Source organism: Cucumis melo, chromosome 4, assembly GCF_025177605.1.
Source record: "Cucumis melo cultivar AY chromosome 4, USDA_Cmelo_AY_1.0, whole genome shotgun sequence".
In the NCBI taxonomy this organism is placed as follows: Eukaryota; Viridiplantae; Streptophyta; class Magnoliopsida; order Cucurbitales; family Cucurbitaceae; genus Cucumis; species Cucumis melo.
The window spans coordinates 29,644,580-29,889,636 of record NC_066860.1 but is presented as its reverse complement, the minus strand read 5'-3'; the positions used below and the strand labels follow the sequence as shown (position 1 = coordinate 29,889,636).

Below are 245,057 nucleotides of genomic sequence, written 5' to 3'. Positions count from 1 at the left end.
ATATATGTTTGGAATTATTGATGTTAGGTCTTAGGAAAAAGGTGATGGGGGAGGGGGGTCTCTCTTATTCTAATTTTGAAATGATGATGTTCATCATGGTCTTAATTTATCTAAAGAAAAAAAAAAAATCCCATATGGTTACCAAACACAGATTTAAAAGCAACCAGTCTCCAAACAAATTAATCAAATCTAGTTTGATCAAATTAAGTCATATTGAAATTAAGGGGCCAAAACTATGAATCTCTTGGGTGCAAGTAATTGCGAGTTCTTCCCAACAAGTAGAAATCGAAAGGGTTAGATCTAAAACCAAAATCCAAATATTGAATCCCCATAGCCAGATAAAAAAAAAAAAGCCTTAATTCAAATAGTTAGAACAAAAGCTAGCTAGCCCACACACAATACCCTTGGAAAACTATCTAATTAAATTATATTAAAGAAGCTATCATTATATTCAAAAAATTCAAAGCACTCAAAGTTAAACTGGAAGGAAAAAAAAAGAATCTGAAGCACTTGAAGACTTAGAACTCTTTGAAAACCTTGAAGATCATTAATTTGACCATTTGATGTCGACACTCGAAGATCAGGTTAGAAGTCTTTGGGTTGATCAAGAGCTGATGACTTTAAAGATTAGAAGGCTTTGAGAAGACAAGAGAAAAAAATTAATAAATCTTATACGAAGACCTAAATACTTTGAATTATTTGGTTAAATAAAAATAATATTGTTATGTGAAAAGAGAGAGTAATTAAGATCCAATCAAATATGTTAATCAACCAACCAAGAAGTTATTAGTTCAAATCTTTTCCTATATTCATGGTTAAGAAAAGAAAAGAAAAGAAAAAGAAATAAATTAATAGAACAAAAAAAAAGCAGGAAAATGAATTATTTTACAACCACACCTAATTGAAGATATGGCCCAACAAAAAACACACAAATTAATAATGGGACCTCCAAATAAAGAGGCAATGAAATTGTGGGAAATTTGAGAGAGTTGGAGAGTGAAGAGAAAAGGATTCTATTTGCCATGTTTATGCTCCCAATTGCAACACCAATCTCCATCTTCATCTTTTTATCCATAACAATATATATATATATATATATATATACATATATAATACTCCACAACACACACAAGATATAAAGAAAGATAACCTAAAAATGGGTGAGTTGTTAGATTAGATGTGTCTACTTTTTTTCTGAGATTAGAACCCACACCCCCACTCCAAATTTCATTCCTTTTAATAACCCAAAACTTCAAGACAAGAGAGAAAGAGAGAAATTAAAGGAAATAAAAGCATCTCTCTCTCTCCTAATTTTATTTCTTCAAAACAAAATATTATTGTTTCTTTAAACTTGTAGGCTTAAATGATGGTTGTAGCCAAATATTATTATTTAGTCCATTTAAATCTAATTTAATTGGTTGACATATATATATATATTTTAGTTTCCACTAAAAGATATCAATGATATATATCTCAACTTTTACTCCTACATCACATTTGAATTAATTTTCTTTAAAAGATATAATGTTGTTTACCTAAAAATTGTATTATGGTATTAATTAAAAATGTAATTATACATATGAAGGTATGTGAATATGGATTGAGAAATAACTTATGAGGTTAAATCTAAACTATTTAAGCTCTAACGTACATAATTAAGTTAAAATTTTTAAAATAATTATTGATATCAAATTTTGAATAAGAAAGAAAAAATATTTAGCCATAACAATGCTAAATTTATAATTTAAAGAAAAATGTAAAAATTAAAAAAGAACTAAATATATATTTGAACTTTTACTCCAACATCACATTTGAATTAATTTTCTTTAAAAAAAAATATAATGTTGTTTAATTACATAAATATTGTATTTTGGTATTAATTAAAAATTTAATTATAAATATGAAAATATATGAATTAGGGATAGAAATAATTTATGAGATTCTAAACTATTTAAGCTCTAACGTAAGTAGTTAAGTTAAAAATTTTAAAATAATTATTGATATCAAATTTTGAATAGAAAAAAATATATCTATCTTTCATGTAATAACAACGGTAAGTTTGTAATTAAAAAAAAAATAACTTGCAAAATAAAGAAAAATGACTTTAATGCCAAAGTCAGGAATGGTGAATGTTGTAAAATAGTCAAGAAGCTATAAGTTTAAGTTCCATATCTCCAATAATTAAGATCTAAATGTAGTTATCTCATATAAAGTCATAATAATGTATTTATATGTAGAAAGAAATGGAATATTTTTTTTTTCTATCTTTTCGTTTTAGGGTTAAGATTAAATTTGAAGATATTATGAAAACCTAAATTATGGAAGCTTTTATAGGCGAACTTGTATCTTAACCAAAGTTTATAAAAATGCTAAACTTAACCTTCTTTTCAATTAACTTTATGTAATTACATTTTGCTATTCAAGAAATAATAATAATAATAATAATAATAATAATAATAATAATAATAATAATAATAATAATAATAATAATAATAATAATAATAATAATAATAATAATAATAATAATAATAATAATAATAATAATAATAATAATAATAATAATAATAATAATAATAATAATAGAAAAGGAAAAAAGAAAAAGAAAGAAAAAGAAAGAATGAGAAATAAAGTCCTTTTTGGTTCTAAAAGAAAAGTAATTTCTCCGACTTTTAACTTTTGAACTTTTTCCTTTGCCTTTGCCTTTGCCTTTGCCTTAGTTTCAAAGTTAGTTGAGGAGTCAATATTTTAAAGCACTTTCCTTTATCACGTTTTGGACATTCCTTATCTCTCTTCTTAATTACTACATCCCATTTCTACATCATTTTATTTTCAAAAATCTTATTTTTAACCTTCATTTCAAAAATCTATTGGTAAAAAATGCTGTGTGTTTTCAAAATTATTTCATTTTTAAAAATTTCAATTTCAAAATATTTGTTTTAATATTATAAAATATATCTATTGTTTACTAATTAAATTTAAAAACATTACTATCTTATTTGTCTTTATCAACTACAAAAGAAACAAAAAGTAAAAATAACTTAAAAATGGACTTCTACGTTGATGCCTACTAACTATATTAGAATCTCTCGAAATGTAAAAACTTTATCCTATGCTTTTATATGTCATTTAACAAAGTTTATAAGATTGTTTTCATTGTAACAATGTTGAATGTGAAGCTTATTTCTAAGAACAATTTTTTTTTCTTTTATCATTTTAGTTTTTTCTACCATATCAATGGTTAAAATGATAGATTGATATGATACTCCATGCCTAACACCACATTCAGATTCATTCAAGAGATCGACCTATGATCAAATTAATTAGCCTTAATCCAACTCTTTCAAGCTATAATCTAATCAATACAAACTTTAATTAGTATATGTTCCTACAAGGAGGGATCATAAAGTAAAATACAAGAGGAACCAACAATGTTGCTTTCTATATAAATGGTAGTAGAGAGAACAAGATAAGAATGTCAAAGACCATTTTGTATTTTTAGGTCTTATGATTTTACTATAACTATTTAGACTCTCTTCCTCAACAATTTCACACCACAATTCACATATCTTCGATTTTTGATTAGATAAATTAAGTCTAAATTCTCCCTATTTCATATCATGATTGGCATATCTTCTTAGTATAATAGTTCAACTCTTAGTTAGAGTTTATATATATAATTTCTTAGTATATAATTTTTTACAATTTTTTTTTTAGATTTTTTTAAAAAAAACATGTACTACTTATTTTATAGATGATCATAGGTAGTTGGGAAATAGGGCTCTTGATCTTCTAACCCAAAATTGTTGCAATTTGGATTTAGAGTTTAGTTTGGGCCTTTATGTTGTATGGGCTTAAGTCCATCATTCTTGGCCCCAATGATATTTTAATTTACATTTTATTAGCTTTTAAGATGCTTAGATTCTACACAACTTTGCAATTCATTAATTTTTGTTGTATGTATATATAGGCCATATATCCTTTCTGGGTTTTAAAGATACTGTTTATGATTCATTTATGAGCTAAATTTTCTAGTGAATTTTTTCTCTCCGGCAGTTGTAGTATGTGTTGAGTAAAGATAACTTTGTTGGTTATGGACGAATGGTTCACAAAATACTATGTTTCTTTGACCTTCTACTCCCTATCTAATATTGAGAGTCGTCTATTCATTCTATATGTGTTACATATTTGAGGAAGACCACAACCACATCTCCTTTACGATTTATGATCTAAGTTCCAAGTAATTTCAATGTCGTGTAGATTTTGATTTTCCATCTATGTTTAGATTTTAAAACATTCATTAATCTTTAATTATTTTAGAATAGTCATTAATTGAGTTTTATGAGTTTTCCAACAATTTTGCATTCTAACTACGATACCATATCACAATATAAAGTACTAATTTTCAATGGAAGGTCGTTCTATAACAAGTCAATGATCTATCGATGATGAGACCTAATAATCATTTTAGATGATACATCATCAAATTATGTCGTCTAATGTTATTGTAGATTGAAATTTATTCCACACTACTTTATCTTATCTTAGCAGTCGATGTTTTTCTAAAACCACAATTTGGAGGTAGAGCAATTCCAAACTAAATCTAATAATAATCAAATTTAAAGTGATGATGAAAGATGTAATTAATGTATGCATAATATATACTTAAATCCTTCACGCCAAAGAGTGATTGATTATGGGCAGTGATTAACTAATTCTTTAAATTTATTCTTATAATATAAAACAAACCATCATATTGTCTACACACATTTTATTTTCTTCCTATTATTGCTGTTATCTTATACTAAAATATAATATTGGATTTTTTTAAAATAAAGAATATATCGAAATTAATGATTGATAAGATTGAAAGGCTAATTAACATTATACAAATCAAAACTAATTTAGAAATCCAAAATTCAATTTTATCTCTTCTATAATTATTGTATTAAAAAATAAAAATAGTCAACTTTTATCATTCATATTAGTTTAGAAAACAACATATAAATTTAATTATTTAATTTTAAATTTAAAAACTATCTAACAAGAATCTTTTGAACGAGTATCTTAAATTAACTTAATATTTTTAATAAATTATTCTTAATTTTTTGTTTTTGAAATTTGGCCAAAAACTTATTATTAAAGATAAAAAGTACATAGTTAAAAAATTAAGAAAAAATAGAATATTTCAATGTTAAAAAGCTTTTCTTTATTGTACTTTGAAACATAAGTAATATCCATCCTTTTTTTTAAAAATAATATCCATCCTTTTTTAAACAAATAATATCCATAAACAAAGTATTTAATTCGAAATTGATCATTATCGTTAGTATACATCGAACAATTTAGGACTTATTTTTGGTATGTTACAGATATACGTTGTATATATATTGTACAAATTGTATTACACTTATTAAACATATTTTAGTTTATTTTTACTAAATTCAAATATACAATGTTGTATGTATCAAATATATATAATTAGTTTATCCTTCAAAGCTTTCTTGCCAATTCTTGCTTTCATTATAAGGGGAACAATTTTTAAAATTTTTGAGAAACTTTCCTTTACTTGTGAATGTTTTGAAAAGAACATTTTTAAAAGTTCTTACATACTTCCTAAAATAGGAGTATATATATATAGAGGTCTCAAAAGTAAATTGAATTAATTTTTGTGTGCAAAATAACACTATTGATCTAAAAATAATTAAGAAAGTTTAAATAATCGCGTAACGTGAAATTTTTATTTGGACTAAAATTCTTATCTAACTTTATCCATCAATTCTTGTCTACCAACCAATATGTGTCGTCAAATTTTTATGTTATTAAACTAAAATTTTAATGTCATAAAGTTCGATTAATTACTATATATATATATATCTTTACAAATAACTTGCAATAATATTGAATTATTCTTTTATATCTCTTATTAAGAACTTTAGTATTCTAATACCAACGTTAATTAACATGAATTTATACAATCAACTTTAAAATCTAAGTTGGATCTTCCTACTCATATATTATGAAAAGAAAAAAAAAAAACCTTTACTATGTTTTGATCTAAGCATGTATAAAGAACTAAATCTTTAAACTTGATAAAATGAAATTAAACTAAGGTATAAGCTAAGCAGAGGGATTAACATTATATATTAAAAAGATGTATTAGTAGACAAAATTAAAGTTGGAACACAAAGTAGGGAATTGAATAGGATATACAATAATTAAGCCAATAAATAACTTGTGTCTATATATATATATTACAAAGAGAGAAAAAGTCCAAACAAATAATACTAATTTTTGCTGCACAAAAAGTAAATTAAACCATTCCACTCATTTATTAGGAGACTCAAAGAAACTAACTAAAAACACAGAATTACCCTTTTTCTTTTCTTTTCTAATAAACTTCTTAGTTACTTTTTTTTTTTTTTTTTTTTGTTTTTCCTACAAAGGCATTCCATTTCCATAACAATTCTTTGTTTGAAATCTTAACCAAGGTTTATAGAAATAAAAAATAATAAAATTTTAAAAGTTAACCTCTTTTATTTCTAAACTTTGGTTAAGACTCAAAAAAAAAATACATACATACATATATATATATATATATATATATATATATATATTTAACATTTAAATTAAAAGAAAAGTAAAAGTAAAATGGTTATCAAACAGTAATCGTCATCTTCCGGTGGCAAAACTATGGTCTTGCAGGAGACTTGGGATCATGGTGATTGTTTGCTCCTGTCCCTGGATAATCATTGTTCTCCAGAATCAATCTTCCTTCGAACAATCTTTCAAATGAATCTCCATCAATTATCTCCAAATCTCTTACATCCTACCAAAAAAGAACATCAAAACACTCTTCAAATTTCCACATCCACAACTATTTGGTTCCTAAGAGAGAGAGAGAGAGAGAGAGAGAGAGAGAGAGAGAGAGAGAAGAGATACCTCATGAACCAAAGCTTGGTAAGATGGGTGGCGTTCAAAAGTTGATTTGAGGATTCCTAGTAGAGAAAAAAAAAATTAATTAGTAGAAATTGAAAGAAGAGAAGAGGGAAGATGAAATTATGAGAGGGAAATAATTAAGAACTTACTTGTGGTGGGAACGGCAAAAGAGGAAGAAGAAGAGAGGAGAAAGGAGAAAGCGAGAAAGAGAAGGAAGAAGGTGAAAATTTTCTGACCCATGTTTTCTTGGGAAACAAACACCCAATATTAGATCTGCACAAAGGGGAAAAGGAAAAGATGGGAGTTTTTGAAGAAATATCCATGTGAGAGACATCATTTATATATATATATATATATATATATATATAAAAAGTCACAGAAAGAGAAAACCACACTTTAGTTTTTTTTCCCATTTCAAATCATAATTGCCTTTCTTCAAAGTCAACTTCATTATTTTATTATCAATATATATTGTTTAAAATATGAGTGTTCTCCAACATTTCACATACAGGAACCATCCATCTCCGATTATCTAATTCAAATTCAAACTGTACGAGTTAGATTGAGTTGGATTTGAATTAAACTAAAAATTTGAGTGGATCGAATGCAACCCAATCCAAATTTTTCATATTATTAAAAAGAAAAATATATTACTGTCTATAAATATTATAATTCATATATGTTATATATATACGTTGATATGGATAATTTAGATTTTAATAATTAATATTAAATTTTATGGAAATATTGTTTTTTTGTAATTAACATAAATTCAAGCTTTTTAATTAATTAAAAAGAAAAGAAAAAAGAATAACAAATAATAAGACAATTTAATCCCAACCCACATGAATTTTAAACGATGGGTTGGATTGGATTTGAGATCATATTCCAGTAATCAATTAGATCGATTCAAGTTTCTAGGTTAGCTAAAAAATTCTCCCAACCCAACTCATGCGAGCACAACTAACAATTTTATAGTTGTAGTTTTATTAATATTAACTTTTAGTCCTTGCATTTTCAAGAATGTGTGATGTTTGAAACTTGCCATTTAATCCATGGATTCTCAAGAATTGGTTTAAAAGATCACCCTACCTACAAACTCATTAAATTTAGGGTAATGATTGGGATACTACTTCGGTTCTAACCTATCTTTTTGTAGTCTATAGAGTTGTCAAATAAAAACTTTTTTTTTTTTTTAAAAAAAATCTTTTTAGATAAAAGAAGGGGAAGAATTTCAATTAATAGTCATTATGCCCTTAAATTCAAACATGAAAAATGCGTAGATAACCGATATGGTTATAAACTTAATCAAAGAAAGTTGAAGATGAAAATTAGGTGATTATATACTTAAAAAAATAATATAATAAATGCAGGGAAAAATAAAGGGTCTTTTCAAAAATATAAAAAATCGACAAAATATTTACATTGTAGAGAAAAGAGATAATAAAGGTAGGGAAAAGAGAATACGAATGGAGGGAGATGAGGCAAACAGGTGTCCATGAGATAGTGATTAAGTTTGCTTTGTCGTTTGGTTTACATACAAAGGGATTTAATGGCATACAATATTCAATATATACTTTGCAATTTGTGGACCCCAACCTGCCTTCTACCCCTCAATATTATTATATGTACATTTCTTTAGATTCCACATTAATGTTTTTGGTTCCATCCCACGTAATTAATGGAAACACCTTGGACTATAGTTTTCACACTCAATTAATAAGTCTGGTACTGATGTTTTCTGCTTTCACTATAACACTCTTAACCTAAATTATCTAAGCAAAATATACCTACAAAATACACATAACATTACATAAACAAAATATATGCACTTTTGATTTTGAGATTCATGTTGTTGGTGAAAATCCACGTATCTTTTCGTCCTTGATCTACTAAGGTTGTGTAAGGACATTGACAAAAGGTCCATTCTTAAAAAAAAAAAAAATCGTGTATATAGCATGGGACGAGGGTAACATTCTAGATGTTTTTTAGGCTATTTTATTTCTAATTGTTGTTTGGTATCGAAAAAGGCTTCAGTTATGGAACAAGTTCAAAAGCATAAAGAATCAATACGTTATTTTAACAGAAAAATATATATATTAGCCTGCAAAGTCTAGCTCCTCAAACATATATTTTAAACTATCACATTACTTTGTAATTATGAACACATATTTAAGAACACAAGTACATGCCACATTTTTTTTTTGTCAAGTTCCACATTAGATGTATAGAAGATACATATTTGTTTCACGATATATGTCTTATCCAGTTGACTTTCAAGTTTTCATATATAAACGATATATGTCACATAAATACTGTTTAACATTTTAAATCCAATTAGCATAGGAAAAAGAATATGACTTTTACCTTAAACAAAATTAATTTCTTAAGAATTACATTTTAATAAATTTCATTTTAGATAACATAATCTAGATAGAAATTTCACGAAAACAACAATCGAAAAATTTTAAAATATTAAAAAACCAGATCAAAAGTCGCTCTAGAAATTAACGTTTAGTACATCATTTATTTTTAAATTAAACATAACAAAACTAACTACAAACTTGAAATCAAATTAGAGGCATAAAAAACAAAGTTTTGAGAATATTGGAGATTACATATTTGTCATTTGGGATAGTCCCAAAGCAAAGGGTGGGCTGTCTAACCCTAGAAGTTGACTTAACATCAATTAATGCTAAATTTTCTCCCTCCATATTGCTTAGTTTATTTAGATCATCATCAAAGCATTTCTCTTCAACATCTTAGCTTTCACACGTGCGGGTTAACTAAATGACCTATAAAATATGCTTACATAAATGTTTTAAAATATAATAAATATATAATTTGTTGCTTTCTAAGACTAATATTAAAGAATCCCACTTGTCTTTTAAACTATCATATTCTAATCACAATTTCTACTAGAGAATGAAATTAATTTTAATATGTATTATTATTTGATTTCTATGTACTAATTTATAAAATACATCTCCATCAAAATTCCTTTCTCTCTTTGACAAAATCCCTTGAATCACATCAACACAAAACTATATGCCAAAAACTAGTTGTATAACTTTATCTCGTGCCAAATATATTATATATATTTCAATAAAATTAAATTTCCTTACTTATTTGATTTTTTTAAAAGAAAATTAATTGTTGATCGTTGAATTTTTAAAGGGTGATTTTATATAATATATGTTGTTAGCGCCGTTAACTAAATCATGATGTGATGAATGTAAGTTGTAGATAAACATGAGTTGAATTAAATGATATGATAGAAAAAAATAGCAAATTGCAAGAACCCTAAAACTTTTAATAACAAACCATCGAAACATTGAACTTCTAAAAATGTTAAAATTGGAACATCAAGTTAACAATAATTCTAAAAATTACACCCATAAATTACTTCATTATTATTCATCCAAATTTTAGAAGGAAAATTATTATTCAAGAAGTTGACTTGAGCTTTGTTCTTCTTCTACGGAAGATGAATGAAATACAAGCTCTATAGAAGCTTTGTGAATTAATTAATCCTCGACGTGCAACCTAACAGAAGATCAAAGAAATTCCTTTTTCTAAAAAAACTTTTTATATATATATTTTTTGTCTAATCTAATCTTGTGCAGTTTTGTCATTACAATCCAACCACAAGTTTATTATGTGATAAAACATTGATCAAAAAATAACTTTGAAACATTTTTCATATTGTGATCAGAAGGGGTGGCTGGATAATGGGTGCAGTTATCATAATACACCTAGGTATGTCTATTTATTAAGTGTTGAGATAATATTTTTTGGTTTCTAAGTTTTAGGTGTAATAATTTTTATTTGGTCAATTTTAAAATGTAACATTTTTTATTTTTTTAGATTTGGGTTTTCAGTTTAAGAATAAACCTGTCTAAAATACAATGGATGAGAATTAGGGATTGGAAGTGGTGGATAAGAATTAAAATCCTTCGTGGGGAAGCCGTCCACTAAACCTTCCTTTATAACCATTTCTTTATTTTATAGGTTCTATTAATCTCCCCTTCTTCCTTATTGGGAGTTCCAAATATAACAAAAAAAAAGAAAAAAAAAATTGTTATAATAAGTTTATGTCACCATATTTTTTAAATGGTAAAAATGATAAATTTAAAAGCAAATAATCATCTGATAATCCTCTGACCTATCTGATAGAGCCGTCTGATATCATTAATTACTTATCATATTTTTTATATTTGCAATATGCAAAAAATATGTGCTATAACGATTTTTTTTCTAAATCTTTTTATAATCTTATACGATTTTCCTATTTTTAATTAAAAAATATAATATTTCAAAATCTAAAGAATAAATTAAAATCACTCTCTAAATTTAACAACTAAAAGTAATTTTTTTTATATCTAAAAGATAGTTTAAGATAGTTTCCAAAATATTTTTGAACTTTTTCTTGAGAATATGATGCACAAAAATAAAATTAAACGTATCGATGAACACATAGATATAGTACTTAGTTGAATTATGGAATTTGGAGTTATTAAATATTTGTTTAGGGTGTAAAATTGTAAGATGAATTTTTTCGACAAATGTAAAATTTCTCATTGAATCTGTAAATTATTAAAGTCGATGAATTGTTTAATACCAAATTGGTTGACGGAACACTTCATTGGGTAAATCCTAAACACTACATCCATTTTTTAGCACATTTTTTAAACTCTGTTTGCAATGTAGCAAACTCTTCTTTCTCTCTCTTTCATTTTGAGAAAATGATCTTAAGAATTTATTATTATTATTTTTGTGTAGATTGAGATTAGATTGAAAAAGATGGAGTGCAACTCTAAGATATGATAGATATATAAATAAAGTTAAATTTAGTTTTAAAACGAGTTAAATATGATTTTAGAATAGTTAAGTACTAAGGAGCCCTCTTTATCTTAAGTTATATGATTACACAAAGAGAATCTTTAGAAAATGCAAAAATCACAAACCCACTATATATATATATATATATATATATATATATATATATTTGACCATATATACAAAACTTCATTGTCATAAATGTTTGTGTTTCCACTTAATTTTGAATCGGAAGTCAATTCAAGAATGTCCATTTACAACCATAGAAGGTGTAACTCATTTTTCTTAATTTTGACTTTAGAAAAAGAGACGTATTTTGATTTCCAATTTACAAAGTACACATGTCAATAAAGTTTGCCCTTTACATTAAATTTTGAGAAAAAAAAATCCACTCTACTTTAGATAAGGTCGGTTTGGTTTTTAGTTTTGTTTGCTTTCATTAATTATCTAGGGTTTAGTTTCTATACTACAATAATTATGAATGCCATGAAAATTAATAAAATTAAACTTGTGTTTAGCAAAAACCAAACCATAACCTTTTTTTTTTTATAGTAATAAAAAAAAACATAATTACAACTTACGATGAATTTAAATATTTCATTTTTGTTGAAAACCAATTGAAATTACGTTTGTTGAGGGTTTGTTGTACACTAGATATCAATAAATAGTGCTCTAGGGAAGGGATCTCATCCCAAATCTTAGTTGAGAATTTGTTGAAACTTTGGAAAATTGAAACATTGCGTTCCATCAATAAACACCATCTACCGTTGTTTCCAATAAAAAAAATAATAAAAGGTGAATGAGATACGATCATATACTAGCACTAATGCATATATCAGTTTTCATCAAATCTATACAATTAAGTGTGTTTGGACGAAAGTTATGTAATATACTTAATTGAGTGACTACATGAAATTAAAAGTCCTTAGTGGAAAGATAATGTATACTTGACTTCCATTTCAAATGGAACACGATTTACTAATCACATACGATATCTAATTAGAACAAAAAATTTCTTTTTTAGAAACATTGAACTGTTATAAAAACCAATATTAAGAGCTAACTTTTTTCAAGAACTAGAGTAAACAAACGCAACTAAAGTGGTGTATGACATGATTGTTATGATATGTATAATTATAATATTGTGAGATCCTTTAGGATAAGTTGCACAAAACCCACAAAGATTAGGCAAATTTCAACATCATGAAAAAGACTTCGCTTTATATGCATTATTCCGTTAGGTTGACAATTGGAAAGATGAAATCAAGTTGTTAAGTATACCATTTTTTCTGTCAACTTTTCAATATGATTTAGCAGATTATGAAATGAGTTTCGATTTTATCAAGATAATTCCCCTTTTTAGAATCAAGAGTAGTTTTGATAATTATTACAATATCTATATGCAATAACCAATACTCTAAGCTAGTCTTATTTACTTATCTAAAACCACTATAAAGTTGGCCACATGCACTCCATGAAGTTGATTAAATCAAAAAACATGATTATACACAAACATATACTCAAAGTTTATTTTCGATAATGATTTAGGTGGATGTATAACAATCTCATTTATATATCAAAATCGTCGCGATAGAAAAATGAATTGTTTAATAACTATCTTAGATCGGGTTTGATAACGATTTTGTTTTAAATATTTTATAATTGTTTTTTCTTCTTTTAACTTTTTAGTTATGGTTATACTAAATACTTTATGGGAACAAGTTAAATATTAAAATACAAACAAAATTTTTAAACAGTTGTTTATATAGTCTTGATTGAAAATAATGTTTATAATTTATTTTTTAAAAAAAAAAATCAAATAATTATAAACAAAAATTTATTTTATTTTATTTTATTTGCAAAGTTAAGCTTATAAAACTATTTATGAGTACTTCGTTTTATTTTTGTTGTTGTCCAATTTGTTTCGAAGTTTTCAAGATCCAAGATTTTGAAACTAAGAAAGAATAGTAACTTTTTTTTATATATATTTTTTCAGAAACTTGTACTTTTCATAGAACTCCACGCCAAGTTTAAATGTATATCCTATGAAAGAAGAAAATTAAGGATTATCAAAGTGTAAATTTCGAAAACATATATATCAAACTATAAACACAAAATTGTTATCTAACACGTTCTAATTTATATCTTTTGGATTTTATGCTATGGATAACCATCTTTTCGCATTCTAGAAAATGGATTTGAGACCATATCCCTAATACTTTATAATTCACTATATTTTTTGGTACACATTTGAACTTATCTTCTCTCATGTATTTGTGGAATTTGTTTGGTTGTGCATTTTTTATTTTAAATGAGCTAATATTAAGAGGGGAGCAAAGCATGTACATAGGCACTATGCAAATTTATCAAAATTGTGGGGAACATGTGGGATCTTCTAAGATCACAATGGCTAAGATTTTAAATCTTGGTGATGTATCCATAATATGTACATCATAAAGGAAACAATATGGAATAATAAACAAACATCTTTTCAAGATTTTGATGGCCCCTTATTTGATAACCAAGGATGGGGTCAATTTTAAGATGAAATATATATATATATATATATATATATATATATATATATATATATATATATATATATATATATATATATATATATATATATATATATCTTACTTACTTTTCACTAAGTAATACTTTCAACAGCAATATCAAGTTCTTTATCTTACAAGAATGAAGAGTATATTTTCAACAGCAATATCAAGTTCTATAATGATTTGAAGAGTTAAAAGACCTAGGAACTAATTCTATGGATCACTATGCACAAACACATTATAATTTCTTTATTAAGTTTTAATTTATAGATAGATAGCCAAAGTCATAATTTTGAATCTTTGAGTTTTAGAGGTGATATATTATACAAATCGAAAATTTTGAACTTCAAAAACATTAGAAATATCTAATCTTATATTAAAAATGTGAGTGATACGTATTCCTCTAATAGGGTAAGAAGGAAGAAAAAATATTAATTGAAAAGTTTAGGACACTAATTGTTGGTTGGAAAGTTAAATCGGGTGGGTGGGTTTGTACTTTATCATTATATGTGACATTATTGGTTTATGTTTGTGTGAGGAGGAAAACACTACCAAATGGAGTATTATCATGGAATTCCATTTTAAGCTTTTTTTTTTTTTTTTTTTAAATAATTTTTAGCACCCTACATCATCAATTTTGTGGTGAAAAATGAAGTACAACGAATATACGGATATCGAAAAAAAATATAATATAAATATAAATAAAATAATATAAACAAGAAATTAAGAAAATAATAAGATAATCCAAAATTCTCTATTATCTCCGATTTCTTTTGAATTGAATCAATATGTGTCACTTACAAATCCATCGAATACTTCTATTTATAGATAAAATGACAGATTGGTGATGGGTCCAATAAATACTAATAATGTATGATATTGAGATACATAGACAACAAATGAGATAAGTTGGCAATAGACGCTTAGAATCGATGGACATATATCATAATATCTATAATAATTTTATATAAAAGCTCCTAAATTTAAACTTTTCCTTATGTACATATATAATTTAACGGTGGATTTTCTTTCTTGGGGAATACTTATTTATTGTCATTATGAAAAGAAAATTATATTATATTAATTTGTGGAAACACCATTATATGTATAAAATACATAGCTTTTTTTTATAAATACATTAGTTTTTTTAAATAAAATACATATGAGAGAGGACAACAAGAAAAGATCGACTATCGAGAAGACAATGAAAATTAGAAGAACAGTCTTCTTTTTTAAAATTTGGAGGTAAATATAATATTTCACATGACAAAATGGTATGTGACAATAAAATCTTTAGAAAGAGGACAGTCATGGAAATGGTCGTGAGTTTTAGGTTATTTTGTGAAAGCTCACGATACAACTTAGAGTTTTAATAGAAGTTTAGATGATTTGATAACAAATTTTTATTTTACTTTTGAGAAAGGGATTAACGTTTAATTACCTTCTTTGTTTTCTCAATTTAGAAAATGTTTCTAAAATGTTCCAATTTTATTTTTAAGAAAAAACATTTCCCACTACAGCCCTCGTAATAAAATAACATTGGGCAAGAAAAATATTTGATTTAAATTTATAGTTATTAAACTTTGATCCCAATAAAACTCATTAGATATTAAATATTATGTGTTTGTAATTGTCGGAAATAATAATTAAACCCACGTTATTCTTTTTAAGCTATCTATAATCATACAATGTGTTTTATTTATTGATGGACCAACTATATCGAGTTTGCTACGAATAATAATCCATAAATTTGTGGTTTTTTTCATCTGTCTAAAAAATCACACAAAATATAATAAAAATTCGATTAAAATTTTGTTTTATTTATATGTATTTTTTATTAAAAAACATATATTTAATACAACTAAAGTAGAGGAACAGAGAATTTGAATCATACACATGTCAATTATTTCATTTGACTTATTTAGCAAAGTATTTCTTAGAAGATGATAATGATAAAAACCACAAGTATTAATGGAGAAAATACATAAAAAGATCAATCTTGTTTAACATCTTCCAAGCCCTTAAGGAAATTTTGGAACCATTTTGCTGAGGCCTTTGGGATTCTTTCCAAATTGTTGCTATTGAAATCAATGTAATGGAGACCAAAGCGATGTGAATATCCCATTGACCATTCAAAGTTATCCAACAATGACCATACAAAATATCCTTTTACTCTTACTCCATCCCTACAATTTTTTTCATATATATATATAATCAACTGCAGATATAATTATATATATATATATATAAAGTAATACTAAATTTTATTGAAACAATAGCTCAATATAATTTTATAAAAAAAAAAGAGTATAAAAATAAATAAATAAAGATTATATATAAGAAAAAAATGTTCATTAGTCTAGTAACTCACTTGATTGCTTGGTTAAGATAATAAAGATGATGCTGGTGGTATTTAATTCTATCTTCATCATTGATCAATTCATCAATTTGAGGGCTATCACAATCAATAGATCCTACAAAGGTAAAATGTAATTAATGAAATGATTAAAACAATGAATACAAGAATTAATAATATAAAGTGAATTTTTTTCAATATACCAATTTCTGTGATGTAGATTTTTGGATTTTTGTAATTGTTCTTTAGGTATATTAAAGCATCTTTCAATCCTTGTGGATAAGATGCAAGCCACGATGATTCGTCCACCTACAATATTGTTCATTTAACACATTAATTCTCTTATGGTACCAAACAAAAGCTAATTTAAGTTTTCTCAAAAGGCAAGAGATCATATATATTATATATATAATCAAGAAATTTACTCTATTATTAATTAAAATGCTATATATACGCATGTTAAATACACCGTTTATACATTAATTAATTAATTACCTTTGGACCAATTAAGACTCCGTCACGCTCATCTGCAATATAAAGATTAGAGTTAAAGCCAAAGTGAAAGAATATTTACATTTTAATTCATTTCTTGGGTGATTTTAAAAATGCCAATGTACTCGAATATCTTAACTACCTAGCTGGGTTCGTTGATACAAACATTTAATTAGCATATACTCATCGTGTCCAAAATTCGAATATATACCCTCCCAAACTTTTTGACATGAACTAAATATTAGCTTAAACAGATAATATGATAATATATATATATATATATATATATATTGTAAGTTTAGAAATTAGAGATACGTACGTGTAATAGTTATTGGACCCAAATCAGTCAAATAGGTTGGATTTTGAGTATTTGGAATGGCTTCACTAGAGCTATCCTTTGCATAATAAGTTGTGAAGTAATTAAATCCAATAAAATCAAAGGATTCTCTTATCAAAATGGTCTCTTCTTCTGTGAATTTGGGCAATCTTTCCTTCACAACACTTCTCATAATTGAGGGATAATCTCCATAAACAAGTGGATGCAAGAACCTATTAATTCCATCCATGCAAAAAATTTTCAACAATAATTAGTCAAAAGAAAATATTATCACTCTACGCCATGGTATCCATCTTTGTTTGATTCATTACTATAGTATACTTTTCATATTGTCTTTTAACAAACATGTGAATATTTAGTCAAGTATTAAAAGCAAAACCAAGTTTTTGTTAAAAGCTAATCAAAGTCATTTTTCAAAAATTATTCTTTATTCTCTTAATTTTTTTCAAAAAAAATCTTTAACAAATAAGAATCTTGAAAATATTTACAAACGTATCACAATTTTATTTTCTACCAGTAAAAGATTGCAATAGACCCAGATAAACATCTATTAATATCTATCACACTAAGGACTATCACGGCTGGAAAGTAAAATTTTGCTATATTTATAAATAAATTGGCTCATTTTGGTATATTTTGAAAACGTTTTTTTTTGCAAATCATTAATAAAATACAAATGCGAGAAGACTACTCAATTTTCCAAAACTAAAAAACAACTTATGGTTCGTTTTTAATAGGGTGTATCCAAGTTTTTTTTCTATAAATAATACAAAATTAATAAATATTTCAAAATCAATTAAAATTACTAACTTAACCATCAAATACTGCTAAGGGCATTTTATTGTTTGTCAAAAGTATCACTTCAACGATAGGGACCATTTATAATTATTTTCTCAAATCATCCCTAAGAATTAAAAGCACGAAAGTGTGTTTTAACCATGATTCTAGAAACAAAATATACTTTTGAAACTTACTTTTTCTAGGGTTTGAAATCTAGTTGAGTTTTGAGAACATAACGGTAGAAGAAATTAAAATTATAGAAATTGTGTTTATAAGCTTAGTCTTAAAAAAAAAATCTAAATAATTATAAAGTCCAACTAAAATGATTGTCAAACGGGAGTTCCGTTTTAAAGTTTAATTACTAACCAACCATAAGTAAAATCCAAAGCTCGACTTGTTGCCCTTTGATCTTCTTCACTATCTGAATACGGAACATACCAATCTCCCACTAATACCATGCCGATTTCACCCTTTTGTTGTTCCTGAAAATCTCACACATCAAAATTGTGGTCGAAAACAATAACAAAATAATTCTGATCTCGTTTGATAATTATTTCTATATTATTTTAGAAGTTTTTTTTTTTTGTTTTTGTTTTTAAAAATTACGTCTAATTTCTTTTAATTTTTTTACTATTACTTTCATCTTTTTTAAATAAAATAATAGAATTATTAGCTAACTTCTAAAAACAAAAATAAACTTAATAATTTTTTAAGAAAAATATATATTAAAAAGTAGATATATAACAAACCAATAAATATAAAGGTGGAAGTGATAATAAATACAAACTTAGTTTTAAAAGACTATAAATCAAATTGTTATTAAAAAAGACCATCTTCAATTTTTTGTTTTTAATATATTGCAGCATTGCTTGACAGTAACCATTACGATGTTTTCAAACTTCATGCTAACTCAAACTTCCATGAAAAACTATTATACTATATATAAAATAGAAACAAAACCTGATATTTTGTCCTGTAGACTTTGACGGCAGCTGCATGAGCAAGAATTTGGTTGTGAGTAGCAATATATGGTTCAGTTGCTTCAGACCCTCCTCTAAGTATGTCAAATGCATGTTCAGCAGAAGATCGACATGGTGCAAATTTTCCAGTTTCCACGTAACTCATAAGGTTGAATATGTATGGTTCGTTTAAGGTTACCCAATACTTCACTCTGTCTCCAAAATTTTTGAAACAAAGTTCTGCATAGTCTTGAAAGTCATTTCTACAAACAATTTTACAATAGTATCAATTTCTTGATCCACACATCGTATTTTACAATTAAGGAAAATTATTTCAAATCGTAAAACTATTGAAAATATTTACAACTTTCAAAATTTATAAACGATAAACATAGATAAAGGCTAATCGATTTCTATTAGTCACTAATCATAGATAATAATTGATCAGTCTATCACTGTATATTATTTATGGTTTATAAAATTTTTATAGATCACATATAGTGTTTATTTAAATTTATAGTTAAAGTAATAGATGTCTATCTAGGTCAATAACATTTTGTCGTAGATAAAAAGTAAAATGTTGCTATATTTATAAATATTTTTAACCATCTTATCCTTTAAAACAAATTTCCATTCAAGATCCACTCTAATAGAAGAAATTAGTTTTCTTTGTAAAGATAAATAAAACTTTTAACATAAGTTACAATTATTATCAACCAATTTAAATTAACTAACACATGTTTTAATAATGTTCATATACTGTATAGCAAGTAATTCAAGAAGAGCCTAATTTTAAATAGAATATGTTTTTAAACAATATACAAAGGGCAAGAAAGAACAGTGAGGATACAATTAGAGTGCAAGACATTTATCGGTAGCTTAACAGGTAATGTGCCGAACATATATTAAGTAGAGTCTTGAAATAACAAATAGAGATATTACATTCATGAGATGAGATTATGAGAATTACAAGAAATATGTACTTACATAATTTGATCACTTAGGAAGCCTTGATATTCATCTTGTAAAGATTGGGGAAGATCAAATTGGAAGAGTGTGACAAAGGGTTCGATATCTACCACACCATTGATTAGTTTGTTGATCAATTAATTGTTACTAGAAAACTGGTATTAGATAATCAACACTAGAGAATCAAATATATTGAAGTAACATTTACGTACCATTTGCAACAAGTTCATTGATGAGATTGTTATAGTACTCGATTCCTTTCTCGTTCACACCTCCACTAAGCTTTCCATCTATAAATCATAGTCATATAATCAAATTAAAGGATATAATTAAAAAAGAGAGTTGATAATTTTTATCTTTTCTTCCAGTGAAACTATTTAATTTAACAGCTGAATCGTGTCTTAATTCGTAGAAAAACATATATTTTCAATGGAAGAAAAAGCCTTTTAAAAGAAATTCAAAGGAAAGAAAATATATGGCTCTTCGTCTTCTTACTTGGCAAAATTCTCGGCCACGAGATTGAGAACCTATAAGCATTAAACCCCATTTGTTTCATAATCGCCACATCTTCCTACATTATATAGGAAGAGTTACGTCAGTTGCAAAATATTTTGTTAGAACAACACAACTCCACACTAACCTTGTAACGATTATATGAATCAACAGCGACATCTCCATTGCTACTATCCATAATTTTCTCTACAAAAATATTAATTCATGCCACTTTGGTTAATTATATAATGAACAATAATATAATAGTAATTATTAATTAAGAGTTAATAGAAAGAGAGATGATAAATAAGAGAGATCAGACCTGGGTATTTGTGAGTGAAGGTATCCCAAATGCTTGGTCCTTTTCCATCCTTAAAAGCAGCACCTTCAAACTAAACACAAAACCATATATATATATATATATATATATATATATATATAATCATACAACAAATCAAAGCTATCAATAGAAACTATAAAACTTTAATTTCTTCACCTGGTAAGCAGAAGATGCTGTGCCAAATAAAAAATCTTCAGGAAAACTGCTTCTCTTCACTATTAAATTATAATAAAAAAAATTTATGTATATAACTTAAAGAAATTAGTAAAAAACATTGAAGTTTATATACATTGATTAAAAATAAAAAATAAAAATAGAGAGAAGTTATCTAACCTGAATCCATGAAAGTAAGTAAATGTTACTCTCACTGGTTTTCTATCTAAAGAAGAAGGAGAAGCAAAATTTATATTGAACACTTAACTATGTTTTCACTTTTTCTGTATGGAGATGAGAGCAAAGTAGGTAGGTTTTTGTATGTTTTTATATTAGTGTTGAATGTACACTTTTTTTTACCATATATTTTTATTAATATTTTTCTTTTTTTTGTATTGTTTGACGAATAACATTGTGTTTTAATTAATTTAAAGTAATTATGATACTTTTGAATTAATTGATGGGTTTTAAAATAAAACCAAAAGAGGGAATAGGGATGGGGGAAGGGAGCATCTCCCACAGGGGAATTATGGTGGCTTCATTTACTATCTTGTCATTTGGAAGGTGACTTTAATTTACATCTTAGTTAAGTATCAACTTTATAAAAGTTGCTTTTATTTTGCAGTTTAAATAACACAAAATATTTGGGTGCATTCACCATCACTTATTTTTTTTTTACATCCCATCAAATTGTCCAATCAAAGCTTGACATATGTGACAAATTTTACCTTTTCTTAAAGAAAATTTTAATATTTTTTTATGCGAGCAGTAAGAATGGTTGCAGGAAGATCTAGTGATTTTCAAAATACACATAAAGAATACACCCTTGATTAATCTTATTCACAAAGATTTTTTGTGTGGCAGGGCATTGAAGATATCCCTTTCCTTCTTTGACATTAAATGTCCATTAGTAATAGACACAAATTACTAATACATTGTGACATTTTGATATACTAAAAAAGATTCAATATAAAGATATCATAAGTTTGATTGTCAAAGAAATCATTCATAGGAGTACTAACAATGTGTCAACTGTCTAGTTGAAATATCTTAAAGCACCTCCTATTTTCTCTACCTTTAGTAGTTCAAAAAAAAGTCTGATGTAAAAATTTCATTTAAATAAAGTAAACTATCAGTTTCTCTACTCTTAAACTTCTTTTTTAGCCAAGTATTAGAGGTCAAGGGATTATTAAGCATACCCGATAAATCGACTAGGTTTACATGTGCATAATGCCTTGGTTCCAAAAGTGATGTATTAGAGTTAATTAAAAAATATATATAAGGGACAAAGAGTGACTTAGGGAAAAGCTCTCTAGTTTAGTGATATACAAGATGCATTAAAAAACATTAGCTCTACCTTTTTTCTTTTTTAATAGGAGAAGGTACTAGATTTATCTTTATTGTATATTAATTTATAGTTCAAACTTTGAGAAGTGTATTTCGAAAAATATTATATGGAATTTATAATAACTTCAATTTTAGATTTTAAATCAACATAAATGAATCCGTTAGACTGTTTATTAAGATTATCTTTCAAAAATTTTCAAATGGACAACAACTTAGGATATATATGAAACTTCATATCCATATTATAAAACTTGTCTTATTGCATAAATACTAAATTAAATTTGGCAACTTGACTTTAACTTGGCATAAAATTGTAACATTTTAATACATAGAAACTAAATTCAAATCAAACTCAAAAGTAAAAAAAGATTAGGAGGAGAGAAATGAAAAATTATACTTAAAATAGAAATTAAAAAAAAAAATAACTTTTAATTTTTTCCTAAAGTTAATGATGAAAAGGTAATGGGCCCAAGGAATGAGAAATGAAAAAATGATATATTTGAGATTAGGAGATAAAAGGAAATTCTCAAATTGATGCATCAATTGATTTGGTTCTCATCCTTTTGCTCTCATTCTTAGGGTATCATATTCACATACTTTTTGAAGAATTCCTATTTTTAACCTAAAAAAAGGTATTTACCTTATAAAGGAAACTTCTTTTTTTTTTTAAAAAAAAAAAAAAAAAAAACTATTTTTCTAACTTCTTTCTTATTTTTTGAGCTTTTTAGGTGAAAAGTTCCACACATTAAAATTATATTATTTTGTCGTTCATTCAATGTCTTCAATTTTACATTCTTCTACTACAATTTTTCAAAACCTAATTTCATTTTTGAACTTTAAACCTTATTTTCATGTGCATGAAATTATTATTATCTTTAAAAGAAAAATTGGAAAAAACAAAATTTAATTGAGATTTCTTGTAAGAATTGGAAACTTTAAGTAAAAAAAATTATTATGAAAATTCTCTTAAAAATTAAAATTTTGCGAAAATCCAATAAATTTCAATTTTATAAATATATTTTTTAAACTCAAAATTAATAATAGTAAATAAAAATAAAAAATATCTCTTTACAAAATCTTAGACCCTAAACCCTAAACATTTACGTAAATTCTTCTTTAAAATAACTAAATAAAGCTTACAAGAAAAGGTTAGATTTGGAATCAGGTAAAAAAAATTAAATTAAAGGATAAAAAATAGAATTGATAAAAAAAAAAAAAAAAAAACTACAGCAATGTTTTCGAGTATGCTAATTTTCTACTAACTAAGAAGCTTAATGAAAATTTTGTAGTAACCTTACAACAAAAATTTTGGTTAGTTTAAGTTTTAAAAAATTGAGTTCGTATATAAGATTCTCTCGGAAGTATTCCTAAAAGCGAAACACAAAATCAATTTTACGAAAAAAATCAACCTTCACCTAAAATCAACATTGCAAGAAGAGGTTGACTTTCTTGTAATCTTACTAGAAGGCGAGGTTTACGAGAATGTCAACTGTCACATTCTCCCTCTCGATTTAAGTAGGTAAATTAGAAGGGGGTGTGACATCAACCTTCTCGTAAAATTAGTCAATATTCTCGTAAAGTTGATTTCGAGGAATGTTTCTTTTACATTAATGTGTCTCAGAGAATTTTTGTTTTAAAATTTTTTCTTTTAGAAATAACAAATCTACCAAAAACATTGGCTAAAACAAGAAACACTTTGATGGAGAACAAAAATGGTACTATTACCATAAGGGACCCTCAACATAAAATCTCAAAAACCAAAGAAGAAGTTAGGAAAGGTAGTTTTAAAATCGATTTAATTCTCATCCCTTTTGTTCTCTTCATTAAGTATCGTATTCACATACTTTTTTATTTGTTGACATTTATATATTATCAATCTCATTTCGCCAAATATTCGCAAAGTAAATCCATCTTTTAAATATTCTCTTTTGAAAATGAAAAGCTTTTATTTGAATAATAAAATTGTTTAAATTGTCATCTTCTTAACCAAGTAAATTTTTTTTCCATTGACGTCGAGATGAGTTTGATTCTTTTATCAACCGTGTCTAAATCATAGAAACTTTGGAGTAAGTATGTTAAATTTGGAGCTAGGTTGAGTGGGATTCTTGAAAATTTTTATGTGAGCGTGTAGAAAAAACATAAATAAAAAAAAAAAGAAGAAAAAACTATATTAGTTTAGTTTGTAGAGATAAGTAGTTTAAGACAAATAAGAATAACATCGTCAAGTCATAGAAGATGCAAAATTATCGGTAGCATGAAATGTGGAACCATAGTTTAGAACTTTTAAACATTACATGATGTTAAAAAATGAGTATTATCACTAAAATAAAAAGTAAAATTTTATTGTATTTATAGATATTTTTTTATAGACTTTTCATTTAAAAAATTTGAAAAAAAAACAAAAATAAAGAAAAATCAAATGGTTATAAAATAAGAATAAGCCTCTCTTTTGTATCTAATATGCTTTTCATTTTTCAAAACTCGTTTAGTAATTATTATTTTTTTTTTTGTTGTAAAATTTAATTTTGTTTTCTCTAAGTTTTCTATTTTTTAAGACTCATTTAGAAACTATTTAATTTTTTCTTTTAAAATCTACTTCTGTTTTTTCAGTTCTTAAAAATCAAATATCGTGCCTATTTGGCTACTTTCTTCGTTTCTGTTTTTATAATTTACAAAGCAAAGAGCTGATTGATAATTTGTTTAGTTTTCTATTTTTTTAGAAACTGAAATAAAAATATATATATCTCTGATAATTGTGTTTAAGAAAAAACGTATTTTTTTTTTAGAAATGATCAAAAATTGGAAAAAGAAATATATTACTCACAATTTATCGAAAGATGAGGTGTAATAAATTTTGTAATTAAACCCATTGTTTTTTTGTTTTTCTATTTTTGGAAAACCTAAAATTTTCGTGTTTTTAAGATGAACAAAAAAAATTGATTACCTTTTTAGTTTCATATTCTTTTTATGAAAATAAAAAAAAAACATATTATTTTTGCAATAATTTCCTATCTTATAATAATCGTAGAATCATATATTTATTAAATTTCTTTAAATTTTGTATAAAAAATCAATACAAAAATTAAACTATTTACAAAAGATAACAAAAAATTATGAAAAAAAACTTCAATGAGTTATAGAGAATTTACCGTATTAACTTATATATATATTGCTATTTTTGAAAGATGTCTATATAATAGCATAAATCTGCATATGGTATTCTATACCTAACAAGATTATGCTAAAATTTCTAAATGGCTTCGATATACGATTTTTATGAACCATATAAATCATAACAAGGTTGTTATATACATATACACATGCACATTCCTGCATTGTATATAGAGTTATTAGTTTTCACGATCAACCAACTAGAGAGAGGAACGAGAATTGAAACTATAACTTCAATTTAAAAAGAAAAAAAAATCATAGATATTAATTATCATTGAATTATTCGATAAGTATTCTCTTAATAGATTAGAATAGAATAAAAGGCATAAGATATTAATAGAGAAAATACATGAAAAGATCAATCTTGTTGAACATCTTCCAAGTTCTTAAGGAAGTTTTGGAACCATTTAGCTGAGGCCTTTGGGATTCTTCCCAAATTGTTGTGGTAGAAATCAATGTAATGGAGACCAAAGCGATGTGAAAATCCCATTGACCATTCAAAGTTATCCAACAATGACCATACAAAATATCCTTTTACCCTTCCTCCATCCCTACAATAATTTTCAATCATACATGTGGTCAACTAAAACAAATCTCAAATAACCATTCACATTAAGAAAACAATATATTTAGTACAGAAAAAGAAAACAAAAGTAATTTGGTTTTAGTTACTCACTTGATTGATTCGCTAATACTATAGAGATGATCGTTGAAGTACTTGATTCTATCTTCGTCATTGATTAATTTGTCCATGGGAGTTTTATCAAAGTCAAGACATCCTACAAGGTAAAATGTAATAATTAAATGATAAAACCTTAAATGTAAAATATATTACGTAAAAGTGTGAATTTTTCAATACCATTTTCTGTTATGTAGATAATTGGATTTTTGTAATTGTTCTTTACATATATCAACATATCTTTCAATCCTTGTGGATAAGACGCAAGCCATGACGATGGGCCCGCCTACAATATTGTTAACACACAAATATAATTAACTAATAAATATTAAACTGTGACAGACAGACTTTTTACGTCGCTATATCGTAATCAATTAATATGTAGATACTAGATATTTAACATTGATTACCTTTGGACCAATGGGGATTCCATCACGCTCAGCTGCAACCAAAAGATTTTTTTTTTTAATTTAAAGTTTAAAATTTTAATTAAAATAAGGCGATGGAGAGTCACACACTAATTAGTATATTTAAGCTAAGTTTTTGAACATATAATTGCATTGCATGATTAGTTAAAATTGAGAATATAATATAAAAAGTTTGAGATTAGACATATACTTGTAATAGTTGCACATAAATCAGTCAAATAGCTTGGTTCTGTAATGTCTTCACTAGAGCTGTCCTTTACATAATTAGTTGTGTAGTAATTAAATCCAAGAAAGTCAAAGGATTCTCTTATCAAAATGGTCTCTTCTTCTGTGAATTTGGGCAATCTTTCCTTCACAACACTTCTCATAATTGAGGGATAATCTCCATAAACAAGTGGATGCAAGAACCTATTAATTCCATCCATGCAAATTTTTTCAATAATAATTAGTCAAAAGAAAATATTATCACTCTACGCCATGGCATCCATCTTAATGGATAATCCCCATAATTGGAGGAGATAATCCCTATAGATTAATGGATGCAAGGACCTATACCATACAAATTGTTTTTTTAACAATAACTTAGTTAAGAAAGATAATCATTTAAAGATCCATTCAATAACAATTTTGTATTTTATTGTTTGTTGGTCGATAAAATTCATCTTTGTTTTATTCATTGGTATATAACTTTCATAACTTGATTGACTAATATGTAAGCTTTTAGTCCAATATTTATAAAAGGAAACTCACAGTTTTTGAAGACTAATACAAATTAAATTTTTGGAACTTATTAAATTTGTTTTTCAAATTTCCCATTTTTATTTTTAGCAAAGTTGAAAATCTAAACCATAAAAAAGTACTGTCAAAGAACATATGAGAGTAGTAGAAGTAGTGTTCAAAATAATATAAATAAGTAGTTATAAAACGAGAAAGATCAAATGATTGTTAAATGAAAACGTCAACGTTGTAATCAATTTACTAACCAACCAATAGAAAAATCTATGACTCGACTTGTTGCTCTTTTATCTTCTTCACCATCTGAATATGGAACACACCAATTTGAAGCTTGTACGATTCCAATTTTGCCCTTTTGTTGTGCCTGAAAATCTCGCACGACAATTGTGGTTAGAAAATAAATAATTAAAGTTTCATTTGATAACTATTTCAGTTTTGTACTTTTTTTAATTTTAATTTTTTTAAATTTATGTCAGTTTTGTATTTGATATTTTCACCGTGACTTTTATTTTTTATTTAGTTTTTTATAATGTATAAGTTTATAATATAAACTACTTGCGCTACCTATAGTATATTTGACTTATTTATTTACATTTTAAAGATATGTTCAAATGTGATCGTAAGTTTTGAAAACTAAATACAAAAATGGGTTTATGTGGTAATCTTTTGTTTTTTATTTTTAAAAATTAACTTTTAAAAAATAGGCGTGTTTGATAACCAATTTATTTATTTTTTTTTTAAAGAAACTTGTTCTATAATTATTGTAGAAAAATTGAAAAGAAAAATAAAAACTATAGAAAATATATATTTTATTTTTAAAAAATATAAAACAAAATAAGTTATCAGATCTATAAAGTTTTTGTTTTTAATAAACAAAAATTTAAAAACAAAAAATGGAAATGTGGTTACTAGAGAAGAATGACTCAGAAATTTTGTTTCATTTTTGGAAATTGGTTTTAAATTTTAATTTTCTTCAAAAGGGATTAAAGTTATTGGGAAAAATTTCAATGATTTTTAATTAACCTTTTAATTAACTGTTTTAAGTTTGATGTTAACTAATTTAGTCTCTAAAATTTTGTAATGGACAATGTAGAGACTTTATACTGTCCCTATGCTCATTTGACAACCACTTATCTATAATGCAAACATCTCACAATGAGTGGAGGTTAATTAATTAATTTACTTTTTTTGCATGGCTAATTTGTTGTCATAGCAAAAATAATCTTAATATTTTATGAGTTATTTAAATAGACACCAAAATTAAATTTCTATGACCAAAAGTTATACCTGATATTTTGTCTTGTAAAGCTTGACCACAACTGCATGAGCAAGAATTTGGTTGTGACCAACAATATATGGTTCATTTCCACAATCTCCTTTAATTGAATCAAATGAATGTTGAGAATGACAACTGCAAGGTGCAAATTCTCCACGCACGTAACTTTGAAGAATGAATATGTATGGTTCATTTAGGGTTATCCAATGCTTCACTCTGTCTCCAAATTCCTTGAAGCAAAGCTCTGTATAGTCTTGAAAATCATTTCTACAAAAATATTTATAATTAAAACAATTCCTTCCGAACATTATATATTTTTAAAATATATAATTGATGTAGTTTTGTGCAATGACTTTTTAAATTATCATTATACGTTAATATTTTTGAAGCGCAACCTAAGTCTCACGTTGACTCGAAAGGGAACATTACTGATATGTAAGTGAGAACAACTATCTCAATGCTTTAAATAGAACCAAAAGTAGTCTTGAGATCAACTTACACCCAATATATACACTTGGATCATATGCCATATTGTGAAGATTTGTAGAGATTCATTGTCTTTTTATTTAATAATTATTTATATGTATTATAATTATCATTTTAAAATACTTATTGACTATACACACATTTGAAAAGCAGTTGTTTTCAAATATAAAAAAGTAAATCAAAATATTTTTTCATATATAACAAAATGTCGTACACAAATCTACACTAATAGACTAATACTATTATTTAAAACACATCAATCCCTTAACAAATAACCAAACGCCAAAAGGATATATTACAATGAGATTATCGGAATTATAAAAATGTACTTACATAATTTGATCACTCATGAAGCCTTGATATTCATCTTGTAAAGATTGGGGAAGATCCCAATGGAAAAGTGTGACATAGGGTTCGATACCTACCCCATTATTTTGTTAGACAATTGATGTAAAAGAAATTGTTACAATTACCCTAATTAACACTAGAGAATCAAATTATATTGAAATAGCATGTCTACCATTTGCAATAACTTCGTTGATGAGATTGTTATAGTACTCTATTCCTTTCTCGTTCACCCCTCCACTAAGCTTTCCATCTAAAAAATACAAAGAGAGATTAATCAAAGTATATTGTAAAATAATTATGGCTATGTTATATAATATCTTATGAATTCAATTCAATGAAAACATATTGGTCTTTTTGTGTGTCCTTACTTGGCAAAATTCTTGACCAAGCGATTGAGAATCTATAAGCATCAAAACCCATTTCTTTCATGATTGCCACATCTTGCTGCATAAAATTAGCATATACAACTCCATTAACATTGTACTATCAACTATGAAGTTGATGGTAGAAAATTGCAGCAGAAAGTTGAAATAAATGTGGAACTATTTTTTCTTTTGTTTTTGTTGTAGTGAAAAATCAAACCTAAAACATCCTCTTGTTTTATTATGTAGCTAGCAAAAAAAATATATCGATTAAATTTTGAGTTAGGTTGAAATACCTTTTAGATCTAATCTAATTGTTCGGATTATTAAATGAGGAGCAAAATATGTGGGTGGTTCGAATTTATCGAAAACATTAATAGAAATAAGTAAAATGATATATTATATGAAAAAAAAACTTATTTAATTGTTTTTAGACATTGGATTAAAATCTGCAACACAATTTCAACTTATTACATTTACAAAAAAAAGTTTCCAAAGAGTTAAAAAGAATATTTTTTTTTAAAAGGGTTAAAAAGATTTTTTTTAGAAAAGTTGTTCATGCATGCACGTGTAAATTTCCAAATCCAAATATTATTGTAAATTTGAAGACCTCCAAATGTTTGCATACATCCAAACTCAAATATCAGAAGTGTAATTTTTCGATTCAACCTCTGGTTGTTTTTGTTGACATTAATTTCACAAACCTTGTAACGATTATATGAATCAGCAGCGACATCTCCATTGCTACCATCCTCAATTTTCTCTACAATTTTACAAAATAATGCCACTTTGTTTATACAATGAACAATAATAATTATTCAATTTCATGTTTGGATTGACTTAATTTCTAAATTGTTTAGAAGTGAAAAAAGAAAACAAAAAAGAATTGTTTATAGATACTTAAAAGGTTAATCCAAACGTACATTAAGACTATCGATCGAATGAGATTAGAAACCTGGATGTTTGTGAGTGAAAGTATCCCAAATGCTCGGTCCTTTTCCATCCGTAGACGCAGCACCTTCAAACTAAACAAAACCATATAAACATATAATAAATCAAATTAGCTCAATATACTTTTTGTCCTTTGAATTTGAAACTTGTACAAAAATAGTTACAAATAAAAACTACCTCACCTGGTAAGCAGAAGATGCTGTGCCAAATACAAAATCTTGAGGAAAACACCTTCTCTTTACTATTAAATTATAACAACTTAAAGAAATTAGTAAAAGAAATTGGAATGTTATATATACATTGATAAAAAAGAAAAATCAATAGAGAGAAGTTATTTAACCTGAATCCATAAAGGGCAATGTTACTCTCTCTTGTTATCCTAAAGAAGAACACAAGCAATTTATATAGAACACTCACCTTTTCATTTTATTTATTTATTTCTTATTTATTTTTAGATGAGAGCAAAGTAACTTAGCTTTTAGATTTTTTATATTTGGGTTGAATTTACCCTATTAACCTCAATTTAAAATTGTAGCGTAATATATTGAAATAAAAACCACGGGTGGAATTTATTTTCATAACTTTTAGAAAATAAAAATAGAATATATTTGAGATTCGGAGAAAAATGTGATAAATACTTCTTATGAACAGAAAATTCTCAAATCGGTATTCATCGTTGATTTGGTTTCCGTGTGGAACTCTCGTGGTTAAAATCTTAAAAAAGTAAAAGAAAAAAAAAAGTTAGAAAAAGTAGTTTTTAAATGGATTCCATTCTCCTCCATTTGTTTCTCATTTTTAAGTATCATATTCACATACTTTTTTTTTTTTTTATTATTATTTCTTGTCATCTATTACTATGTTGATGTGGCCTATTATTCTTGAGTTAAACTATTTCTTAAAGAGGTTGTTCCTGTGAGATTTCTAAAAAAATGTGCTTCGTAGAATTGAACTTATGCTGATGTTTTGATTAGGATGCAATGTCGCTCGTTCTTTAGTATTTGATCATTTGATTCTCGACTTTAGGAGTTAGAGAGTCTTATAGTTCTTACGAGAATTCTCTCTATACCTTCTAGAGTAAAAATTTCTTTCTCTGTTCAAATAAAGAAAACTCCTCTATTTATAAAGTCCTAAGTGATCTTTATGGGCTTGGGCTATGTTGGTTCATGGATCATACTCATGGGCTCAACCATATGAATTTGGACAATATTAGAAGCTTATTTTTAGCCTCAATTGAACTTTAGCTCAATAAATAATATTTAATTTAACCAAAATAATTAACTTGATCTCATGGTCATGATGAAAACATGTGACATCATTAGAATTGAACAATTTATGTCTTCAATATCAAATTGAGACACATGTCAACTTTTAATTGGTCCCAAATTCAATTATTTATATTTTTTATGTTAATTTAGTAAATGAGGAGACAATTCGTGCAAAAGTTGATTTTAATTTTATTCCTTTTGAAAATTAAAGGTTCTTATTCGAGTAAAATTGTTTAAATTGATATCTTTCTTTTTTTACGAAATTAAATTTGTTCCGATGTTAAAGTTGAAATTAATGAGCTTGGTTTAGTAATATTGACATCATCTTCCTCTATAAAGGTTCAAGTTCTAATACCGCAGCCAATCAAATTTGATGATAATTCTCTACAAAATGTATAGTGTTTTTCAAAATTAAATATCATTGTTTCACCTAAATGATTTAGATTCATCTCATCCATATAAAAATATAAGCTTTAATCAACATTAGAAGATTTTAAAAGGAAAACTAAAAAAATAATATATATATATATATATATATATATATATAATTACTTTTCTCCTATACTATTTATTATTTTTCACATTCCTTAGTTCTTAAGTTTCAATTTGAGGGAGAGAACTCTACTTCTTTTTTTTCTTTATACAAAGTTAATATCTATTAAGATATTATTGTGCACCCTCTAGATTCTCATATCATATCATATCATATATATGTAGTATCTTGTTCAAAAACAAATACATGTGAAAAATATTTTATACATATATTTCTTTAGGATTTTGAAGATAAATATTTACTTTTAATCTACCTTTCTTTTCCCTATAGCACTTAATTTTAATTTTATATATATGGATATCACGAATTCATTTTATTAAATCTCAAAATTCGTCCACCAGACAAATACATGATCATAATAATAAAAAGTTGAAAATTTGTTTTTGCACGATCTAAGTAAAAAAAAAAAAAAGATTTTAAATTAGATTTTAATATTAAGAAAAAAAGAATTGATTTTAGAGTGTGTATATTATAAGGATTTTTTTTTAATTTCAAGATATGTTGAATTTTTAGTTAAATTTAAAAAAAGAAAACAAGTTTGTATATATTTAGTGAAGAAATCCTTAATGATTTATTTACTTTTAAGTTTTCATGGTAAAAGACGTATAATTTTTTTGTAATCTTAGAAAGTGAAATTTATTTTTTTAAAAAGGAAAACTTACCTATCGAACACTTTTATATTTCTATATTTTTCTTTTTAATTTAATTTCTATTTAGTCACCACAAATGTTTCATTTTTTATTTTTGTGTTTAGTATTCATTTTGATTATTAGGTGGCAATATTGTATACTTTCCCACAATTATAAGCTAATCTTACTCGTCAAATTAAGCTTAATTAGTTCAATGGTAATCAAAATTACTTTTCTTCCAAAAGTTTGAAGTTTGATTCTCATTCTTGAAACTGTTGTATTCAAAAGTTTAGTAAATTTAAAATAATTATCAACAAATAATTTATAATTAAACTTATTAATAATGAAAAATTAATGAAAACTAGCTGATTATAATTCTTTTCATTCTTAAAATTATTTAATAGACATTACATGAGAAATGTATAAAAAAATCGAGTTTAAGAATATAAAATTTTTAAAGTTAAAAACAATATGAAAACAAAACTAATTAAATGTAAAAATGTAATATTTTATAACCTAAGGAACATTATTAATATTATTATGAGTATTAGTATTTTTAACCTTATAGGTACACACTTGTGCTCCTAACGTAGTTTTTTTTTATATGCCACTAAATAGAATATATGAGTGATGATAATATGGAAGGTTTTTCGATGATGCTATATTAGTAGTATTGACAAACAATAAAGTAGTCTTTAATTGTGATTTAGTTCTTGGTTGGTCCTTGAATCACCCATACCAAATCGAACTTTTATCTCTATATATATTGAACAATTATGTTTTTAAAAAATAATACTTTAGACAATTTAGATTTTTAGAGAAAAAAATTCAAAGAATTAAAAAACTCATACGTAAATGACCGCTCTGTCCCTGACCAAAGCTTCAACCGCCTTTCTCCCGGCGACTAAAGCACCGTCGAAAGTGGCGGATGTCAAATAATCACCGCATACGTAAAGCCCATTCTCCACCGTTGGATCTTTCATCAAATCCCATGGTGGAGATTGATTCGGTTGCGCAAACTCAATCCTATACGTTCTCAGATGCTTCCACCCCTCAACCGTCGATTCCCCAAACCAATCTCCCATCTCCCGGATAACCTCAGCCGTTAGATCCTCATCTTCAACACCCTCAAATTTCCCGATCAACGACACCGATACCAGCGCCTTATCCGGCGGCCCGTACGACGGCGCCACATTCGTCGCAAAAAACATGTTGTTCACGATCCCCTTCCCTGATCCATTCAGAAACAATACCGGTTCCTTCACCGGAATCCTATCTCGATCCGCCGTGAAATACACACACACCGTACTTCTCGGGGGTTTCCGGTTCCCGATTTTTCGTCTTCCTGCCAGTAATCTTTCCGCCTCAGGTTCCTCCACCGCCACGATCACTCCCATTTCGCTCCTTATAATTTCCCCACTCTGTAACTTCACAATTGGCGATTTCGATTTCGATGAGTCATCGAAATCGACGGAGACCACTTTGGAATTCAGTAAAATAGTCTCCGGTGGAAGATTGAACGCCAGTTGTTGAGGGATTGCGCTGATTCCGTCGGCTGGTAGAGTATTATCGCCTAGAGCAAGGCATTTGAAAATGAAATTAAACAATCGGGAGGAGGTTTCCAATTGGGTATCGAAGAAAATTCCACCAAAAAACGGACGGAAGAATCGGGAAATTATAGAATCAGAAAAACCAATTTGCTGAAGAAAATCAATGGTAGAAGCCTCGTCGGCGGTGAAAATTTCCTCATCCGCCTTGGCAAGGACTCTGGCTCTGGTAAGCCCAATGAGCAATTTGTCAAAAACAGAGCCAATTGGATTGGATAGAGAACCGAGAGAGTCAATGAAATGGCGCAAAGGATCGGCGACGGTGTGGAATTGCCGGTCGTAATAGACAAAAGCACCGGAGTAGAATTTTTGGAGGCGGAGAGATTGGTAATTGAGGAGAGATTGGGCTTCAGGGTATGCGGTGATAAAGATTTGGAAGCCGCGATCGAGGAGGAAGCCGTCGACGAGGTCGGTGCGGACACGACCACCGACGCCGTCGGAGGCTTCGAGGAGGAGGAAGGGGATGTTTTTGGAGCGGAGGTGGGTGGCGGCGGCTAAGCCAGCCAGGCCGGCTCCGATGATGACGACGCTGGTTTGGGTGGGTTTTGGAGGGGAAAGAGAAAGGGAAATGGAGAAGGATGATCTGGGTTTGAATAAATGGAGGCGACGGTGGGAATGGATGGAAGAAGAAAGCATAGATGTTGCGACGGCGACACTCATTGCTGAGTTTCCGATTTCGTTGGAGTGTTGTTGGTGTGGTGGCGATTGCCATGGTTAGTGATGATGGTAAGCTTATCCATTTCTTCATTTGGTTGTTATTCTATTAATGCCACGTGGCGCTTTGTTTTTGGATTTGGATTTGGTTTTTTCTTTTCTTTTCTTGTTTTGAAGAAAATTAAGTTAGCTTTGTTATGTGTGAATCTTTTAACTCCTCTATTATAGTTGTTTATGTGTTTGTTTTATCATAGATTCTTTTAAATTGAAAAAATTTGTTGCCATCTCCAACATTGTCATTAGGTTAATACCATAGAAGATTCTACTTTAGTTTAGGTAGCATTTGCCAAATAGTTAGAAAAAAAAACCAATAGTGTGTTTGGATTATAATTTCAAGTGTCTAATTTAAAAAATAAATTATTTTGAAAAATTATGAATTTGAACCTTTTGAATCTTAGTTCATATAGATTTCAATTGACCTAAACTCTAACAAAATTAAATCATAAATTAGCCTAAATAGAAAATAATGTTTGGAAAAATATTGGGTTGCTTAGTTACAAGTAGTGAGTTTATCAAGTGGGCCAATTAAACCTACTTGTACTTGGCTCCTTTATTGGGCCTAGGACTTAGCTAGTTATCCCATTAGGGGCGACGAGAAGAATAGCAAAATCTAAGGTTTACTTTGCATAAATGATAAATTTATTTTTAAATTGTCAAAATAGCAAAATAGTTAATTTCCACATAATAAATGGGATAACTATGCCTTAAATGTCCCTACCTACTTTACGATATAGACTCCTAAATACAATAGTAAGAAAAACCACAAATACCTGTAATTAATACATACTATGCACTCCCTTCAATTTTCTAATTTTTCCTACAAAAAAATAAATCATCTTCTGCAAAGCTTTCTGGCGTATTTGTTCTTCCGTTTTTTAAAGGCTTTCCGGCGCATTTCCACCGTAGCTTTCTCTTCCCTTTTTCCAACGTCGCTTTCTCTTCCGTCGCTTTTCCACCATCGATTTCTCTTCCATCACTTTTCCACCGTTTGCATGCCCTTCCTTTTTTAATCGGTTTGCACCACCCAAAGTATCAGTGAGTTGTTTCGTTTCACGCTTCTGTTCCTTCTTCAACCTTTGGATTTTTCCTCTGTTTTCTGCATGTATCGGTAAAAAATACCGAGTTCTCAAAATTTTCTTCAAATTTTCTCCGGTTCTAACATTATTCAAATTTTTAAATGGCTTTCCACCCGCACCGTCGCTTTCCACCGTCTTCTTTTAGTACAATTTTTTGTTTTGCTTAATTCTGGTTGATTGTCTTCCGGTGAATCTTCTATTTTGGTTTCCCTTAATTCCAGTTGGTTGGCAAAATTAAAGATAGATCATATTTTATTTGGCATGATTTTAGGGAGGGTTGAGATTTGATTATGAACTTAAGTATCCATTATATTTGCTATAATTAAATCACATTTTATTTCGCATGATTTTAGGGAGGGTTGTGATTTGATTCTAAACTTAAGTATTTCCATTATATTTTCCATAATTTTAGGGAATGGTTGGAATTTGAATTAAATTTTACTTGAGATTTGAAATTTGAATCTTTTAAATGATTTTTCGTTACTTTTTTAATATTTTTGTTAATAGTTAATTATTGCATCATCTTTATCATTATTTTAAGAAGTATTCATTGTATTAAAATTATAGGACATTAATAGCTAAAGTTTGAATATATAATTATTGAAGGTAAAAATCGGAATAATTAGGGGATATTGAAACCAATTGAATATGTTTAGGGATCTTTGAAAGAATATAATAATTTTTTGATTTAGTTAATAATTATCATAAGTGGGTGTGTTCACAAATACACTGTAATCGAATATGTAATATTTTATTTGATTTTTCTCTCTCCTTAAATACACTATATTTGAATCTAGACAGTTCTCATCCGTTGAGTTTTATTTGATCATTGTCGAGGAATTTCGATATAAGTAACATAATCCAAGACACATCCTTATCATCAACAATCCGAATGAGTTTTGAATTGTTGCAATCTTTTCGGTAAACGGTCAACCTAGAGACAGAAACTTCTGAATTTGGAAAAAGTCTACGTTGGATACAATTTGCAAATTCTTGAAACGAGGATGAAACTGGAACATATACATCAAGGAGGCGATAGTCAATATACCGGCAAGACTCAATCCATCTACCGTCGAATACGGTCTTCACTCGTTGTAAAGCCATGGAAAAAATTCAAAGGGAACACGTTTATCGAATAAAGTATTCACTGCTAGATTGTATATAGAAGGGATGAATATTAAATTAAATTATTGTTTCATATATTATACAGGTACCTGTTTCATTTGTGGGGATCACGTTTTAATTTGATGTAATGATCAGATATTATGAAAATATGGTAGACAAGGGCAAAGAAATAAAATGTATATAGCATAATCTTACGAATATAATGTTGGGAAGACAATATTAGTTATTTTTCTAAAGTAGTTTAGAATATAAAGATGTTAAAATTTCAAAAATAATATGCTTTGCTCCGTTTTTCGTTGAAATTTATGTTTTAATGGTCATGAACGTTCCGGTAAAATTTCAAAAAGATTGTCTTTCGTTGAATCTTGTGTTTTGGTTTCGATTAATTCCGGTTTGTTGGCAACATTAAAGATAGATCATAATTTTAGGGATATTCCCAATTTTAGGAATAATTCCGGTTTGTGTTTTGGCATGATTTTAGGGATAGTTGGGATTTGAATCTAAACTTATGTATTTCCATTATATTTGCCATAATTTTAGGTAGGGAATGGTTAGAATTTAAATTTGAATTTTAGAGATTTGAATTTTGAATGTTTTAAATGCTTGTTAGGTTTTTTAATGTTTTTGTATATGGTTAATTATTGCATCATGTTTATCATTATTTTAGGAAGGAAGAATTCATTGCATTAAAATTTTAGAACCTATTCATTGCGTTAATAGCTATTGAAAGAAAAAATCGGTAGCTAAACTTTGAATATATAATTATTGAAGGGAAAAATATGAATAATTAGGGGATATTAAAATCAATTAAATATGGTTAGGGATCTTTGATATAATATAATAATTATTTGATTTGGTTAATAATTATCATAAGTGGGTGTGTTTACAGATAGACTGTAATCGGCTATGTGATGTTTTGTTAGATTTTTCGTGTTCTTTAAATACACTGTATTTGATTATGGACAGTTCTTATTCGTTGAGGGACATTTTCGATCGAAAAAGGTTGAAAATTATTCCAGACAGTTAGTTTTGCCATTAAAAAAAAAAAACAGTTTGCTATTCTGACAATTTCCATTTTTATGTTTGCTATTATGGGTTGCTCAGTTAGAAGTAGTGAGTTTATCAAGTGGGCCAATTAAACCTACTTGTACTTGGCTCCTTTATTGGGCCTAAGACGTAGCTAGTTATCCCATTATCCATTGAACAAGTGAAACATGAAGTACAAAAGCATGAGAGAAATACATGGAAACTACTTTAGGTTTAAACCATTCATAACTATGATTAACCTATAAATGAGGCTCTTTGGATTGTATATATTTATATATATATATATATATATATATATATATATATATATATATATATATATATATATATATATATATATTTTCTTTCTGAACAAAAAAATGACACATGATTGATAAGCCATAAAACATGTGCCACGAGGCTTGTAGAAATTAGTTATTTGCATTTATGTGGAAGAGGATACGATGCTTTAATTTTCAAGAAGGTAATGAAAAACAAAGTGAATTCAATGACTATTACTAATAATTTGTTTGTTCGTGGCAGGATGTGTTTTTCAAATTTTCAAATAAAAATGATTATGCAAGAAAGAAGTACAGATAGAAATCAGAACGGTGTACCCAAAGTTTAAGATATCGACATTGACAGAAATATTGAAGTCTTAGTTTTACCGAAACTTTGAATGAAATATAGATTTAGAGGAATATTTTTAAAAAATATTATAAAAACAAAAGGCATGAAAAAAGATAAATATGAATTTAGTAATAAAATATTTTAATTATTTTCAAATAAGTAAACGTGTCTATTATTTATATTAGTGGTATCGTAATATTTATTTTTTGTTTCTGTAGATTTTTTATGATGTACTGAAAATATCAATTCATCCTTCATGTCGATTTCAAATACATAAAAACATGGAAATATCGACACGTTGATGAATATTTAATATTATGATGTTGCACTGACCACTACGATTTCCTTCTCTTTACCGCACAAATTAAAAACATTTAGAAAAAAAGTCAAATTTTCGTTCAATAAGTTTTTATTGGGTGAAACTTGAGAAACTAAGTTATTTACAATGGTGTATAGGATATCAAAATAAGTATAGTTCAATACTCATGTAAAACTCGTCAACTGAATCAAAATTATTCATTTTATTGGAGAAAACCGAAGTATGCTCGTATTGATCGAGATTAGAGAGATTAGCTTCATCAAGTTTTTGTTTTAATATATAAAGAGTGCTTTCAGAAAAAGAAAATAAAATTGGCAGGATTTGCCAAGAATTTGATCATTACCTTATCTTGTTCCTCTCGAACAAATTGCAGTTTGAAATTCTTTTATTAATTTGTCTCTTTGTTAAAAAAAAGATAATTGCTTCATCAATATGTATATCCACAATTTTGTCACATCATGTACATGTAAATAATTAAGTATGACCAGCTATTTGTTATCAATCACTATTGAAGGTTTTGATCAAATTTGTCACCTTCATACTATATGATATCAAAACCATATGTTTATATATCAATGGAAATAAGTTGTGACACATTTAATTTCATCATTCATCTGTCTACTCAACAATTAATCAAAGTGTTAAAAGATACTTTCTCTTATATTTGTTGTTTTATTCCAAGATTCCACTTAGCTAGAAACCATGTTGCCAAACAATAAAAACAAATTATATACGTCGTTAAATCTTAATGAAAAAAATATCTCTTTAGGTCTCTAGGTTTTGAGTTTGATTTCTATTCAATTCCTTAAATTTCAAAATTTTACGCATTCAGTTCTTAATTTTTGAGAGAGCTTCAATCTAGTCTCTAAGTTTCAAAATGTTACAATTTTATTCTTGATATTTGAGTTGTGATTTAGTTTTATCCTTAGACTTCAAGATTTTCACTTTTAACTTTGATTATTTTATTAAATATTCACTTTTAATCTCGGTGTTAATGTCTATTATTTTATTTAAAATAACCATGAAATAAAATTTAAATAGTAATAAAAATTAGTACTAATTAGTTATAATATTCTTTTTTAATTTAATTCGTGTATTAAAAAAGTGATTATTTAGTAAAAAATTGACGTTAATGAAACTTAAACAAAATGTAAATTTCAAAAATAAAATCGTAACCTTCTAAAATGTTAGAACTAAACCAAAAACTAGAGAAAAGTATTTCTCTTTTTTTCATTCATCTTCTAATTCTTTAAATACGAATAAGCTTTGATCAATTATATATTGATTTTTCGTTTTTACATTTTTGGTTAAAAAACATGGAAAATATAAAGAACTTTAGAAGTTTCTTAGACCGTTGATTTGGATTTAACTCTTATATATATATTTAAAAAATGCTTAGAATACATTCATAAATAGTTGTCAAATATTTTATTTTTAAGGGTATTTGCAAAAATAACAAAAAATTTTATGATAATGTCACTGTATTTATTTAAATTGCAAAAGTAGTAAATTTAAAAGCGAATAACCTTCTAATAGCCGTCTTCTAGTTACTTATCATATTTGTCTATAAAAAAAAGTACTATGAGCTGATTTTTTCTAAACTTTTTTATTATCTAATACAGATTTCTTTATTGGTATAAAAAGATGATTTTTTTTCTTAAAATTATATTAAACACTTGAAAATGTATTCCAAATATACATTAAATCTATTATTTTAACGACGTTAGGACAATAAGTTAACATTATTATGATATAAGTGAACTATGATAGTTTAGAAGTATTGATAATTGATTTGGTGGATTTGTATAGTTTAGATGTCAAACTCAAAGCATGGAAACGTGGTTTAATTACATACTCAAAATTAATAATATATGGATGCCTTCCAACTTCCTATCTTTATAGATGGCTCCACCTCCCCCAACTAAACGCTGCCCTCTCCCATCCCCTATGCCTTTCTTTTCAACAACGTAACCCATAGTTTTAATCGAGAGGTCTAAAATTATCTTCTGCTCCTAAAACATACGTTCCTCGAACTAATTTATCAAATCTTGTATTTCATGAAGTCTAAACTTTACGTTGGTTTATCTATTCTTTACGTTGAAATTGATTCTCTTAATTTTGTTTGATCGATATCTTTTGGTGGAAAAAATGTGATACGTAAATTAAATGAAGTCCAAACTTTTAGTGACTATTCATGATCTCTAGTTATCTTTTGAGGTCTCTCAAATGCTTTCGTTTGGTAATGCTAAGAGTTAACTTTGATGCTCGTGACTTAGCTTACCACATTTAAAGATTTTGTTTATAGATAATTGATTCAAACCTACCCATAATGGTAAACTCAAAAAAGATATTATTTTAAAATCAAAATAGTCGCTAGAAGAAGGACTTGAAACATAATAATTTTTTGTTATTAGGTGATCTGAAAATGGTTTTAGGAAAGAAATTAGAATTTAGAATTTAGAAGAAAACAAAAATGATTCTTCTTTTCTTATTGTACTAAAAAATCTATTTGGTTTCAATTTAGAATTTTAAAATTTAAATCTGAAAGTAAAAATTCTCATTAGTTGTAAATTTAAAAATACAATTATGTATCACAGGTTCATAATTACAAAAAACAAATTTTAGAAAAAAAGCATAGGTTTTTTTAAAAAAAATATAACAACGTGTCAAAATATTAACGATTTCGAAAACAGAAAAAGTTGACAGGTGCAAGGTAAAATACCAAAAATATCTCCGTGATTAATTGACACCCAACACGTAATATATTTCGTAATTCTTTGCTACACGATCGTTTAGGTTATTCTTTTAAAGATTTTTTTTGTTCTTTGTATTTAGATTTGGTTATCCAATATTCAACTGTTTTTTTAAACAATCTTTTGACACACGATTTTAAACAATCAAATTATCCAATACCCCAATAATTTTTTTTCATGATTTTTTATATTTGGCAATTTTGAACAACCAAATAATAATTTGAAAATAGATTTTTTTATATTTGATACACGATATTTAACCAAATAACAATTTAAAAAGAAAAAAGAAAAATTGCTGAAGAAGAGAAGAAAATAACGTTTAAAAAGGAAAAAAATTGCAGAAATAGAAGAGGAAAAAAAGGAAAAAAATTGTAGAAAAAAACGATGGAAAGCAAAAAGGAAATTACAGAAGAAGAAAAAAGACAATGGAAAGAAAAAGAAAAATTATAGAAGAATAAATGATGGAAAGAAAGACAAACCGATAATATTTTTAAAAAATAACTATTTTTTGATTTTGTTAAACGAACCGTATATATTTTAATATATTTATAAAAATTAAAAGAAAAACGATAATTTATTATTTTTGAAAATGAGTTATGTCAAATGTTGTTTTAAAAAATAGTTTTTCACAATTTATTTTTTCTGAAGTCATTAAAAAAATCACGAACTAAACCAACCTAAATTTTTCCTTAAACTCATGCCAAATGATAACATATATTTAACCCACCATAATACTATTCGAAAATTAGTCTAAAACAAATAAAATTCCCATTGACAGTATAAATTTACAAAAATAATGATATAAATTTACATTTTAAAAAATTTTAAATTCAAAAAATGCACTAAAATGTTATCATTAAAATTTGTAATTATTTCTCTTACTAAAAACAACTCTCTGGTTCTTTGTCAAATAAAACAAAATAGTGAATGAATTTCGTGGCTAAGATTTTTTTTCCTAATCTTTACAAATGAGTAATAATATTATTGTTTTTGGTGTTGTTGTCATTTGGATTTGATGAAATGAATTTTTGATAAGCAACAATGTCCAATAAAGAGCAATAAACCTAAGCTTTCTCCATCATTGCAAACCCAAACTTGTCATTTTGCACAAATAACAAATTAAATAAAAAACTTTAGTTAATTCCATCCATTATTCACTTCATTCATTCGTCCCTACAACAAAATAATTTATTCTCATTTCATTTCAAAACATAATATCTAATCTAACTCATAATTATATTATTAAGGTTTCAATTCTATAAAAAGACAAAATAGGTATTACCTGATCAAAATAATAAACGAATAAAAATAAAAGGGCGTTTGCAAAAATATCAAAAACTTTTATGATAATAGGATTCATATCACTACATTTTACATTTTATAAATTACAAAAGTAGCAAATTTAAAAGCGGATAGCCATTTGATAGTTGTCTGATATATCTAATTACTTATCATATTTGTAATATGCAAAAAAAAAAATGCGATAGACTGTTTTTTTCTAAATTTTATTGTTATCCAATGAAATTTCCCAAAATAAAAAGAGAAAGTTAAATGACGATTTATTATTACTATTATATTATTATAAGTTCATTTTTTGTGAACACAAAAAGGCAGAAAATCATGGATAGAATTTTATGATACACATGAATAACTTAATACAACTCTAAGTCAAACTAATAAATTCATCATGAGATTTGATATTGATACAAGCGAAGATACAAATAATTTATTTAGTGATATAAAAATTACGCATTTTTGTTTTGAATTTATGGAGAAAATTTTTAGAACAGAACAACGACAAGTTGAATAAGAGATTGAACTTTCAACTTTAAAGAAAGAAAGAAGGTTATATTTATCGAGGTTGAACCAAACTTGATGAATTTATTTAACTGATATAAATTTATAGATTCATAACTTTAATTATTAGGGTTTCTATAGATTACAAACAGTTGTAAAGGAGATTTCATTATATAAATATCGACTTGAATATAATCATTTCATAATTTTATTAAACTTTTACTATTTCGATTGTTTGAAGTAAGCCTAACAACAAATAAAATAAAAGACTAAAATTTGAGAAATAAATAAATTGAATAGGTAGAAGTGGTTGAGACAAGTTGACCCAATATTTGTGATTTCTTAGAAAAAGATAGGATAGGTAGTGTGAGTCAGTAGACGATTTGTGACCTCAACTTTTTTTACTTTTTAGAAAGAAAAAAAAAATCTGCATTATTTGAGATTTTGATATTTATTTAGTATTTTTATAAATCAAATGATACTATTAATTTGAAGATTATAAGAAGATACTATATTAATATGCTAATGATGATAAATCAACTTAATTCATATTTCGTTAAGGTCAGAGTTCAAATTTATGTTCTTCCATCTGTTATACTAAAACAAACAAATTATCAGATGACACAAATAAAATAGGATCAAATTCAATTCTTCAATGCTCGTAATTAACGTTATTGTAATTTAAATTCTAATGAAACTTAGTGATCAAATTAAACGTCTGTATAAAAATAAATCCACCATAAAGATTTAAACCTAATTCAGTTAATTTCGTCAACCTGAGTATGTATAATTTAAGGGACACAATATATTATGTGTAATACCAATCAACAGTGTAATGCCAACTAACCCAATTTGAAGGAAGTATATAAATAAGTTTGAAGATGGAGTAATTCAAGTGTTTAGATAAGAGAAAGTCCTATCAGAGGAGTAAAAGGTGAAACTTCCATTTTAGGATTGACCAAACGAAAGGAGGGAAGAGGAGCTAGGCCATAAGAAGAAGAGGAAGGGGAAAAGAAAGGCTTAGCTGAGAAAGTGACCATCTAAAAAGAAAGCAAGCTTTTGTAAAATCTTTTTGCTTCCAAAGTCATGTTGTTAGATATGCTCATGTTGTAATCTCATTTATATAGATAAAAGAACATGGATCAATTTGAAGCATGTCTGTGTATGAAGTTGTATTATTATGATGTTTGTATGTATACAAAATCATTAGCCTCCTAATTAAAAGCTAGCTATTATGTGCACATAAGAGTAGAGCTGTCATGCGTTGAGTGGTTCATTTGGTAGAAGGATGGTTGAACGCGTTAAGTGGTCTGTGTTCAAGTTAATCGTCGAAGTAACTAGGATTGAATGAGGCTTCATAGGGATGTTGGTGGTGAAGTGGTAATCATCTCAGTAGTCCTTTCCTTGAGGAAGTTAAATATCCAGGTGTTAAGAATAAATACAGGATAATATGACCATTGTATTGTATAATGCATAGTGAGGTATAACTAAACATCTCTGAAAATAAGAAAGCTTTTATCATATGCAATTATATTCCCCAAAATGTTTTTTAAATTCTTCACTCACTAAGCTATTGGCTTACGTTTTAAATTTTTCCTCTCCAGGTTAAGCGAAGAAGTACCATCAAACGAAGCAAAAGGAGGCTACTGCTAAGTACTTGATGTGTGGCATACAGTAGTAGTTAGCTTAAGTTTGTAATCGTTTAAATTTTAATTTGTACGCCTGTATTGTAACAAGTTATTAATAAAATGATTACCATATAACAAGTTATTAATAAAATTTCATATCACTTGATGTCTTATGCCGCATAGTAGAAGCTTTTACCAGTATAATCACTCTTAAGGTTTTAATTAATTAAGTTTAAAGAAGTATCTAAACGTTTCACGTTTCACCTCGCGAAATATCAATCACCTAAGTCATACCACACTTGGAAGTATCCAAAGGGTGCATTTCGGGTGGAGACGTGACATACATGTTGTTGAATAAAAAAGAATAGCCAAATAGATAGTTCAACTATTACTAATTGTGACATGATTTTTTGGTCTAAGAGGTGAGCCCTCACCCCATTGTTGTAAAAACAATAAAAGAAATATTATTTCAATATAATAAATGTTGGCAAAGTGTTTTCTAATTATTATTATTATTATTATTATTATTATTATTATTATTATTATTATTATTATTATTATTTGTAAAATCCAATGATTTCACACATGCATGGAAGATTGACATGAACAACATTGTGGACAATATTGTTGCATATGATTCAAAAATCTTTTGTGACGTGGATCAAATATTCTGTTCTGGCACGATTTTATACATACATACATATATATTATATATACACACACACATGTGTGTATAAATGATGTGTAAAAATAACTTTTCAATACATGAAGTAATTTTATTTTCTCTATGAAATCGTGGCTTCTAACTATTTTATTTTCTGGTGACAGTAATTTGAGGACTTATTTGCTAAGCTATATTTCAACGGATAATCCAAAGATTCAATTAAAAAATCGATGTAAATCTAATATAGGAGAAAATAAGGTATTTAAAAAAAAAATTATAAAAGCTATTTAATGTATGCTAATCATCTTTATAGTTATACGAATTAGGGTTTTAATAAGAAAAATTTAACCACAAAATATAGAGAAATGGAACAGAAATCATATAAAATATATATAAATGATCAAATGATAATGCATGCAATAAAAATGCAAACTATTGATCATATGATAAATATAATACATCATAATTGAAATGGAATGTAGACATATATCACAAACGTGTTCCTTTGTCTAACTCACATGAAACCCTAAAAAGAAACAAAAAAAAAAAAAAGGCAGAAAGAGAGAGAGGGGCCAAAACCACAAAAACAAACAAAATGAAGGACGAAAAATAATTGAGAAAAAAGGGGTTGAAATGCAAAGTAAGAGAAAGATGTGGTTATTGTACCAAAGTTGTCAATTGGGAATGAAGTAGACACACAACCAAACTATATAATATAATTATCATTAAACTAATTTTTGTACAATCGTGATGAATTTGAATCCCTTTGATTGAGACTTGTAACACACACACACACACACACACCATGCCCCCTCCTACCCTCCCACCTCTCTTTCCCTTTCCTAACCTTAAAAATTTTCTCTCTTCCCATCATTAATTAAAAAAAAAAAAACATCCTTAACCTTTGTTTATTCCCGTTTAATGATCGTTTCACCTAAAAATTTAAATACGATTCGTTAGCTTAACCTTGTAGGTCAATTAGTGATGTAATATAATGTTAGGATAGAAGGTTGAAGTGCTTCTATTGTCATTTCCTTCAAATTAATATTGATTTCTACTTCTTACGTTTTGTAATAATTTTTAAAGCATATGTACAAGTGAATATGGAAATAATGTTGAAATGTTGATATAATTAAATTTATATCAATAAACTATTATTGTAGTAATGTTAAAGACCGCTTTATTCCTCGTTATTTTAGGTATAGTTGAAATTTAAAGGGAATTTTCAAATGTGGTAAAATAAATTAAAATATTTACAAATTATAGAATTTTTTTTATTCTATTGATTATAGAAACTCAATTATAAAAATTGATAAACTTCTATTACTATATATCAATACCACTAGTAGAAACATATTAGTGTCCATCAATGTCGTTTATTATTGATAGAATTTGAAATTTTGTTATATGTTGTGAATATTTTGTCAAATTTGTTATTTTGACAATTTTCCAAATTTAAAAGTACAAAGATCAAAATAGTATTCACGATTTTATGATATTTGTCACACCTAGTAGTTCACCATTCTTCTTAAAAATGTATTCTTTAGGGGTGAATTTAGCTTCTTTTTTTTTTTTCTTTTCTTTTTACAAATTTGTTTATAAACTACAAAGGGCAAAAAGACTTAAATTTACATACTAAAAACCAATGCTTCAATTTGATAAGGTTTATTTTTTAAGAACTAAATTTAAATTGTCATGAGGTTTAAAGTTTTGTGACCATATTGTTTTATATTGACAAAGACTAAATATTGAAGTTTTAACTCAAAATGGTAACTTCAATGAAAATACATCAACCAAAAGCAACTTTTAATTTTAACTAATAAATATTTGTATGCAGAATGATATTTACAATCTTTTTCTTTTAAGGAAAAGATTACAAATTTAGTCTTTCTCATTTGAACTTTTGATGTTTTACTAATGATAATATTAAAAAATATATATATAATTCAATTCATGTTTTTAAAATTTTGAAATTTTGGTTTAACACAAAATTAAAAGTAATAAAGGGATTGAATGAGACAACCTTTCAAAAGTCATAAACTAAATTCATAGTTTAATCAAAATAAAATAAGCTTTTTCTTTTTCTTTTTTTTTTTTAATATCTAAAATAAAGTAAAACTAAAAATTCATAAAGTAAAAAAAAGTAAATACCCCACAAATTCAAAGAGAAGTCTTGTTTACACACACACACATTGTAGTCAATTTCAATGTGAATGTGAATTTCATAAACATATTCTTGGTTTCTTTGCAATTAAGCCATCTTCTCCTTTCTCAATTACACGTTTTGAGCATCTGAAAACGCATAATCCTCGATCAACCGAAAAGGATCCGATTCTTCGTTTTGGATTACGCTTTTCTCTTCTCGAGTAGCTAATGCGAACATCTGACAGGTGGGTTTTTCTTAATTTTGTTACTTTGGTTGATTTTTACTTTTCTCTTTCTCGAATTTCTACTGCTTAATCCTTCTTTTTCTTTTTTATTTTGATTGAATGGCGACACAGAAATCAACACCGCAAACTGTTCCGCATATGGATAAAACAGGTCCGTCTACTCAATTCCATCACGCTTTCATTCTGGCTTAGACGACACAAACAACCCACTTCTTTGGATTGGAAATGGGAATAAGTTGGTTCTTCGATTTTTAATAAACCCCTTTTCTTTTAATTTTAATTTTGATTCGTCCCTCTTTGATTTTGGTGAAGAATTCTGTCGTGTTATTGATTTTATCTGCCAATTACTCACTTCACAGATCGTGAAATCATGAACTCATTTTCCCCACTTCCTCAGTTCTTCAGATAGATAGAGAGAAAGAGAGAGCGTGTTGATTGGTTTTCTTGAATGGGTTTCTTACCATCTCTCTCCAAACAGAGGGGTTTTATCATTTTCTTGAATCTCTCGTTTCTCTTAGTGGGTTCCGCTTTTTTGGTGAATCGGTTTCACTCCACAGAATCCCATTTCCATGTTCTTAACAAAAGCTCGAGAAGTATCCATGGCAACCCTCAGGAAGATTGCAAGAGTTTTATTGCTTTAACCGAGTCTGAAGCTAAGTGCTCTGTTCTTAAATCCAACAACCCCTGTCACACCCAAGGATATATAGATTATCTTTACATTTTCTATTGTGAGTATGGAAGTTTTAGCATCCTGGGCTACACTCTGTTGTTTCTGTGGCTTCTTGTGTTGTTCTATCTTTTAGGTAACACTGCTTCTGAATACTTTTGCTCTTCCCTCGAGAGTTTGTCAAAATTGTTGAATCTTTCCCCAACAATTGCCGGTGTTACTCTGCTTTCTCTTGGCAATGGGGCACCTGATGTTTTTGCTAGCCTTGTTGCTTTCATGGGGGATGGAACTAGTGATATTGGCTTGAATACTGTTCTCGGCGGAGCCTCGTTTGTTACCTGCGTCGTTGTTGGAATCATAAGTATTTTGCTGCGTCGGCGACGGATGAAGGTGAATAGGTCTGGCTTCATTAGAGATGTTTTGTTCTTTCTCTTGGTTCTTTTGTCTGTTTTCTTGATATTGCTTCATGGTCATATCAGTCTGTGGGGCTCCATTGCTTTTTCTTCCATGTATATTGTTTATGTTTTGGTTGTTTATGTCTCCCATGCCCAATGGTTGAATTTTAGAAGTGACATCTGCGAACCCCTTTTGAAAGAGCCATCAAAGGATGAGTTTGAGGGTCGAAATGAACCGCAGGACAACAGTGACGATGATGACGATGTTAGAATCGATGTATATGATATCTGTTTTTGTCCAAGATTATCACCTTCTTGTCTTTTTTTCCTTCGCATTCTTGAGATTCCTCTTTACTTGCCTAGAAGATTGACAATTCCAGCCATTGCTGAAGAAAACTGGTCTAGAGTATATGCAGTTGCTTCAGTGATATTGGCCCCAGTTCTCTTATCTCTTCTATGGGCATTTCACCACCAGGGCGAGCCATCTCAATCTAACCTGATCATCTGTGTTGTCGCTTTGCTGCTCGGAATTAGTTTTGGGATTGTTGCATTTGTGACAACCGAGAATTCAAGCCCACCAAAGAAGTGCCTCTTCCCTTGGCTTGCAGCTGGCTTCACCATGAGTTTAACATGGAGTTACATTGTAGCTCAAGAACTGATAGGCCTATTAGTTTCACTTAGCTACATAATGGGCATAAGCCCTTCAATTCTAGGACTTACCTTCCTGGCTTGGGGAAACTCTCTAGGGGATTTGGTTGCAAACGTGACCATGGCCTTGAACGGCGGTCAGCGAGGTGCCCAAATTGCCATCTCCGGCTGCTACGCTGGCCCCATCTTCAACACTCTGTTTGGCCTTGGGATGTCGCTTGTCGGCGCTTCATGGAAGAAGTATCCTGAGCCAATCGCCATCCCACCAGACCCTTATGTCATGGAGACATTGGGGCTGTTGGTAGGAGGGTTGCTTTGGGCAGTTGTGGCTTTGCCAAGGAGAGAGATGAGGCTTGATGCTGTGTTGGGAGGAGGCCTTCTTGCTATCTATTTAACATCTTTGCTCTTAAGGCTTTTGCAAGCTTTTGGTTCTTCCCATTAGAACCATTTGACACTCACTCTTACTACCAACCTACCATCAACATTGTGAAAGAAAAAAAAAAAAAGAGAGAGAGAGAGAAAAACAGCAATGTAATTGTGTTTTTCTAACGTTGATGATGCAATTAGTTAGTTTCATGTAAATTAATTCTAGGTTTTTCTGTAAGGTCTGATGTTGTGTATCAAAAACCAAATCGACGTCGGCCAAGTTTATGGAAGCTCAAGAGATATTAATAACATATCATGAATTTAATACAAATTTGTTGTTCCGATCCTAGTGTCTTTACAATTTGATGTTGATCAGAAGTTTAAAAGTTGGATGTAGGAAGATTGACTGTATAAAGGACTTTGTTATTTCTTACTTTTGCAAAAAAGGGCCTTCCGTAGTTGTTTGTAGAATTTTAATTGATGTAGTTTCTTAATCTAAGAAATTTAATTTGAGTGCCGACCAAAGTGTCTGATGATAAAGAAATGTTGGGTAGCCGACATATCATCTTAAGACAAGTCAAGTTGAAACTGTCTGTTTTGGACTCGGCTTCTAGAAATTCTCAATGTGCTTTTGGATAAGAAATATGTTAATAATTTTCTCTTTTTACATGTGAGAATTTGAATTTGGTGACATTTGTTGTTGATTTCTATTCCTATTTAATAGATATTGATTTATTATCTCTTGCAATTCGTCTGCTAAACTTGTGGGTATGAAATTGTGATAGCTAGGGATTGACTTACAATATGTCAATCCTAATTCAGAAAAGTAATTAAAAAGGAAAAAAAAAAAAAAGTAAAAGTAACCACCTCAACATATCCTATTTAGCCTCATCAAATTATGGCATTGATTTATCATAAAGTACTCAATGGATCGGCAACCATTGCATCCAGTAATATGAAGCTTTTTTAGACATCCAAAGAGATTTGATGCAATAACAACCGTTGCTTCATCCCATTGCTCTACCTTCTCCATACTACAAATACGAAGTTCCTCTAACTTGGGAAAAGCAAAACAGTTTCTGTGGTTATTGGAATCAATTCCATAGAAGTACTCATTCCCTATACTTATCACACTATCCACATGTACCTAATATCAAGTATCTTTCAATTCGGCAACTAGGAAGCACTTTACATCTGTTACAACTTCACAAACGTATTTCAACTAAAATTTCAATAAAAATACCATTAGCCAAAACTTCCCCTTCAAACTCACTAATTTCCAATGATTATAGATTTTTGTGTAGTTGAAGTCCTTCCAACCCTTGTACATGGTCATTCAAGATTATCATTTTTTCCTCTAGGAAACCACCAAAAAGTTAGATGGCGTAAACTCTTTTTTTCCACCAATGTTGCAGTCATAGTTTCCTCTTTACTTTGCACATTCCCAAGATTTGCAAGAGTTGGTGTACCTTTCAGGTTTTTCAAGAGTCCAAGTTCTTTTGTTTTACAACCCTTTTCAAGCCCAACTGCAAATGCAAACAATGTTTGAAGATGAATTAAGCTGCGCATTTCTGAAGGCATTTGTTCCAAAACATAATAATGAGTACAAATTAACCAATTTTCTCAAATTCTTTGGTAGATGATCACTCGAAAGATTTCCAAACTTTAGTGCTTGTAAATTATAAAGTAGAGGAAGAGACACTTGAATAAGCTCATTTTCTTAACTTTTTAAAATACCAAACTTGTTTTTACAATATCAAGATATCTCGAAAGTATCAACTTGTCCATAGTAGTTGGAAAACTATTCAACACTATAACACGCAAACAAATAATGTCAACACAAACTTTACAATGAATTTCTTCACTATTGAAAAATAATGTGCCCAAGTTTCTTGCACTTTTTCTGGACCAATTATTATGACTTGGTTCCATCTCTTGATAATTTGAAACTGCACAAGCAATGTCATGTATTAGATCATGCATCTTGAACTCAACGATTATCTCATTCATATCCTTAATGACATCTTGAGATAAGGAACGGGACAATAAGAAGTTTAAGTATTCTTCTCCTGTATCCTCCATTATCATGTCCACTCTTTCTTGTTGGGATTGAATAAATCCTTGTGCTATCCACATTTGAATTAATTCATCTTTCTAAAATTAATAATCTTGGAAAAAATTCGGGCAATAGGCAAAACATTGTTTCAACACATGAAGGGGTAAGGAATCCACACTTAATTTTAACATGGAAAAGACAAAATCTATCTTTGTCCCCCTGTTGAAATGTTCCTTGCAATGCTTTCAAATTTCATCATTCAGGTCTCATAATCTCCTTCTTTATTAATTTCAGCTTCTTCAAACTTAATTGCCCCCGAGACCTCTTATTGTTCAAACCACTACTAGTTTTCATTAAGCCGCGAAAGATTCCTTCTAAAATTTCATGGCAATGAATGGTTTAGACACACAAATCCATAAAGTTTCCCAAGACCACCCATTCCAACTATGGATATCACAGACATATGATGTGCATTGCTAGATTCAATGACCAGTTTCAATATTTCTAAAACTTCAGTTTCCCTTCATACGACTTCAAAGTCGAGATTTGAGGTTGTTTCTCGAATCTGCTTAGGAGCAACCTCTGTCTCTGTGGCGGATTGGTCACCAACAAGTTCTAAAGCACTTGCCTCACAATAATGTTTGTATAAAGTTTGAGTAGTGTTCTTCATTTTCTTGGCCTTCTCGCAACGAAACAAAAAGGGATTTTTGGATGGTGAGATGGAAATAAAATCACGTACCTCAGTTTGTTCCGCAGTTCTTCGAAGATCTTCATAAACAAGCTCATTCAGTAGATCATCAGCTTCGTAGACAATATCTTGAAGTTCTTTCACCCATAGCCTCACAGAATCGATATGTAACTTCTTTCTGTTAATGTCTCAAATTGGACAGCTTCTTCTTCTTCAACCCCCATGCTAACCCAATTTGCTGTGCTCCAAATTTCACGATCTTCTTTAGGACTTCCTGAACAGCAAAAGTCCAAAGAAATTCAGCCATATTTCTCTCTTTTTTTTTAACTCCTCAATTTCAAATGATACGATGAAGAGAAAATTAAGAAGTCTGAGAGGGTTTTAAAATGCAATGTACGTAGTATCAAATGAAAGGAAGTTGCTTGGGAAAGACCAAATTGCTTTCTACATAAACGTGTAATCACAGAAAAGTCTTGCAAGAGAATTAACATTGCAAGAAACATTTTAAAGACTCTGCTTGGTCCTTAAGTGTAGATTCTCTAACATTCCTTATGTGGATTCTCAATCATTTCTTCTATTGAAGCAATGTTTTATTGCTCAAATTTTCTCCAAGAATATGACTTCACAAATTTGTGTAGAATAAATGCTGACTTTTTTTTTTAGGGTTGCATCCTTTCAATTCCACGAATTGTATGGTTACATGATTATCGACAACGAATAATCTATAAATATATCTCTTTTTTAATAAAAAAAATTTCACAAGTACGATTTTCCGTAAAACGTTTATTATCCTGGCACAAGCGTGTTCAAGTTTGGTTTATTTCCACAAAGTATAATTTTTTTTTAATCTAAGGACGGGTGCTACTTGATAACACTAAAAATGTGTTATTTTGCTCCGTTTAATTCGAGATCGTTTCTAGTTTTATGTGTTTATATCTTGATTTTGTAGGTTTTAAGTATCAAGAGGTAAAGTCGAGCATTAGAGTCGATATGGAGCTAAAATGGACCATAAAGGAGCTCAAATGTATCGACAGGAAAAAGGAGTTGAAATTACAATTTAACCCCTCAACATCTGTGCAGTTGCAGCGGCTAGGCATCACAAGTGATGCATTTTCCTGAGACTTTATTTTTCCAATGAAGCATTGAGTGTTGCGGCCCTCGAAAGATTAACACATCCTCATGTAGTTAAAATGAGGAAATTTCACCTAATCTAAAAGAGATAAAAATAATAGTAAACATAATTCCTTCATTTAAATTTCGTCAACTCAACATATCAATATTTTAAAAGCATTCTACAAACCTCGAAAACCAAAAGATCCTTCAAGGGGAACAATATAGATGAAATTATACTTGAGAGGCTATAAAAGTTGACAAAAATAGTACCAAATTTACACAACATCAAACTATTGTACTCAATCAACTAGAAACAAATTGTTTAAGCATCCCTGCCATTATTGTTTGAACAAAGAACTTTATATCCAACATTTTAGTAATGGCAGGGATAGAAATGTATTAGACTCTTATCCTAAAATATCCTAAAATTCTTCTCCCCCTCCCCCTTCCTTTTTCATAATCTCCAACTTCGAATTCATTGGCAATTGATTTGCATTTGCACTTTCTTTAAACAACGCCCAGCATTGATCATCGGATAATCTATTTAGATGATGAATGCAAATGGGCTCCACCATGGTTGCTACTTCTACATTTCTTGTGGTCACCATAATAATACTTCCAGATTTTCCTGCAATATGTTTCAAACAGCCACTAAGCTCGTCCCACAAGTGTTTCTCATTATCCCAAACATCATCAAGCACAAGAAAATACTTCTCGTCTTGCATCTCCTTTCGAAGCCTCCCAAGCAACGCCTCCTTATTGGATTCTAGCCCACTACAAGTATCTGGTAAACCTTGAAAGACTTTTTCCAGAATTTTCGTGACAATAAATGGTTTTGACACACAAACCCGTATAGTTTTATCAAAATGTCCTTTAATGGCATCATGATTGAAGATCATCTTGGCCAAAGTTGTTTTGCCAAGACCACCCATTCCAACAATGGATATCACAGACATCTGATGTTCATCGGTAGAGTCAATCGCTAATTTAAGTAGCTCCAAAACTTCAACCTCCCTTCCTTCAACTTGGAAGTCAAGAATTGAGGTCGTCTCTCGAATCTGTTTGAGAGCAAGCTCTGTTTCTGTGACAGATTCCACACCAACTAGCCCAAAAGCACTTGCCGCACAATAATGCTGCATTATCATCACCTGACCAATAATCAGTCAAATCAAGTACGATAAGCTGAGAAGCCAATGTATGAAGGAACTAAACTCATAATTTTGCATACATCCTCCAATTATAAACTCTTTCAAGCGAGTGAGCTCACCTAATCCCTCTGGCAATTTTTTCAACCCACAAATGTGTAAATGATATAAGTTGTGGAAGATTCAAACCTTTAATCGAAGATAGATAAGCTTTAATAAGTTAAATAATCTTAATTTGGCTTCCATCACTTTTAATTCTAGCTCTAAATTTGTGTAAATTTGATGCAAGTAAAAAGAGTAGAGAGATTACTAAAACATTATTGCTAACAGTGGCATTTTAAATTATACCATTTGTACAAAATCACCAAAAACTAAGAACTTAAATTCTACCAAAACATTCATTCTCAACCAACATTCTTAATCAACATTTTAGGATAAGAGTGTAATACGTTTCTTAAATGCATTTTCACCAACATTCCACCAAAACATTTATTCTCAACCAACATTTATTGACAAGCATTAAATGAACCAGCATCAACAATGGGACAAAAAAAAGTCCCTTGAAGACATTAATTCTTATTCCCTAAACTCTTCACTAGAAAATTCTTCTCCAATCGTTCTCTCTCATAAAAGATAGAAAGTTAGATTTCATATTTGCTCATATTTGACTTCAAAAACAAACATAAGTGTGAGTGGTTGACTTTTTCTTTGCACGATTGTTTATACAATCATCCACGACATTGTAATAAAGTCGAAAATATCAAATAGTTCTTTATACAATATACATAGTGTAATAAAGTACAAACAATTGTTTAGTTCTTTAACATTATCGTTTAATATGTTCCATACGATCGTTTAGATACTTATAAACGATCTTTTAGTTATTTATACATGATCGTTTAGTTCTTTATATAAAGTCTTTTGCTCGGTGTAGTTCGGCATAGAGTCGAATACATAGATCTTGCAATGCCTTATGTCAGCCGCAACCATTAACCAATGTTGTCTTATGTAAACGAGCCTGTAAATCCAATTAACTTCCGATCATGCTTTGTGATCTTCAAGGTTAACCAAGGACATATAGACAAAGAAGTATCTCAACTTCGGTTCAGTTGGGTTAGGTGAGTTGGGAATGCTTCTCTAGTCATTCAGGTTGTCAACCCAACTAACCTGAAAATCCAGATTGTTCCCAAAATACCCCTCAACCCAACCCAAATCATTACACCTATAGAGGATACCTATAAAAGAATAGAGAGAATTTAAGAAAATGTTTTTCTGAATTATGATTTATACTAACAAAGTGGACAAACATATTTTCACTCCATGGTAGAGTAAAACATTTAACTTGATTTTTGGGTGAAATTATGTAATAAAATGTAGGATTTAACATGTAACTCTTGTTAAAAAAATATTCTTATTTTTAAGAATTTTTAACGTTACTGAAAGTTTTTCCTCTTCTAAAGCAGTCCAGAATAAAACTCCTTTAGGAGTGGGCCAAAAATGGAGTTAGAAATATTGGATAAGAAAATACAAATAATAATTAATATATTACAATAAAAATAAGTACCTTCTAACACAATTTGTTGGAAGATGAGAAAGTTTAGCCCCCTCCTGGTCACCTTCACCAACTAGTAGTTTTGGACATCTTCTAAATATCAAATTCTCTAATTTGGTTAGGCGTAATATGGCCTCCCTCGAAGGTAATTCTTTCAAATCAACGCAAGAGACGCATGTCAATTTTTTCAAAGAGGTAAGGTTTCCAAACCATTCTGGCAGAGCTTCAATGTGACTAAAACCTGAAATACTTAATACTTGCAAGTTAGTGAGGTGCTGAAGTTGTTGAGGAAGTTGGGTTGTTGCATTATGATCAGGTGATCCATAATCATTCAAATGAAGTTCAACAAGCTGAGAAGCCAAGTGTATGAAGGAACTAAACTCATAATTTTGCATCCATCCTTCAATTATCAACTTTTTCAAGCGAGTGAGCTCACCTAATCCCTCTGGCAATCTTTCCAACCCACAAATTTCTAAATGATATAAGTTGTGCATGTTTTGCACATTTAGCATCAAACTAAAACAATCATCGATGATCAAATATTCAAGGGAATGGCAACCTTCTAACCCACTTGGCAATTTTGCCAATGTACAACAACTCATAATCGTAACTTCTTTTAGACATCCAAAGAGATTTGACGCAAGAACCACCGTTGCATCATCCCATTGCTCTAGATTCATCATCTTATAGATACGAAGTTACTTTAACTGTGGAAAAGCAAAAGAATTTCGGTGGTTGGAGTCAACTCCATAGAACTCATTCCCTATACTTCTCACCCTATTCATGTCAAAAATCTTAAGTTTCTTTAAATTGCACAACTGTCCAAGCATGGGAAGCACTTCACAGCTTGTACAATCACTCAAATGTATCTTTATTAAATTTTCAACAAAAATACTAGTAGGCCAAAATTTCCCTTCAAAACCACAGATTTTCAATGATTGTAGATTTTTGTGTGGTTGAAGTCCTTCCAACACTTGATCCGTATTCTTTTCATAATCTTCTCCTGTTCTATGAAACATTCCGTAAAAGTTTAGGACTAGATGACGTAAGTTCTTCTTTTCCACCAATTTTGCAGCCATAGCTTCATCTTTATTTTGCACTCTCCAGAGATCTGTAAGAGTTAGTTTACCTTTTAGGTTTTTCAGTGGTCCAAGCTCTTCTATTTTACAACCCTTCTTGAACCCAACTACAAACTCAGACAATGTTTGAAGATGAATCAAGTTGCCCATATTTGAAGGCATTTCTGTAACATCGTCATAAATTATTCGAAATTCAAAATGTCTTAAATTAACCAATTTTCTCAAATTCTTCGGTAGAACACCACTTCCAAACTCTCGAAGCTTTAGCGTTTGTAGATTATAAAGAAGAGAAAGAAATTCAATAAGACGTTTGTCTATAGATTCTCCTGAAATATCAAGATATCTCAAATGAATCAACTTGTCCGTTGGAATCCACAAATCCCTCACCGAGTCCCAAATAACTTTTAAAACATGTAAACAAGCAATGTCGTCTTGAGTCGAATAACTAATCACTTCATCATCGCAAATCAACGTGCGCAACTTTCTTGCACTTTTTCCACTCAAATTATTTGGATGTGATTCCATCTTTTGAGGACTAGAAATTGCACAAGCAATATCATGCATTAGATCATGCATCTTAAACGCAACAATTCTCTTATTCTTATCCCTAATGACATCTTGAAATAAGGAGCGAGACAATAAGAAGTCCAAGTATTGTTCTGCAATATCCTCCATTAGCAAGTTCTCTCTTTCTTGTTGGGGTTGGATAAATCCTTGTGCTATCCACATGTGAATAAGTATATCTGTCTCAAAGTCATTATCTTGGGGAAAATTTGAGCAGTAGGCAAAACATTGTTTCAACACAGGATCTGGTAAAGAATCCACACTTAACTTTAATATGGACAAAACAAAATTTTTGTCCTCTATTGAAATATTACCTGCAATGCTTTCAACTTTTGTCATCCAGGTCTCATAATCTCCTTCTTTAAATTCATCTTCTTCAAATTTGACTGCCCCTCCTAAAACTTTTGCAACGAGTGGTACACCACCCATCTTTCTAACCAACTCCTTTTTCATAATTTCCAACTTTGAATTCATTGGTAGCTGATTTGCATTTGACTTTCTTTAAACAATGCCCAACATTGATCATCAGATAATTTTGTTAGATGATGAATGGAAATTGGCTCCACCATGGTTGCCACTTTTACATCTCTTGTTGTCACCATTATACTATTTCCATGTTTTCCAGCGATATGTTTCAAACAGCCACAAAGTTCGTCCCACAAGCGTTTCTCATCATCCCAAACATCATCAAGCACAAGAAAATACTTCTTGTCTTGCATCTCCTTTCGAAGCCTCCCAAGCAACGCCTCCTTATTGGATTCCAACCCACTACAATTATTCGTTAAACCTTGAAAAATTTGTTCCAAAATTTTCGTAACAGTAAATGGTTTAGACACGCAGACCCATATAGTTTGATCAAAATGTCTTTTAATGGCGTCGTGATTGAAGATCATCTTGGCCAAAGTCGTTTTCCCAAGCCCACCCATTCCAACAATGGATATCACAGACAGATGATGTTCATTGGCAGAGTCGATCGCCAATTTAATGAGCTCCAAAGCTTCAGCTTCCCTTCCTTCAACTTGGAAGTCAAGAATTGAGGTTGTCTCTCGTATCTGTCTGAGAGCAAGCTCTGTTTCTGTGACAGATTCCACACCAACGAGCCCAAAAGCACTTGCCGCACAATAATGTTTGTATAAAGTATCAGTAATGTTCTTGATTTTCTTGGCCATCTTGCGACGAAACAAAAAAGAATTTTTGGATGGTGAGATTGAATCACGTACCTTCCTAAATTTGTCAGTATGCTCCACAGTTCGTCGAAGATGTTCATAAACAAGCTCATCCAGTAGATCATCGGCTTCATGGACAATATCTTCAAGTTTTTCCACCCATCTCTTCACAGAATTACCAGGGTGTGATTTCTTTCTGTTGATGTCTTCTAAGATTGCATCAGCATCGTGCAACTTGTCTTTCAACAGGGACACCTCATCCTCCAACTCCCATGCCACAACAATTTGCTCTGCTCCATATTTCACAATCTTCTTCAAAACTTCCTGAACAGCAAAAGTCCATAGAAATTCAGCCATATTTTTTGGGTCCTCAAATTCCCAAGCCTCAATTGCAAATGATAGGATGAAGCGGAAATTCGAAAGTATAAGAGGGTTTTAAAGTGACAGAAGCATCAAAGGAAAGGATAAGACCAAATTTGCTTAAACCATAGTTTTATGAAAACTTTTAAAGGCTACTCCACACCTACAAAAGCAATTTTACTCTGTCTATGAATCTTCTCTCTCTCTCAATAATTGAAAGCCTTTCAACTTTGCACACACGATGTTAAAAAAATATAGAAGAGGCAGATGATATTATTTTACAACTATAACAATGTGTGGGTGCGAGGATATTTTCAAAATATTTTCTTATGGGAAATAGTTAAAAAGAAAAAGAAAATGGTGAAATGATTGAGAGACCCACATGCTTTTTTCCTCGTCAATTCAACATTTCAAACATGTATGGATTTAAGATTCAAACCTCTAATCTTTTAGTTGATGAAAACAAATCTTAATTTGGCTGCCATCACTTTAATTCAAACTCTAAATTTAATTTATATTGAATTTGATAGAAAGAAAGGGAGAAAGAATAGAGGGATTAAACATTACGCCCAACAGGACATTTTAAATCATACCATTAGTATAAAATCACCAAAAACTAATGTGGTTTATCAAATTAATTTATCGGCAATGGATAGAAGTTTATCGCTATATTACATTTTTTTTAAATATTGTTATACACTTGATTGTTATTCCTAAAATTGTTATCCATTATAATTATTTTATTAAAAATATGATCTCAACCCAACTCAACCATTAAATAATTGAGTTTAGTGTTTGGGTTACTCAAATCATTTATCTAAACTTTAGTTCTAAAGAAAATAAATTATTAATGCATCAAAACTTGATTTAATTGTTTTTAGGTATGAAATTAAGATTAACAACTCAATTTCAATTCAAATAATGAAAAATTCATTTTCAAAGTGTTAAAAAAAATGTTTTTAGGAGTTGGAGAATTAAAAAAAAAAACATTAATGATATTAAACAAAGGAAAATTGTTATGGATAGTAAAAAAAACTATCTACAAAATATAGCAAAAAATAAATAAATAAACTTAAAAAAACCATAAAGAGTTTGGTAGATTTTAATATATTTTATAAATAGTTTCAATATTTTTCTATTTTTTTAAAATGCCCTAAAATAAAATATTTATCATTTTAAAGTCAATATAATAAGTTTCGGTTGGGTTGGGTTGGGTTATTCTATTAAACTCATTAACCAACCCAACTTATAAGATTTTTGTTTATTTGAACTCAATCCAACCCAAAGAGCAATATCCTAATCTTAATGCATTAAGGTAAGCCTTATAGATCAAATCACCTAATAGTTTCGTATGAGTTAACCAAGACTTCTAACTTCTCTTTTCCCTGCGATAATTCTAGTATTTCATATTTTTTAATATTTTGCAAACCCTCCCTTCTCTAAGTTACAAAATTTATTGTTGTTGTTAGTGTGTGAAGGTTAGGTTAGTCTGTTTTTCTTAGACCAAATTTGGCATAAATAGTTGATGCTTTTGTAACGTAGGAATCAAATTTTGTATGCACAATCGAGATCTAAATAAAATATCTAGGAATATTAAGACATGATGACTTAGTTCTTAACAATGATGGACTACCAAAATTTATCTGATATAAGCATAACTCAAGGCTTTTATAATAAAATTCAAAATTTTGTTATATTTTCTAAATATTTTTGTTCATTAGTGTTATATATTTGAAGAGATGAGATGTAATAATATTCCAGAAATCTAAAGAATAGGACATATCATGTCTCTTTAATTTAATTGCACCATGCTTAGAAAGTTTTTCAATTTTATCAATAAAATGATTTAATACATTCAAATCCAACATAAGAATTAATACAAGAAAATAATGTTCGATCATGGTTTAGGGTACTATATATAAAACATACAATATAATTATAATTTCAACATATATATGTTAATTAATCTAATAATTGCATATTTATGCTCCAAATTTCAACACAATCCACAAAATGTTTCAACAAATATAAGTCCAGAACACAATCACTTGTTTCATTTCATTAATAATGTTAGATTATATGGAATATCAGTATTTCATTGATATCTATTCATTGTAATCAAAGATTACAGCCCTATATATAACCATATTAAAACACAATAAAGGAAAGAATATACAAGAATAATATAATATTTCCTAAGAATAATATTTCCCAAAAATACTCTAATTATGTCAATACCCTCCCTCAAACTCAAGCTTATCACAAACTTGAGTTTGTTAGAAAAACATACTAAGCAAATCAGTAAATCTAGGATATTAGGAACCCACGAAGAACAAAAACGCAAGGAACTTCTAGCCTAGAGACAGATCTCACAAAGAACAAAAGGAAGAACTTCTGGGATGGAGACAGATCCCACGAAGAACAAAAGAAAGAACTTCTGGGATGGAGATATAGATCCTCGTATAGAGATCTATAACAAAACCTACGAAGAACATACCGAACTTCTGGGTCGTAGAGATCATAACGGAATCCAATAACTACTGATTTGAAAACATAATAAAGATTTTTTTTCTTTTTTTTTAAAGTAATTTACGAACTGAATCACGGGGCTAAACAAAAAAAAATGGAGGGCTGAGAGCTTCGTCTTAAAGCAAACAGAGACCGCAGAACGGGGCAACAAAGAGTAGAACAAGAGACTGGATTTCACGGAAACCCGAGAGCGGCTGAGAAAGGGGGTTTTACTGTTTTCACACGAACGGAGAATGGACGGAGCTGATGCAGATGGACGGCAGATTGATTTCAGGGACGGCAGACGGGTTTCGCTGACGACGAACGGATGCGACAGAGTTGCAGATCTGAAGGCGGCGGCGGCGAACATGGGTATTACGACGATGGATAGGGCTAGAACGGCGGGAGACTTGCGGCAATCAGTAAACAATGGGTCATTGAATGGTGTTTAAATGACAGCAGTTGAAGGAAGGGTTTCTCGCGGCGATGGCTGCAGTAAGCTAGGGGCGACGGTCGACGGCAGAAACGGCGACCGAGGCTGCAAAGGAACCAGCAGCAAACATGGTTTGCAAAGGAATGGCAGATCTAAAGGAAGGGAGTTCGGGGCATGGTGTGTTGCGGATGACGTGGGTTTGGGGTGTAGTAGTCTGAGTTGCAAACCACGTGGTTTTTTTTTTTTTTTAATTAAGTGGAAACAAATAGTGGAAGCTATAGATTTAAACTTGAGTCTGCCTCCGTCTATGGCTAGTCATTGACGATAGACGGAGGCAAAGATCGAACACGAAAGTAGGGATCGACTAAAACCTAAAGCTCTGATACCATGTTAGATTGTATGGAATATCAGTATTTCATTGATGATTTATTCATTATAATCAAATATTACAGCCCTATATATAACCATATTAAAACACAATAAAGGAAAGAATATACAAGAATAATATAATATTTCCTAAGAATAATATTTCCCAAAAATACTCTAATTATGTCAATAAATAAATTCATAATCCTTCGTATAACTCCATATATCTACATCTATTGTTGCTTCTATCCATCAACTTTTTGGATTGGCTACTTCGTTGTCTCCTTTGATGTATTGAGTTTCGAGCTTTCTTCCTAGCTCTCTCTTGTATTTTACTTTAGAGATAATGCCTCGCTTTTGGTGTCGGGTGTGTCCAGATATGTCACCCTTGTTGTGATATCTCGAATGTGCCTTCATTAACTCCCTCTACCTTTAATAACTTGTTAAAAAAAATCGAGTTCAAATACCATTCCCTTGAGGAAGAGACTACATAATATTCTTTTAAGTATACCATATTCCATAATAGTTTACAAACTACTAAAACTTCTATCACAGTTTTTAGCGCAATATTGCATTTTCATGGTCATCAGCAAAGCCATCACAGTTTTTGGATCGAACACTAACATTTCAATGACACAAAAAGGCATCAAACTTCCACTACTTCTAAGTCTTTACAATATATTACACACTCATATATAGTTAATCTTAGAAGCACTGACCCAATTAATTAAACTGGTGGTTTACTTAACTAATAATTTCAGATTCTTCACCTATATGAAATTGATACTTTTATGTGCAGAATATAACATGCTGTGTAAGATTTCTTCTCACTACCTTTCCTCCATACTCTGTGGCTAGAAATAAAACACAACAAATATGAGAACAGAAAGATTAAAGCGAATATCTCCAAACATATATGAAAGGGAACCATGTATTGAACACACTTATAAAAAAAAAAGTAATAATTCAGTTGACTCCAGGATTAGAGCTTATAGTCATCTTTTTGGCAAACCAACTGCCCTTCAATCAACTATTTAAAGAGCCAACATTCAAAAAGAAAGAAATTTGAGAATCAAAAATAGAAGAAACATTTCCCCAACGAGAAAAATTCAAAAAAAAATGAAGATGGAAAATTTGGTCAGCCACAGTGTTGTCATTACAGCTAAATATTTTAGTCAACCGTCATCAACCAAATTTTGACATTAGATGGCGGTTTAGAACAGTCATCTTATACAAAATTTCCAAAAAGAATTATAGAAAATGAGGCACAACCTTTCCAAAACTGGCATTAGTCAATCTCATCGTTTGTAAAATGCCTACTAATGTAGTAGTAATTTCAAAACCTCACCTCACAAAGTAGGAGAAGAATTAATCGTTGGGAGAAGAAGTTGAAGAAGAAACTAAAAGAATAGACGAAACTGGAGAATAAATTCAAAAAAAAAAAAAAAAAATTGAAGTTGAATTTTGTGGAAAGAAAGAAATAAATAAAAGAAAAAATATGAAATAATTTTAAAATTAAGAAATGGATAAAATTGAAAGTGTAAATCTTTTTTTAAAAAAGTTATATATATATGCAGGGGCAACTTGAAAGCTTGGATGCCAAGGGGGGCCAAAGTAGGAGCAAAAACACCACCAAGTCAAGTAAAGAAATCAAAATTCAACAAACATATATAAAAAAAAAAAATTAAAGAAAAACTGAAATTAGCTGAGTTTTTAAAAAATTTACCTTGTAACTTTATTGATTTTTCTGTATTTCTCATATCAAATATTACAGCATACATGTATATTTATACACAAAATTAAGGTTAAATAAGGGAAGAATAATAGTGTTAAATACAGCATAATCTCCTCCATGATATTTGAGCATAATCTCCTCCATGATATTTGAGCATAATCTTCTCCATGATATTTGCTCTAATTTCATTAATACCCTCCCTCAAACTCAAGATGGGAGTGTCGAGACCACCTTGAGTTTGTGAATTAACTGAGTGAAACGAGGAGAATGGAGAGCTTTGGTGAATATATCCGCAGGTTGATCGGTGGTAGAGATGGGTTGGAGATGAAGTGTGTTGCTCTGTAGGTGGTGGCGAACAAAGTGACAGTCATTCTCAATATGCTTTGTTCGTTCATGGAATACATCATTGTGTGCAATCTGAATAGCACTGTGATTATCACAATGAAGAATAGTGGGTGATGTCTGTGGGGCCCCCATATCAGTAAGAAGCCAACGCAGCCAAATTAATTCTGAAGTAGCATCAGCCAGTGCACGATATTCAGACTCTGTGCTGGAACGGGAAACAACAGATTGTTTCTTACTTCGCCAGGAGATAAGAGCGTCACCTAGATAGAAGCAATAGCCAGTGGTAGACCGTCTATCAGTAGGATCACCCGCCCAATCAGCATCAGAGAAACCAGAGAGAACCAGGGAGGATTGGGAGGAGAACTGTAGACCATGACCCAAAGTACCTTTGATGTAGCGAAGAATGCGAAGGACGGCAGTGAAGTGAATTGTACGAGGGGCAGCCATGAACTGACTAACAATATGAACTGCATACGCAATATCTGGACGAGTCACAGTTAGGTAAATTAGGCTGCCAACTAGTTGCCTATACAACGTGGGATCTTCAAGGAGAACACCATCAAAAGGAGTGAGACGCACATTCGGATCCAGAGGTGTTGAGAAAGTGGCAGAATCAGTAATACCAGATCGATTGAGGAGGTCAGACGCATATTTTGCTTGAGATAAATAGTAGCCACTAGATGATGAGGAGATCTCAAGACCAAGAAAATAGTTGAGATTTCCTAAGTCCTTCATCTCAAAATGCTTACCCAGGTAACATTGCAAATCAGATATGGCTCGAGGGTCATCACCTGTAATAATCATGTCATCCACATATAAGAGAAGGAGAACAATACCATTAGGCGTCTGACGAGTAAATAAGGCGGAATCATGAGAACTGGAGGTGAACCCGAGTTGTGTAATGGTTGAACTAAAGGTTGCAAACCAAGCTCGAGGAGCCTGTTTGAGGCCGTAGAGAGCACGGCGAAGAAGGCATACTTTCTGTGGTGGTGGAGTAGTGCCAGGTGGTGGTTTCATATAGACTTCTTCAGATAGGGTTCCATTTAGAAACGCATTTTTAACATCCATTTGAAGAAGGGGCCATTGTTTTGCAGCTGCAATGGCTAGAAGACTACGGACAGATGTCATTCGAGCTACTGGAGCAAACGTTTCTTCATAATCAATCCCATATTCCTGAGAATATCCTTTAGCAACAAGACGTGCTTTGTATCGTTCAATAGAGCCATCAGAGTGCGTTTTTATTTTAAAAATCCACTTACAGCCAATAGGTTTCTTACCAGGAGGTAGGTCAACATAATCCCAGGTGTGAGTTTTGGCTAAGGCTTGAAGTTCATTATCCATTGCTTGCTGCCACAAAGGGTTAGTACTGGCTTCCTTATACGAGGAGGGTTCAACTAAAGACATGATAGTAGAAAAACAATGGTACTCTTTGAGATGAGAAGGAGTTTCTCTTACCCGGGTGGATCGTCGGACAGGTGCATGTTCAGGTTCCTCACAGGGGACAGATGGGAGTTCCGGGAGTGCGGAGGTAGTGTGCGATTCAGTGAGCTCAGATGTGAGTGGGGGACAAGATGTAGTGTTGGATGGTGAATCAGGAGTGGGAAATAGAGGGGTAGAAGGATCAGTAAAGAATGAGTGCGGACTAGATAGAGAGGCATGAAATGAAGAAAGACTAGAAAACATACGATGTTCCCAAAAGGTGACATGGCGAGAAATACGTAATCGTTGAGAGATAGGATCCCAACAACGAAAACCTTTATGTTCGGTGCCATAACCCAAGAAACAACAGAGACGAGCACGAGGTTCCAGTTTGGTATGTTCATGGGAATGTAATAACACAAAGCATGCACACCCAAAGACTTTGAGATGAGAGTAAGTTGGAGGAGTACCGTATAGTCGTTCAAATGGGGAAATATTGTGTATGACCTGAGATGGAAGGCGATTGATGACATAAACAGAGGTGAGGGCAGCCTCTCCCCAAAATTTTTCAGGACAGGATCCAGAAAGGAGTTGGGCACGAACAGAGTCTAAAATGTGGCGGTGTTTGCGTTCCGCTCGTCCATTTTGCTGGGAAGTGTGAGGACATGAGCGTTGAATCAAAGTGCCTTGTTGTGCAAGGAAGGAAAGAAAACGAGAGTCCTTATATTCCATTGCATTATCTGTGCGAAGAATTTTGATTTTGCTAGAAAATTGTGTTTGAATCATATTTGCAAAATCAACATATATTTGATATAAGGAGGAACGATTTCTGAGAAAGTAAATCCAAGTGAATCGAGAATAATCATCAATAAATAACACAAAATATCGATAACCATTAACAGTAGGACATGGAGCAGGTCCCCAAATATCAGAGTGAATTAGGCCAAAAGGTTTATCACATAAAGAAGCAGATTTAGGAAAGGACAAAGCAGGTTGTTTCGCCATTTTGCAATGTAAACAATCAAAAGTATTAAACTGAGAAACATTGTTTAAAAGACCAGTAGAAGTTAAACTACGAAGTTTATTAGAGGATGCATGACCTAAACGAAGATGCCACTGAAATAGAGTGTTATCAGTGACGGGAGCAGAGATGGCTGGAAACACAGGAGAATGTTGTAGGGATGTGAGCTCAAATAATCGACCCACCTTCCGTCCCGTACCAATCACTTGTCCCGTCTGAGAATCCTGAACCTGACAACCATGAGAGGAAAAAATAATAGTAAGTCCGAGATCACATAATTGACCAACAGAAGCTAGGTTGAATGTGAGATTTGGGACATGATAGGTGTTGGAAAGTTTGATGGTGGGTGTATTAACGGTGCCAATGTGGGAAATAGACATGGAATTACCATCAGCAGAGTGGATCGGGGGAAGTGATTGAACAGGAATATGAGATGATAATAAGGAAATGTCAGAAGTCATGTGATTACAACAGGCAGAGTCAAGGAGCCAAGAGGTACCTGGGGTGACAGCAAGAGCAGTAGATTGGGAAGAGATCACCTGTTTCAGTAAATCATGAAGATCAGTCAACTGAAGACTCGAAGGTTCAGTGATGTCAGATGTAGCAGCAGCAACAACAGATGAAGAACCGGCTTTATGGGAAAATTTGGGTTTGTGTGAATGACCAGGAGGGCGGGGTGGGCGTGTTGGACAATTATCCAAAATATGACCTCGTTTGTGACAATACCTGCACTCAATAGTAGGACAGTTAGCAAACTTATGACCATGAAGTTTGCAATTCTTACAGAAGATGGTCTCATTAGCTTGTCGGAGATGAGTAGTTGCAAGGGCGACATCAGAGTGCAGGGAGGAGACAATGCCAAGTCTTTTCTCCTCAAATAAGATTTCTTGAACAGCAGCATCAAGAGATGGCAGAGGATTACGATGTAACAGAGCAGCACGAACGGATTCATATTCTGGTCGGAGACCCATTAATACTTTGATGAGACGAATATGATCAGGGCTAATTTTTGCTTGATCCAACTGAGTCCAAATAGGCTGAAGGGTGGCGAGATATTCATTCACAGATTGTCCCATTTCCTGATTGAGACTAACAAGTGTAGAGTGCAGCTGATAATAATGAGCCAGTCCTATAGACTGAAAACGTGTGTATAGAAAATCCCAGAGTTCTTTTGCACTATCAAAGGCATCAAACTGAGTGTGGATGGCTGGAATAGAAGTATTACCTAACCAAGTGATAATTTGGTGATTTTTGCTGTCCCAATCCTCAAGTCTTTCAATGTACTGAATATCCTCTGCACTGGTTTCATGGACAATAGGTTTGACAGGTTTGGTAATATCTCCCGTGACGATACGCCATAATTTTCGACCTATTAGAAAACTCCTCATTTGGTGGGCCCAGGTAATATAGTTTGTGCCATCAAGGATGGTGCTAATGGGGCGAGCTACGTCATTTTTCTCCATCTCGTCGGACAGAGGGGGCGGAATTAATCTCACGGCTGATTTCAAGTGGTATACAGGAATACAGGAACACAGATTTCAAGTGGGCTAGTGGGCTAGTGGGCTAGTGGGCTAGTGGGTGTCTAAAAACGTGGAACTTGGCAGATCTGGACCTTAAACGATATGGGTACAACAATTTGAAGCCAATCGAAGAAATGACTCGTGGGTTTCACCGCCACGGCTCGCCAGAAGTGACGGAGAGAAAGTGGGTTCGTGAGTAACACCTTGAACGTGTGGGTGTCTGCTCGTGTCAACGTGAATTCATAGGTCTTCGCGGACGGACAGACAGAGATTGAGGTAGAGATCGCAAGGTCTTCGCGGACGAACAGGGGCTGACGAATCGGAGGAGATCTGGAACGGTCGACGATGGCGGACGAACAGAGATGGAGATCTGGGTATTTATGTCTTTGAGTAGCAGACGAACAGAGGTAGACGTAGAGATCTGTAGATCTGTATCAGTTTCGTCTACAAAACTAGTCCTCGCCGAACAATGGCTGAGGCGGGCGAGTAATGGTTGAGGCGAACGAATCAGAGGCTGAGGCAGAGATCTAAGATCTGGAACAGAGGCTGAGGCTGAGAACTGAATGGAGGATGAGCAAGGGTCGACGGCTGAATGGAGGACAAAACAGAGTTTTCCGGCGACAAACAGATTAGGGCTCTGATACCATGTAACTTTATTGATTTTTCTGTATTTCTCATATCAAATATTACAGCATACATGTATATTTATACACAAAATTAAGGTTAAATAAGGGAAGAATAATAGTGTTAAATACAGCATAATCTCCTCCATGATATTTGAGCATAATCTCCTCCATGATATTTGAGCATAATCTTCTCCATGATATTTGCTCTAATTTCATTAATATACCTAAAATCGCAGCAGTGGTGGCAGCAGTGAGCATCGTGTATGGTTTCACCTGGATCCATCCAAGTCAACTTGCATTTGCTTCAAGACATTGCAATTTACCCAAAGACCTCATCCTACCAGCTGGACAAAGACTCCAAACGGTTCATAGCTCATAGAGTCATTTAGTAAACTTCAACTTTAACCCACAGTGTAATTGGGAGATCGGAATGTTTAGCCCTCTCCTGCTCTTCTTTACTACTTATTTCTGGACAGTCGCGTCGTAAACATTCAATACCTTTAATTTGGTTAGCCGTAGCATAACCTCTCTTGAAGGTAATTCTTTCAATTTAAAACAATGATAAAAATGCAATTCTCTCAAACATGTAAGCTCTCCTAACCATTCTGGAAGAGCTTCAATGCCAGCAAACCTGGAAATTTTTAGAATTTTCAAGTTAGTGAGGAGCTGAAGTTGTTGGGGAAGTTGGGTTGTTGCATTATCATATGATCCATAATCAGTCAACACAAGTTCAACAAGCCGAGAAGACAAGTGCATGAAGAAACCAAACTCATAATTCTTCATGTATCCACTAATTCTCAAGTTTTTCAAGTTAGTGAGGTACTGCAGTTGTCAGATAAGTTGGATTGTTGCATTATCATCTGACCCATAATCAGTCAACTCAAGTTCAACAAGTTGAGAAGGCAAGTGTATGAAGGAACTAAACTCATAATTCTGCATGCATCCATTAACTATCAACTTTTTCAAGTGAGTGAGCTCACTTAATCCCTCTGGCAATCTTTGCAACCCACTAATCTCTAAATGATATAAGTTGTGAATATTTTGCACATTTAGCCCCATCAAATTACCACACCCATTGATTTTCAAATATTCAATGGAGTGGCAACCTTCTAACCCACTTGACAATTTTTCAATTGATGACATACAGAAATAGAAAGTTCTTTTAGAGAACCAAAGAGATTCGATGCATTAACCGTTGCTTCATCCCATTGCTGTACCTTCTCCATCCAAGTAATATCAAGTATCTCTAACTTGGGAAAAGCAAAAGAATTTCTGTGGTTATTGGATTCAATTCCATAAAACTCATTCCCTATACTTCTCACATTATTCATCTTATAAATCTTAAGTATCTTTAATTTGGACAACTTTCCAAGGATAGGAAGCAGTTCACATCGGCTACGATTGGATAAACTTATCCAAACTAAATTTTCAACAAAAGTACAGTTAGGCAAAACTTCCCCTTGAAACTTGTCAATTTCCAATGATGGTAGATTTTGGTGTGGTTGAAGTCCTTCCAACACTTATACATTGTGATATTTACCGTTTTCTGTATTATTAAGGTTGGAAGACCATTGAAAGATTAGGTGACGTAAATTCTTCTTTTCCACCAATTTTGCAGCCATAGCTTCATCTTTATTTTGCACTCTCCTGAGATTTGTAAGAGTTAGAGTACTTTTGAGGTTTTTCAAGGGTCCAAGCTCTTCTATTTTACAACCCTTATCCAATCAACTACAAACTCAGACAATGTTTGAAGATGAATAAAGTTGCTCATATGTGAAGACATTTGTTCCATGTCAAATTTTTGGTTAAATTTTAAATGTTTCAGATTAACCAATTTTTTCAAATTGTTTGGTAGATCACTTTTAATATATCCAAGTTTTAAAGTTTGTAAATTATAAAGTACACAAATATCAGATTCTTGAGCAAACTTGTTTTCATAAAAACCTGAAATGTCTAGATATCTCAAATGTATCAACTTGTCCAAAAGAATTCGCAAACCATTAGCACAATAATGCCAATTCAGTTTTAAAACACGCAAACAAGCAAGGTCATCCAAAACCTTATAATCAATATCTTCATCTTTGAAAATCAATGTGCGCAACTTTCTTCCACTTTTTCGATTCAAATTATTTGGACTTGATTCCATTGATGACTTGAAATTGCACAAGCAAGGTCATGCATCAGATCATGCCTTTTAAAGGTAACAATTCTATTATCATCATCCCTGGCGATGTCTTGAAATAAGGAGCGAGACAATAAGAAGTTGAAGTACTTTTCTCCTATATTCTCCATCATCAAGCCCTCTCTTTCTTGTTGGGTTGAATAAATCCTTGTGCTATCCACATTTGAATTAAGTCATCTTTTTGAAAGTTGTAATCTTGAGGAAAATTTGAGCAGTATGCAAAACATTGTTTTAACATAGGATTTCGTAAAGAATCGACACTTAATTTTAATATGGACAAAACAAAATCTTTGTACTCTATTGAAATGTTCCTGACGATGCTTTCAACTTTTGTCGGCCAACTCTCATGATCTCCTTCTTCAAGTTCAAATTCTTCAAATTTGATTGCACCTCCAAAAACTTTTGCAACAAGTGGTACACCACTCATTTTCCTAACCAGCTCCTTTTTCGTAACCTCCAACTTCGAATTCATTGGCAGCTGACTTGCATTTGCACTTCTTTAAACAACGCCCAACATTCAACATCGGATAATTTATTTAGATGATGAATGGAAATTGGCTCCACCATGGTTGCCACTTCTACATTCCTTGTGGTCATCATAATACTATTTCCAGATTTTCCAGTAATATGTTTCAAACAACTACTAAGCTCGTCCCACAATTTTTTTTTCCTTATCCCAAACATCGTCAAGCACGTACGAGAAAATACTTTTTGTCTTGCATTTCTGTTTGGAGCCTCCGAAGCAAGGCCTCCTTAGATTTCAAGCCACTACAAGTATCTGTCATGGATTGAAAGATTTCTTCCAAAATTTTCATGACATTGAAGGGTTTAGACACACAAACCCATATCATTTGGTCAGAATGTCCTTTAATGTCTTCATGATTGAAGACCATCTTGGCCAAAGTTGTTTTTCCAAGACCACCCATTCCAACAATGGATATCACTGACATATGATGTTCATCACTAGAGTCAATCACCAATTTCAGTATCTCTAAAACTTCAGCTTCCCTTCCTTCAACTTGGAAGTTAAGCATTGAGGTTGTTTCTCGAATTTGCTTAAGAGCAGCCTCTGTTCCTATGGTGTTGGATTCATTACTAACTAGTCCTAAAGGACTTGCCGCACAATAATGTTTGCACAAAGCTTGAGTAATGTTCTTCAGTTTCTTGGCCTTCTTGCAACGAAACAAAAAGGGATTTGTGGACGGCGAGATGGAAATGGAATCACGTACCTTTCTCAATTTTCTTGTTTGTTCCACAGTTTGTCGTCGACGATCTTCATAAATAAGCTCATCCAGTAGATCATCAGCTTCATAAACAATCTGTTGAAGATCTTCCACCCATAGACTCACAGAATCATGATGCAAAATTTTTCCTGTTAATGTCAGCTAAGATTGCAGCAGCATTTTGCAACTGTTTTTTCAACTGGGAGGCCTCCTTCTCCAAACCCCATGCAGCACCAATTTGCTCTGCTCCATATTTCACAATTGTCTTCAGAACTCCTTGAATAGCAAAAGTCCATAGAAATTCAGCCATAATTCACTCTGTTTTTTAGCTCTCAATTTCTCTAATCCCTCAATTGCAAAAGTTAGAAAGAAGAGAAAAATTCAAAAGTATGAAGAGGAATTTGAATCATTACAAATCGGTCCTGGTCTTCTAAACAAACAAATGCAATTAATTATGAAACCCATCTTCTTTTTCTTTCCAAGCCTTAATTTGAAGAGCAATAATATTTTTGTGATTTATTTATGTTAAATTATACAAAAAAAAAAAAAATCTTTGAACATTGGGCAGTGGAATTGATAACACTTCTAGGCTAATTAATTAAGAATATAATGACATTTTTAAATAATTAAAAAAAATAAATATAAAAATGAGGATCGAGAGAAAGAATCAAGATCATTTTTCGAACAAATTTAAATCTCAAACCAAACTTTAGTTAGACTCCTCAAAAGGAGCCATTGGTGTATCATTTTAACCATTCATTCTTTGCTTTTAACATAGGATGAAAAAAGTTGAGAGGTATCCCAAGTACAAAAATTAGATGACGTACAAGATATCATCTGCAACCTACATAACATTCAAATAATTTACATGATTAATTTATATCACAAATTCACAAGGGATACCTCAATAATTTGTTACAAGTTCTTAAATTCTTTTACAAAAATTTTATCTTTTAGGTTTTAGGAATACTTGTTATTCCTTCGATCGTGGTATTTTCTGTCACTTGAAAATGTTTTTAGAGAAATATTTGTTTTACCTCATCAAAACGTCTTTAACCAAGAATTTTAAAGATTTTCTTCCATTTGCTTTTCTTTGTAACTTGCAGACAGGGACACAACTTCTTTCTAAATGTGTGAGCTCCTTGGACCTCGAGCAAGATGATGTAATTCTAGAAAAAAAGTCGTTTGTTATAAATGATTCAAGAAGCTTCTAGAGTATTTACTGTTACCCTCTACTTTAAGGGATCTTTTATATTATTATTATACCGAAAACTTTAATATTCTCACATTTTACACACTTTCATAGTGTCAACACCGAAAAGAACATGGTGAATGAGATCCTTTCCAACTCTTTCAAAGAAATTATATCTAGTTAATTTGTTTATGTTGGTCACATAATAAACAACATTGCTTCTACTTGTAATTAGTTGTTTTTCTTTCTACATTCTAAATGTTTATGGTCGTAAAAATACTTTGTTGTAGGAGTTCAATAAGATTATTGCGTACAAGCAAACAAAAGTCGATCTTGAGCTGGTCGTTTAAATTTATACAATGGTATTCTTGGTAAGATTTGCTATGCACCTATTTTGCTTATAAATTTCATTTAAAATAAATAATTTATGGCAAGATAAATTGTAAAAACCACCCTTAAGTATGTTGGTAGTTGTAAGTGTTTAAATTGGACTCTCAAAATAGGAACTAGATCCATTTCTATGTTCAATTTTCTATCATTTGAATGTCTAATTTTTACAATTATAATGAGTTTGAAGATCTAATTTTAACATTTTTAGAAGTTTAAGGACCCAATTTATACAACTGAAATTGCAACTACCACAGGTTTTTTGTGCAATTTTGTCCCTGTTGTATATGCTGTTTTGAAAAAATAATTATATGAATTTTCTAATCAAAGCAAAAAGAAGGAATGACGGAGAGGTCATGCATTGCCTTGTGAAAAATAAGTAGTGCAAGATATTGATGAGAACTTTTGGTGTTGGTTCTTCTTATCTCATTTCTCTATATTTTGGGATAAAACAAGCATAATTCAGTTGTGTCGTGGTGTTTGTACTATTAATTTCGAAGTCATAGCTCGATTTTCCTATCTAACTTATTATAACTAGTTCATGTTAAGTGCATGTTTGGGTTGACTTACAAAGTGTTTATAAGTGCAAAAAAAAAATGTTTATAAACACTTAAAAAGTCAATCCAAACACATCACGAGTTTATGTTTTATAAATAAAATTTGAGGGACATTAGTTATTGGTGTATTTAGTATAGAGCCAAGGACTCATCCTTCTCTCTGCAACTTTATGATCTTTATATACATACAAAGCTCTTGATGTATGTTTTCTTCAATGTCGGTTTAAAATCAACGTTATGGATTATCGAAATTTCAATTTCCAATTATCTTCAATGTCATCGAACACCCTCTTGTTTTCAACTGACATTGTTCACCATCTTCTACATAGGTTAATTATGTTGTAATGTATTACAAAATTCAAAAAAAAAATTGTTTGTTGTAAGACGTGATTGTTATAATATTTATAGATTTAAATCTGTTTTACAAACCCAAAAAAATAGTTAAAGGTTTCTTTTCAAATGACTTTTTGACGAGAACCCAAACCCAATATCAAACGTAATCTAAGACATTGACTACTCAATCAATACAAAAAATAATATTTAAAACTTTTATTTATTTATTTAAAAATTTGAAAATTTTGCCTGAGGGAGACGTCAATTAAAGCCTCTCCAAGCTACCAATGTTTGTAATAATATTAAATTTTAGTATGCCATTAATATCAAAATCAAAGCACATTAATTAGTACTTCCCAAAGAAAAATTAAAGGCATTTTTGAACGATCTTAAGTTCAATATAATGCAAGAAAGGGATGAGTAGAGAAAAAAAAAAAGAGGAAGAAGAAGACACATTTAATTTACAAATTTGTGCCCAACCACTACTATCCCACTTTTTATGTTTTAATGAAGAAATAAAAAGGGACTTTGATTCAGCCCAATATGGCAATTGGGAAACGAAATCAAATATGGAAAAAGAAAAACCCCTAATTAAAGACATTATTGTAATGATCGATCTTCTTCCATTTTGTTGTGTTTTGTCTAAAAGAACGACGGGTAGATTGATCTCTCCATCTCCAATGTAAGAAGAAGTTATACTAATGTTTGACATGAGCAAAGAGGTTTTTGGAAATTTTTCAATCCCAAAGAGTTTTCACTTTCGCAATGAGACGGAGGATTATAGAATTTTAATGGTTTTGAATGGATCTTTACGTCTATTTTCTTATCCAGCATTTCAAAGAAAATGAAAAAGTTTATGATATCTAGGAGATGGAGATGGATGGAGTTTTGTGGTCAAAGCTATTGACGATTGGCCCTCTTCTTGGGATTCAATATCCATTGTTGTTTTTAAGCTTGAATGAACTTTTAACGGAGTCAAAAGAATGACAAATAATTTTGTACGATTGTAAAACTCAACAAATCAAAGAGTTGCAAGTAAGAGTGAAGAAATAATGGTAGACTACTACAAACTAGTTTACAGATACTAATTTGTTCGTTAAAAGTTTGGTATTTGTGGAAGGAATATGAGTTATGAGTTATAGTATTTTTTTTTTCAAACTTAGTTTAATTTAAATAAAATTTAGAAATGTTGGTTTTTGTTTCGAGAGACCATTTAACTTTTATAGAAAAAATAAATAAATAAATAAATAAATATATATATATATATATATATATATATATATATATATATATATATATATATATATATTGTATTACTTTGGAGGCCAATAATGATTGTAAACACAATTACTTTACAATTCCACTTTTTCTTTTTCTTGTTGTTTTATGCTATTTTTCTCGTAATTGTGACAATAATTTCGGTCATTTCCAACCATTTTCTGATTGTTATTTTTCCAGCTTATAATATTTTATTTTTATTAATTAAATTATACTTTATTTAATATATATGTGTATGTGTGTAAAAATAATTTTATTATTACAATTTGAAAGCTCATCAAAATTAATTATTAATTATAATTAAAAGTTCATATATAATTACGTGTGAGGAAGTTATGAACTTTTAATTGAAAGATCTATTCAAATAACTTCTTCATATCACATTTGTATCACTTTAAAAGTTGTTAAGGTAACATTGTTTACAGTTTTATTTTCTTTTTGCATGCGCTTCAAAATAAACTTATATTTTATATTATTCTTTTATATTGTTATTATGATAATTGATTTTTGATACTTAAGAGAAACAAATATTAATCAAACCCATATTGGGTTCAATTTGTTTACGGTAAAACTTCGTATGGGTTCGATGCACTTTTGTCTTCAACAAGTAGTTCGACATTCTGGGTTGAAGCATATTATAATTGATGATCGATCCTCTTTTTGTGAGTGAATATTTGTTGTTGTGTTGATTAACTTTGAACAATATAAGATAGGCGAGAGGAATTGAGAGGTATATCGAGACATCTCAACTAGAGTTTGATATTGATACATATGTGGCACGAATCCTCGTCACACTTCAAGGCCACAGGTTATGTAGTATTGATACAGAAAAGATATGTAGTACAAAAGCAAGCTAGAGAGAAGTTCGATAAAAGTTCAATATAAGAAAGAAATGAGTAGAGAAAAACCTTTCAATTAAGAGAGATGTTAATGATATCATAATGATAAGGTAACGAACATTTTGCAAGATCGATCAAAGGGAATGTATAAGTTTAAGATGTCCTTCCAAAGATAACTCGAAAGCCTCACCACCGTTATATGAAAAAGTACTTCTTCGAAAATATTAATTGTTCTTGTTCATTATCCTAATTCGAATACAACATAAGAGAATTGGTAATTGGGATATTCTCTTTACCATTATTCTAAATGGAACACAACATAAAAGAATGAGTTACGAGGAAATAAAATATTTATTGTTTTTTAATTATCATTATCCCTAATTAAAATACAACATAAAAGAATGAGTTATTATGATATTTTTACTGTTATCACAAGTGAAACACAACATAAGACGTAATAGAAAAGACACAACATAAGACGTAATAGAAAAGGCAACGGTGGGTGTGGGAATAGGGAGTGGGGAGTGGGGAGGGGAATATAGATAATAGAAAAAAAAAAAGAAGAAAGAAAAGGGTAGTGGAAGTTTTGGGAGAAAAAAAGGAAAAAAAATAGTTTCGTTAAATTCTAAATGTTTCAGATTAACAAATTTTCTTAAATTCTTCTATAGATCACTTCCTATATTTCCGAGTCTTAACGTTTGTGAATTATAAAGTAGAGAAAGAGATTCTTGAAGAAGTGTGCTTACAAAACATTATGAAATATAAAGATATCTCAAATGTATCTTGCTCAACGTAATCGACAAGTTGTTATTTTCCAACCTATTCAATACTAAAACACGCAAACAAATAATGTTGTCGGCCCGAATCTTATGATGAACCTCTTCATTACATTACGGAGAATCCACAGACTAATTCAACCCAAATTATAATGTCTTGCTAAGTTCAACATTTATGTGTACATGGTAGGTGGATCCTCAAAACATGTACCACTCTTCTTTTTTTAAACGGAGACAAACTTCTTTATTATAAACAAAAACTAAAATCATGTACCACTCATTGGATATACTACGTAAACACATCCACATAACATACGAGTAAATCAAAATTGATACATAAATTTAGTGGTTTGAAAGTAACTCCTATCTCAAATCTCATCATTATTTTTCTAAAATGGAACACATTTTCTTTATGCCATAAACATTTTTGAAATTCACAATTGATCTCAACACCTCTCAAAACATTATTTACAAAATCACTATTTTTTTCTTTTTTTGTTAAAAGCGTGAATTTAAAATGACAAAAAGTAATGAATAATTTTTGGACTTGACGTATCAAATTTTCTAAAAAACACACGTATGAACATAAGTTATTTCAACTCTCGAACTTCAAATAAATAAAAAAGGAAAAAAGAGTTGAAATAACTTATAAAATAACCAGTCACAAGATCATTAACGCGAAGACATTATTTGGTTCATGTCTGTCCCATAATCTCTTTTACGTCTTTTTGTTTGAATATTTATTAATTACAGCATTTCTTTCATAAGTAAGCTGGAATAGCTCAGTTGGTTAGAGCGTGTGGCTGTTAACCACAAGGTCGGAGGTTCAAGCCCTCCTTCTAGCGATATTTTTTTTAGTATTTTATTCTATCACAGTGGTTGGATAATATTGTCCAAAAATATAAGTTTTTTTTTTAATTTTTTATTTTTTACATACTACTTTTGAGAATAATTTTACACAACTTAGACACTCTTCCAACATTGACCCTTACATATTCAATAATCAATTGAAAGATACTCTCGCTACCACCGTAGCCAACTTTCATCCTAGTAGATTTAATGAATTTATTTAAGGTTGAATCAACTTTAACCATCAAATTGCATTACTTGAAATTGATCATGCATGGTTGTGTCCACTATTGTCGCTGTAAATCCCAAACTTCAATCTACTCTATTTTTATTAAAGAAAAATTCCACCAAAAGAAAGAGAAAAAAACAAATGAGATGATTGAAGAAAAAAATCGATTTAGATAATTGAAAGATGGTGGTGGTGAACCATAATAAAATAAAGTTATATTGTGATGCAATCCAAAATTCATATTTGAATTAAACGAGTAGCGTCTAATATGAACTATGTTTAGTTTTAAATTTGTCACGGGAGATAAAATGATAAAGAAAACGAGATGAATTTTTTTAAAAAAACACTAACAAACAAAAGAATATAAAATACTTATAAATTTTGTGTATAATGAACGTAGATGAATTATTTTTACACTAATACTTCACTTCAATAAAATTAAACCTTATTATGTTGGAGCATTTGAAAGGATTACTTATTCCCTCCAAAAAAACGATGCATAAAAAAAGAAAAAACCGAAAAGCCAATTTTAGCGAGCCGTCAATTAGAGGAAGTGGATAAAATCCGTACACTCCTCTTCTTTTCTCCCTTCCTCTTCTCCTTCTCGAGTACGAGGCAGCTGCAGCTGCAGAGTAACAATGTTAGCAAACCCTTGCTGCCTCCATTTCCAACCATGCTATTCCCATACGTCGGAATTCTCTCATTTTGGGACATCCAAAATCTCCTTGTCTTCTTATTTCCCTCGCTTCCATGGTTCCACGAAATCCAAGTTCTCTTCTCTTTCGCTTCTTCGAAGCAAGAAAAGCGGTAAGAGATTGGTCACCAAGGCTCTTTCCGAGTCTTCAGTACCTGACTCTGTTGCGGCCAGCGATGGGGCACCCGGTTCTTTGCGGCCTTTCTCTGTCAAAATTCCTGTTGGGGATAGACATGTAATTTGATAATTTTTACTTTCCGCGAGTTTGCTGTGTTGAATAGGAGCTTGTGGAAGTTTGGTTAGGTGGAAATCTTAGAGTATGGTCTCAAGTAGGGTTTCTTTGTTTTTTTTTCCTGGTGGGAAATGTAGATATTTAATTGTTTGTGTGGGTTAATTTGTATTGTTTTATTAATTTAGACTTTGTGGAGAAGATTCTATATTGCTGTATATGTGTTGCCAAGAGGAAAATTTTGGTTATTTAAGCATTGTGTAAGCCAGTTGCCTATGTAAGAAATAAGAATAGTAAATGCCAGTGAGTGAGTGAGTGAGTGAGAGTTGTAGCTGAAAAATAGCCACCGGATTATATTGAGCTGTAAGCTAAGAAGCTTGAGAGAAGGTAGAACTGCTGGAGTGGTGAAAGAAGCTTGTGGATGCGAGAGAGCAAACTTGAAATTTCGAGGGTGGGTGGGCGGGTGGGGGTTCTTCTTCATTTTATGTGAGCTCTATGTAATTTGCTTTGTTTGGTTAGTAAATGTTAATGGAGAGCGGGTGGTCATTCCAATGAATGTGACCAACCTAGTAGAACCACTTAGCTTTTGCCTTTTATTGTACTTGTACTCTGCTTTAGTTTATTTGTCTATATGCATGATTATAGCTTTTATCTGATTGTCTGAACGAGCATGTTCAACATATATGTGCGTCTTTACTGGAGCGTTTATTCTACATATTAATTCTTTCAGATTCTGGTTGAGACGGGCCATATTGGGAGGCAAGCTAGTAGTGCTGTTACAGTAACTGACGGAGAAACTGTAAGATGTATTTTAAATTCGTATGATTCTTTTGCTTGCTAACGGAAAATTAAACTGGGGTTTGACACCCATTCTTACAAATTATCATACTGGTATCCATGAATATTTTTTTGCTTTAATGACAGTATGTCTTTTCCCCTCCCTTAAATTTTTGTTTTTGTTTCTCCTTCTGCTGGACTTTCATCGTGAAACATGGAGGAGTAAATAAGGACATACAAAAGGACATCCCACACAAGCAGAATCCAAGCTTACAGAAAGGGTCTATAGTCCAAAAGAATGGCACCTACTAGATGATTACATGTTATGACAGAAACAATGGACAAGCAAGGAATCAAACAAGAAACAATGGACATATAGATTTACGTAGTTCACTAATGATATGATAGCTACATCTATGGGCAGGGAGATAAATTGTTTTATTATCTTGAGGAGCAACAGAGTACAAAATATAGAGATTTGTGCAGGTAAGGGTTAGAAGGTTATATGTAGTACCACTCTTTAATCCTACATAGAATAAGCCCCAAAAAGAAAATTGAATAACAATCTCCATAAAACTTAGGTATTGGGGGCGTTGCCCCAAGCCACCATGTATGGTCATACAGAGCACCAATAACGAATTAAAGGGATTGAACATTTCAAAGGGCCTCAAGGGCCACCGTCCACAAGGAAGTATTAATCATTGCGTAGTAGGTCTCTCACACAAGAGATTAACACTATTGACATTACCTAACCTCATCCACCTGTGGCGTTCTTAGGGCCTTATTAATGCAACATTTTTAAGAGAACATATTTTATGGGATTGCCAATTCGAAGGTGCAATTGGGAGTAGCATTTTGGAGATATTTGGAGATTTGTTCAGTAATTGGCTGATGGTAGTTTGCGTAGGGTCTAGGATGGAGGAGGTGCTCTCTGAGATATGGTCGACTCTTTCATGTGCTACTTTCTTTGGGGTTTTATTGAATATTTGGCTTGACAGAAACAGTAGGGTTTTTAGTAATTTTGCTGTCTTGGGGGAGGAGATTTGAGCCTTGGCCAGGTTCGATGCCTCTCTCTGGATTTATTAATTGAATTGCAATCTTCTTGTAATTTTATTGTTTGTTTGTCTTTAGTTTGTTTGCTCTTTTTGTTTTGCCCATTTTATTTTTATGTATCCCTTGTGTATGCTCTTATTCTCACCCCTTTCATTTAAAAAGACATCGATTTTCCACACGCCAAGGAACTAATTTTATCTTTACTTCCTTCGAACTAATTGATTAGGAAAAACTAACACATTTGAATTCTATATCTTCAGATTGTTTATACAACTGTTTGTTTGGCTGATACACCAAGTGAACCTTCAGATTTCTTTCCTCTTTCTGTTAATTATCAAGAGCGTTTTTCTGCAGCAGGTCGGACTAGGTCTGCCTTGCACTCCTGCCTACTTGTTTCCGATTGTTATATATATTGTTTTCTAGTTTGATATATAACCTCATTTTGTACCATTGGCTCAGTGGAGGATTCTTCAAACGAGAAGGAAGAGCAAGAGATCATGAGGTATTCTATTTGCTGTATTTATTTAATTTTTATAGTTTCAAAAGAAACATTGTTTTAAATAAGAACATAATATTCTAGCTCAACTTTTCTTGTGGCGACTATTGAGATTGACAATGTAGGTTAATCATGGGCTACATTTTAGCTATTTTAATCACGATAAGATGCAAAATATAAGAAGTAAGTATTTTAGACAAAAGGAGTTGCAAGAAAAAAGCTCAACAGGAGATGTGTGCCAATGCATATTCGAACATTTTTTTAACAAGAAACAAACTTTTTAGTGAGACGGAGAAGTTGGCAGATTGCTTTGATAGAGAACACCAAGTGGATGCAATATGCTAATCCAAGCAATTTTAGAACTATTTAACCATGAGAAAAACTTTTCTTGTAACACCTTTTGATTCGTTTCAAACCATAATTCAACAAGTAAGGCTAACCACGTTTGATTATAGGAACTGAGATGGAACTAAGGATCGGAGGAAGGACAGTTTGGTATTTCTTTGTTCATTTCATGGATATATTGTGCCACCTGCTGTGATTATGTCCCTTCAAAATTATTTTTTGTGTTTAATTGATAACTTCATTGCATGGGCTTTCCACCAATCTCGATGCCTGGCATATATCTTGGTCGATTATGTATAATTTTTTGGTTGATTGATTGGACGGAATCTTTTCATGAATAGTTATAGAAAAGATTAGCGATGATTTTGAGATAGCTAGGTCCTCGAGGCCCCCTTTTGGGCTTTGTGATAGGCCTTCGGTAACTATGAGTCTCTCTCTCTTCCATTAATAATAATCTGGCCCTTATAATCCTTTTTCTCTTTGTTTGCTTCTTACATTGTGAATTCATTTTGATCAATTACTCTGTTTGTCTTGAAAAAAAAAACTTATTTTTTCTAATCATTCTGTTTTTATTGTTGTTTTTTTCCAGGTTCTCATTTGTAGATTGATTGATAGGCCTATACGTCCAACTATGCTCAAAGGTTTTTACCATGAAACCCAGATATTATCTTGGGTATGAGTTTAAGCTTGATGATGATATTGATTTTCAATTTTTTTTTAAATTTATGAAAAAATTGGCTTCCATGGAGACAAATGAAAGAGCATGTTAAATCATCGATCAAACCAAAAGTTTCCGCTAATGGATTTGATAAATTCAATTATATCAATAAGTCAACACACTCTCTCACCTATGGCCTTAGAAATTTATAGAAATGTCCAACAAGTGGAAATCAAATATATATTTCAATATTCTTCATAAGAAATAACAAAAGTATAATTCAAATAGGCCTAAAAACAATAGCCTAAGGGCTGGGGAGAGATCCCACCAAGGAAGTACTTACAAAGAGCTTCCCAATCAAGAAAAAATCAAGGATGTAGGAACATCACAAAAGATTTTAATTTACTATAGCTGTGACACCACCAATAAAATTTCCCCCTTTTTTTATATAAATTATAAATAAGAAACGAAATTCAATGGTGTATCATTTATGAAATTTACAAATGAAGGGCTCATGCCTGAACCAATGGAGTTACGAAAGAATCCTTCTATTGGTCAAAAGAGAGGTGAGAGTATAAGATGTACTGCCGTGCCTTTACACCAATTCATAGCATGGAAAATAAATTTATTTTATTCTTTTGGAAAAGGACACTTAACTTTTCATTGAGGATCATAAGAGTTTTCCTTATCTTGTAAAAGGCGGTTGTTTCTTTCCTTCCATGTTATCTACAAAAAAGCTTGAATGAGATTCATCCACAGGATTCTCTTCTCATCACAATGGATAAAGTTATTTAGGTTGATCTAAATATGTGACCAGAGATCTAAGCTTCTAATAGAGTCAATTTTAGCAACATGAGCTGACATATGTTGAAATCAATTTCATATGTTTGGGTAAACCATTTTATTGTTATTTTGACTTTATATCTCCCAACATTGCCATTAATATTACATTTTATGATAACCACTAATTCCTTTCATTATTTTCTTGAAAAGTTCAGTACTTTCTGCTCCATCTAGTTTGGATCATCTAAAACATTTTGTATATTCCTAGGGAGAAACAAGTTAGCTGTCCTTGAAGTGAGCTTTATGAATATTTAATCATATCTGATATGGGAAATAATGTGGAATCAGATGTTTAGTGCAATTTCAAGCACTTTTTCTCATAGATATGCATTTCAGTTGGAGAACTATTTTACGACTTCCGTGGCTTCCTTTTATGATATATTTATTTAATGAAAAATCATCTCTCATCTGAAAGACAAAAAGAAAAAAAGAAAAAGAGTAGCTAAAGCGTCTATCATATTGGGGTTTTTTTCATCAATAAGAACTATTGGCTTTTACTTATTCTTACAGGTTTTGAGTTATGATGGTCTGCACACTCCTGATTGTTTGGCAATTACAGCAGCCGGAATAGCAGTGTAAGTCTGTTATCTTTTTGGTTCATCACCCTTGGGCCTTTTTCGAGCAAGAACAAGTGACAAAAGTTTTTATTGATGAAATGAGAAGAGCTAATTCTCAAGGGATACAAACTCCACATGAGGGGTGAAAAACTAGCATAAAAAAACAAGTAAAACGAAAACAAACTTGAACATATTAATGGAAAAAGACAAAAATATATATATTTAATTTTCATCTCAGTCTTCCATTTTCTAAATCATCATGGTTCAATATGTACAGTGCGCTCTCAGAAGTTCCTAATTCAAAAGCAGTTGCTGGAGTTCGAATTGGTCTTGTTGGCGACAAGTTTATTGTTAACCCAACTACTAAAGAGATGGAAGACTCTGAGCTTGATTTAGTACTTGCTGGCACAGATAGTGCAATATTGATGATAGAGGCAAGTTCAATTTTTAAGCTTTCTGAAAGGGTGATTTTTGTGATCCTACTCTTTGTTCTCTCTACATCCTTCAGTACAATTTACATTTCATACGGAATATTTACAAACAAATATGATGCACTTGAAAAAACAATGGAACCTTGGAAAGCAGCACTCAAATAAAAGAAGATATTGAATCCCTTCAAGAACCACCAATCAAACTGAACCAAATGAGGGAGACAAACAGTGATATGGAAGCTTCCACCGGCCTTAACAGAGAACAACATCCTTTGAAGAAGAGGAAACCAAAAGCTTGAGGAAGAAAGAACTGAAAATAATCTTGAAGGCCATCAAATTTCAGCTATACAAAACAAGGGGAATAGCCACTTTTTAACCTTCTCTAAAATCATTATTTCAATCAATAGTCTTGCTTCCCTTTTTTTCTAAAAAAAACCCTCGTATAAAACCAATAGATGTTGAAAAGCTATCTCTTCATCTTTTATAAACCAACTTAAAGGAGAGAAATTGCAACTCAAAGAAGCTTCCAACGCCAAGCATAAACAAAATGAAGGAATCAACTTGCGAAGGTTGCTTTTTGTCAATTTGCACCAAAATAAGCTTTTTTGAAGAAAATGTCAAAAATTCGCCAAAATAACAATTTGGTTTGTTCTTGGAGGTAGTTGAAGACTGCTTTTGCGAGCTCTTTCTTGCTCTCTTTAAATATATACGTCATATTAATAGTAATAACAAACCAAACCAAACATAGGTGCATGGTCGTTGCGTTGATAATTTTTGTTGACATCCTTTGGAGCTCTTGCACGAAGGAGTTTTGAAATTATCCCCCCTTCAAAGTTCTCCAAAATAGATTTTCTTTTTGAAGTCTCACTTCGACTTTTTCCTTTATATCTTTCTTGTTAGTAAATTATTTTTTGTGTTGTGATTTTGGAGTTTGCATTTTTGTTTCCGTTGTGCTCAGAATAACAAATGTCATTGAAATATCCTTGCAGGGGTATTGTAATTTTCTATCAGAAGAGATGTTGCTCCAGGCTGTAGAAATTGGGCAGGTTGTTACTTAATTTAATTATGTCACTTAGTATGGAAGCGGATGTATTTTAAGTTAATTTATATATTTGTTTAGAATTTGCTATGCACGTGGTGGACTATTTCTTGTTTTTTATTCAATTTGGTGGAATGAGTTATGCAGTCGAACTCTCAAAGTTCCTCACCTTTTTGTTGAGAATCTCGTATCTTAGATTTTATTGTCCTTTTACCTCTCCTTGGTTTGTTAAGTTTGATTGTTTGAATGTTTTTCTTTTCTTCTCTCTCTTTCTACATTCTCTAACAACTATACATATGTCAATTGGAGTTCGTTTATTAATTTCTATTTATAATATATATAAATTATAAGATAAGAATATTATTCCTTTTGTTCTTTTTTTTTTTTTAATATATAAGCAACAACAATGAAAAAAATGAAAGAACATAAGGGCATACAAAAAACAAGCCCGCTTAAAACACCCCTACCAAAGGAAAGGGTTCCAACATTCCTTTTGTAACTTCATTCATATGCATGAAGTTGTCTATCTAAAAGATAAAACCTCTTTTTGGTACCCTATAGAACACTTTCTCACACTTTCACTAAGCATATGATTGTTCTTTAACTTATCATAATGTCCTCAAAGCAGTTTGATTGTGAACTATTAGTAAACCAACATATCTAATGTTCTGGTTACACTCCAGTAACTTGGCTCATAAGTTGATATCTTTGGGTTGATATTCATCCAATCTCACATCTATAATTCAAATCATTAAGAGTTCTTTTGTTAATTAAATAAAGTTCTAGAAAAAAGAGAATGTATGTGTGGACGTATGTGTGGACAGTGTTATCCTGATTTATATTTGATCTTCTGCATGACATTGAGCTGGCACTCAGTTTTTTGGACTGGAATAGTGACTATATATGTGTCGTCATATAATTGGAAGAATATTGACATCGTGATATTTTTATCTTTGATCAGCTTCAGTTAATTTTAAAATGTTTTACATTAGTCACCCTCTTCCTAAGTTCTGCTTCTCAATGATGAGGTAGTTTATCTAGTTACCCAAGATAACAATACAAAACTCTTTCTTGACGTCAGAATGCTGTAACAGCAATTTGCAAAGAGGTGGATTCTTTAGTAAGAGAGCGTGGGAAACCAAAAATGCTTGATGCCATTAGGCTTCCTCCTCCTCAGCTATATAAACACGTTGAAGTAAGTATTTTGTTTCTCTCTCACTGAATAAGGTATTGGCAATCTTCTTCCCCTTCCTAAAAACAACTATGTGCATTGTGTATATTGCATATGGGTTTGAGAGAGAGATACTACTGCTAATAACTTGGTAATTTTATGGAATTTTCATGTTAATGATAATTTCCACTAATGTAACTTTCTTTCAAAAAAAAAAAATGCACAACATAATGGTAATATTACAGTTTGTCAATATACACCATGTTTGCTCCCAATATTGGAGCTTCTGTGAATCCTAATTTATTATGATTTTGAATGGAAGACATATCGTTGATCTTTAACGCTGTTCGTTTTTTACAATTCCCTTTATTCATATGCTTGGATGATTGCTAAAAAAAGTATTTTTGTAGGAAATTGCTGGAAATGAGTTAGAGAAAGTTCTGCAAATTAGAAACAAAATTCCCCGACGAAAGGCTCTCTCATCATTAGAAGAAAAAGTTATTACCATATTGACAGAAGAAGGTTACGTCAGTTTAGATACCACTTCAGGGGGTCTCGAACCCGTACCTGATTTGGTGGAGGATGAAGATGAGGATGATGTAGTGGTGGATGGTGAAGTTGATGAAGGTGATGTCCATATTAAACCGACTACTCGCAAGCCTATTCCAACAGTAATTCTCATTTCCTTTTACCCTAGTTATATTTGGTTGTTTGGATAGTATTTCGTGATTTCTTTTAGTTTTCTCCTGCTCCAACAGTAATCCAGATATGATATATGTGTTAGGAATCAAGATAGTGTGGGCTACCTTCTTCCCACATCGGTTAGAATGGGATGACCAATGTGGTACTTAAGTGACTTGACTCTTTCACCTCAATAACTGGCTTTTAGGGTGTAGCTCTCCATGATGTTTAAGTACCTAACAATGGTATCAGAGTCAGAGGTCGATGCTCCAAAGAGGAGCACCGACAGAGGGTTATGACTGGATGTTTCCGAGTGAAGTACCATTGGTCTATCCATTAGGACGTCGAGTTTCTGGGGATGGGGTATTGTTAGGAATTAAGGTAGTATGAGCTACCTTCGTCCCACATCGGTTAGAATGGGATGACTATTGTGGTACTTAAGTGACTTGGCTTTCTCACCTCAATAGTTGGCTTTTGGAAAAAACAATCATTGCTCCAACAATATCTGTAATCCTAGATCATGCCCCGCATCAATGAGTATATTAGTAAAATGCTCGCATGAGGAGTGAATTAACTCAAACCTCAAGTATGAAGCAAATTAGAAAAATGTTTCTCTATATATGAACCTAGCCATCTATTGGGATATGACATATTAGCTTTTTTGGGGCAATTTCAACTATCTATTTTTTTAAGGACATTTCAAGTTTCTACTTTATAAATACAAAAACATATTTTGGATAATTTTTTTAATTATTGAAATCCAAATTTAAAGAATTTTCATGTCTCATATAGCAGAATAAAACTTGATTACTTCCTGTTAGTGTTCCATTTGGTTGCCTTGTTTCAAAAGAATTATCTTTTGTTATTTGCATTCTTTGTTATATGGTATGTAGCTTTATTTAACACCATCTCATTCTTTTTTTTTTCTAGCTCTTTTCTGAGGTAGACGTAAAGTTAGTATTTAAAGAAGTGACATCCAAGTTTCTCCGAAGACGTATTGTAGAGGTATGATTGCCCTAGATTCTACATTTTCCACAATGTTATCTTCCTCTAGTCTTTAGCATACCCCTCTTGAATAGAAGGGTGAGGCTTTGATGGATAAGATTATACATCTAATTTCTTCACCTACGTAAATTTGTTGATTTGTTTTTATACAAAAATTTATGATAGAGGTTGCCATTAGTTCCGCATTCTCAATCATAGAATTCACGCATGTCTTGTTGCTATAACTGTGTAAAAAGTGTAGTGTCACTGATAACTAGCTGTCATTCTGATCATTCTGATCATATAATTTTCTTTCCATTTCAAAGAGTATTTTAGATTTTTAATAGATTAGAAAAAATTGCCTTAGCATTGCCCCTGATTTTCTTTGTTGGGCTCATGGAGTTTTTTTTTTCTCCCAATGCAAGTATGTATTGAAAAATTAACTGGGACATTGCCAGGTTGTTATTGTCAACTTTCCCTGCTCGAAATTTTGGGTCATGAGTGGTTGGTTGCTTACTGCTAAGTAGGTACTGGTGTTCATTTTCCATTGATGAAGTGTAGTGTGGGTTCAACCATCGTAGATAGTTCTTTTCGGTGTTCACTCAATCCGTGGCCTGCAATTTGGACAACAGTGTTGCAATGTAGAGTGAATGTATAGTATTTGCTGACTTTGAATAATCTCCCTTGTTTGTTAAGATATTCTTCATATTGGTGGCTTTTATACAATTGTGACTCTTTAGAAAAAAGGTTTAGTTTCTTGTTAAAAACAATATCTTCTTACTCTGACGAAAGTCGTTGTTTCTTGTCAAAAGGTGATTTTGTAGCTTGAAGAAGGTAGTTTGATCAATTCATTAACTAAAACTATTTCCATGTCAATTGATTCGAGTTTGCTTGATGGTTAAAAAGGGCCAATGTAGCTCAGGACATGGTGGTCATAACACTTACCTAGGATTTAATAGTCCACAAATTTTTTTATCCACCATTCACCAAATGTAGTAGGGTTAGACGGCTGTCCTATGAGAATTTCTTTACGTGTGTGTAAATAAGCCCAAATACTTGCATATATTAAAGAATAAAAAACTGGCACTGTTTTCATATTCTCTCTGCCTGTTACTGCTAGGGTGGAAGAAGAAGTGATGGGAGGACACCAGTTGAGATACGTCCAATTAACTCAAAATGTGGGTTACTTCCTCGGGCACATGGCAGCACACTTTTCACTCGTGGTGAAACTCAGGTTGCGACAATCATTATTGCATGTGTTTTACCTTACCTATTTTGATATTGATGTAGCCTAAAGAACTAAAATGAGTTTTTTTGAAAAGAAAACCGGCCTCTTTATTAATGAAAAAACTCAAGGTACGTGAGAAATATACAATGAGTGCAAACAAAAAGACCAAAGGATTAAGGGGGTGCTTGAGCATCTCAATAAGGTTGACACCCCAATAGCGCCTCCATCATGTCTAGAAAAATGGAAATAAGAAGAAATAAAAGGAGAATTCACGTCAAGAATCCAATCAAAGTCTATATTGTTAATGAAAAGTTGTCTAGTACAAGGGGATTCTCTATTTATAGAGAATTTGAAGAATCCTAAAAGGGGATAACTAAAAGGAAACTAAAATGTAATTAATCAAGGATTAACCAAGATTTATTCAAATTTACAAAAAAATTGTCCTCGAGTTTTAAAACGCAAATGAAGATATAAATAAAAAAGTAATCCATTCAAACCAATGTTTTTCTGATCATCCCAATGTCCATAACAACCCAAAATGCCAATGAAGGAAAATCTACTGCTGGTGAAACATGAGCATATTCCTTAGATAATGAAGAAACACCATGTTGAAAGTTTGATGGAAAGCTAATTGGAGATGGGTTTTATGTATTTCAGTAAATTTGGGGATGGACTGGATTGTATATTTCATTAAAAATGAGTAGATTCAGATATTATAATATGCTTATCTAGTAGCAGATTGCTGTGAATGTACACGCCTATGTGTAACTAAGAATAACCAATAAAAGGTCGTTTTTGTAACTTTGGATTGCTTCCTCTTTTTGCGTGATTTGTATGCCATGCAAACTCGCAAGCATTGAAAGTCATATAAACGGTGTACTCCTACTCAAATCACCATAAAACTCATACTTCTTACAATCCAAGTAAGAAATCTACTAGAAAAAGAAAACAAAGGAATGAGAAATTTTGAAAGACTTGTGCCACACTCATTCGCACGTGGAGTTTGTGATTCTGAGCTTTTATTTCCTTCCTCAGCTCACTAGAATGTGTTCCTAACCTTCAGAATCATGTAGAAACTGATGACTGTTTTCTCTCTAAATGAGCTCTGTTTGGAATGTAGAGGAGATGCCTTGTTTATAGTCGTTTAATCCTTCATTTGATTTAGGAATCATTATCAACGTAAAAATCCAAAATCAAAGTTAAATTAGAACTTTATTTTTATTTTCTATTTTTTTAAATGATACGACACTTTTCATCAAGAGAATGAAAAGACTAATGCTCAAAATACAAGGATTCAAAGAACAAAGAAACCAAGAAAAGAAATAAACTGAAACACAATTGAAAAACTAGGGATTATCTTATATTCCTTTTGAATAAAGAAATAATGTCTAAATATATAAAATGAAAAGATGTGAAGTGCAAAGTAATTCTTGCTTGTACCCCTTGGTATGGCATGACTGATCTAGTAAGCAGAAAAATCTTGAGATGTAGTAGCATAAAGTTTACAATATTTGTATGGTCCTTTTTTTTCAGTCACTTGCTGTGGTTACGTTGGGGGATAGGCAAATGGCACAAAGAGTGGACAACCTTGTTGATGTAGATGAGTTGAAAAGGTTCTACCTTCAGGTTGCTTAATTCTTTTTTCTCTCTTTTTTTACTATATGACCTTCAATTCTTTCTTTTTTTTGTGTGTTTATGCTTGCGTGCGTTTTCTAGACAGTTGGGTGATATATAGATGTAAATCTAGAGAAATATAGTTTCACTAATGTAATCAAATTACGAAAGGTAACCTCCTAGGCTGATGGAGGTTATGAAATTCTCCTCTTACTAGCACATGTATCATCATCATCATATATGGATGTTAAGTGAAATAATATGAATGTTGGGTTTGGGATAAACCCTCTATACTACGTTTCTACGTGTATATTGTCATCCTATGTTTTATAGGGAAACAAGAGATGCATGAATCTCTTATCTTTGTTTGGGACTTGAGCTTAGACTAACGAGAAGAGATGTTTGTCATTAAAGCCTAAACCCTATTGAGGGATTTTCCTGTAGCTAGTTCTTCCATTTCTTGTTGGACCCTTCTGCCTTTCAGGAGTTTGATTTTCGTCTAAATTGAAGGTGAAAATCTATAAGAAGGTTAAATTCTTCATTTGGCATGTTTTAATAGAATAGTTGCTGTTAAATTGTTGGTATAATACTAAATTTACTTTCACCCATCAACTTAAGCTTTTAGGTTTATTGGTGATTTAATATGGTATTGGAGCAGAAGGTTAAAAAAATATTGTGTTCAAACCCCTGCAAAGTTATTTCCTTTCTAATTAATATTGATTTCCACTTGTTGGTTATTTTACAAATTTCAAATCCACAAGCAAGGGAAGTGTTCAATTATTGGTATAGTATTAAATTTACCTTCACCTATCAGCTTAAACTTTCAATAAAGTTTTCTTCTTTAGTGCAAGGAGTCTTCTCCCTCTGGCCTTTTGGGAAGGGTTTGGCAAGTTGGGGTGTGTGCATTGTTGTGAGTTCGTTGGGGGAAAGGAATAATAGAACTTTTAGAGGAGTTGAGAGAGGACCTAGTGATTTTGATGAAGTTTTATTTTGTGGACTTGGTTTTCATATGCCCTTTGTATTCTATTATTTCTTCTTCTTTTTCCTTGGTGGAAGTGGGAGTTTTCATAGAAAAAATTTAATGAAATTACAAAAGGGAGGAAAAGCTCTCAGGCTAATGGTGGTTGCAAAATTCCCATCCAATTAGCATATGTATCTCTAAGAATAATTTTATAAGGATTTATCTAGCTTGGACCATGTAGCAGCTAAATAACATAAAATATAATCATATATTTTCCCTATCCACAAAAGAATCCCCTCCAATTTTAGTTATGTGCGTATATTATGACAAATTAGCTGATGGTATTTGTTTCTAAATATCTCACTAAGATGGTGTTGTGTTTTGATAATGTATGGTGATTGTTACTAATAAATGTTAATGATATATAATTAAATTTGCTGTCAACCACTAGCTTAAGCTTTTGGTGAATCGGTGGTTTAATATGGTATCATAGTAGGTGGTCCAGGGAGATTCTATGTTCAAGTCCCTGCATTGTCGTTTCCTCTCTAATTAAAATTGATTTCCACTTGTTTGACCTTTCAAATATTTCAAGCCCATAAGTGAGAGGGAGTGTTAGTGATATATAATTAAAGTTGCCTTCAACCACTAGCTTAAGCTTTTGGATGAATTGGTGGTTTAATAATAATTGATATTCATATTCAGTACTCATTTCCCCCATCGTGTGTTGGAGAAGCTGGGCGTATTGGTGCACCTAGTCGAAGGGAAATTGGTCATGGTATGCTTGCGGAGAGAGCGCTGGAACCATCTTTACCTTCTGAAGATGATTTTCCATACACCATTCGTGTTGAGAGTACAATCACCGAAAGCAATGGCTCCTCAAGGTTAGTTGCTTCATATGTTTTATGCTCTCAGAACGTTTCTCGCTTTCTGTTTCTTCTTCTTCTTTTTAAAGTTTAATGCTTTCAAAACATCAAACTACGGTATCTTTGTTCACTATACTGTTGATAATTTTGAAAACTCTTTTAAACATTTATTCACTTTTTAATCGTTGCTAGTTCTTTCATGATAGCATGGCATCCGTTTGTGGGGGTTCATTGGCTTTGCAAGATGCTGGAGTTCCAATTAAGTGTCCAATTGCTGGTATAGCAATGGGGTTGGTTCTTGATACAAAAGAATTTGGGGGAGATGGAACTCCACTTATTCTGTCTGACATAACAGGATCTGAGGATGCTTCCGGAGATATGGATTTTAAGGTATTATTTTAAAGTTTCAATTGATTTTTTATTGAAACAAGACTCCAATGCCTACAAAGTTGTTGGAACTGTGGCTGCTAACTCCGATTATTATGCGTAAAATTGTTGTTTTACAGTTAGCTGGTAACGAAATGGGCATAACAGCATTTCAGATGGACATAAAGGTATGCTATTCGTAGGTTGTATCCCAGTTTCTTACAGATTGGTTAATAATTATGACATTTCTGTAAATATGTTTACTTGATATGCTTCAAAAGTCCTTGCGAAGATAAGAATCTGTCTCGATATTATAGGTGGGAGGCATTACTATACCCATTATGAGAGAGGCGCTCCTGCAAGCAAAGGATGGGCGTAAGCATATTCTTGGTTCGTAAACCTGCTTTCGTACTCCCTTTTAGAACTTGTTTATGATTGTGAATTTGTTTCTGAGTGAGAAATCTAATTAGTTGGCAGTGTGTATGTTCATTACAAAGAGAAATTTTGACAGCAAAAGTGGGTTTTCCTTGATAGAGAAGATTAACTTTAAGATTTTCGGTTTTGCAACGTTTGCCTCTAATTTCAACGTTAAATATACATTGTATGTTGGTTATTGCTTTTACCCTTCAGTAATGAAAATACTAGTACAGAAATTAAGCACAAGGCACTAAACAACAAGTCTTCTGAGTGAATCAAGGTGAGAGGCAAACAGAAGGGAGGTGCACATTAGTAAATAAATAAGGACCATTATTTGAACTAGCGTTCTGATAATATTGTAGTAATTTTGGAATATCCTAGTGACTTCTGTTTCCTCTTTCATTAGGAAGATCCACTAGAATCTATTGTGATCATCACCAAAGGATACAGACCAATGAAACCATTTAGTTCTAGTAATGTTTTATGAATACTTGATATCTTGGTTGTCATAAAACTTACAAACCAAGATTTTTTTGTTAATTTTCGAAAGAAAACATACCAAGACCTTACTGTACTATTTTTCTACTTCTTGAAGCTTGCAATTAGAACCGGTAGCAGCTGGCTATGTTGTTTCTATTTCTAGGACAACATATTTGCGCTTCCCACAAATAAACATGAGTACAGGCTTTGACCATTATAAAAGTAACTATGGCTATTCACCTTGTGACTTGTAATGGCAGCAGAAAGGAGTTTGAAAAACTAATTAGGCTCTGAGGTGACTAACAAGGTGTACTTGGTATAGAAGTCTTAAAACTAGAAGTATTCATCAAAATGAGTGGCATTACTTTGTCATTCAGTCATTGTCATTAATACAAAGGTTATTATCAAAGGAAGTTAGCATTGGTCATTGGCCAATCAAAAGATTTACTGCCTATCTTTCAAGGTTACCCAGGTGCATGCCTATGGCCAGAAATGAATTGTTTAATGATCTTTTATTTAACTACTACTTTTTACCATGTACTTAAATGCTTATTCCTTTATCTTTTTCAATTATGTAACTCAGGTGAATTGTTTTACCAATACTTTTCTACACTTTGCACGTTGCTAATGTGAGCTTATTACATGGCAGCATTTGTATTTGTGAAAAATATTAACTGTAGATTCTTGTACATGCAAACATATTCTATATGCATCCTGAGTTAAATATGCTAGGTTGTAACTAACCTTAAAGGAATTTTAATTGGGCTATTGGTAAGTAAAGTTCTGATTTGCTTGAAGTTTTATGATTTTACCTATAGTATGTTTTTCAACTGGCAGCTGAAATGTTGAACTCTTATCCTCCTCCTTCAAAAAGGCTTTCACCGTATGCTCCATTGATTCACGTCATGAAGGTTTGTCAATTCCCATCTCAAATTGTTGAATTTCCTTTCCCGTCTTCTGAAATATTGATTGTGTGTTATGTATTTATTTATTATTTTTATTCGTAACATTTCTTCCCATATTGATCGATGGTATTTCTTCTATATAAGAAGATTGTGTATTTGTTGTAGAAGTGTAAGAAGAATACAATAATTCTATTCCTCTTTCCAAAGTTCAAGTCAAATGTTTTAGATTGGCCTAATATATTGATAATAAACTTGGAGTTCACTGCTTTCATTTTCTGATTTTTTGATAGGTTCAACCTGAAAAGATAAATCTAATCATTGGTACTGGTGGAAAAAGGGTGAAGAGCATTATAGAGGAAACAGGAGTTGAGGCTATTGACACTCGAGATGATGGGATAGTATGTCCAGAACAATTTCATTAGCCTATTTAGCCAGCTGTGACTCTTTTGACTGCAACTTTGTTATCTTTTGTTTTTGTAGGTTAAAATTACTGCAAAGGATTTGACAAGCTTGGAAAAATCTAAAGCTATTATTAGCAATCTGACAATGGTTCCAACTATTGGTGATATCTATAGGTAGTTACTTCTCCAAATAATTTTTTACATCGCTTTCCTTTTGAGGAAGGTGCCCTATAGACGGAAGGACTTCTAGTTGGGATGGTTTACTTCGGTTGAATTAGGCTACACATGATTTCATTTTATCTTGCAGTACGGTACTACTTTTGGTGTAGCCTAAGCAATGGGAGAATTCTCTATGAAGACTAGGGAGCTTTTTTTTTTTTTTTTTTTGTTCTTTTTCTTGAGTCAACAATATGCAATGTGGAGATTGGAACCTGTTAGTCAAGTTTGAAGTGCTTTAACCAGTTTCGCTTATGCTCAAGTTGGCTCCATTTAGTTAAGCTTTTTCAGAGGATTAAGGTTCCAAAAACAAGTGAAAACATTTCAAATGTATAAAATAAAATGTCGATAGTAAAATACCCAAATGACTATGAAGTTAACATGACTTTGATTTATTTACTTATCTATTCATTTCATTAAAAATATATAAATACATGAAGATGAGTTCTATACAGATGTGATAATTTTGGACTTGAGAGCTTAATGATAATTTTATAAAGATAAAATTGGAAATCATATGCTCCCCTGGAACACTGCTCCTGCGGATCAGATCTCTTGTTTTTTAAAGGTCTCATATACAGTGCTTCATCCTAATAAAGATATTATATGCTGCATTTCCCTCTGTATTTAACATTTGCTAGTTTCTTCAAACAAAACTATTGGAGTATGACCTCAGACTTTCTCATCCTTTTTCCTTTCAGGAACTGTGAGATCAAGACGATTGCTACTTATGGTGTATTTGTAGAGATAGCACCTGGACGAGAGGTATACTGGCAAAAATTTAAAACTGTTTTATCATTCATGTATATGGCAGAGATTTTTATGATATAGGGTAACAAGTGGTAATTTCCCAATTTTAGTTTGAGTTTATTAGTTTGCTAGAATCCAAACTACTGAAATATACTGCCATATAAAAGATAAAAGAACTACAAGATGTAAAGACTTGACTTTTCACGATTTCTAATTTGGGTCATTACTAACATGTATGCAGTTTCAAAACCAAAACTAGCTAACTATTAAACTTAAAATAAAATTTTATAAATAAATAAAACGTTGTCAAGGCCATTTGATAAAAAACAAAGACTAATCTTCTGTTAAAATGCTTAAAACTTTAGTCAAAAATAAACATTTAAATTTAATACTAAGCCTCAATAGTTCTCATTAAAACATTCAGAACATCTCGAAAATATGACAATAAGCGGAAGGATTTCCATTCGTCCCATGGGACCGTCAACAAATCTCCTCGCCAAGTGGCTGATACGTTTTTTCTCTTACCTGAAAAACATTTTTAGAAAAGAATGAGTATTTAAAATACTCGGTATGAAACCCCAATACTGTGGCCAGACTATACAATAACGTGCGAATATGAGTAGAAAACTTCATGCTAGTGGAACCTAAATCTTTTTAATTTCTGGCTCACTTTATCTCCATTCATTTGGATATGATCAATTTGTCATTAGCATCATGCTTGGTGTACTGTACACACTGCTTTTCGTATACACAACCAACTGGGGGTGCATCACAAAAAAATCAGAAAACTCCAAAATACAAAGAACAAAAGAAACAAGAAAGTAATTAAATAACAAAAAACAGAATACCAGAAAACAACGTCCAGTAACAAGGTTAAATAAAATTAAAAAAAAAAAAGAGAGAGAGAGAGAGAATTATGAACCTTCTCCTTTTTTTAAAACTATCAATTTGTTTGAAATATCCTTGTACCGACTATTTTAGATCAAACTTAACTATTGATTTTTTAAGGCCTTATTTCGCATTTCCTTCCATGTTGTGTTTTGGTTTTCTTAATTGCCATAAAACCGTTTTATGCAACCCTTGATGGCCCCTTGACTTGTGCCTATTGTAAGTTTTCCTATAGGGACTTTGCCATATTAGTGAGTTGAGCTCAGATTGGTTGGCAAAGGCAGAAGATGTAAGTACATTTTTTCTTCTCAAATCCTTTGTTTTTGTTTTTGTTTTTGGTTCGACCATTTTTTAAATGTTATTTCAGTCAAAGTTTTGAAGAATTATTCTTTAGATAAGAAAGCTTTTTCTGTGGCAGGCTTTTAAAGTTGGAGACAAAATCGATGTCAAACTCATTGAGGTTAGATTATATGCCCTTGTTGTGTTGGTATTGTATGAATATTGATTGTTTGCAAGTTAAAGGAAGTTTCACTGATGTAGAATTGGAGATAATCTTGTAATCTTTGTTTGTCTTAATTGTTAGTTTTTAGTCGGGTTTTCTTGTTAATTTGTTTCAGTAGTTGGATTTTTTTCTATGTTGCTTTGTTGTTTTGTCGTAATTGGTTTGTAGTTAGTTCAAGTTGATATCATCAATGAATAATTCACCGAGTGTTCTCAGGTTTCAAAAGCTTTATCCAGTAAATGAGAATTAGTAAGAGAGAATAGTTGCGGTAATTTTTAGATAAAGAGCCTAACCGAGGAGCTAGAAACGTTACATTGACAACATTCCTAACTTCTGCAATTGCACAAGTGTACAACCTTATTTTATAGGCTTTATGATGTACTTGCTGCGGAATACTTCTCTTTCAGCTTTCAGTATCTGGCTTCTGCTATTAGAAACATTTAGAAAGACAAACAAGAACGGAAGTAGTTATTGAAAATGTCCATCATCTGGTCCCACCTTTGACGTAAATGTCAAATAATATTTTACTTAGTTATTTTCACCATGATACAGGTAAATGAAAAGGGCCAGCTCCGCCTTAGCCGTCGTGCATTGCTTCCAGATGCTGATCAGGATTCAAATTCGAAGGAGAATACAAACAACCCGTCTAGAAACAAGACAGCAATGCAAAAGGGCACTGATAAAGGTACATCTAAGAAAGCTGGTAAGGAGAACATAGAACAAACTAATGTGCAGAAAGGTGGTACTGCACCAATGGGTGGCTCATTGGAAGATGCTGCGAAACTGCAGAAGAAATTTATACGGAAAGGAGTAACCGCGACCAAAGAAAGACCTATAAGCAAAGAACAGACAGAAAGCACTAGTAGTTGAGTAGTTGGTATTACTTCAATTCAACGCCAAACTTCTGTGAATGAAAAGGATGAGTTCAGATTCGTTCATTATTTGTGTTATACACAAAACTGTATATTAGCGTTCATTCTGCAGCAAGAGGATTAGGATACAATTGCCTCAGAACTTGAAGATTACGAAGGTAATTCCTCTTGTCCTTGTGTTTCTTCCTTACTAGATACTACATGTGCTGCCAGGTTCTTAGCAATGCAATTGTAAATCCTATGGTCCACAACTTTTTAGTGTGTAGTTCGCACTGTTTCTCAAAACTTATTTGTCTGATTGAAAATTTTAACAGGAAAAGGAAAATTGTGGTATTTTCCCAATGAATCCTTGATACAAATGTCCAGAAATGCAACTGTAGCAGGAGCAAAACATCGAAAAACTGCTGCAGAGTAAAAAGAACATCGTCCCAGAACTCGATTTTCTTGGTCCCAAGTGCAGGTGAGATATTTATTCATCATATGGTCACTCCCATGTACATTCGGCTCTTTGATAGAGCTCTCTTAATGGATACATGTGACCACTGGAGATGAATCGCTTATGTTCTTGGAGGTTCTGATTTGTCATTAAGATGTATTCTATTTTCTTAGAAGTCTCAGAATATTTATGAAAATTTTGATAACATATTAAATATTCAATTCATACTTCAATTGAATTATTCGCAAACAGAAGTTATTTTGATAATGTTTGTGGATCTTGAGGACTTTGACTATTGAAAGGAAGAAAGAATCAATGTTTATATGGTAGATGAAAAATGTGATGGAAAAGTAGATCAATTATCAATCGAACGTAGATGAAAATGTCATTGTCATGGACATTTCTTATAAAAGTTCAAACTAAGAACGCCATTCACAATTTTAATTAAATTTTAATATTTAACTTAAAAATACTGAATCTACATTAGTGATGGTTTATTGGTATATCTTTCATATTTCAGTTTTCCACTATTGAAACGTTGAGACTGTCTTAAGTCAGATGGCAAATCCATGTGAAAAAATATCAATTTATCCCGAACAACTTAGAATAAAGAAAAATTATTTTAAATGACAACTTTCGAAAATATTTAAAACAAACTACTAAAAGAAGATAGTTTATCTTGGACTATAGTAGATTGTGATATTTTTATAATATTTTATAAATACTTAAATTCACTAGATAAATGAATGCTAAAGTTCTATTTTGGTCTCCAAACTTTATAGCTTTAGATTTTATCGTTAGAATTTCGTGAACTATTTAACAAATGATAATGTGATTTCTATATTTAGATTATTAGATTCTATGTTTATCATATTAATTAAATTAATAAATAATAAAAATTATTAATTTATTCTATAAATTTTGTGTGTCAACGCATAAACATAATGAATACACTAGTTGAATAAATTGTTCTTTTCTCTTCAAAAACTTAAATTTATATATCTTTTTTTCAAATTGGAATCTTGAAGTAAAATAGAACCAAAATATCAATGTTAACATCTATGACAAATAAAATGAACTAAAAAAATAAAGTAACTACATCATGTATAAAACAAACTTTACTAAATTACGTATAATTTCTCGCCATTTATCACAAAACTAAAAAAATGAAAGAAAGAGAAAAACACTTCAATAAATCACAAAAAATCTCAAACTTGAAGTACTAACAAATTTATATGTAGATGAATTGCATCTAGTATATAAATTGAGATATAAAATGACAATATACCAAAATGGTGGCAGTCAAGATCTTAGAATTAAAGTGATTTTTAAGTTTTTTAATAAAACATCATTTTACCATTTAACTTTTAATTTAAAATTAAAATCATAGTTTATTAAAAGTGATTATTAAAAAAGTAAGTCATTCAATTATAGAGTTAAAATAAATTTATCGGTATGAACTAAAATATTTTTTCCTAAACAATTCAAGAATTAAAATAGGAAAAAAAAAACAGAAAACTTAAAGACTAAAATATAATTTAAACCATAAATGAACTAAACTAAGTCTCTGTCCCAAAGGTCATACTAAGTGCAAGTACAAATAAAGATTCACCTCAAAGGTGACTGCAAGTACAAATTAGCTCAATGCAAAAAAAAAAAAAAAAAAAAAAAAAAAAATTGCAAATACAACAATGTTCAAAGTTCGTTGTTTCAAAGTTTTAGTAATATGTAGATTCTGTCACTAACAAGAACTAATAGATTTTGCTAATCAAATATATTTGCAATTCTTTAAAACTGATATTATACCCCTAAATATTATCATTTTGAGTGCTACAATTACCCATATTCTTTTAGTCCATCAGTAAACAAACTTCATTATCCTTATATCAGTCTCCACAAGGAGACAGCAAAACTCTGCTGGCAACTATCTTTCCGCATCCTTTTGTATAGTGTTTTTTCTCAACCCTTTTTGTCCAAATCTCCCATTGCACCCTGAATAACATTATACAAGGCAAGGAGAAGATGCATAATATGTTACAAATGCTTCTTTCCATTATAAACCAACGCTCCTTCCCCTTCTAAAAAAAATGATAATAATAAAGAGGGAATATTTTGTCACTTAGCAGAGTTCAAGCATTGCATGAACAGAGAAAAATCCAATAAATGCTAATGAACCATAAAAAAGGCAATGTGCTTCACAAGGAACAGCTAAAATATCGGGAGAAAATTTTTAAATCAAGGACTATCAAAATCTGGAGGGTTTTATTTAGATTTCTTTGGCTGGTCAGAAAATCCAGGCTCCCATAATCTTACAAACAGGCTCGCCGTCCTTAACAAAAGAAGCTTTAATGCCGAATCAACATGGAAATTGATAATCCAATGGACTCTATTTTGATTTCTTTTGTTGATCAGAAACTCTGGCTCCCGCAATCTTACAAACAGGCTCGTCCTTTGACTTAACAAGCTTTAACGCAGGATGAACCTTGAGGTCACCCATAACCAACTTCTGGCCAACATCTAACTCACTCAGATCGACATCGATATATGGGGGAATAATATCGGCAGGACAAAGGTATTTAACAGTCCTCTTAATTGTATTCAAATAAGATCCTGTAGATTTTGTTACACATTAGAAAAAAATGGTCATCGGAGGAGTAAAAATATAATTATTCCCTTTTGAAACTACATATCAGGATAACATCATGTGATTCTCTATTGGAACACAAACTATTTCCAAGTAGATCAGAAACTTAAAAAAGAGTACAAATGAAGACTTGCAAGCTACAGAGAAAACAAAAAACACTTCCAACACTTTCTTTTCAGGTTCGGTTTTATTCTTCTTTGAAAAGATTTAAGTACATTGCAAAAACAGAAACTAGATACTTTCAACTCAATCTAACAGAAAACCAACCTGATCTTCCAATCTAGTACTAGCTATTCTGGAAATGTTAACACATTTAGATTCATATACCCGTCTAGCTTGAGAATTCAAGAATCCAACCCATAAACTATTATAGCTACCTATTACTACATAACATTAGCAGGCTCTACAGAAAATACAATAAAAGGAACTTAGTCTTATAGTAGTACCTTTTCGCAATCCAGGACATACATCTTCCCCTCTGAACACAAGAGGTACATCAACTTTTAATACAGCATGTGAAGGTGCCCTTATGAAAGTAACGTTAAGTGGAGCATCTGTTCCCGCATGAAGATGAATCTGAACAAACATGAACGGTGCAAGTTCAAAATGGCTATTATCTAACTCAAATACAGTCTCACAATAACTTAAACTAACTTGTAATCAAAACTAAACTAAACCCATCTTTTTATATTCTGATTAATCAAAACATACAGATGAAACATAATGATCATGACATTAAAGTTCCCAAAGTAGGGGCATAATTCTCTCAGCACAAAGCAAAAGGCTAAAATAGCCAGTTCCTCATTTAAGCATATGAAACATCTGATGGTGCAAGAATATGTACCCCAAAGTACAAAACATAATCTTTCTCCCCTCAATTTAGTCCTTACACCCATGAAACAATCATCATTATTTAAAGCCTTCTTGTAAATCACTTCCCAAACTCAGTAAGTTGGAAATATCACACAACTTCCTAAAAGCAATTTACAGAAATCGCACCTAATATGTGAAGGACAAGAACTGTTTCTTCCTAAAACAAGATAATAGAGTACCTGCCGAGGTAAAACCCGAACCTTCTCGACAATATCCCCGGACTCGAAGTCGGACAGAACCTCAAGATCGAAAAGCCTGGAGAGGAAGAAGGAGCGACCGAGATTTTTAACAAGCTTCACGATCTGGTTAGTCCGCACAGATATCAGACGCTTATTACCGCCATGTTGGCCATCCTCTTGCTCGAATAAGATGCTTGGAACGCGGCCAACCTTGCGCTCTTTAGCGCAAATGGTCTTGCCGGAGGTGGAGCGAGGAATGGCGAGGATTGTCTCGGCGTATTTGGGATCTGGTTTTGGAAAACCCTCCAAGTACGAAAATAGAGGTTCGGAAACAGAATCGAGGGCGGGGTCGGTGGCGATGGCGGTGGCGGCGGAGGAGAACCGCCGGTGGAGGAGGACTCGGGAGAGGGTGGGGGAGTGGTAGAAGCGTAGCATTGGGCGGAAAAGAATGATCGGAAGGGGTTAAGAGAGGGTTTTAGTTCAGAATTTTAAAGGGATATTTGACCGATTTTTTGCTCAATTCAAAAAAGTTGTTTCCGGTGAGGATTCCAGTGGAAGGAAGCTGGAGAGCTGGAAGAGACAGAAATTTGGCCGCCGGCTGCCGTCGCCGTAGCCGTCGCCGTCGCGGCTGGAGTGAAAAAAGAGCGAGAGTTGGAGGTGAGGCGGCTGAAACTCTGACGGGTTAACATTGTGTTTCTGTTTTTTCTTTCTTTTTTAGTGGGCTGGGCTAATTGGTCTTTTTCATTTTGTTTTAATTTTGATTTGGGTCCATGTGTTTTGAGATAATAGCACCATTGGCCCAAAATCGTAGCAACTAATGGAATTTCGCTGTATTTGCATTTTTTTTCGTAAAATGTAGTTAGATATATACATATTTTGAACCTAATGTTTATATTTACAATTTTTTCTTTTTTAACGTTAAAGTCTTTTTTTTACTTTTTGTTTTTGTGTCACCCACATTTTAAATTACCAAACGACTTCATTAAGCACACATCACAGGACTCCCAACTTCTAACTTTTTTTTTTTTCTTATGCTACTCTTATTTATTTATGTCTCTCCATCTGATTACTCATATTTCTTCGATCTCTATTATAAAAAGAGTGGGAAAAAATATATAGTAGGAATGATAATGACTTGTTATTTAAAAGAAAAAAATAGAAGAGTTGTGAAGCGTGAAAAACCTAATATCTAAGGTATAAAAGAAGTGAGTGAAATCCCGACTCACATGCACAATGTTTCATTTTAATAGTTTTACATTAATATATACTATATAAAAGATTAAAAAAGTCGAGTTTCTTTCGTAAAGATTTACTCTTAGTCTCAAATTTTTCTTTAATAATTATGTTAGTTTTATTGTTATATTAGTTTTTCTTATCAAACTCCGCTTGCCTAATACTTATCTTTAATCTATGTTGCTTGAAATCATGTTTTTATTTACATGTAGTACTCACTACGCGTAAAAGAATTTGTGTCATTTTGTTATTATCAATTTATAGGCAACGGCCGACCTAGTTATTTTCTAAAAACATGTCAAAATAGATATATTAAAAGTTTGAAAGATAATTTAATTGGGAACAAACTTATTAAAATTAAGTTTAGTTCAAATTGTAATTGATATAACTTCTTCTTTCTAAAGGTTAAGGATTTGATCTTTCGTCCCATCACTTATTACAATTATAGAAAATGAAACAAACTTGAAAAATGACCCATACAAATTTTCAGGCTAAAATTTCATTGACATTTAATGTATCTCCTTCCCAAATTAACTATTCATTGGGTTGAAATTTTCTCTTTAATTCCCTATATTGTGAAAGATTTTCGTTCAAGAGAGTAGATCTTTTCTATGTGATTGAATTTTGTAATCATATATATTGGTGCATCTTAAAATTAAGTAAGTGGGTTTAATCCCAATCGAACTACGTAAAATTATTTGTAGGGATTTAATTATGAACGCGTTAAAATAATCGTTTGTGGTTTGATTCTAGATATTGTTTAGAATATATATATGAACAATAATATAGTTTGAGTCTTTTTAACTTGTAATAAAAAATCAATTAGGGTTTGAATCTTAACTAAAAGAAATGAATTTTCAATCGGTTTAGTTCTCTATCATATATATAATTGTCATACTATTAGAAAAATTATTGATTTTTAGGAAAGTAGGATAGGGAAATATTCATACAATTATAAAAATTATTGATTTTCTTCCATCTACTATTTTAATATTCTTTAATATTAATCATATTTTTGTAAATATATTGCATAGTGAAAATTGTTTTGTTGAGTGGGAATTAAAGTGTGGAGTCCGCTGGATCACTATTATTAATTACATGCATCTCCCAGCTCTCTCTCTTCGGCCATTTCAAAGAAATGTCAAACTATATATATATATATATATATATATATATATATTGCTAGCTTTCACCAAATAAAGCCTTCATTTGGAACAATTTTTTGTCATTTCCAAATTAAGTCATCTACACAAATACACGTCTACAATCTTTGAAACATATAAATTTCACATATCTGGATAGTTTTATCATATATTGAATCAATCAAAACTTACTGCATTTAGAAAATATTCAAAACAAATAACCCATAGTTTCACAGTTGTTTTTTCGTTTCCCAAGCTGATTTCTATGGAATAATTAATGAATATATTCTTGGTTATCACTGTTTGTTTTGCTTCTTAATTAAGATTATCTCAGGCTCTGAGTTCACGTTGACTTTAGTGTAAATATCTTTTTCACCCAAATTTATATTAGTATGTAAAAGAAAAATATTGAGTGTCAAAATTTATATAACTTCCAATCTTAAAAAAAATGAATACTTATTGTTTTGATTACGATTAAGCAATTTGCTCCATGTTAGACTCCTTGACTAAGAAAATAAGAGGACCTTTTATATTGAAAATATAACTGTAATGAAGTATAATCTTTTGTTATTGTCAGAATACACTAAGAGCGTGTTAATTATATTTATATTTTGGATCTATATGGTTTTAGTGAAAATGAAACTTAGGTCATTTGTAAGATAGTTCTCTCACACGTAGTTCTTCCTCTCTCGAATCGGCCTCTTGTGCTCTTTTTCCCCCTTGTACTATAATGCCCGTGTTCAACAACTAATCTACAATAATACGTACTCACACACCTCTTCCAATGTAATTTTCACTATCACTTCCTTATGCTCTTCTTTTTAATTAGTCCCTCTCATTTACCCTCCTCACTTATTTGTGCTCGTATTTACCACTCTCTAAACTCCATTAATATTGGTGCATGATGTGCAATATAGATAATTAACTCACTATTAATTAATACACTGAAACCAATGACAAATATATGGTCATACTTCAATATTTAAATAGATTCAAATTCTTTCTTTCATCTCTATTAAGTTTGATGATCCCACACGTCAAGGACGGCACAAATGTTGTGGTTCCTCATTTCTTCATTATCATCACCATTAATTGCCTTTTAAGAAAACTAAAGATAGCTAGAAAAAAGAAAAGAAAAGAAAAAAAGAAATAGAAAGAAAGTCACTCCCTTTGCACGTGCTTCTCACACCACCTTTCACCAACCCTTTCATATAACTCATAACGTCTCTCTCCCCCCTCTAGAAGGTGTGAAATTATTATTATCTCAAAATAATAATAATAATAATAATAATAATAATGATAATTCCTCATTTTCGCCAACCCTCTCTCACGAGACTATTGCTTCCCCTTCTCTTTCTCTCTTCCGTTTTATTTCCATTACTTTTTCTTTAATCTTAACCTTATCATTATTAATTCAACCAAATATAACATAGTAATCCCTCTAATATCCTTTTTTTAATTCCCTTCCATGCACATTACATGGCCGACGCCGACCAACTCCCCCGCCGGAAACCCCTTGGGAATAAGCGCGCCAATAGAGACCCCGATTCCGCCACCGTCACGGCTCCTTGTGGCGCATGCAAGTTTCTCAGGAGAAAATGTATCAATGGTTGTATCTTTGCGCCACATTTCGCCTCGGATCAGGGTGCTGCACGTTTCGCTGCTGTGCATAAGGTCTTTGGAGCTAGCAACGTGTCGAAGCTGCTGCTGCATATTCCGGTCAGCCGTCGAAACGACGCTGTTGTCACTATTTCTTATGAGGCTCAGGCCAGACTGTCCGACCCTGTCTATGGCTGTGTCTCTACTGTTCTTGCCCTACAACAACAGGTTCTCTTTTTGCTCTTATCTTTCGATTTATTGTTTTTCTTTTCTTAAACAAATTCTACTGGTTAGGGGAATTGATATGTTTTTTCAAAAAAAAGGGATTTTAGGATATAAAGTTTATAGCAGAAGGAAAATCTAGGGCTAAATATTGATGTTTTATGTCTTACTGATAAGATAATCTACTGAACTTCGACCAAAAAGTAATAAATAATAAATCATTCTAATTTAATTTTTTTTCTTTCGCTATATATATATATATATATATACACAAAACCCCATATTGTTCCTAATTATTGAATTGTATAAGACTTTTGAAGTTAATACTTCTAAATTAGAAATCAAATAGTATTATTTACCTCTTAAGAAAAGTTCTAACTATTTAAAAATTAACTGGGATATCGAACTATTAGTTTTCAGCAAGATATGTTTTGCTTCCTAATTGAATTTACTAATTATTAATTATTATTCAGGTTATAGATTATTTATTAAAAAAATAATGAATTATATGAAGTTCTATAAAAAAATCAAGGGTATTTTTAAATATAGCAAAAATTTAAAATAATTTACAAAATGTATCAAATTCTTGTCGGTGGATTTAGATTTTTTGCTGTATTTTTGTTAAGAAGAGTTTTTCTTTTTTTTTTTCCTATGCATAAGAATTTCTCTGAAGTCAAGTTATTTAAAGACAATATAATGATAAAACCTTTTTTAATATGCAGCTTTGTATACATGTTGTACAAGATTGAAAAAATTATTTAATACGTTTTATTAGTCAATTAATGCAACTCAATTACGGTTTTTCTAATACTTTTAAAACAAAATTATTAACATAATAGACTTATTATAGAAAGCATCCTAAATTTGCAGGGAGTACATATTTGTTTTGGGACGTGATTTTTTTTTTTACACATAATATGTGTTATATAAGTTCAAACTATATTACAATTAAGGAAAAATATTATAAATGACGAAATTGTTAAACATATTTACAAAGTATAACAAAGTTTCAAATACTATGGACGATAAATACAATTAGATTTCTATTTGTCTAAGTGATATTAATAGACATTGATAAGAGTTTATCAGAATCTATAATATCTATTATTGATAAAATTCAAATTTTGCTATACTTTGTAATTAATATTTGAATTCATTTTGTTATATTTAAAAATTTTCCTTAAATTAACTATAAAATAAATAACCGTAAGAGTATTTTTATTAACATCGCGTAGATTTAAGACATTTGTGAGTATAAATTTTATGAAACAAACACATATGTATTAAAATATTCCAAAAATATTCTACCAAGACAACTCATAGTTGTTTAAAAATAGAATGATTTATAATTATAGATATCTAAAGATTTCAATCATTTAATTTATTAAATACAAGTCGCCTCTCAAGTGAAGGAAACAGGAAATACAATAGTGGAGTTTTATGTATTAAGATCTAATGCTTTATCGATCAAAATACAAATAATAGCTATTGAAAATGTAATTGGTAACATAATATATGGTTTAATATAAGTAATAATTGATTTCAAATAAATGCATCAATTATAATTTGGTTAACGTTGATTTAGAAATAATATAATATTAGGATTAAGGAGTATATGTTTGTAGTACACATATATATTTTATGGCAATGGACATCTCAATCAATTTAAGTTACTAATTTAATGTCAAAGTAATCAAAGTAAATATAACTAGGTCAAATAAGTGGTTTAAGTTTCCTAAACCCAAATTGTTTTTTAAAAAAATTGTGTAACCATTTAAATCTAACATAAACTAACCAAGAAGATAAAAAATTCAGTTTTTTCACTTTAAAATAAAACAATATAGGTATTTTAACCGCAAACACTCACAACCTTTAAAACTAAATGAATTACACCATATTTTTCCAATGTCACACTAAAACTTAAAACTTCGTAAAATTTTAGAGACTAATTAACAAAAAAAAAAAACATCAAATTCTAGAATCTATGCTATACTTTCTCGTTCGTCATCAACTGTATTTGCAACATTGGTTTATATACTTCAGGTAGCATCTCTTCAGGCGGAGCTTGCGGCGGTTCAAGCTCAATTGATAAACAGCAGGTTGGCATTTGCAGCTGCAGTTCAAAACTCACAGCCATCCCAAGTCGGAGTTCTGCAGCCAGCTTACTCTAACAACTCCTCCATCTCCGTCTCCGCCTCTACCTCCACTCATAATGCAATCAACTTGAGTAGTTTTGCTTCCAATTATGACCTTCCTACTGAGACTGCCCCGTCTTCCCATCACTTAGAGCCTCTTCACTTCCCCCACCGCCCAATCGACGAGGAGGAAGACGAGGAAAATAGCCAGTTGCCAGCTATCTTTGCTGATTAGGACCCTTTTTACCTTTGTTCAGGATTGGGGAAGAATAACATCAAAGTGATTTTCCATAAATTTCCCTGCTAACTATAAAATAGAATCAATGTAGGAGGAAAAAAATACCGACCGAATCAAAATTTTCAACTTTAACAGTAAGGATGCAATCGTGCACTGCACAGTGTGAAACAGGAAGGAAAAAAAGATAAAAACTAATAAAACTAGTTAATCCAATCACTTTGAAGTGTCATTGTCAATCAGACATTCAGTTTTTTGAAATATCGATTCAGTTTTCTAAAGTATACAACTAAACAAAAGAGATCGTCGATTTCGACCAACTCGGCTATACCTCTACTTAAAAGCATAAGAGTTACTGAGTATAATTCTTGAGCCAAGGATTGTGAGGGTAGGAAACGAGCCATCAGCATTTTGGATGGTAATTAATGTCACTATGCACTGGCCAGTTGAATTGGCGATAATTAGCAGGCATAATTAGTCAAATAAACAAATTCGTTATTTTTCACATCCATCATATCTAAAATGAAGTACAAAATTGGAGGAGAAATCATACAAATTACTCTCAATTCCTTTACTTCCCATTCCCATTCTATTCTCACGCATGCAGTTACGTATTTTCTGAAGGCAAAGTTCCCAAACAGCAAGAACTACCACAAAAGCATTTCAAGCCTTCATGCTTTAATCTGATATCACCATAACTAAAGGTAAGCTCTTCCTCTTTTGATATGCTTTGAGAAGCATAGAAACAAAGGCGAGGCAACATAACACCTGTACTTCTCACCAGTCTTGTTACCAGATTACCTCCGTCACAAGAGTGATTTATGAACCGTGCGACGTTTCCGATCCAGGTCGCATCGATGTTCATTCGCAAACATGCATTTCCAGATGGAAGATGCTCTCTCACAACGAGAAGAGATGAAGCAAACCGCCCGCCTTTGGCACATGCATCATATATTTTCTGCCGCCTTCTTGCTTCTTCAGTGGTCAAAAGTTCACCTATTGTATGCAAAATTCAATTGCATCAGTGAAGGTTAATGAGCAGTTTCCCAAGTGTTCTTTCAATAGAATTGGCAGCATGAGATGCCCGCAGAACGGTATGTAGTATTCTCATAATTCTCATTTCAATTAAGGAACATAATTTCAATTGCATGGAGTGTACTCTAACCCTCTAAGACCTTATATATCTGTTAGACTTATTTCTGTCATAAAATATCCTTCGTATAAACACATGCTCATTTACATGGACCACAAATATGATATACTGACCAACAAGGATCATCTACATATGTTTCCAAAAACGAATAGTTTTCATCTATTTGTTTTCCCTTGATTGATTACCTTCATAAACAAATAGAAAATTTTGAAAACCAAAACATTCTCATAGAGAAGTATCTGTATCACACATGCTTTTCCAAAAATTTTATATACTTACTATTCTGAGCCTTCACAAAGTAAGAACTCAAATATATTTTAATAATTGAAATTAACTTATTCCATGCGCATACAAAGTAAATGAGTAGTTTTCTTAGAACATTAGTTGAAGATTCAAACAATGAGACCTTATTCTTTTACTAGCTTAAGAGAGATTTATTTAATTCATTTCATAGTTAGACCAAGAACACGGGTTCGCTAAAAAACCAATGGAACATAAGAAAAGTCTTCCAAAATGAAATTCACTTCTTCAATATACGCAAAGTAAATGAGTATTTCTATGATGTCTTGCTCTTGTTTTGGTATAAGAGAATTTAGTTCTTACTTAGGCTAATTGGAATCGAAGGAATACAATCTTTAACTGTAATATTCAAAGTAAATTCAGCCACTCAACCAGATTACTGCAGATTGAGCAGAACAACTACGCAAAATCATAACAAATTCCACATCATGAACATCAAAGAGAGTACCTGCATACTCACAAATGAACGCCCCTTCTTGAATCAACTCGTCCGCATACAAACCCCATCCTTTCTTCTCATCTCTCAAAATCTTCAATCGAACAGAAATTCCTCTCTGGGTCAACCGATTTTCACACTCCAACCCACAAGAACATCGCGGCCCACACTCGCTAGCAACATCCTCCAACCCATCAAAGCTCAAACAGGGGCATAGTAAATCAAACTCCCCACAATTTTCACAATCGCATCCAAATACACCATCAACCCAATTATCAACCAAATTAATCGAATCGCTCTCGTCATGGCCCGATTGGGAATCGGAAATTGAGCCCCAGCATTGGCGCTGGAAATGTTTATTGGAGATAATAACCGTGGGGGTGTAGATGAAGAAGGCGTAGAGGCGATCGTCGATTGGATTATGGAATGGGATGGGAATTTTCTCGAGGGATCTGGAAGCGTCGAGAGTCCGGCGGAGAGTGATGGATTTGGATATGGCATTGAGGGATTTGCAGGAGAGAGAGATGGTTGCGAGCTCGAGAGACGTCAGCCACGGAAGTACGAGGTGAGCGCAGTGAAGGAGACCACAATTTAAATGTTCTTCTTCTCCTCCTTCTTCTTCGGCTTCACTGGTTTTCAAGCATTTGTTAGATACGTTTGGCTTCATTTGCCGATATCGGACACCATTGGAAGGGTTTAGGGTTTTTTAAAAATAAAAATATTCTACCCCTCCAAGAGAAATCGTTAGGAATAAACAACCATACGATAGATATTGGTAAATATTTTCAATTTTTGCTAAATTTGAAAATGTATTTTAGTCGTTTGATATATCACCTTTGACGATGATTACCTTCGCATCTTTGGTGACTACTATTGATAGTCATTCCGATGACCACTTTCAACATCCAACTCTATGCAACTACCAACTTTCACCTATGGTGAGTAGCTCTATCGACTATCTCTAACAACCAACTCTAACGATCAAGCCAATCAATCATAGTTTATTGTGCTTAACAGTTGTTGTGTTGTATAGATAGTAATTTATACTCTAGTGGATTATTTTTTTACTCAAAAGGCCTTATACAATTGTGATAGTCGTTTGTGTCCTTATATACTCATTATCATCATTTATTTAGGTAATGTGGAGTTTTGATTGCACTCTCAACACTAAAATTCATGTATAATAATCCTTAGCCTACACATTCTCACATAATATTTCAAAAACCCTAAACTCTTGATGACCTACTTTTGTTTGTACACATTAAACTCATACATTTCGTTAATGTGAAGGTATAATATAATTTTGTTATTTGTACGAAACAAAAGTACTTTGTCTACCTCAAGACAATGATTAGGGTTTTAAGCCAACATCTCAATTAAAATGTTAAAACCTTAAAGGATTAAACAAAAGTTAAGCAAACAAAAATAGCGACAATAAGATATACATTACATAAAATTGCACCAAATACACATGTCTTTACAATTTATCACTACACTCTAACACAAACTTTCTAATTATACTCCCACAATCTTTTTACTCAACTCAACACTCTAAAGAGATAATAAAAAGGTTAACTTATGGACGTGAAAGAACAGGCCGTTTATTTAATTAGATTTTAGATATTATCTAAAAAGTTAAAAGAATACTGTAATTTAGTATTACCTAAAGAGTAAATTTGAATTAACAATTAGAGCAAATGCGCTTTCATGGTACCGACAGTCTTTGTGGCTCGGTTGGCTTCATAGATTAACCCAAATCCTAGAAGTCAGGGGTTCAAAGAGAAGTTGGTAAGAGAGAGGCAGAGTTAAAAAGAGGATTTTGAGGTATTTCATAATACCTTTTTTCATGTATTTTTTTTTTCAAATATGGCAACACAGGATATTCTCAAATCTTTACCCTCGACTGTACTACAAAAAACTATAATTTGGATTAAATTATCAACAATGTTCTTGAACTTTATCATTTGTTTCCTTTGGCATTTTTTCATACTCAACAATATCTCTTTTAACTTTGATCGACATTTTAAAAATACTTGAGTAATAAACCTTATTCAATTTTTTGATATGAAATGGTATGATTGTGATTTAAAAAGAAAAGTTAGACCATTATTATTTTAGGTCATCGCTACATAATTTTATTAGTAATTTTAAAACATCGACGAGAGTTCAAGAATAGTAATGCACCTTTACAAAATATATAAATATTTAGTAATAAACGGTAAAGTTGAAAGGTACTAGTCACGATTTAGACTAATTAGAAAAAACTTTTGAAAATTGAAGGTTAGTGTACAATTTAATTTGCCAATATTTTGTTCAAAAACAATCATTTAAGTTGTCAATATCAAGTTTTTTCAGTAGATATTGTTAATAATGGGCCTTTTTTCTTTAATCTTGGTCATGAACCTCAATTGAATTTGTTGATTCGGTTAGAGTATTTAATATTGATATGATTATATTTTGTGCTGCATTAATTAGTATTAGTTTGATTTCATCTATGTGTAGTCCAACGGACTTATTCAATAAATGTATTATAATATTTGAAAAACCGTAATAAAGATTTTAGGTATTTTTTTACATTTCTTTTTTATCTCTTTAAAATTCTCTTCCGATTATCACAACTATTTCATTCTCTGGTCCAAAATGAAAATGAAGAAATAAAAGAAAAATTGATAACTCAAGTCATGCAATATTATGTAATAATCAAATATTAACGCATTAATAATGAGTTTAAAATTGATCGATTTTTCAATAAAAAAGATGAGCTACTTGAATCTAATTCTTCTCATTCATATCGATGAGATTGAAACACGTTAGAAATAAAATATTGTATATATTCTAAAAATTGAAGACTTAAACTTCCAACTTGGTTGAGATTAATAATAGGTGATATATAACTTATCAAATAAGAATCCATGATTAATTGTAGGAATGTGTAGTGTCTTGAAAATAAATAAATAAAAAAAGATTGAAAAAGAAAAAGTATGTATAGTCGAAGTTACTTTAATCAAACAAAATCTTCCAGTTTGAGCAAAAATGGGTTTAAACGGTCACGCACGAAGCCCCAGGGAGGCTTTCCATTTTTAAATTGAGGCTCAAAAACTTCTCCACTGTCTTAGCCTAGAAGGGTTTCTCTCGATTCTCTTCGACATCCCTTCCGATCAATACTCTCCTTCCTCCCCAGAATGAGGTATTTTCTGTTAATTTTACTGTTTCTTCATATGTTTCAGTACTTGTATTCGATTCTCTGGCTTTTATTGCAGCGTTTTTAGCCATTTCTGATTCTGATTTTTCGCCCCTTTTACTTTCCTATATAGTCTTCTTTTTTTCCCAGTTAAATCATGCCATTTTTCAGTTTTTTTCCCCCTTTAACTTCTTTGGGATTAAAGAATGTGAAAATGTCCATTTCCAACCTGGGTTTTTCTTTAATTTTGGGATAAAATTGGTTTTGTTTTGTTTATTGGATGAATTGCTGGTGGAAGATGCTGTCGCAATCTGTTTGAATGAGTGCAAGGGTGGTAAATGTGGGTCAGCATGATAGAGTTGGGGCTTTGATTGCCTTGATGGATGAAGGCAATAGTTAAGTCATCAGCGATTCACCATAGTCTTTCTCGTGTATGCAGTAGTCGTAATCCGGAGGTTCTATGGGCTCAGCGTTCGGATAGGGTTTATCTGACCGTTTCTTTACCGGATGCCAAAGATATTTCTGTCAAATGTGAACCTCATGGGTTATTTAGCTTCTCTGCAAAGGGGTTGCAAGGTTCATCTTTTGACTTCACTTTGGAGCTCTTTGGCTCCATTGTGCCGGAGGTGAGTTATTGACTAACTTCTGATGCACTTCTTTTTTCTTTTTTCTGTTTAGACCGTGTTTAGACAGACCTTGACCTTGATGCGTTCATTACATTGGTCGTATCACATATCTAGTAGTTTCTTATTCTCCTAGCATACGGTCATTGATTTGACATATAACAGCAAGAATAACAATCAGCTTTCAACATTAAGCTTAGGCAGAGTAGAAACTTAAGTAGCACTCTTACTCTGCTGGCTTAACATTACTTTATATTTATGCGGCAGCTTTCTCTTTGTTTGATACAGGGCTGTAAAACTAAGGTTAGCTTGAGGAACATAATTTGCTCCATCCAAAAAGAACAAAAAGGTTGGTGGAAAAGGCTCTTGAAAACAGAAGAAAAACCTGCTCCATACTTGAAGGTTGACTGGAACAAATGGTGTGATGAAGACGAGTCAGACTGTAAGTTCTTATTTATATTATAGATGCTCTCAAACACCTTAGGAAATGTAGATAGAATATACAAAAAGGGAAGAACCTCAGTTCTAAAGGAAGTCACATTAAAACTTTACAATTACATAAAAGTTTGTCGAACTATAATTTGTGAAATACCAGAAGAAGCCGAACAATTCTCCATTTCTTCCTTGAAAGGATGGGCCAACAATTGATAGGAAAACATCCATATTGAGCTTCTCCTTTTTGTATTCAACAATCTGAGATTTTCAACCTTACACTTAAAAAAAAAAATCACTGCCCTTTTTTCTGGCCTTTGTTTGTTACTGTTTTACTTAACATTTAACTACTTGAATTTTCCAACCTTCATGGCAGATCCTGCCTTGAAAATATTTTAAATGCCCTTGAAATAATTTTATAACAGTAGTTTATGATGGAAGTGCCCAAGTATCAGTAGGAAAATAGGGGAATATTGTTAGGAATAGTAGCAATGACAACGTGCCGTATTTATAATCACTTACATGTTGGTTTGTGTTGAAATTTATGAAAAGATGAAGTTGGGTTTGGGTAGGCAGAATTTTGAAGATTAGTTTCCGTTGGAGAGAGTTAGCTCTATTTAAATGCTATACTAGTATACTTTTTCAGTTTTTCTCTTTTATTATCATACAATTCCAGTATTTTCTTATCCCCAGCCCTAAGATTGGGATCCTTAGCAGATTTAGCTCTGCTTCTGTTTACTTAAATATAAAATTGCCATCCATGCTATTCCATTACCGTTTGGCTATGCTATTTGTCAAGTTTGACTCAGCACTTGTAGCTTCAAAGTTCTTTAAATTAGAACTTTGATCTTGCATGGCATATTTCTAATACTCGAGTTCTAACAGTATAACTGATTTTGCAGCCGCTTTGACTTCTGATGACGAACTTGAAGTAAGTTGATTCCATTTATTTCCCATTTGCACTAATTAGCCAAAAATTTAAGTTAGCTTACACAAGCTATGTAAATAATTTTCTATAGTATATGGGCCAAGATGATGGAAGCGTTGAGGATGGAGGAATGCTCTGTAAGTCCACTTTAACCATATCGTGTTTTTTGTAATTTTTACCGCGTTAACCATCATGGCTTGACCTAGTGGTACAAAAAAAAAACAGTCTCAATAACTAATCAAGAGGTCATGAGTTCAATCCATGGTGGCCACATAGCCAGAAATTAATATTTTACGAGTTTTCTTAACATCCAAATGTGTAGAGTCAGGCGAGTTGTCCTTGGAGATTAGTCGAGGGTGTGTGTAAGTTGGCTTGGACGCTCACGAAAATATATATAAAATGTTTGAAAAAATTAGTAATTTTAATTGTTAAATGAAATTGACTTTAAAGTGATCAAAGAAAATCTTTAAAATATATAACAAGAAACAAAAGGTTGTAATTATTAGAATAGCTTTTGAATATAAATATAGCATACACATGTATTATTTTTTTCACTTTTAAGAAAATGCACGATGTAATTTTTTTATTACAAATATTTTAAGAAAATGTTCTTAAACTAAGGTACCAAACATACCCTTGGCCTTAAAACTTGAGTACTATAAGTTCTTGCAGGGTTCATTCATTGTTTTTGGTTTTCTTGATTCCTTATTCAACATGTGAATGATGGATAAATCATTTGGCAAAGTATGAAATATAAAAATTCTAAGCTGATTTAAGGTATTTACACTCCTTTTTCCATGTGGAATTGATAACAATAATAAAAGTATAGTTACATAAAAAATTAGACAAAGCGCTCCATGTCCATGAAAAATCATGGTGCCTGGTCAGCTCTCTTCCAAATCATTGCCTTCTCCTAAAACAAATCCTTTGCATTGATTTCTTTCCAACTATAACCCTACATAGACGCTTTGATTGCGTTAACCTTTTTTTAAAATGATTTTTGTTTTTAGTTTTTCTATTTTCCAAAAGTATAAAATATACTTAAATTTTGACCATTTATTTATTTCTCTTTTTTTTCTAATTACATCCTGAGAATCTTGACTGGTTTGTTTTTCAAAATTTCCTTAAAAAGTAAACAATGATACAGAGGCATTGTCTGTACATAAGTTTATCATCTCATCTTATAAAAGTAGAATGATTAGCATATGTAATGGCCACTAATGTTCTACTTCTTATTGACACTACTTGACAGATCTACCAGACTTAGAAAAGGCAAGAGGAAACTAGGATAGACAGGCTGTAAATAGCCAACAACTTGAAGGTGAAGTTTGCATAGTAATAGCCTAGAACAATTCGATTGCTTTCTTGATTGAGTTCTGTATCAAATCTGATTGGTGCTGATAAAGCTGTCTAAACTTGGTATTTTTAAGCTGCACTTATACATTTGTATGCTCTCTCATTTGCTGATTTTGCAGCCTCATTGTTCATCAATTTCTCCTTTCGTTTTTTCATATATTCATGAACCTTCCTTTACATTTTAACTTTGAAATGGTGTCTGTATTTTCTGCTATGGTGTTTTCCCACAGCATATGATACCAATATTGGTTAGATGTTGGCAGGAGAAAAGCTGTGGTATATATATCTATAATCAAGTGATGCTGAAAGTTTAGATAATTGATAAGTGATTTACTACTTTTCGAAATAAAACTCTTAATTTTTCTTCAGAGTAAAAATTAGCTTGTAAATCACTAATCAATTATTTATTTATACAAGTTTAGGAACTTGATTGATATAACCCTTAATTTGTATACCGTATTTCTATTGTAATACTTGTTTGTATCTATATATTCATATGTTTTCCTTGTGACATTTTCTAAAAGTTCATTACTTTTGATTCTAGGGAGTTAAAAGTTGACTCTGATTTATATAACATTTTGGTACGTATGCTTTCTTACTTTTGTATTTATTATATATAAAACATAACAATTTCCTTTTCCTTGACAATATGGAAATGAGATGTTATTAGCGAGAAGGAACGTATTGAAATATAAAATCAACCGCTACATGATAACCCAAGACACTTGAAACCACTCGGCTCCTGGAGCCTTGGATCGGCACTCTACAAGGATTGCCTACTTTCACACACACACCCTTCTATTTATAACAAGACCCAATAACTAACTGTCCTATGTAATTGGCCTTATACTTCCTTACTAGCTTACACTACCAATATTCATATTTAGGTACCTTACAGATATCTCCTACCATCCAAGGGGATTAAATATAGGTGAGACACAATTGTTTTGTGAGTTTATGAATGTGAAATAAATACGAACACTCTTGAAAGAAAAAAAATTATGTGAAAAAAATGATAATGTTTTGTTAGGGTTCAAACTGATGACCTTGTGATTGTGCAGAGTGGGTTGATAAATATCGAGTCTCCATTTTAGGGTTGCATGTATGTTAGAAGAAGTTGATTTATTTTTTGTAGCATTAGTGTGTTTGTTTCGAAGGTATCAATTTGTAACCCATTAGCTAAAAATGCAAATTTGAGACGATAAACTTAAAATATTAGAGTTGAAATATTTTAGAAATTTACAAACCTACAAGAACTCAACTAAATTAAGACCTAACGTACACGTTAATTGAATTACAATTTTTTTTCCTTTAAATGGTTATTTTTCCATTATAACCTTAGTTACTTGCTTGTGTGCCTAATATAATTTTCAAATATTTTTGTAATTATGCTCATAAAAATGTGATTAATTTTAAGTATCAGTTTGGTTCTTTTTAGTCTAAATGAAATTTGAGATTCTCAATTGAAAATTTACTCTATCTAGGTTTTCAATTTCTAGTTTGTTTCAAGCACTGTTTTGTGTGAATAATTGATTTGAATGTTTTGTATCATTTTAACTTAAACGGTCAAATTGATTGGAGTGAAGTGCTTTCCTTATAATTACTTTAGATTTTTAACCCAATGAACATCACATCTTTTTTATTTATTAAATAAAATCACCCAATCATATTTATAATTTAATCTTTTTTAATTTATTAAAAGATCTAAAAGATGTCATTACATTATTTTTTTTGTTCAACCATAATAAATTGACATATGAGTGTAATAGTAATCCTTAGATTTGTATATCAAATTCTTTTATCTCAATTATTCTAAATTTTAAAATATCTGTTTAAGAAATAACATAGGATCCATGATAACAAATTCATATTTAATGTTCTATTTTTAAAGATTATGATTGTTTTCTTTTGTCTTAATGAATTCTAAAAGTGATATTGTGTTTTTTTGAAAATATAAATTAAATGTTCTTTTTAAAAGATAAAAAAAATCGACAAACTACATACACTTCATAAGAATAAAACAAAAAAAATTCAATATATTCAATTTTTCTACGAAGGATTTTCTGTTAAATGTTCTATTTTTGACAATTTTTAATTAAATATTTGAGATAAAATTGTTAAAAAAGGTTTTTACTCCCATATTTAATTATTACAACGTTGATCTTGCAAGTTTCTATTGGGAATATTGTTAAAAAGATTATTTAGTTCATAGTATATATTTTCATATTTCTTTCAAATTTATTTGTGTTCAACGAACAACTTAAAATGCATCAATAAAAAAATGCATACTAAAATGATTTATAATACAATTATAAACATATATTAAACACAGTATTATTATTAATTATTTGAACTACAAAAAACCAACACAATTTCTTAATTCATCATATATTTTTTCTCTCATTAGTCAAATAAATTTAATTGTAATTTTTCATTATAAGTTAAAAACAATTAAAAATATTTATTAGTTCTTCCAACGAGTCTTTTCAAAAATATAAGAAAGCAGCAAATATTTCACTTTGTTATATTTAAATAAGTCTTCTATCTTTTAATTCTCATGAAAAATTATTTTAAAAATAAGAAGGAAAACTTTATGAACTAAAATAAAGAAAAGGAAAATAAAAATAAAAAAATGAAAATGAAAAGAAGCCTAAATATGAAACAAAATAATGTTTAATAATATATTTGTAAATAAATCAAATTACGGAAGATTAAAATAAGCAACGTTATTTAAAATGGTCAAAGGGTCAAACTAAAGAAGCCGTTACTCGCCAGCTGTATCCCGAAAATTTCCACCGGACATGTATTTCTCATTGCTCTCTCACGTTTCTCCCATGCTCTCTCACTTTCTCCCTTGCTTTCTCACTGTCTCCCTTGCTCTCTCACTGTCTCCCTCGTCTTCAACAGGTAACCTCTCTCATCTTCCTCTTCTCTATACTATTCTTCTTTCAATAACAACAAGGATAACCGAGAAAGCAGTTTGTGTTTCCTTTTACAGGGAGCCAAATTGGGGAGTCCAGGAAATCTTGCTGAAGGGAATTTGGGGTCTGGGAATTTACAATTTGGTAGTGAAACTTGGGTGGTTAAAAGGGCAATGGCGAGCTCCGATTCAGAGGAGGTCAAAAGGGCTGCGAATGAATTGTATAGAAGAGGGAGTTTTGTAGAAGCCTTGTCGTTGTATGATCGTGCAATTTCTTTGTTCCCGGAAAATGCTGCTTATCGGAGCAATAGGGCCGCGGCGTTGACTGCACTTGGTCGGCTGGGTGAGGCAGTGAGAGAGTGTGAGGAGGCTGTGAGGCTCGATCTTGGCTATGGCAGGGCTCACCAGCGGCTTTCTGCTCTTTATCTTCGGTAAGTGTTTGAATTTTTTGTTCAAACTAAAGCTGTTTATGATGCTTGGATGTAGATAGGGAATTCTAAGGAGAGGAGGTTTTCTTTTTTCTTGGACGACGATTCGATGATTTGTCTATGTAGTTAAGATCTGCATGGTTTCTGTTATTGGTATTAGTGCTGATTGCTTCAATTTTAGGAACATAGGTAGATTCATAGTTAATTTGTCCTACTTTTTACATCGTTTTTTTGACACTTGTTTTATTACATCTTTCCTTAGATCAGTAAAAGCCACTTGAATTCTAGTTCTAAATGGTTGAGGTTGAAAGGAATTGGGTAAATTCTCTATTACATGGATGTAGTGTGCTTTTAATTTTCCATTATACTGATGTACCTGCTTCTCTATTACATGGATGTAGTGTGCTTTTAAATTTCCAGTATACTAATGTGCTTGCTTCTCTATTATGACGTTGGTTCTTTAATACTACAGCACAGTGGTCTACCACTTAAATTAAGAGGCTTGTTCAAGATCCTAGAAGATTCATTTGGGCTGTGAGTATAGGACAATTGCGATGCAGAATCACGCAAACAAGGCTTGGAGCTCTAGTAGAAAATGCAAATATGCTAATTCCTTATGCTGGTAAACTTCTCCTTGTGATAGGGCTTGCTATCTTTTCACAAACTTTTTTTTTTATTGTTAGTTGTTCTGTGAGTTAATAATCGTTTTAGTTAGCTTTTAGTTCGAAAGTAACGCGCTTTGGTAGTTTTAACTTGTTTCGAGAGTTAAATTGTCACTTAGACTCCTTTTAAATACATTTTAGGTTGGGTTTGAGTGTAAAGATGTGACCAAGCACACTTACACACATTTTGAAGGTATATTGAAAATTGAAGTGCTATTTTGATCACACTTCTTAGACAGTTTGTAGGAATTTTGATAAGGCGAAAGATGCATACATATAGTTTTTGTACTATATTAACATGACTAAGTAAATTCATGTGTTATTTAATACATTTAATCTAACTTGATCTTTCATACAGTTGGAAATACAACAAATTATTGAAGAGTCGACACAAGATGGTGTTCAAAATCTTCGGTGCAAAGGTGATGATATTAAAAAACGGTTGAGGCTAGGACAAGAAGGAGATGCACCTTCAAACACTTAGGTATTTCTTTAAACTAAAGTTAAAAATTGAAGTCTTCAAGCATGCATCGATATTGTGTGTGGCTATCCTGCAGTTACGGTAGCCAATCATGCATATATTTCACACTTATTGTATGTTTGAGTTAGTAATCTGTTGTGGGTTTGAGTGTGAAGCTACCACTTAAACACTTTGTAGGTTGTGTCTGAGGTTTGGTTTGACAGTGGAAGTTGAGCTTAACATTTCTAGCATGTTTGGGTATAGAGATTTATTAAAACTCTCTTTGCAAATTTTTTAGATTGGTTTTTAGACACTTAGGCACACTTTATAGTTGTTTTGTGAATTGAAGTTTGCCTTTCACATTTCTTAGACACTTTGGTAGAAACTTTTTAGGTTGGGTTTGAGGGTGAGAGTGCCACTTAGACGCTTTGTAGATAGTTTTGAGGTTTGTTTTTAGAGTAAAAGTTGAACTTGCATTTCTAGCTTTTTTGGATATAGAGTTTTACTGAAACACATTTCGTAATATATTAGTCAATTTAAAAAAAGCTTTAATAACATTACCCAACTTTTTCAAACCGGTTAAACAACTCCAACCCAAACCCAAATATTAATAGAATATTATTTTGAAATTATATTACAAATCCTTTGTTAATTTAATTAAGGCTAAATGTTTTTTAAAGAAAAAACATAAATGAGATTTGAAGTCTATAATCTATTGCGTATACTTAGTATTCATAAGCTAAGCTTATGATTAGATTATTATCCTCGGAGATAATATACTGCCATTTTTTCTTCATATTGTAAGTTGCAACTCATCCAAGAGGGTTAGCAAGGAGTACATCATCACTTAGTGCCAAAATTTCCATGTTATACTTTATGTCAATTTTGGTTTCTTTTGTGTTTAGATTTGAATGGGAGTGATATTAGGAGAGTCTAAAATAGGAGAACCTATTAGAGAAAAACCGATTAAATAATGTAGGGAGGATTGTTAGAGTAGACAAGTACTGTTTCTGGAATTTGATTTTTGGAATGTGGTCCTCGTTTTACAATGAAATTGATCAGTTTGCTCTTCCTAACATTCCACATTCTTATAGGTGAAACCATGAACTATATATGAGAGATATACAAGACAGAACTAGTTCATTTTACTTTTCAAACTTCAACAAGAAATTGTTGATGCTGTGGTTCTAAAGTATCCATATTTCCATTAGTCTGACAATATTTTTTGCATTTCCTTTGCTAATGAAAAATATTTGATTAGTAACTATGTTTTCAAAATTTTAGATGGAAGTGAAGAGAATAAAGTTGGGGCCATTTGACAAGAAACCTTATGCCCTTGACACGCGGCACCCTGTGCCTGCGCCTATGTCCGCCGAAGGCCCAAACAATGTTAGATGCTTTTAGAACTTTCGATGACGAAAGGGAAGGCTCAAGAAGATTCCAGAAGGCCTGCGAACGCCCGAGATGGGGCTGGAATGCGCGCGAGAGGCTCGGATGGCACATGTCGGTGCACGCCTTGCCTAGTGTCACAATCGTAACTTTCAAACACGATTGTGCGATACTTGTTCTGCTCGGTCAACAAGTCAGCCGTTCAATATTCGAAACCCGCGGACAAACTCGCGGTATGATGTAGCCTCCCTCCACGTTCTTGGGAAAACGTTTTTATAAAACGGAAGAGAGAAAGTAAATAGTTGAAAACATCATAAAGAAAGCATTGAAGACTGTCAATTGCAAAGAAAATAACTTAGCTTGCAAAGAGTGCGACAAGGCTTGGGCGGGGGTCGTACTCATGTACCCCTATAGTACATATTGAGATTTTTGGGCTTGGCAGGCTTGCATATGAAAAAGTCGAAATGTTACACTGTGGCTCGACGACACGAAAACGAAAGAATTAACCTAGACTATTTTCAAGACATAAAGATAAAGTAATTTAGGGGTATTCGGGCATACGGCCATGGGTAAATAATACGTTGGACAAGTATGCCCTTGACATTCTCCCCCACTTAAACGGTTGACGTCCTCGTCAATTGGCGAAGCTGGAGCTCTTCGGTCTTCTGCGTCCACGCTTTAAGGTCTTTGACATGTTCTCTACTTGTTACCTCCACGAGGGTCTTTTTCCGCTTCACCAGGAATTTATGCATCTCCCTCGTGGGCCTTCTACCAGTCCTTACTCTGTCAGCAAGGACTTCCTTGACTTCTCTGTCTTCCTCTAGGTCCAGGTTGACAGATAATAGTACGGCGTTGTTACACCGTTAATTGGGAGTTTGGTCATCCACTCAAACTCAAGAGGGCATCGCTTTTGATCTACCCTCTCCTCCATCGGCCTTGAAGCTTCTTCTAGGCACACTCGAGCGATGTCGGCCATTTGTTCCCATTCCTCTTCAACTCTGTGGACTTGAGGGCGGTCCCCTACGTAAGGGCCATCAGCGAGCGGCGGCAATACAGAATGCCTCTTACCTTTAATCTTAAACGGACTTCTCTTGATCAGTAAGTCTGTCTGAGCACCATCACCGAATTGGGCTACCTTCAGCAGCTGAATCCAATTCTTTTGTCTGTCATTAACACAATGATGCAGATATTCTCCGAGTGCACAGCTGAATTGCTCGGCTTCAACTTTGGGAGTCTTGGTCGCATCGACGACCCCAAGACTTGGCCCCTCGATCATGGCTTACTTCAAACCATTGAAGGCGGCCTGACACTCGAGGTTCTCACTTCACTGAGTGTCTTATTCTCTCAACAACCCACTTTGGTGGCACTCCCTTACATGACTCAGCACGTTTATCTGGCTCTGCACCGAACAACACTTTCCTCCCTTGGCATCGGTAAGACTCAGTGACACCACGGGGAACTCGTATGCTTCATGTCCAGCGACACAAGTTGTCTCGAGTCCCTTTGTCTTCGTTGTTCTTACTCGACAGTACCTCGATCGGATGTCTGACTTCGGGAAATACTTCACCCCACATGGGCGATCAAACATCCTGGCGAGTGCGGGGAGTGGGTGTTTGCGGCAAACTGTGAGCTTACTCTGGATACGGCAGTCAATACACTGTTGTGGGTTTCTGTCCTTCTTCAGGGAAAGCACATGGATTCCTTACGGAGCTTGTACAGGTCTACTAAATCCTGTATTCAATAACATCTTCGATGGTTTCCGAAGTTTGGCTAACTTCGACGGCGTCATGCGATAAGCATTCTTTGCAGACGCTTTTACCTCTGGTGGCGACTCTATCCCATGGTCGGTCCTCCTTCGCATCGACGAAGGCTTGGGCCAACTATTTGGCAGCACACCACGGCACTTCTCCAGGACACACAGAGTGTCTTTGGGGGCTGTCTCCTCCCTTTTCTCCAACGCCCCAAGCGGGATCTCCATAGATGGTGGTTCCTCTTGGGCGCGACTCTCGTCTAGTTGCATGGCCGATATCATTTTGAACCCGTTAGGCTGACGAATATCTGTTTGTACTACCGTGGGGAAAGATCCGGTAATCGCTAGACATTTGGCTGAAGGCATTGGAATGACTTGATGTTCAAGGAGGAACTCCATTTTCAGTACTACATCAAAGTCGTCCATCTTTACAACCACAAAATCTACGGGGCCTTTCCATCCTCCCAACTTTATCGTCGTTCGCTTCATCAGTTCGACGATAGGTAGGGCAACGGAATTCACGGCCTTCATTCTTCCTGAATCCTTCTCCCAACGAAGCCTTAGACGTCTAGCTTCCGCCTCAGTTATGAAGTTGTGAGTTGCACCAGAATCAACCGTAGTGCTCTTAGTCTGCTTTTGGTTGATCTAGGTGTCAACATACAGTAAGCCCCCTTTTGTTGGTACGTGTCTCTCCCTTGACTTTTTCTGGAGAGATGACATGTATTTTATGGCCCCTATTCGAGTCTTTTCACCCCCATCTATCAGGCCCGCTTCATCCTCAGCTTGATTTGACTTATCATCTGAATCCGCGATTAATAAGGCCTGAAACGCATGGAAGTCGACTTTATTCGGGCATTCTCTTGCCAGATGTGGCCCCTGACATATGAAAAAACTGAGGGGACGCTTGGTTGGGCTTCGATCATTCGGCCTTCGCCATGTATTTTCGGTGGTTGACTGGTAAGGTCTGCAGTCTTTACCAGAACGTTTGTCTCCCCCGACAGCTTTGGGAGAACTCGGGCGACTATTTCTATTCCTTCCAGGTGAGGAACTTTGGTGACGTTTCACATCTTGAGAGTCACTGATCAAATCAAAACCGTTCGGCTGCTGCATACGCTGACGCGAGGTCTTGGACCATTTGTTCATATAACTTGGCCTTGGCCCACGGTTTCAGCCCTTCGACAAAACAGAAAACTTTGTCTTTCTCTGACATATCGCAAATGTCTAACATCAGGCCGGCAAACTGTTTCACGTACTCTCGAATGGTGCCAGTGTGTTTCAGATCATGCAATTTTCGCCGAGCTAGGATTTCTACGTTCTCGAGGAAGAATTGCGAGTGAAGTTCTTTCTTTAGGACGTCCCAAGTATCTATTGTGCAAGGCCCTTCCTGTATGTCCATGTATCGGGACCTCCACCACAACTTGGCATCCTCACACAGATACATCGTCGCCAATGTCACTTTGTTTGTGGCTTTGAAGTACTGTTCGAGATCAAATGTGAAGTTCTTTAAAGCCTTTGCATCCCTCACCCCACAGAAGGGTTTGGGTTCCGGAACCTTCACCTTAGTAACAGGAACTGCTCCTCCAACCGGAGCTTCAGTGACTGTGTTTGTGGCCTTGAAGTACTGTTCGAGATCAAATGTGAAGTTCTCTAAGGCCTTTGCATCCCTCACCCCACAGAAGGGTTTGGGTTCCGGAACCTTCACCTTAGTAACAGGAACTGCTCCTCAAACCGGAGCTTGGTTTGCCATTGCTCGCATTGTGAGACTCAGTCTTGTGTTCACATCTGCGATTTCGCTCCTTACGACATCGAGGGTAGCTCGAAAATCTTCTGACATGCCGTTTATCATCTCTAAGAGTGTCTTCTGATAACTATCTAGCTCGTTGACACGTCCTTCCATGTGGGCGACAAAGCCCGACGAACTGTCCCCATATTCATAGTTAACAGTTCTTCCAGCATTTGCTTCTAGAGTGTCGACTCTTGCCAACAACTCTTGTATCGATAATCCTTCGACACGGCCAGCTACCGCATCGATTATATCGGTTTTCTCGGAAATTTCATCGAGACGAGACTCCAAGTAGCGGACGGAGTCGGGAACTTCGACTAGGTAGAGCATCTGCTCTTCTAGCTCTACTAGTCGATCTTTTTGTGCTTTGCCCGATGGGTTCGCCTACGACATGTTTCAGTCTTATCGTCAATAAGCCGATTTGGCTCTAATACCACTTGTCACAATCGTAACTTTCAAACACAATTGTGCGGCACTTGTTCTGCTTAGTCAACAAATCAGCCGTTCAATATTCGAAACCCGCGGACAAACTCGCGGTATGATGTAGCCTCCCTCCACGCTCTTGGGAAAACGTTTTTATATAACGGGAGAGAGAAAGTAAATAGTTGAAAACATCATAAAGAAAGCATTGAAGACTGTCAATTGCAAAGAAAATAGCATAGCTTGCAAAGAGTGCGACAAGGCTTGGGCGGGGGTCGTACTCATGTACCCCCTATAGTACATATTGAGATTTTTGGTCTTGGCAGACTTGCATATGAAAAAGCCAAAATGTCACACTGTGGCTACTGTGGCTCGGCGACACGAAAACGAAAGAATTAACCTAAACTACTTTCAAGACATAAAGATAAAGCAATTTAGGGGTATTCGGGCATACGGCCATGGGTAAATAATACCTTGGACAAGTATGCCTTTGACACCTAGCACCATCCAGACACGTCCAGAAGCTTCTATGACGGTCCAGAAGGATGAGATGACAGTCTGAAGTGTCATGGAAGGCTCAGAATGTTCTAGAATCAATTGTAAAGGACCAAACCACCTTGGATGTTCTAGATAGGTCCTTAACGACCTTCTAAGCCCCTAGGTTGGTTGTGGAGGTTATAAATAGGAGTAAGGGGGCTCATTTGTAATCAACCTTGGTATTTGGCATGTCCTAGCCAACCAAGGCAAACTTGCCTCATCCTTTGCAAATGGCAATACCCTGGCAAAGGATAACCCATTGTAACCCATTTGTATTTAAGCATTCTTGGAATAAAGGGAATAATTCCAAGGAAGTGTTAAGCCTAATTCCCTCATTTGCCTAGACCCTTTCTTGCCCATCAAGCATCTCAAATACTTTCGCTGCACATTCATCATCAGTGCTTGGTGCACTAACCCCATAAAAGGCTTACTTGGCTAACGTGGGCATATTATTTAGCCAAGTGCCGCACGTTGGGTTAACTTCAGATCTAACCACGTGACAGAGTGGTATTAGAGCAGGTCAATGCCTCAAGAGAAGGTGACACCACGTGATACAGTGGTATCATAATAGGTTGATGCCTTTGCGATAAAGTGGTTGTCCAGAGCCGTGAAGTTTGGAAAGACGGGTTAGCCAGAGACCCGAAGTCTGGAAAGGTGTTAGGGTGTATCGGAGCAATGGTGTGAGGACCTTCAAGAGCAAAGTCCGACACGTCGGTCTCAACTACGAACGACTTAGACTCGTTAACCTATCCAAGGACAGAACCCTTCGTCATTGTTGTCTTTAACTCATCAAAAGTAATTTGACATTGAACTGGCCATCTTTAACCCTTGCCTTTCTTCAACAACTCAGTTAATGGAGCGGCGCTTCTTAAGAATCCTTCAATGAACCGATGATAGTAATTAGCCAATCTGAGGAAGGAACGTAACTCTGTCACGGAAGTGAGGGCTTCCCACTCCTTTTAATAACTCGTAGTTTATCTTCGTCCATTCGAATCTTTCCGCATTCGACGACATGACCCAGAAAGTTGATACGTGGTTGAGCAAAAGTACATTTCTCTTTCTTAACAGATAACTAGTTTTGTCAGAGCTTGTCAAAGACTAATCAAAGATGGACCTGGTGTTCTGCAAGATTTGAACTGAAAACCACAATATCATCAAGATAAAACACCACGAATTGATCTAAATACTCGTGAAATACCTAATTCATCAAGGTTGAAAATGTTGCGGGGGCGTTTGTCAAGCCGAAGGGCATTACGAGAAACTTGAAGGCTTCATATCTTGTTACGCAAGTAGTTTTTCGATTCATCCCCATGTGCTATTCGAACCTGGTAGTAGCCTGACCGGAGGTTAAGCTTCATGAAGTACTGAGCCCCATTCAATTGGTCAAACAAATCATTTATGATCGAGAGAGGATACCTGTTTCGAACTGTAACCTTGTTTAGTACTCGGTAGTCTAAACATAGTCGAAGTGTTCCATCTTTCTTTTTCTAAAACAGCATAGGGCCCAAGGGTGCTTTCGCAGGTCTAATGAATCGCCCAGCCAACAACTAATCTAATTGTTTTCTGAGCTAAGCTAGCTTAGGTGGAGCCATTCCGGTCTGGCTCCTAGGTCAAGCTCAATCTCGTAATCAATCCCCCGTCGAGTAGGCAGTGACTTTGGCATGAGACATTTCATCAACATATTCATTCATAACTTTCTGGATCTTTGCTGAAACAGTCCCAGTTTCAACTTGCTCATCCACCAACGGGATGGTCGTAAAGGTCAGCTCAAATATTGAGCCCTTTTTTCAGCTGTAGGGCTGAAATCATTTTCACCTCAGTGCCATGGGAATGACCTCATGTTTCAAGAGAAATTCCATATCTAATACCACATGGAAATCATCCATGCGAACCACGACCAAATCAACATTCCCACTGCATTCGCCTAGTTTAGGGATGTTTTCTTCGATATTCCTACGATTGAGAAGGTTTCGGAATTAACGGCTTTCATCTTGTCTATATCCTTTTTTACTCCCAATCCTATCCAACGTGCTTCTTATTCATAAATGAAATTGTGAGTTGCATCAGAACCGATCATAGTACTCTTGGTTGCTTTTTGGTTGATCTAGGTGTCAACGTACATCAGACCCTTTTCCACCGGTCCACTCGTCTCCCCCACCTTCTTCTGGAGAGATGATAGGAATTTCAAGGCCCCCATTATTGGGTTATCACCTTCTTCTGTTTAAGAACATTCACCTTCTGCTCGCCTCGACTTATCATCTGAATCCGAGGTTAAAGAGGGCTGGAAAGCAATTCGATTGAGACATTCTCTCGCCAAATGTGGTCCTTTACATATGAAACAACTGAGAGGACGATTGGATGGATTATGATTATTCGATCCTCGTTAGGTGTTCCTCGTATTCGATTGGAAGGGCTTGTGGTCTCATTGGATTCTAGCCGCTACATCCCCATTCGATCTTCCCCTCCTTTGATCATTCGTCGACTGAGGCAGAGTTATCCTCCATTAGGTTTTATTATAGTCACTATCCAAGTCGTACCTACCAGATCACACTCTGTCCACCTCCTTCCGATCCGTCGTGTCGGCAGCTTAGTTTTTGTTTCGTTGTGTACAACTCGTAAACGACAATTCCATTACATGCCGTTAGGTTTGATTGTAGTCATTATCGAAGTCGCGCCTCCTAGATCACACTCTGCCCACCTTTTCCCGATGTCGTCTCGCCAGCTTCGTTGTTGCTTCGCCGTGTACAACTCGTTAACGACAATTCTGCCACATTCCTTTGATAAGTAATTGAAGTATTAGCATGCAAACGCCGCCAGATCCGGTGCTGCCCATCCTATTTGGCGTTATTCCACCATAGCACTTCTCTTTTATTCGTCCTAGATTCATTGAGACCCTCGCCGACATTTATGTCGTGTCACTAAATTTTGCTCATTCCGCCGCTCCAACCTACTAGATTCAACCGACCCTTTTTTCATGCCCTACCTTGCGTTCTGCCGCTAGTATCTCCATTTTTATCGTGCATTGTAAGTTGTGTGCCCTGGTTTTGTGTTTTAAGTAGACCAGTTTGACCCATGCGTTTTAGACTAGTTCGGTTCAGGCTAATTTGTTTAATGTAGTTTGGTTGGCTCGGTTCAGATTTAGTTAGACCGATCTAGTTCAATTTTTTTATGCGTTCAGATTTTTGTACAGATCTCTCTATCTGGATCTTTATTATTCCCATAAGTTCTTGTTTTGTTATTCGTAGGTTTTGTGATAGATCTCTACACACGGATCTATGTTTCTATCCCATAAGTTTTTCATTTCGATCTTCATGAGTTTTTCTTTAGCCTAGAAGTTCTTTGTGTGTTTGTTCTTCGTGGGTTTCTGATGTTATCCTATATCTACTTAATTGATTCAGACGTTTTCTTAGTAAACAAAATTTCGTGATTCTAGCACCATAAGTTTTAGGGAGGGTGTTAAAGGAAAATTAGGGTTTATGAACTATTAGTATTTTCCATTTGATGAATTTCCATTTAGTGGTTTCTTTGAGGTCTATATATATTCCTGTGTAAAACATTACTATATACTCTAAATTATTATGATTTATTCAATAGTATAGAGATTTCATCGTATGCAGCTTTGTTGTTGACAATTAATGACCTCTCGGCGTATAGTAACTTATCCGGGTGGAGTACGAAAGGGTATCAGACATGTTCCATATGCATAAGAGACAAATCGTTGTTCGAGATAAGAGGAAAAATATCTTTCATGAGAGACATCGTTGTTATCTTCTAGAGAATCACGTTTGGCGTAGAAGTTAGCTACATGATGGAAAGGTAGAGCGTAAGACTCCTCCAATTGTATTTAATGGGCATGATATCTTGGACAGCTAGATTCGTTGGATTTTCCAGCTATGAGTAAACATTCATAGCTGAAAGATAAGAATAAAAAGAGAGCTCTCAACAAGACTAAGAGGAAGTATCTTTTTCAAACTTTCTTTCTTTTAAAACTACCATTACGTCATAAACTAGATGTAATGCATATTAAAAAGAATGATCGTGACAACTTGGTTGGTACGTTGTTAAATATTGAAAGATATCATGAATGCTCGGTTGGACTTACAAAATTTGAAAATAAGAAAGGATTTACACTTTATAGAAGTCGTTAACAGATTTGTGAAGTCACATGCAACGTACATGTTGACTAGAAGCGAGCCAGTTGCGTTTTGCAAGTATCTGAAGTCAGTTAAGGTTTTCGATGGATTTGTTTCTAATATTTCACGATGTGTGAATGACAGAGACGGAAAAATATTAGGTCATTACTATCACGTTTTGCTACATCGACTTCTCCCTATTGGTATTCTCTACCGGAAAAATGTTTCACTGTTACTGAAATGTGTGGTTTTGTTTTGTGACTTGTGCGCAAGAACGATAAGAGTATTCTGACCTGCGTTCTTCGATGTAATGATACACCTTGCTGTTCACCTACCATATGAAACCAAAGTTGTTGGTCCGATCTCTTACAGGTGGATGTATCCTATTGAAAATAGTCTACGCACGTTAAAACAATTTGTTCGAAGCAAAGCACGTCTTGAGGGGTATTAGAAAATCTTTGTTCGTGATATCTAAGTGAGATTGCAACTCAATTCATTAAAGATGAACAAATTGATGATAATATTCCCGAAGACGAGGTAATTTGTGAGTTTGAAGTGTACTTGCAGAAAGTACGACAGTTAGGGGCGTCAAGCTTACAAACTCTATCACAGGAAGAGAAACGCTTTGCACATTGGTGCATGCTCAACAATGTAGCTGTAATAGCGGACCACCGCAAGTACGCATTTCCAACTTTATACTTAACTAGTTATTTAAAGTCTTTGTTATTATAGTCACACAAACTCACAACTTTATATTCACATGCAACATACACATTAACCAGTGGCGAGCGAGTTGCATTTTGCAAGTATCTGAAGCCAGTTAAGTTTCTCGATAGATTCGTTTCTAACATTTCACTTGCACATTAGTACATCCTCAACAATGTAGATGAAATAGGGGACTGCCGCAAGTACGCATTTTCAACTTTATACTTCACTAGCTATTTTAAAGTCTTTTTTATTGTATTTACACAAACTTCAGAAACATTTGAGGTTGATATGTCGTCAAGCTCAAAGAGCTTTTGATTTATATAAAAGACATCAACAAACATTTCTTGATTGGTTTAGAGTTCAAATATATAGCATACATGAATTTAGGAATTAGGCTACAAATCAATCAACCTGTCACATTTTTTGTTCGCTGAGGAACTGGTAAGTGTCACAATCGTAGCTTTTCAAACATGATTGTGCGGCACTTGTTCTTCTCCGTCAACAAGTCAACCGTATAAAATTCGAAAGTCGCAGACAAACTTATGGTATGATGTAGCCTCCCTTCACCTTCTTGAGAAAATTGTTTTATAAAACATGAGAGAGAAAGGAAATCATTGAAAACATTATAAAACTGGTAAGTGCCACAAGCATTGAAGATTGTCAATGGCAAAGAAAAACTTAGCTTGCAAAGAGTGCAATAAGGCTTGGTCGGAGATTCAACTACTATGTCTCTCTTATAATACATTTTGAACATGTTTAACCTTGGCAGGTTTGCATATGAAAATGCCGAAACGTCACACCCTAGCCCGACACACAAAAAGGAAAGCAATAGACTAGACTACGTACAAGACATAAAGACAATTATTTGGGGGTGTTTGGGCATGCGGTCATAGGCAAAGAACACCTTGGACAAGCATGCTAATCGACAATTCCATTCCCAATACCAAATCAAAGTCGTCCATCTTTACAACCACAAAGTCTACGGGATCGTTCCATCTTCCCAACTTCTCATCATTCGTTTCACTAGTCCGACGATAGGTAGGCTAACAGAATTCATGGCCTTTATTCTTCCTGAATCCTTCTCCCAATGGAGTCTTAGTCGTCTAGCTTCTATCTTTGTTATAAAATTGTGAGTTGCACTGGAATCAACCATAGTGCTCTTGGTCGGTTTTTGGTTGATCCAGGTGTCAACATACACTAGACCCCTTTCCACTGGCACCCTTGTCTCCACTGCTTTTTCTTGGAGAGACGATAGGAATTTTATGGTCCTTATTCTAGGGTTCTCACCTTCTTCTGTCTGGCCTAATAGGCATTGAAGGCAGTTCTATTTGGACATTCTCTAGCCAAATGCGATCCCTTACATATGAAACAACTGAGAGAACGATTCGATGAGTTCTGTTTATTGGGTCCTAGCCATGTGTTCCCTGTATTTGGTTGGTAAGGCCTACGGTCCCCACTAGGACGTTTGTCCCTCTCGATAACTTTGGAAGAACTCGGGCTACTATTCTTGTTTCTTCCAAGTGAGGAATTTTGGTGACGTCTCACATCTTGAGCACTGGACAGATCAAACAATCGTTTGGCTGCTGCATATGCTAACGTGAGGTCTTGGACCCTTTGTTCATATAATTTGGTCTTTGCCCACGGTTTCAACCATTCGACAAAACTGAAAACTTTTTCTTTCTATGACATATCATGTATGTCTAACATCAACCCCGTGAACTGTTTTACGTACTCTCGAATATGGTCAATGTGTTTCAATTCACGCAGTTTTTGTCGAACACGGATTTCCATATTCTTGGGGTAGAACTGCGAGCGGAGTTCTTTCTTTAAAGTATTCCAAGTATCTACTATGCAACGCCCTTCTTGTATGTCAACGTATCAGGATCTCCACCACACTTTGGCTTCCTCAGTGACCGTGTTTGTGACCTTGAAGTACTGCTCGAGATCAAAGATGAAGTTCTCTAAGGCCTTTGCATCCCTTGCCCCACAGAAGGGCATGGGTTCTAGAATCTTTACTTCGCTAACAAGAATTGCTCCTCCGGTCGGAGCTTGGTTTGCCATTGCTCGCAGTGTGAGATTTAGTCTCGTGTTCACATCTGCTATTTCATTCTTAATGACATCGAGGGTAGCTCGGAAATCCTCTGATATGTCGTTTATCATTTCTAAAAGTGTTTTTCTGAGAGCTATCTAGTTTAATGACACGTTTCTCAATATGGGTAACAGAGCCTGTCGAACTATCCCTACGTTTGTGCCTACCAGTTTGTCCAACTTTTCTTTCTAGAGTGTCGACCCTTGCCAACAACTTTTGTATTAGTAATCCTTTGAGACAGCCAGCCACCACATCAATAATATCAGCTTTCTCAAAAATTTCTCCGAGACGGGATTCCAAGAAGCGGATGGAGTCGAAAACTTCCACTAGGTAGAGCATTTGTTCTTCAAGCTCTACTAGTCGGTCCTTTTATGCCTTACTCGATTGATTCGTCGTGGACATCGTTGTGTCTTATCTGACAACTAGCCAACTTGGCTCTGATACCACTTGTTAGGATAATAAGCCCTCCGAATATCTCCACAATTGTATGATATTGTCCACTTTGGATATACACCCTCATGGATTTGCTTTTGGTATCATCCCAAAAGGTCTTATACCAATGGAGATAGTTGTCCTCACTTATATACCGAAGATCATCTTCTTATCTAACCGATGTGAGACTTTGGTCGGATTCACAATCCTCCCCTCGAACAAATAACCACGACCATCCCTGAAATAGTCATCCATCCGCCAAGCTCTATTTGAGCTAACTTCTCTTCTCGGAGCACCCTGTCCAATCGATAGAGTCAACCACGGATTTCATCACGACCTCCTTTTAAGGCTTTTGAGACTCTACTACAACTTTGTTCGACACTTGAGAATCATACTAGCATGGTTAGTTAAGTTAGAGGCATGATTCTGATACCACTTGTCACAATCGTAGCCTTTCAAACACGATTGTGCGGCACTTGTTTTTACTCCATCAACAAATTAACCATATTAAAATCTGAAAGTCGCAAACAAACTCGCGATACGATGTAGCCTCCCTTCATGTTCTTGAAAAAAAAATTTCAACTACTATGTTTTCCCTATAGTACATTTTGAACATTTTAGTAGGTTTGCATATGAGAATGCCGATACGTCACACCCTAGCCTGACGACACAAAAAGGAAAGCAATAGACTAGACTACGTACAAGACATAAAGACAATGTTATTTGGGGGTATTTAGGCATGCGGCCATAGGCAAAGAACGCCTTGGACAAGCATGCTCGTGACAATGAGCACCCCCCTCCTCCCTCAACAGTTTCAACAAACAAAATATAATAACAAATTAAAAACTAAAGGCTACCATAACTGCAGGATATCCTGAACAAATCAATCAAAATGCTTCAACTAACACTTCCAACAAACAATTTTCTCAATCAACTACCACTTCAGCAGAGGAACCCGACGACGACAGCGAACGACGACCTTCTTCCTAGCAGACGAATCTCTCTCGGTCTCTCTTTCTCTCTAACCCTTTCTTTCTCTGACTTTCAGATTTGTGTTCTGCAAAAACATATTTGAAAACATCGAGAAATCCCCACTAGTTCTAACGCCTTAAGTAAAAACGTCAGGCATTATGCCTCATATTCCCGACGTTTTACATATGGTTTCGGGAATAGTGGCCCCACAGCCAACGTCGTACGCATGGTGTCAGAAAAAAGCAATCTAATTATTTAATTGTTTCCTTCTCCCTAACATGGGCAACTTATAGGTCGGGAATTGGGTGGCCACTCCTGACATGTATATACATGGCGTCAAGGAAAAGAAAACAATTAAATAATAATTTTCTTTTCCCTGACGTCGTACATGTTTACGTCTGTAATAGCCATATATTTACCGACGTATATTTAGATGACACCGGGAAAAAGAAAATTATTATTAAACTATTTCCTTTTCCCTAATGTGTACGTGTATGATGTTGGGGATTTGGTGGCCATTCCCGACATCATAAATTCAACATCAGGATAGATTGTATCTGTCGACACACACCTTACGACGTTGGCGGATGTGCTATTTCTCGACATTCCTTATGCCGACGCCATAATATGCGTGGCATTTCAGCTAATGGTTTATTCTTCGGCGGATGTGCTATTTCTCGACATTCTTACAGCTAATGTTTACGTCCATTCTATTGCCTTCTTATGGCATTTCAGCATATTTAATAATGCCTTCTCTTCTGGGTATTCAGTTGGACGAAGATGATGATGGACAAAGTGTCTTTCTCCCCCAAATATGCATATTTTTATGGGTTAGTAATGGCTTTAGCTCTAGTTCTGGTCGCTCTTCAATTAATGGTTTATTCTTTCTGTCGCCTTTGGTTTGTAGATCTAAAGGAAACTTCTTTGCGTTAAACACAGTGTTGACTTCTTCCAAAACGCCTTCAAGGTCTTCTTGTTCAATGAATCCTTCAAGGTTGAATAGCTCCCCGCACACTTTTTCTTCACAATAATCTCACCCAAGGGATTCAATTGCGTTGTAGTTTTCAACATCAGAAGGGGAGTTTTAATGCGTTAACAACGTTGAAGGTGACATTTTGGTCATTAAGCTGTATGGTTAACTCCCCTTGGCGAACATCTATGAGGGTGCGGCCTGTTTGTCGCTCCAAAATGATTGGTACCTCCTGATCAACTTTGTAATCCAGAATAACAAAGTTTGCAGGGACTATAAATTTGTCCACCTTGATCAATTTATCTTCATTCTTACCTTCAGGACGCGCTATGGATCTGTCTTGCCAATTGGAGCGCCATTTTTTTAGGTTGAGCCCTCCCTAGCCCCAACTTCTTGAATATAGAGAGAGGCATCAAATTGATACTTGCTCCAAGGTCGCATAGCGTGCAACCAAGATCCACGTCGCCTATTGAGCAGGGCACTGTGAAGCTTTTAGGATATGTTATCTTCTCTGGTACCCCATTCTTGAAGACGGCATTTGTTGCCTGCGTTAGAGCTACAGTCTTATATTCGGTCATCCTTCGTTTCTTTGCGAGAATATCTTTCAAGAATTCCATGACTACTCGTATACACACATCTAAGCGCCGCACACCCTCTCTCGTGCCCTTGCTCGCATGCCTTGCCTTAGCCGCATGACATCCACCTTAACGCCTAGCATGGCTCTTCTCTCCCAGCCATGCTTGCCAACCCTTGGCCACATGCTCTTGGCCGCATAGCCTTCCCTTAGAGGTTCTTTGCACTCCTAAATGCCTAGCAACACTTCCTCGTGGTCGCAAGGCCATTGGCACTTAGCACTCCTTGAAGACCACCTACTTCATGTCTGTGGAGGTTATTTAAACAATCTTGGCCGCTTTGTCTAACCTCAAAATGCCTAGACATCACACTTTAGAGGTTCTCAAGCCCCTTTTTGCCGCCTTCTTGATACTTGGGCAATTTTTTCGAACTTTCCTTCTTCTGACAACCATTACACCCTTATAATGGCACATCAACGATGACACTTAGGCCACTACCACAACCTAGTAAACTTCCTTTTAACCTCTCTTTAAACCACTATTTCAACTAAATCCTAGTCTTCAACTAATCTTAAATTCAACTCATCCACTTGTTTTATTGGAGGACTTAGGAATGCTATTGTTCATGGTTTACATTTTTCGGTCCTTATTTGTTACTGTTTTACTTAACATTTAACTACTTGAATTTTCCAACCTTCCATGGCAGATATCCTCCCTTGAAAATATTATAAATGCCCTTGAAATAATTTTATGATATTGGTTTATGATTGAAGTGCAAAAGTATCAGTAGGAAAATAGGGGGAGTATTGTTAGGAATATTAGCAAGGACAATATGGCATATTTATAATCATTTAATATGTTGGATTATGTTCAAATTTATGAAAAGATGAAGTTGGGTTTGGGTAGGCAGAATTTTGAAGATTAGTTTCCGCCGAAGAGAGATAGCTCTATTTAAATGCTATGCTAGTATACTTTTTCTCTTTTATTATCATACAATTCCAGTCTTTTTTTCTTATCCCGGCCCTAAGATTGGGATCCTTAGCAGATTTAGCTCCGCTTCTGTTTTCTTAAATATGAAACTGCCAATCTTGCTTGACATATTTCTAATACTCGAGTTTAACAGTATAACTGATTTTGCAGCCGCTTTGACTTCTAATGACGAACTTGAAGTAAGTTGATTCCATTTATTTCCCATTTGCTCTAGTTAGCCAAAAATTGACGTCAGCTTACACAAGTTACATAAATAATTTTCTATAGTATATGGGCCAAGATGATGGAAGAGGCTAGAATGGAGGAATGCTCTGTAAGTCCTCTTTAACCATATGTTGTGTCGTATAAATCTTACAGTGTTAAGTATCATGGATTGACCTAATGGTAAAAAAGGAGACACGGTTTCAATAACTAACTAAAAGATAATGAGTTCAATCCATGGTGTATGTAAGTTTGCTCGAACACTCATGAATATATATATAAAAAAAAATTTATAGTTTTCGGAATACGTTTGTGAAAAAAATACTTTTCAAAACAAACTACTTTTGCTACGAGCATGTTTGAAAAAATTAGTAATTTTAATTGTTATTTGAATTTGACTCTAAAGTGATTGAAGAAAATTTTTAAAATTTCTAGCAAGAAACAAAAGGTTGTAATTATTAGAATAACTTTTAAATGTGAATGTAGCCCACTCGTACACATTTGTTATTTTATTCACGTTTAAAACAAATGTAAGATGTAATTTTTTTATTAAAAATATTTTAAGAAAATGTTCTTAGACTAGAAGGTACCAAACATACCCTATAAACTTTTGTGGTATAAGTTCTTGCAAGGTTCTTTCATTGTTTTTGGTTTTATTGGTTCCTTATTCAACATGTGAATGCAGAATATGAAATAGAAACATCCCAAGCTTATTTAAGTCATTTACACTCCTTTTTTCCACGTGGAATTGATAACAATAGAAGTATAATTACGTAAAAAAATTAGACGAAGTGTTTCATGTCCATGACGAATCATAGTGCCTGGTTAGCTTTCTTTTAAATCAGTGCTTGGTTAGCTCCCTTTCAGATCAGTGTCTTCTCCCAAAACAAATCCTTTGCGTTGATTTCTTTCAAACTATAACCTTACATAGATGTTTTGATTGCTTTGTTTAAATGATTCTGTCTTTTGTTTGCTATTTTTCAAAAGCATATAATATACTTACTTTCTGATCGATTGACACTCCTTTTTTCTCATCTTCTATACGGAGTATCTTCTTTCTTTTGATCAAGGTATTTGGCAATATGCTTTCTTTATTTTATTCTTTCGCTGCTTTGAAGGAGGAAGAAGGATTACTCCTTGCTTAAGTCAGTACCCGACGGTACAATGAATTGCCATATTAGTCTATTGATCTGACTCTCATGCTCATTTCAAGCTTGAAGGCAATTGCCCCCGCAAAGACCACAACCTTCATCAAGTCTTATTGCATCAACTATGGCTCACATTCATTAAGAAAATGGGCAGATACCTTGATAGTTTTTTGGGACCATGTCTCGACCTATCAACCACTTGGTTGCCATTTTCTCTCTTTTTCGAATTTTTCATAGACCGTGAAAATTTTGGCTGGCTTGTCTTTCAAATTTTTCTTAGAAGTAGAATTTTTCAAATTTTATTATCTTGTAAAAGAACAATGATTATCAAATGTAATGGGTTCTAATGATCTTCTACTTCTTATCGACACTACTTGACAGATTTACAGACTTGGAATAGGCAAGAGGAAGCTAGAAAAGGCGGCTGGAAATAGCCAACAACTTGAAGGTGAAGTTTGTATAGTAATATCTTAAAACAATTAGATTGCTTTCTTGATCGGAGTTTTGTATCATGTCTGATTGGTGCTAATAAAATTGTCTAAACTGACGTTATTAAGTGGCACTTAGACATTTGACAGCTCTCTCATTAGCTGATTTTGCAGCCTTGTTGTTCATCAATTTCTTCTTTCGCCTTGTCATATATTCATGTTCCCTTACCTTTTAAGATTGAAATGGTGTCTTTATTTTCTGCTATTGTGTTTGCCCGGAGCATTTGATACCAATTTTGGTTTTGGTTAGATGTTAGCAGCAAAGCGAGTGTGTGTGTATATCTATAATCAAGTGAAAGCTCTTAAAGTTTACTTCAAACTTCAAAACATTCCAAAACAATGTTGATATGAACTTTTTGTCTTATACTGATTTTTTTAATTCAATTAATTTGGATATTGATTATTGATTTATAACTTCTCAAAATAGTTTTTAAAAAAAAAAAAAAATTTGAGCGAATAAAAATGAGCTTGTAATATTTTTTTAAATAAGTATAGAAAAATAGGGAAGTCTGAGAAGATGAAAAATATTTCGTATCGTTAAAAGTTTAGTAATATATACCTAATTTATATCTTTTCATAATATCATATTAATTTGTATATATAAACAACTTTTATGCAAGTGAGTATTAAGGATTAAGAGGTTTAAAACAAAAGCTTAACAACTACTCTAAACTTATTTACTTATAAAAGTTTAGGAATTTGATTGATACAACTCTTTAGCTTATATACCATACTTCTATTATAATATCCATTTGTATCCATATGCTATGGAATCGGTGAGTTATACTTATATCATAATAACCTTATGATTTTCATTAAATAAAAAATTTAAATTGGAAATAAATGATCAGTTAATTACTATATTAAATCATAATTCAATAGGTTCTATCCCATTTGCTTGTTAATCTTCTTATATGGTTTTAATTCTTGCCTTAATATCATCATATAATCAATCTCACAAGTACGATATCAATACAGAGTGAACTAAACTTATCATAAAAATAATTCAACTAACATAAACTATATACTATTGACCAAAAGATTTGTTACAGACTTGCCAATCAAATGTAAAGTTTTTGGGAACTAATATTTTCAATCTTGGGATGTGTTTGGATTGATTTTTGAAGTATAATTTTTAAAATAATTCATTTTAAGGTAAAACGAGGTGTTTGATATTGGTTTAAAATAACTTTTTAAAAAATAAGATTATGAAATAAATGATTTTATAGAAAACACATGCAACCAAATTTTAGAAAAATTATTTATTTTATGTATAATAAGGAATCCTTTCCAAATATATATTTTTCTTCTTCTATTCCTTTTTCCTATCTATTTTTTACTTCGATGTTCTTTTTGTTTTTTATTTTATATTTAAATATTTTGAATATTTTTTCAATGTGTTTATATACATTTAAATATAGGGATTTGCAAATGTTCCTCTCTTAATCGAATCTACTTCACCTTAACATTTTTAAAAATAATTGTGAGGACATCAATGAAGAACATAATTGTTCAGTTCGTGTTATGAAGATGATTGAAGGACTTGATCGAGTTGCATATCTTTTATTGATTTTTTTTTTGTTGGAAATCAATTTTTTTATGGTTATATATTTACATTTCAGTATATTAGTGATTCTAAAATTGAATTGTCTAAAAAATTTAATAAAAAAATATAATAAAATTAATGTTTAGTTCAAGTAACTAAAAAAATTAATGATTTCACTATGACGTGCGATTAATTTTAAAATATATTTCTAAGAAAATTCAAAATGGGTGTATTTTTTTTTATGAAATTAGTTCATAATGTTTTAATAGTATTTTATAGTAATTTAACATAAGTATAAATATTGTTAGTATAGAACAAACCAAACACAATTTTGCATATAAACATTCATAAAGAGATCATACCAATCATACAAGTGTTTAGATTTTAAACTTATTTTATAAACAGAATTTAAAAAAAATATTTTCTTATAAAAAACATTTTATAAGTATAGTTCATTTGGATAAATGTATATATATGTTGGACCAAAAAGTCAAAAATTTGAATATACAATCAGTGAACTAAGAAAACTTATATAACATGTTACTCAACTTTTCAAAACACTGACAAAATATTTATGGAATATTATTTCGAAATTATGCTTCAAATACTTTGATAATTTAAATGATTTTTTTTAAAAAAGAAAATACACAAATGAAATTTTAAAGTCTATAATCTATTGCGTATACTTTGGCATTCATAAGCTAAATATTTGAGTAAAAGGAAACAGAAAACAAAAAGGAAAGAGAGAGAATTTGCGCAGCTAAAACCCAAAACCCAAAACCCTTCTGCCCCTCTGTTCTTGTTGTTTCTCCTCCAATTTGGGTTTCAAATCCCGTAGCTTTCTTCTTCATCAAAGTCTCTGCTAATTTGAGATTAATCCCAAAAACAAGCAATGAAATCCATGTCAGAAGGCGATCAGCAGCTACAAGAATCGGAGAAAGACGATGCTGAAGCTGTAGCTCTCACCGATGCTACAGACATTTGCGCCCAACTCATGGAACGCTATGCCAAGTCCTCCGCTCCCCAACACCGTCATCTTCTCGCTTCCGCCGTTGCCATGCGCTCCATTCTCCACTCCGAGTCCCTCCCCCTCACCCCGGCCGCATACTTCGCCGCCGCTATTTCCGCCATTGATAATGCTTCCGCTTCCGACACTTTGGACCCCACTGTCCTGTCTGCCTTGTTGTCCTTTTTAGCCATTACGCTCCCATTGGTTCCCCACGGGGGAATTTCTGCTCCAAATGCGAGCGAAGCGGCGGGTGTACTGGTGGTTTTATTGGGGATGAAGAACTTGACTGTTTCCACTGTGAGGGCTGCGGTGAAGTGCTTGGGGATTTTGTTAGGATTTTGTAATTTAGAGGATTGGGCATCGGTAGAGCTGGGATTTGATACTCTGTTGAAGTTTTCGGTTGACCGGCGTCCTAAGGTATGCAATTGATTTGTATTTCATGTGAATTTGTTTTTCAAATTGGCCATGAGTGGGTGCTCAGCATAGCGGTTTCTCAATAGTTTCGAAATTGGTTGAACAAATCATTGTGGTCAATTGTTTAATGTAGCTCGATAGCCTTGATTTGATATGCACATTATCTTGAATGCAGGTTCGACGTTGTGCTCAAGAATCTCTTATTACATTTTTGAACTCTTTAAAGCATTCTGCTATTAAGAAAGAGGCCAGCAATTTGGTCTTTTCTCTCCTGAAAAGCTGTATGCCGTCGGCAGTTAAATTAAGTACCGTCACTCCTGTTGATGGGCCTGAGGAAGATAAGCAATCGCATGGTCAACATCTTGATGTCTTGCACAGACTGAATGTTATCATTCTTGCTATTCCATTACTATCAAAAAAAGTTCGTTTTAAAATGCTTAAAGAATTAATTAAACTTGTAAATCCACAGTTTTCCATAGTTACGGCGCATAGTTTCAAAGCCATGGAACTTATTCTTAAATCTTCAAAAACTGGAGTTCCTGCTTTGGAGGTTGAGAGCATTATTGTTGCAATTGGCTCATACCTTTCTTCGGGCGATAAGAACCCCTTGGACACGGTGCTTTCCGCTATCACCCTATTAAAATGTGCCATGGATGCTGGAGGTTCAAGTGTAGCGAAAAAAAATCTTCCAGTAGTTTGTGGTTATATGGCAGGTAAGTCAAGACTTTCCTTGGTTCATTGTGAACTTGAATCTTTATTTGTTTTCTCTCTCTCTGAAAAATAAGTAACAAAACTTTTCATTGAAAAAATGAAAGGATACTAATGCTCAAAAGATACAAACTCCAAATTGAGTGAAATAAAAGGAAAGCAAGAAAAGCAAAGATAAGGGACATCTCCAATCAGGAATTGATTACAAAGGATAAATGAAAATTGAAAGCATTCTCAAAGTTTCTTCTTGGTGGGTGTTCACCCTCACACTCTTAGGCTAAGCAATCCAAGAACGTGTCTTCAAAAATCTGATGTTTCTGAAATTAAGGCCTCTACTGCATCAAAATGACTTATATCAAGTGCAAAGTACTGTGTAGTAACAAAAACATGAGAGGATGAAAATGACTTTTTTTTTTACGAAGACAAGCTTCTTTATTAATAATATAAACTCAAAGTACAAGAGAGATATACATTGAGTATAATAAAGAAGCCTAAAGAGTCAAAAGTAGGCGGGATCAAAAAGTGCATCCGGGCATCTCAACTAGGTTGACAACCTTAGCACCAAAACATCATATCCCAATTAAAACATAAAGCGAAATGGACGAAGTACTAGATAATAATCAACAATGTCTAGCTTAAATACATAGGGCCAAGACAAAGGAAAAATACAAAGAAATAGAAACAATACAAAAGCAACACCAGCAACGAAAAAACTGAACCTAACGAAACAGCTACTATGGAAAACAAAACCAAATGAAAAAAAACTAAGCTCCAAAGCAGGTCTGCCGAAGAGGAGGAACCCTGGCTGAGAGATGTAGGCGTCGACACCAAAACAAAGATTAAAGGATTGGTTGAGAGAGGAAAATTGCTCAATTGAGCTTGAATGGAGTAATTCCCAAATTCCTTGTTTGAGAACACCAAGCTGCCGTGTTATGCTCTGCGAAAAGAAAATTTTCTGTTCTTGGTCTTTCCTTATAGTGAAAAATCCCTGGTTTCTCTCAAACCACAATTCAGCGAGAAGAGGTCTAGACATATTTAACCATATTAGCCGAGACTTCTTTGGAAGCGATGGACCCTCCAGAAGCTAAAGAATGAGGAACAAAGGGAGCTATCGAAAACCCAAGCAATGTTGAGAATAGAAAAGAGTCTACTGCAGCAAAAGGATGAAAAGGGACATAGCAAAAAGAGATGGAGCAGAGTCTCATTGGCCTTCAAACAAAGAGGGCAAATAGAAGGCAGTAGACACTTGTTAGGAGACTTCTTTTGCAGAATACCAGCACCGTTAAGAGACCCAAAAAGCATGACCCAAATCAGAATATTAACTCTCCGAGGGCTATTTGGCTTCCACAAGGCTTTAAATAATTGTTTATCCATTGGGGAGGCAGAATGTAAGTGTACCAAGAGAGATGTAATAGTATAACGACCTTGATGGTCAATTGACCATACTTCGTGGTCTTCAAAATCAATCACTTTTTCAGGCGAGAGGAGTGAAAGTAAGGATTGGAATCCTGCAATTTCAGCTTCTTTCAAGGATCTTCTAAAGGATAGAGACCAAGAAAGGGTATCAAAGTCCCAATGGCCTGCAACCAAGCCATGGGGAAGCAAGGCAATTCTGTAAAGTACGGCAAAAAGGTTTTTGAGAGGGGAGGCACCAACCCAAATATCTGTCCAGAAGCCAATTCTACTACCATTACCAAGTTTAAATAGTGCTAGAGAATCCACCGACCTCCACACTCTTGAGATACTTACCCATGGACTCCTTAGGCTATTTCCCGACTTTCCCAATGTAAACCGTCAAAAGCTCTTTGCCGTGGATGCTGCTAATAATTTTCCTCCAAAAGGCTGATTCTTCCAATGAACATCTCCAAGCAAAGCTGAGTTATGAATTTTAATGTCACCTAAGCCAAGACCCCCACCCTTTAAAGGGAGGGAGACCAAATTCCATTAAACAAGATGGTTGAGCTTGCTGCCAGTATAGCCTTCCCAAAAGAAATTCCTCATGATCTTTTCCAAAGAGGCTGCCACATTCCGGGGATAGAAAACAAAGATAGTATGTTGGAAGACTAGCCAAAACTGCATTTGACTTTTTGGAAAACTTTTTTTTCCTAGGCAATTCAAACAGGCCCTAATTCAATTTTTTTTTAAAGAAAGAAAGAATTAAAATTATATAGATGTTCAAAGAAGATAAATTACACGTTAAAATGGAACATTAACATTTCTTTTTTTTTAACCCCACAATACACGTAGAAAACCATGCCAGAAGGTAATCAGCTACTAAATGAAAGTTTTTTTTTTCTTTTTCCTTTCCAAAAAAAAGTGCAATGGTTGCATGCAGAAAATTGAAAATATGTAAAGCTTTTAAGTTGATACCTTAATTGAGTGTTGAAAATGGTAGAAAATATTTGTGCAATTGAATGGGCAAAAAAAGGTCAAGCCAATAAAAACATGCAATAAAAAACGAACTTTTTTAGGTTAAAAAACTGGACCAAGTACTCTGGCTCAAGTACAAACCAGATACAGACTTGTTTAACAAAACTTAACACTGCACCTCAAGCACAAACATATTAACTTGACTCCAGAGACACATTAACTCCACCAACATATTAAACCATCTCAACCTAACTTAATTATGCACACCAAAAGTACCCTTATTGAATTTTAATTGGTCCCGATTTTGATAACATGTTAGCTAAAAATATCCCTTGACCTATATACTTATGACTAAGGCTTGTAATCATTGCTTTGTTGATTGCTTTTTGTTGGCAAATGGAGTTCATCAGTTTTATGTGCGATGTATTCACTACCTGTGATCTTGTTAGACACGTCTTGATGTATTGGGATTGTTAACTTAATAATGCAGGTCTTTTGACTTCTGATGTGAGTAAGGCTTTACATGCTTCTAGTGTAGTGAAAGAGTTAATACAGGATTATGTAGATCAGGAATGCTTGATAGCCTTGATTGATAAAGATTCACATCTAGAAGACTGCAACCTGGAGAACATTGAAGTACAGGCCATTAAATCAACGTGTGCCATTTTTGAGGATGTCCTTGATAGTTGTGATGGAGATCTTGGGAAATATATTTTGGATGTCATATCTGCGTTGTTTCTCAAATTAGGTATGTCTCCAATATGACATAATAGGTTATAAATGTTATTTTAGAATTTATTTCTTTCTTGATTTGGTTACTAAGTTACTTTAAAGTAAGATCTAGTTGCAATTCATCAACAGTAATTATTGAGAAAAAAATAAAAATAAAATTCGATTTTATTATTGTTCTTTCTACTTCTACACACTTTGAGTCAAACATGGAAGACAAAAAAAAACTTTCTTAGAGGAGCCCAATTAACCCAGAGAATATGAAATCGGAAAAGGGACCACAACTCCCCACAATCTTTCAAACCCTCTAAAAGTTCTTTTGTTTCATTTTTCCAAAGCACAAAACAGCACAAAAATAAACACACCGAAGCTTGCTACCCTTATCTCGTTAGGAGGACCAAGGTTGCGTTTGATATATTATAATCAATTGTATTACTTTCTCTTTCCTTTTACTTTCGTTAATTGCTGTTAGTTTTGGTTGTGCTGCTATAGTTTATACTTTGATTTGCTACAGCTTTTAATATGTTGTGAAGTTACTGTTTGATCTACTGAGTACTTTTCATTTTCATTGTAGGAACAACTTCTATCATCTATATGAAACATATTTTGCTCAAGCTTGCTGATTTGATGAATATCGCAGGGAATGTATCTAACATTGATAATGTAAGTGTAATTAAACATTAAGTGTTAACACCTACATGTCCCTTCTTATCTAAACAAATTAAAATTTGCATATAATGTATCTGCTAACTGAAACCAATTGCAAACTCAAAATTTCTTTTTTCATCCATCCATAGATCTCCTCAAAAAAACTGAAACCAATTGTGGGGTTGTGCAAGTAGTGTGGTCTGCTAATTTTACAACTTCTTGTTAGTGTTCGAACCACAAAATTTTTTATTGTAAGTATAGTCTCCAATGATTAATAATGATTGGAGCCTTTGATGGTTTAGTGTTGTTAGCAGTGGTCTTCTCATCTATTGCCCTTAGGCTGTTTTCTCTTCATTTTTGTTTTTAATACAGCTCTTCTAAAATAAAAGAGATCAGTGATTTTTGGGATAGTAATGTATACTTCTTCCTCCATGTGGTGTTTTTTATCCAAATAGTTCTGCAATCTCTTTTCCTTATCTTTGTCAATTGGAGCCATTTTGGAAACATTTTTTAACGTCTCCTTGCCATATTTATTTATTTATTTTTATTAAAATCTTCTTATCTTAATAAATTCTGACTTTTACTTTGCAGCTTCAGAACTGTATTGGATCTGCTGTAACTGCTATGGGACCTGAGAAGATACTTACTCTTATTCCCATATCCATTAATCCTAGCGACTCAACTGTGCAGAACATGTGGTTGATACCGGTTCTACATAGTCATGTTGTTGGTGCATCACTTGATTATTATCTAGAATATATTGTGCCCCTTGCAAAATCTTTTCAGGACCAAAGTTGTAAAGGTGAGTTTTTTGGTCCATATTAGGTTGATCTTGAATTTTGTGGTTATGTAAGGTTGGGGGAGCGGATAATGTATTTTACCTCAAGCATATATTCTCTTCTAGGTAAATATTCTGGGTTTGTTGTTGATTTCAATTTAATGTCTCCAATGTGTCACAGTTAAGAAGATTGCAGCATGTAAAAATCTACAGACATGTGCTCGTAATTTGTGGAAATTACTACCTGCTTTTTGCCGCCATCCTAGTGATATGCACCGAAGAATTGGAATGCTTTCTGAACTTTTAATTACACTTCTTAAGGAAGATTCCTTTATGCATGAAGATATTGCTGCTGCCTTACAGGTCACACAATAATGTTGATTTTGGTGCTATTATATATTTTACTATTTTTTCCCTTTCTGTTTTATTTTAATATTTTGATAAAGTTATGCCAATCCAAGAATAGCTCATTGGATAAGGCACAAATGACTATACTAATAGTCCAATAGTTTTATCACCCACCCTCTGAAGTGTAAAACTTATTTTTTTTTTTAAAAAAAAAGTTGTTTTCTTCTTTTAATTTGTTTCAATTGGTGTAGGTCCTTGTGAATCAGAATGCAGTTGTACCGAACTGCAATGATGTATCTGTTTATTCAAAGAAAATGCAGAGCAAGAACATGAAGGCGTTGGTATCATGTTCAACTAATTTGCTTCAGGCTCTAGCGGAGTTATTTGTTGATTCCTTACCAACGAAGCGTTCACATTTGAAGGTTTTCTTCTAGTGCCTTGCCTGCCTCTGCTGATGTGCAGCGCTGTGATCTGTGGGGTGCAGCGGCGCTGCCCTATTCTCCCACCTCTTGGGAAAAAGCGTCGGGGTCAGCGTCATGCAAACCCCATGACGCTACCCTGTTTCTTGGCAACTTGTGTTTTTTGTCCACTTTCCTACCCTCTTTTTTATGCTTGGCTCAAGATTGACTTTTTTGGGCATGTTTAGGTTCTTTTGTATCTCATTTTGACGTTTAATTGCTATCTTGAACACCCGGAAATCACTTTCAAATAATATTAAATTCAGCTGAATAATGTTAAAAACCATTATAAATCAAGGGCAAATAAAGCTCATTTTAACAGTGTTTCACCTAAACCTTGAGTTTAATAGAAGATATAAAGGAAATGAGTTCAACCCATAATGTCTACCGACTTATGATTTAATATCATACGAGTTTTATCAGCACCAAAATATTGTCGAGTCAAGCGAGTTGTCCCTTAGCATTAGTTGAGATGCGCGAAAACTGATCTTTAACAAGATCATGACAGTAAATTGTTTTTTCACCAAGAGGGTTCACTGGATGGGTTTTTATTTATTTATTTACTTTTTTCTCTTTATCTCCTTGGCTATTTGGTGACATCTCTCCATTTCTTGGTACTATTTATTTAATTGTTTCTATCTGATAGTATAGGTCGCTAAGTATAGACTAAATTGAATTTGAAGTAGCTCGGTAGGCATTCTACCTTTGCATGAACTTAAACTTAAAGTTTGACATTTATTTTTTCAAGAAGCTAAATGTATTTAGAGATGAAAATTTTCCATCTTAGTAGTACTTTTAAAATATTTATTGTTTAAGAAACCAAATCATATTGATGTTGGAGTTTGGAAATTGATGTATTTAAACACATCAAAAAGAAACTAGAACATCCTGTCAGAGCGTGATGCTATCAATCTTGACAATGAACAGCCTGTTTGTGAATGTTTCCTTTTCTAATGCTTGTTTGTGATTACCTTTGGTTTTTCTGTTTTACAAATTGATATTCATGTTCTTCATGTGTTTGGCTATTCAGAAGTTCTTATATTTGGGAGCGGGAAAACATTTTTATAAACACAAATTCTATCTTATATTATTAGGATGCCATTGGATGCTTGGCTTCTATCATGGACTCCAGGGTGACCAAAAAGGTTTTTGTGTCACTTCTTGAGAGGTTTCAGTTTCTAAATACTAAGGATGAGTTTGAGGAGCCAGAAGCCAATGCTGATGAATCAGCTCAGAATGCTGAAGGAAAGTCTAGGACCAGAGAGATTGATCTTCAAAGGTAAACTTGTAGTTTTTAGGACGTTGTTGATTGAAATTAAATAAAGTCCAAGGTATGTGTTGAAAATATCAATTAGTTTTTGCAAATTAGCATTTTTTTAAGGCTTTTGGGTCTTGGAATAAATTTGAACAATCATGATATGTATTGAAATGTATTTTTATTGCCATGTTACTAGCAATTCAAGCACTTGCTTGCATGAAGGTGTCTTTTTTAAAAAATAAATTTGATAACTAGGAGACGAAGCTTTGCTCCCCTATGCTTGGGAGCCCTATGCCCACCCCAAGTCTGAACTCAGTAGTCAAGCTCAGTTGAAGATTCAAACTTTGGACCTCCAAGCTAGTATGACCCTCCAAGCTAGTATGATCTATGTCCCCAAGCTCAAACGATATTTTTAGGACATCTATTTAGGGCACAAGTATAACCTTGGGGTGAAAAAATGGGGCTCGATTGAAATAAAGTGCAATGTATATATGTATGTGTTTATTGGTATCCACGAGTGTTTAGGCCAGCTTACATGCCCTTCATCTTACAAGATAGCTCACTTGATCCTAAAAACTTGTGTCTAGAAACCTCGTAGAATATTCTAGATGATAACTTTCATGGATTGAACTCATCTTCTCCTAGCCCTTTCTTATACCCATAGCCTTTTTTGGCCACTAGACAAACTCATGAGGGTTATTGTCTATGGCTATGTTTTCAATATAAATTTGCAAAAGAGGAAAGTTCTGTAGTAGGTGCTGGGGGATATTTTGTGGGAATATTAGAGAGAAACAACATAATATTTTAGACGTTTGAGAGATCTTTGAGTGATATTTGGTCCCTTAATAGATTCCATGTTTCTTGTCGGCTTCTATGACTGAGCATTCAGTAGGTCTTATTTTGATTGATTGGAGATCTTTTGTTAAGGGTGCGCTCTTCTTTTTGCCCATTCTATTATTTCTCTCTCTTTTTTTTTTTTTTTTTTTTTTTTTTTTTTTTTTTTTTAATGAAATCATAGTTTTTATTAAAACAATTGTTTTTATTATCTATTATTTATTGAAGTGCATCTCACTTTGCAAAATATTATTAAATTAAATATTTCTTTTGGTAGATGTGTAGTGCTGGAGCTAGCTTCAGCTATCGTCAGGGGAGCTGATGAGGATCTAATTGATCTAATCTATAAATTTGTTAAGTTTTCTTTTCAGGTATCTTCTCTTTCCCTTTTTTTCCTTTCTTTTTGAACAACATCAATCACCAAATACTTATGGTTTCTACAACAAGATTGATTGAGTTTATTATTTTAGTCGTTGAATTATCATTAATCATGAAAGTTTAGATGCATGTGTCAAAGTATTAAATTAATTTATGATAGCTGTTAAATTTGGACTTTGGATGATAGTTCACATGCATGAATCATCAAACTTCCAATTATCATCGTACAAGTCCAACTTTGAATTTAGTTTCCTGTCAGATAAAAGTTCCGATTTTTTTTATAAAGGATGAACTTTAAGATGAATGGGCTGAGGGGAACATGTCACTCCTCCTACTTGTCAAAGCCAGAGATTTCAGAAAGATTTCCCACTTGGCTGTAACGAAATGAATATAAGATCTACTCAACTTATCGCTCCTGGCTATCTTGAGAAGGAATGATAAATTAGAGAATTAGCACTATAATAATAACTTATGTTTTTTTTAATTGATTATTATTTCCAAATTTTTGTTTTTAGGGATCTTTAGGGTCGGACCATCATGAAGTGTATCAAACTCTGAGCAGAATTTTGGAGGTTAGGCACACCATGCTACTTGGATATTCAACTCAGGATAACTCATGCAATCAATTCGTGGTCCTTGCTTTGAAAATCCGTTTTTTTTAGCACATGAAGTATGCTACCATTTGCAATTAAGAGCACCGACTAAATCATAGTTTGAAATTAACAGGCTGGCCGTTTACAACATCTTAATCCAACCAGCACCATCATTGATGTCATTAGTTTCTTCAGTTCTATACCCACAAATTGGTTTTTTAAAGAGTAGTTTCAAAAAAAAAAAAAAAAAACGGGAAAAAAAACTTAGAATATGTAGCATTGTGTTTTGGTAGTACGAAAATTTAAGGTTGAGCTATTCAAAATAATGATGATTAATGTCAATACTTAACGGTTGTCTTTTGAATTTGATCAGTTAATAATTGCTTCACGTCATATTGGTTTAAGAAATTTATTACAGGGGTTTAATGGAAAGTTCTGTAACCTGAATTATAGACCTGCTAAGATGAGCAAGAAATGATTTTCTTTTAGATTTGTTTTAAACTACCTCCTGCTAATTTTTCATTCTAGATTTTTTTTTCATATTTTCCTTACAAACTAACATTTTCTCTCATATGGCATCGCAACTTGGGACTCTTGAGATAATGTAGATGTTACGAGGTAATGCATAAATGTATGCTTGTTTGCTCCTGGTATTGGCATGTTGTAACATGGAGCCAGCTGCCATTGAAAGTTAAGCATAACAACTCAATGACAATTCGAAACTAACAGATTACTGACAATGACAACCATGTAAACCAACCAGCCTCTTTACTGAACCTTGAGATTACAAGTTACTCTGTTAGAACTTAGAAGCTATTACTGTACTCATTAAGTGATGATAAAAATAAACGTCCAACTTTGCTCATATATGTGGTGTTGGCTGTCAAGAATGCTAGTTAATTTGTCCTTCTGTATTCTAGTAATAAACTCCATGTTACTACTATATTAGTCTAATCACTCATGACATGATGCAGGAACATGCTTGGTTTGCTTCTTCTAGATTTCCTGAACTGGTAGATATGTTAATTGATCTGCAACCTCCTGTTGATACTTCATCTCAAAGAAGTCGGTTTGCTTGCTTCCACATTCTTCTGGTTTATTCATTGAAGGTCCAAATTTTTTTAATAATTTTATGCAATTTTTTCTTTTAATTATTGTTTTTGGTTTCTTAAGTTTGTTGACATTTTCTTTGGTTTTTTGGTTATTTGTTGCGTGTTAGCTTTGTTGTTGGTTGTTTATTTGTTTTGTTCGAGGTTTTTAGTTGTAATTCATTTTGGAGGCTGCTGTTTTGCTTTTGGTCTACTTTTGAAAATTTGTTTCTTGTTAAAAGAAAAAGATTAACTAGAAATATCTAAGAGGAAGAGGTTCCATATATGCATAGAGAATTTGTACCCGGGTTCAAATCAAAGTGAATAGGACAAAACTTTGTAGCAACTACTTTCCTCCATAGTTTTTTATTTTTATTTACTTTTATTATTATTTTATAATGATAGCACCATTTGCATTTTTTGTCCTCTATAATTTCATAGATCCATGAACCTCCTTTCAGTGGGTACTTAACATTAGTCATTTTCTTTAAACGAGAAACAAAATTTTTTATTGATTAAATGAAAGAAAGCTCAATAAACGCAGACGAACATGATGCAGGATATATAGCATAAATGAGACTGTTGGTCATCTCATAAAACATACATCCTTGACCTTTCTTGATGCTTGTTTTGAGGTGAAGTTTTCCATAAAAGAACGTAACAACTATAGTGAAGTTTTAAAAAATAGTTTGTCTCGTGCATGCATCGACCTTGACTAATAGAAAATTATGAACCTTGCAATATTTGGTAGTTTAATTTTTTGTGATGTTTTATATAATAATCTAAATAGCTGGTCACAGATGATGTAAACCCTTGATTTTACATCTTTTCTACTATTGGTCGAGACCCATGTTGGCATTGCTCTGTGTATTTTGGGTAATGTAAAAAAAAATTCACCAAACATGTAAAAATCATCGCCATGGGTACATGGGTATTTTCATATTTTAGCCTTGGTGTCTACTCTTGGAGAGGAAGTAAAAAGGCTATGGAGCACTCCTGTATTTTTTGTGCATTTTTCCAACAATATATGAGAACGATTTCTGTTTCTCCTTATTTTGTTGTGACCTAACTTTTACTTGCGATTGATACTTTATGTAGGTTAGCTCGGCAGAGGAGAGCAACAAGGCTTTTCTTATGCTCAATGAGATCATCATCGCATTAAAAAGTGTAAGAGCTACTTTTGAAAATGCTTCTATTTTGCTACTACATTTGGAATGGCACTCTAAGGCATGTTTCATAGTTTTTATGGCACTAAATGAATTTTACGAAAAAGAAACTTTTGAGTGGGTCACCTTACATAAGACATTAGTTTAAAGGTTTTTTTTTAATGAGAAACCATTTCATTGATAAATGATATGGAGTTAAAACTCAACAACCACCTTATAGTGAATTACAAAAAGACTCGGTTTAAAAGAAATCAGAGAGTGTTCCAAAATTCTTATCCTTATCGTTGGATTCAACTCATCTCAAGTCTTCTAGACTCTAGTGGTATACTCTTTTGAAGCTATTTAGCAATTTTCTATGCAAGATATTTTTCAAAGCTGAGATGTTTCTATTTATCCTAGTGTCTTGTTCAGCATTGTTACTATTATTTTTTGTTTGTTGTACTAAATCGTAGCATCGCCATTAACTCATTTTTTAATCTAATATCTCATATGTTGAAGTTGAGTTCATATGTGCACTCTTTGTTTTCTCTTCTGTGCTCGTGTAATATCTTGAGAGATATTTGACATGTTAATAAGTCGGATGTCATTGTTGTGACGTAGGCAGAGGAAGGCAGCAGGAAAGCCGCTTATGACATTCTTCATTGTATCAGTTGCAGCCTAAAAGATTTGTCGCATACAAATTCTGATGCACATAAAAAATTTGTGGCCATGGTAAGTGCATATAATCTTCCCTTAGGATTTTAATTTACTTATGGAATCCATTTAAATATCAGTGCCAAATGTGTTTATTGGGATGGGATGAGGAGAAAATTAAAGACCCTCTTTGGGACGTTATTGTATCTTAGTACTCTTAGTGTCTAAAGTCTAAATATCTTTTGTACTTCAGCTTCTATTTCGAGGGCGAATTGAAAATCTTTTCTTTTTCTTTTTTGTCACCTCATGGTCTTTTGTTGCCTATTATGTATTCTCATTAAAGTAATAGTCTTGTTTCTTTGAAAGGAATGATGTTAGTAGCAAAAGTCTTGTTTCTACCGGTTTCTCTGAAGGCATACAAGCTTGATCACAAATAGTGTTTTAGGGTATGAAGGCCATTAAAGATTCCTAAGTTACCTTGTTGGTAATTAGAATATGATTTTGTAGACCCTTAGATTGGGCTCTTTTGTATATCCTTTGGTTATTCATCAAAGAATTCATTTCTTATTCTTAAAAATCTAGTTTAATTGATTTTTTTAATACGAAGAGAGTGTTGTTATTCTCAATGTATAACTCTCTTGTGTGTTACTATTAATAAAGATGCTTGTCTTCTTTTAAAAAAAATCATATTAAAAAAGAAAAATAAGTATTGCAAATCAATGCAATTATTTTTATTGAGCAATTTAATGCCATGATCTTCTGATGGAATCTAATGGTTACTTCGGTTTAACGATTATGACAAGTTCTTTTATGGTTGATTCAGATATTGGGCTATCTGTCTGGTGCATCTCCTCATGTGAAAAGTGGAGCAATCTCTGCACTCTCAGTGTTGGTTTATGACGACGCAGATATATGTCTTTCAATACCTGATCTAGTGCCCTCCCTCTTATCTTTGCTACGAGGAAAGGCTATAGAAGTTATAAAAGTATACATCTTAACTTTGGGTTCCAATATTATTTTCATTTTAATCTCGGAGATAAAAAGATGACCCGATTCATTAAATAGGCAGCGCTGGGGTTTGTGAAAGTTTTAGTGTCTTCCTTGCAAGCTAAGCATCTTCAAAGCATCACTTCTGATATTCTAACGGCGGCTTTACCTTGGTCGTCTGTCTCAAGGCATCATTTTAGATCCAAGGTAACCCTTCAATTATATCAATAGAAACTTTTGGAATAAATATTTGTATGAATAACTAACTATACAGTATACAATTCCACCAATTTCCTGTTTTATTCTTTTTTCCACTCGACACTCGTAATTGTTGTTAATTATCCTCACAATATCTTCATGTACTTGTTCATTTTGCTAAAGGTCACCGTGATTTTGGAGATTCTCATTCGAAAATGTGGTTACGCTGCAATTGAGGGCTTTACTCCTGATAATTACAAGGGTTTCATCAAACCTCTTGGGGAGGTGAATCTCTTGAGTCTTGTGTAGTTTTACTCCCGAACTTCTAATAACTGCAGTTTTAATCTGAATAAAAGTTCTTGTCTATGGTTTCATAGGCATAGTTGGATAATCTCTTGTTGTCGCTCACCTATTCAGTGTCTAACATTTGTAATTGAAACTGTAGCTGTTCCAATCGGTGCATACTTGAATAGTTCACTGTTGGGCATACATAAATGTTATATGAGACAAATACAATCCAAGTATTTGCCTGCTAAATGTATCTTTTCGAAGGGAGACATAGAACAGAAAATACTTGTAGGTGCAAACTTCTGAATTACCCGCTAAACTTCTTTGATTCGTGATTCGTCTACTTGCAGAAACGCCATAACAAGACCAGTTTCAAGGATGTTGGTGATGCCAATACAGATGTTGCAGATTTATCCACTAACAGGTCTATATCATTTGTTTCAAGCCAACTTGTTTTCAGTATGTTGTATACATGTGCTTATTACGTTTATTTTTTTTAATTCTCAGGGCGAGGGATAAGCAACAGGACGGGCTGGACTCTCTACCCAAGAAAAGTGAATCGGGTCATCACAGGAAAAGGAAGTGGGAAAAACCTTCCGGTTTCATCAGGAGCAAAACTGATAATACATCCGCTGAGGATGGTGGTAGATTTAAGATGAGGAAAAGAGCTGCGACCTCCAACAGTAAGACAAGTTCAATGGTGGATGGTACAGGAGACGGTTGCAGAACAAAATTCTCAAGGCGTGGGGATCCTAGAAAAGATGGAAAGAGAGGGATCAAACACGGAAACAGACATCAAAATGAAAGATTTGGAGTTCGTAGGACTTTTAAAGCTTCAAAATCTAATCACAATAACTCCTCTAGTTGATGATTGGGGATCTTATTAGTTGGGTATTTTCAGGAGGGTAAACAACCGTTCTCGCAAGTTAGAAGTTCCACATTGCACAAGCCCCTGCATTGCTTGTTCGGGTCACCTGCTTGTTCCTCCGTTTTCAGGAAGATGTAATCAGGAACACAATGAAAACGAATACGACATGAGCAGAGCTGGTCCTTTTTGTAGGATTGTTCACAAGAAGGAACTTCAATGCCAAATGTCTTGGCGGTGGTGGTGGTGGTGAATTGATCAGCTTAACATCGTGATGGTTCTCCGAGGTGACTCTTTTCTTTTTAAAATATTACATCACAAGTGACAGGTGAGAATTCAAACTTTCGCATCAAAGTAGAAAAGTATACATACATGTCTTGTTTAATCATGCCCAAAATGGGGTTAGTTTACTTATGGTGTAAGCTTTACATTTAAGGTGTAAGAGGTGCTTGGTCTTTAATTTAATTTATTATCAATAATGATTGTCATATAAAGATGTTCTTTATAGTATTGATTTGCTGTACAAGGTAGCAGCTTGGGAGATTTCAGTTCAAACAAAGATATTAAAACGGCTGAAGAGATTGGTTCGACCTTCAAATTTGAATTCAAGAAAAATAAAAGATATTGAATATATATACCTATTGGAAGAAAGTATTTATATAATTGACTGAGTTTGTTTATAAGTCCGTAATTGTCAATTTATATGTTGTTTCTTTAACAATTATTATGTTAAACAAAAATTGGTGAAAAGCAAAAAGAAAGATTTTCAGCAAGTTGATCAATTGACAACATTTACGACGAGTATTTTGAATTCACAGCCTAGATTGCATTTAACATTATACATCCCTCCTTTCAAATGTTAAAAAGAAAAAAAAAAACCTAAAATAATTCAATATAGTATAAAATTGTTGCAAATATTTACAAAATTGGCTAGACTACTACGTCTTTTTAAAATATCATAGTCTATTTATGATAGGTTGCGAGAGACACTACTATTTATGTCTATATGTGTCGTGATAGTGCAATAGACAACTATTTGTGTCATGATAGATACATTTAGTAACTTGTTGTCATAAATATTTTTGTTCATTTTATTATATTTGAAATGAAAGTAATGTAAACGGTATTACTATTGAAATTATTCACGAAATATAGCAAGATTTAAGATTTTATCATTAATAGAGGCTAATACATTTCGATCATTGAATTATTGTGAAAAAATGAATAGAAAAAGAAAACTATATTTGTAGGTGAAATTCAACTTCATAAGAACCCATACAATGGTCAAATTTGTTGGGAAAATGTGTACTACGGATTACTATCACAACTGCGGAAAAAAAAAGAATCAAATAGTTCCTTTCTTTGATGACGACGAGCCAAAATAATACCATCCAGTTCGGCTAGACTAGTTTAACTATTTAGTTTGCGAGAACACGTGAATCTATCAAAAGTTTTTGTTCCAAAGTAGTATAATACAATTGGAATACAAATCTGTTAACCAGATATCTAATTCAAACTTTCCTAACCCCATTTTCTATTGTATACCAAAAACAAATGTAATATCAAGCACAAGCTTAGATAAGAAATCTCTCCCCAAAACCATATATTTTACAAAAGCGAGGATTGAGCTCATTTAGAAGTCATTATCAGAGAGGTCTTGCATTTAAACATTATGTCTATATTTCAATAGAGAAGATTGCATTATAAACATCTGATACAGTTGATTATAACTTTACATTACAAACAATGAGGACAAATTTTTCAAGGAATTTGACCTTGTCAAAACGAACATTAACTCAACTAACATAGAGCTTGTATTACCAAGCTTGAGGTTAGAAGTTCAACTCCTCTATCCCACGTAATGATACATCATTGTAGCTACATAAGAAATGCTAGATTGTGCCGTCCTTGATAGATGCAAAGAAATTTTAGCTATAATCTCTCTCATCCCACTCACTCATATGTGATCACGGAAATTCCAGCTATGAACATAAAAACTTTGGTGGAAAAATCATCTATTGTATCTCTCAACAAGACTTTCAACCGTTGTGCTGCACCCGCACAGGGGGTAGACGCATATTAACACCTTATCTGAGAAAATGGAAGGATACGAATACAGAGTTTGCTCCAGGCTATCTTTTTAGAGATTCTGCATTTGATTGTGTGGTGCAAAAGATCACTACAAGATTGAAAATGATAATATAATGAAAATAAATGAAGCTTTCCATTATTAATAGGCAAGCACACATTTAAAGATGGTGACAACTAAACTCATTCAATCAAACCTGAAATGACAGAAAATTACATACAGCTATCTTATCATATATCTCTACTTTAAATTTCGTAGGGTACCATTCTCATGCTTTATCATATGTTCACCAGTTATTTTAATTTCTAGTGTAGCCTTTGTATGGTTAGTTTAGTTATAGAAGTCATCTTGCAAAGGACAAATATTTTGTTCACAAGTCTGGAACATTTTGCTTCAGAGGAAAAAGAAGATTCTCGGCAAGGGTAGAGATGTATTGGGGAAGTTTAACTACGGCCGTTTAACGCCATTACTTTTTTTTTTTTTTTTTTCCTTTTTTGTTCCATTTGCTTTGGGTTTGTTTGTTAGTTGTTTTATTATTATTGTTGTTGTTGGAAAAAATCTTTTCACTAAAAATATGGAAAGAGACTAATACTCAAAGATTCAATAGCCCTCCATATAGGAAAGTAACAAAGTCAAATAACTTGTTTATTTTCCAGTTTATTCTATGTAAGTAAGGTAGTTTCTAGTTAAAACAACACTAATTAGAGAAATACACAACCGCATACCAACTCTTTCTTTGATGACTGCAGCATACTCAGCATCACCACAATGTTGTGCAAAGAAAAGTATGTTATTGTACATTGCATGAGACGGTTGAATTCCAGCATCTTTCATCCACTGCAATACCTGTACGCTAGTTTGTTTAAATTTCTATATTCCTAGCTGGGAATATGATGAGAAAACTTAAAAATTGTGTCATGTTATTCAACGGAATCAAATGTTGGCGAGTTTGGTGATTTTCTATCTATTTTTTAATAGAAAGCAAAAACTTAATTAAATGGTGAGTTTGGTGATTTTCTATCTATTTTTTAATAGAAAGCAAAAACTTAATTAAATGGTGAAAATATTAACCAAAATCGAACTGAACTCCAGAGACTAAAATACAGTTGCATTGTTTGGATTTTCTCTTTGAAGAGAAACAAAAGAGACTTCTCATTAAATAAATTAAAAGAGACTATGCTTATATGCAAACTCAAACTGTGTGAAAAATAGAACCGAACGACACAAAAGGAACCACTGCAGTGAACTAAAAGAGAATGAAATATAAAATACAAAAAGAAACTTCCCCAATGATTACACTGAGAACCAAAAAAGCTATGGACGAGCTGAGTCTCAACCTAAAGGAAAGACCATAAGGGAGAAAAAAAGAACTGAGCCCCAAAACAACAAGTGAGAACCAATGAACCGAAAACCTGGTGCACCCCTGTTAAGCTTCGCGCACCCCTATAAAGCAAGTGTATAAGAGGCACACGAGAGAGGGTAGTGGTGAATAATAGGCTGATAGAAATAAGCTAAGAGTGGACCCACCAGAAAATAGCAAGTGGGTATGCATAGTGAGAAAATGAGCTAGGGGGGACGTTTTTGCTATACTCAGTCTGATAGAAAGTTGAACTTGAGAGACGGAGGAAGCTCTCTAATTCTTCCCTTGAATTAGTACCTTGTTAGATAAATAAACCCTCGTTCATATCAAAACATGAATGACAAAAAGACATTCCTAAGTGTAAACAGTGTTTCAAAAGACTTTTTAGGCCAAAAGATGTTTCCGGAAAAGAAAATGCACCAAATTAGGCACTGGGAACATCTTTCAACATATCAATTTGCATTAGTCATTCAAACGTTTTATCTTACTTTAGAAACCATAACTATTGGTATTTTAACTAAAGCTTCAAAAGGATTTTGACTTTCATGTGTAGAAAAGTACTAATAATTCTTATGGCACTGCTCCAAAGTCTAGGCTTGCTCACAAGTTGCTTTAGTAATAGCAGTAGTACCAAGATATCAAGAAAAAAAATGCATGGGATAACTAATGTCCAAGTAATATACAACTCCTATAGTCAGTAGTCATGGATATATATTAGTATGAACCGCTCTAAGGGTTTTGAAATGTCATGTTATCAAAATATGAAGCATACCTCAATGTATTTTCTCCACTTTCCAGCCGACAAAAGGTTCTTCAACAAGATTGAGTAAGTATTGATATTGACACTGGATCCCAATGCCACGAATCTGTAAAACAGCTGTAGTTGTGGGCAAAATATCTAAGTTCAACACATTACAAGGATACAAACACTTGGCAGATGTAAATCATGTTCATAGATATCATACTTTAAACTATCTTGAAAGGGATACAGAGAACTGAAGTGAAAGGTGTAGATAATTTTGCTAAATTCCCAACATTAACCAATAATAATATATATATCGAGTGATATAATATTCTATTTGCCTTGGTATAATATGAATTTGCCTTGACCCAGAAGACCCAGAAGCTAGCTTTGGGTCAAATGGTAATCTAAGAGTATACTTTTATTTTCCAATTACCTTTATCATAATCTCCGTCTTTCCACTTTTTCCCAGAAACTGCAAAAGATGGTTAATAGTTCCAAGTGAAACAAGATGAAAAGAAGGCTCCATCAGATTTATCAAGTCTGTAGCTTTCCTCCAATCCCGCAGTCTGCATATACAGTTCAGTAAATAGTTTTTAGTGAAAGAAATAACACGATAAGTAAACCTGAAAACCTTATGTGCCCAAATGATCCAAAGCAAAGAGGGATGCCTCGGAAAAAATAGTAATGATTCCATAACTGTAATCATAAGTGGTTATCGTATTAAAATGTCAGAGGATTATGAAAAAACTATGTCAGTTAATGTTCAGCTAACTACTAAAGAAAATATGTAAAATATATACATGTTAAATCTTACATGCTACAAGCTGACAACATTTCAAAGAAATTGGCATCATTGAAAGGAATTCCCTTCTCCTTCATAATATCTGCCAGAATAAGAACGTTGGAAGCCTGGTTTCCCTTATTAAATGCTTTCATCAACGCAGAGCATGCTATAGAATCTAGTTGAATGTTATTTGCTTCCATTTCTTGATATAAGGCGCAAACTTTTTCCCACATCTCTGATAGGAAAATTAAATTACAGAACTTCAGAATCAAACAATATCAATACTGTCAAATCAGATCAATGAACTGAAAAACCTACCAGATGCACTATATGCATTTATCATTGCTGTATATGTAACTAAATCAGGACAACAACCATTCCCCTTCAATGAATTGAACAAAGATTCTGCTTTCACAAGTTGACCCTGAAATGTACGTAAACTAAACAGTCAACAAAAGATTTATCTCAATTGACGGGTAGTCTAGATTAGGGAAGTAACCCGTCTTGCTAGGGTACTCACCTGCTTACTATAGGCACAGATCATAGAAGAGTAGATCTCTCTGGACAAAGGAATTTTTAAATCTAACATTTCTTCGAAAAAGCAGAGTGCTTCTTCATATTTTGACATCCTACAACAACCACTTATCAAGATAGTAAATGTGACAGAGTCTGGTTTAGTAGTCTTATTCTTCATTGATCTATACAAATTAATTGCCTTTTCATATTCACCAATATTCATATAGCTCCCAATAGCTGAATTACATGCAACAGTGTTCAAATGAATTCCCCGAAGCTCAGCAGCTGAAAGCACAGAATCTATATTCACCTTTTGATCAAATCGTCCACAAGCAGCCAAGAGGGTGCATATGGAAACAACATTTGGATGAATTCCATCTTGTTCCATCTCACGTAAGATGTCAACAGCTTGAGGTAAGTAGCCATTTGATCCATATGCATCCATCAGTGCATTGTAGCTAACAAGATTTGGCTTACATTTGTTTCTCTTCATCATATCAAACACTTCTCTAGCCCTAGCAGGCTGCTGAGATCTTCCAAATGTACTAATTAAAGATGTATAAGATACAACATCCGGACAAAAACCACTCCTTTTCATCTCATCAAAAACTGAAATAGCTTCTTTATCCATCCCATGGGATGCATAAGCACTTATTAAAGCATTATACGAAACAATGTTAGGTTTTATGCCTTCAGCCAGCATTGTACTAAATACAGCTTTACAATCTTCAATCTGTCCACGAACAGAATAAAGATGAATGATGCTTGTGAATGTCACAACGTCGGGACAACATTCAGACCTCTTCTCCCGCATGGAACTAAAGATTTCAATGGCTTGTCCATATTGTTTGACCTTTATCAAGCAATGAATCACAATATTAAGTGTAGTGGTGTCAGGTCGGATGTTTGTGCCTTTCATCAATTCAAAATATGACAAAGCTTTTGAATACTGAGCCCCACTTTTGTATGCAGATAGAACAATATTGTGGGTCACAAGATCAGGACCAACCCCATTGTCAGTCATTTTCTTGCAAACTCTCAAAGCTTCTCGCCAATTTCCACAAGATCCACATGCATTTATCAAATTATTAAACGTTGATCGACTAGGAGGGATCTGCACAAATAAAGAAATCATAAATTGCATAGTACAATATCTATATTGATAAATTAAGATTTAAAAATTAATTCACATAAACTTGTGTACATTGTTTGAATATTCACTGTATTTTTCTATAACTTTCTTCATTATTTATTATTTTATCATTAAAGGTTATTTATCTATATAATAAATAAGAAGTAACGTCGGTAGAAACTGAAATTTTTTTAAAATTTTGCAACTCAGTTGGTTTTATAAAGTAAAATATTTCACATAAGTTTGGGTTGTTGTACAGAAGGGACAGAGACCTGCCAAAAAAAGAAATATGATCCCACAAAGAGCCTAAAACTAGGAAAGAGGGGACTTATATCATCCAAGAAAATACCAAACAACGCTTCTACCTCTCCCATGAAAACATTGCAGCTTTTGATGCATGTCAGTCCATCACCCCATAATTCTCAATCCATAACAAATTTCTTTTTCATTCCTTTACAATGTGCATACTTCCATCTCAAGAAACCCCTTTCTTCTCTTTAACCTTCCACAAAATCTTCCATCCCCATGCTTTTCATCCATTCAAAACTGCACTTCCTACCTTTTTGAAGGTATTAAAGAAACATCTTCAACTAAGAGATGGTGTATGGACTGATATTGTTTTTCAACTATTCTTTTCTACACCATATCTCTCTCTATTACCATTCCTATGAAGTGACAGTGCGAGAGTTGGGGAAGAACAACCCTATTCATGATGGCCCAGGGATGGACTTATGTCTTATGCAAAAGCTAAAGGGACTCAAATCAAACATTAGTGCATGAAGTAAACCATCTCTCATGCAAATTAAACCATGTAAATCTTCATTGATCAGTGGAGGTCCACAATGCTACCATCCTCAATAAACTTGTTAAACTTTCTCATAGATCCAGAGAAGCCCCCGCTCAACTTTTCCACCACTACCAAAAATCTAGGAACATGGAAGTCCCTAGTTAAACACCAACAAAACCCACAAAACCCGCAACAACTTTCTAGTTCTTACCAAAAAGCTCTCAATTTTCATTTCCCTATCTCAAAAGCTCGTGCACCCAAATTGTCCAGCCTAATTGCTGATCAGGAAAGGTAAAAAATACATAAGGAAAATATGAGCCCCTTAACCATATCCACAAAAGACACTTTACGTAATTCCACAATACCATAATGACTCCTAAAGCACCTAAAACTACAACCTCAAGAGTCGAGCAAAAAACAACTCAACGGACCCCCTTCTTCCATAAACACTCCAAATAAAACTTACGTTAAAACTGAATCACTTGGATTCTAACAAAATAACCAAATCAAGATTTTCTTTATATTCATGAGTGTCTAGACCAACTTGCCTACACCTCAACTAATCTCACAAGCCAACCCGCCTAACCGTACAACATTTGGTGTCAAGGAAACTCATAGGAAATGAATTCCTAGGTAGGTGGCCACCATGGATTCAACCCTCAACCTCCAAATCAAGGTTTTTTTTTCATTTTTTTTTCTCTTTTTTTTTTGGAGAAAAATCTCATAAACCAACCTTCTCTTACCCCTCCCCATGCCCTTAAAGATTCCAACAAATGTGTGTATGTGTGCGTAAGAAGTTAAGTCCCTAGCTTTTGCAGAAGCATGCTCCCATTGCAAATAACAGAATCAAACTTCTTGAACTCCCTTGATTCTCTCCTTAAAGAGCCCTCCCCCTCCACAACCCTCCCTCTTATAGATTAAGGAATAGGACTATCGACCAAAAGAAGCCAGAGGCTGTACTTCACTAACTCTAAGAAACTAGGCAACCTAGCCTAATCATTAAAACGCTCTAGAAAATATCAATTCAAAAGGCAAAAGTAATGCTGCTAAAGGTATCAAATGTGCAAAAATGAAAATAAGCTACAAAGGCTACTCAACACCGACAGGAGATGAACTTGATGTCTACATCAATGAATAACTATTTTGCATTCCAGTATGCAGCTAGAGCTGAACGTAGTGGTACAAATGCAAAACTTTATAGTTCCTGAGGTGTTGATCTTAAAGGTTTATTCCTAGTTCTTCACATTCTTGAACATGGAAGGGTGGTGGCTTATGGGCATACAGTTGCATGCATGCATTTATGTGTAAGTGTACTTGACCAATCAAAGACAAGAAGGTTGCTCACAGTCAATCAGAGGCACTAAGATCTTAAGGGAAGTATATAAATACACACAGCAGCACGTAGCATGTCCTCCATTATATTCGTTGCCCAACGCCATTGACCTGCTCTACCATGTGCATTGATTAGGGCATTGTAGGTCTCGACATCAGGTTTGCATCTAAAAAGAAATATTGTTCGATTAACAAAATTTGAACAGAGATCAAAGTGGCGTCACAAAAAAAGTAAACTTTCACATGACCACGTAATATTCAATACTTCAACAATGGCGAATCTAAGACCTACCTCCATTTTTGCATTTCAAAAAACAACCCACGAGCTTGATCTATTCGGTTATGTCTGGCATGAAGCCTTATCATCATATTGTAGATATCGTTACGGGCACAATAATTCCGCTGGTTCTTCATCCAATTAAATACTTGAACGCAGTGTTCAATGGAACCAATTTGAGTCAACTCCTAAACAAGAGGAAAGAACCGTTGAGTTGATAATGGACATTTTTTTTCTTAGATATATATTTCCCGGCAAAGAAAATTCTTGAATAGAGAACAAAAAGCTTGCTAACTCAAGTCTTCATAACGTAAAAGGAATTTTTTTATGACCGTTACACTAACTTACACCAAGCATGTAAACTCAAACCAGTCGAATAATCAAAGTTTAATTATTGCACAATAAGCTGTTAAAGGAGACAAAGAGAAGGAGCGGTACCTTCATAAGAGCAGGATAATTCTTTCGAGAAAACCGTCCAACCCAGCAATTTAGCAAAGCCTCGACATCACCAGAGCGTTGTAGCTTCAGAATCCTTTGTACGACTTCAGTAACCGTCCAGTCCTTCTGGAATCGTTCGCCCTCAACTCGCAAACGGTACCGCCTGGGAATATCGTGTTTTCTGAGCCCGTTAACGAGGGTCCGAATTTCGTGCTTGCCGTTGTCATAGTCTACAGAAACTTGCTTTCTCTCTTCGAACGCCGTCTCGTTCTTCGAATTCTTGCAAATTATGAGGGTTTTAGGAAGAGTGGAATTCAAGCTCCGGCAAGGACAAACGGCGGGATAGGACATTTTGTGGTGGTTAGAGAAGGTGTAATGGCAGTGTGGTGGCAGTGACGCCATGGATTAGAGAGGGAGAAAGCGCATGCGAATTGAAATGAGCCAAGCGAGTGGCGATCAGTGTAAGTATGCTTTTGTTACAAAAAATACATTTTCTTTGGAAAAATACCTTGTCTAAACTTTCTTAAAAAATAATAATTAAGTACATATATTTTCTTTCTCATATTATGAGTACCGCTACACAACATTTGAGTGAATCTTGTGAATGTAGTAATGATAACATTTGTGTTCTTACTCATTAAATAAATGTAGTTTGTTGACAAACTTTCCGTAATAGTTTTTTTTAAGGCTGTCACCAGTCAATCTCTGATCATGTCAATTTTTTGGTAATTGCTAACAACCATTTTTTCATAATTACTATCGAGAAATCTCTAATGACCGCTTTCTATATATATAAACTTAGGGGTTGTTTGTTTTGTTGGCTTCCAAAAGTTCTATAGAACAAATATTTTGATTACTATATTTGTTTTACGATAATTTAAAATGTTACAACTTTTAAGATTCTTAAATATCTTACGATACCTTCATGAAGGACATTTCAAGAACTTTTATGCCCTAATGAAACGTAGGATTTTTTCAATGCTCATGTTGAGAGACATCCCTTTTTTCCTTTAATCCCTTCATTTGTTTTTCTTATATATGTGTGTGAGAGATTGTTTACAAATATAGTAAAATTGAACTTAAATATTTATAAAAATAACAAAATATTATTGTCTACCATGGGAAATAGTGATATACATTGATAGACTACTACCATTTGTCAGATACAAATAAATGTTTATCGATGTCTATCACAATATATCCTCGATATTGATATAAATTGTTGTAATTACTCAATAAAACTTTAACCATGGCTTAATTAAACTATAGTTGACTATTTATGATCATTATTTCTATAAAGTAAGACCCCATTAAATGAATATCGTAGACATTTGTTTAAATATGGATGCGGAGAGATAGAGATTTAAAAAGAGAAATAGAAAAGAAAAATAATTACAAAACAATATAAAAAATTTAACACTTAATTACAAAATTAAAGGAGACATCAAACATCTACATGTAAAATATTTGTTAATTGTTTACTGTATATGTCTTAATACCAAAAGATGATCTTGGAGTATCTAATTCAAAATATTGGTAATTTTAGTATAAATTAAACTACAATATTATTATAGATTTCCATTTGTCGTAAATGTTAAAAATGGTTACTTAAATGAATGATAAAGCTTATGTCAATTCAATCTTAAAAAAGTTATTTGTTTGCTGGAATGAAACTAAAAAAAATATTTGATTTCTGAATAATGAAAATTTGAAAGGAAAAAAAAAAAAGAAAAACCTACTTTAATACATTTTCAAAGTAATATATTGACATGTGAAACTATACACTATCAAATACTATAAAATTAAAAAAAAAAATTCCATAAAAGAAAGCTTATCTACCGCAGGTAATTGATAAAGAAAATTTCACTATATTACAAGTTATCTTTTCTTCCACGTCTCATGGTTATTGTTATTATTTGAGGTCAAATTCAATAACGATATTTATAGCAAAAAAAACAATGACATATTCATAATTATAATCACCGACAACTAAGCATAAATCAAGTCTCATTCGGCTTTATGGTTTTTGTATATATAAAGATAGAAAATCAATATAATTCTAATGATGGTAGTTACTAAATGCATGTAATAATCATATATGAGGGTAAAAATGAAAATGCTCTAAAAAAGACAAGAGTAAGCATTTAGTAATTGTTTAGAATAATGGGGAAATAATGGAATTAACGTCCACAAACATAGCATGTTAGGCCGACAGGTACCGACCTGGCTTTTCCAGCAGCCGACAAGTGGCATCGGGCCATCACGTGATCATCATGCGCACTTTCAAACTCTTTTCATTTACCATCCTACCCTCCTCCCCATGCTAGCCGTTGCAACCACTTTTTCCCGCTGTAGAGGGCATGCGATGGTACCCTCCAAGGCCTTCCAAATTCCGAGGATATAATAGTAACTTCCTGCTACCTTTTCCCTCTCTTCTCTCTCCCCGGACTGTAGTTTTGCCCCTTCCGTGGTCAGTCAAAATCCACCGAATTTCAAGCTCTTTTTTCCTCACTCACACTCTCACTGAAGCTCTCTCTCTCTCTCTCTCTCTCTCCTCGTTTCGCTGAGATTCTCCTTCCTAGGGTTTAGGTCTTGTTTGTTGTTCCATGGCTTCTTCGTCTTCTGATCCTGGCTTCAAACACGAACCCGGTGCCTGTAGCACTGCTGCTGCTGGAAGAGGGACGGCGGAATCTTCCGAGGTTGTTATGGCAAATGATCAGCTTTTACTGTATAGAGGGTTGAAGAAAGCGAAGAAAGAGAGAGGTTGTACTGCCAAAGAACGCATTAGTAAAATGCCTCCGTGTGCTGCTGGAAAAAGAAGCTCCATATACCGCGGAGTCACTAGGTAATTCTCATATCAAATGAAGCTGGTGCATTTGATTGCTGAGAGTTTTGTTTTTCTTTCTTTCGTTTTAAATGATTTGAATTCCTTTTCCTTACGGATTGTCGAAAATTTAATCGGAAAAGTGTAAAATTGTTGCTCGCCGCTCGCAGACTAATTTGATACTTTGTGAAGAATTTGCTGTTTACTCAATTGGAAAAGAGTCGAGTCTTTGTTCATATAGGGGGATTTTGATACGATAAGACAAGGATGCGATCAAGTGACTCTTTGCATGGGTGAATATGTAACTTGAGCTAAAGGCTACAGCAGTAAATGCCATAGTATCAAGCCTTAGTTACGCACGAAAACAGAATCTGAACTCAATAATTCTCACGTTGGTGAAAGAGAGAGTAAAATGGCTAAATGATCAATAGCATCTTAAGTAGTTCTAGACATAAGAGGAATTTTTCGTATAAGGCTGATCGGTCCGCAGGTGCGGTATATACGACCATAATGATTGACTTCGTGAGGTGAGGCAAGGGCTATTTTTATGAATTAGAAAGAAGATTACAAAATATATACTTATTGCGCATTGTAACTAATCATCATTTTGTTGAAGTCGCCCACCTCATTAGGTACCTTATCAAGTCAGTAGATGTGTTATCAGATGTTATTATCAAAAGATAATCAACCGTTTTTTTCTACTAAAAGAATTGCTTCCTTATTTTTTATCTAGCGAGAATCAATTGGCTGACATTGCTAGTAATGTACACCTGTTCTTTTAGTTTTCTGTTGTCTCTGCTGACCAGTGGGTTTGGTGATATTAGGCATAGATGGACTGGTCGTTATGAAGCTCATCTTTGGGATAAAAGTACTTGGAACCAGAACCAGAACAAGAAGGGAAAGCAAGGTATTTCTCTCTCTCTCTCACACACACATATGCACACACAAATATCAGTGTGAAACCAATCACCGGTTTGCTTTGGAGTACTGAGTACTGACAGCACTTTTATCTTTAAAATGTGCATGGAACTTCTGGCATATGATTGATCATTCCAGTGTATCTGGGTTAGTATTCTAATCTATTTTCCTCTTTGTACTTTTTAACATTGACTAATACTGGATTATTTTGGCCTTTATGCATACTTTTAATGAGTGACCTGAATTTACAGGAGCATATGATGAAGAAGAGGCTGCTGCTAGGGCTTACGATTTGGCTGCCTTAAAATATTGGGGTCCTGGGACTCTTATTAATTTTCCAGTGAGATGTCGCTTAATCCCCTTCCCCTTCAAGAAATGGAAAAATGCTAGATAGAAACCGATTCTTTCATGACCATAGTTTCTCAATAAATATTTTTATGCAAACTTTGAAGCATGTATTCCTCTTTTTTATCCTTTGTCTTACAGTCCTAGAGTTGTTTCTATTTAAATTGTGGGACACTTTCTAGCTTTTCAAAAAGTGTATTAAATAGTTACAGAGTTTTGGAAAAAGTATTATATTATCTAGAGAAGTATCTTCAGTATCCTACTTGCATACTTTGTTCTGCTCGACTTGTGTAATAAGAAATTTAGCAATTGCATTTTGCAGGTGACTGATTATACAAGGGACCTCGAAGAAATGCAGAATGTTTCAAGAGAGGAATACCTTGCATCTCTAAGAAGGTAAATAGAAACTGTTGAAACGTCTAGTGTGATATAATCAGCTACTGCTCATACAATTATATACTTTTCAGAAAGAGCAGTGGATTCTCCAGGGGAATATCCAAATATCGAAGTCTCTCAAGGTATTTCTTTTTTCCTTGTTAATGTTAATTGTTGACACATCAACCTTGTTTACCGGTTGAAGAATAATTTGTTTGTGAGATATATGTTGACCTCTTCTATGTCCTCGTGATAATTCAGAAATATATAGGTTATGATTTTATAATTTTAATACCTCATGATTAAAACTGTTACTATGTTATGCAGTTCTTTTCTTTTCTTCCATTTTTTTATTAGTAAATGTATGTAAACTGCTGTTCGATCAAGAAAAGCTGAAAGAATACAATAATGCATACAGGACAGCTGATTCAAAGGAGCCATACAAAATATCACATAACGACAGGCATATTTTTGTGGGTGTTTTTATGGCCTTTTATTCTTATTTTTTTAAAGTTTAGTTATCATAAACAAATTATAATATTATTTTTTAAAGTACAGGCTTATTAACGATAGAATGATTTAGAGGAAATGATTTTAATATTCTTTTTTAGGAAAAGGGAAAAGTTGCTAGCATTGGAAGTTTTTGGGAAACATGATTTATGTGGTTCAGTTTGAGCCTTAGACACAGTATGAATTAATTCTAAAATGGATAAACTTGCTCCTTATCGATCAAACCTAGATTGTATTGGCTGTGACTCAGGAAGACTTGCACTGTATCATGCTCTTCAGTTAAGATGGTACTTGCAACAGTATGTTGCTTTGTATTGAAGGGGAACTTAGCTTGATGTTACAATTGAACCTTTTGTTATATGCTAACTTTAATATATGTCATGCTTGGATTTGAAACAAGAAACAAGTGGGGGACACAAATCTTAGACAGAGGATAACACCAACGGGCCAAAGGCCATTCCTGTCATGCTTGGACAATCCTTTCATTGGGTAAAAAAAAGGACATTTCCCTTCAGTTTATTAGCTCTCTCTTTTGGTTTAGCGTGGAGGGAGCATTAGACCTTCAACAACTTAGAAAATACGTCTAGTATGGGCTTGGCTTCTGTCCCGTTTTTTGTTCTTTTCATATCATCTGTGAAATTTGTTGGTTTTTTTATTTTCTAAAGAAATATTTTACTTTATTATACATCTTTGATTGTGGATCTCTTAACATAATCATCTCACAGTTTCACCTTGCTTCCTGCAAATTAGTATACTGCTTATTTACTATCCTGATGCCATTTCTTTAGAGTCGTATGAGGTATGAACTAGAATAAAAACGTTGAATACGTTTATCGTTTTCTTTCATTTCAATTTCCCTTCTTCATTTCCACTTGCAAATGCTCTTTGTATCATTGAAATTTTGATTTAGACTGTAATATTTAAACTATTGTTGTGGCTTCAAATGAATCCTTAATAGACATGATGCACACTTAAGCCTTCATTTTGTTGATCTCTGTTAATTATTGTTGCTGCTTTTGTAAACTAGTCGATGGGATCCTTCATTTGGTCGCATGCCAGGCCCTGATTATGTTAGCAGCATAAATTATGGTAAGTTGGCTTAACTTATTACTATATCATGTCTCTAGCTTCAATGCAGTTCTCTTATTTGATTCATTTGATCTTTGAGTTTACTTAAAAGTATGCAAGAACTTTTCATATGGATAATAAACGGTGCCTACCCTGCAATGTAATTATAAGGTGCTGGAGACGATCAAGCAACTGAAAGTGAATTCGTCCACAACTTCTGCATTGAAAGGAAGATTGACTTAACAAGTCACATTAAGTGGTGGGGGCCGAACAAAACTCGAACAGCCAGTGCAGGCTCAAAGTCATCAGAAGAAGACAAAAATAGTTGTGCTGGAGAAGTTGGCAGTGAACTCAAAGCTCTGGGACAGACCACCCGTCCTACAGAGCCATATGAGATGCCCTGTTTGGGTACTTCTGGAGTAAAGAAGCCTGCTTCCAAGATCTCTGCTTTAAGCATTTTGTCACGGTCAGCAGCCTACAAGAGTTTGCAGGAGAAAGCTTTGAAATTACAGGAAACTAACAACGAGAATGATGAGAACGAAAATAAAAACACTGTTAACAAGATAGATCATGGGAAAGTGGTTGAAACACCTACTACAAGTCATGGTGGTGATCCCAGTGAGAGATATGGGGTTACTTTCGGAACAAGTGGTGGATTGCCACTTCAGAGAAATATGTTCCCCTTGACTCCATTCTTAACAGCACCTCTTCTTAGCAGTTACAACACCGTTGATCCTTTGGGAGATCCTATTCATTGGACATCTCTCGCTTCTGTTCTTCCTACCGGACTTTCTCGCACAGCTGAGGTTAGTGTGTATACTGTCCTTGTTTTATAGGGTGAATTTGAGACGTCATTTAGAAGGATGGAAAGAACTTTTAGTAAAAGAAAATTTTATGTGTTTGGTTACATCTTTAGACAATATCTAAAAATTCTGAAACAACCTATAAATATTTAAAGCACTTTGGAAATAAACATTTAATTTTTGTTGTTTGAAAATGATTTTATAGGTTAGTTTTCAAAGGACATTCCAGTTTCTTTCATAGTAAATGTTAATGTTCAGTATGCATTGACCTGAACTAAAGTAGCCCTAGCGGGAGAAGATGAAGATATACTCTTGGTAAAATATATTATGTTACTTTAAATCAAAAGAATGCGGAGATTTTTCGTTGCTTTCTTCTATAACCTTTTGGTTTTACAATGCAGGTTACGAAAACTGAAACCTCTTCAACTTACACTTTGTTTCGGGCTGAGGAATAAAGTTCAAGGAATTTCTCGCACACCCTACAATCACTTTTGAGCTGAACTCAGTTAGACTGGGTTTCTGTGCTGATGTTGCAGCATCTATACATGTGAACAAGCTTTAAGGAATAAAGCTTTACTTAAATCACATTATGCTCAAGAACACATTACACATTGTACATACCTGAGGCCTCTTCGATATTTCTAAAATGCAAGAGGTGATGAATATGGTCACGAAAGGAAGCACATACAGTTGTAGAAGAAAGGACAACATCAAGTCTTAGAATATCACACGTCTGTTTTATATCATGCACATGTTATCTAGTCATATATAAATTTGATTTTGTTCTTGAATATGTATTACTTGGTTATATTTATATCCGGTTATCAATTTCAATGTTTTACTCCCAGTTATCTGGTGAATATAGTTGGAAGGATAGGAATGGCTTGCAGCTTGCATTCGGTTGATATTGTCCTGCTGGGGCCCAGACTTCATGAGTAAGTTTTCTTCTCTAATCAAAATTCAAATAACGTCCATATTCTGCGGTAATTTACTTTGGGATTTTAGCTTTTCTGACTTCTTCTACGGTATTTGTCTACCTGCAAATAAATTAAACCTAAAGAACGGAAACACTTGGTTTGGTGGACACTTCTTTTAGACTTTATGCATCATTTGTTTACCAAAACAACGAAAACACAAATAGGAACAACAGAACCATGAGCTCCCATTTTGGGAATGGGGGCCATTTAGTTGTAAAGTCCCGTTGGTCAGGGCCAAGCCTGGTCAGCAAGCCAACCTTAGAGGTCCAACAACCCAAGTGAGCAAAATAGGCCTCAGCCATGGGCCCATGCCCATGAGAGGTTCATCCGGTTCAAGTTTGGGATGGTTTGCCTTGCACCCAAAGGTTTGGGAGTTTTTAGACTTGCAATGATTCCTTGATTGCTATAGGGAGAACATAAATCTTAGGTCAAATTTGATGCAATCCTTTTTTTTGCTACGCTAACACAAACTCTTGAAAATATTCAATTGTTAATCATAGGAGGCGTAGAATTAATCATTTAACATAATTGGTAGATTTCAAATTGAGTTTTTCCTAAGTTACTTGAATAGTTTATGTTATTGTTAGGGTCTCAAAAACTTTGTTTTAGTTATTAAGATAAAACAACAGAAGAATGCAATTCCAATTTCTCTGTACCCTCCATTGCATTGAATGCAGAGAATCAAAGAATTGTCTTTTGGTTTAAGATTAGGTTTTGAACACCTCCACCCACTTTCATTTATTTTCTTTGACCATGCACACATACTTTTCAAGAATTCTATAGTGTCTGGCTCTCTATTTTACTCCCATTACTTTTATAATAATTAATAAAACAAGATACCAAATTTCTCTTTTAATGATAGATTGAAAAGAGAGAACAAACAAATGATTGTGTTTATATTCAAGTTGATATCACAATTAAAGGAACATTTGAATAACCCAAAATGTATTCATGCTATCAACTCCCTAGTGAATAAGATGCATTGGAAAAGAGAATGAAATATACATACATACATACATACATACATTATATATATATATATATATATGTATGTATGTATGTATGTATGTATGTATGTATATCCTTCTGCTCTCATAGAAAATAGGTAATACATCTTTGACATGGATATGAAGGTTGGTTAGAAGTTGAGTATCAAATATTTTTCAAAATTGTACAACTTAAGAACCTTTAAACTTGTCATATTAGCTTTTCTTTACCTGTTGGAATATTCCACCTAAGTACGCTTTTTTTTTTCTGGACCATCAATATAATAAATTTAGAGAGTTGTGTTTGGATTTTGCAGCTCAAAAGACCTACCTCATGTCCAAATTAGTTGTCTTGAAGAAAAGGACATAGTTAAAGTTTTAGAAACCACTTTCGATCCCCAGAAGAAGTAACAATTGCAATAATCTATAAACTAACTATTTAGCTTCTATACATCCAAAATTGTAACAATGAACTTATAGGAACTAACAATTAAAGTCCTAATTGGGATAAAAACTAGAAGTCCTCATTGTGATAAGTATTATTAAGATACTATACAGATTAAGTCATTCATTCGGAAGATTTGAATGGACAAATTAAATTGTTAGAATTATTACTGCTATGATCAAAAGTTGTCTTCTTCATTTAATGGTTCATCATATCTTTTAAAACATTCCTAGCAGAAATAAATGAGTAATTGTAACTAAATTTTGAAACAAAGTAAAAAAGAACTCTCTGTTTAGAACAGTACACAAACGAGCGGATTCAAACGGAAAACTAAAAGCAAACGTCGTAATAGAATACTTTTTATCTAAAAAGTTTGATGGAAGCAGATTCATTTGCATGTTTGTGAGAGCAGAAAAGGTTTATTTGGATGAATTGATCTCTTCCTCTTGTTTTGTTTGATTTCCATTTCATCTTCTTCCTCAACCTCCAACTGCACTCCAAAGAGTTTCAAGTTTGGCTTCAACATTATCTCGTCTTCCTTCTTTTCATTGCCATTAATGACCATGAATTCGTACTTAGCCACCAAATCTAGAAGCTCTCTGCATTTCTTCTTCATGTTTGTTAGTTCAAAGCTTAACACTCCATTCTCCTTCTTCAACTTCTTGTTTTCGTAAGCAAGCATTGTATATTGATCATCAGATGATGAAGTCGATAACGACCTTTGATCTTCATCGTGATTGTCTTGATGTGTGACTTGGATTGCTTTTGCATTACTATTGTGTTTTCGTTTGTTGGTCCATGCTTTTCTTCTGCGTATTTCGCATAGTCTTTCTTTACATCCCTTTTTAAACTTGTCGTTGTAAAATTCCCATCTGCTTGTCGCAATCTTACGAAATCCCTACATCAAAGTTTCGTTGCACATGTTTTATTATATACAAGTCTAATCTAATATCAAAATGTTTTACTACCCTCCTGCTTATCAATAATAATAGTAGAGAAATTACGTTTACGTGAGTTTGATTACTAGACCTCTATTTTCATATAATTTGAAAATTTTATCAAATTTAAAAGTTCATACTTTCGACACAAGTTATTGTTTGAAGCCATGTTTTATTTTTAAAAATAAAAGATTATGTTTTTTAATTTTTATATTAATTTAAGAGTTATCTGTGAAAATCTTTTTTTTTTTTAAAAAAAAAATATATCTTGACCTTTTCTTTTTATTATTGTAGTATATAGTTTTACAATTAGATGGGTAGAAATTCAGAACATTTCAATCTATGCAAGAGATGTAATGTAACGTCATTAAATGTTGAAAAATATTTATTACAAATAATTTATAGTCAAACATAAATATTTAAATTAGTATAGCACCTTTAACCATAAAAGAATATTTTTCTTTCATAACTAAAATTGGCAAACTTTTTCTTTCAAGTCAAACTTTGCAGTATCTACCCATATCTATATTCTTTTCTCACTTCCTAAATTGAAATCGTCTTGTGATTTTTCTTAGTTTTGATCTTTTTTCCTTTAATTTCAAAAGTAAAACTATATAAAAATTTTGCAAAATGATTATAACAAAAATCGTAATCAAACTGAGTTCTAGATCGCACATACCAAAATCAAAATCGAAACACATTAAAAAAAAAGTGTAGTTGAATACAATAATTTTGAAAGAAAAAAGAACCACATGTATAAACACAACAATATTCAACTTACATAGGTGTTAAGTTGGCGAACAAAGCTAGAGAAGTTGTTGTGTTTGAAGAGGGTGGGTAGGAGATCTATAGCAAACTCCGGTGGCTGCCATACGATGAAAGTCGTCCCATCGGAGTTCCACGATATGACGTTGTCTGTCATGGGATCCTCAACAAGCATGTAGGTTTTGGTCAAGAACGGCGACGTAGTCGGCTCACTGACGACCGCAATAGACTCCTCACACACATTACCCAGACTTACCATTGCCTCTCCCATAAGAAAAATAACCAATAGATACAGAAAAGCAATGAAGAATATATAAATAGATATGTATATATGAATGATATAATTAATTTAGAAGTTTTAGGAGGAGAAGAGAAGAAGGGCAGTTAAGAACACCCAACCCCAACAATAGAAACCCAACACAACTCCACAGTTCATGAGAAATGCAAAGCCCCTTTTTTCTCTCTCTCTTTACAGAGGGAAGAAAAGGAAGAAAAAAGAAATGGTTGGATAAACTTATATCCCACTAGCTAACACTAAAAAACTCTCTCACATATACTAACGCACACCATTCATGGCATCCAATTATTTTACTACTTTTTCTTAAACTACCCATTAGGCTTTTTTCTTTACATTTTTTTCTAATATAATATACACTACAAAGAAAATAAGATTAAGCAATTTTTTTTAGAAAGTGATGTAAGAGATTTAAACTCAATATCTCTTATCATCGAGTATACATAAGTACCGATTGAACTTATAAATTCATTTTGTAGTAAAAATAATGGTAGAAAAAGTAATTTAATTTATTTCATTATGTAGTAAGAATAATAGCAGGAAAAGTAAACTATTTTAAGTAATTGTCATGAAACCCTTCAATTTCTTCCAAAATGATTTTATTTTTCAAATTAAGCATTTGAAAATTTATTCCAAACACATTTTAGATTATTACTTAGAAATTAATTATACTACAAATTTTACCCGGCGATTAAATCTAAAAATTTTCAAAACCTTTTTCTTTCGTAAAATTATTATTATAAATAATAAAATTGTTGAAAATATTTACAAAATATAATAAAATTTTAGATTCTATAAGATAAACTTTGGTTCATTTTGCTATATCTTCTAACTTTTTTTTTGTTCATTTTGCTATTTCTGAAAATGCCTCTTTTCTTTCTCTCGTAGGAGGAGTACTGTCATGCTCAAGATCTTTCTTATGCACTTTGGGTTTTGTTTATGTGTTCATGAAAAGAGCTCGAAGTGACGAAGAGTGGTCATTATTTTGTCCGAGCGAGGCCCCTGGTTTGGCTGATTGTTGGGGTAAGGAATTTGAAAAACTATACATTGGATATGAACAAAACAACAGGTAAATACGTACTTATATTTATGTGAGATCATTTTGTAACGTATGGTGAAATTTGGTCTAATTCTGTACAAAGGATATTTTGTTTTATTTGTAAGGAAAAAGTTATGAAAGTCGTCAAGGCACAAAAACTTTGGGATAAAATCTTAATATCACAATTTGAGACTATAAATTCTTACCTACTATTTAAGGTTAATGAATTACACCATATTTAGTACATGTTTGGATTAACTTTCTATGTTTTTAAAGAGATGTTTATAAACACTTTGAAAGTCAATCCAAACACAATCTTAATTTGTCACCTACTTTACATTAACTTGTTTATAGCGTGGGTAGTAACATACTTTTATTTATAGGACAATTTATAATAAGATACTTGTAACAAGAAAACTCAAAGTGCATGCTATGTGTAATCTTTCCTCAATCGCGCTTCCTCGTTTCATCAAACAGAAGGTCTGTTAGAGTTCTACAAAATTTTCCTTTTGTTCATGGGGATTCATTGTTAGATATTATATTAAATTTGTTTCCATCCATGAATTTAAATTTTTTAATCAATCTACAATTTTAAGATCCATTAACTTACTACAAGGTGTTCCGATCGAGTTTCAGCCATCTAATTAAGCTTATTGGTGGCATAGATTCCAAGAATGGATACTTCGATTTCGACAAATAAGATGAGGTACATTATTAATTCATGAAAATAATTTGTTCACACACTGTTTGTTGTTGAATTATTAATCAATTGACTTTGATTCTTTATTATTCTTTGTGTAATTTAGATAACTACACTATAGTAACAACAAATTTGAACAAGATAATTGATGTCAATTAACCATTACACTATTGATACTGCCAAAATGTCTAATTTAAGACCTAGACCTATTGGCTATTGGTATTGGGGTGCAAGGTCTTGCAGATATGTACTGGGGATGTTCTTTGATTCACCCAAGGTAATCAGTTAATTCAACCATTTTGTTAGCCTTAACTTATTCCACTCAATTTACACATACTATGTTTATGTAACATTTAATGACTATCAGCCCAACAACAATTAGTAGAGTTCTAAGATCTTATTCTAAACCAGAATCTTCTATCAATTATGTTAAAAAGGTCATGAGTTCAATTATGATAATCACTTAATTAGAAAATAATTTCGTTGAAGGTTTATAACATCCAAATATTATAATAATAATAATAGTGTTATGTGTTTCTCTATTTGTATTCTAAATCTTTCTTTCTAGGTGTATATATTTTTAGTGGTGAGTTTATTGTTGTGAATAAGCATCTATCTGTTGCAAGACTTGACAAAGATGGGTTTATGATCTCCTGCCCTGAAGAATAAGATTTTGTATGACAAAGCCTCTGTTCAAAACATTTCCAGTATATTTTGAATCCTATTTTAAAAAATACGAAGACTAAAAAGGTTCATTTTGAAAAATAAAGAAACAAATGGATGTATTCTTATAAACTCGAAACTGTCCGGGGGAGATCGGGTAGATATGGTTGTCCATGGAAGATGCTACATTGAGAGCCTACATATCCATATGGTGAATACAACTACTAAAAAACTTACTTTCACTTCCATGCATGGTCAGAGCACAAAGGTATATTAAAAATTCATGAAATGGGAAAGAATGTGTTTACGTCTATTACTGTTCATTTGCAAATGATTATCAAACATCTCTCTTCTTTCTTTATTTTGCACATATATTGAAAAATCAACCTAAACACGAACTTACCTAATTCCGACCTTTTGTTCTTTGTTTTGCTGTCATTTAAAAAAGATCTCAACTTCCCACCAAAAAGAAGAAAAAACTGATGTATTTAAATCCTTGGTTATGAAAAAGAAAATCGTGAACTCCAAGACGCATCCGCATACGCATCCATGGATTGGAAGATAAATGACAATCCATTCATTCCATTACGGAGGGAAAGAAGATTCTGTTCATTAAGAACAAACACAAAACCACTTTCACTTGGTTTCCTTTTGTAAAGCAAAAGAGAAAAGGTATGGGAGTTTTTTGTTTATTATGTTTGTTTGCTTGATTACAAAGAAAACGAATACAGTAGCCGAGAAATTGAGCAAAGTAGCAGTTTCTTACTTGATTCCAAATGCAAGGAATTTAGGGCGATTTTAGATAACGATGCATTTTAAGGACGAAAAAACTGACAACGAGAACCAATCTCACAAAATTGAACTCTGACAATGGTTGGACTTCTCGGCAGTGTGGCCGGAAATCTGCTCGGAAGGATAATTGAAGCCGCCGACCGACGAGAGTTTCGTGCTATCCGAAGAGAACTGAAAAACCTCGAAACAGCTGTGTTGAATCTTAAGGCCAGACTCCGAGACGCCGAGGAGAAGCAGGCTAGCGATCCTGAACTCTATGATCAGCTTAGAAAACTCAAACATGCGTTTTCAATGGCAGACAGTGTAATTGAGGAATTGGAATGCGATTATTTGAAGTGGAGAGTGCAGAATCGAAAGAACGATGTTGACGATAAAGGATACCAATTCTCTTCTTGTTTCTCCTCTAATTTCCCCATTTCTTCATGTAATACGGTCGCTAAATTCCAGCAACTCACAGAAGAATTACGTTTGATTGAGGAAACCATGTCTAAATTCTCTCTGGTTGAAGATGAAGATGAATATATCAAAAATTTGAAGGGTGAAATGACTTTGCGGACCTCCATTACTGGTTCCCAAGCTTTCGCTAGGCTTCTGCGCTTGAGGAAAGAGGCGATTCTCTCTAATGTGGATTCCATTTTTGGTAGAGATAAAGTACAAGAGAGTATCATTAAGGAACTTGTGAATGATGAACAAAAATCTCCCCGTATTCTTTCAATCCAAGGAGATGGAGGGATGGGAAAGACGGCTCTGGCCAAGTTAGTCTATAATGCAGACGAAGTGTTTGATCATTTTGACAAGAGAATATGGGTATGCGTTTCTGAAGATTTTGATATTCAGAGAATCATAAAGGAGGTTCTGATTTCTGCAACTGGAGAAAATGTTACCACCGTTGCCTTAACCGAAAGTCGTTTACGAATCCGGCTCCAGCGGTACTTTTTTGGCAAAAAAATCTTGCTTGTTTTGGATGATTTTGGGAATTTGGATCACGATAGAGTATCAGAACTGAAAGAAATCGTGAAGATGGGTGTTGATGGCAGCAAGATAATGATAACCACTCGCAGCCATAAAACTCCAAATGTTGCTGCGACACACAAGATTGACAAACTCGACAAGACGATATCTATGCAAATATTCGAAGATACATTTGGAGGCAACGAGCTTAGCAACGATGTGGATCTCAAAAACCTTGTGGCAGAATGTGGAGGAGCTCCTTTGGCAATCAAATGTTTGGCTGGACTGCTCTCTTCGAAACCGAGCGATGGTGCTAATAGTCCGAATGTCAAGGACTTGAGTGAAAAATGGAAACTGGAGGAGGCGAACTACGGTGGTGGCGTTTCATGTGCACTAAGACTGAGTTATGATCTAATGCCATCTTATTTGAAACCTTTTTTTCTTTGCTTTTCATTGTTGCCGAGAGATAATGTGTTCTTCTCATTTGAGCTAATCCAGTTATGGTTGGAACAAGGATTCCTTCCTTCAGGTACCAAAGATGATCCTGAAGAAATTGGGGAGAAATATTTCAAGGAATTGTGGGATCGCCGTTTACTCGTTGATGTTGAGGAGCACACTCTTGGATATTGGTTCAAAATCCATAACCTTGTACATGATCTTGCAGTCCAAAAGGCTGAGGGACAAAAGAACCTCGGAAATTTTCATCAGCTTTCATTTGTCGATTGCAAGAGCAATATCCCTCCGTCGACAAGCTATAATGACATTCATTTTCTTTCCATTCCAGTTGTAGGTGGTGCGGAACCAAAGATCAATGGAGACCCTCTTTTCAAATGCATCACCAAGTTCAAGCAGCTAAGGTTTTTGTACTTGTGCAACTCTTCTCTGGAAGAAATTCCAACCTCCATAGGCACGCTGAAACATTTGAGGTGTTTAGATTTGCGAGGGAGTCAACGGCTGAAGAGGTTGCCAGAATCAATTTGCAAACTACAGAGCCTACGGACTTTGATTCTTGCATTCTGCTCAGAGCTTGAAGAGCTTCCCAGAAACATAAAGAACTTGATAAGCCTCAGATTCTTATGGGTCCAAACAAAGCAAGCCAGCTTGGGAAAAGATCAAATAGGAAGCTTAACATCGCTTCGTTTTCTCGCCATTGGAAGGAGTGATAACTTGACTCACTTGTTTGAAGATATCGACAAACTCAATTTCCTCAAAACACTGATCATTTATGATTGCAAATCGCTGCTAACACTGCCAAAAGGCTTGGAAAACGTGGAATCGTTATGTAATATGGGAATATGGGGATGTGAGCGGCTGAGATTTACATTCTCACTGGCTTCACTTAACCTTAAGAAACTGATACTCAGACAACTTACAGCAGTGTCCAGTTTGCCTAAGTGGCTGGCCCATTTGGATGACACTTTAGAAGTGCTAGAAATTGGAGAGTTCCCCACGCTAAGAGAATTGCCTATGTGGTTTTCAAATTATTGGGAACTTCGAATTCTTGGGATCTCCAACTGTCCTCAGTTGAATCACGAATGCTTCCATCATGAACTACCAATTTATCGTGATAAGATTGAGGAGTTGAGGGTCACATTTTGTGGGTCTTCGAGCAAGTCTTCGTGGAAAAAAAGTATGGAGGAAATCAAAAATAAAAACCCGAATATCTCTTACATCCGTGCCATTTATGTGGACTCCAAAAGAATAATGCCACTAGAAGAATCAACAGAAAAACCTAAGGAAACTGAGACAAAACAGGATGATGCAAATAACAATATGAGTCATGTTGACATTGGATTACTTTCAAAGATAGAACAGGCGCATGCGAATAACAATGTAAGTCATCCTGGGACTAAACAACCTTCAATGAACAAACATGATGATGCAAATAACAATACGAGTCATTCTGGGATTAGACTATTTTCAGAGACAAAACAGGAGCATGCAAATAAAAATGACAATGTAAATGAGAATGAGACCGGTAAGGTCTGTTTGGGAGATAATGACCATGCTGAAGCTGACCAAGCTATGGTCACTACATATGAGGGTTTCTGAGGATGTATAGTTACACTGTGTATTGTTTGTGTTATATGACATTTATTTGGCTATTGCTAAACTTGTATGTATTTGATTGATCTTTAAGTAATGTTGAGACACCAAATGACAATATCTCAATATTACAAATGAAATTCCACCAAATTGAAGTGTATACACATGACATAATTGACAACATGTAGATCGGTTGTGGGTTTTGTGGCTTGGCTGCATAAAATCAATTACCATATTCTTGAATATGAGTTTAATACTGCTTCAACATTTCTATCTCTTCTTGGCTTCAATTACTCTTAATAATTCTCATATGAATTATTGTTTGAGCCCTAATAGCTAGGATCCAAAGCATCAAAATATTAGTCCTATCACTAATCAATAAGAAAAAACAAGTTGGACTGAAGTTAAGACAACACCTCATCCTCAATCGGTCGAATTGGAGAGCCTATCATCATAAAAGACCTATCCAATATTTTCACGATCCAATGAAGCCACATATTATCTTATTAATTTACAAGAATAATTTGATTCTTCAAAGAGAATAAAATAAAAGAAGATTTGAATTAACCTTCTTTGTAATAACTCGTTATAGCTATCTAATTTGAATTCTAATCTCAAATTTTCTAAATTTCACATTCTTTCACTCATTGACTTAATCATCAAAGTGTTTGTGACAAGCACTAGACTAATGTTTACGTACGCCAACATAAACTTAGTTCAACTGACACCTATTTGTATCTATAGGCAAGATGTCCCAAATTCAAATCTTCCGATGTATATCATGTTTGTTTTCATTTTTTTCAATTTTGACCTTAACAAGTTGAATTAAAGGTGGATTATTGCTCTAAAAGTGTAAACTAATTATTTAACCTTTTTTTTTTTTATGTAAGAGATTTAGTCCAATTAAATCAACACTTAAATATCTAAATTGAGACATATGGTCGAGAAACAAAATATCTAAAAAACACACTATCTTCATTGGAAGACTCGATATTCCTCCATTGCAAATCCACTACAAAAGCATCTGAGATATTTATAGTTAGTAATATTATATTGAGGGTATCCATATTTTTGTTCTTTTTTATTTATTATGTTCTCTTGAACCAATACTCTTGTCCTTATTTACATTGAAAAACCCTTCTTTCTTGAAACTTTTGCTTTTTAAAAGGTATTATAATATCTATAACGGAGGAAATTTTGAACTCGAAACCTTTTGTCTCTGTATACATGTAGATTTTAGTTGGATTGAGTTCAAATTGTTGTTATTATTATTATTTACTAAAATTTAAACATAAGAATGAATTTTTAAAATCTACATTGTCAAAATTTGACTCACCATTCAAAAATATTAATAAAAATATATTAAAAGTGAAATAAATATTTATAAATTTAATTTTTAAAAGTTAACCTCGTTTATTTAGTCTATTTTTTACTTTCTGGGTAAGAGCATATAATTTAGTCTAGTATTTATATTTATTACCCTATTTCTTAAATCTCTAAAAATATTTAAATTCATATTGTATGTAAGATTTCTTCTTCCATATGTGAGTATTTGCACAAAATTTCAAAACAAGTTTAATTCATCGGTATTGATACGAATTCCGTCTTCAAAGCTTGTTGTACCCAAAGAAGAAAAAAGATTCCTTTTGATATGTTAAAATGAGTTTAACTTAGTCATACCTATAAAACAAAGTTTCTAGCTATTTGTATATAGATGTGTCAACGGTTTTTATTCATATATATTAGCATATTTCTTTAAGATTATGGATATATTTTTGAAACTTTTAAAAATTAGAAAAGAATTTTTGAAACAACGAATTAATAATTTCCATTCAAAACTAATGACAAAAGTTTTAACTCAATTTTTTAAAGTTCAGAGATATCTTTCAAATAAAGTTCAAAGTTGTATATTTTATTCATCTGATGAAACGTTGTTATTAGTAGATGTACTTACTTTTTCCATATTTGGGAATAATACATATATCCATATAAGTCCCTGTCCCTGTGGTTGTAGTTGTAGATGTGAGTTTCTTAATTAATTAGGTTATCTTAATTAGTTGGGAAAACCTGCATTTTTGTTCCCACTTTATTCATCAAACAGAATCATTTCTCTCTCACATTCATATCATATCAATAATCCTTGGAATAACCAAATATTATGTGTTGTCCTTTTGTTTTAAAAAAAAGATAGCTTTGTTATGTTTCTCCACTTTAGACTTAGCTTCTTAATTCAAGATTTAGAACTATAGTCGGTTCGATTTTATCGATTTATGGGTTAATCAAGAATCAAATTGAACAAATTAAATTGATTTTACAAAGAATGGATATTAATCAGTGACTAATTAAAAACAAATTCAATGTGTTGTTTGTTTGTTTTTTTTTCCGATTTATTATTGCTTTCATTCTCAATTTTACATTATTTAATTTCCATTTTGTTTCTAATTGGTCCTTTTAATAATTTTAAATTAAAATTGAGTCTTTATATCTATATATATTGAGGGATTGAAATGAGACATTTTTTCCCTTTTTCTTCTTGGCACTTTTCTAATTAAGAAACAATATTGCTTCATAATAGAATTTATCTTTTTATTCTAAACAAATATCTATGCACCATAATAATTATTAAAATACTAAAAGTATCTAACGTTAGAGTTTAATTTTAAAGGGTAAATATACACTATCTGTTCTATTCAATTTTGATTGAATTTTTCAATCAAAAACCAATCGGAACCAATTTTCTTTTTTTTTTTTTTTTCCTCAGAATATACAAAACAAGATCCAATTTTATACTAAAAAATCAAATCAACTAGTAGAACAGTTTTTTTTTTTTTTGTTTTTTTCGGTTTTTAAAATGTTTCGTTACGCTCCAATCAAAATATATCTTTTTAGTCTTTACACTTTTAAGAATACATACAAGTAACTTTTAAAGTTTTCAAATAGTATTATTTCTAATCCTCGAACTTTTTCAAATAGATTTAATTAGGAGGCCTTGATGCAATCTATTATTATTATTTTAAATTTAAAAAATATCTCTCTCTCTAAATTTAATCTTGAAATATAGTTTTAATTAAAAATGTCATATAATTGTCTAAAAATGTCATATCTTCACTTGTATGTGTGATTACATTAACGTGGATGAATATACTTGTACCAATCATATACACGTAGTTTTTAGAAGAAAATTATTGTAAATAACAAAACTATTGAAAATATTTAAAAAATAATAATAAAATTTCAGTTTCTATTTATGATAGACACTGATATATTTATATTAGTTATATATCTAAAATTTTATTATATTTTGTGAATATACCGATTCATTTTGCTATATGAAAATATCATTTTAAAGAAAAATCAACCACAATATTTTTAGAATAAATAAATAAATAAAACATTAAAAAAAACTACTAAAATAGGAAATGATAGATGGGCTCTGTCATGAGCTTATGTGATAAAGAAATTATTCATATAAATATTCATAAAAGTTGTTAAATATAAACTTGAAAATAATAAGATCACACCTCAATATAATTTTCTAAAACTAGATTCAAAAATAGAAGAATATATACGTATATCAATTACTAATGAACCAAACTCGATAATTAGGTTAAGGTTGTAGATAAACAAGAGTCGGTATAAATTAATAATTTAATATTTCTGTAAGGGGTATTTTTGTAATTTAATATGAAAATATCTTAATATATATTATATATGGCAACGTGTTCGGAATGAAGTAAAGGAAAACCCATGCGGCTATACGTCAAATTTCCCTTTATCTACTCATTAATTATGATTATATTATTGTGCTTCACTTCACTTCATTATTGAACCATTTAAAATAATAAAATAAAATTAGAAATAACGTGTTCATATTTAGAGCCACAAGAACAAGGAAAAAATAATAAAATTTGTAATTATATTTGGGATCTAATAGCTTACTCTTTTTATTATTATTATTATTATTATTATTATTATTATTATTATTATTATTATTATTATTATTATTATTATTATTATTATTATTATTATTATTATTATTATTATTATTATTATCATCATCGTTGTTTAAAAGTATTTAGAGAAATGTTATTGGTCTTTAGCTGGTTTTTAACTTTTCTTAATATTTTATTTAAGTTATTTCAAGAAGATTATTACATATTCTAATGTACTTTACATGGAAAAAAGGGCAGCTAAAATAATATAATGTTGTATATTATATGAGAACAATCTTATTAGGTATGGATTTGAAGTTATATTTTAAGAATAATTTGGAATATTTAGTTAATTTGAAAGATATGGTAGATTTTTCTTAAGATAAATGACTGAATAATTATTGCCAACTTGGGTTAGACATTAATATCTCATTTTATAGATTCTTGTAATATAATATTATCCATTTGGTGTTACTTCTAAAGACTTTAGTTGGTAAAGAGATATCAAGATTTGAGTCAAAATTGCACTTTTTTAGGAATAAGTTTAGAGCTTTTCAAGTGTTTTATTTTATTTTATTTCAAAACATTGATGTTTTATTCTCTCATCCTACATTTTTTTAAACAAAAATTAGAAAAAACATAGTAGTAATTTTATTTGAGCACCAAAATAATAAAAGTAGTCAATTTTATTTCACTATTTTTATTGGAAAGTTTTCACCTTTTGCATGCATTGCATGCATGAAAATGGTTATAACTTGGGATACACTTTTCTGCCTAACTCTCAAAAAAGAAAAAAAAAAATTATGAGAAAATGTTGGGTTCATATTCTAAGCAAAAAGATAGTGAGTTCAGAGGTGTGGCATTTCCATCGGGGTTAATCATAAACAAAGCTTCCGAGTCTGCACTTCCAACAACTCGTTCAAACTCGGCTCTCATATACACCAATGCACCAAGTTCTGAGCACCCGCCAGCAGCTTTCGTTCCATCGTGGAGCACTGGAACGACGCCAGCTCCAACAGACACGCTTCGAATGGTGTTAAGGACATGGCGGTCATATGCCTCACAAGTGCGAGAGAGGGCAAGACCAGATTCCGTTCCGTTGCAGTACATGGTCCAGGAGGGGTGTTGGAGGAGCTTAGTGGGTCGAGCTCGCCCAGGGAGTTTGTGGGAGTGGAGGGCAATGCGGAGGACGCCGGAGGACATCTCTTTAAGGAGAGCAGTGGTGGAGATGTGGAGATGGAGTAATGTGAGTGGTTCGGTACGAGGGTCGAGCTGTAGGGAGAAGGTGACATGGCCATGGCGGTGGCCGAAGAGGGTGCCCGTGAGCTTGCGGCGTAGAGTGATGAGAGAGAGGGCATTGCGGCGGTGGAGGAAGAAACGGAAGAGGGAGTGGAGGAGGGAGGAGGGGCTGTGAGAAGAGGTTGAACAAGGCTTGAGAACAATGGCTGTGTCTGTGGAGCTGGTAGATCTGCTCAGACTACTCAGCTCAAGGTGGCGGCGTTGTCTCATTTTTTCACGGCGGAGAGAGAGAGAAAGGCGGTGCCGGTGGGGATAATGAAAGGGAGAGAGTGGAGCAACAAAAAGGTGTGGTAATGTATCATATTTATACAGCACAACTCAATCGCACCGGAATAAACAAATTTCATAATAATAATTATTATTATTATCAGTTTGCAAAGTGGAACCATGTGATTTCGCCACAAAATTAGGTTGCAAAAAAAAAATCAAAAGTTTTAATTAAGTTTATGACCAATAGTTTAGCACTATTAATTGAGGCATTATCAAAATGGATTAGTGGTTTTGTACGGTTAAATATGGAATGGAGACCAAAGGCCATATCCAATAGCAGACCAAAGGGCAACAAATTTTATTTGTTTATGGTTCTAATTGGAAAAATTATAATTCCAAATTAAGTTCATCAGGGTAGATAAAACTAAAATTTTAGAAAACAAGATTTTTAAATAAATCTCCGTAGGTTTGGAAATATCTAAATTTAGGTCTTTTATCTTTCTAATTCAAACGAAACTCAAACCCTTTTAGAATGATTTAGAAAATATGATTTAGGAAAGAGTTATTTTGAGACTGAATAGTGAAAACGGTCAAAGGACAGACTACAAAGGACCTTGAGTTTGTGATAAACAGAAGGATCATAACCTCGAGTCTAATGGTCGAGGGATGGTATGATGTTAAGGTAAGTGAATATTAGAGAGCCTGGATATAAATGGTTTAGGGTTGATAAGACGAGTAAGTATCAATATATAAATGGTTGTGGCTTAGTATATCGATATTGAGTGTTGAAACCTTAGATATAATTAGTCGTAGGGAGGCGTGAAGTCTTTGGTATAAATGGTCAAGGTAGTATGGAATGTTAGAAGTTTTAGGAAAAGAAATATAAGGAGATTGGTTAAGGAGGTTACTCCACAGGCGAATTCTAACTTTGTTATTTTGGTGGAAACGAAGCAGGGGAATAATTGTTGTAAGCAGCTGATGAAGAGTCATTGGAGGAAGAAGGAAAATGGAGTGGGTATGTTTGGATTTCTGGGGGCTACTGAGGGAATCATTTTGATGGTGGGATGTTAGTGTTGCTAAAGCTCTTGAGAGGTTGTTAAAGGAATCTACTCTTTATCAGTTTTCTTGCTTTTCTTTGGAGAGATTGAGGGACATAGGATCATTGGGGGTGGATGGCCTTGCAAATGAACAGGGAAGAAGAAGTTTAAGGAAGAGTTGGGTCTTTGGCTTATTTGGTTCTTGTTGGTGCTTGGCAGGAGACTTTATCCCGTCTATCAAAGCCGGATTGGTAGGTTTTGTTGTCCGAAGGGTGGATGAAAGCTCCAGACCAAGAGTCATTTCAAATCATGGGTCGCTTTATCTTATTCAAATTCTTTGAGAAGAGATCTGCCGTTTTAGATTCAAGAACATGGGTAGTTTCACCCTTCCTCTAAACCCTCGTTTTCGAGGATAGGCAAACAAATAGACAAGTTTAGCGTCCTCAAAGAAGTATTTATTAAATCATTGATCGACCCAAAAGCTTAAACTAACGAGAAAAGTTGTATCATTGAACTTTCTTCCTCACTTGTGTGAAATACGTAGAAAATTCAACAAGTGAAAATCAAAATTAATTGAAGAGGAAATAATATTGCAGAATTTTGAATATGAGATTCCAAGAACAATTACTTTGATATCATGTTACATCGATTGACCAAAAAACTTATGCGAAGAGATAAATGCAGGTTTAATGTTATATAACTTATATAATCTAATACTAGTATTGAAGGGTTGAAATTGAGAGGTTTATAGAAATTTAATAAGTAAAGCAAGAGGTCTAGAAGAGACTAAGTACCTTGATAAGGAGGCAGAGGAGGCTTATTGACTCTCTTGAGGAGACGGAAAGGCAAAAGATTGATCGAGTTTGTGAGGGAGACTGTAAAATAATCAGATCTAAAGATAAGTATTTTTTCTCTACTTAAATTTATCCACCACACAAGAACACTTTTTCTCTGGATTCATTTTTACATAAAATAGAATTCAAATAACATACCACAAATTAGACAGCAGAGCAATCCACAAGAATGTCAAGGTAAGATAGGAAGCTGCACATTATCAAACGAAAAGAAACAGACACGTCCATGTTCAACATGACAATATTTCATTGGAATGCCTCTAGATGTTCTCTCAAGAACTTCAATATCTTTTAAAGTAATGCATGGAATATTCTAGAAGAAAGAAACAACACATGTTGAAGCCTATTATTGGAATTTGGATTAAAATAATGGCTAAAAATGAAATTGATACACTGCCTAAACAATTTCACAACCATAAAATTGAGTACTAATCTAAGTGTGTTTTTGAAGTTTTCATGGATGACTGAAAGTTTTCAAGAACGGTAGCATTTGGTTAAAATATTAGAGCGGTACGGACTAAAGTGTTTTTGACCAACTAAAAGCATTTATAAACTTATCAATAATCAAAAGTAGTTTGAGGAATTCCAAAAGTTAACAAAAAGTACATAGAGTGCTTACAGAGGAAGCATTTAACTAATGTTCTTCCAACACAGCTTCCATCATACGTGCCACATTCACTTGAAAAACACCTTTTCCACAAGGAACGCAGGTGTAACATACAAAATTTGAACACAAAAGTTATACTGCGCACTATCTTAGGATCTGTAAAAATGTGTCCTCTACTTGGGGTTGAGGTTGAGAGTAGAACTCCTTTAGATTAAGAAAACTATTAAAAAGTCAACTGAGATGCAAATAAATTAATAATGCCTTGCCAAGTAGTTCAAAATTAAAATTATAAAAGGTCAATAATAAAAAAAATAAAAAACCCTAACGAGGGACTAAGAAAGAAGTTGCATGGATTTTTTTTATAACAAGTGAACTTACCTAGTCAAGCAGACCATAAAATTTGGGTCACCAGGAGAAGACTTTCTAAATTTGTTATGTGGAAGAAAAACATCAAAAATGGGTGTCACTTCATCGAGCCGAGTGGTATCTAATAGTTCAGAGATCAACCTCTCATCTTCTCTTGCTCTTTTGTTTTCAATAGAACTTGGAGATGAAACGTCACTGCCATCCCTAACACTCTTCAGAGACCAAGGAACTTATGCTTTCCAACAATGAAAACAAGAGATTTGAAGTGCCTATAAACCTCAAACTGCTCCCAAAGACACCCCCTTTTTTTACCTTCAGCTACTTTCTTATATACATCTTTCAAAGAGAGACTTGAATTATCATGATCCAAAATACGTAAAGCCCCAATTTCAAAAGGAAATCTGAAAATATAGAAAAGAAATTGAGAGCATGCAAAAAAATTGTCATCTGTACGTCTCAAAAGAGATTATGATCCTTAATATCTTTATTAATAAAATAAAAAAGAGGATACTTTCGGCTTCAATAGTACAACTACTTTTGAGCTGAGGTTCATATTACCATCAACATTTACGAAATAGAAGATACACTTTAAGGCAACACAATAACTTTCCTAAAACAAGACACAATAAAAATATTAGGAAAAACATTGTCTAAGTGAATGTAAAACAATAGGTGTGCATATTTATTGTAAATAGACTAGAAGATATATATATATATATTGTAAATAGAAAAGAAGAATAAGTGATACATAAGTGAATTATATAGTACACAAATAAACTTCATAAAATTTCATTGATGCTACTTATTTTCAAGAGATAGAGATAAGAGAAAAGAATAGTTGAAAAGACACTTCAAAATTGATGACTTCCTATCTTTACTAAGACACAAAATGCTACTAGTGCTTCCTCTTGTATATTTCAAGTTTGATTTCCTTTCCTTTATTCATAATGCAATATTGTACATACAACCCCAAAGACAACCAAAAAGGAATAAAAAAAATAACCACGAGGTGACCAAGGTAATTTCCAAGATGCACCTAATGCAGCTCTCTTCACCTCATGGCCCATTTCCTGGCCTTGGCTTGGAACACTTCCAAAAGTTTTGCTTGATCATGATTTACCCTACTATTTTCAAATCAAATTAAGTTAAAAGTCCCTAAAAGATGTTGTGGTCAATATCAAACTCAATAGGGATGGATAACAAAACCATTACAAAATCATAGTTTAACGTTAACCTACAAAGTTTCCTCAATGGAACAATAAATCTTGCCACAACCTACAATGCCAGTCGTCGTCCAAAGGCTGCCCTTGTTCTCTAAAACTTCTGTTATCCCCATTCGATCATTCCATCGAGCAGTTGAAGCATGCTTCCTAGAGAGACAGATAAATTATTGAAACAAACACTTGATAATAAGCAAATAGAATCATCCTATTGAAGGATTTGGAGGAGTTCAAATTCTTGAAATTCTCAACCTAAACTGCAGCTTGCGCAAGTACACAGATGCAAAGAGACATTCTTCTTCATCTTTTATGTCTTGCTCGTAATTGTCGTCATCACCACTAGCCCTCCCGATGAGCTTTCCCAATCTGTAGCCTCCATCAGATACCTCCGAATCAAATATCAAAACTCCTTGTTCAGGGAAATTTTGGATTACAAAAACATTTCCTCCCAAAATAGGTCGGTTTTGGCGAGATTTAAGATCAACCTGTTTTGTAATTGATTCAACTGAAGGATGAAAGAAAAAAAAAAAGTTAGAAAACTCGCAGGGTTGCAAAAACCGAATATGGAGTCGCCGACGGTTACAGGTACGGCCCGGCGGAGAGGGGTTGCCGTTGGAATATAAGGAGGGAAAACTGAAAAGTGGGATGACTGCCAAAGATGTGTGAGGACGAGAAAGACAAACGAAGTTCCAACGTAAGCTTAGCTCAAGTATACCCGAAAATAAAGATCCCAGTTACATAAAATAAAATATGAATTCTACACGTACAAATGAATTAATCCTTATACTTAAAATAAGGGGTAAAAATAATAAATCTTTTCAATTTATTGATGTGGTGATTAAGAATTTCATAATAATATTTGTATGTTTTCAAAATGTTCTGTTTTTAACAAATTGGAAAAAAGGAACAAAAATAGGAAACGACAACGTAATAAAGTATTGATTAGTTGAGTTAGATTACTGCTTATTGATCTTTATGATTAAGATTACTTTGTTGAAACTGCATTTTTCTTGTTTCATTGTTCAATTGAAATTTTCAAGCAAGAGTTTTTTTCTTTGTTGTATGATGTTGAAGAAACAGTGGTCTGCTAGACATCTGAGCGGTGAATGCGAAAGAAATTAGTTACCCAAGGTGTATTACTAACATTTTTCATTTTGATTTGTGGTTGTCCAGGTTAAGATCCAAAATCCAACACTGTTGTCCGTGAGTTGTTTTTAGTACATCTGAGCTGCTGTAGGACGAGAGCAACCTCCATACAAAGGGTTTTTTCTCATTTGATCATCTATAGAAGGTTTTTTTTTTTTTTCTTTTTTTCTTTTTTTGTACTACTGATTTAAATGAGATGGTTCCCAATAGTTTGCTGCAAAATTTAATCTAAAAAAATGTGAGGAAATAAATCTACCAAATTCTCTATACATACAATCAATAAAACAGTCTTCTTCTTAATATTTAAGAATAGATACAGATCCACAGCACATCTGATCAAATATAAACCCTAAACTTGGCACCATTTTTCAACTCTTCTGCTCTAGCTTTTCCAACAAAAGGAAAGAAAACTAAAGGAAAAAGAAACATTTAAAAATGAGCTTGTAAACTTACAATTAGTTTTCTGGTTGGGGAAACATAAACGGCGCAAATCAACAGGCCGCTCTCCCAACATTCCTCAAATTCATTTTCCTTTTTCTTTTGTACTTCTTACACAATGCTACAAGCCTAAAAGTATGCTACATTTCCATTGCCACATAGTTGCAGTTTCCATTTTTGGCCTCTAATGCTGCAGTCTCATGCTTTCACAAGGTTTGAGCAATTTTTTCATACAAATCCCGAGGCCAATTCCTATTTAAATTGTTCGCAATGAAGTTTGCAATCTGCAAAAGTAAAAGAAATCCAGCATGAATGAGGAGCAGATTAACCAAAAAATGTTAAAGGTTTGCTAGCATCGCATTAGAAACACAATTAACAAGTGCTGTTCACATACCTTGGCTCTCAAGGCACGAAGAGATCCGTCAGAGTCTGCCACATTGTTCAGACACGTAAGTGCAACCTTCAAAAGATCCGGAACACAAGCTTGAATGTGAGGAGATAAGCTTTGAAACACATCAGAAGCCATATCTGGCCTTCGTGGATCCAATGGAAGAAATGGAATTCGAGCAATCTCCCTTAGAGCATCAAGATGACGACCCAATCTGGCCAACTTGTGGATTGAAAGAACTGCCTCCAGTTGTCTTAACACGGTCTGTTGTTCCATGACATATTCTCTTTCCTGAAGGCTGCATTTTACAACCCACCAAGTCAATTTGAGTAAACAAAACTATGTTGCTCCCTAGTTTACAAATGTTGTAGAACCCACCAGCCAAGCCATTTTTAGCATATAAAACAGGGGAAAAAAACCACTTTTATGAATTCTATGATTCAAATCTGACTAATCAAACAGAATTGTACCACCCAAACTCAAACAGTTAGAAATATACATTTACATGGAACGGTTCATAACATGTAATCTGTATATTAAAAGCATTAAGTAAGAGCTATGTGTACAAAGGATTAAACATAAATGAGTGACCTGATTTCACGATAATATTTGTATGCTTCCAAAATGTCATTGCCTGAATGAACAAGGCCAGCAGTCCGGCTCTCCCCATCCAGTCTACCACGTGAAAGGGCACAGATTGCTTCAGAGAGACACCTATTAATTGTATCCAATGCCATGGAAAATGCCCCAACTCTCTTGTGGATTTCTATTGACTGATAAGTAAAATCCAAAATTTTAAAATGGTAAGAATGCAATGAAAGACAGGCCAACCAAATGATAAGCCATAATCATATATAAGATAATTTTTCATAGATATTAAACATAAGAAAGAATCAGGAAACGTAGATCATAGAGCAAGACACAAAACACAAAAAATTTGAAGGTTTATGCAATGCTTAGTTGCCAGGATTATTTTTATGATACAGTGTCCTGATAATTGTTCCAAATCCATTTCCACTGTTGAACTGATTCAAATATATAAAAGAAATGGAACTTTGTCCAGTTTCATGCTTTGCCCCTTATTGCTTTTCCTTGAAGTTGCGAAAATTGACCTTGGATTAGTTAAATATATAATTTCACCACAGTTATGCATATGAACTGCAAACATGCTGCAACCGCCACCAAGTTTAGTTTTGTACAATTGGACAAATTATTACCTTGTCATAAAGCCCAGCTTCCTGACACTGTTGAGCAGCTTCAAGTAGAAATTGCTGCCTAGATTTCATGTCAGTCATAAATCTTCGCAATTCACCTTCTTCTCCAGCACCCCTTGCACCAAGCAAGAGATAGATACCTCCATCACGTAACAACAGCTCAGTAAGAAGTTGCTTCAGCATCAAAGTTCTCTGCCTCTGTTGATCCAGACTACCCCTGCTAGACCATGACAACTGTCCACCGCCCAGTGCTGCAGCAGCCTGGGCATAGTACTCAAGTGCCATAGATAAATTCCCCATTCTTAAATAAAGAGAACCATACTGCCTGATTATGCTGGCTACCTCTGCATAAGCATCCATCACACCCAACTTTTGTCCAGCCCCTGTTCCTTCTGAAAGTACTCCATGGTCCGCAAGCACAATTGATATGTGGGCAGCATCAATATTTAATCCTTCTTCTCCTGTTTCCTTTGACAAATACAAGACCGCAGGCAGCAATTGAATACTTAAAAGCAGAACATATGGATATACCAGGGGGTCTTTCCCATTTTTTGTATAATATGACGGTTCAAATTTATTAAGGTAAAACTGCAAATCGTCCAAAGTATAAGGTACGGAGCCTTCATTCAAAACAATAGATGAGGATTCCCCATGGCCGTTACGTACAGCTGACAACTGAAACCACAGAAAATCCTCTATTGTATTGAACAGCATTGGAAGATCCCTCAACAAACGGTCAATTTGCCGGCGAGAACCTGAAATAATAGCATATAACAACAACTTTTTCTTATCATATGCAGCTCGGCCCATCCTATCTCCCATTCTTAACAACTTCTCACATTCTTCTGATGCAATACTTGCTATCTCCACTGGTACCATGCCCCCAGTATTAATCCACTCTGTAAGCTGTCAAGAAATAAACAAATGGTGACTTAAGGTTGAATATGGCATCAGTTACATTTACAAACAATTAAAAAAATTATACCAGTGGAGCAAACTGATTTGAAGCACGAGATGACAGCGCAATGTTTCTGGCCTCGTCATAATATCCAGTTCTCAAGCAAAAGTAAATCTGTTGGAAATAAAAACACAACTTAGGGCATATTTCAGGGAAACTGAAGGATCCATTGTGTTTGGTTGGTAATCTGAAAACATGAATCCAAAAACAATGAATCAAACTCAGCTGCATTTCACGTTTGCATGATTTTTTAGTTTGTCTGATAACAATTTTTTTTTATATTTGTGAGTGTTAGGCAAGCTTACGCATACCTCGACTAATCTCATGGGACAGCCTGCCTTACCTTACGACATTTGGGTGTCAAGGAAACTTATAGAAAATTAATTCTTAGATAAATGGCCACCATGGATTGAACCCATAACCTTTTAATTAGTTATTGAGATTAGCTCTTTTTTTACCACTAGGTCAACCCATGATGGTTGTCTGGTAACAAATTAAGAATGTGAATTTTGTCTTGATTCAAAATGGGTTAAAATGGAGTTTTGTAATAAATTCAAAAATGAAATATCAATTTCAGAACTTAATAGTTCTGTGTTTGGTATTCACTGGTAACCTAATTCATTAAATTTAAGAATGGTAAAAAAAAAAAGGAAAATAATATTTATTTCTTCCTTGCACAAAAGTTGTTTGGAACACAAAGATGGTATATGGGAGAGTAGCTTTAAATCTTTTTGATAGGACACTTTCCAAAATCTTGCGCGAAGCACAAGGTATGAGCCTGATAGTGCAAAACTCATGGATATTTTGACATTTTGGCTTCTTTCTTCTCAAGTATAAGGCAAATGTAGGTCTTACTTGGATTAGATTGGGATAAAATGAATGAATATAGAATACAAGGGGCATACAGAAGAACCAACCCAGAATGAGCTACCCCCAATAATATGGCACTTGATTTGCTGCTGCTAAATGTATTATATAAAATTTCTTTTTTATCAATGAGTAACATTTCAAAGTGAATACTTGCAAAATTCAAAAAGGTATCAACACCTGTTGCCAGGTAGTATCAACAGGAGGCTGTCTACGTGCATCATTCGCATCAAAATCTAGGACTCCATAGTCTCTCAAGCGAATCTGCAAATAATTAACAAGTTAAACTGAATTGCAAGATGAGACATAGTATTTCAAACATTTCTAATTCTTTGAACACGTGTGACGAACAAACCCGAAGGAAGGCCCGAATTCTTTGCAGATTTCCAACAACACCACCAAGGGCAGCCTACAAGGAAATAAAGAAGACTTCAACATACGAGTCTTGTAATTATGGCAATTACGAAATTTTGAGCATAGAAGTATAAACACACAAGGAAAAAAATAGAACATTCCAAGTTAAAGAAAACAATAAAGAAAGAAAGGGAGGAGCAAATTTTGAGACAATCCACTCAACTTTATTAGTTTTGACATTAAATGACAGCCCATTGGAATTTAGACCTTAATGCAAGAGTAAATACTGGGATGCGCTATGGAGATCTTTGTTAGTTTTTAAATAGCCATATTCCTCGTCAAAATAGAAGGCAATGATAGTATTTAATCAGCATTAGGGGAGTTGTGTTCCATTTGCTGGACTTCTTTGTTGGTTTTTAAGTTGCTAAGCTTCAAAATCCGCTGCAAAGATAAACAGAACACAAACAAGGAATGGAGGGAATATCTATATTGAATATAGTCCAGCACAAAAGGTTACACTTCAAGAAACTCAGCCTAATAAGAGGGTGTACTCTCCACAATGAACTACTGTTCATCCACAAAACACATTCACCAAGAAAACTAACCCTAGCACAAAATACTCACATATATACTACCCCTCCCCCTTTTCCACGTGGACCCTAGGACCACTGATCCCTCCAACTACCCTTTTTCTGGGGTGAAAACCCCTTTCTGCCCTTCCTCTTGTACACATGCTTAATAGGAGGCCTAGCATAAGTTGCCATCTCCCTCAACAAAATGGAAAGCTTTGGTTGTAGTTCTTATGCCTTCTCAAAATCTCACACTCGGCCCCATCTTTCTTTCTAGTCTTTTGGCAATGGGGATTGGCCTTTGTTCTCACCGACTTTCTGTCGCTGTTGGTAATCCCTTTTAGATCACAATTATCATCATCACGTAGCAATTTTAACTTTTTCCACATCTCAAATTTCGATTAATAAGTATTGAAGTTCAATGCTGTAATACTCTAAAGAACTTCCACATCTTCCTCTTTTTTATTTTAAACGTGAACAAAACTTTTCATTGATGAAACATCATCTTGGTGGCGTTTCATACTTTCAGCTACAATGGATATTTGGCAAGTCTTTTTGGGAAAATATAATAGTTGGTTCTCTCATTTCCACAAGATCTCAACTTCTATGGTCTGATGCAGTTAAAGCTCATTTTTCTAAAATTTTCTTAGAACATAATAAGAAGGTCGTTCAAGATAAATCAACTCGTTAGTTGGAAGGTTTAGGCTCTACTCGTCTTCTAGCTTCTTCCTGGTGTTCATCTAAATCTTGTGCTAGTTATTCCATTCAAGACAGTTGAATTGGAACGCTTTTATAATCTAACTTCATCTTAAATCATCGATTGACCCAAAAGCTTAAGATTATGGATGATAGTAAACATAATATTATGTCATCTAACATTTCTTCTCACTTGTGGATTTGAAATACGAAGGAAAACCCAACAATTGAAAATCAATATTAATTGGGGAGGAAATAACATTGCAAGACTTTGAACACAACCTCCCTAGACCACCTACTCTTGTATCATCTTAAATCATCAATCGACTAAGTTTAAGCTTATGGGGGGCGATAAGTTTAATATTATATCATCTAATAGCTTAATTGTTGCCTTTATTATTTGCACTATTTTCTTTATAGTTGGTATCTTGTATTTTTTAGCATTAGTCTCTGTTGGAACACTGCTCACCTTGTCAGTTCTTTGTTAAAACAAGTAATTCCAAACAAATAAATAGTAAACAGAATCATACAAGAAATTAGCAATACCTGTGCAGGATGACTTTGTATTGTATCCATTATATATTTCTCGTGTCCCCACTCTAGATGGCGCCTTGCCCCAAGTATTAGTGACATCTTTTTTGAAACATTTCGTTTTGAAGTTGATTCCTCACCCATTAATGTCTGCCATTTAAAAGTAAATAAATATCAACAATTTATCAAATCATAGAGAAATGAGGGCAGGAAGGTGCTTGGGTATTCATAATGAAGATCAATTAAAGAAAGGATTATTGACTTACTTGAATAAGATGCCAAATTTTTTGCATGTTAACTGACTTCCCAGCAGATGCATGGAGATCTAAACTTTCATAAGCACCTTTGAAAGCTACAGCAGGCTAATAGTGGCAAACAAACAGTAAAAACCATATATTTAATATGTTTGCATCATTCATCTCCAAGATGGTTGACATTAAATAAATTATTAAAGCCAAGAAAATACATCAAAGCTGGCCGTCCATCATGGCACATTTCTCACAAGTTATTTATTATTTGTGTAATGCTAAAGATGAGCAAAAGACGGGCCGTAAATTCAATAATGAAAACAAGAATTGAAATTAATTAAATTGGTCAATTTCACAAAGCTATCAAGACCGTCAATAGGGATGTAATGTAATAAATAGACTACAAAACAAGGGTAAAGAAAAAAACAGCTCATACTTTAAATGGTAGTCCACGTTCCCTTGCATCGTTCATCTTCTTCACTACTTCACCATATGTTGATGCCTTTTTCTCAATAATAGGCTTGTCGGCTAGAGATACAGACTCCAGGCTGGGTACACCAGACGAAACATGTGGACTGGACACAAAGGAGGCTATTTGACCCGTCTTTGAAGCCCCACTATTATCATCAATCATGTTAGTTCTGGGTAATGTAGATATTCGGCTTAAACTCTGAAGGAAATCACGTTTTTCCTTTTTCCAATCCTCCTGTCATACATTTGATTCCATAGAAAATCAGAAACAAATATGCAATTAGTAAAGAATTAGCCCAGCAGATATTTACCATTCTATAGAAACGAGCTCTCTTTACTATCAGTTTAAGTAGCTAAAGCATGAAGAATTCAAATCGACAAAACACCGATCAACTTTACCTATGGCCATCATTTTACTAGCTTCCAAGACAAATAATAGAAACTAAACATCTATAATCTGAATGGAAAAGCTCAAGATTTTCCCAAGTTAGCTATGGAAGTTCTTGAAAGTAGCCACAACAAAACCAGTAATCCAATGCCACCATGAATAGAATAAAGATATTCATCAACTATAACATTAAGAGGGTGTCAGGATTCTTCTTCCCTGCAAGCAGAAAATCCGAACAAGACACAAATATCCCAGAAATCACAAAGGTGAACACCCTTGTGTTATATGTTCATCAACTATAACATTAAGAGGATGAACACCGTTCAACAAAAATCAACTAACTGTATTTTTGATAAGGAAATGATTACAAGCAATAGAAATAAGGAAACTAGCATTTCTCAGCACATTCTACAGGGTTGAGTATCCTCCCCCAAGAGCAAAACGCTCATCAAAATTCTCCATCCCTCTAGCCTCACTCTCCCCTATTATTCATAACTCAAAAGACCTAACAAACTTGATGTCTAAGACTCTAATTCCTAGAATATCCCTTACTACTTACTAATAATCCTAATATTTCTCCAACTAGGGGTCTTTAAAGAGGGCAATCAAAGGGGCAAAACAAAATACGTCAGTTATCTCTGGGAAACTCAACCTCAAATGCAAAAACATGAACGTCCAACTCTTTTCCGAAACATTCAGAAATAGTTCCAATCAAAAGTCTGTTCTGCCACTTAACCTTTCACGTGCTATAAACAGCAAACACACAGCAAAAATGATGAGAAGAATATGGAAGAAATCAATAATTAAAATGAAATGTTTGCTTACTATGTTTATACATTAAAGGAAAGGGGTACTGGGAATCTGGGAGAAAAAATTTAACCTGTCAAAATAACCGAGTCATGCTAACCTCTAAAACTTTCATCATGTAATCATTAAAACTTCTAACATTGTCCTTCTGTGCCTCCTGTATGGCTGAGATCATTGCCATTTCATGGACCTAAGATGAATGCAAAAGAAAAAAAAAAAAAAGCACAAAGATCAAACATATGAACATTAATGATTGTCCTGGATAACATGTGAAAAAAGCATCATAAAAGTTTGAATTTTTTCCATAATACTATTAATAGAATTGCCTAGCTGTAAAATGAATAGCACAACACAAAAACTAAGCAGATCAGTTTTTAAGACCATATATTATAAAATTAAGAAAAAAAAGATACATGATCTTTTTTTTACTCCAAATTACAATATTCCTCAGATTTAGAGAAAAGCAGTAAAGGTGGTTCTTAGAACTCAAAGACACAGTTGTGCAACCTACCAAACAAACAAATTTTGTTCAAGTGTTTCTATGAAGCATTTAAAAAAAACAGGAGACTTGTATTGTTCCTGTCACAATCATTCAAAAAAACAACTTTGAAGTGTTTCCATGAATAATGAATTCATTTTGAAGCGTTCTCTTGGGCTGTTTTCAAGTCTTTGGTTATTTGTATGGCTCCATTTTGAGGATTGTGTTCTTTAACACCCGTTTTCTCATATAGAAATGTTTTTGTGAGGGACTATGATCATCTGAAATTGTTACTACCTAGAAGCCTTTCAGTCAGATGGTTTCAATCCTATGGGGGACAGATTTATGTCATCAATAACGTTACTTTTCTAATAATCGGTGGCATCCTAATTACCTTCAATTCAAGTTTGGGGCCTCGGCTTTGCAAGACTCTCGCCGATGATAAAGTAACTCAAAGTGGTGTTGCCAAAAGATGGATTTTCTATGGCAGTTGCTTGCAGGCCCGTCTCTAGAATGTTTATTGATATAGCTCCTTGGAGGTTGAGTTAGGTCTTATTCATTTCTGGTAGGGGGTTCTTATTTGTGGCTTTGATGTATCTCTTAAGAAATTTTATCGCAATGGTGGTGCATTCTCCTTTTATGAGTTGTTACAATAATTCATAAATTCAATCAAAAGTTCTATTTCACTGTTTATTTTAATTTATTAAAAAAACCACTCTATAATATTTTAATTATTTTCTAATATGTTGTGGCCTGCCTCAACCAGATGCTGAGGTTCCCAAGAAAGAATGCAAGCTTAATGAGACTCACACTTAATTACTTTAAAGAAAATCTTTTATAAGAAACAATTTCATTCAATGAAATATCCAAGGATGTACAAAAGGGGCCCATTCAAATAAAATGCAAAAGATGTTTCCAATTTGTAAAAAGAAGCAGAAACTATGGCTCAGTTAGGAACCAAGGTAGTATGAGATGTCTTTTCCGACATTGGTTAGAATGGATGACCAATGTGGTACTTAAGTTGCTTGGCTCTCCCACGCCAATAGTTGGCTTTTGGGATCTGGTTCTCCAAGGTGCTTAAGTACCTTGAATACCTATCAGGCTCAACCTAAATGTTTTTACACCAAACAAAAGCGTTGAAAACAGAGGACTCTAAGACATCCTTCAATTATTTGGCTTTGTCTGGGAATATTCTTGCACTTCTTTCTATACAAACCTTCCACAAAGTCGATGAAATAATATTTTTAAAGAAATTTGAAGTATCAAATTATAACAAAACCCATGTTTAACAAGTCCAAGAACTACAACGATCACCATACATAAATGTAAGAATAACCAAATTAGTAACAGTGATATAAACCAAAGTCTTGGAGAGTTCTTGAAGTAAAAGTATCATTGATGATACTAAAAAAAACAACTAAGGTACCCATTATCTAGGAAAGCCAATCGCCAGCTAAAGCTAACAAACCAAACAACAACAAAAAAAACTAACTGAAAACAAACAAAACTAACAGACAGGACTGTAAAAGCAAGTAAATACAATAAACGCTAAAACACTTAAAAACCCAGAAAGCCGTACATCAAACAGCGTAAGATATATTTTTTGGATAAGAGTAACATCATAAGACATAAATGAATAAACAGATTAGTAACAGCATTAATTAGGAAAAAGGTATGAAAAAGATATTTCAGCCAACATTTCATAAAACCCAGTGGCTTCTTGAGTAAAATTAATCTGCAAGACTGCAAAATTAGGAAAAATTGCATAAAAGATACCTGTTGCAAGTATTCTTCAATACTTGTTGCTTCAGCAGGAAACACGTCCTCAAATGTAGTCTTCAAAAGAAGAAACACACACAAACATAAAAGATTAGAAAGCAATAGCATACCAGAATAAAACTTTACACTGTAAATTAGATCAGGGCAGCAAATATATACACAACTTTACAAGAAAAAAATAATCTTGACCATATAGGGAAAAGCCAATGTTCATTTTTTAGTCATATTCTCCTTTGGACTGTACAGGTGAAACCCATTGTCACCCCCTTAAGAAGAAGGCAAAAAATCTGACCACATCAAAAGATTCTTGTGGTGCAGTTCAGTTGAAAGAAACCATCTTATTTTTATAGGTCAAGATAGATATGTTTCCATGATTGGCTTACACTCTTGCTTTGATCTCAAACCCTGTTTTTTCCCTATCATCTCCCTCGTTCCTCCTACCCTTCCTCCTCCCCATCCCAACCCTCACCTATGGCCGGTAACCATCTTCTTTCCTTTTTCCCTAACCAATGACAACTATAAAGCCACATCCCAATTGGAACCACTCAAAGAAAGCAATCGCCATTTACTGGAAAACTTCTTCATAGCTATGATGACCATTACAAAAGCTGTAGAGAAAGAACAAAAGAAAGCTGTCGTATGCCCTATTACATGTTGTCCATCACCTGGAAATTGTTATTGTGGCTTTAAGATATCCTTCAAGTTCCTCCTTATGGAACCTTGCTCCTTCAAGTTCCACCTTATGGAACCTTGCTCCTTCAAGTTTTTCAAAGAATTAAGAAGCGAAAATTACATTATTTGGGTGGAGAAACTTAAAAAAAAAATAACAGGGTTATCAAAAACAAGGTTACAACATGGACGTTAACCAACTTGACAATAATGGACAAAAGTGCATATTTCTCATCACATCAAATTGGAATAATGCACCAATGGAAGATGTCCTATAATTTCTCACTCTGCTAACAAAGCTGAGTAAAAAAAAATTGGACTGAGTTAGGGCTACCAAAGGTGGATAATTTTGGAAAGTCTAAGAGATGCATGGAGAGGAATCAATGATCTCGTTTCATATTGAGGTCGGTTAGATTAAAATCTTCCCAACCCTTGCATTTTCTGCAACATAAGGCCTAGTATTGTAGTTTTGAAGAAATCACCAACACTAATTCTCGAGGGTTGGATCTCTATGTGGTATTAGGGTTAAAAGCAATGGTTGGGATTTCATCAAATCTAAAATTCTGCTCCCAAATCCGACCACAGGTTTTCGGGGATCTTGTTGTCTATGTTGAAAGTCACAAACAACCTCCAAACAACTACTAGAAAAGTTGTTGGAAACCCAACTTGTATTATGCCCACGAAGGCAGTCAAACCAAAAGTCATTGAGAAAGGACGAAGCGAGTTTCTTTAGAAACTACTTTCATTGAGAAAGAATACAAGGGCACATAAGGAAAAAGGACAAAGGAAATAGTACAAGGTTTGAACAACCCTCTGACACACGTTGAGAATTTACAACTACATTACCTCTTCTTTCATAGAGAATGCAAGTACTTTCCCACCCACATTCCCATTCACACCTCTCAACTTTTGTCCAAACAAGCATCGACCCACTCTCACTTTGGGCTTTAATAAATCAAATAAACTTGCTAAACAAGCCCAAATGGGCTCTAATACCAATGAATATCTACTCAACTCCTTTTTGGATTGTACCTCATTATGTTTCCATTTGTACCTTCATCGTTTGAAAAATCAACTTTCTCCCCAGATTCCCACCTAATTTAGAAACCCCCTCCATTAGCAACTGAATCCTACCAACATTCCCTCATTCTCATTGATAAATTGGCCATACAATATCCTTCAAGAACATGGCCTTTGTATTTTTCCATCCCCTAATACTTCTTTCATTTTTTTCTCAATGAAAGTAGTTGTTTTTATTTTTAAAAAATGCGCTCTTCCAACAAAGAAAGAAGAGAAGCAACTTCCATCATCTCCCTCTTGGATAATGACAACAGAAACCGAAAGAAAAGGACATGGACCCCCGACAACACCGAAAAATCAGGAACCAAATGATTTTTAAAGGAAGACAACAGATAAAGATGAGGAAACTCAAAGCAGAGGGAGTTGTCCCTCACAATGCACTTGACCAAAGGATAAAAAGAGGAAAGCTCGAGCGAGATATCTTTCTAAGGATTTCAGTGTGTGCCTTTAACCCCTTTCACCACCCAACCAGAAGGTTAAGTGTCATGCTTACCCACAATGATCATATGCCACGAGGACTCGGGCTCAAGGGCAAAATGCTAAAGCCACTTAGCCAACAAAGCTTTGTTACGTGGCGTTAAGTTACAATCTCCAATCCACCTTGATTCACAAGTCGCCCATCAACCTCCTAACTTATCAGATGAAAATTATTTCCTTCATCCATCCCTTCCCAAATAAAGTCTCCCATGTACTTCTCAAGGCTTTTACAAACTGAAGTGGAAAACAAGGAAAAGTATTAAATGGGAATGCCACTCCACATAAATCAGATCAGACTTCAGAGTTGTCTTCCAGCCTAGGAAAAGAAGCCTTTCTTCCAAGAGGCAACCTTTTAATTACTGTTTCCTTTATCGATATATTTTTGTTGTTGCTTCTAGGTATAGACTTAGTAGTTCTTTTAGTGATTATTCTATTTCTAATAGTTGGACTTGTGGAAAAGTGACTTGTAACCCCCTTAGTCGTGGGTTGAGACCTTCCTTCACCATTCTTTATATTCCACTATAATAATGAAAGGTCTATTGGTTATTTTATACACTTCAAAAAGAAAAGTTATTTGGTAAGAAGATTGAAAAAAATCTTCACCTTTAGTTCAAAAGACTTCAAATCTCGAGCAAGTTGCTCTGCATTTATTCCCTCACGTGCAAGTAACCTACAAACATCCCATTAAAAGATGATAATAACTGCATGTCATATGTATGTCATAACAGCAACAAAAATCCATTGGGTATAAGACTTCATTGCAAGTAAATACAAGGAAAAAGATTCAGAATTGTAAAATGTGTTCTCTTCTTGGTTGCTAAAGAGATAGTGCAGTAACAGAAAATCAGAATTTGGATACCAGTAACAGAGATTAACATTTGGATAGCAGGAATAGAAATACCTTGTAGCAGCAATAGATTGTGTAGGCACCTCAGTTCTCAGGGTCTTTGCCTTGAGCTTTTTAGATAACACTTCTAACTGATCTAAGTTCCTCTGAAACAATCACGCGTCATGAAATTCAGAGATAAGAACAGGGACATAATGTGGAGACAAGAACCTAGATGTTTTGTTTTTTGGTCGTTTTTCTTGTATTCTTTTTATTCTATAATTGGGAAATACCATGCTTTCCGAATCTTTTCTTCCCTCTTCGTCGATTGTTACTTCATAATTTATTTCAACCATTATTAATTCTTCCTCTTTTTTTCAGTTGAGATGGATGTAGCAGGTTTACGAAGAGAGAACACAGTTAAAAAGTCCCAAACCTCTTGTTACCTTCATTTCCTTTTTTACGAACACCCATTTACACTGCCTCCAATTGAACAAGATAGTACTAATCATAAATGAATGATAACAATAAAGCTTGAAATACATAGATTTCCAGATATAAAAAGATATTTAAACAGCACGTTGGGAGTTTAATCCATTGATGATGACAGTTAGACTTGCTCGTTCCAGTAAGAGTTGAAAGTTAGGAAATGCAGGTACATAACTAAATTAGAATCCTCCATTTCCAGCAAAATCTAAGCAAATCAACCAAAAAGAAGCACGGAGCGAGTATGAAACCTGGAGAGGAGGGAACTGGGCAGATGGAGCAGCTTGTTCGAGGAGCTTTGTAGAAGAGTGAAGCAGATCAGTCCAGCCACTCATGTCTTGGTCGTTCGCCATGGCTCTCAAGAGGAGACACCGAGAGAGTTGTGATGAGAGGAAAGTGCAATTGGGGCTCAATGGCCTAATACCCTTAAGCGAGAGAGAAGTGGCGGTGGTGGTGGTGGCGCTAAAAGAGAGGGAGCGGAGCCAAAGTGAATGAGACGGTGGCCCAACGAGTGAGTGAGATGGAGATGAAGATGAAAGGGTTTAAGGTTTTGAATTAGAGGGGTTTGTTGAGAAACAAAAATAGGCGTGTTAAGAAGAATGGGCAGTGGCTGGCTATAGATTGCAAAGGTTGGCTTCCACAGTATTGACTTAATTTGAAAAATAAGTTTGTAAATAATAAACAACAGAAAATAAAAAGTTACAAATGGACTAGGAGTAAAATTGTCACAAAATCAAAGGAGTGAAATTGTTTAATCGGAGACTAGGTTGTTTTTAAGTTAGAGAATTCTTTAGTCGAACAATAAGTATATGTCTCGACTTTATTCTTCTTATTTTTATATTGGGTGAAAATTTAGAAGAGATGAGTGAAATTGTTGAATTTAATTCTATAATTTTCATATCAGTGTTAAAATATATATATATATATATATATATAGTAGTATGAGCTTCTCTCAAATGTTAGTTTTTTTCGGCTTTAAACATATGTGTATTATGATTAATTTGTAAGTTTGTTGACGAAAGGCGTGCCACTTAGAATATATACATATGTTTTCTTTAACAAGTAAACATAAACAAGAGTTAAATAAGGCCCATTTGAGTTGCACAAAAATTAAGTTTCAAATGATTTTATGGTTTTTGGTACTATATGAATGGTCTAAATACGCCCATAGATAATACATTTACAATCTAGTATGAGAGCTTTGATCTAGGAATTTATATGGATCAAAGCGAATATTTCTTGATCTATACCGAACTGGTCGATGATAATTTTTACTTAGCTTAGGAGAAGAATTTTCATGAGATCGAGTTGTTGTGATTGCATCTTAAATGCCTACACAATGTTGACTCTTTTATAATTGTTTTGAATTACATCATTTAATGGGCGGTGTCATATTGACAAAAAGTTGTAGCATAACTCTACCTATGATGTTAAAACATAAAAATGACTCAAATTTTGATTACTTTTGTGTGTATTATGCTTCATTTCACTAATCACAACTAATACCACAATTTTGATTTGTTTTTACTAAAGATCACTCTTAATGCTATAAGAAAATCATGCTTTTCTTCTAAATAACTCACCTAAACACATGCTTATATCTAGCTATATCGTAATTTTTTTTTGTTACAATAAAAGAGTACGATTTATGTCGCTTGTAACAACAGGTTTATATTCCTCTATCCTCATTTGTACTAGTTAAAAGATATATATTTGGAAGACAAAGTCAACTAAACATAAAAAAATAAAAATAAAACACACTGGGATAATTAGACCGATGATAAATATGAGGAGTGCAATTTAAAAAGTAGTCTCACGTATAAAAATTTTATGAAAATAACAAAATTATATTCTTAATTTCAAAACGAGCATTTTTAAAAATATCAAAATATTAAAACTAGTTATAGAATATAACAAAATTCATCAAACTCTCTATAACCTATTTAAGTTTTTTTTTCTTCTATATTTTATAAATAGTTTCAATAGTTTCTATATTTTTTTACTCATAACAATTACCCATTTCAAAATAGTGTGATGATATAATTTAGAAGAAATAAGATCCATGCTTAAAAAGATGGGTAACACAAAATTAGTTACACTTGATATTCAATCAACATTACGAGCTTGGCAAGAGTTTGCTATGTCTATAAAAACATATGCATCTCGTCATATATCTAAATGGAACTTGCTATAAACCCAATTTTCCAAAAAAAAATTGCAATGAATAACAATTTTAGGAATAAGAATTAAGAACAAAACAACATTTTTAAAAATTTAAAAATATAGAAAAATATATAGATGATAAACTTAGATTTTTTACAGATTTTATAGTATTTATATATTTTTTAAAATGTTATTGTATACCTTAAAATTTTAAATATATATTTCCAACTATTCCAAACAAATCTTGACAAATTTGGTGTGCCTCTAGACGCAGCCCATATTGGAGACACAATTCACATGACCCAATAAAGAGAAAATTTGACTATTTAGAACAAACCTTCTAAATAACTAATATTTCATTAATAACTTTGTGTAAAATGCCTTTTTGGGGCCTAGAAGTTTGAGGCACTATTTAATTTCGTCTTCATGATTTTCAAAATTAATATTTTAGTTATTAAAATTTGGAAAAAGTTAATATAAAATGTGAAAAATGTTCCTAAATCTAGTTGAATTACTTTTACATTTAATTGACCAACTAAAGAAAAGGTAAAGATTGAATTTTCTCTCTCCCTTCTTTTCAACCCTTGTCTTCTGATACGCAAAAGAACGTGATAGACCAAAAGATTTAGTCGAAGTTAGTCGTTTGAAGAATGAAAGGGATCCGTTAATGTTAATTTTGGAAAAATTTCAACTTATAAAATCTTAAAATATTTTAAATAATTAAGTCGATAGACCAATTTTTACTCATATAAACAATAGATGTCAACCTTTGTTAAACCAACCATAGTTGATTATAGGTCATTTTGGTCAAAGAAAACCAACTTAGTACGGGCAATAAAAAGATCAAAGTTGATTGCAACTTGTTCTTCCTCTATAGATCTCTACTCTCTCATCTTCATGTTTCTTTCCATATCTTTTCATTGTTACTTCTCTTATTGCCTATCATATTGGTTTTGTCTTTTATTCGTATTTATTTTTTCTAGCCACCAAAGATTTTAAAGGAAAGATGGAGGCAGGAGGAAGAAAAAAACGCGGGAAGGGAGACAAGGAAAAAGATAAGTAATACAAAAAGGAGAAGAAAAGAGAAAAATACACCTCATCTATTAATAAAAATTCCTACCTTATTAAAATTTTGAGTTCTTTTAGTTATTTATTGTTGTCTATGGATAACTAAAAGATGACTAATAGCTCCAGAGATGAATGAAAAATGGTTTTCTACGTACATTAACATGTTATGAAAAGATTCAATCCACTATAAGAATCACCCGCACCCTGGATAGAAGCTAAACTTTTGCTACTAGATGCTCTCTATGTTTATGGTTCGAAACTCACACTTTGTCCTCCTCGCTTGCTTCTTGGTGTCTTGGTGGCCTTGCAAAGGAATCTATGACAACCACTTCATGCTCCATGCTTGTCACCCATGCTTTGTGGTTCAATACTAATATAACTTTGTTCCTCAATTTCTTGCTCCTTAGCCTCTTGTAAAAGAAGCCACAATGGTACTTGAACCTATATGTGAAAGGGGATTGGGAGACAATTTTACCATTGAGGTAACTTCTAGAACTGATATTATTTCGAATATATGTAATATAAAGACCATAAAATTAGAGTAGCTCGAGCTCCTTTAAATCTATGCCAAATCCACCCGTGCTTAAACCATGACAACGAACCTAATCAAACACAGGATGGAAAAAAGCTACAAGGAAGATGCAAAAGAAAAACCGAACAATAAACCCACGACGTAAATAACAGTCAAATTCACTCACAAATCATTTTAAAATATTTTTTAAACTAAAATATATATATTTAAAGAATTTAAATAAGAACTAAAAATACATAATTTGAACAAAGAATCTATTGATTCTTTATCTATCCATAGTTAAGTTTATTGACCATCTTTTGAATATAAAAAGCAGCAGGCATATAGAGGACCTCAAAGAGGACCAAAATGACATTTTGAAAAGAAAAAAAATTATTGAGTAAAATATAAAGAAGGAAAAAAGTAAAGCATTAGAAGAAATTATGTGGGAAGAAGATAGAAAGAAGAGAGAGAGAGAGAGAGATTATCTCAACATATCTTCATTTTAGTTCACTCTTGTGGACTCTGTCCAGAACTTCTGCTCTGGGAAGCCTCTTCGTCTATCTAATAACTCTTTCGTTCCCTTCCTTTTTCATCTGATCTCCTCGGAACAACACCGGGAAAAAGGCAACGGGTACGGCTTTGCTGGCGACTCAAAACAAGAATCAAAGAACATTTCATTTTCCTCTTCTCTGTTTCGCTTTTATTATCAGCGAGCATCAATGAATATGGAGCAGTATCTTCTGAAAGACTTCGAAGTCGAGCCAAAACATCCTTCAGAGCAAGCCTTGAGGAGATGGCGATCTGCCGTCTCAATCGTCAGAAATCGGCGACGGAGGTTCCGAAACATTGCAGATCTCGACAAACGCTCCGAGGCTGAGAAGAAGAAACTCAAAATCCAGGTTTGATTTCTTACGCCTATTAAAATCTCATGATTCATATTCATATTCCTGATTTCAATCTCCACAATGTCGATTTCTTTTTTCTTTTTTTCCTTTCACTTGCCTGTTTGGCTACTGAGAAAATGCTAGAAAAGTAGGTTACGTTTTAGTTTCATTTAGGTAAACTCGAAAAGGTTTTAGGATTCTGAGTTCATTTTTTCTCCTCGATTTTTTCCCATTTTTACGCAAAGATATGTTCCTTGATGAATAGTTTTGAGGAAATAGGATTTGTTTATTTCGACGGGTGGTTTTAACCATCCTGGGTTTGGCCTAGCATAAAGATAAAAAACTTTATCTTAATAACTAATCTAGAGGCTATAGCTTTAATATATGCCGGCCACATTCAGGTCAATGAGTTGTCTCATGGAATTAGAGAGCTCAAGTTGACCCTAATCTTCATGTATATAAGAAATATCAAGGGTGGTTGTGAATTTTCATAACCACCAAGGAGTTGGGAAAAATCTGCAGTCAAGGAGGAACGTCGATGCAGATGCCAAACGGCGAGTAAAAATTTGTGTGGGTCCCTTTTCTAAAATAAAATAAAGGTTAAAAAATCACTTTATATGAAAAATTGTTATGAATAAAAGAAAACTATTTTCATATATCGAGAAAAGAATAACTGAATTGATTTTAGAAAATTTATGACATTTCCAGTATACATGTTAAAAATAAATTCAGATATTAGAACATTAAAATCATTATTACTGAGTTAATTTTAGATAAAATAAAAACATCCCAAATATCGTATAATAAAATATCATAATTTACCTATATTAATATTTTATTATATTCATAAATATTTTCGAAAGTTTTATCGTCAAAATAATTTTAAAAGTTAAATTTAAAATTTATAAAAAATATGGCAATGAAAAATTGCAAAAGCGAAATTTCTGACTAAAATTGAACTAATCTTTAGATGAAGATGATGTTTTAATGGAAACTAAATGAATAAACAAATTAATTAGGGTAGGTCCCATCGTGGTTGAAACGAGTCGGGTGGGCCTGAGAGAGTAATTTAATATGGTCGACATAATTGGTTGGCTTTTATTTACCATTAACTTTAATTTTTAATTGTTCTTGATCGACTAAAAGTGAGAGATATTTTCCTTTCAAAATAGAAAAGAAAAGAAAAAAAAACTAAGAGATATTCTGAGTGCAACAACTTTTTAGTCGAAATTATATAGCTAACAAATAAAGTTAAGCTTTACTAAAAAAATAAAAAATAAAAAAGTTAAGCTCATAGTTGCCATAATGACTTGGAAAGTGAGGATGAGGACAATAATGCATTAGTTTATCAAAATTCAGATTTAATCTTACCTTTGGTTCAAGCACATCAATTACCTGAGTCATTTGAATATGAATTATAAAATATAATAACAATACAGAGTTAGAATATCATGTTCTTAACAAAAAATCATAACATTGCATCTATCTTTATTTAGTGGATTTTGTTTCATTTTAGTTCACATGCTTTTAATATGCTTTCAACAATCGTAATTTATCATGTTTTTAATAAATCTTAAAATGGTTTTTCAATTTTCTTTTCTAAAATAAATGTATTTAACAACAATAGTTTACCTGCAAGAAGAATATTGCATAGATATTATTTTCCAATTTATAAAGAAGATGCTAAATAAGTTTGTTTTTTTTCAAGAAATCAACCAAAAATTAATTGCAAGCCCTAATTTTAAAATTTATTCAAAGTATATAAAATGTAATTGAACATTTAAAAATCAAAACAAAATAAAATTTAAAGTCGAGGATCTAAAACGAGGTTTTAATCTAAAAATAATAATAATATTATTTCTAATAAAATTTTTAAAAGAATGTCAATGAGGATGGTGGGAAAAATGTACATCTTTGATCCAATCGAGCATGGCCAAGTTCTGATATGGTCTTTAGAAATATTTAGGTATCTTTAAAAAAGTCTTCAACTCTGAGCTAACATTTCATAGTTTTCAAACGGAAATATTTCAGTTGATTAGATAATTAATTGAACTCAAAACAAAATAAAATGACCTCTTGCAGTTGGTCGGTCATGTGCAGGTCATGTGATGCCAATTTGTATGGTTGACATTTGATCTGACCAATTAGATCGTGACATCCATTATTGAAACTTTTTCTACTAATCGTTTGTTTTCTTTATTTGAGTAATTCTTTTTAATATATTTAATCATATAAATCTACCTTTTTTCTTTAAAAGCAGCTTTCGAATAAAATAATAAAGACGGCGATTTATAGAATAGTGCCTTCCAAAAAAGCATTAAAATGTGGGATATTTTATTTTACTAGCATTTTAACTATTTATCCAATAGAGATTTTTTTTTAATTTGATGACTTCTATCTGTCTGTCAACAATATTATCTATTTTTGATAAAATATAAAATTTTGATATATTTTATAAATATTTCAATAATTTTATCTTTTACAATAAATTTACTTTATTTTGTTCTATAAGTTTAACTTTTAAAACATGTTTCTTTACCCCGGCAGAGTTAGTTTTAGAGGCAGGACTTTTCTTAGTTTTTTTTATTACGTTCATAATGGAATTTTCTTTTTTGAGAAAAACGTACATAATGGAAATTAAGATCCTGTTTTTCTGGCGACATGTTCATATTTCTAAATCAATAATTTCATCATGACTTACTATTAAAATTCAAAACTTTGTGGCACAAATCTTGATTTTGCCTACTTTGTATTTTTCACCGTTCACTTTATTAGAAATAAATGACAAAATAGCGGGAAAAGCGAGAAAATTAAGATGGGTTTTGTCGTCAACCATAAAAAATCTCTACTGCCTATGTGAATGTGCAGAATTCTTCCTCTTTCAATTTTATCAACGTGATGTCAGCAACATCTAAAAATGAGGCAGAATATAAAATTTATTTATCAACTTTTTTTTAGCGTAGTTCTTGGAGAGTAGTACACATTTTGAAAATGATGGCAGGTAATGAATATTATGGGCTAATATTTACAAAAAAACATCAAGTTATTGGAGAAAAGTGGTTGGAAATGAAACTGCTTTCATTGACAAACGTGGAAAAGCGCGTGAAAGAAGAAATTTCCTGGAAGCTTCGTGGGACAGTTTACGGTACATTAAAATTTAAAAGGATATTCGGATTTTTTTTAAATAAATAAAAAAGGATAGGGTTTCTTTGGGGAAGTTATTGTAGTGGGGGGCCAAGTTGCAATTTTCAACCTCTCGTGTGGGGGATGAGAATGGATACCTTGTCTTCTACGTCTTTTTTGGATATAATTTATTCTCCTTAAAATTATTGTTATCTTTATTTATTCTCTCCACTTCTTATCTTCTTCTTGTTAACGTTGTGGACACGAACAAGAAGTTGATAGTAGTGGTGTACAAGAACGGTCGGTGTCGAAAAACTGACCAAAAAGATAGTGTGGAATTCGATCTTATGGTTTTGTGATTTTTCTTCATTTAGGGTAGTGGCTTGAGAATTAAGCAACATGAAAAAAAAGGGAAAAAAATCAATCCCTAAAGCAATTGGCTTGGGCCTGAGTTAGTAGTGGGGTTGTTTTATATTTATTCTTTCTTAAATAAATTAAGAACAAACTATATATGTGTATGTATGAGTATCTCGATCAGTTTTCTATTTATTTTTGTAAGTTAATTATTGACTGAACTAATTGAACCTAGTTCAATTGACCCTAGTTTGGTTGGTTTCGATCGATTGGATCGATTTTCTATGCCTTTATGTATACTCTAATTGGTATAGTGAGTTATTTTAGCTAATCATATTTGAGTCTCAAATATTATAATAGTTTATAATTAGTATAGTATATAATATTTCAAAACTTTTTTTCTACGATACTTATTATATTTCGCTCGTTCTCTCTTTTCTTTTTTCTTTCTTAATTACTATTAACCTTTTTCTTATTCAAACAAAAATAGTTTATCCCTCAAATACAAGTTATTATAGATTTTAAAAAAAAATAAAAAAACTAAACTTTTTAATCTTTATTGAAAAAACTATTAAAAAGACAAAATTTCATTATATAAAAATGAAAATATTTTGTTCACTTCGTTATTTTTAACAATTTTTTATTATTATATCCGATACTAAAATCACCCTAAACCCTCGTTATTCTAATCCACCACCAACAACAATGACCAACTAATCAACCCCTTTGTATTTGTGTGATTTTTAAAACTTGGGTGCTCCTTTGAATATACTTAATATTGGTGCAACTTATAGTTTAATAAAACACTGTCATATGGCATTTTTATTTTTTAAAAGTTGTGTATTTTTCAAATTTCTCCTTTGTGTAGCAGAGAAGTGGGGAGCACAGGAGTAATAATTGCTCTTTTCCCTAATAGTTTTGACATTTTCTAATCATTTTTGAATTTAAATTTAGTTAAAAATATTTTTAGTAATTCAAAATCAATTTCAACGGTATAAAAATTATTTTGGAAGAACTGAATATTAAATAGTGATTAATTTTTAGCTATTGACATGTGTAGATAACTTTTAATATGATAAAAATAATTGTGACTATTTCAAAATTACTTTAATATCTAAATTAGGTTTGTGTAATAACTATTTTGTTATAGATACTTTAGAATGTAAGAGATATTTTTCGATAAGAATCGTTACGAAAGTTAGTTGGAAGAATTTTAACGAATGATCTAGAAAGTGATGATAAGTGTAAGGGTTTGATCGCAAGAAAACTCCTTCATGTTAATTTTAATGTGCATAAGTGATAGATGTGTATTTAGGTGTATCGCAGTCTATCACAGATAAAAAAAAAAAAATTTACTATATTTATAAATAAGTTGGTTCATTTTACTATATATAACATTTCAGGGAAGAAATAGATAAGAATCTTATTTTAGAGAGATTAGAAAGATATAATAAAAGTTCACAAAGAGAAAAGCGGAGGGATAGGTGAAATTAAAAGTGAGAACATGTTTTTTGTTTTTAAAAATCTATCGTATAAATCCAGAATAAAAAACTAAAAAGCTAGGGATTATAGTTTTGGTATTTAAATCTATTTATGTTCAGTTTGAATCGTATACGGAAGTGATTTTCATAAGAGTTGTACTATCAACCTAAAGGCTCGATCCTCCCAACTCCATCTACGTATTGAAAATAAATTACATTTATCATTCTCACAACCACATTTCTGTAAGTGATTTTGTTAAGTGATAGTTATTCATTTGCAGGTTAGAATGTTCAGTAGACACCTGTAAGAATTTGGTTATATATTGATCTATTGCATTAATTAAAAGAAAAGAGGAGAATTTTTTAGAAACAAGAAGCACTCTCTATTTATTCAGTAGGGAGAAGACCGAATTGCAGCCACAAAAGAGGTAGACTAGAATCTAAAATAATTCCCATTTAAAGTATTTTACTAGTTCTCTGTATCTTGTCTACCCTCTTAAAGTTCACAAAAGAATACCACAACTTGGATTAATTAGATGGAGGGAGTAATTACAAAAAGCAGATGCGAGCTCCATAATAAACAGTTATGCCCAACCAACTCCACCAGTTTCTCCTTCCAAAAAGCGTTAGACAAACTTTGATTACATCACTTTGTTCCACACTCCAACTTCGACTACTTTTGTTGTTGTTGCCAATTGTGTAGATCAAACAGAATTTAACCATAAGATGTCCATCTGAAGAGAATGTTCTTCCATTCCCAGTTTTGTTTCCTTTTTTTGATAGATACTTGTAGACAATTGTTTAAAGTTTATCTTTCAATGATTTCCTCCCAAGGCATCTCCAACTAAGTTCTTCACCACTCATTAGCTTTGCATCAGGACCTTTTGCTATGTCACCCTTTCCATGGGAAATTAATTCCACAATTTGAAAACTTACTTAAGGCTGGTGGCTAGTTTTAAGACTAGATTATTTTATAGATCTCGATGGCTGTGAATACATTGTCTATTGCCTTTTCAATCTTGTAGATAGGGTGGACAACTTAAATGCCTGTGATCTTGTTTAGTTAAATATATTACTGATTTCTTTCTCCATGGAACTGTACTACAAAATTTCCAGCAATTACTTTATCTAAAAAATTATACCACGTTTTCTTTTCATCTTTTTTCCTTCACTTTTCTTTACCAGGAAACAATTCGAGTTGCTCTTTATGTTCACAAGGCAGCATTACAATTTATCGATGGTAATGGCTTATATTTACTCTCAATCCTTTGATATTGTATCACAGTTGTTAGGTTTTTATCCTTTTCTTTATGTATGTTGTACTCTTGTGCAGCCGTGAATCGGGATGAGTACCATCTGTCAGATGAGGCTAGGAATGCTGGCTTTAGTATTCATCCAGATGAGCTTGCATCCATTGTTCGTAGCCATGATTACAAGGCATTGAAATTTTATGGAGGTGTGGAAGGACTTTCAAGGAAAGTTTCTGTCTCACTAGATGCTGGTGTCAGTGAAAAGGATACGTCCAAGAGACAAGAGATTTATGGTTATAATCGTTACACAGAGAAACCTTCCAGACCCTTTTGGGTGTTTGTATGGGAAGCATTACACGACGTGACATTAATCATCCTAATATTTTGTGCACTAATTTCTTTAGGCGTTGGAATTGCCACAGAAGGATGGCCGAAGGGAACATATGATGGTTTAGGAATTCTACTCAGTATACTATTGGTCGTCTTGGTTACTTCTATTAGTGATTACAAGCAGTCTTTGCAATTCAAGGATCTTGACAAGGAAAAGAAAAAAATTTATGTTGATGTCACTAGGGAGGGGCTGAGGAAAAAAGTTTTGATCTACGACTTGGTTGTTGGAGACATTGTTCATCTATCCATTGGAGATCAGGTTCCCGCTGATGGGGTTTTCATATCAGGATATAGTCTACTAATTGATGAATCCAGCTTATCAGGTGAGAGTGAACCAGTGAACAAAGATGAGGAGAAACCATTTCTTCTATCAGGAACCAAAGTGCAAGATGGATCTGGAAAGATGATGGTAACAACAGTTGGTATGAAAACTGAATGGGGAAAGTTGATGGAAACTCTCAGTGAGGGAGGAGAAGATGAGACTCCATTGCAGGTGAAGCTGAATGGTGTTGCAACTCTTATTGGTAAAATTGGATTGACTTTTGCTGTATTGACATTCCTGGTGATGACAGGAAGGTTTCTTGGGGAGAAAGCTGCTCACCATCAATTTACAAAGTGGACTTCAAGTGATGCACTGAAACTCTTAGATTTCTTTGCTGTTGCAGTTACCATAATAGTTGTTGCAGTTCCTGAAGGTTTACCACTGGCAGTGACATTAAGCCTCGCCTTTGCTATGAAGAAACTGATGGATGAAAGAGCACTAGTTAGGCATCTGTCTGCATGTGAAACAATGGGTTCAGCCACTTGCATTTGCACAGATAAGACCGGGACATTAACCACAAACCATATGATAGTTAGCCGTGCATGGGTATGTGAAAATTTTATGGAGAATAAAGACCATGGAAGTGTAGACAAATTGAAATCAGAGATCTCTGAAGACGTTTTAGGCATATTATTGCAGTCCATATTTCAAAATACTAGCTGCGAAGTGACTAAAGATAAGGATGGAAAGAACTCAATTGTTGGTGGAACACCAACAGAATCAGCACTACTAGAGTTTGGCATCCATTTGGGTGGAGATTTTCGTGCCCAACGTACAGAATATAAGATACTTAAAGTAGAGCCTTTCAATTCTGTTAGGAAGAAGATGTCTGTACTTGTAGCGCTTCCTAATGGTGGGGTCAGAGCTTTTGTCAAAGGTGCATCTGAAATAATACTAAGTATGTGTGACACGTATATAGATTCCAATGGAGAATCTATTGATTTAAAAGAAGAGAAGGTAAATAATGCTACAAATGTTATCAATAGTTTTGCCAATGAAGCTTTGAGGACGCTTTGCTTGGCCTTCAAAGATATAGGGGACTCTAGCGGCAAAACTATTCCAGATGATGGATATACATTAATTGCAATTGTTGGGATCAAGGATCCCGTACGCCCAGGCGTCAAGGAAGCCGTTAAAACTTGCTTAGCTGCTGGAATAACTGTGCGTATGGTCACTGGTGACAATATTAATACGGCGAAGGCTATTGCTAAAGAATGTGGTATACTAACAAATGATGGTTTAGCTATAGAAGGACCAGACTTCCGTAATTTATCTCCAGAACAGATGAAGCAAATTATACCAAAAGTCCAGGTTCACTCTCTCAATTTTGAATTTAGTTATATCTGTTTTTTCTTATAATATGGTCGTGTATTTTATTTAAATTGCTATGGATATAGGTGATGGCTCGATCCTTGCCACTGGACAAATACACGTTGGTTAACAATTTGCGGAGTATGGGCGAGGTCGTTGCAGTGACTGGAGATGGGACAAATGATGCTCCAGCATTGCATGAGTCAGATATTGGACTAGCTATGGGAATTGCTGGGACTGAGGTCTGTACATGAGCTAAGTAAATAGTAGTGGTATAATTGCTTGCAACTGGCTGGAATACAGGGTTCTATTTTTGATTATGAATGAACTCATTTTAGATTTCCTTTTTCTTTTCTGCCTCTGTTATATGGCTATTGTGCTTGCACAATTAATTTTCACGTAGAAAAGAATCAGAATGAAACATTATTTTCAGTACTGTGTTCAGATTTTTTTTTTTTAGAGCAACTTAATTCAACTTTTCAGACTACTGAAAACAGAAATTTCTATTAGTTTACCTCGCAAGAATTTCTACTTCAAAGTCCTGGTATTTGTATCAAAGCTGATTTGAACTCATACTGCAATATCTCTCGTCTCCAGACTCCATCTAAATGTAGTCTATTAGCTATGTTGGGGCTGATGAAGAGGGGAAGAACATTCCTTAAGCCTTATATTGAAGATTGATTGACTTGATAACTGAACTTTATCATGTTAATGATTTAAAATAGAATCACAACTACTAGTGATGGCTGATATCTTTATAATCACCCGGTGATTGGTTGAAAGAGTTTAACAAAGAGAATTATTATCATTATTACGTCTCTTTAGTTAATGTTACTATTTGTTTCATATGGTTTCATTGGATGACTTACAGGTGGCCAAAGAAAATGCTGATGTCATCATAATGGATGACAATTTTTCAACAATTGTAAATGTTGCGAGATGGGGGCGTGCGGTGTACATTAACATACAAAAATTTGTGCAGTTTCAGCTAACCGTTAACATTGTTGCTCTGGTGATCAATTTTGTTTCTGCTTGCCTCTCAGGTGTATTCATCAACGAAGTTGCTCCTTTATGTAAAACCATTTGAAAACGACTAAAATTGATGAATTCTTTGTGTCCTACCCAACTTTCAGGATCTGCTCCTCTTACGGCTGTACAGTTGCTTTGGGTGAACTTGATTATGGACACTCTTGGTGCTTTGGCTCTGGCCACAGAGCCTCCAAACGATGGACTTATGCAGAGACCTCCAATTCCCAAGGGGGTTAACTTTATTACCAAAGCCATGTGGAGGAACATTATTGGTCAGAGTATATATCAACTTGCTGTTCTTGCTGTTCTTAATTTTGGGGGAAAGCAACTTCTTGGACTTGATGGATCTGATTCCACCATAGTTCTAAACACTTTGATTTTCAACTCATTTGTGTTCTGCCAGGTATGCGTATGCCCAACACACTGTCCATCAAAATTGTCTCATGCTTAATTTTCAAATACTTTGGTGTTTACTCATTTGATTGAATAAAATTCTAATTGTCATAGGTAGAAACAGAAAAATAACAGAGAAATTAAAAGGAAACAATAAGATTGATAACACAAGAATTAACGTGGAAAAACTCAAAAACCGAAGAAAAACCAGACTAGGAAAATTCCACTGATTTTTCTTTTACAATCAAACAAAAATCTCCTCCCTGACATTTTGTCCAAAGCATTTGCCATGCTTACTCCCTTTTCCCCACTCTCAAACTAGAGAATACAAAAAGAATTTCAATAGAGTTCGCACGCTCAAGCTTAACTTGTATCTATTTGGGACTATTTGAAACCAAAGTCACAAGCTCCTTTTATAGGAGCCGATCACTTAAACTTCTCTTATGTGAGACAATTGTACTTCTAACATTTTGTCCAAACTAACACTTTGATACTTAAAAATACAAAAAAGAAATTTAAATAGAGTTGGCACATCCAAGTTTAAAGATTGGAACCTAAGTCATAGACTTCTTTTATAGTGTACTTAGAGTCCATCACTTAAACTTTTCTAACGTCCGACAATTGCACTTCTAATATTTGGCCAAAAGTCAACAAATTTTACTCTGTTGGATGGTTGTTATTTGCAGGTTTTCAACGAAATTAACAGCCGTGAGATAGAAAAGATCAACATATTCCGAGGGATGTTCAGCAGCTGGATATTTATGGGAGTAATGGTAGCCACAGTGGGGTTTCAAATAATAATTATAGAATTTTTGGGAGCTTTTGCAAGCACTGTACCACTGAGCCGGGAACTGTGGGGACTGAGTGTGTTGATTGGATTTGTGAGCATGCCAGTTGCAATTGTGTTGAAGCTCATCCCTGTTCGTAAAGAAGAAGCATTCACGGCCCAGCATGATGGCTATGAACCACTCCCTTCTGGCCCAGAGTTGGCTTGACCTTCAGAGCTCTAAAACCACCAAGCAAGACATCTGAATTTCTATTGGGAATCATAAAGAATGGACTTTGTTAAGCTTGAGGTGTGAGTGTGATCACAAATTTTTGTCTCATTAACAAAGAATGTTATTAATTATTACCACTTCTCTTTCTTAACAATTGAAAAATAAAACAAAATGTTTCTTTTTTCCCTTCTTGGTGTCTGTTTGTTTTTGTTGAACAAGAGCACCTTAAGAAGGTAAGTAATGCAAGACCAATTGAGCTATACTACATGTGTAGAAAAATTATCCCTCCAACACTATTTTGGGGGGAAATTTACTTTTTCATATTTTAAATTCTTAATGGCCTAAATATGTGTTTTTTTCAATTTAGTTCATCACCCTTTTAAAAGTTTCCACTTCAAATATCTAGGATCTATGGTCACAAAACATACATTTTGTGGTGCAAGTTCATCTCTCTCGACTAGTTTAGGTGAAGAGGATATGTTACCAAGAGAACCCACATGTTGCGATTGTTTCTCTATGGCAAGTGGTTTATTTTGTCCCAGCAAGTGTGTCGGGGTCAGAGACGGAATACCTACGTCTTTGAATTGATAGAACGACCATTCTAAGTAATCGTAAGGAGAGGAGACTAGGGTGAGGCACCAATCGTTGTAATATAGTTTTTGGTGATATGTTGAGTTTTCAAATTCTTTTATATGATTTTGAAGACACATCTTAATTGCATTAATTGTATCAAGTGTTAAACTAAATGTAAGATATATCAATTAACTTGTTCTATTTTCAAAATTTTGATACGATTTTGGGGAGGAAAAGAGTTTAGGGGAGAAAAAGATTATAATAATCCTATGATTATAATAATCCTAGTGTTATGATAATATATGTTTTTGGGAAAGAATACAAAAGATAGTGTTATAATAGTATGTGTTTGGGAGAGAGATTATGATGGTAGTGTTATAATAATACGTGTTTGGGGGAAGAATCATGATTGTAGTAATTTAAAACCAAATAGGGTAATTAGAATGGATAACAATTTTTAGAATAATTATTAATTATTTAGCAATATTTTTTAAAAAATTGCAAATATAGCAAAATCTATGATAGACTTCTATCGTTGATAGATTCCTATCGTTTATCCCCATCATCAGTCGAGTTGGCAAGGGCACAGACGAATCTGTCTCGGACGGAAGGACTAGCCTCAAGCTATTTCTATTAATGTAGGGTCTTGCAGTGGGTATTCTCATAAGTGAGTAGCTCTTAGCATCTTTCACTCGGTTCCCCAACTCCTATTATTCGTACTCGTATTCAATCTTTCGTCAGCCCCTTTTATCAGCGATAGACCAACATTTGCTCATGGTCTATCAGTGATAGACTCCTATCATTGATAGATTTTGACAAATTTTTTTATATTTGCAATTTTTTTAAAATGTTGCTATATACTTGATTATTTTGAATATAATGGTTACATTTGCAACTATCCCTAAAAAATAATAATAGAATTTAGATTGAGTTATTTCGATAGAGTGATGTAGGGTTAGTAAGAAAGTAAAGAGAAAATAAGATAGAGTTATTTAGGGATTAAGATCATTTATCATATTTTTTGTTTGGCCCAATTTCCTAATCCTTTCCCCCTTAAAACCTCACCCCAAACACACCCTAAATATTTGATATGATGTCAAACTCAAAGAATGAAGAGTGTCAACACAAATCAACAGTTGTTATATGCTTTATTTTCACTTGCATGCTTCTTACGAAAACTATTACAATATGTTTTATCCTAACTTACAAAAAAAAAAAAAATCATCCAAAACAAGATTGCTTCAATAAAAATAAATAAATTAATAAAATTTTGAACTCCTAGGATTGAGCCATTGAAAATGAAAGTAAATTTTGTTGGTTTAGGTACTTTTAGTTCTTTTAAGCATTTTCTTAACCATGCTTTGCCTTACGATCTCTCGTTTCAACATGATTTTGTTTGACTAGCTATTATATTATCTCTGTGTCACACGCCCACAATTTTTCATCCTCGAATGACATCATGTTGAAAGGTACTCCGCTTTGATATCATCTATAATATGTCGTGTCCAAGCCCGTGATTTGATAGGATTTATAAATCAAATTTGACACACTTCTTCGACAGTTTCCTACTTCCCATTTGACTAGGTTATTTCACTTTACTTGTCCCAATACTTGTCCCAAATAGCTTACAAGAACAGTAACTATCCCCACGTACCAATAGATTCCCACTAAACAAGTTTTGTCCTCATCCACGTTTCATAGAAAAATCATGATATTACCCAGATAAAACACTTGATTTTTGGAGTTAAAACTAAAGACACGTTAATATGAATATTTCTATGCAAAGTATGCAACTTTTCTTGGTTTAGGATTTCCATTTGAAAATAGTTCAAACATTATAACTTAGTTTAAAAAAAAGAAAAGGGAAGAAAAGAGTAGACAAATAATAGACACAAGGTGAAATTGAAAAGTGAGATGGGGTTTCCATTCCATGCAACATACAGCCCTCTACAAAGATCAATCAAATCTGAACTATATATTCTTCTTGGTGGGGTGATGAAAACTCAGCTTACTTTATATCTTCTACAAAAGATAACGTGGAACACAAATGAATAGAACAAAAAGAATTATTACTCAACCATCTTTCCTATGATTCTACTAAACAATCTCCAATTCCTCTTTCATATTTTTCAGATCATCACAAAATAACAATGTGTCATCTTCATGGTGATGGCTCCATACCTTGCCTTTTCCATACATGTTCGACTATCTATACCTCCGCTTCGCTTCTCCATAAGCAACGACTCCAAGAACTGTTATCGTGTAACCACCAATACCGATGACTGTGACAGGGTTTCTAAACAGAAGAATAGAGATAACAACGGCGACTGCTCCTTTTGCATTCCCCAACACCTGATAAAAAAGGTACTTTTTTAAGGAGACTACGAGAACGAACCATTGTTAAAAGTTCACAAAGACTTTTTTTAATTTCTCCTCTCTTACCAAACAGTACATAGACAATATTTTAAACACTACCCATCTCTTTGAGAAAGCATTAATTTCAATCTATGAAATATGTTTCTAACAAAAAAAAAAAAAAAAAAAAGAAAAAAAAAAAGAAAAAAGAGAGAATCTTTGAGGAAGTGTCCCAACATAAATTATGGAAAACCCAAATAATTGTGTATCAAATGTGAGGACTCACATCGAACAACCCACTTAAAACAGTAGTCTAGCTAGAGGTTCCCTTATTGACTCTTTTTGTTGAGATTCTATAATATTCAGAGAACCGACAATGAGCTCCCGAGGGGAAAACTTTTTATATGAGAAGGAGGGCACCTCACTCTTATACAAGTTATCCTCTCCAATCTCTTCATCTATGGTCTCTCTCCTCATGGCCACTAATGCATCGAAGAAGCTTTTTAGAGACTTTCTAGGGGAAGGGATCAACAAAAGAAACCATGACGTTGATAAAACCAGCTTAGTAGCGAGCACACCCACTCCAGCAAAAAGAGTGATCATCCTTCATTTTCCACACGTTCCTAATGGTCTGAAATGTTCTGATGAGAACCACAACTATTTGAACAGGTCCACATTTTTGCTGCCCAAATTTCCTAGGCACAGACCACCATCCACAACGAGTTTCAACACTGCATTTCAATTTTCTAAATGAGAGTGAGATTCACCTCCCTCCTCGACCTTGGAGTCATGATTTTTTCTATTTCACCTTTATCAACCTAGAAATCTTGAGAACAGATGAACCCGTTCTTTGGAATCTTGGAATCCCTGATCCTAGAAATGATTTCCTGTTTTTGGATTCTTAGGTTCCTAAACATCTTCCCATTCCACTTTTCCAGCTTCAGTTTGAGGAACTTTGGTTTTATCATAAATATAATACTCTCCCACCTTTCTTCAATAACCTCTAACCATCGACCTCCCAGAGTGCACATTAGCTGAATTCATTCTACATTTCTACTAAAAAAAGCCTTTGATAGAAAATCAAAATAAAGAAGAGGTGGCATCCCAAGGTTTTACCGAAGGTAGTAAAGGATCTTCTACAGAACCATGCTCCTTGTGCCCTTTCGTCAACATCCAAAAAAAGCTTCTATACCGACTCTTAGATAAACCACTTTTATTGAGAGGAAGAAAGAAATAATTAATACAAGAGCATCATCACAAAAGTAAAAAACACAGCCCAGAAAAAAAGGGATTCTCCCTAAAGAAAGAGAGTCTAATCGATCCAAATAAAACCTAAGAGATAATTAAGTGAAATTTACAATGAAATCAATAGATAAATATAGAACCTAGCAAGAGACCAAACTTCCAAAAAAGCTTCTACATTCTTCCACTCCAAAGTTTATGATTGAGTTTTTGATCTCGTTAGAAATTTTAGCTTACATGTTTTATCTGAATCAATAGGGACGGGATTGGATGCCTTCAGCCACTATTGATTGGACTGTTGGCAACGACACTTTTGAGTGCCTCTTTTGCCTCTTTATAAGTCTAATCATGAATAATATTACTAAAGTTTATATACAGAATATCAAACATTTTAAAATAACTATTATTTTCTTTTCTTGATTGGGTAGGATCTATAACAAATTGAGATCTACTTTTGGCTATTGTTCATATATTTGAGGCAACGTCATAATTTTCCAAAGCAAGAAAAGATCAATTGTTTTGCAAAGCAAACGTAAAGGAATGTCATCAGCATGAGTTTTAATAGATTTCAAAATTCCGACAGAGAATACCATAAAATGGTATGTGAAAACTAAGCTACCACAAGCTTTGCCAGGAATCTGTCCACCACAAAAAGCAAGTTGAGACTGGAAGACGTTTATCAAAGAAAAAGTTGCCAAAGGGGTAATCTCACCCATCTAAACTCCTCCAAGTCTGTAACTTTTGGTAATTTCTCCAAAGCTCTTTCCAAATAGGAAATGAAGATAAAAAACAGCATCGTTATCAAATAGAATCCATACAGAAACAAAATTTTGTCCAAAACTTCCCAAAGATGTTCAGAAAGGATGAACTTTTGGTTTCAGTTATTGAAGCTCTATCTTGTCCAGGTTTGGACGAACTTTTGTCTGCTAGAAATCTGTAGATCCATCCATAACCCTCAAACTTATGGGAGGACTGATGCAATGAAAACGAAGTAATATGGGCTTGTGGCAGTAATATCCTAGAGCCATTTAACAAGAGAAAAAGATCAAGAAGCTATCTTACTTGGAGTGTCAGTGCACTGGTGTGTTTAGTAACCAAGAAATTCAACAGGTTTGCTGAATAAGCCATGACTGAATTCAATAATAGAAGAAGCCACATGAATTTATGGTCCCTCCCAAGTGCTAAGGTAACATCCCAAACATTTGGTTCCATAACAAGTGCTACAGGTAACAAGGCTAGAACTGCAATTGGGGACATATACAGCAGCAAATTCATTGAGTTCAACTTTTCCCTGCCAACAATCAACAGACAGAAGCATATAATTTTGTCACTCAGATGGTGAAGATATAGCTAAATGAACTGACGAAGTTCCAAAGAAGGAAGAGAATCTTTATGATGCAACAAAAGCAAACCTCCATTAGGATAGAGGATATAGACCCTTTAGAACTGGGCTTTGGTATACATAGAGAAAAAATTATCCAATCCTAATTAGCAATTTATAGCATTTAAGTGATAACTATGCACACACAACACTGAAATAATAAACAAGCAAACTACTGAAGGTAACATAATGGTCTATTACATCAATTTCACATCAGTGTATCACTTTTTTTCATTTTTTTCTTATTCATGAGTCAATTCCATGCAAGCTTGAGTTTTCCACATTAACATTCTCCTTGAGAAAAATGTAGCATCAATCTAATTTAATTACCAAACGTGGGATGATTCTTCAAAGATTTGAATTGTTAGATGGTATTTCTATGAATTAGGGCAATAACTTGACAATATAAAATTTATTGAGAGGGAAAAGCAAGGTAGTTTCACTTTCTGACAACAACAATTACCCTTCAGAAGACAATAAGATACCCTGAAGAACAGACTTGAACGCCCTTGCAGCAGTCGCACTTATGCACATAATAAATCCAAACAAGTGAAAACCCGGCTCACCCTGCCATCATCCATAGAAAGTCAAAATCTTACCGACTCCATAGAGAAAATATAACACAAATACATTATAATAATACAACCACGTTAAAAAAAAAAAACAATTTATACAATGTAGGAACAGATGTTCTGAATAAAATACTCTCAATGCGAACTACTACATTCAAACAGGCAAAGGTTTTGCCTCAGGAATCTGCTAATTTGAAGGGTGATCCTCTATTCTTCTTTAATATATCCCCTAAGCTATCCTCCTCAAAGTCACAAACACAATCAGCAGGCTACATTTGTTTTACCATGCACTTCAGCAGGCTACATTTGTTTTTCTTTTGAGGTTAATGATTAATAACACTTGCGCCTGACCTGATATACGTTAACCTTGATCTGTTTATAACCAGTGATTCATAAATGACCTATTTGAAAGTGGAAGACAATATCATAGCTTGAAGCAATCAATAAATACTAATGGAATTTAAGATCTGGGATCCCATTCCTAAACATTGAAATTATAAGGCTTTGCATCCAGCATTATTCCAGATCTGGCCTGTTAACTTCGAAGCTAATCCTAAGGAACCTTAATTTTTTTTTTAGTATATACAACCAAAAGATGCACAAAATAGATAAAAACAAAAGAGAATTAAAAGTGATCCAACAAAAACTCAAGCATACCCCACTGGCGATGACAACCCCAGCAACGACAGGGATAAGAGCAGCATAAGTGACCCAAGCCTCCCTCTTAAGCGTCATCAAATAAGCAAAGAGAGCGGTGAAAAACGGCGTCGTCGCACCGACCGCTTGGTTAAAGGATACAGCAAGATACCGAAGGGAAACGTTGCCACCAACGACAGAGCCACAAAAAACCAACCCAAGCGCAGCGATTTTAAGGAATTGGGACCTCGACTTAAGCATCTGGATAGGCACAATCTTGAAAACAACAATGGAGAAGTAGCTGAGAATGGCACAGGCGGACATATGACACATTGTGAGGAAGATTGGGAATCTGAAGCCATAATTGGAGAGCAAAAACTTGTTCAAAAGAAGAACACCAATGTTGGATGAATACCAAAAGATTACAAGGGACAATATGAAAAGGGTTTGCTTATTGGAGGCCATATTGAATTGGGTTTTCTTCGATTTTCAAATTTGATTATGGATTATGGTTCAAAGGGTGGGTGGGTTTGGAAGGGAAGCTCTCATCTGAGCTACAATGGCATCAAACAGCATTTCCCTTTTGGGATCTCTGAGGGAAGGAAGGAAAAAGAAAAGAAAAGAAAAAGGGTAATCTCTAATCTCTAATCTCTAATCTCTAATCTCTACGGAATCATTGCGAGCGATTATTGGGGAAGTTTTGCTGGTGATGAAAAAAAACTGAAAACAGAGAAAATTTCTGTTGTCTGTTTGTCCGACATGTGTCAAATTAAAAGAAAAAGTTGGTATCATCCGATCCATGAAGACGAATGATGAAATGCCATAACGAAATTTGTGTAATTCTATAATAACAATGTAGCAATTCTTGTTTGTATTCTTCATTAAATACAAAATGCTGATTGATCTGAGGGGAAGAACAACTCCATTTCTGTCGGTGGAGAAATAGGCTTCCCTTCGTTAGAGTTCGTATATGATAAACGTAGAATTGCACTATAGACTGAGTTTTATTAAAAGCAAAATTTAATATAGTTTTTTTTTTGGTTTGAAGAAGATTATACAAATTTAATGCCGTCTCAAAGTTGATTTGCTTTATGCTACATCTCAACTGTGTTCATGTTGGTTAGAGAATTCAAAATTTTAACATTTTAGTTGAATTAATGTATTTAGATACAAATTAGAAGAAAAATCTACCCATTCCTCCATAATACTCTTGAATGATAGAAAATTTTCAAATAAAATCCTACCGTAAACTTTTTAATTAGTTTGAAATTTAATGATTTGTAATTTCGTAGAAATTAATCCATAATTTATTCTTTTAATACAAAGATAAAATAAAATAAAATAAATCAACATAGCAATAACAGTATCGACATATTATAATTTTTTTGGGTAAATCAATGTTGACATATTCTTAATTTTTCTATTTTTAAAATTATGTAAATAATTTTTTTTTTTTTTTGTTTTATCGAAATTAGGCACATTTTTAGTACTTTTATCTTTTCATGTAGTGTATCACTAAAGAAAGTCCAAATATTAGTCCAACAAGCTAGAGAATATAGAGTCCACTGCATCTTCATTTGAGTGGATGGGAGCAAAAAGTAGTTTTTTTTTTTTTTACTTCCAAACTAAAATATAGGTTATTAATTATACTTCATTCTAGATTTCGAGATATATCACTTATCTTTGCAATTTACGAATACATGGGCAATGTACCAAATAAAAATTTTTAATCCAATAAAAAAATCATTGAGAGGCAATATTGTCATGGTAAACCATGGGAAAAAGAAAAAGTCTCCTTTTGTAAATGTCGAAAAAGTTGTTGTTTTCCTTTTCCACACAATGTATAAACTATAAACATTGTTTCTCAAAAGAGAAGAGAAATAGTCATTTAAAAGCACCATTCCCCGACGAGTAATTGACATAGAAAAGCTCACATTCCGACCTCACCGTTACTGCATGTGTTGCCATTGCAACCTTCCCCATTTTAGCATCATGTTCTTCGAAATATATATATAACACACGTGCTGGGGAGGCATATTTGAAAGTGTATATATCTATTGGGATAATATATAGATTCCCTTTGCTTAAAAACAAAAGTGTCTGTTTCATTAAGCTGACATATGCTGAAAGAATATTCCAAAGTGTCAAATAATGCAACTAAAAAAATATGGTTGTGTGAAAGAGGCCTGAGGTTCTCTTCTAGTTTTTTGTCCTTACAACAAAAACAGCATTATTATGGTGAAAGAAACTTTCATTTCAATATTACCAAAAGGAAAATAGAAAACAAAGAAGGAGAAAGCTCTGTGGAAGAGTACTAGTAGGAGATGATCACACAAAAGTTCTTCAATGGATCGAAACTGATCCCATTACTCTCCATCTCCTTCACCTACATGTGCCTGATCGTGCCGGTCGTCCCAGGCAGCATTCTCCGGTTCCGGTCGGGCTCTCCGAGCTTCAACATCGCTCTCTTTGCAGACCTGCATTTTGGGGAGGATGCTTGGACTGATTGGGGTCCTCTTCAAGATGCCAATTCCTCTCGTCTCATTTCCACTGTCCTCTCCTATGAGAACCCAGGTTCCTTTTTTCAGTCTCGATCACTTTCAACTTCATTCAAACTCGACTACCCGTTTTTTTTTTTTTTTTTTTTTGAGTGAGCTAAGGGAATCATCTCTCTCTAATTTTTAAGATCAATAGTTACAAAATATCCCTTTTAAAAACACATGTTTAGTTTTAAATTGTTTGGAACAAAGACAAAATTTGCCCCCAGATTTTGTTGAGATTTTCTGAGTTTTATGGGAGATTTTGTTGGATTACAACTTGAGCTACACAGTATCTTAATGCCAACAAGAAAAGTCGCACCAATAAAATTCTGAACGATAATTTTAAAGAATAGATTACATACTTTGAGCTTAGCTAGAAAATCTTCTTTTAAGTGGTTGGAAGTTCAATCACATTAAAGTTTAGGGATTGATGGTATTGGTATTAGTTCTATTATATGTTTCATTTCTATTTCATGGCGAAACTATATAATGGGTGAATTTAACCTGTGATACATTATAGGTATCATAAATACATGCATTTCATTACAACTTGGGTTGAAATAACAATGTATTAACAAATAATAATATTAGTTGCATGAATAAGAATCTAATTAGCTCTTCAAAATTTGACAGTTGAATGGGTTAGAAACTTTTTATTGATTTGAATAATGCATGTATTTGAATCATTTACAAAGCAAGTAATAAGTGAAATTGTGATCATATATATATACAGATTTGGTAGTATATCTTGGAGATGTGATAACAGCAAACAACATACCAATATCAAATGCAAGTTTGTACTGGGATCAGGCAATCTCTCCAACAAAAGCCAAAGGCATTCCATGGGCCACTGTGTTTGGCAATCACGACGACGCCCCGTTTTCATGGCCGATCGACTGGTTTTCTTCCATCGGAATTCCTCCACGCCGTTGTCGGGACGATGTTACATCATGTTCAGGTGAATATATAAATATGCAGTACATATATTAAATAATTGTTAGAAATATTGCAAAAAAATAAAAAGTTTTCATCTTTCATAAAGAGCATATATATTTTTGCCCAATTGTCTTAACAACACGTCGATTCTATCTCGGTTGGACTCGATATTGAGACCAAAACAAAACTTTTAAGTGGCACATTCGAACAAAATGACCAAAAAGATGATGTTTAATTTTGTTCAAAATATTATGAAATATTAATTAACTTGTGTCTTATTAATATTTATTTATATTAAGGATCAAAAGAAGATGAAGAATGTGAGTTTAGAGGTACACAACGTTTGGAGTTGATGAAAAAAGAAATAGAGAATAGCAAGTTATCACAATCTAGAAATGGTCCAAAGAATCTGTGGCCAAGTGTATCCAACTATTACATTCAAATCACTCCATCATCACAACAAGATTTGGAACCACCACCAGTTATAATGAATATGTATTTCTTAGACTCTGGCGGTGGTTCTTATCCACAAGTCATTTCCAGTGCTCAAGTAGAATGGCTACGCCAAACAACACAACACCTCAATCCTCATTTTAGGTATTGGATTAATGATGATTCTCCACCTCAAACAATAATGTCATATAGTCTCACATCGGCTAGAATTAAGATGTTGTACAAAAGGGTAGGGCTAGAAATAACTCTCCTTAACAGTATGATCATACTGTGTGTGTTGACTTTTAAAATAAACAATATATAATGTTAAATTTGGGTTGTTTTGGTTGTGATCCAACTATATAATGCAACGCATATATTTGTGAAGAACAGGGTACCAGAGATTGTATTTTGGCACATACCAAGTGGAGCATATGAGGATGTAGCTCCATTATCTAATCATTCCATACAAAAGCCTTGCGTTGGTTCAATTAACATGGAGAAAGTTGCTGCTCAACAAGCTGATTTTGGCATCATGAGTCTACTTGAGCAAAGACCTTCTGTCAAGGTAAATAACTTTTCTTGAATCGATCTTATCTAATTAGCTTTAATGAAGATCAATAAGATATGGCATATAATATATGTTTGGACGTATTTTTGTAGGCAGTGTTTGTAGGACATAACCATGGATTGGATTGGTGCTGCCCTCACAAGACTAAACTTTGGCTATGCTTTGCAAGACATAGTGGGTATGGTGGCTATGGGGACTGGCCAAGAGGAGCTAGGATCATCCAAATCACACACCAACCATTTTCTCTCAAATCTTGGATTAGGATGGAGGATGGTCAATTGCATAGTGAAATCATCTTGAGTACTCCATAGATTTTCCTCTCCCATACACTTCAGTGTGCGAAGAATGACTTTGGACGTGTTTTAATTTGTTGGGTAAGGATGTGTTTTGATGTTCACATATATATTACTCTCCAACTTTTTCATGTACTTAAAGATATTCATATATATTCCTCCAAAAGTTGCTATATTATTCTTGACTTCTCATAAATGTTTTAAAACTATTATTGAAGTAGAAATCTACTAAAAACTAATGCATAAAAAATAAAATGGACCCTAATGTGTGGTTGTGACAATTCAACATTTTCATTATAGGTCACCGTCACATTATTTCAAGTCTTAATTTTTGTCAGAAATTCTAAAAAATTTATATTCAAACGGCAGTTTTGAAGCATCTATAAAATACTAATATGAACATTGCAATATTCGAAAGCGTAAACTTACTTGTTAAACAAATTGGCAAAGGTTGATTTTTTTCTTTTTTTCTTTTTTTGAATTTTAAATGGAGCAATGTGCACTAATGCCCTTAGCTCCATAGTCAATCTTCCTTCTTTTTCCCTTTGATTGTTGTCAATAGATATTCAAGCATTTACATTATTGGGATAGTTGCAAATTTAGCAATTATATTCAAAATAATTAAGTATATAGCAACATTTTAAAAAAATTGCAAATATAGCAAAATTTGTCAAAATCTATCAATAATAGGAGTCTATCACCGATAGACCATGTAGCAAATGTTGGTCTATCACTGATAAACCATAAGAGTCTATCAACGATAGAAGTGTATCACGGATAGATTTTGCTATATTTGCAATTTTTTTAAAATATTGCTACATATTTAATAATTATTCTAAAAATTGTTACCTATTATAATTACCCTACATTATATTATACCTTTTTTTTTTGTTATTAGTTAGAAGATATAGCTGGAAATAGGGATTATTGAATGAAACTTGTAAGGTTGTAATTTTAGCCAAATTATTCACAATTAGTGTTATAATTAGTTTGATTATTTTGATAAATCAATATAATAGTTGATCAGAAACAGCAGCCAATTTGGAATGGGAATAAAATTATATATTCAATGGTATAAAATAATAATGCAAGAAAAAGCAATTGAATTATCAATTGAATTGGGGTTATGGGGGGACTCATTCGAATGATCATAAACATGCAATCAATTGAAACAATGCAAACTCATTGAGACCTTTTATCTCAACACATTTTAATATGAGCATCAACAATCCAAATTGAAGATTAGTGTTCTTTTCCTTTAATACCTTAAAAAAATTATTGCTTTTTTTTTTTTTCTTTTTAACGAAATATTTCTAATTCTATTAATTTAATACAAGCCAATCGATATAAAATATGAACCATGACAAAGAGGTTAAATGTTTGAATCTCTTATGATTATTGAAAAAAGAAAAGTAATGTCAAATTCTAAATGATTCTTCTATACTAATTTTCATTATTATAAACGAAAGTCAGTAATGTTTAGTAATACTTTCGATTTTAACTTTTAGCTTTCGAAAATTAAGGAAGGCTATAAACACTTTTGATTTGTTATATACTATTAACAACATTTTCAAAAAAATCAAGCTAAATTTGGATTGTTTCTAAAAACTAATAAAATGTCAGATTTCAAAAACCTATTTTTACTTTTAGATTTTGGTTAAAAAAACCAACTTATTCCATTGAAGAAAGATAGAAACCCAAATAAGATAAAGATAAGAAATAGAGAGAAAATGAACTTAATTTTTATAAAAATGAAAATCTAATAGTTTCGAAACGGGTCTCAATAATTAGTATCGATGGTTAATAATATATTCATAATATAAAAAAGAAAAATTAAATAGAATGATTAGAAAATGAAACAGCTCAAAAAAATGGGTACATGAACTTCAATGGCAATCAATCTATGGTTATAATATTAAAGGTTCATTTTTTAGGGTTAGGTGTTATTGAAACAGCTCAAAAGCTACTTTGATTATTATCTCATTCTTATGAGGGCCACAATTAGGGGATGGTTAATTAAGAGACATTTAAAAAGGCTCACAATTTCTTTTGAACTGTTCACATGGCTCATCATCAATGTATAATTGGGACCAACTTTGGTGGGCCTTCATAATGCTAATCCAAGGCCCATCAGAGAAAATTTATATTATCAAAACATGAAATCTAATGGGTAATAATTTAAGAAATATCAAATTAGAAAAGCTTTTCAAAGGAATGAATTGGAGCTTTTGAAGCATGCTTTCTTGAATACTTCTAACAAAGAAAAAACACAACTAAGTATTGATTGTCAAAAGAAGGATTTAAAGTGAGTACCAAAATTGACAAAGTTGATGATGATGGAACTTTGATGTACTTTCAAAGCCTTTTTGGTAGAGAGGCTTTGAAATTTCCCTCTTAACCAAAAGTGGAAAATTGTGTGGGTGTGTTTGTGTTTTTTTTTCGATTTTTTAATTTAATTAAGTTGAATTACAAATTATTTGTTAACATCTTTATGTTTTATAATATTATTTTTCTTAAGTTTTCAAATGCCGACACAGTATAGATTCTATTGGATGATTAACTAAATAATAACATGACATGTCGTTTATTAAACGAATATTGGATGATTTGACATGTTGTAACAAGTAATGAAACAAAAAACGGATACTATAATTATGTGTTTATGTTACTTATACAACTTTGTATTGTCTACTTTCACTAAAATTATGTGGATTTTCTCATCATAACTTCACCACTTATTCAACTTTGAAAAATTAAATTAGTGGTTTGTAGACATATTTATTCAATGTTGAAAAATTAGTAATTTGTAGACATAATTTTCAAAATTGGAAGACTACGAAATATTTTATTTTTATTAGAGTAGTTATATATATATATATATATATATATATATATATATATATATATATATATATATATATATATATATATATATATATATATATATATATATATATATATATATATATATATATATATGTAAAGAAAAGGAATTGATTAAATCATTTGAATTCACATTCACATTGCTTTAAATTTAAAACTTCATAAGAATATATTAAATAAAGAAAATGAGAAAAGTATATAAATATAGATTGACATAAACAAGATTATTTGAAAAAGAGATGTGAGCCACCTAATGGGACCAAATAAATCATGATGATCATGAAAGATTAGCCTCACATGGCAAAGTTTGGAAAATGGAACCACATATATATGGACTTATTACATAGAAAATATATGTCAATTAAGTACTTCCACCATAACAGAAAAACACTTTGAACTAGTCCATGGCAGTTGTGAATTTGACAGTTGGGAATAAGAGATAAAGTAGCAAAAAAGCCCTTTCAACTTCACTCTAGTGCACCCTTAATGAACCAAAAACCACGAGGTTTCCCTTTCTTTCTTCACCCTTTTCCCTAATAGTCTAATTCCGTCGTGGGATTCGAACATCTAACTTACGAGAAAAGTTACTAATGTCTCGATCGTTTAATTGCTATGTCAGGTTGGTATTTGAAATTTGTTGATGTACTGAAATCGCAAAATGTTATGAATGATCTCTTTTCTTTTCGGTAGGGGTGGTGTTTCATCCATATGGTTGATATGACCTTTTTCCATCAATAATGGGAAAGACAATGTGCTGGCTTGGTTGGGTCAAGAGGTTTTTTAGCTCTGATCATCCCAAAACTAAATCTGAAAAGGTTGGATTCATTTATTTATTTGTTTATTTTCTTTGTATTTTCCAATTTCTTTTGGTTTGAGATTAGAATTGTTTTTGGTTCCTTGTTGTTTTAATGTGTAGAAATCTAGAAAGTGGAGATGGGTTACTGAAAGATTCAAGACTAAGAAATGTCCAGTGATTGCACCACCACCACAAAGAGCATTGATTGAAGCAACAGATGAAAGGAGGAGGCAAGCTTTGAGTGTTGCTGCTGCCACAGCAGCTGCTGCCGAGGCTGCTGTTGCTGCTGCTAATGCTGCGGCAGAGGTTGTCCGCCTTACAGTCACCTCAGGCTCCTACTGTCCGTTTTCGAAGAGAGATCGAATCTCGGCTGCCATTATGATTCAGAGTTACTTCAGGGGATATCTTGTAAGTTTCTTTTTTTTTTTTTTTGCAATAATTCCCCTGTTGTTGCACAAGGAGATTTTGTTATTCTTTTCCTTTATTTTATAATACGACATTTGAGAATAGCGCTATGAAAGCAAGTGTTTTTACGTTTTGAAAAGTCACTTCAAACTCACTCGATCTCAATCTTAAATTTGAGGAAGGCAAAGAAGGCATTGAGAGCACTAAAGGGAATAGTGAGACTACAAGCAATAGTTCGCGGTCGAGCAGTGAGACGTCGAATGGAAGCTGTTTTGAAGCGACCGATGATAATCGAGGAAAGAAGGAATTCAAAAATGTTAAAGAAAAGAAACCTGATTCCAGAGAAAGGTTGCAACAGTTGTGGGAAGAAGGTGTTCATCCAACCAAAAGAGGAGTTTGAGGAAGATGAATTAAAGGTATGCAAAAGTAGAAATACCATAAGAAGTACTTCAATCGAAATTAGTAGCTTTATAAAGTATAATTCATAGTACTTAGCGTTAATACTAAAAGTTTGATCATTCTAATTTGTCAGCTTGATTTGAATAATCTGAGAAACTGGGATGGCAGCAGTATGTCTAAAAAGGGCATTGAAGCTTTGCAGTTGAGAAAGCAAGAGGCAATAATCAAAAGGGAAAGAATGTTGAAATATTCATTTTCACATAGAGTAAGTTCTCTCATTTCCCAATAATTATCTTTAAACAAGTAAGAATATGCATTCAAGGTAGATTTTGTTCTTCGTAAAATTATACATTGATATTAATGAGAGATAAAATGATGCGTAAAATAACTTCAACATGAGATCTCTTGCACACACTTTTTTAGTGCAAAAAATATGAGATTATGGAGATTTGAACATCGATCTCAAAGAAAGAATATACATTGTCAATTTTTGTTGAGATATGCTCAAGTTAGAGTTTATTCTGTGTGGTTTGATAAAAGCTTGTACGTAGTCTGTATGGTTGAATAAAAATGTTGCATAGAGACTATTTACGAGTATTTTATCAAACCATAAGAACTACTTTCTAATGATAAATCATAGAGGCTAAATTCTAACTTTATTCAAACCACAAGAACTAAATTTACAAATTAACTTCGAAAGAATCACTATTCTAAAATGAAAATGATTTAGAAAATAACAAAAGTTATTTTGGCCACGTAAAAATCACTCCAAAATATGTCTTAAAACCATATATTAGAAGCTAAGATTAGAGAAGAGAAGCTTTAGCCAGTAAGTAATGACATATATTCTTTAACATTTACGGAGAAGCTTAAACCGAAACTCAGCCATTCACAACACTATCACGAAAGCTTAAGCTAAAACAGAAATTTACGCAAACACTCAGGGGGACACAAAACTTATGTTTGGAACATGTGGTTTTGCTGTTTTTGCAGGAAGGAAGAAGCATCCAAATGGCAGATGAAAGTCCAAGAAGAAGCTTAAGGCCAAGTGTGCACATAAATTTAGTAAGTGATCATCAAGAAATGTATGGGAAAAAAATAGGAAACTATGTGAATATGAGCTCAGGATATTCATTCCCAAGAAGATCATTCTGCCATTTAAAACAAAACTCATCAGTTGGTGGTGGAGATGATAATAGTCCTTCCATGGGAACGAGCTGTTCCTCTGTTTTTCCAACATATATGGCTGTCACAGAGTCAGCTAAGGCTAAGACAAGATCAATCAGTACTCCTAAGCAAAGGCTTCCATTTCTTAATGATGTCTCCTTTTGGTCATCCTATGATGGAGATTTTATTAGGAGTATCTCTAACCATGTTTGAGAATTGCTCTCTAAAACTTACAATTTTTTGTGTTATTCTTATTTTTGTGCTTTTGTGTGTTTTCTTTCTTTCTTTCTTTCTTTCTTTCTTCCTGCGGAGTTATTTTGATCTCATGTGGCATAGATGAAAGATTTGATTATGTTTATTCAATTTGGGTTTTTTTTTTCGATTTTTTTCTATTACAAGTGGTAAAGTTGAAAAATGGATTGATTAGTAAATTTTATGGGTTTAGGAAAGTAAACTTCGGTGTGGTATCGACATTTCAATACTCATGTTAGTATAAGGATGAAATAAGGAAAGATAGTAAAAAACCGTTATGCGTTCTGCTAAGATGTAACAAAGACTCTAATGATAAATATTTTACTACTTTTTTAAAATGTAATTGAGTAGCTAATAAATTTATTCATTTGTTTATATTTGGAAAA

At 32.9% G+C, this 245,057-nt stretch overlaps 22 protein-coding genes and 1 non-coding gene across 37 annotated transcripts; 11 read left to right on the top strand and 12 right to left on the bottom strand.

Moving 5' to 3' along the window:
- Positions 1 to 16,123: 16,123 nt before the first annotated feature.
- On the bottom strand, positions 16,124 to 21,559 carry LOC103486920 (beta-glucosidase 24-like). The gene is made up of 14 exons (XM_008445077.3): positions 21,392 to 21,559; positions 21,215 to 21,273; positions 21,041 to 21,110; positions 20,867 to 20,925; positions 20,722 to 20,797; positions 20,439 to 20,516; positions 20,245 to 20,332; positions 19,259 to 19,520; positions 18,665 to 18,780; positions 17,501 to 17,730; positions 17,185 to 17,216; positions 16,893 to 16,998; positions 16,705 to 16,807; positions 16,124 to 16,519 (listed from the first exon to the last, which is right to left on the bottom strand). The coding sequence occupies exons 1-14, from the start codon at positions 21,399 to 21,401 to the stop codon at positions 16,327 to 16,329; spliced, it is 1,482 nt and encodes a 493-aa protein (XP_008443299.2). The 5' UTR covers positions 21,402 to 21,559; the 3' UTR covers positions 16,124 to 16,326.
- A 4,407-nt stretch (positions 21,560 to 25,966) lies between these two features.
- On the bottom strand, positions 25,967 to 31,481 carry LOC103486919 (beta-glucosidase 12-like). Its single transcript, XM_008445076.3, has 14 exons — positions 31,335 to 31,481; positions 31,177 to 31,235; positions 30,999 to 31,068; positions 30,748 to 30,806; positions 30,050 to 30,125; positions 29,854 to 29,931; positions 29,667 to 29,754; positions 28,859 to 29,114; positions 27,820 to 27,935; positions 27,027 to 27,244; positions 26,819 to 26,850; positions 26,589 to 26,694; positions 26,406 to 26,508; positions 25,967 to 26,280 (listed from the first exon to the last, which is right to left on the bottom strand). The coding sequence occupies exons 1-14, from the start codon at positions 31,342 to 31,344 to the stop codon at positions 26,088 to 26,090; spliced, it is 1,464 nt and encodes a 487-aa protein (XP_008443298.2). The 5' UTR covers positions 31,345 to 31,481; the 3' UTR covers positions 25,967 to 26,087.
- A 2,696-nt stretch (positions 31,482 to 34,177) lies between these two features.
- LOC103486921 (15-cis-phytoene desaturase, chloroplastic/chromoplastic) lies at positions 34,178 to 35,985 on the bottom strand. The gene has a single exon (XM_008445078.3). The coding sequence runs from the start codon at positions 35,706 to 35,708 to the stop codon at positions 34,287 to 34,289; it is 1,422 nt and encodes a 473-aa protein (XP_008443300.2). The 5' UTR covers positions 35,709 to 35,985; the 3' UTR covers positions 34,178 to 34,286.
- A 12,966-nt stretch (positions 35,986 to 48,951) lies between these two features.
- Positions 48,952 to 51,577, top strand: LOC103486922 (cation/calcium exchanger 2). Its single transcript, XM_008445079.3, has 2 exons — positions 48,952 to 49,170; positions 49,282 to 51,577. The coding sequence occupies exon 2, from the start codon at positions 49,619 to 49,621 to the stop codon at positions 51,320 to 51,322; it is 1,704 nt and encodes a 567-aa protein (XP_008443301.2). The 5' UTR covers positions 48,952 to 49,170; positions 49,282 to 49,618; the 3' UTR covers positions 51,323 to 51,577.
- Positions 51,578 to 56,994: 5,417 nt separating this feature from the next.
- On the bottom strand, positions 56,995 to 61,187 carry LOC127149084 (disease resistance protein RGA2-like). The gene is given in 3 exon segments (XM_051083950.1): positions 56,995 to 57,266; positions 57,813 to 59,917; positions 59,920 to 61,187. Coding segments are annotated over 3 exon segments (3,285 nt in total). The 5' UTR covers positions 60,967 to 61,187; the 3' UTR covers positions 56,995 to 57,133.
- A 12,623-nt stretch (positions 61,188 to 73,810) lies between these two features.
- LOC127148986 (disease resistance protein RGA2-like) lies at positions 73,811 to 74,657 on the bottom strand. The gene is made up of 2 exons (XM_051083424.1): positions 74,570 to 74,657; positions 73,811 to 74,454 (listed from the first exon to the last, which is right to left on the bottom strand). Exons 1-2 carry the CDS (start codon positions 74,655 to 74,657, stop codon positions 73,811 to 73,813), a joined length of 732 nt encoding a protein of 243 aa, XP_050939381.1.
- Positions 74,658 to 80,480: 5,823 nt separating this feature from the next.
- On the top strand, positions 80,481 to 80,554 carry TRNAN-GUU (transfer RNA asparagine (anticodon GUU)). The gene has a single exon. It is a non-coding gene; the product is annotated as a tRNA-Asn (tRNA).
- A 758-nt stretch (positions 80,555 to 81,312) lies between these two features.
- On the top strand, positions 81,313 to 101,911 carry LOC103486923 (probable polyribonucleotide nucleotidyltransferase 1, chloroplastic). Of its 4 annotated transcripts, XR_537144.3 has the most exons (25): positions 81,314 to 81,716; positions 82,441 to 82,509; positions 83,801 to 83,907; positions 84,000 to 84,042; positions 84,971 to 85,054; positions 86,393 to 86,457; positions 86,717 to 86,873; positions 87,860 to 87,916; positions 88,991 to 89,104; positions 89,491 to 89,751; positions 90,692 to 90,766; positions 91,866 to 91,979; positions 93,507 to 93,599; positions 95,251 to 95,429; positions 95,618 to 95,801; positions 95,918 to 95,965; positions 96,095 to 96,167; positions 97,512 to 97,585; positions 97,870 to 97,977; positions 98,060 to 98,154; positions 98,898 to 98,961; positions 100,070 to 100,123; positions 100,253 to 100,294; positions 100,889 to 101,366; positions 101,523 to 101,911. XR_537144.3 is itself a non-coding variant. In XM_008445080.3 (24 exons), exons 1-24 carry the CDS (start codon positions 81,426 to 81,428, stop codon positions 101,204 to 101,206), a joined length of 2,769 nt encoding a protein of 922 aa, XP_008443302.1. In that variant the 5' UTR covers positions 81,314 to 81,425; the 3' UTR covers positions 101,207 to 101,911. The 4 variants fall into 4 exon arrangements, 1 of the variants encoding a protein (XP_008443302.1); XR_007820373.1 differs by lacking the exon at positions 101,523 to 101,911 and having other exon boundaries at positions 81,313 to 81,716; positions 100,059 to 100,123; positions 100,889 to 100,996; XM_008445080.3 differs by having other exon boundaries at positions 100,889 to 101,911.
- A 1,423-nt stretch (positions 101,912 to 103,334) lies between these two features.
- LOC103486925 (uncharacterized) lies at positions 103,335 to 106,028 on the bottom strand. 2 transcript variants are annotated; one of them, XM_051083949.1, is made up of 3 exons: positions 105,341 to 106,028; positions 104,735 to 104,864; positions 103,335 to 103,636 (listed from the first exon to the last, which is right to left on the bottom strand). In XM_051083949.1, the coding sequence occupies exons 1-3, from the start codon at positions 105,773 to 105,775 to the stop codon at positions 103,569 to 103,571; spliced, it is 633 nt and encodes a 210-aa protein (XP_050939906.1). In that variant the 5' UTR covers positions 105,776 to 106,028; the 3' UTR covers positions 103,335 to 103,568. The 2 variants fall into 2 exon arrangements, with proteins under 2 accessions (XP_050939906.1, XP_008443303.1); XM_008445081.3 differs by lacking the exon at positions 103,335 to 103,636 and adding an exon at positions 103,677 to 104,254 and having other exon boundaries at positions 105,341 to 106,027.
- Positions 106,029 to 109,046: 3,018 nt separating this feature from the next.
- LOC103486927 (LOB domain-containing protein 20) lies at positions 109,047 to 112,133 on the top strand. Its single transcript, XM_008445085.3, has 2 exons — positions 109,047 to 109,542; positions 111,580 to 112,133. Exons 1-2 carry the CDS (start codon positions 109,195 to 109,197, stop codon positions 111,904 to 111,906), a joined length of 675 nt encoding a protein of 224 aa, XP_008443307.2. The 5' UTR covers positions 109,047 to 109,194; the 3' UTR covers positions 111,907 to 112,133.
- Positions 112,134 to 112,357: 224 nt separating this feature from the next.
- LOC103486926 (histone-lysine N-methyltransferase SUVR3) lies at positions 112,358 to 114,520 on the bottom strand. 2 transcript variants are annotated; one of them, XM_008445082.3, is made up of 2 exons: positions 113,808 to 114,520; positions 112,358 to 112,902 (listed from the first exon to the last, which is right to left on the bottom strand). In XM_008445082.3, the coding sequence occupies exons 1-2, from the start codon at positions 114,460 to 114,462 to the stop codon at positions 112,514 to 112,516; spliced, it is 1,044 nt and encodes a 347-aa protein (XP_008443304.2). In that variant the 5' UTR covers positions 114,463 to 114,520; the 3' UTR covers positions 112,358 to 112,513. The 2 variants fall into 2 exon arrangements, with proteins under 2 accessions (XP_008443304.2, XP_008443306.2); XM_008445084.3 differs by having other exon boundaries at positions 113,820 to 114,518.
- A 2,260-nt stretch (positions 114,521 to 116,780) lies between these two features.
- On the top strand, positions 116,781 to 143,572 carry LOC103486928 (co-chaperone protein p23-2). Of its 3 annotated transcripts, none has more exons than XM_008445086.3 (6): positions 116,781 to 116,982; positions 117,416 to 117,602; positions 117,888 to 118,041; positions 118,934 to 118,962; positions 119,051 to 119,096; positions 120,212 to 120,472. In XM_008445086.3, the coding sequence occupies exons 1-6, from the start codon at positions 116,978 to 116,980 to the stop codon at positions 120,244 to 120,246; spliced, it is 456 nt and encodes a 151-aa protein (XP_008443308.1). In that variant the 5' UTR covers positions 116,781 to 116,977; the 3' UTR covers positions 120,247 to 120,472. The 3 variants fall into 3 exon arrangements, with proteins under 3 accessions (XP_008443308.1, XP_050939905.1, XP_050939904.1); XM_051083948.1 differs by lacking the exons at positions 119,051 to 119,096; positions 120,212 to 120,472 and adding exons at positions 141,798 to 141,843; positions 143,261 to 143,572 and having other exon boundaries at positions 116,805 to 116,982; XM_051083947.1 differs by lacking the exons at positions 119,051 to 119,096; positions 120,212 to 120,472 and adding exons at positions 141,798 to 141,843; positions 142,850 to 143,572 and having other exon boundaries at positions 116,805 to 116,982.
- A 2,050-nt stretch (positions 143,573 to 145,622) lies between these two features.
- LOC103486929 (uncharacterized) lies at positions 145,623 to 161,173 on the top strand. Its single transcript, XM_008445091.3, has 18 exons — positions 145,623 to 146,339; positions 146,512 to 147,049; positions 149,905 to 150,162; positions 150,718 to 150,806; positions 151,383 to 151,593; positions 151,751 to 151,932; positions 152,169 to 152,339; positions 153,470 to 153,654; positions 154,745 to 154,838; positions 155,361 to 155,417; positions 156,413 to 156,547; positions 157,625 to 157,693; positions 158,293 to 158,403; positions 159,149 to 159,310; positions 159,391 to 159,519; positions 159,694 to 159,795; positions 160,149 to 160,222; positions 160,306 to 161,173. The coding sequence occupies exons 1-18, from the start codon at positions 145,806 to 145,808 to the stop codon at positions 160,664 to 160,666; spliced, it is 3,462 nt and encodes a 1,153-aa protein (XP_008443313.2). The 5' UTR covers positions 145,623 to 145,805; the 3' UTR covers positions 160,667 to 161,173.
- A 1,147-nt stretch (positions 161,174 to 162,320) lies between these two features.
- LOC103486930 (pentatricopeptide repeat-containing protein At2g41720) lies at positions 162,321 to 170,608 on the bottom strand. 5 transcript variants are annotated; one of them, XM_008445093.3, is made up of 10 exons: positions 170,124 to 170,605; positions 169,701 to 169,873; positions 169,470 to 169,575; positions 166,162 to 167,271; positions 165,960 to 166,065; positions 165,672 to 165,876; positions 165,291 to 165,423; positions 164,885 to 164,989; positions 163,478 to 163,598; positions 162,321 to 162,842 (listed from the first exon to the last, which is right to left on the bottom strand). In XM_008445093.3, exons 1-10 carry the CDS (start codon positions 170,523 to 170,525, stop codon positions 162,796 to 162,798), a joined length of 2,508 nt encoding a protein of 835 aa, XP_008443315.2. In that variant the 5' UTR covers positions 170,526 to 170,605; the 3' UTR covers positions 162,321 to 162,795. The 5 variants fall into 5 exon arrangements, 3 of the variants coding, with proteins under 3 accessions (XP_008443315.2, XP_008443316.2, XP_016899696.2); XM_008445094.3 differs by having other exon boundaries at positions 162,321 to 162,812; XR_007820372.1 differs by having other exon boundaries at positions 162,788 to 162,812; positions 164,885 to 164,978; positions 170,124 to 170,606.
- A 1,947-nt stretch (positions 170,609 to 172,555) lies between these two features.
- Positions 172,556 to 177,813, top strand: LOC103486931 (AP2-like ethylene-responsive transcription factor At2g41710). 2 transcript variants are annotated; one of them, XR_537148.3, is made up of 10 exons: positions 172,556 to 172,968; positions 173,772 to 173,854; positions 174,004 to 174,012; positions 174,117 to 174,205; positions 174,533 to 174,606; positions 174,678 to 174,728; positions 176,123 to 176,184; positions 176,335 to 176,969; positions 177,172 to 177,281; positions 177,368 to 177,813. XR_537148.3 is itself a non-coding variant. In XM_008445095.3 (9 exons), exons 1-9 carry the CDS (start codon positions 172,730 to 172,732, stop codon positions 177,419 to 177,421), a joined length of 1,296 nt encoding a protein of 431 aa, XP_008443317.1. In that variant the 5' UTR covers positions 172,561 to 172,729; the 3' UTR covers positions 177,422 to 177,813. The 2 variants fall into 2 exon arrangements, 1 of the variants encoding a protein (XP_008443317.1); XM_008445095.3 differs by lacking the exon at positions 177,172 to 177,281 and having other exon boundaries at positions 172,561 to 172,968.
- Positions 177,814 to 179,549: 1,736 nt separating this feature from the next.
- LOC103486932 (heat stress transcription factor B-3-like) lies at positions 179,550 to 181,879 on the bottom strand. Its single transcript, XM_008445096.3, has 2 exons — positions 181,094 to 181,879; positions 179,550 to 180,272 (listed from the first exon to the last, which is right to left on the bottom strand). The coding sequence occupies exons 1-2, from the start codon at positions 181,346 to 181,348 to the stop codon at positions 179,763 to 179,765; spliced, it is 765 nt and encodes a 254-aa protein (XP_008443318.2). The 5' UTR covers positions 181,349 to 181,879; the 3' UTR covers positions 179,550 to 179,762.
- Positions 181,880 to 183,993: 2,114 nt separating this feature from the next.
- LOC103486933 (putative disease resistance protein RGA3) lies at positions 183,994 to 187,723 on the top strand. Of its 2 annotated transcripts, none has more exons than XM_051083945.1 (2): positions 183,994 to 184,446; positions 184,566 to 187,723. In XM_051083945.1, exon 2 carries the CDS (start codon positions 184,645 to 184,647, stop codon positions 187,567 to 187,569), a length of 2,925 nt encoding a protein of 974 aa, XP_050939902.1. In that variant the 5' UTR covers positions 183,994 to 184,446; positions 184,566 to 184,644; the 3' UTR covers positions 187,570 to 187,723. The 2 variants fall into 2 exon arrangements, with proteins under 2 accessions (XP_050939902.1, XP_050939903.1); XM_051083946.1 differs by having other exon boundaries at positions 183,996 to 184,446; positions 184,665 to 187,723.
- A 4,573-nt stretch (positions 187,724 to 192,296) lies between these two features.
- On the bottom strand, positions 192,297 to 193,004 carry LOC103486937 (protein MIZU-KUSSEI 1). The gene has a single exon (XM_008445102.3). The coding sequence runs from the start codon at positions 193,002 to 193,004 to the stop codon at positions 192,297 to 192,299; it is 708 nt and encodes a 235-aa protein (XP_008443324.2).
- Positions 193,005 to 198,505: 5,501 nt separating this feature from the next.
- On the bottom strand, positions 198,506 to 212,596 carry LOC103486939 (nuclear pore complex protein NUP93A). Its single transcript, XM_008445104.3, has 15 exons — positions 212,210 to 212,596; positions 211,548 to 211,639; positions 211,250 to 211,316; positions 208,418 to 208,477; positions 206,264 to 206,353; positions 204,934 to 205,203; positions 204,516 to 204,611; positions 204,265 to 204,399; positions 202,455 to 202,508; positions 202,280 to 202,363; positions 201,260 to 201,346; positions 200,278 to 201,180; positions 199,652 to 199,833; positions 199,067 to 199,358; positions 198,506 to 198,956 (listed from the first exon to the last, which is right to left on the bottom strand). Exons 1-15 carry the CDS (start codon positions 212,309 to 212,311, stop codon positions 198,879 to 198,881), a joined length of 2,592 nt encoding a protein of 863 aa, XP_008443326.2. The 5' UTR covers positions 212,312 to 212,596; the 3' UTR covers positions 198,506 to 198,878.
- Positions 212,597 to 215,214: 2,618 nt separating this feature from the next.
- LOC103486940 (calcium-transporting ATPase 4, plasma membrane-type-like) lies at positions 215,215 to 227,424 on the top strand. The gene is made up of 7 exons (XM_008445105.3): positions 215,215 to 216,602; positions 222,731 to 222,785; positions 222,879 to 224,818; positions 224,905 to 225,060; positions 225,690 to 225,861; positions 225,952 to 226,250; positions 226,927 to 227,424. Exons 1-7 carry the CDS (start codon positions 216,423 to 216,425, stop codon positions 227,233 to 227,235), a joined length of 3,111 nt encoding a protein of 1,036 aa, XP_008443327.1. The 5' UTR covers positions 215,215 to 216,422; the 3' UTR covers positions 227,236 to 227,424.
- A 2,284-nt stretch (positions 227,425 to 229,708) lies between these two features.
- On the bottom strand, positions 229,709 to 234,974 carry LOC103486941 (UDP-URONIC ACID TRANSPORTER 1). The gene is made up of 4 exons (XM_008445106.3): positions 234,019 to 234,974; positions 233,253 to 233,356; positions 232,471 to 232,699; positions 229,709 to 230,163 (listed from the first exon to the last, which is right to left on the bottom strand). The coding sequence occupies exons 1-4, from the start codon at positions 234,460 to 234,462 to the stop codon at positions 230,017 to 230,019; spliced, it is 924 nt and encodes a 307-aa protein (XP_008443328.1). The 5' UTR covers positions 234,463 to 234,974; the 3' UTR covers positions 229,709 to 230,016.
- Positions 234,975 to 236,188: 1,214 nt separating this feature from the next.
- LOC103486942 (probable inactive purple acid phosphatase 16) lies at positions 236,189 to 238,947 on the top strand. 2 transcript variants are annotated; one of them, XM_051083944.1, is made up of 5 exons: positions 236,189 to 236,571; positions 237,271 to 237,495; positions 237,773 to 238,070; positions 238,299 to 238,473; positions 238,573 to 238,947. In XM_051083944.1, exons 1-5 carry the CDS (start codon positions 236,322 to 236,324, stop codon positions 238,579 to 238,581), a joined length of 957 nt encoding a protein of 318 aa, XP_050939901.1. In that variant the 5' UTR covers positions 236,189 to 236,321; the 3' UTR covers positions 238,582 to 238,947. The 2 variants fall into 2 exon arrangements, with proteins under 2 accessions (XP_050939901.1, XP_008443329.2); XM_008445107.3 differs by having other exon boundaries at positions 236,192 to 236,571; positions 238,569 to 238,947.
- A 3,126-nt stretch (positions 238,948 to 242,073) lies between these two features.
- On the top strand, positions 242,074 to 244,794 carry LOC103486943 (protein IQ-DOMAIN 12). Its single transcript, XM_008445109.3, has 6 exons — positions 242,074 to 242,271; positions 242,343 to 242,467; positions 242,569 to 242,856; positions 243,036 to 243,269; positions 243,386 to 243,517; positions 244,246 to 244,794. The coding sequence occupies exons 2-6, from the start codon at positions 242,390 to 242,392 to the stop codon at positions 244,630 to 244,632; spliced, it is 1,119 nt and encodes a 372-aa protein (XP_008443331.2). The 5' UTR covers positions 242,074 to 242,271; positions 242,343 to 242,389; the 3' UTR covers positions 244,633 to 244,794.
- The last annotated feature ends 263 nt before the right edge of the window (positions 244,795 to 245,057 follow it).

Bases quoted from the DNA above. Each gene is read 5' to 3' on its own strand.
- LOC103486920 (XM_008445077.3), bottom strand. The intron at 20,926-21,040 runs GTCTGATCTCTC...ATATTTTTGTAG, and splicing joins CTTCACTCACAAATACCCAG to AGAAAATTATGGATAGTAGC. The intron at 16,808-16,892 runs GTATATTGAAAA...TTACCTTTGTAG, and splicing joins AATCTACATCACAGAAATTG to GATCTATTGATTGTGATAGC.
- LOC103486919 (XM_008445076.3), bottom strand. The intron at 30,807-30,998 runs GTTTCTAATCTC...GTAAAATTGTAG, and splicing joins TTTCACTCACAAACATCCAG to AGAAAATTGAGGATGGTAGC. The intron at 26,695-26,818 runs GTAATCAATGTT...ACAATATTGTAG, and splicing joins GAATCCCCATTGGTCCAAAG to GCGGGCCCATCGTCATGGCT.
- LOC103486921 (XM_008445078.3), bottom strand. From the start codon at position 35,708: ATGAGTGTCGCCGTCGCAACATCTATGCTTTCTTCTTCCATCCATTCC.
- LOC103486922 (XM_008445079.3), top strand. From the start codon at position 49,619: ATGGGTTTCTTACCATCTCTCTCCAAACAGAGGGGTTTTATCATTTTC.
- LOC127148986 (XM_051083424.1), bottom strand. From the start codon at position 74,657: ATGGCTGAATTTCTATGGACTTTTGCTATTCAAGGAGTTCTGAAGACA. The intron at 74,455-74,569 runs GTTTGGAGAAGG...TATGGGTGGAAG, and splicing joins GCAAATTGGTGCTGCATGGG to ATCTTCAACAGATTGTTTAT.
- LOC103486923 (XM_008445080.3), top strand. From the start codon at position 81,426: ATGTTAGCAAACCCTTGCTGCCTCCATTTCCAACCATGCTATTCCCAT. The intron at 95,966-96,094 runs GTATGCTATTCG...TCGATATTATAG, and splicing joins CATTTCAGATGGACATAAAG to GTGGGAGGCATTACTATACC. The intron at 100,295-100,888 runs GTTAGATTATAT...ACCATGATACAG, and splicing joins TCGATGTCAAACTCATTGAG to GTAAATGAAAAGGGCCAGCT.
- LOC103486925 (XM_008445081.3), bottom strand. From the start codon at position 105,775: ATGCTACGCTTCTACCACTCCCCCACCCTCTCCCGAGTCCTCCTCCAC. The intron at 104,865-105,340 runs GTACTCTATTAT...ATGTTTGTTCAG, and splicing joins TTCGGGTTTTACCTCGGCAG to ATTCATCTTCATGCGGGAAC. The intron at 104,255-104,734 runs GTACTACTATAA...CAAAATCTACAG, and splicing joins ATGTCCTGGATTGCGAAAAG to GATCTTATTTGAATACAATT.
- LOC103486927 (XM_008445085.3), top strand. From the start codon at position 109,195: ATGGCCGACGCCGACCAACTCCCCCGCCGGAAACCCCTTGGGAATAAG. The intron at 109,543-111,579 runs GTTCTCTTTTTG...TATATACTTCAG, and splicing joins TTCTTGCCCTACAACAACAG to GTAGCATCTCTTCAGGCGGA.
- LOC103486926 (XM_008445082.3), bottom strand. From the start codon at position 114,462: ATGAAGCCAAACGTATCTAACAAATGCTTGAAAACCAGTGAAGCCGAA. The intron at 112,903-113,807 runs GTACTCTCTTTG...TGCATACAATAG, and splicing joins GTTCATTTGTGAGTATGCAG to GTGAACTTTTGACCACTGAA.
- LOC103486928 (XM_008445086.3), top strand. The intron at 117,603-117,887 runs GTGAGTTATTGA...TGTTTGATACAG, and splicing joins TTGGCTCCATTGTGCCGGAG to GGCTGTAAAACTAAGGTTAG. The intron at 118,042-118,933 runs GTAAGTTCTTAT...CTGATTTTGCAG, and splicing joins TGATGAAGACGAGTCAGACT to CCGCTTTGACTTCTGATGAC.
- LOC103486929 (XM_008445091.3), top strand. From the start codon at position 145,806: ATGAAATCCATGTCAGAAGGCGATCAGCAGCTACAAGAATCGGAGAAA. The intron at 150,807-151,382 runs GTAAGTGTAATT...TTTACTTTGCAG, and splicing joins ATGTATCTAACATTGATAAT to CTTCAGAACTGTATTGGATC. The intron at 151,594-151,750 runs GTGAGTTTTTTG...AATGTGTCACAG, and splicing joins TCAGGACCAAAGTTGTAAAG to TTAAGAAGATTGCAGCATGT.
- LOC103486930 (XM_008445093.3), bottom strand. From the start codon at position 170,525: ATGGCGTCACTGCCACCACACTGCCATTACACCTTCTCTAACCACCAC. The intron at 165,424-165,671 runs GTAAGATTTAAC...CTGTATATGCAG, and splicing joins ATGTTGTCAGCTTGTAGCAT to ACTGCGGGATTGGAGGAAAG. The intron at 162,843-163,477 runs GTATGCGGTTGT...TCAATCTTGTAG, and splicing joins AGTCATCAAAGAAAGAGTTG to TGATCTTTTGCACCACACAA.
- LOC103486931 (XM_008445095.3), top strand. From the start codon at position 172,730: ATGGCTTCTTCGTCTTCTGATCCTGGCTTCAAACACGAACCCGGTGCC. The intron at 174,729-176,122 runs GTATTTCTTTTT...TTTGTAAACTAG, and splicing joins AAATATCGAAGTCTCTCAAG to TCGATGGGATCCTTCATTTG. The intron at 176,970-177,367 runs GTTAGTGTGTAT...TTTACAATGCAG, and splicing joins GACTTTCTCGCACAGCTGAG to GTTACGAAAACTGAAACCTC.
- LOC103486932 (XM_008445096.3), bottom strand. From the start codon at position 181,348: ATGGGAGAGGCAATGGTAAGTCTGGGTAATGTGTGTGAGGAGTCTATT. The intron at 180,273-181,093 runs GTAAGTTGAATA...ACTTTGATGTAG, and splicing joins TTCGCCAACTTAACACCTAT to GGATTTCGTAAGATTGCGAC.
- LOC103486933 (XM_051083945.1), top strand. From the start codon at position 184,645: ATGGTTGGACTTCTCGGCAGTGTGGCCGGAAATCTGCTCGGAAGGATA.
- LOC103486937 (XM_008445102.3), bottom strand. From the start codon at position 193,004: ATGAGACAACGCCGCCACCTTGAGCTGAGTAGTCTGAGCAGATCTACC.
- LOC103486939 (XM_008445104.3), bottom strand. From the start codon at position 212,311: ATGGCGAACGACCAAGACATGAGTGGCTGGACTGATCTGCTTCACTCT. The intron at 205,204-206,263 runs GTTAGCATGACT...AATGTATGACAG, and splicing joins ACATGATGAAAGTTTTAGAG to GAGGATTGGAAAAAGGAAAA. The intron at 202,509-204,264 runs GTATTGCTAATT...ATTTCCTTGTAG, and splicing joins TACAAAGTCATCCTGCACAG to GCTGCCCTTGGTGGTGTTGT.
- LOC103486940 (XM_008445105.3), top strand. From the start codon at position 216,423: ATGAATATGGAGCAGTATCTTCTGAAAGACTTCGAAGTCGAGCCAAAA. The intron at 224,819-224,904 runs GTTCACTCTCTC...CTATGGATATAG, and splicing joins AAATTATACCAAAAGTCCAG to GTGATGGCTCGATCCTTGCC. The intron at 226,251-226,926 runs GTATGCGTATGC...TGTTATTTGCAG, and splicing joins ACTCATTTGTGTTCTGCCAG to GTTTTCAACGAAATTAACAG.
- LOC103486941 (XM_008445106.3), bottom strand. From the start codon at position 234,462: ATGGCCTCCAATAAGCAAACCCTTTTCATATTGTCCCTTGTAATCTTT. The intron at 232,700-233,252 runs GTAATTGTTGTT...GATTGTTGGCAG, and splicing joins ATCTTATTGTCTTCTGAAGG to GGAAAAGTTGAACTCAATGA. The intron at 230,164-232,470 runs GTAAGATAGCTT...CTTTTTTATCAG, and splicing joins CCAGTGCACTGACACTCCAA to GTGTTGGGGAATGCAAAAGG.
- LOC103486942 (XM_008445107.3), top strand. From the start codon at position 236,322: ATGATCACACAAAAGTTCTTCAATGGATCGAAACTGATCCCATTACTC. The intron at 238,071-238,298 runs GTATTGGATTAA...TGTGAAGAACAG, and splicing joins CACCTCAATCCTCATTTTAG to GGTACCAGAGATTGTATTTT. The intron at 238,474-238,568 runs GTAAATAACTTT...GTATTTTTGTAG, and splicing joins AGCAAAGACCTTCTGTCAAG to GCAGTGTTTGTAGGACATAA.
- LOC103486943 (XM_008445109.3), top strand. From the start codon at position 242,390: ATGGGAAAGACAATGTGCTGGCTTGGTTGGGTCAAGAGGTTTTTTAGC. The intron at 242,468-242,568 runs GTTGGATTCATT...TTTAATGTGTAG, and splicing joins CCAAAACTAAATCTGAAAAG to AAATCTAGAAAGTGGAGATG. The intron at 242,857-243,035 runs GTAAGTTTCTTT...AATTTGAGGAAG, and splicing joins GTTACTTCAGGGGATATCTT to GCAAAGAAGGCATTGAGAGC.